We start from the raw sequence: 263,015 nt of genomic DNA, 5'->3' as shown, positions 1-263,015 counted from the left end.
ACATTATTCATTACAATATTTAGTAGAGGTTTAGTTGCTTTTAGTTTTTGAAATGTTTAGGACTAACTTATTCCTTGCCACCCATTCTAAAACTAACTGCAGCTCTTTTTAAGTGTTGCAGCCATTTCAGTCGCTGTAGTAGCTGACGTGTATAGTGTTGAGTCATCAGCTTACATAGACTTTACTGAAAGCCAGTGGCATGTTGTTAGTAAAGATTGAAAAAAGAAGGGGCCTAGACAGCTGCCCTGGAGAATTCCTGATTCTACCTGGATTATGTTGGAGAGGCTTCCATTAAAGAATGTCCTCTGTGTTCTGTTAGACAAGTAACTCTTTCTCCACAATATAGTAGGGGGTGTAAAGCCATAACACATACATTTTTCCAGCAGCAGACTATAATCGATAATGTCTAAAGCTGCACTAAAGTCTAACAAAACAGCCGCCACAGTCTTTTTATCATCAATTTCTCTCAGCTAATCATCAGTCATTTGTGTAGGTGCTGTGCTTGTTGAATGTCCTTCCCTATAAACATGCTGAAAGTCTGTAATTCTGGCTTGTAATTGTTGATAGACAACAATCACTTTTTCACCTTTTCCAAACACTTCCATGCTTGTCTTTCATCATTAGGTCAGATATACTTGGATGTGTTGTGTCAGTGTTTGTTGCTAGCATGTCATGTCTAAATTTGCTAATCTTGCCAATTAAAAAATATTTAAATTAGTTGGCAATATCAATTGGTTTTGTAATGAATGAGCCATCTGATTCAATGAATGATGGAGTGGAGTTTGCCTTTCTGCCCAAAATTTGGTGATCCAAAGCTTTTTAATATCATTCTTTATGTCATTTATCTTTGTTTCATAGTGTAGTTTCTTCTTCTTTTTATTCAGTTTAGTCACATGATTTCTCAATTTGCAGTTGGTGGATTTCAGTCTGAGTAGAGAAATCCTAACTGCAATTTTAGTAATTCCTACAGTCATTTTTAATCCCACTAACATGCTAAAATATTCTAGAACATTTTAGAAAATGTTTACTCCGCCAACATTTTAATTAGCAAGACAGTGGACAGAGGGGTATTTATTGGATTAAATAAATACCCCTCCATCCACATCATTCTAAGCCTGCAGGGACCCTCACCTGTCAAATGGGACAGGATCACACCACATCTGGGCTGTGTTAGCCTCCATTTCCCCCAATGGGTGGCTGGCGTAGAGCCACATCCATCTTCATCCTCTGACATGCTGCATGCTGCCCCAGACAGCACCACATAGTCCCTCAAGACCACACACACTCAACAATGCATCAAATACCATGATACAGGGGACAGGCTGTGTCTGATTAATGGTCAATTTACAGTCAAAGAAAACAGTATTGACATGTTTCAAATCCATATCGGATTTGATATGAAGTTAGAAATCGACAACGGAACAAGATGATTTATCGCCTTTGGGTCCTTGAAGTGGATTTAATCATAGTTTTATTACAAGAAGGCTAAGTTGGCCCGTACACTGCACTCTACTACTGTGTGTGCATATAAAGACACACATTCAAATGAACTTATATTGACAATATGCTTGTCTTACTAGTGTAAAGGCACCCAGTGTGCTTTCACACAGAATGCATCATGCTTTGATGTGTGTAACTGAACATCTGCAGAGTACATGAAGGCCACAGTAAACATGGAGTCACTTGGCCACTTACACAGATTTACAGGTGTTATAGCAGGTGCAGTGAAATGCTTATGTTACTAGCTCCAACAGTGCAGTAAATGTCACAAGTAATCAAAAAACCTAAACAAGACACTATATAAAGAAATGACAAATGGGATCAATTAACAATCCAGAGTAGATATAGAGTGAGCATTTGTCAGAATCGAGAATATAAATATGTGGTGTATGGACCAGAATATAAATACACCCAGAATATAAATATGTGGTGTATGGACCAGAATATAAATACACCCAGAATATAAATATGTGGTGTATGGACCAGAATATAAATACACCCAGAATATAAATATGTGGTGTATGGACCAGAATATAAATACACCCAGAATATAAATATGTGGTGTGTATGGACCAGAATATAAATACACCCAGAATATAAATATGTGGTGTGTATGGGCCAGAATATAAATACACCCAGAATATAAATATGTGGTGTGTATGGGCCAGAATATAAATACACCCAGAATATAAATACATGGTGTATGGACCAGAATATAAATACACCCAGAATATAAATATGTGGTGTGTATGGGCCAGAATATAAATACACCCAGAATATAAATATGTGGTGTATGGACCAGAATATAAATACACCCAGAATATAAATACATGGTGTATGGACCAGAATATAAATACATGGTGTATGGACCAGAATATAAATACACCCAGAATATAAATACATGGTGTATGGACCAGAATATAAATACACCCAGAATATAAATACATGGTGTATGGACCAGAATATAAATACATGGTGTATGGACCAGAATATAAATACACCCAGAATATAAATACATGGTGTATGGACCAGAATATAAATACACCCAGAATATAAATATGTGGTGTGTATGGGCCAGAATATAAATACACCCAGAATATAAATATGTGGTGTATGGACCAGAATATAAATACATGGTGTATGGACCAGAATATAAATACACCCAGAATATAAATATGTGGTGTGTATAGACCAGAATATAAATACACCCAGAATATAAATATGTGGTGTGTATAGACCAGAATATAAATACACCCAGAATATAAATATGTGGTGTGTATAGACCAGAATATAAATACACCCAGAATATAAATATGTGGTGTGTATGGGCCAGAATATAAATACACCCAGAATATAAATATGTGGTGTGTATAGACCAGAATATAAATACACCCAGAATATAAATATGTGGTGTGTATAGACCAGAATATAAATACACCCAGAATATAAATATGTGGTGTGTGGGCCAGAATATAAATACACCCAGAATATAAATATGTGGTGTGTATAGACCAGAATATAAATACACCCAGAATATAAATATGTGGTGTATGGACCAGAATATAAATACATCCAGAATATAAATATGTGGTGTGTATAGAAGGTATATAATTTGGAAAAGAGAATGGTATGTACAGTAGTGCATTATGTATATTAGGATGAGCTATGTTGAGAATACAGTATTTACATACACCGTATGTAAACAAGAGAATATAAACAGAATATGAGTTGACCTGCAATAAATGGCTCTGTACAGTACATGGGGCATTAGTCTCAAGGCACAGGGCAGTGTACCGGGCAGGTAGCCAGCTAGTGATGACTGTTCAACAGTCTGATGGACTGGAGATAGAAGCTGTTTTTTAGTCTCTTGGTCCCAGCTTTGATGCATCTGTGCCGTCTCTGTCTGCTAAGAAGGTAGCAGAGTGAACAGATCGTGGCTCGGGTGGCTGAGGTCCTTGATGATCTTCTTGGCCATTCTTTCACACCGAGTGGCGTAAATTTCCTGGAGGGCAGGCAGCGTGCCCCAAGTGATGCGCAGTGCAGATGCCGTACCAGGCGGTGATGCAGCCCGATGGAATGCTCTCGATGGTGCATCTCTAGAAGTTTGTGAGGGTCTAATGGGCCATGCCGAATTTCTTCAACCGCCTGAGGTTGTAAAGGCGCTGTTGCGCCTTCTCCACCACGGAGTCGGTGTGGTGGGACCATTTCAGGTCCTCAGTGATGTGCAAGTCAAGTAACTTGAAGTTGGAGGAAGGATCAAAAGAGTTCTGTTATCTCTGGTAGAGATTGGTTGTGGCTGTAGTTGATCCTTCATATTAGTGACAGTCTATTTGTCTTAGGATGTTTAGTCTCTATAGGATGTGAGTTAGGGACACAGTTCACAGATCAGTTGGAGGTAATATACAACATGCGCAGTATATGCTGTAGGTAATATATTATCACAATATTAATTATATATACAGTATGCAGTATATATCCACATTATTTGCTTGGTGAACTATGCACATCCTTGGACCTGCTTGGAGTAACCCTGAACTGTAAACTGTCATGGTCAAAACATATTGATACAACAGTAGCTAAGATGGGGAGAAGTCTGTCCATAATAAAGCGCTGCTCTGCCTTAACAACACTATCAGCAAGGCAGGTCCTACAGGCCCTAATTTTGTAGCACCTGGATTACTGTCCAGTCATGCGGTCAGGTGCCACAAAGTGGGACTTGGGAAAATTGCATTTGGCTCAGAACAGGGCAGCACAGCTGGGCCTTGGATGTACACAGAGAGCTAATATTAATCATATGCATGTCAATCTCTCCTGGCTCAAAGTGGAGGAGAGATTGGTTTCATCACTACTTGTATTTATGAGAGGTATTGACATGTTGAATGCACCGAGCTGTCTGTTTGAACTACTAGCACACAGCTCGGACACCCATGCATACTCCACAAGACATGCCACAAGAGGTCTCTTCACAGTTCCCAAGTCCAGAACAGACTATGGGAGGTGCCTTGTACTACAAAGAGCCATGACTACATGGAATTCTATTCCACATCAAGTAAATGATTCAAGCAGTACAATTAGATAAAAAAAAAAAACAGATAAAAAAACACCTTATGGAACAGCGGGGACTGTGAAGCAACACAAATATAGGCACAGACACACACATACACACACACATACACACACATAAACATGGATTTAGTATTGTAGATATGTGGTAGTGCTGGAGTAGGGGCCTGAGGGCACACAGTGTGTAGTGAAATCTGTCTATGTGTTGTAAAAATATATATACATTTTTTTGTATAACTGCCTTAATTTTGCTGGACCGTAGGAAGAGTAGCTGATGCCTTGGATCCACAATAAATACAAATACAAAATAGTTTTCAATGCATTCAAGACTAAATAGCTGGTGTTTCCAGAGTTGCTTCTGCTAGACTTGTATCGCTGCCTCATCCTATCACTACTTAGAGGAAGGCTGTGGTAGTGAATGTTAGTAAACATCACCTCTGATTCCTGTCCTGTAGTGTTATCTTTCCTATGAGAGAGATAACCTTGAAACACATCAACCGAACCAGGGGAAGACTTCAAAAGAAACAATGTCCCAGGCCATGGCGATGCGGGCCCTGAAACTATTTAATCAGGTTATCTCCTCCTTCCCTCTGCAGAGACCTGGAACTATGTCTGTATCCCATATGGTACCCTATTCCCTATATAGTGTCCATAGGGCTCTGGTCCAAAGTAGTGCACTATGTAGAGAATAGGGTGCCGTTTGGGGGAGTTTTACTGAGGAGAAATACATTATGTAGCTCTATTTCTGTTCTGATCTTTGACAAGATGTTGAGTCAAGCTGTTGAATAGGCTCACAATAGTTTAAAAAATATATGTTTGTATCATAGAACTCATAGACCCAAGGTCCTGCAGAATCAGGATCACGTAATCACATTTGAATATCAAACATAGAGATACATTTGCTCTTTTCCAAAGAAAAACATGCTGACATAAATCTCAGTCTCGTTACTCATTTTTATTTGCTTTTTGGTTTCTAGAAGTTTCTCTGAAAGGGTTAGCCACCAATGGACACTTCTGTTTATTTATGGATAAGCTGGTTTGTGATACATTCTCTTTCTCTGTGGAAGCCATCACAGACGAAGAAGAGACTAGCATGATTACAGGCCTCTCCATATTCCAGATTACATCATAGATCATATCATCAAGTGGTTTGGGATTCTCTCTGTATGTGTCCCACTATGCAGTAATGTATATGAAATGCACACTGTATTGTTGAGCTTAGGCTAAGTGGTCAGATTTGTTGCAGGAGGGAAACATCAGGTCAAGAACGACCCCATGTGTACATACATGCATGCACACAAACACAGGCATGCAGGCAGACAGGTACACAAACAGCCACACACACACACACACACACACAGTATACGTGGTACACTTCACACACTTCATGTGGGTCCATATGCTGTTCACTGCAGGTTGTTACGGGTGGTCTTATCACAGTGAATTACACCTTTCAGATAACAACCTATCAAAGCTGGGCTAATGGCTTACTCCTGTAGACTAAAAGCCAGATGCTCTGTTACCTCAGAGGTTGTTTTTGTATTTGACTTGTCGTCATGATGTCATCGTTCCTGGGAGTGCTTATTGTCCATATTTAGTTGTCCAAGTTCCCAAGATAAGTAACTTTCAAAATGCAGAAATCATCCCCGTATGATGCAAAACACAGCACCATATGATGCAAAAATGTATCATACTGGGATGATTTCTGCATTTTGAAAGTTGCGTGCTGACAAGCAAAACATGTTGGGACTATGTCAACAATGGACTAATGATAGAAATACCAACATAGTCTTCCTGTAACTGCTGAAAATGTGCCACTCTGTCTCATTCATCTGCTTTTTCCATCTAGCAGCAGTAGCAGAAATGTACTTCAGGCCTCTAGATTTCCAGTGGTTCTCTCCCAATGTTGTGTCTGGATCTCCAAACTGTATCACACCTGAGGGGATATCTTATCCCAATCAAAGGAATGAGGTTAGATTTCAGATTCTAGTTGTGACAAGCTGCTGACAGCACGGTATGGTGCTGGTACAGAAAAACTCTACTTTGAATTTAAGACCACTGTGCATTCCCCCCCAGTCCCTACATAGAATATCAGTTTTATAAGGACTTAACCCAGTAATCATGGTCAAAGTATTTGTTTTAACATGAGACCCTGACTGTTTTCACTCAGCATAACCCAGCTGATGGCCTCAGCTATTTCTCTTTCCAAACCTAAAGGCTGATCTCAAACGGGAACATCTCAGGGGGCAACTTCACCCCTTCTCCTTTTACTAGAGACAATGAGGATACATAACCACAATGCAGTGCAGTAAAGCCATTAATGGTGGTTGGTCAGGCATCAGCTTGGCTCTCCCCACAGCAGCTGCCTCCACGGCCTCTTTGTCATCTTTAATAATTTCACAGGCTGATAAACATTTGTTATTATTCCAAAAATTCTCACATCTTGCAGGAATATGTTCCTGCATGGGCATGCCTGGCACTTACTTATACCCTGAAAGCTGCTCTCATTTGGAAGCATTTTTGCGCTGCTTGCCTGCTAGCCCTGCGATAACTATACTTAGCCAGCTAACCGCACTACTTTGCCCTGCAGTTAGGGCTGAGAGAGAGCGAGAGAGAGAGAGAGAGGATGCTGGGATCTTCAGTACCTCCCCTCCATAATTAGAAGAGACTCGTTAGTTTAGAGGCAGTTTGCTCGTTTGCTATTCAGCTGTTTTGAGCAAACATGGTTGGCAAGTCTGCTCTACATGACATTATAGATGAAATCTACATAGGCCTACTGTTAAAGCTGAATGAAAACAACATCTTGCAGAGATTGGAAAGACACTAAAGTTTATAGAGACACACTAAAGTTCACTTAGGTGTTACCGCAAGGATATTTCCCTCTGGTTTCACTGTATCCGGTGCAGCCCTTGCCATCGGCACCTCAGGGGGGTGATGATATTGATTTGATGTTTTCTAAAGAGGACTGTGAGAACAGGGGAAGCTGATAGGACACGGCTGCACCTTTCAACAACTGTCTTTTCTCTGCTGGATAAACAGCCAGGGAGCAGCCAGATCTCTTCCTTCATTACAGCAGGCTCCGGTTCCTTGAAAGGGATGAGCTGTCGGGTTCAGCATGATGTGTCATGGCCCCTTTTGTCCTGTGGTGCCTGTGTATGATCCATTATGACAGAAGGGCTCACTAGGTGTATGTGTGTGTGCGCGCGTGTGTGTGATTACTGTCCCTCAGAGTAAGGCCAGCACAGACATTCCATCCAGGTGACTCAATAGGTTTCCAGGTGACTCAATAGGTTTCAAGAGCACCTCTTCAGCAGATAGCCCCATGCATTGTATCTCCTGTAGTCCTGTATTATATAGACACAATACTGTCTTTCTCCTACGGGACAACTGTACCAGCTCACCATCTGTCATCCTCTTCAAAACGTTAAACTTGAGAAGTGTTGCTCATACAGTCTCACCAGAGATAGTGAAGTGCTAAAACCATTGTGTAAAGCTTTAAAGCATTAAACAAAGCTGTCACGTCCTGACCCTAGTTCCTTTTTTATGTCTCTATTTTAGGTTGGTCAGGGCGTCAGTTGGGTTGGGCATGCTATGTTTTGTTCTATGTTTGTATTTCTATGTGTTTGGCCTGGTATAGTTCCCAATCAGAGGCAGCTGTCAATCGTTGTCTCTGATTGAGAACCATACTTAGGTAGCCTGGTTTGAGTTGTGGGTAGTTGTTTTCTGTTTTGTATCTGTGCCAGACAGAACTGTTTCGGTTTCGTCCGTTCATGTTGTTGTTTTTTTGTATTTTTCAGTGTTCTATTAAAATATTATGAACACGTACCACGCTGCACCTTGGTCCTCACCTTCTTCCACCTACGACGATCGTTACAAAAGCTATTATGCTGAAACAGAAAAGTATTTTTCCATCACAAAAAGGAACCTTTTGGTAGTCTGCCACCTCCTTCCCAAGCCCTGATCCATACATTCCAACTCAATGTCACTTTCAGCTTGGATGAAAGAGGATTCTGGCTCCTCACGACACGACAAGCGATAACGTTTATATTTCTGTAAACAATAACACGTCAGTATGATCATAAAACAAGTCTCTAGTTGTGTCTATCCTCTTTAAGCCTGAGGGGATCTGAGCCGAGGAGACGGTTGAAATGGATCCTCTCTTTGAAGAGCCAGGGCAGATCGTCATAGGTACTTACCCAGGACGACAGACCATAATAATCTGCTGCCAAGCAGCCGTTTTCTTTCCCACACCTAGCACCTTACACAGGTCGGTAGGAATTCAACACGGGAGGTATCACTGTGTGCGTGCGTGTGTGTGTGCTTGTGCGTGTGCATGCATGCGTGTTTGCGCGTGTGTGTGCTTGTGCGTGTTTGCGTGTGTGTGTGCAATACAACTGACCATAAAACATATTTTAATTTGAGTATTATTTATCAGTTTGACCAAAGAACAGAGAAGCAAATCTGGCTGTTTTTCAACATTCAAAACAGATCAATATGGAAGAGTACTCAAAGAGTCAGTGAGCTAAATCATTTAGGTAAGAGTAACAGGTCAATCAGGGGAGAATGACTGCCCCCTCGCATTGAGGATTTCCAGTTAAAGACTGACCACGGTACTGCAGGCATTGTTTCCAGAAAAACAGGATCCCCCATTATAGTGAATGGGGAAATCTCGATCTTCATAGTCAATATTCGTGGATATAAAAAAGAAAAAAAACACAATAATGGTACCAATAATTGCTTCTATTTCCCCAGATGTATGTCCTTGAACCGATTCCTTTCAAATCACACACAGACAAAGTTATAAGGATCATTTGTGGCTAATGGCAGTCTGCAGTACCTCAGTCGGCCTTAAACTTCAGCTACTCCATGAGAGGGGGCAGCACTGAGCTAGCCTGCAACGTCACTTCCTAGAGTAGCTCAAACTGCGCATGCAATGTTTCCTTTTGCCCTCAGAACAGCCTCAATTCATCAGGGCGTGGACTCTACAAGGTGTTGAAAGCGTTACACAGGGATGCTGGCCCATGTTGACTCCAATGCTTCCTATAGTTGTACCAAGTTGGCTGGATGTCCTCTGGGTGTGGTAGACCATTCTTGATACACACAGGTATATGTGTGTAGCTTTCCTAATGTTTTGTCCACTCAGTGTAGATGTGCTGTCATGTAGGGACTCATTTGTCTTCCAACCAACAGGTCAAAGTCTTCACTACCTGACATCAGTGAATCCCTGACCCTATCTCCTCTTTTTGAAATCCCAAAAGGATGTTGAACTTTAACATTCTATAACAACACCATTTTTGCATTGGCATGTGCTGCACCTATCAGTTAATACAATAATTCATTTGTGTCATGTCAGACTGTTTCACCAGAGGCTTGTTTTCCACTCTGCTCACATGGTCGACCCAACAACACCACAGTCTGCTGCAGATAACGGATGTGCTGATGATTAGTTCTCACCCATTATGTTAACTGTAATTGTTTTCGGGGGGCAAAATCATAAGTGAAATGTTTCATACAGCTTACTATCGGTCTCCTCTCTGAGATCTCTGCTCTGCTTTTTTACATCAATGAGTTACAAAATACACTAAACATCCCTGTCTCATCTTCCGTCTGAACTGGATGTATGACATTGGTAGCTGATGAAGAGAAAACTGAGTCTGAAAGGAAGCATTCAAATGAAATGGGCTGTCCAGATCAGTCTGAAATGGGCTGTCCAGATCAGTCTGAAATGGGCTGTCCAGATCAGTCTGAAAGTCGGATTATCACTACAGCCTCCAATACAACAAAGTAGAGTTGACTATGGACTGATTGGCTCCAGTCAGACACAAGGAGCACAGATTGAACAAGGACAGGCAAAAAAATATGAATGTTCAAGCATTATTTCTGCCCTTAAATAAATGTGTCATTAATTGCTGTTCCTTTCTTAAACATGTATTAGAGTCCGGCTTCCCCAACCCCCCCCCCCCCCCCCCCCCCACTAACTATCAAGTCTGCATCTTATTAACTGTGTGTGTGTGTGTATGTGTGTGTTCAGTTTCAACCATGCTGATTGGTAATGTCTGTGGTAATATCAACTTTACTGGCCCATCCTCCAGCCTTACTCAGGTAACAGAGGAAACCTTAGCCCTTTGTCTAAACATCTTTATTGTAGTAGAGATCCAGTTTCAGGAGTCCTTTACTCCACTTGTTTTCTTTACTCATTTACTTCCTTGTTGCTTTTATCAGCAGCAGCTGGGCTGGGTTTCGAGTACTTTGATTTCCTCCAATACTTACTGCATTCTACCTGATGAAAGAATATGTAATACCACAGATGAAATTACTGCCGACTACGATCATCAGCATCTTGTAGTCTAGCTACACTGCTCTGGCTGTAGGCTGCTGACGTGAGAAAGTTGACCTGAGAGAAACTGATCTGCATTTTCACCATTGTCTCCTGAAGAGGGAGAAGGTTTGTTTATACAGCATGCTGGTCACACACAGACCTCCAGCTGACCACTGACTGCACCTGTCCAGCCCTGTTATAGCAGGAAGAGGTTCATTTGTGTGTCATGGCTGGGCAGGCTGGCTCCATAGGGTGTGTGGCCAAGGAGGGCTAGCAGACAGACAGGTGGCTCCATAGGGTATAGCCCCTTTTACAGCCCTGGGTGGGGACAGGGGGTAACCCCTACCCCACAGTCCACACAGACACATTGACCACAGTAAGCCCCAAACAGAGGGCTTTAAACAACACTTCACATAGACAAATCTAGAGATTTTTTAATGATCCTTTTTACATTTAAATGGCATAACACCATATTTCTAAACAAATGGTTATTTATTGGAAGATACCTATATATTCTTGAATTAGCCTACATAGTAATTTAAAAAGCTATTAAATCACATTATTATTTGTGATTTATCTCAGTGTGCCAGTTATTCGTGTTATTTTCAGAATCATGACTGAAAATGTAAAGGAGGGAATTTGACCAACAGGGCGTGGATTCACACCCAGAAGGAAAGGGGTGTGTCTGTAGTCTGGTGATGGGGGCCAGAGGGCTTCGCGCGAGCCAAGGGAGAGGAGCAGGGAGCAAGAGGGGACAAACTCCGTTTCTCTGAGCACTGTGCATTTTGGACAAGTTGACATTGACACAGTTAGGCCTACAAATATTTATTTAAACTAGAGTTATGTGTTATGAAGTGGATGATCAAACATATTCATGGAATTTTTTTAAGTGCGTAATGGCACGACTTCATCAAGAACGATGTTTTTATGGGTAACTTTATAAAGAAAGACCAGGCCTAATCTTTATTTTAAAACGCATTGAACTTATCTAATTTAAAAAGGCATGTTTTCTGCGTGTTACCCTCCAGCTCAGTATAGCGACTCATGGGATGTAGCAAATGGAGAGCTGTGTTCAACTTTGGACACCTGAAGGCGCAGTCCAAACTTTCCGTCTTCCTTACCATGATCATCATTTTCACTTACTTATTTTACTGTCTCTCTGGGTACTGCGAATCCTTACCTAGACCTGTATACGACCAACAGACAACTTTTATCAACAAAATCTTAGGCCTAAATGATGAACTGAAGCAACAAAAGCTCGACCCGCACAAGAACAGTTCTCCCGGCTCGGTTGTTCGCGAACTCCCCGGCTTTGACAGTGTTGACTCACTCATGCAGGGCAGTGATAACGAACTGCGACCGGATAACAACATCTCTATAGCCAATAACTTCGGTAGTAAAACTTTTCCTCAGGCAATCATCATCGGAGTAAAGAAAGGAGGCACGCGCGCGCTTCTGGAGTTTCTGCGCATTCACCCGGATGTCAGAGCTGTGGGCGCCGAACCCCACTTCTTCGACAGGTTCTATGATAACGGATTGGAATGGTACAGGTAAGGGAGAGTAAGGGCTGTTTTGAATTTGAATTAAATCTGTTTCTTCTTGTATGCTTTAATTTACAGTAGCAGTGAAAACATATTGAACATGGCCAAAAAATGGAAAGAGATACGATTTTCTATAATAAATAGCCTAATATTTCACTTGAATCAGTCTATGCAGATTACCTGATACCCAGGTAAAATCATGTTATTGCACTGTGACATAGGTGCTTGGTAAATCACAAGTCATAATTTAGTCATAATTCACCCCAAAATATTGTGTGAAACTGCCTGTCATCACAGCCACCAAAAGAGAACAATATTCTGTGGATTTACTGTATATCAGGTGTATATTTTGGTGCCTTATTTTTGCAATTGATCAACTCTCCTGAACAGGCTCCTTCCTATCTTCCCCTGCTTACTTCAGTGTCACTTCATTAATATCCCCTAACGCCAAATAAGGATCCTCTCTCAGAGCCCCTTGGTTCGACGGGGTATTCAGTCCCCTGCCAATAAAATGCTGTTTGTTGACGTGATGTGCTGCATTTCTAAGTGTTTGTCCCTGTGTGTGTCCCTGGGGAGCCCTCACATGTCACCCATATCACCTGGTTAGGAAGAAGGCAGGAGAAGAGGGAAGAAGAGGGAGAAATCAATACAGTCTGTTCATGAATATTGCAGACGTTGGGTACAAATGGAAACAGTATCAATGGAGGGATGAAAGTCTCCAAGCATACACCTATAATTTTTTTTTACTAAGGATTACACAGAAAAATGCCTATAATGATGTACAGTACTCTTCCTAAGCAAGTGTAACATACGTCTAATGCAAGTTACCTGACTGTACTGTTTTTCACTATAATTACTATATATTGAACAAAAATATAAAACACAACATGTAAAATGTTGGTCCCATGTTTCATGTTCCATACGCACAAAAAGCTTATTTCTCTCAAATTATGTGCACAACTTTGTTTACATCCCTGTTAGTGAGCATTTCTCCTTTGCCAAGAGAATCCATCCACCTGACAGGTGTGGCATATCAAGAAGCTGATTAAACAGCATAATCATTACACAGGTGCACCTTGTGCTGGGGACAATAAAAGGCCACTATAAAATGTGCAGTTTTGTCACAACACAATGCCACAGATATTTCAAGTTTTGAGAGATGTCCACCAGAGCTGCTGCCAGAGAATTGAATGTTAAGTTCTCTGCCATAAGCCGCCTCCAACGTTGTTTTAGAGAATTTGGCAGTACCTCACAACCGCAGACCACGTGCAATCCCGCCAGACCAGGACATCCACATCCTACTTCTTCACAAGTGTGATCGTCTAAGACCAGCCACCCAGATAGTTGATGCAACTGTAGGTTTGCACAACCAAAGAGTTTCTGCACAAACTATCAGAAGCCGTCTGAGGGAAGCTAATCTGCGAGCTCTTCGTCCTCACCTGGGTCTTGACCTGGTGAGAAGAAGCCGGAGAAGAAGGCAGACGTTTTACGTTCCCCCAACCGATTGTGTTTTTTTGTTCGTTTATTTGCGTTGTTTGTAACTCATTTTTTTAACTTAATTTGTACATAATGTTGCCGCTACCATCTCTTATGACTGAAAATAACTTCTGGACATCAGGACTGCGATTACTCACCACGGACTGGCAGAATCCTTTTTTTCCTTTAACGAGTCTAATGAGCCTGACGCAATTGATATACTGCTTTCTCGGGAACAGGCCCAGATCCCCATGATTTGCTTGAAGAGGAGGCAGAGAAAAATGGGTCGGCAGGCCTTCTGAGAATTTGTAGGCGATCGAATAAACCCCCACTTCCTTCCATTCTGCTAGCAAACGTGCAATCTTTAGACAATAAAATAGATGACCTACGCGGAAGATTAAACTACAGTACCAACGGGACATTCAAAACTGTAATATCTAATGCTTGACACTATCAACATACAGCTGGCTGGTTATACACTGCACCGGCAGGATAGAACAGTGGCGTCTGGTAAGACAAGGGGCTGCAGACTATGCATTTTTTAAAATAACAGCTGGTGCACGATATCTAAGGAAGACTCAAGCTATTGCTTGACTGATGTAGAGTATCTCATGACAAGCTGTTGACTACACTATCTACCTAGAGAGTTTTCATCTGTATTTTTCGTAGCTGTTTACATACCACCACAGTCAGAGGCTGGCACTAAGACAACATTGAATGAGCTGTATCATTAGCAAACAAGAAAACGTTCACCCAGAGGTGGCACTCCTAGTAGCCGGGGACTTACACTGTCACGGCTGTTGAAAGGAGCGGACCAAGGTGCAGCGTGGTTAGCGTACATGTTCTTTAATTAAGAAAAGACGCCGAACAAAACAATACACACTACAAAACAAAACCGTGAAGCTTAAGGCTAAGTGCCATAAAGAAAGTCAACTTCCCACAAAGACAGGTGGGAAAAAAGGCAGCCTAAGTATGGTTCCCAATCAGAGACAACGATAGACAGCTGTCCCTGATTGAGAACCATACCCGGCAAAACATAGAAATAGAAAATCATAGAAACGCAAAACATAGAATGCCCACCCCAACTTACGCCCTGACCAAAACAAAATAGAGGCATAAAGGGATCTCTAAGGTCAGGGTGTGACAGTACCCCCCCCAAAGGTGCGGACGCAAAACCTAAACCTAAACCCAGTCCGGGGTCTGGGTGGGCATCTATCCGCGGCGGCTGATCAGGTGCGGGACGCAGACCCCGCTCCACCTATGGCTCACCCCACTTTGGAGGCTTCGTGCCATGGATCATCACTGGAGTCTTCTTGCCATGGATCATCACTGGAGGCTTCGTGCCATGGATCATCACTGGAGGGAGGAGACGTATGGGCAGTCTGGTATGTTGAGCTGCCACAGGGCTCACCAGGCTGGGAAGACATACGAGAGGATTAGTTCTGGGCGCAGGCACAGGACTCACCAGGCTGGAGAGACATACAGGAGACCCTGTCCTTGGCAGAGGCACCGGATACACTGGGCCGTACGACTGTATTGGTGTGTTTGAACCAATCTAGTTTGTTGTTGATGTGGACACCAAGGAATTTGTAGCTCTCAACCTGCTCCACTACAGCCCTGTCGATGAGAATGGGGACGTGCTCGGTGCTCCTTTTCCTGTAGTCCACAATCATCTCCTTAGTCTTGGTTACATTGAGGGATAGGTTGTTATTCTGGCACCACCCAGACAGGTCTCTGACCTCCTCCCTATAGGCTGTCTCATCGTTGTCGGTGATGATGGTGTTGGAGTCGTGCCTGGCTATGCAGTCGTGGGTGAATAGTGAGTACAGGAGGGGACTGAGCACGCACCCCTGGGGAGCTCCAGTGTTGAGGATCAGCGTGGCAGATGTGTTGCTACCTACCCTCACCACCTGGGGGCGGCCTGTCAGGCGGCCTGTCAGAAGCGTTTCATATCGTGAGCTTCTGAGTGGCTAGGACAGGCACTCCCCATACTATTGTAGAGTACCTCATTTTTCCTGCTGTCGCGAATATGCCTGGGACAATCCTGGGGGAAAAGGCCCAAAAAACTATACAGACAATGCCTTCATCAAACATCACTGTTTCATGATGCATAAGTGACATGGCAGCAGATGTTTCGAAAGTGAATTATAGCCAGTGAATTATATGCATTACAGCTGGATGAGTCAACAGATTTGGCGGGCCTGGCACAGCTCATGGCATATGTCTGTTAAGTTTATGGGGGGTCAATTAAGGAAGACATCCACTTCTGCAAACCTCTGGAAACAAGGACAACATGAGAGGATATTTGTAAAGTACTGGACATCTTTGTGACATCAAATGGACTTTGGTGGTCAAGATGTGTTGGTATCTGTACTGATGGCGCAAAAGCCATGACAGGGAGACATAGTGGAGTGGTAATACTCTTGCTGCCAAGGGAATGCCTGACAGCTTGAAAGACGTTTTGGACACTACCTTGAAAATGGTTAACTTTGTTAAAGCAAGACCCCTGAACTCTTGGGTATTTTCTGCATTATGCAATGATATGGGCAGCGACCATGTAACGCTTTTACAACATAGAAGTTATCTGGTTATCAAGGGGCAAAGTATTGACACATTTTTTAAAAACTGAGAGACGAGCTTAAAGTTTTCTTAACTGACCATGATTTTCACTTGTCTGACTGCTTACATGATGACGAGTTTCTCACACGACTGGCCTATCTGGGTGATGTTTTTTCTCGCCTGAATGATCTGAATCTAGGATTACAGGGACTCTCAGCAACTAAGAAGTTGGAGCTCTATTCTGTCTGCATTAACAAGGACAACACACAGGTCTTTCCATCATTGTCTGATTTTTTTGTGTGTAAAGGAACAGATAATGTCACATGTGATATAGCGAAGCACCTTAGTGAGCTAGGTGCGCAATTACGCAGGTACTTTCCTGAAATGGCGACACAAAAAACTGGATTCGTTATCCCTTTCCTATCTGAACAAGAGAGCCTCATCGAAATTGCTAGAGGGGGTACACACCCGGAGGTTGATTGTTTGACGGGGTTCTGAACTATGAAAAGTTTGGGAACCACTGCTCTAGATCGACGTGTACGACAGCGTGTTCAAGTTCCCGCCAATATCCAGCAACTTCACACAGCCATTGAAGAGGAGTGGGACAACATTCCACAGGCCACAATCAACAGCCTGATTAACTCTACGCGAAGGAGATGTGTTGCGATGCATTGTTTTTGGATCCACGCCCCTACCTTTTTTAAATTAAGGTGTCTGTGACCAACAGATGCATATCTGTATTCCCAGTCATGTGAAGTCCATAGATTAGGGTTTAATGAATTTATTTCAATTGACTGATTTCCTTATATAAACTGTAACTCAGTAAAATCTTGGAAATTGTTGCATTTTGTGTTTATATTTTTATTCAGTGTAGTTTGTGAGGCCAGGCAGATGATTAGGTAGTAGCCTACATTGTGGCACTACAACAGTTACTGGCTACAGCCTTTGATGGTGTTGAGAGACCAGTGACCTTCTAACACATCTTTTAACACCGTCACAGTCCATGTAATGCTTTGTTGCAGCTGCACAGCAGCTCTCTAGTCTCTCTCATGTCTCACAAGTGTGGTTTTAGTCTTTCCTAATCTGACGACAGGCATTGTCAACACTGTGTGGATTGGCCTGCTGTAATGACAGGTCAGGCATTAGCTCAGTCAGCTCAACAGAGATGACATCACGTTATGGAGTACCAGCTTGTCAGTGTAGGGTGAAGTTGCCCCAAGCCAAGGCTCTGATCTAAAGTCCGTATTGGGTATTTTCCGCTAATGGTAAAGGTTGGGATTTGGGGAGGGAAAGCTGATCCTAGATCTGTGCCTAAGGGTGTGATGGTTTATTGGTTCTTATCTAAGTCGAAGTATGTAGTGCTGTGTTGGAGTAATGAGACTAATGTCAAAGCACCCAGATCAGTCAGTCTAATCCCTTATCATTACCAGCTCCGCCCTCTCACCTCCCTCCACTCTTCTCTCCTTTGTGTGAAAGGCCTTGTATCATAATTGATGGGGTCTTTGATTTTAACCAAGGTATTACACAAGGGATTGTGATGTCTTGTATAATAACTTGTGTAACTACACAGTAACTATACTAGTAACTGATAGGAAACAGAATCGGACCTTTCAAGGCAATTCAATCACTGTTTTATGTGTGCGGCTGACCAATAACATTCTGGTTACCAAATCAGTTACAGAGTAACTCTGTGGCATAAGGGCAATTTTATAAAGTGTTGCTATTCACATTGACATAGAATTAAGTAAAAACCCATTGGATGTACATTCATATCTGGACTGGAACCACTCCAGGCACCATTTAAGACAGCAGCATAAAGCATTTAGACTGGACATTGAAAGTATCACTTAAACATCATGTAATTTGACAGAGCTCTTAATTTCAAAGTGTATTGTTACACTGCTTTGAGTTTGGAAAGGAACACTGTCCTCTGTCTTCAGTTAGTTACCAAATAAAACACATGGACATGTTAAAAAGAAGCATTTGGAAAATTGTTTTAGAAGAAATGCTTATATGTGGAAAAAACTTGGCCTCTCGATGCATTTGGAAATGGTTATGTGGCTTTGTGGGAGAGAACATGTTTAAAGGGTTTAGCTCTTTCTACTCTTTCTCTCTCTGTGTGTGTGTGTGTGTGTGCTTGTGTGTGTGTGTGTGTGTGTGTGTGTGTTTCCATTGCATGTGTGCAAGTAGCCTAAGCGTTTGAGATCCAACCCAGTCAAGTGTCACATCTCCCTCTCCCCATTCTCCTCTGCGATCCACCATTAAACCACACCTTTTCATGACACCATGAATATCCATTAGACATACTGTAGATGTCATTTCCAATATTGATCTGTTAAACTAGAGTTTCCTATTGATTCAGCTGTTGGTACCTTTACCAGGGCACTGCAGGGGAGGTTCCTTAACTGCTGAATATTCAATCTTGTTGACAAGGTGTCCGTTGATCCTTCAACCACCGACATTTATACCCTATACATACTGTGAAGACTTTGAAACGTGTGGGGATTGGGGGGACAAGGTTCTTCAGAAGTATATTTTCTTGCATAATTCAGTGTAGCATTGGTCACAGTATGCAGACAGGAATGTCCAGCTCTTATTTCTTAACTGCCTTTTTTAAAAATCAATCACAAGGGATTCTTCCACTGCCGAATTCCCAGGCACATTTTTAAGGTTTTGAAATAGTGTTAGAGACAGAGAGAGAGAGTTCTTTGGCCCAACGAAAAGATTTTGGGAGGGCCTTTCATGGTCAAAGTGTCTCTGAAATAAATCAAATATATAGAATTGGACTGAACAAAGGAGACTTTGTTTCCCTGACAAGGTCCACTGGTCGGCTAGTCTGTGTCATTATTTCAGGCTATGGCGGTGTACATGCATGGCATGCTTTCAAGGCACCAAAGGAATGTCTTCAAGACTGATGTCAATATGCAAAAAGAAATGGGGGAAATATAACTGAATAATCAAACATGATTTGATAAATTGGGTTGGGATGGGTATGGATTTTCAATCTGGAGAAAAACCTAATCGCCCAACTCCATATTTTGACAGCTCGTCATTGGACGATCTTTCACCTTCCGTATGTTATGCCCTATCCAGTCAGATGATAGTTAATGAAATAAAGGGACATGCATAGGAGATGTGAAAATGATAACAATATGAGTATTTAGTATTGGACGAATGAAAAAAGTTCATTGGACTTCCTTTCCAACCCTCTTAGTGTGATAGAACAAGACTAGCAGACTAGCCTATTCCAAATCAATGTCCTCAATAGCCAGATGCCTAACCTAATTAGGTCTAAATACATGATTAGCTAACTGATCATTTGCTCAGTGAATAGAACTACATGGCAATGTATTAGTTCAAAGGGACTTAGTTAAAACGGTGCTCCCTATACAGTTGACCAATTACGGCAGCATTCACACATACTGTATATTAATATTGTTGTGGAGATTTCTAAGCTCAGTGTGACAAAAAGGTATGTTTCTTTTTTAACTAGCAGATGTAGGCTACTTGGATGCTCATTTACTATAATAATGTAAGACTAACCCAGGGATGTTTTCACTAGCCTACCTTCTTTCCCCTCATTATAAACTAATCCATTTTAACCAGATAGAGCAACAGAACTATGACAGTATTGATCCAGTAGCCTGGGTTCCTGTCAGGTCTCTAACACGACTCCCAGGTTACAGTGACTGATTAGGGTTTATGTTTGGTGGAGTGTAAAAAATGATCCCCCACTCCGTCCCTCCCGACCTCATCCTCCCATGTCCCTGTCACAGCAAGATGGATGTCACAGCTATAACAACCTCACATAGCACTACACCTCTTTGGAATCATAATACACACCCAGTCAGCGCCGAAAACCAGAGGGAAATGTCTTCTGTTTTCTGTAAAGCTGTGATTATAAATTTGTGGACTAATGACATTTTAGTTATCAGAGACTGTAGTAGGCCTAGTCATTGTAGCGACTGTAGGATAGTGATACAAGTGTGACAGTCGAAAAGGGCAGCTTTGTTTTTGCACCTACACCAGAGTTGCTCTGTTTAGTTACACTTCAAACTGTCTAAACTTATCTTAACCAGGGCCCAGTCCCAATCAGAGTCTGCTTATTTGCTCTAGTCTATCAACAAGGGCAGTTATTGGATTATAATTCATCCAGGAGCTGTCTGGCACATCATTTTACCCATGACCCTTTAGGTTGAGCCTCTACCCACATCACCCAGCATACCATCTTCTGTTTTAGCCTGTCTGGAGAGGCTGGTAAATCATTGACAGCTCAGTGTGTATTGTTGTCTCAGCCGTGGCCTCTGCCTTCTGCCCTGCCTGACCATCTCTGTTTAATAACTGACTGACCGACTGACCGTCTGGCTGGGTGGGTGAGAGGGTAAGGAGGGCAGAAGGGTGAGGGTGAAGTGGAGAGAGCGTGAGAGTAGCGAGTAGACTCGCTATAGGAATCATAGGAACCCACCTTTCTTTGTTATGAAAAGCAGATAAGGAAACATTTTATGGGTTGTCTTTAATAATGTAACACAAATTGGTTTCCTGGACAATAGTTATGTTTAATTGTGAGGAAATGTGACTGATTAAAATGAGAACTCTGTCTGAAGGAGAACTCTGTCCTTTTCAAAAAACCAAATAAATGCTTTCTCATATGCCGACTCTCTCTCTCTCTCTCTCTCTCTCTCTCTCTCTCTCTCTCTCTCTCTCTCTCTCTCTGTTGTGCTGTGTGTTTTAGAGACTCTCTTTCTCTCTGTTGTACTGTGTGTTTTAGAGACTCTCTCTCTCTCTCTGTTGTGCTGTGTGTTTTAGAGACTCTCTCTGTTGTGCTGTGTATTTTAGAGACTCTCTCTCTCTCTCTGTTGTGCTGTGTATTTTAGAGACTCTCTCTCTCTCTGTTGTGCTGTGTATTTTAGAGACTATCTTTCTCTTACACACAAAAACACACACACAATTTACTGGGCCAGGATTGGCCCCTTAATGACAAACACTATCTTTCCCAGCAGCTGCAGGCCCTGTGTTCTGCCAACTGTAATCCCATTCCTCAGTTAAAACAAGTCAAGGATGGGCTACAACCACAAGGAGTGGGACATTTAACAATTTAGGAAGTGGCATTCACTGCAGTCCAGTATTGAGTCTTCTCATTGGTCTAGAGTTGAGTAGACACCAGATGGCCAATGGTTGGAGTCCATTAGAGAGTTCTGAGGTGTACTTGTAATTTCAATTAATTTGGAAAAGGTAGGTAATTCATGGAAAAATGTGGGCGTTTTATTTTTCCCTCACCAATAGTTTTACGGTAGCAGACGCTGGGGAAAGAGTAATGCAGCATGATGTATAGCAGTGGAGGCTGCTGAGGGGAGGACGGCTCATTGAAATGGCTGGAACGGATCAAATGGAATGGCATCAAACACATGGAATGTGTTTGATGTATTTGATACCATTCCACCTATTCCGCTCCAGCCATTACCACGAGCCCGTCCTCCCCAATTAAGGTGCCACCAACCTCCTGCTATCCACCTCCATTGCCGACAGAGATGGCCGCCTCGCTTCGCGTTCTTCGGAAACTATGCAGCATTTCGTTTTTTTATGTATTATTTCTAACACTGTTACCCCTGGAAATCTGAAGTCTTATTACATACAGCCGGGAGGAACTATTGGATATAAGAGCAACGGCAACTTACCAACATTATGACCAGGAATACGACTTTCCTGAAGCGGATCCTCTGTTTGGACCACCACCCAGGACAATGGATTGGATCCCAGCAGGCGACCCAAAACAACAACGCCGCAGAAGGGGCAGATGGAGCGGTCTTCTGGTCAGGTTCCGTATACACCGCTCCCGAGTATACTACTTGCCAATGTCCAGTCTCTTGACAACGAAATCCGAGCAAGGGTTGCCTTCCAGAGAGACATCAGAGATTGCAACATTCTCTGCTTCACGGAAACATGGCTCACTCGGGATACGTTATCAGAGTCTGTACAGCCACCTGGTTTCTTCACGCATCGCGCCGACAGAAACAAACATCTCTCTGGTAAGAATTGCGGGGGTGTATGCCTTATGATTAACGAGTCGTGGTGTGATCATAACAACATACAGGAACTCAAGTCCTTTTGTTCACCTGACCTAGAATTCCGTACAATCAAATGCCGACCGCATTATCTACCAAGATAATTCTCTTCAATTATTATCACAGTCGTGTATATCCCCACCAAGCAGACACCTCGACGGCCCTGAAATAACTTCATTGGACTCTGTGTAAACTGGAAACCACATATCCCAAGGCTGCATTTATTGTAGCTGGGGATTTTAACAAGGCTAATCCGAAAACAAGGCTCCCTAATTTTTATCAGCACATCGAATGTGCGACCCGGGCTGGTAAAACCCTGGATCATTGTTACTCTAACTTCATCGACGCATACAAAGCCCTCTCTCGCCCTCCTTTCTGCAAATCTGACCACGACTCCATTTTGTTGCTCCCAGCCTATAGACAGAAACTAAAACAGGAAACGCCCGTGCTCAGGTCTGTTCAACTCTGGTCCGACCAATCTGATTCAACGCGTCAAGAATGCTTCGATCACGTGGACTGGGATATGTTCCGGATAGCATCGGACAATAACATTGATGTATACGCTGATTCGGTGAGCGAGGTTATTAGCAAGTGCATCAGTGATGTTGGACCCACGGCGACTATTAAAACCTTCCCCAACCAGAAACCGTGGGTTGATGGCAGCATTCACACAAAACTGAAAGCGCGAACTACTGCTTTTAATCAGGGCAAGGCGACCGGAAACATGACCGAATACAAACAGTGTAGCTATTCCCTCCGCAAGGCAATCAAACAAGCTAAGCGTCAGTATAGAGACAAAGTAGAGTCGCAATTCGACGTCTCAGACACGAGGGGTATGTGGCAGGGTCTACAGTCAATCACGGACTACAAAAAGAAAACCAGCCCCGTCGCGGTCCCCAATGTCTTGCTCCCAGACAAACTAAACAGCTTCTTTGCTCGCTTTGAGGAATATACAGTGCCACCGACACGGCCCGCTACCAAAACCTGCGGGCTCTCCTTCACCGCAGCCAACGTGAGAAAAACATTTGAACTTGCTAACTCTCGCAGGGCTGCTGGCCCAGACGGCATCCCTAGCCGCATCCTCAGAGCATGCGCAGACCAGCTGGCTGGTGTGTTTATGGACATATTCAATCAGTCCCTATCCCAGTCTGCTGTTCCCACATGCTTCAAGAGGGCCACTATTGTTCCTGTTCCCAAGAAAGCTAAGGTAACTGAGCTAAACTACTATCAATTCCGCCATCATGAAGTGCTTTGAGAGTCAAAGAACATATCACCTCCACCCTACCTGACACCCTAGACCCACTCCAATTTGCTTACCGCCCCAATAGCTGCACAGATGACGCAATCGCAATCACACTGCACATTGCCCTAACCCATCTGGACAAGAGGAATACCTGTGTAAGAACGTTGTTCATCGACTACTGCTCAGCATTTAACACCATAGTACCCTCAAAACTCGTCATTAAGATTGAGACCCTGGTTCTCGACCCTACCCTGTGCAACTGGGTCCTGGACTTTCTGACGGAATGCCCCCAGGTGGTGAGGGTAGGTAACAACCACTCCGCTGATCCTCAACACTGGGGCCCCACAAGGGTGTGTTCTCAGCCCTTTCCTGTACTCCCTGTTCACCCATGACTGCGCGGCCATGCACGCCTCCAACTCAATCATCAAGTTTACAGATGACACCACAGTTGTTGGCTTGCTTACCAACATTGACGAGACGGCCTACAGGGAGGAGGTGAGGGCCCTCGGAGTGTGGTGTCAGGAAAACCTCACACTCAACGTAAACAAAACAAAGGAGATGATCGTGGACTTCAGGAAACAGCAGAGGGAGCACCCCCTATCCACATCGACGGGACAGTAGTGAAGAAGGTGGAAAGTTAAGTTCCTTGGCGTACACATCACTGACAAACTGAATTGGTCCACCCACACAGACAGCGTGGTGAAGAAGGCACAACAGCAACAGTGTCTCTTCAACCTCAGGAGGCTGAAGAAATTTGGCTTGTCACCAAAAACACTCAAACTTTTACAGATGCACAATCGAGAGCATCCTTTCGGGCTGTTTCACCACCTGGTACGGCAACTGCCCCGCCCAGAACCGTAAGGCTCTCCAGAGGGTACTGAGAGACTGAAAAACAGCTTCTATCTCAAGGTCATCAGACTGTTAAACAGCCATCACTAACATTGAGGGGCTGCTGCCAACACACTGACTCAAATCTCTAGCCACTTAATAATTAAAAATTGGATGTAGTAAATATATCACTAGTCACTTTAAACAATGCCACTTTATATAATGTTTACATACCCATTACTCATCTCATATGTATAAACTGTACTTTATACCACCTACTGCATCTTGCCTATGCCGTTCGGCCATCATTCATTCCTTTACACTTGTGTGTATAAGGTAGTTGTTGTGAAATTGTTAGATTACTTGTTAGATATTACTGCATGTTCGGAACTAGAAACACAAGCATTTCGCTACACTCGCATTAACATCTGCTAACCATGTGTATGTGACAAAGAAAATGTGATTTGATTTGATGTATAGTATTAGATGATAATGTTTAACTTTGGTTCAAAAGGGCTTTTCTTTTATGAAGTGCACAGAAAAACACACTTCAACCTGGCTCAGAGAATCATTAGAAGCCCTTGTGAAATATTCATTTAGAACAAGAAGTATAGTACTGTTTTAAAGGTGGAGGTTCTCTTAAAAACGGGGTTTCTGTAGTTCTTTGTAAAGAATGACTACAGTGCAGTGCATGCTTTCACACTGAAACCCTCTAAGTAATTTAACCAATCTAATTATTACAGTAACTACACAACTACACAGGCTGAGGGAGGAAGGAGGAAGGAAGTGACCCTCCAGTTATCTGTCCATCTCTCTCTTCCTCTTCCTCTTGTCTGTTCATCTGTTTATCTCAGGGTGTGGGCCCCTGGCCCATGGTTGCCCACTGATAAAGTTGCACAGCTAACAGCTAACCCACTGTGGGCCAGGCAGGAACACAGGCTGATTTTCCCATTCGATAAGACGGAGGGGTGCAATTACAGCAAGGAACACACTTTTTTTCTGTCTTTCTCTCTCACACATAGTCTCCCGTCTCTTGCTCTCTCACCCTATTATCTCTCCAATTCTCTTTTTAATTCTGGAGTTGGAATGTCAGGCTTTATCCTGCAGTAGACAGTCTGGAGGCTTGAGCTGTTTCCCCCTTTCTCTGTCTCTCTCTGTCTCTCTCTCTCTGTCTGTCTGTCTGTCTGTCTGTCTGTCTGTCTGTCTGTCTGTCTGTCTGTCTCTCTCTCTCTCTGTCTCTCTCTCTCTGTCTCTCTCTCTCTGTCTCTCTCTCTTTCTGTCTCTGTCTCTCTCTCTCTCTGTCTATCTCTCTTTCTGTCTCTCTACACTGTCATCTCCCTCTCTCTTTCTGTCTCTCTCTACACTGTCATTATCTCTCCCGAGGAAACTGTGAGACCGCTTCCCACTGACTCTTCTCAAAGTTGCCTGCTGTAATAATCTCTGTATTAACTGTCATGTTCACTTTTCCCCCTCGTAGACACATTCTTTAGGTCTTTCTTACCGACCTACCTCACTGATGTAGGCCTGAACCTCCTCAACAAATAGAACTCTCACCACTCTCTGGCTGCTGTATGAAACCAGCGTGGGAGTGTAGTCCGACAGCCTTGGTGTGTACGTTACAACATTAGACTTTACTATGCTACTGTACTGCGCTTACACACACACACACACACACACACACACACACACACACACACACACACACACACACACACAGACACACAGACACACAGACACACACAGACACACACAGACACACAGACACACAGACACACACACACACACACACACACATTTTATTGGTCTCTTTGTTGTTTCCTGCTGACTTTGACTTCTAATTACTCTTCACTAACTCCTGAGGCCTCCATTTTCTTCTCCCAGGAATGACAAGCCTCTCTCTCTGCAGAGTAGCAGAGTACTGAGTTTAACGCAGGGGACAAAGAGTCAAAGGCATGTCTCAGCTCTCAGAGGCAACTTTCCCTGTGTTTAAGCCTCCAGATGACATTTAACTTGTAGTGACAGAAATGCAGTCCCCCAGTGATGGGAATTGGTTGACAAAATGTCTTCTCAACCTTCCTGCACTCTGTGTGTACTCATAATGTAACTTGCAATGTCCTATGGAAGTATCCCTGATAAAATAAGTAGAGAGAGGGAGAGAGAGATGCTGAGCTGAAGACATCTTGCGTTATAAGCATCCCCCGTGGGCCCGATGGTCTCACCCACTGAATCATAAGTGTCTGCCTCTGACCTTCAGGGTGGAAAGGACAAAGTCCTCTCCCAGAGGGGTCTGGCGGGGGTCACAGAGTAAAGTTACACAGAGTCAAGATAGATCACAGCATACAGGGTCTGAGTCCTGGGACCAACAGGGAAAACCCTTCCTACCCAACAACAAATCTGTATATCCTCTACTGCATTTCACACACGCGCTCATACTGGTACAAACATTTGCATGCGTGAGCATTCACACAGACACACACAGAGACAGACACAGACACACACACAGAGAACCTCAGCCTGTCCTGCTGGTAACAGTGCAGAGTGTTAGCTGCTCCTGCATAAGGGCATAAGGGTGTATGCGTGCATGCCCATATGTTTGTGTTTGTGTGTGTCCGTTGGGTGGGTGGGTGTGTCTAGGTGTGTTCTTCTGAGAGTGTGGCCAACTTTTAAATCAAAGCTCCTGTCCTATGTTTACAAACATGGGTTTTTACTGTATGACACACAGGGGAGAGCTAACACTGGGAAGGCAAATAAGAGTTAAAAGCCCAGGTTGGAGCACTTTGTGTGTGTGTGTGTGTGTGTGTGTGTGTGTGTGTGTGTGTGTGTGTGTGTGTGTGTGTGTGTGTGTGTGTGCGTGCGTGCAGCCATCCACACATACTTTGTGCTCCCTCAGATGTTGGAGATGCATGACGCCCCTACACACACACGCATGCTAATGCCCAGATGCTGCGTTTTACGAGCGAGCTCACCTACTTAGTACAAAAACGATCAAGTCAATATTTGTCAACATTAAAGTTTCCACAATTAGTGTGTAGCTTGTCTTTTCCCCTTGTTTTTGAGATGAAATTGACACACACTCAGGTTGGTGTACTTAGTTCAGTCTCTACAATACGGTCATAAACAGTAGCCTATCAACCTGAGGTATTTTACAACAGGGCCTAATAGAGCTGAGGGCCACCCAGACGGTGAGTACAGCAGGTCTATAGAGATAAACACACATCTGTGGACCCTCTGACCTGCATTCTTGCTCCAGATGCTAACAGTGCTACCGCTAGGCTAAGGTGTGATTAAAACAAACAGCAGATCACTTAGCTAGTCTCCGCTAACCTGGCTGCCGTTGGAAACCAAACAGAGAGCAACAACATTTGACAAAGAACCACAACAGCAGTTGAATTGATATACACTCTAGTACTGTATATGGGTCTCACTTTAATACTGTGAGATAAGTCTGGCTAGGTTAATGTGTGTCTCTCCCTCCCTCCCACTTGGGTTTGTGTTGTAGCCAGAGAGTTCCGTGATTACAGGACAATGTTTTTGGGATACCGGGTGGCGCGGTGGTCTAAGACACTGCATCTCAGTGCTAGAGGCTTCACTACAGACACTGGTTCGGTTCCAAGCTGTATCACCACCAGCTGTGTTTGGGATTCCCATAGGGCGGCACACAATTGGCCCAGCGTCATCCGGGTTTGGCCCAGGGTAGGCCATCATTGTAAATAAGAATTAGTTCTTAACTGACTTACCTAGTTAAATAAAGGTTAAATAAATAAAACATTTAAATAAATAATTTAAACATGATGGCAATGGAAGCCGGGACAGTCCAGCATGGATGCCATTAGCCTGTTTGGTCAGAATTAAACATTCAGTTGCTGTTGAGTACACACTACACAAACAGACTGTCACCTGCGTATGGCAGGCCAAAATAAGTATTGTAAAACATTACATTTTTTTACAAATAGAGAGAGCAAAAGAAGTATCAAATTAAATAAGTATAATTATTTAGTTGTAATGGGTTGTAGTGGTAGTTGTAAAGAAAAGGGTCTCCTTTATATCTTGAAATGAACAGAGTTATGAAGTGATGGAATTATAGCACAATGCTGTCCTATGTAACTGATCAGCCACCGTGGGGGTTGTTCAGAACAGAGGAAGACAGGAGAGAATGTGTAGAGATATGTCCCTCTAAAGCTGAATCCCAGTGGAGTTGTTGCTCTTGAAAGGAGGTTTTCTGTGTTACTATTTGATCTCTTACATTGTAATATTAATATCAACATGCTATAGGCCTAGTTGGGGTGAGCCAATGAAACGTTATCTACAGGATTTCCTTTTTCTCTTACTTAACCTTTTTTGAACCAGGAGATCCAATTGAGGTAGATCCTCTCTAAAAACCTAACAGATTCCGTTACTGTGGTATGAGTGTTGTCTGTATACCCGATCCTCATATCCACTCATACCCAGGCTGTAGTAAAAAAAAAAGAGGCGGTCTGTTGTAAAAACATAAGCCATGTTTTCAGGATTAGCTTCATGGCACATTCGTGGTGGGGATGTCAGATTTGGATCAGAGAGGAGTATGTTCCCCACACAGCTCAGGCCAGAGCCCTGCATTTAGAGACCAGAGACCAACCACGTTGATGACAGCTTTTGGAATGCGTCTCAAACGGCACCCTATTCCTTATAGAGTTCACAAATTCCGTTCAGAGCCCTGGTGCACCGTACTATAGTGAATAGGGTGCCGTTTGAGACCCAACCTCAGTCTCTACCACATGGCTATGCTACGGGGGGAACCATCCGTGGAAATTAAATGGGGGATTTTCTGAGGAGTTGGAACGTTCCTTCATGCTTGGATTTCTAAAACGTAAACCCGCCGTGAGATTTGAATCCCCTCATTTTAAATTAAATGAAGGTGGTCCTTTTCTGAGGAGAGTTGGAAGGATTCCTGTTTTGTGTCCTTAGGATTCTAAAATGGAACTTCTGGGATTCCACTTTAAATAGTGTTCCAACATTAGGTTCCAGCTGCTAAAGGACACGTTTTTAAAGGTTAAATAATGGTTAAATTAAATGAAAATAAAACAATTTGGAGACTATTAGCTGTCTTTCATCTCTTTAGCTCATCATCAGATTATTTACTGCTAATCTGGGTGCAGGTCTATTTCTCATTTGTTGGCTAAAGTAGAGTCAGACTGGTGCTGGTCTGTTGGGGAGTTTATTGCAGTGTCCGTGGTATACGATAGGCAGTGCATGGTATGATATACAGTGCATTCGGAAAGTATTCAGACCCCTTGACTTTTTCCACATTTTGTTACATTACAGCTTTATTCTTAAATGGATTATATAGTTGTTTCCCCCTCATCAATCTACACACAATACCCCACAACGGCAAAACAAAATCAAGTTTTTATACATTTTTGCAAATGTATTATAAACACAAAATATTCAGACCCTTTACTCAGTACTTTGTTGATTACAGCCTAGAGTCTTCTTGGCTACAAGCTTAACACACTTGTATTTGGTGAGTTTCTCCCATTCTTCTCAAACTCTGTCAGGTTGGATGGGGAGCCTCGCTGCACAGTTATTTTCAAGACTCCCCAGAGATGTTCGATCGGGTTCAAGTCCGGGCTCTGACTGGGCCACTCAAGGACATTCAGAGTCTTGTCCTGAAGCCACTTCTGCATTGTCTTGGCTGTGTGCTTAGGGTCATTGTCATGTTGGAAGGTGAACCTTCGCCCCAGTCTGCTCTAGAGCAGGTTTTCATCAAGGATCTCTCTGTACTTTGCTCCGTTCATCTTTCCCTCAATGATGACTTTCCAAATCATGTCCAATCAATTTAATTTACCACAGGTGGACTCCAGTCAAGTTGTAGACACATCTCAAGGATGATAAATGGAAACAGGATTCACCGGAGCTCAATTTTGAGTCTCATAACAAAGGGTCTGAATACTTATGTAAATCATTCTAAAAACCTGTTTTCGCTTTGTCATTATGGGGTATTGTGTGTAGATTGATGAGATTAAAAAAAAACATAACATAACAAAATGTGGGAAAAGTCAAGGGGTGTGAATACTTTCCGAATGCACCGTTATTTGTCCAGGCAGCCTGGGCTCAGCCCAGCTCTCAGCCTACCTCTCAGCCTAGCTCTCAGCCTAGCTCTCAGCCTACCTCTCAGCCTAGCTCTCAGCCTAGCTCTCAGCCTAGCTCTCAGCCCAGCTCTCAGCCTACCTCTCAGCCTACCTCTCAGCCTAGCTCTCAGCCTAGCTCTCAGCCTAGCTCTCAGCCTACCTCTCAGCCTAGCTCTCAGCCTAGCTCTCAGCCTACCTCTCAGCCTACCTCTCAGCCTAGCTCTCAGAGATGCTCTGACAGGCTTGTGAAGGAGGAGGAAGTCCTGTGGAAATGACTTTTCACTGGTTATTATGGTTTTGTGGTTTCCCTTAAGCACCCACTCATTGACTTCCTCTCCATCTGACATGCATTTCAGCGAGGCCAGCGTCTAATGTAGATGTTTATATTGATGTAATCACAGACCTAACCAACTAATTACAAAGCTAAATCAGAAGCCCTCAAGGCTGGGGAGCATCAAAGGGGACTGTTGGAACACTCCAATGACGCATGGAATATCCATATTCCATAAAATGTTGTAATATTAAACACGTGGAAACAGATCTGGTCGTGTTTATGACACACAAACCAGGTTCCAAAGGTCTTAAAGTTTGTTGCATTCCCAGAAGATGTTAGTATGTTAGTTTACCAAATGTTTGGGAACCACTAATCAAATCTTTCCTCTTCTCTCCTCTCCTCTCAGAAACTTGATGCCCCGGACGTTGGAAAGCCAGATCACCATGGAGAAGACACCAAGCTACTTCGTCACCAAGGAGGCTCCTCGGCGTCTCTTCGCCCTGAGTCGTCATACCAAGCTGATCGTGGTGGTCCGAGACCCCGTGACCCGGGCCGTGTCCGACTACACCCAGACGCTGTCCAAACAACCCGGCCTTCCGTCTTTCCAGAGCCTGACCTTCCGGAACTCCACCACGGGCCTCATCGACACCTCCTGGAGCGCCGTGCGCATCGGGATCTACGCCAAGCACCTGGAGAACTGGCTGCGCTACTTCCCCCTCTCGAAGTTCCTCTTCGTCAGCGGTGAGCGGCTGGTGACGGACCCGGCCGGGGAGATGGGCAGGGTGCAGGACTTCCTGGGGCTGAAGAGGTTGGTCACGGACAAACACTTCTACTTCAACCAGACCAAGGGTTTCCCCTGCCTGAAGAAGCCTGAGGGGAGCAGCAGGCCACGCTGTCTAGGGAAGTCTAAGGGAAGGCCTCATCCACAGATCTCTCCAGAGGTGCTGCTCAGGCTCAGGGAGTTCTATAGGCCATTCAACATGAAGTTTTACCAAATGACAGGCCATGACTTTGGCTGGGACTAATGGAAATGGGATGGGATAGAGCATAGACATGTGTCTCCAGAGGATCTACAGGCCTTGTAATGGCCACTTAACCTGAGGTTTTGCCAAATGACAGGTCCTCGTGACTTCGGCTGGGACTGGTGGAAACAGACAGACTAGTATATTTTGGTTTTTAAAGAGAGGGTTTAAATCTCCTTGTATAAACAGATGTGATTTTCCCAGTATGATTGTTGTGTCGCTGCAATGTAATAAAAAATAAATATTCTGACAAAACTGCTCCACGAGCCTGCCAAATATTCATCCCAAATATGCTAATACTATTTCAATAAACTAGACTACAATAAGCCAAGTGCATTTCTAAAATAATTGTATTAATGATAATTTTTACTGTTATCCCATTCTCATGTTTGAAAATGCAATCGCAAAGATGTTTAGGGGACATTATTTTTAACAATGCAGAAGACTATTGCTGGTATAAATGCTGGACTATGTACTATTTTTTTGTTAACAAAATATATTACTGATTTACTCTGTGTGCTGTAAAATTGCTATTATTTATGTTGCAAGTGTTATACTATTGAGAATTGTGGTATATGCTATATCTGTATCCCTTTCTTCATTGTTTGTTTCATACCAAACTCATAAACTGTACCCCTCCTTGACTGTACATTTCTGGAAGCATAATTTATTAAAATGACAATGTTTGAGATGTTTTATCTACTACTTTTGTATTTGTAGATGCTGATATTACTAAAGCCTTTATTCTGAAATGGACATCCTTCCATCATCATATACATCAACGTTTCAGTATGAAATATCCACACCACATGATACACTGTTCAGTCACACCAGACCACAGAGAGAGAAGGCAGATGGGGTGGTGTGTGTAGGGGGTGGTCATACGACCCTGTAGGTGGTGGTCATACGACCCTGTAGGTGGTGGTCATACGACCCTGTAGGGGGTCATACGACCCTGTAGGTGGTGGTCATACGACCCTGTAGGGGGTCATACGACCCTTTAGGTGGTCATACGACCCTGTAGGTGGTGGTCATACGGCCCTGTAGGGGGTCATACGACCCTGTAGGTGGTGGTCATATGGCCCTGTAGGTGGTGGTCATACGACCCTGTAGGTGGTGGTCATACGACCCTGTAGGTGGTGGTCATACGGCCCTGTAGGTGGTGGTCATACAACCCTGTAGGTGGTGGTCATACGGCCCTGTAGGTGGTGGTCATACGGCCCTGTAGGGGGTGGTCATACGGCCCTGTAGGTGGTGGTCATACGGCCCTGTAGGTGGTGGTCATACGGCCCTGTAGGGGGTGGTCATACGGCCCTGTAGGTGGTGGTCATACGGCCCTGTAGGGGGTGGTCATACGGCCCTGTATGTGGTGGTCATACGACCCTGTATGTGGTGGTCATACAACCCTGTAGGTGGTGGTCATACGACCCTGTAGGTGGTGGTCATACGACCCTGTAGGTGGTGGTCATACGACCCTGTAGGTGGTGGTCATACGACCCTGTAGGTGGTGGTCATACGACCCTGTAGGTGGTGGTCATACGGCCCTGTAGGTGGTGGTCATACGGCCCTGTAGGGGGTGGTCATACGGCCCTGTAGGGGGTGGTTATACGGCCCTGTAGGTGGTGGTCATACGGCCCTGTAGGTGGTGGTCATACGGCCCTGTAGGTGGTGGTCATACGGCCCTGTAGGTGGTGGTCATACGGCCCTGTAGGTGGTGGTCATACGGCCCTGTAGGGGGTGGTCATACGACCCTGTAGGGGGTGGTCATACGGCCCTGTAGGTGGTGGTCATACGGCCCTGTAGCCTCCAGGGCAAAATTTGAAGTTAACACAGCAAGGAAGCTTTCTGATGTGTAAGCAATCAATTGGCTGGGGTCATTGGAGACCTTTGGGATGGCAATCTTTGACCCCTGACACTCTGTTGACCTGTATGCCTCGCCTCCATAAACTGCTGACCACCCCAGTGCTACGGCGTTGGCCAGTGGAGCCGCCCAGGCCCAGCCATACTCCCTGGGTGCTCCCCAATATAGTGCACTATATGGGCTCTGGCCAAAAGTAGTGCACTGTATAGGGGATAGGATGCCATTTGGGATATACTCCTTATTTTAGAGGATCCATTAATATTGCCAGCTCAACCTCCAGGACCCGGGCTGAAGGGAGCTGAATCAATAACTGCCTGTTTAGTTTATGGACTATGGAATATGTGCTTATACGTACCATGTCCCCTTGTCACGGTGATTTAGGCCAGGGTCGGACACAGGACGCCATCACACATTTGTAAAGTATTATTTAACGAGTGATCTATCGCTCATACACATCTAATCGATGTAGGGCCTAAGTAGAAATGTATGGGTATGATTTTGTCCCGTGATTTGGAGCCTTATCTCTACTGGCCTGCATACGAATATACTTACTGACTGTTTGTGGTTTATACTTCATTCATTTGGTGTCTAATTGATGGAGTCATGAAGGACTTCTTTCAATCAGAATCACCTTTATTCAACAAATACATTCGCATGTACAGGAATTTGACTCAGTGAAATAGTGCTACCACAATAAACAGAATATACTGACAAGATATAGACACAGAATTAACACAACCCACCTACTGTACAGCATGTACACCAGTGGAGGCTGCTGAGGGGAGTCCTGCTCATAATAATGGCCGGAATGAAGTGAATGGAAGGGTATCAAACACATGGTTTTTATAAGGGCACAAGGCGAGACCCAGATGCAGACACGGGAGGAAGATGGTTTGAGTCTTTGATATTTATTATATCCAAAAGGGGTAGGCAAGAGAATGGTCGTGGACAGGCATAAAGTCAAATCCAGTTCAGAGTCCAGGAGGTACAGCGTGGCAGGCAGGTTTGAGGTCAGGGCAGGCAGAATGGTCAGGCAGGTGGGTACAGAGTCCAGAAAACAGGCAAGGGTCAAAACCGGGAGGACTAGAAAAAGGAGAATAGAACAGGCAGGCGCACGGGGAAAAACAAGCTGGTTGACTTGGAACATACGAGATGAACTGGCACAGAGAGATAGAAAACACAAGGATAAATACACCAGGGATAACAAGCAACACCTGGAGGGGGTGGAGACAATAACGAGGACAGGTGAAACTGATCAGGGTGTGACAGGTTTTCATGTGTTTGATAACATTCCATTCACTCCATTCCAGCCGTTATTATGAACCTTCCTCCCCTCAGCAGCCTCCACTGATGTACACAATGAACACCAATCTAAAAACGACATACTACACTATGAACACTATGTTAATTCCATTGCCATCAGTCCCTCTATTTCTATAATCTAGTTCTCATCTCATAACACTGTGAATTTACTGGATGTAAGGTATCTGATACATGATAAAATTGCCTTGACCATCACCTTTTCGATCATTGGTTGTACTAATAAAGGAGAGCCTGTTGATTAGAATGGGCAGGCCAAGGTTCAACAATGTAAAAGTGGGGAATGAAGAGGGGGAATGAACAAGAGGTAAAAAACAAATGATAACAATACAACAACAAAAACCAGCAACAATAGTGGCTTGTTGGTCTTTGGGTATAGAATGTTGAAGGTCAGAGGATTCCATTCATGAAAGAGGAGAGAAGAGAAAAAGGGGAATGTATTTGAGAGTTCCCCCAGCTAAAAGCTCCCTGTATGTTTCAGTACTAGAGCCCTGAAAGCAGATAGCCATCCATTCACCAGTTGACTGGATACATTGCATTGAGGCTCGGACATATTAATATGCAAACAGCCAGACAGGCTCAACGCAAGGTACGTAGAGCGCGCTTTTATAGGCAGGTCCTGAGATTTAGCCTCATACACCTCTCCCCATACATCTCACTAGTGTTCCCTGTGAAGGCCTAACTACTGTTCAGACATAGTCGGTGAATAAGGCCCATGTTCCAGGGATTAAGCCAACGCGAATAAGGCTGGAGCCTGGAAGTCACCCCAGCCCTCAGATCACCTCAGATGAAAGTGATTAGTGACCCTTGCAGTGGAGGTCAAGTAGCTGCAGTGGAGGTCAAGTAGCTGCCAATTCAGGCCAGCCTGCCTGTCTGCCTGCCATGGACACTCTGCCTCAACACAAGACATTATGAGGAACAGACAGAAGAATGCTGTCCTCCTCTGTTGAAAATTTGTGTGAATTGTAATAGGTGGCAGACATCACAAAGGGCTGCTAATCCAATCCTCATTCTTCACTTCCGGAGTGCCTGCCTGCCTGTTATGGACACTGTTTAGCTTACATCAGTCTTCTAGAGCAGCTGTTATAGCAGGAAGGGGCGTTTGCCAAGACTATTATTACTGTTAAGAGGCCACTACAATGCCAGCCCAATGGTTCCAAACTGTGACCAACTGGACAAAATTCATGTCACCGTGACCAAGACAGGTACTGGACTAGAGGTTTGTTTAGGGTTTGTTCAGTCATGGAAATTCATGTTAATTAAACTCATCTCAATAACAGTATTCACCATCTATAGCAGCCTTCAATATAGGGGCACATATCATTGTGTCCTCATACTATAGGTCAAATCTATTATTTTCCCTGATTGAGTTGCCATACACAGTCTTTACTCTTCACCCCTCAACTGACTAGAGCATCTGCCCACTCCTCGGTCTCTCCTGGTCCAGGATAGAGCCCTCTCTGTGGGAGTCTGATCTGGTCCTGGTGACCCTGGAGCCTGGAGTTCATGGGGAGAGTGCATTCCACCATCAAGTCACCTCTCTGACCCATATACCCTCTACAGGCCAGGCTATTCTCAGAGAGACAGGGAGGAAGTGACAAATATCTTGAGAATGTTCTGGACTATGCAGTCCGATTAATTGTCTGAAATATTGAGGGTGAGAAATTGGAGGGAGATGAATTATTCTAATATATTATGGCTGAATGTGATATTTTTTGGTAGACTGTTGAACATTACTGTAAAGCATTCTGGTATTCTTTCACCGGTTTCCACATGTGCTACAGGAACATACAGTGGGGCAAAAAACATATTTAGTCAGCCACCAATTGTGCAAGTTCTCCCACTTAAAAAGACGAGAGAGGCCTGTAATTTTCATCATAGGTACACTTCAACTATGACAGACAAAATGAGAAGAAAAACATCCAGAAAATCACATTGTAGGATTTTTAATGAATTGATCTGCAAATGATTTTTTGCCCCACTGTACATGTCGTAGAAATAAATAGAATACAGGACATGAGGTCAACTACATTTCATTTAAAGGATCATGCTAATTAGATGTACAGTGTTTCTGAGTCAACTGTTGCTCTTTAACATCTGTGCAGTGTCATGGGTAGTCCCCGTCAGACAGACATACCTGTACTAGAATGGATATGTTCGACATCCTCTCTATCCTAAACACGTACCACATTATAAACATGTCAGGTATTCTATCTCTTTTGGAGGTGTTTATGGTTAGTTACGGCCAACGTGTGAAGTGTTTTAAGACACAGGTCAAATGTACTATGGACAAGAAGAGCCACATTCAGAGAACCCAGACAAGTAGGCCAGATCGAAACTGGCCTCAAGACGTGTCTCCTTCCAGATGCAAGAACATGGCAGTCTGAGCAGATGTCAAACAAATATGTCTCTCTGATGATGTGTTTAATATGAGGGTTCCTTCTCTCCATTGAAGACTCCAGTCTATAATTACAACATTAAGGCTGGTGGAAACTTAAGATCACATTCCTCCATGCAACAGAAGATTATTTAGCACCCGTGTTTCCTTTATAATTAGCTGATCAAAAGCAGAAAGTCAGTCAAACATCTGCTGTAATTATAAATCCACCAAGAAAGAAACAACTGAATCGTGCACTGCCGTTGCCATTTCCGCTGTTATTGAAGGGGCTCCCTGATGACAGCTTGTCTAATGAAAAGGCCTCTCATTGATTTGTCCATATGTTGAGCAGTGGACATTGGGGTTTCATGACCATGATATCAAGCCTGCCTGGTTACTTCACTGACCGTTAAAAGAGGAATCAAAGACATGAGAAAGAGGAAGCAAGAGCTACGAAGAAATATCAGCACAGGGATCAACAGATCATCAGACAAGAGGAGGATCTGAGTTAATTGATGATAAAAGCTGATTCAACCCTTCATGAGATGAAGCAGGGAGAGAGAGAGTGCAGCAGCCAGCTCGCCCTCAGGGAGAGTCATTAACGGTAAATGAAGCTTACCCCTGAGTGGATATTCATGAGTGACCTCTGACCTCTTCAGTACATTTTAAAGATCTCTGCCCTCTCCATCTGAAACTATAGCAAAACTAATGCCCAGAGACAGATTGCCATGTGTGTGTGTGTGTGTGTGTGTGTGTGTGTGTGTGTGTGTGTGTGTGTGTGTGTGTGTGTGTGTGTGTGTGTGTGTAAGCTAGGAGGACAATGTCTGTTCATTAGAACGGTTGAGTGGCTTCACTTCCCTATAGTACCTATTATTACTATCCTCCGTCTCTGTGTTCAGCCTGTGATTATACGGATGTTTCCGAAGCCTACGCTCACCACCTGTCCTGTACTCTGCCCACTACAAACCCCCTGCACTGCTCAGAGGGAACAAGGGGCTCCCTCACCCCCCTTCCCTCGCCCCTTTCAAAACTGGTCACCCTCCAAAAAGTCAATTAGATCCAATGCCACTTAACAGATGTTCAATGTTCCTTGGAGAGGGAGTCAGATCTCCTCTGGTCTAGTGGATGGAAGGTGATGCCTCAGACTAATGTCAAAGATGATTCATTCAAAATGTCTTCTCCTGTGTATGTTAATTTTATCATGTTTTTTAAAATATACGACATGTTTATCCTCACAGATCACCAGACAAAATGGGCAGGCCCATACAAAATGTCTTCTCCTGTGTATGTTAATTTTATCATGTTTTTTAAATATACGACATGTTTATCCTCACAGATCACCAGACAAAATGGGCAGGCCCATACAAAATGTCTTCTCCTGTGTATGTTAATTTTATCATGTTTTTTAAAATATACGACATATTTATCCTCACAGATCACCAGACAAAATGGGCAGGCCCATACAAAATGCTGACACTCTGCTCACATTGAATAAGTATTTTCTCCAGCGATTAGTGACCAAATCTGAGACAATGTCCACTTCCTGTGGAAATTCCTTGGCTTCGGTTCATTACCACATCTCTAGGTCAAGAAAAAGACAGGCAATATATTGTACCTCTAGCCCCCAGGGCCTGAACTATAGCAGAGAACATCTCCCCAACTCTCATTATTTAATATTAAAGTGCTTGTGTGAGAGGCTGATTGGGGGTCAGAGTTTTATGACGATATTCAATAAGACCCGTGTCACATATGGCCTTGGAGCAGTGGATTTGCTGCCTGCCTGTGTGTGTGTGTGTGTGTGTGTGTGTGTGTGTGTGTGTGTGTGTGTGTGTGTGTGTGTGTGTGTGTGTGTGTGTGTGTGTGTGTGTGTGTGTGTGTGTGTGTGTGTGTGTGGATCATCATCATCTCTGGAGAGGGGGACACTGGATTGAGGAAAGTAGACTTCATAGATTTGTACCACACACTGTCAAATACAGACACACACACACACACACACACATGCACACACACACACACCTAATGATAATGTTCATAGACATCATCAACAACCATCAGGATCAGAAACAATTGGCTTCACCATTAAACAGTTTGTGATGTCAAGAAAATGACAAGAGAACCGAGGGTACAATTAATTATTATTCATGTCTTTCTGTCTACCATTCTATCTGCCATTGTCATACTTTGGAAATAAAGTCAGCCTTAGGCCAACTGTTCCCTAAAGACAATAGATCACTCTGACATTCTGTGATTTGAGGGATGAGAAAAACCAGACATTGACAAAGACAAAAAACGGAATATATGAATACTAATTGCCCAATATTTTAACTGTCACTCCAGATGCCCAAAGACAGACAATTGCAATGACATCCTTTCACCACACAAAATTGTAAACAGACTGTTTAAACTGACATTAAACTCTGGCATTACGCTATGGCCGCATTTGCAATGTGCATATAGGCTAGCTACATAGAACCCTGACTATGGAGTATCTTAAAACTACATCAGTCCACTGTAAAACACTGACTAGTGCCAAGGGATTTTAGAGAACTCCTCCAGAGACAATAGGTAACCATCTACACCATGGAGACGAGACACACTGCAATCAGAGACCTTTCACACTCCCAGCGATCGATCAGCAGCTAGCAGCCTGTGACCATGATGCTGTCCAGTGTCCAGGCCACTATCTGACAGCCAGGTTCAGGTAATAGAGCATGTCCTAATCCACACATGGCCAGGCTCAGGGCCTGCTGGGATCAATACACAACTAAAAGAACAGGTAATGTGATATTGATGGGCTCCCGATGATAAGGGGATATGGAGAAGGGATGGTGTGTGTGTGTGTGTGTGTGTGTGTGTGTGTGTGTGTGTGTGTGTGTGTGTGTGTGTGTGTGTGTGTGTGTGTGTGTGTGTGTGTGTTTAACATCAATGTGTATAAATGTATCTTTACACAGGCTGACATTCCCATGTATTTCTAACCACTGCATACTCTCTTTCATCTTGCCTGAGTTGATCAAGCTGACGTATTGGTGTGTTCAGACTAATGGAAATCAATGAGACAGAGAGTGTGCTGTTAATAAGATCAGTGCATTTGCTCTTACTCAAGACGAACCAGTTGGTAAGACCGAACAGTAGCCACAGCCCCATCTGAGTAATGGGATAGCTCATCAGAAGTGCTAAATGCCGTCATTACAGTGTAATGGCAGACAAGCATCACAGTAAGTAATTCACAGTAGATTCACTATAGTCCTTCACTTCAATAGATTAAACTGTGACTACATGCCTGGTGATACGTTATCTAATAACGTGACAATAAAATGAGCAACATATTTTTGCCTTATTTGGTTAGGAAACTAGAAGTTGTCTAAAGCAATAACATACTGGCATCAAGGATCCATACAGCCAGGGTGGCATGAAGGTCAATTTGGAAACCAACTATGATGTGACACTTAGCAAGACATAAATACTACATTTAGGGACCAAATACAAGATGATGCAGACAGTCTATGAGGGATAGCGGAGCCAGGGCCCCAGCCTACCGTGCTGTACATCTAACCTGTCACCTCACAGAATGGATGCTGATTTAAGGACAGAGGTGTCGCTCCCTCTAGGGGCAGCCGCTTCTCTGCCAACCCACTAGAAACCTCACTTTCACTGGCACAGTGAGTAGGGGTGGTGTGTGTGTAGGGGTTGATTGAAAGACAGAGATGTCACTCGCTCTAGGGACAGGGGTCAGTTCTTAGCGCTGACACTGATATTTCTTAATTGCTTTGTTTTTGTGTGTGGGGGGGGGGGGGGGGGGGGGGGGTCTTTTTGGTTATTGTATTGCTTGATATTACTGCACTGTTGGAGATAGAAATATAAGCATTTCGCTGCACCTGCAATAACATCTGCTTAATCTGTGTATGCAACCAATAGTATACATTTTGATTCGACACTATCTATACATATTCTGAGGAGCCTGTTATATTCTAGGGAGCTGTTATATTCTGAGGAGCCTGTTATATTCTGAGGAGCCTGTTATATTCTGAGGAGCCTGTTATATTCTGAGGGGCCTGTTATATTCTGAGGAACCTGTTATATTCTGAGGGGCTGTTATATTCTGAGGAGCTGTTCTATTCTGAGGGGCTGTTATATTCTGAGGAGCCTGTTATATTCTGAGGAGCTGTTATATTCTGAGAGGCTGTTATATTCTGAGGGAGCTGTTATATTCTGAGGAACCTGTTATATTCTGAGAAGCTGTTATATTCTGAGGGAGCTGTTATATTCTGAGGGGCTGTTATATTCTGAGGGAGCTGTTATATTCTGAGGAGCTGTTATATTCTGAGGGAGCTGTTATATTCTGAGGGGCTGTTATATTCTGAGGAGCCTGTTATATTCTGAGGAGCCTGTTATATTCTGAGAAGTCTGTTATATTCTGAGGAGCCTGTTATATTCTAAGGGGCTGTTATATTCTGAGGGGCTGTTATATTCTGAGGGGCTGTTATATTCTGAGGAGCTGTTATATTCTGAGGAGCCTGTTATATTATGAGGAGCCTGTTATATTCTGAGGAGCCTTTTATATTCTGAGGAGCCTGTTATATTCTGAGAAGTCTGTTATATTCTGAGGGGCTGTCATATTCTGAGGAACCTGTTATATTCTAAGGAGCCTGTTATATTCTGAGGAACCTGTTATATTCTGAGGGGCTGTTATATTCTGAGGAGCTGTTATATTCTGAGGAGCCTGTTATATTCTGAGGAGCCTGTTATATTCTGAGGAGCCTGTTATATTCTGAGGAGCCTGTTATATTCTGAGGAGCCTGTTATATTCTGAGAAGTCTGTTATATTCTGAGGAGCCTGTTCTATTCTGAGGGGCTGTTATATTCTGAGGGGCTGTTATATTCTGAGAAGTCTGTTATATTCTGAGGAGCCTGTTATATTCTGAGGGGCTGTTATATTCTGAGGAGCCTGTTACATTCTGAGGAGCTGTTATATTCTGAGGGGCTGTTATATTCTGAGGAGCTGTTATATTCTGAGGGGCTGTAATATTCTGAGGAGCATGTTATATTCTGAGGAGCCTGTTATATTCTGAGGAGCTGTAATATTCTGAGGAGCATGTTATATTCTGAGGAACCTGTTATATTCTAAGGAGCCTGTTATATTCTGAGGAACCTGTTATATTCTGAGGAGCTGTTATATTCTGAGGAGCCTGTTATATTCTGAGGAACCTGTTATATTCTAAGGAGCCTGTTATATTCTGAGGAGCTGTTATATTCTGAGGAGCCTGTTATATTCTGAGGGGCTGTTATATTCTGAGGGGCTGTTATATTCTGAGGGGCTGTTATATTCTGAGGAACCTGTTATATTCTGAGGGCTGTTATATTCTGAGGAGCTGTTATATTCTGAGGAGCTGTTATATTCTGAGGAGCCTGTTATATTCTGAGGAGCCTGTAATATTCTGAGGAGCCTGTTATATTCTGAGGAGCCTGTTATATTCTGAGGAGCCTGTTATATTCTGAGGAGCCTGTTATATTCTGAGGGGCTGTCATATTCTGAGGAACCTGTTATATTCTAAGGAGCCTGTTATATTCTGAGGAACCTGTTATATTCTGAGGGGCTGTTATATTCTGAGGAGCTGTTATATTCTGAGGAGCCTGTTATATTCTGAGGAGCCTGTTATATTCTGAGGAGCCTGTTATATTCTGAGGAGCCTGTTATATTCTGAGGAGCTGTTATATTCTGAGGGGCTGTTATATTCTGAGGAGCCTGTCTAGGGTCTGTGGTGTCTGTAGACTCGCTGTGTGTTCCGTGTTTCTGACGTCTGTAGATATGCTGTGTGTTGCTGCAGTAGTAGGGGTTGTGACGTCTGTAGACTCGCTGTCAGTTCTGTGTCTGTGATGTCGATAGACTTGCTGTGTGTTCTCCCCCCAACCACTGTACGAATCCCAAGGGCCTGCTCAGTAATTACTGGGAAGCCTTGCTCTTCCACCAGTCAAATTCCTGCACTCTGTCATCTCTCCAATCCCTGGAATGGCTTTTGGCCACACTTGTGCTCTACTTCAATGGGATAAGTCCATAATTCGTTCCACACTTTTTTATTAAAACCCAAGCCACACTGTTATTAATGCTTCATGAAGGGTTGCCTATAACAGAATGTGATTGCTACCATATGTGACATAACGACCAGTACCAGCATACCATCCAGCAGGAGATTAACTGGAAGAGACGGGTGAGACCGACCCTTTCGGTCTAATAGCAGAGTTGGATTTGAAAGAAGCCAATGTGTCATTGAAAAGGGCGAATTAGTGAGACATTTAGTTCTTGGAGGAGGGACTTATCGATGCTACTACAGGATTCCATATTTTACCATCATTTTCACAACCTTACCAGTAACAGATTCACAGATGCTCTCTCAGGATTAATTCCAGTGTACCACAGAATCCAATACCGTCCACCTTCAATAAGCCACTTGAGACCTGGATGGATAACCTGGACTAAAGATGTGATATCCTTGGGAGATTCATGGTGTTTTGGGCTGGTGTGATGCATCAACAGTGAAACTGAATGACTCGCCTAACCAACCCCTGAGGAGCACATCTTCCCCTGAGGTTGACAGGCAGCAGAGATCTATAGTAAATGCAGAGAAAAACCCTCCATAGCGTTGCTCGGGTGATTGACAGATTATGCTAGAAATACTGAATATCAATAGGTTAAGGGACCTTCATATCATTATGTATTTAACCCTTTGTGGGCGTCAACACAATGTCTGGGTGCATCTTGCCTCAGTTTAGAGTGGCTTACACATGATTTTGCTTATGCAACTTAATGCACAATAACACAAATATGATTCACGTAAAAAATCTTATTTTCAAACGTGTTACATACTGAAGCTAGCATATCGAATCAGCTCATAAACAGTGTAATTATTGTAAGAGCCTAACTCACCATGAAACTGAACTCACCGTGAAACTGAACTCACCATGAAACTGAACTCACCATGAAACTGAACTCACCATGTCCCACTTCATACCCCCTTTTTGTGTTCGAGAACTAAATGGACTCATTGTTCAGCGGAGCACATGCAGCAGAGACAAATGAAAGCTTCTGTTTAAAATGTTCTCACAAATATAATTGAACAAATGTGTGTTCCTTCTGATTCGGCACTTCAAAGGCTTGTTTTATTGAGAAAATGAAGAACTCTGGGGTCAAACTCGGAGCGAGATAGTTCTGTCTGTCAAGGCCGATTCTGAGGAGAACAAACCTAAACACGATCTGTTCTGACTCTGAATGCATCTCAGATAGAGACCGGGTGAACCTTTGATGCTGGTGAAATACTGCACTGGGTCTTTCCAGAGTAAAGACGAAAACAGAAGATAAATCTCTCTAGGTAACGTCATACTGAGAGGCAGTCACTGCATTTCAAGCTGGAGTTTTATTTTGAGTGGATAAAAAGTGAGTATTGAGTGAGGTGAAAGCAGTTTAAACTGGTTTAAACTCATGCATAATGCAAAATGCACAAGCACACTCACTAAAAGTAGACCAGCTAAGGTCTCAGCATTGATGTGCTGATTGCTGTCATCATGCAGTGTAATGTCACTGCTCTCTACCTCCGCACTGGTTTTCTTCAGCACCTTATTAAGATGATTAATGAGGCCTCCGCCAAAATAATACCAGGTCTATTGAACCTGATATACAACAGACAGAGAGCACTGTTCTACTAAAGCTCTCAGCTGGATTAGGCCCAAATGGCTACATACTATACTGTAGGCCCAAATGGCTACATACTATACTGTAGGCCCAAATGGCTACATACTATACTGTAGGCCCAAATGGCTACATACTATACTGTAGGCCCAAATGGCTACATACTATACTGTAGGCCCAAATGGCTACATACTATACTGTAGGCCCAAATGGCTACATACTATACTGTAGGCCCAAATGGCTACATACTATACTGTAGGCCCAAATGCCTACTGTAGGCTTAAAGAAAAGCAGTTGCACAGGTGTTAGGAATATTGGAGAGAAGTATACATAGAGTACCTCTATTGTACTTGAGACGTTTTCCACTTTAGAAACACACACCCATTCAACCACCACCATGTTCCTTGGCCAGTGCTTGTAAAATGCTAGATTTTCTGCTTTGATTTGAACTCTACAGCATCGATGTAGTGGTCAGTGTATTACCATTTTGCACCACTGATTTGACTCTTGACAATAGTTCCATTGTTAGTCTGTGGATTCTAACTCTTTGCTCCACCTGTAACCTAACCCCTGGAAATGTTAAGTAGTTAGCTCTCCCTCCAGTTTCCAAATGGCACATGACTGTACCATAGCTTTGTTTCTCTCCCCCTGTTTGGGTATATGGAGTGACAGATAACAGATAACGGCATTACTCATATAACCAAGATAAAAAAGTACATTGGAAAAGTGTTCAAAAGTCATCAGATTATGCCTACTATAAAATGCTTTCACTGGAGGGTTGAGTGAGGACAACTCTGACTCTGCCTTACCATAGAGACTGCTGTAGTCTCAGTGGATAACATGGACCTGGCTCTGGGCTGGTCAGAGTCACAGGTCAGGTGTTACATGGCTGCCCTCTAGGCCACTGAAATAGGTTAACTGGTTTGATTAATAGTTCAGGAGGGTGAACGGTCAATAGTCAGGGGCCAGCAGACCACTCCAGTCCTCCTTGGTGTGGACTCATGGGAACCGAGTCAGACGACCCTCGGACGAGGGGCCAGCCAATCACAGAGCATTCCATCAGTGCCTCTGTTTGAAAGCCTGTGTATTTCCTGCTCGACTCATGAAACATGTAAGCAATGTCACAAGTGGCATTCCAAAGCATCCAATAGTTGATAAATGTGATTTCTAAATTCATACAAATTATGAATGAAAGTGGTAGTAGTAAACGTTGATTCTCCATTATGTTGAATACAAAATAATAGTACGTTAGTATACATGTAGATTTAACATACTTATTTTTTGTGTAATTTAGTATTCGGTGCAGTCAATGGAATCACAAACCCTGTTAGGAAATGCCTAATGACGTTTTCATTTGTAATATGATAATTGAATACCTAAATGACTCTCGGCCTACATACCTTGCATGGAATTATAATGATGATCACTGCCACTATCAACATTACTTCAAAGCTGTCAAATAAACTATATTTGATATATAGTATAGCATATTGTCATATAACAACATACAGGTGTTTTAGCATACATAGTAGCCATTTACATCAAGGATCTCTCTGTACTTTGCTCCATTCATCTTTCCCTCGATCCTGACTAGTATCCCAGTCCCTGCCGCTGAAAAACATCCCCATAGCATGATGCTGCCACCACTATGCTTCACCGTAGGGATTGTGCCAGGTTTCCTCCAGACGTGACGCTTAGCATTCAGCCCAAAGAGTTCAATGTGGGTTTCATCAGACCAGAGAATCTTGTGTCTCATGGTCTGAGCATCCTTTAGGTGCCTATAGCGGGCTGTCATGTGCCTTTTACTGAGGAGTGGCTTCGGTCTGGCCACTCTACCATAAAGGCCTGACTGGTGGAGTGCTGCAGAGATGGTTGTCCTTCTGGAAGTGTTTCCCGTCTCCACAGAGAAAGTCTGGAGCTCTGTCAGAGTGACCATCGGGTTCTTGGTCACCTTCCTGACCAAGGCCCTTCTCCCCCAATTGCTCAGTTTGGCCGGACGGCCAGCCCTAGGAAGAGTCTTGGTGGTTCCAGACTTCTTCCATTTAAGAATGATGGAGGCCACTATGTTCTTGGGGACCTTCAATGCTGCAGACATTGGTACCCTTCCCCAGATCTGTGCCTCGACACAATCCTGTCTCAGAGCTCTGGACAATTCCTTCGACCTCATGGTTTGGTTTTTGCTCTGACATGCACTGTCAACTGTAGGACCTTATATAGACAGGTGTTTGCCTTTCCAAATTATGTCCAATCAATTGAATGTACCACAGGTGTACTCTAATTAAGATGTATAAACATCTCAAGGATGATCGATGGAAACAGGATGCACCTGAGCTCAATTTCGAATCTCATAGCAAAGGGTCCGAATACTTATGTAAATAAGGTATTTCTGTTTGTTTTTTTATACATTTTCAAAAACCTGTTTTGTCTTCGTCATTATGGGGTATTGGGTGTAGATTGATGAGGCATTTTCTTTATTTAATCCATTTAATGATAAGACTGGAACACTACAAAATGTGAAAAAACTTAAGGGGTCTGAATACTTCCCGAATGCACCGTATCTTGCATAACATCCTGATTTCAAATACGACGTGAACTAAAAACAGAAAACATATTTCGGCATATGAAAATCACCACCAGTCAGTATCTGATCCAAAAAACACAACACACAGCGAAAAGGATTACAGTAAGGAACTTGACTGACGACAAACAATGTGGTTTCCAATTACACCTTTTGTTATCCATTCAGCTGTGAAACACACTGTATTGTGTTCCAGCTCCAGCTTAGTGTATCAAAGCAGCTCCCACCATTTGGTGAAGGGAGGAGCTGTCACAGCTGTCTCATCAAATACAGACACCAACGACTGAGAGGCAAGTACGATCATCTTAGGTCTCAAAACAGGGACAATACCGTAGCCTGTGGCACTGCTGTTATCCCCTCTTTGTAATGACAACATCTCAAATGTCAATGCTACGGAACAGAACAGCCAGGCCGTGCCAGACTTTGATATTCTACTTGTAGATCGCACCTGTGCATCATCGCCAGTTTCGTCATTGTTCGTGTAGGTTTTGTGTTTGTACAGCTGCCTGCTCTGCATGGCCGTTCTTTGGAAGGTTTATTAAACATGGTTGCATCTGAAAGTTAAAGCTTAATTCTAGCCAGAATCTTACTGTGGCTAGATCTACAGTATAACATTTAAAATAAAATCTCAAACTGAGTGAGTCAAAGGTGGAGAGGCATAGCCTTCACATATTTGGTTTGCCCATAGTCTATAAGGATTGGGCTGCTTGCAAAACACAGGCCAGTGATTGAGATGTATTTACCTCGTAAAAAAAGATAGAGCCCATCTCGTGGCCTCTTTTAACGCTCTGGCTATAAACTGCTCTCTGGCTATAAACTGCTCTAGGGCCTCCTCTATGATAGTGTAATGTAATGTAATGTCTGGCTATTACAAAGTACACTGTACTTACTACTGAGGTAGCCGAAAGTCTACATGTGGAAACCGGCAGGTTTACATCATGACAGTTCAGTAAGGTCATGTCTCAAAAGGGTCTGGATTGACGTAGCAGCCTACTGCAGTAGACCCTTTCTCCATGTCAAGGACTAGGTCTGTAGCCAAGGGAATGTATTAATCCTCAACCACAAGTCATAAATCCTTTCAATAAGGAGTGACAAGTCCTTGGATGCGGCTGATAAATGTTCATCTATTTTTTTAAATGAATGCCAAGAAAAGTGGGCGGTGGAGAAGAGCATTACAGAGAGGAAGTTGTGTCCAAGGAACAGTTTTATCAAATAAGTCAGGGTTGGGCAAAATGTCAAAACGTGGTTGTCCATCAGTAGTTTTTTATTGCTGTGTCAGTCATTGACAGTCACTCACCCATGTCAGCAAAAACATTTTGATTAGTAAATTATAGCCAGCTATCTAAGATTGTAGTAATCATTGTCGAATTACCGTCTGGGGGGCTCCCATTGATTTTGTTAGTCACTAACACTCAGATATCATATAAAAAAATACTAACATTTCTCCCCACTCTATGCAAAACTGTGTAGAATTGCAGGAAATTAGCTGTAAAACTGCAAGTGTTTCTCTCCATCATATGGCAAAATGAGTAGAATTGCATGAAATGTGTTATAAAATGGCTAAATCCTCTAAAGTGCCCCATGATAAAATGTGTGGAATTGCAGCAAACTTGCTTTACAACTGCAACATTTTCTCTACAACCATGGCAAAATGTGTAGAATTCCAGGGGGAAAAAATATTATAATCTCCGCTGTCAAGAGAGGTGCCGCTAAATTGTTTTGCTCGCATGGTGCGAGGCCCCACTAAACAAAATTGTGTTAGCTCAAAAGACTAGGGCCAGCTCTGACTGCATGTGTGGTTATGGATGTGGGCAGTGGTGGAAAAAGTACCCAATTGTCATACTTGAGTAAAAGTAAAGATACCTTCATGGAAAATGACTCAAGTAAAAGTGAAAGTCGCCCAGTAAAATACTACTTGAGTAAAAGTCTAAAAGTAATTGGCTTTCATTAAACGTTAGTATCAAAAGTAACTGTAATCTCTAAAATGTACTTAAGTATGAAAAGTAAAAAGTAAAAGTATAAATCATTTCAAATTCCTTATATTAAGCAAACCAGACGGCACCATTTTCTTGTTTTAAAAATGTACGGATAGCCAGGGGCACACTCCAACATTTAGACATAATTTACAAACGAAGCATGGGTGTTAAATGAGTCCGCCAGATCAGAGGCAGTAGGGATGACCAGGAATGATCTGTTGATAAGTGTGTGAACTGGACCATTTTCCTATGCTGCCAAACATTCAAAATGTCACTTTTGGGTGTCAGGGAAAATGTATGGAGTAAAGAGTACAATATTTTCTTTAGGAATGTAGTGAAGTAAATGTAAAAGTAGTCAAAAATATAAATAGTAAAGTAAAGAACAGATACCCCAAAAAACGACTTAAGTTGTACTTTAAAGTAAAGTACTTTACACCATTGGATATGGGCACACAGACAAACTAGCCACTGTGGCATGATGAGCTCAGTTTTGTTGTGGGCCCCATTTCCATCAAAGTTTCCCATCGCTGATATAAGCCGTACAATCAAAGAACAAGCACATGATGTAAAGGCCTAAAAGAATATCTTGGTTGAAAGAATCAGAATAAATCCAGTTTCACAACAAAAAAAAGTCAAAGGAAGCGCTCTCTCAATGCAGATGAGACAATAGCATCAGCCATAGAGCACCATGTGTTAGTCTATCATCCATCCACAAGGGTGCAGTGGGTGGGTTAACAACATGGCTCGAGCGGGCGGGCTTTTCTTGCAGCCAAAATTAACTTAACTCCGGAGGCAAACCAGGCAATCTCAATGGCTTTTCTAACAAATACTAAGGGTTCTTGATTTTTTATATTGTAAACTCAGCAACAAAAAGCACCGTCCCTTTTTCAGGATCCTGTCTTTCAAAGGTAATTCGTAAAAATCCAAATAACTTCACAGATCTTCATTGTAAAGGGTTTAAACACTGTTTTCCATGCTTGCTCAATGAACCATAAACAATTAATGAACATGCACCTGTGGAACGGTCGTTAAGACACTAACAGCTTACAGACGGTAGGCAATTAAGGTCACAATTAAGAAAACTTAGGACACTAAAATAAGCCTTTCTACTGACTGAAAAACACAAAAAGAAAGATGCCCAGTGTCCCTGCTCATCTGTGTGAACGCATACTGCAAGGAGGCATGAGGACTGCAGCTGTGGCCAGGGCAATAAATTGCAATGTCCGTACTGTGAGACAGCGCTACAGGGAGACAGGGCGGACAGCTGATCGTCCTCGCAGTGGCAGACCACGTGTAACAACACCTGCACTGGATCGGTACATCCGAACATAACACCTGCAGGACAGGTACAGGATGGCAACAACAACTGCCCGAGTTACACCAGGAAAGCACAATACCTCCATCAGTGCTCAGAGTGTCCGCAATAGGCTGAGAGAGGCTGGACTGAAGGCTTGTAGGCCTGTTGTAAGGCAAGTCCTCACCAGACATCACCGGCAACAACGTCACCTATGGGCACAAACCCACCGTCGCTGGACCAGACAGGACTGGAAAAAAGTGCTCTTCACTGACGAGTCGCGGTTTTGTCTCACCAGGGGTGATGGTCGGATTCGCGTTTATCGTCGAAATAATGAGCATTACACCGAGGCCTGTACTCTGGAGCAGGATCGATTTGGAGGTGGAGGGTCCATCATGGTCTGGGGCGGTGTGTCACAGCATCATCGGACTGAGTTTGTTGTCATTGGAGGCAATCTCAATGCTGTGCGTTACAGGGAAGACATCCTCCTCCCTCATGTGGTACCCTTCCTGCAGGCTCATCCTGACATGACTCTCCAGCATGACAATTCCACAAGCCATACTGCTCATTCTGTGTGTGATTTCCTGCAAGACAGGAATGTCAGTGTTCTGCCATGGCCAGCGAAGAGCCTGGATCTCAATCCCATTGAGCACGTCTGGGACCTGTTAGATCGGAGGGTGAGGGCTAGGGCCATTCCCACCAGAAATGTCTGGGAATTTGCAGGTGCCTTGGTGGAAGAGTGGGGTAACATCACAGCAATAACTGGCAGATCTGGTGCAGTCCATGAGGAGGAGATGCACTGCAGTACTTAATGCAGCTGGTGGCCACACCAGACTGTTACTTTTGATTTTGACCCCCCTTTTGTTCAGGGACACATTATTCCATTTATGTTAGTCACATGTCTGTGGAACTTGTTCAGCTTATGTCTCAGTTGTTGAATCTTGTTACGTTCATACAAATATTTACACATGTTAAGTTTGCTGAAAATAAACGCAGTTGACAGTGAGAGGACATTTCTTTTTTTGCTGAGTTTATTTGACATAGTTTGTTCAATGATCTTCAAGAAAATGTTTGCCTTACCTGGCTTTTAGCCTGCAAAGGTGAGTCGTGGTAGGTAATCTGGCAGGAAGCAGTTGACAGAGCAGTTAGCTAGCTTGGCCAATAATGTCAAATTTTCCAGTAATTATTTACTAACTCACACATGTTGGATATCAGACAGGTGTGTTTTCTATTCATCTTATTTCAGCAGCTTCTCCACTTTAGAACAGGATACACATTTTTTTAAATGGCATACAACAGGATCAGTACTTTGTTGCCATTTCTGACTTACATCAAAACACAAGACATAGTTTCAGGTGGCAGGTCACCTGGTGGTTAGAGCATTGGGCCAGTAACCGAAAGGTTGCTAGATTGAATCCCCAAGCTGAAAAAAATCCCCAAGGTAAAAATCTGTCATTCTGCCTCTGAACAAGGCAGTTAACCCACTGTTCCTAGGCTGTCATGGTAAATAAGAATTTGTTCTTAACTGACTTATGTCAGTTAAAAAAAATAATGTGATATGATACAATTGATACAGTAGCCTAAGTTGTGTGGACTCATTGTCATAAAACAAAACAATACCTTGAAGTGAAATAAACTAATAATTTTGAAACGTGACTGTTGTATTGATTTGGCTAAATATTTTAAAGCCTACAAAATGTTGAAATATCTATTGTGTTTTTCAGAGCATGGCTGGAGTCATCATTGGAAAAACTGATATCAAAAGCCATCCAGACCGGAAAAGTTGAGGATTCAATTTCAATATATTTACTCCATAATTTAATACTGGGGAATACTGGGATCTAATAGTCTATATACATTTTCAAGTATTCATGATTGGTATCAAATACAGTGAGGCCTCTTGACTCTGTCTGTCCTCCCCAAGCATAGACTTTCTCCAAGGCATGCCTGCACTGTAGCCTACTGTGCTCAAGTTTATTACTTGCTCACTGGTATCCTCTTCTGGCAGGTTTCGAAACTGAGCTCTCTCCTTTCTCATCATTTCAGGTTTTGGTTTTGACCAGTGGCGACCCGTCATTCATGGCAGGTGAGGCAAAGCCCAACATTTTTGGTGCTGTCATAGAGTTACATTAGAAGTGCCCATCCAAGAAGGCTCAAGATCATTGGCCACAGATAAAATGACATCAAATCACATTATATCTACAGTAGCTTTGATTGGACTGATCATGTCAACATCATACTTTCAAAATCTTAGCTAGCAGTCATCATCATGAATCAAGTCGACAATCTACTGACAAATCATTTTCAATCCTTGTCATATGAAGAGAAATAATGAAGAGAAATTAAAGATAAAACGTATTGGTACTCATCGGCCATTCAACATAAACATTACACAACAAGTTGGAAATCGCAAATTCAACAGTGAGTGGTTTGGAAGGAATCAGTGACAGTGGCTGTGTGGTCCCAAATCTGAGATTAAGGGGCTCTTTTCCAAGTTTAAAATGATAAACATTCAACGTTGGTCATGCTGTCAATGAAGCATGATTTGTGCCTCGCTCATAACAACTGTAAACTCTAAACTTTACTTCAGTGAATTCAAGACAACTGGGAAGTCGGGAATAAACAAGCTACGACTGGGAAAATAAGCTTTGAACGGTCATCCAACTCAGAATGTAAATCCGGCCTCTTTCTAGAGCTACAACCTGAAGATCAATGACGTCATCATGATTCAACCTTGTTTTCTTTCCGAGTTCCCAGTTGTTTTGAAAGCACCATAAATCCAGAGAATGTCAGACTTTGATGACATAATTTGGCCTGGAAGGACCGCTGCGCCACCTTCCTGTTCAAGTGAGCACAGCACAACAAGGTGAGTCCAAACATGTATTGTATGCTGCTGCATAAATGATGCAATATGCCAGGGAGATATGTATACTATAGCTAAGAAAGTAATACTAAGTGTATGTTGTGTAGTAAGATGTTAGTAGCCCATGTGCCTCACCCTAATAATTTGGTATATTTACCATCTTAATTTTAACTACTGTTCTGACTTGGTGGTGCACAGTAGCCTATGGCCTGTTTTAGTGAAATGTAATCATATAATATTATAAGAGCTTTCATTGTCTGCGTATATGCCCCCTTTATTTATCCTATGGTTTGGACTTAGTGTACAGGGAGAACACTAAGAACGACTCACAGTTCTGAATTCTGTCGCATATAAGGGCACAATGCGAGACCAAGATGCAGATACAGGAGACAGATGGTTTGAGTCTTTGATATTTATTAGGCAAGAGTAGGCAAGAGAATGGTTGTGGACAGGCAAAAGGTCAAAACTGGTTCAGAGTCCAGGAGGTACAGCGTGGCAGGCAGGCTTGAGGTCAGGGCAGGCAGAATGGTCAGGCAGGCGGGTACAGAGTCCAGAAAACATGCAAGGGTCAAAACCGGGATGACTAGCAAAAGAGAATAGAACAAGCGAAAAACACACTGGTTGACTTGGAACATTCAAGACAAACTGGCACAGACAGACACAAAACACAGGTTTAAATACCCAGGGGTTAATGGGGAAGATGGTTGACACCTGGAGGGGGTGGAGACAAGCACAGATGAAACAGATCAGGGTGTTACACGCTATACATTTCAAAAGATCTAAACAAATAGTAATATTGACTATGTCTGTCCTAGCTCTTATCCACGTGTTGTCCCCTTATGCCAGAGTTTGAACATCTCAATTGTCGTTAGAAACCACATTTCTTTAAGCAAGTCAGCCATATCAGCTATGTTTTTTTTAAAGGCAGTAAATGAGGCTGAATGAACTATTTCGCTACCTTACAAGACTCTGCTGATAGCCAGGTGTAGCAGTGGTAAGATGTTGGGACTGCTGTTGGGACAGCTTTATGTAGGCCCTAACATTTTGTGGGCACCGTTTGTCACCGTTCTAGTGCAATTCTGTCCTACCAAACAAAAAGGCAGTAACTGCTCATAGCGTGGAACTGAGAAAAATTGCTTTTATTTACCTTGGTTTCACAGTAGCTTTATGCAGTTACTGCTAACATGACCCCCATTTTCTCCTAAACACAATACAATAGAGGCAGGATACTTGTCCACATGATTAAGCATGTATTTAATGTAGCAAAAAATGCCAAAAATAATTGTTTGACCAAATGAGCAGTTACTGCCTTTTTGCTTGTTAGGGCAGAATGAATGTATTGTTTAGTGTTATGTAGTGGTTTGCTGGCATGCATCGCACTTTCCCCCCAGCAAGACCTACATGCTAAAATCGCCACTGGTTTTGACAGATTCTCTTTTGTCTTCACAATCAAGGACTCGCCAGACTATTTAATGAATGTCTCCTTGTGGGGCAATGATGAATACATCAATGGACTGTCTAACACGTTCAGCGTAGGAGACTGTAGTGAGATTATACATTCAATTCAATTATATCGCTATGAAGATAGATTATAGATCATTCAGCAAGAAAAAGAGAAGTGTTGTAAATATTTTCCAAACCACTATTTCTGCCCTCTAGATTGCAGAGCCAAGGTATTTCACCACAGCCGATGGACACAAAGGGCAGAGGCTGGAAGGGAAGCTTTTTGATGATTCTGTCACATCCTTTCCCTTAGTATGATAGGAACTAAGATGTACCACTGTACCCCTTCTTCAATATCCCCATCCTCTCCCCTGAGTAACCATAACAACCTCTGTATCACACGGCTGGGACAGAGAGGCGATTCAGCTAGTTTAGACTGATACCAAGAGAAACAGGTTGGTATACAGTGGGCACTTATTCTCTGTTACTTGTTCAATGGAAATGTGTGAGTTTTTGTGTTTGTTTAAAAGGTTTTGGACTGAATTAGACTTTTCTCTATACTTCCAAGTGCTCTTTATCTCGGATACCAGGATTGGTTTTGACAGCTTCCGGAACTGCATGACAGCTACAGTCAATTCTAAAGCCATAATCACTGTCAACCCGGGTAAGGATATCACTTCATCTGGACTGATCATATCTGTTTACAACACGTGCCTTTTCTGCATTGAGAAACAGCAGATAATTGTTTTTTTAAGAGCATATTTTAATGTTCACATTATTCATTTAATACAGTACCTAATACTGTATTTAATGTGATTATGTTTGAGATACATAAGATACGAAGGAAGCCAGCCTTCTGTTCAGCTATGCCAACGAGGTCTCTGAATCTTTTGGATGAGGATGACAGGTCTGGAGATGTGCCTGGTATGTAACAACTATGACTGTATTAGTATTATCCTACATTTGAGACTTTGCAATCATGATTTTATGATCACATTTTATTACATGCGCCGAATACAACAGGTATAGAATTCACTGTGAAATGCTTACTTAGGAGTCCTTTCGCAATAATGCAGAGTAAAAAAACAAAGGAAATAAGATCAAAAATGTATCGGAAATAGTAACACATTAAAATAACAATAATGAGGCTATATACAGGAGTCAGTACCAAGTCAATGTTCAGGGGTACAAGGTAGTTGAGGTAATTGAGGTAATATGTACATCTAGCCAGGTTTGGGTAGGTTACTTTCTAAATGTAATCTGTTACAGTTACTCGTTACCTGTTCAAAATTGTAATCAGGATTGCAGGATAAATCAATGTTAAAGTTTATATAGCTGGTCATGTATGGATGTTACATTTTACTTTATGGGTTGGTTATGTAGGCTTCTAACCCATCGCTTTCTTCTACATATAATAATACGATTAAATTATATATTTACCTTGAAAACCAAAGTCTATCAGAATTCCAGAAATTCCAATAAATGTTATAGCCCTTGATTTTCAAGAATAAGACTTATGGAAGTATAGATGAGCCAAATTGTTTTACCTGAGCATAACCCCAAAACTAAGAACTTATTTGCCAGCCCTATTCTGTTGTTTATGGAATGGCATGCTTTGAGCACTACTGCATTTAATATATACTGCATTTAATATATTTAACCTTTTATAAAAAAAAAGTGATATTTACATGTGAAACAATGAATGCCATATGCTGCATTTGCTATAGGCCTATTGTTTAACAGTTTGTCAGTGACACTTTGATATCTTGATAATATTCAGCTGTTTAAAGGGCAAATCCACAGATGAAACAATAACAAAACAGTTGCCCCACCTCTGTTTTGGTCAAAAGCTGGGGGATGGGCCTGAAGAAATGTAACCACTCTCCGATTAATTGACAAGGATGCAAGTACATCCATCATACCAAATTATTGTTTTAACCATGTTATGAGGCTACACAGTGTTTGTTTACATTTCCAGAGAAAAACAAGCTTATATTTTGGGTTCTTATGGAGTGTGATTTTTCAAGAATCAATGTATGTATATACAGTGGGGGGGGGGGGTATTTAGTTAGCCACCAATTGTGCAAGTTCTCCCACTTAAAAAGATGAGAGAGGCCTGTAATTTTCATCATAGGTACACTTCAACTATGACTTTGTCCCTGACCTGTTTGGAGAGCTCCTTGGTTTTCATGGTGCCGTTGGCTTGGTGGTGTTGCGGACTCTTGGGCCTTTCAGAAAAGGTGTGTGTATATATACTGAGATCATGTGACACTGAAGATTGCACACAGGTGGAATTGATTTAACTAATTATGTGATTTCTGAAGGTAATTGGTTGGACCAGATCTTATTTAGGGGCTTCAGAGCAAAGGGGGTGAATACATGGATGGATGCAAGTCTATCACAGTGCCATCCGTTTTGTCACCAAAGCCCCATATACTACCCACCACTGCGACCTGTGTGCTCTCGTTGGCTGGCCCTCACTTCATATTCGCCACCAAACACACTGGCTCCAGGTCATCTATAAGTCTTTGCTAGGTAAAGCCCTGCCTTCTCAGCTCACTGGTCACCATAGCAGCACCCACCTGTAGCACGCGCTCCAGCGGGTAAATTTCACTGGACACCCCCAAAGCCAATTCCTCATTTGGCTGCCTTTCCTTCCAGTTCTCTGCTGCCAATGACTGGAACGAACTGCAAAAATCACTGAAGCTGGAGACTCATTTCTCCCTCACTAACTTTAAGCACCAGCTGTCAGAGCAGCTCACAGATCACTGCACCTGTACACAGCCCATCTGTAAATAGCCCATCCAACTACCTCATCACCATACTGTTATTGATTTATTTTGCTCCTTTGCACCTCAGTATCTCTACTTGCACATTCATTCATCTTCTTGAATACAGCATATTCAATATGGCACCATACTAGAACATAATGGCGTAAACACTATGTTGCATCAAATTAACACTTTCAGTTCAACCCAGACTGTCATTACATTGAGTAGTGCTGTGAATTCAAACCCACACATGAGATGGAGTCTTTTTAAGCAAAGGCTATTCTCCACTCAAGTGATTTACAATGTCCTTGGAGGGTTGTGATGTTGTGTCTAGCTAATGTCTCTCAGGAACTTCTTCTTCCTCCCTTTCACAGAAAAGTATGACTATGTTGGCAAACTTCTGAAACCTGGAGAGGAACCCACCGAGTACACTGATGTGGTCAAGGACAAAAAGGACTAAAACTGTGCACAAGGGAAGGAAATTCAGATATCTTCATTTTTCACATAATGTGACGCATATTGCCTTGTGGCCATTGAGCAAAACGCTTTCTCCTGTATATGTTTTGTATTATCTCGTCATGGACAATTACCTCTTATGCTATGTTTATATACCATAGACCTTTAATTTACCAAAATACAGCAGATTTTAGGTTAAGGCTGTAACGTTTGAATACCGTAGTGTCTTTTTAAAGCACTATACAGGTAGTATACTTCGTTAATTATTTATATTTGTGTTTTTTTGTAAAGCATTCTTGCCTGATTTTGGATGCGTTCGTAAATTCGCTCTAGCCATCTACTCCGATTTCAGAGCCCTTGCCAGCGTGCCGGAGCGCAGAATAACTGATGAATTTATGAATGCTTAACACCAGTTGAATATGGCCTGTGTCGGTAAACGACGGCAAAAAAAACATTTAAATTGTTGCCAGCAGCACAGTTAGTCACCGGCGCTCTGGATGTCATGAAAACAGCATAACCAGCTCTGCTAGGGCGAGTAAAACGGTCAAAGTGAGGTGTTCTCTCATTTGTGTCTGGAAGCAGCTAGCCAACTAGCCACCATCAGCCAGTTAGCTGGGTGCTTGACTGCCGTTGTGAGGTCAGAACGCTCGAATCAACCCTACTCCTCCGTCAGAGCGTCCAATGTGGCTCTGAATTTACAAACGCGGACTCTGGCACTCCAGATTGAATTTACGAACGCACCCTTTGTCTATATTATATTGTTACTTTAAAAAAATAAATAAACAAAGATATCGAGCTACCTAGCTATCAGACACATTTTCGTATATGAAGCCAGTCGGCGGTGGTAATAAGCCAGCAAGGAAGAAGCTAATCGGAAACAATATAATTTGATCCCGGAACCTAGCGTAAAGTACTTATTGTAGTGAGGGAACTATTAGTCAGACGCCCTACAGTATTTCCGGAAAAAAACAACCAAGGCTCTTTACAGCTTTCACATCACTTTTGTCATTAAAATATTACATATCTTGGAGGTAAGATAATATTTTTCATAGCTAGTGCCATTTGCACACGATTTGTTTACATGTCAACCATGTCACCAAATGGTTTAACAAACTAAATAGACAAGGCGACTAGCTAGCATAGCTAGATAACTTTGCTCTAGTCCATCGCGCGATGACAATACGAGTTGCCCTTGCTCTCTGGCACGTTAAATTGATTATTTCATAGAGTTTTGAATATTTTTTAAATTACTGACTTGAATATATTCTAGAAACTCACCAAAGTAAAACGGTTACTACTGTGCTTGAGAAACACTAAATGTAGCTCTGGTTGACACCATATCATGCGCATGGACCAGAGCTACTAAAGGCTAGCTCGGCTTACGTCTGGCAAGTTGTTGATGTGCTGTCAGAAAAACTTGATAGCTAAGTAACAGTGACAAAGTTATTGTTCACTGGCATTATTACTGACTGACATTATTGCTCTTCAATGCCTCTAATATTTTACACTGTTTTACGGCTCGTTTTGCAGTGACAACATACAGCACTCGAACATGAACGTGAACCAGGGTCAGGGGACAGTGGGGAGTGACCCGGTGATTCTAGCCACCGCTGGATATGACCACACAGTGCGGTTCTGGCAGGCCCACAGCGGCATATGCACCAGGACAGTCCAGCACCAGGACTCTGTATCCTTACCTTCGCCTGCTTCACACAAATCTATCAAGAGAGACATTGCTTGCTAGTTTTGCCTTTATTTCGTTTCAAGATCCCATGTCATTGTTGGTTGTAGCAACTTAGAAAGGCTCCAACTCCTTGATTAGATATATTTTCTTAAATAAACAACATCCCCTAGTGAGCACAATATGTTGATAACATATTTTCAAACAAAAATAGTATTTTGATCTTAAGGCTGTTATTGCACAATCATTATAGCTTAGCTGCCTTTAATGCTTTTCTTAACTAATACTTTCAGCAAGTGAACTCCCTCGAAGTTACTCCCGACAGAAGTATGATTGCTGCTGCAGGTTTGTGCAGAAATAAGATATTCACACCCATACTCATCATAATCATTAACATGGTACTTGACTGTGTATCTTTTCTTCTATTCCAAAGGTTATCAACACATTCGTATGTATGATCTAAATTCCAACAACCCAAACCCGGTCATAAACTATGATGGCGTCAGTAAGAACATTACGTCAGTGGGCTTCCATGAGGACGGCCGCTGGATGTACACAGGAGGAGAGGACTGCATGGCTCGCATCTGGGACCTGAGGTACTCTTGATAATATGGCGACTGTCGCTTCCTGCTGTGTTTCTGCCTGCCTGCTATGGAATTCTCACCAAGCTACATATATTGCTCTGGTCCTAGGTCAAGGAACCTGCAATGTCAGAGGATCTTTCAGGTCAATGCTCCCATCAACTGTGTATGCCTTCATCCCAACCAGGTAAGTCAGTGTCTCAAAAGCGATGAATGAAATATGCCACCACTAGAGGGAGCACTGTGACTGATACAGTACTGTCTGAGTTGTACCAAAGACAATACAGTATGAAGGTAGGCTAAAACTGCTTCTCCAAAATAAATCTATGGTCACACGTGTAGGCGATGTCATAGCGACGTTGGTTAGCGAGGCTCATGCGTAGAAACACGTCATTGGGTCTAACTGTCGTCTCGCGCCGAACTGAGCATGTGGAGGCCGTCAAATCAAAGGCACTCCTTCGATATAAAAGTTGTTTTGACAAAAATCAAAATGTCAGTTTGTCACTTTCATGAGGTTGGCGTAGTAACCTGTTCAATTACTTAAGACATTGGCTAAAATCTAGGTTGCCCCATTAGATTTTGAGAAAATGAACAACATTGACTTCTAAAACCCCAGCCTGGTTTGTTTCGCAAGTGTTCCCGGAAGTCTTGCAATGTTGCGCCTCTGAGTTCAGAAACTCTGCGGTTGTACTGTAACTGTTGATAAACGCCTAGGTTAATCCTTGCCTTCTTTAAAGCGGCAATCAGCAGTTTAAACAAAAACAAAGCGTACTCAAATCAAACGTTATTGGTCACATAGTGATATTATTGCGGGTGTAGCGAAATGCTTGTGTTCTTATCTCCAACAGTGCTGTAGTATATAACAATACACACATCTAAAATAATGGAATTAAGAAACATAAATATTAGGCCTCCCGGGTGATGCAGTGGTCTAAGGTACTGCATCGCAGTGCTAGCTGTGCCACCAGAGACTCTGGGTTCGGGCCCAGGCTCTGTCGCAGCTAGCCGCGCCCGGGAGGTCCATGGGGCGACGCATAATTGGCCTAGCGTCGTCCGGGTTAGGGAGGGTTTGGCCGGTAGGGATATCCTTGTCTCATCGCGCACTAGCGACTCCTGTGGCGGGCCGGGCGCAGTACACGCTGACCAGGTCGCTAGGTGCACAGTGTTTCCTCTGACACATTGGTGCAGCTGGCTTCCGGGTTGGATGCGCGCTGTGTTAAGAAGCAGTGCGGCTTGGTTGGGTTGTGTTTCGGAGGACGGATGGCTCTCGTCCTTCGTCTCTCCCGAGCCCATACGGGAGTTGTAGCGATGAGACAAGATAGTAACTACTAACAAATGGATACCACGAAAAAGGGGGTAAAATGTAAAAAAGATACATAAATATTAGGACGAGCAATGACGGAGTGGCATTGACTATAATACAGTAGAATAAAGCAGTATGTAAACATTATTAAAGTGACTAGTGTTCCATTATTAAAGTGGCCAGTGATTCCAAGTCTATGTATATAGGACAGCAGCCTCTAAGGTGCAGGGCTGAGTAACGGGGTGGTAGCTGGCGAGTGATGGCTATTTAACAGTCGCATGGCCTTGAGATAGAAGCTGTTTTTCAGTCTCTCGGTGCCAGCTTTGATGTACCTGCAATGACCTCACCTTCTGGATGATAGCGGGGTGAACAGGCTGTGCCTCGGGTGGTTGATGTACTTGATGTTCTTTTTGGCCTTCCTGTGACATTGGGTGCTGTAGGTGTCCTGGAGGGCAGACAGTGCCCCCGATGTTGCGTTGGGAAGTTTGAGGGTCTTAGGGGCCAATCCGAATTTCTTCAGTCTCCTTAGGTTAAAGAGGCGCTATTACGCCTTGTACCCCACACTGTCTGTGTGGACCATTTCAGTTTGTCAGTCATGTGTACGCTGAGGGACTTGAAGCTTTTCACCTTCTCCTCTGCGGTCCCTTCGATGTAGATGAGTGTGCTCCTTCTGCTGTATCCTGAAGTCCACAATCAGCTCCTTCGTTTTGTTGATGTTGATGTTTTTTTCCTGGCACCACTCCGCCAGGGAACTCACCTCCTCCCTGTAGGCTGTCTTGTCATTGTCTGTAATCAGGTCTACTACTGTTGTGTCTTCTGAACTTGATGTTGGAGTGCGTGGTCACTCGGTCATGGGTGAACAGGGAGTACAGGAGGGGGCTGAGCATGCACCCTTGTGGGGTCCCTGTGTTGAGGATCCGCGAAGTGCAGGTGTTGTTTACTACCTTCACCACCTGGGGGCGGCCCATCAGGAAGTCCAGGATCCAGTTGCACAGTTCAGACTTAGGGCCTCGAGCTTAATGATGAGCTTGGAGGGCACTATGGTGTTGAAGGCTGAGCTGTAGTCAATGAACAGGATTATTATATATGTATTCCTTTTGTCCAGATGGGATAGGGCAGTGTGCAGTGCGATGGCGATTGCATCGTCTGTGGATCTATTGGGGCGGTAGGCAAATTGAAGTGGGTCTAGGATGTAAGGTAGAGGTGATATGATCCTTAACTAGCCTCTCAAAGCACTTCATGATGACAGTAGTGAGTGCTATGAGGCGATAGTCATTTAGTTCAGTTACCTTTGCTTTCCTGGATACAGGAACAATGATGGACGTCTTGAAGCAAATGGGAACAGCAGACTGGGATAGGGAGAGATTGAATATGTCCGTAAATAATCCAGCCAGCTGGTCCCTGCCACTGTTTCGGTAAATAGCTGAGGGATTGGGCTGGAGAAATGTAACCACTCTCAAATTCATGGACAGAGCTATGAATGCAAGGACTGACTATCCATGATAACACAATTATAGTTTTAGCCATGTTCTGATGGTCTACAGTGTTTGTTTACATTTACTTTGTTTACAGACATAGTAAAACGAGCTTATTTGGGGTTTTGATGGGGTATGGAAGTTGAACTTAGCTCATGGGTACATATAATTCATTTATAAGTCCAAAAATGTATGTAGCAACTGCATATTGACCCTTTTTTTAAAATTCTGCTTATTGTATCTAATTGATTCTCAATCAGGCTTGTGTATTTTCCAGGCTGAATTGATCGTGGGGGACCAGAGCGGTGTGATCCATATCTGGGATCTGAAGACCGATCACAACGAGCAGCTTATTCCTGAACCAGAAGTGTCCATCAACTCAGTCCACATTGACCCAGACGCCAGCTACATGGCAGCAGTCAATAGCTCGGTCAGTATGCTTAAAAATATAATTTTGTTATACTGGACACTCTAGTACAGGGATGGGCAACTTTGATGGGGTTGGGGACAGAAAACATCTGAACTCGTCATGAGGTGCCACAGTTTCTCACGGGTCTGTGCAACTATAGTGCCAGTCAAAAGTTTGGACACACCTACTCATTCAAGGGTTTTTCTTTATCTTGACTATTTTCTACATTGTAGAATAATAGTGAAGACATCAGAACTATGAAATAACACATGGAATCATGTAGTAACCATTTTTTTTTAAACAAATCAAAGTATATTATATCTGAGTGAGACTCCATAACCAAATCAACGGGGGGCCCCCAGCCGGTAATTCGACATTGATAACAAGTTTAGATTGCCAAGCTAGCTGGGCGCTAAGCTATCTAAAAAAGTTACCTGACTGACATAACAAGAGGCACATTTTTGAAATGTCACTTTCTGTAGTCTCTATTCTAACTCGAAACAGTAAGTTGAAACCCCTACTGAGGGCCTTCAAGAATGGCCGGTTGCCCATCCCTGTTTTAGAGTTAATTTAGTCTAATACGACACATTTTTCCATGGGGTGTAGAGCAAATGTTTTAAAGCACGTTTGCTGCAATTCTACACATTTTGCCATGGGGCTGAGAAGATTTAGCCATTTTCTAACTCATTTCATTCAATTCTACACATTTTGCCATGGGGCTGAGAGAAGATTTAGCCATTTTCTAACTAATTTCATTCAATTCTACACATTTTGCCATGGGGCTGAGAGAAGATTTAGCCATTTTCTAACTAATTTCATTCAATTCTACACATTTTGCCATGGGGCTGAGAGAAGATTTAGCCATTTTCTAACTCATTTCATTCAATTCTACTAATTTTGCCATGGGGCTGAGAGAAGATTTAGCCATTTTCTAACTCATTTCATTCAATTCTACTAATTTTGCAATTGGTCAGAGAGGAAATGAGCTGTTTTAGAGCTAATTTTGTACAATTCTAAACATTTCGACCATGATAAGTTTAGATAGCTGGCTGCTAAACTATACTGAACAAAAATATAAATGCAACAATTTCAAAGATTTTACTGAGTTACAGTTCATAGAAGGAAATCAGTTAATTGAAATAAATAAATTAGGCCCTAATCTATGGATTTCACTTGACTGGGTAGGGGCACAGACATGAATGGGCCTGGGAAGGCATAGGCCCACCCACTGGGGAGCCAGGCCCAGCCAATCGGAATACATTTTTCCTCACATGGGCTTTATTACAGACCAAAATACTCCTCAGTTTCATCAGCTGTCTGGGTGGCTGGTCTCAGACAATCCTGCAGGTGGTTACACGTGGTCTGCGGTTGTGAGGCCATTCGGACATACTGCCACATTTTCTAAAATTACTTTGGACTTTGGCGGCTTATGGTAGAGAAATTAATATAAAATTCTCTGGCAACGGCTCCGGTGGACATTCCTGCAGTCAGCATGCCAATTTGTGGCGTTGTGTGACATAACTGCACATTTTAGAGTGGCCTTTTATTGTCCTCAGCACAATGTGCATCTGTGTAATGATCATGCTGTTTAATAAGGATCGGACCCAAATCTAACTGCCTGTAGCTCAGGACCTAAGTCAAGGATATGCATATTTTTGATACCATGTGAAAGGAAACACTTTGAAGTTTGTAGAAATGTGAAATTAATGTAGGAGAATATAACACATTAAATCTGTTAGCTCGTATTTTTCTTCCATCTTTGAAATGCAAGAGAGAGGCCAATATATGACTTAGTAATCTAGGTGCAATTTAGATTTAGGCTACTAGATGGCAGCGGTGTATGTGCAAAGTTGTATTGACTGATCCAATAAACAATTGCATTTCCGTTCAAAATGTTGTATCAAGACTGCCCAAATGTGCCTAATTGGTTTATTAATGCATTTTAAAGTTCATAACTATGCACACTCAAACAATAGCATGGTATTATTTCACTGTAACAGCTACTGTAAATTGGACAGTGCAGTTAGATTAACACAAATTTTAGCTTTCTGCCCATATCAGATATGTCTATGTTCTTGTTACTTACAACCTCATGCTAAACACATTAGCGCACGTTAGCTCAACCATCCCGCAGGGGGGACACAGATGCTGTAGAGTTTTTAATCAGCTTCTTGATATGCCACACCTGTCAGGTGGATGGATTATCTTGGCAAACGAGAAATGCTCACTAACAGGGATGTAAACAAATTTGTGCACAACATTTGAGAGAAATAAGCTTTTTGTGCGTATGGAACATTTCTGGAATCTTTTTTTATTTCAGCGCATGAAACATGGGACCAACACTTTACATGTTACGTTTATATTTTTGTTCAGAATAATTTACCAATAAAAAAAGTGCTAATTTGAGTTTAAATTGTGATCACTGTCCATCTCTCACAGGGAAACTGTTACGTGTGGAACCTAGCAGGAGGGATGGGTGACGAGGTGACACAGCTCATCCCCAAAACCAAGATCCCCGCTCATAAGCGCTACTCCCTCCGCTGCAAATTTAGTCCTGATTCCACGTGAGTACACCACACACTTTTTTAAGGAATGTGTGCATAATCCAGCATGAACTATTTAGAAGTAGGAGGCTTTGATTGCATGTCTTGTATAGTTACTGTATATGTGACTTAACTGTGTCTTTTCTCCACAGTCTGCTGGCGACCTGCTCGGCGGACCAGACGTGTAAGATCTGGAGAACATCTAACTTCTCTCTGATGACGGAGCTGAGCATCAAGAGTAATAACCCTGGAGAGACGTCCCGAGGTTGGATGTGGGACTGTGCCTTCTCTGGAGACTCACAGTACATTGTCACAGGTCAGTGTTATATTTCTTCCCAGTGTGTTTTATTATGCACGATAACAACTAAATGATTCATGTGTATTTACACTTTATCTAGCTCTGTTCCTGTAGGTTTTCACTCCAACCCTAATCTAGCGCACCCGATTCTAACAATTAGCTGGTTGATAAGCTGATCAGTTTAGTTACAACTGGGGTTTGAGCATCAACTTACAGGAGGGTAGCTCTCCAGGAACAGGGTTGGAGAGCCCTGATCTAGGGTAAGGGATAGTTTTTGCTGTTGGAAAGTGACTGACTTCCGTCCTTTCTAGTGTGGCTAGATTGTGATGATTAATCCTGAGCCGCGACGGCATGGAGCCTCAAACTCATTAGTTAACTCACTTTTGGGCAGTTCTGACTTGTGCTCCAACGGATCAATCAGTAAATGTGATGAATTTCCTTCCAGCCTCCTCTGACAACCTGGCACGGCTGTGGTGTGTGGAGACTGGTGAGATCAAGAGGGAGTACAGCGGCCATCAGAAAGCTGTGGTGTGTCTGGCCTTTAACGACAGCGTGCTGGGCTGAGGAGACCAGTGGATGAGAAGGAGCTACACTACAGCGAAGCTCTGTGACTGTATATATATCTATATCCACACACCCGTCTGTCTGCTTCCACAAAAGCTTTTGATTTATCAGGATAAGAGAGTTTGTTTTTATATTTCTCATAAGGACCACATTTTGACAGATTGGGGATACAAGGAGGTCTATGGGCTTGTTTGTGTCTTATAGCTTGGGCGAGGAGTTCACTTACCATGAAAAACTCTGGGCCATAGCTAGATTCATGTATTTGGGTTCAATAGCTTAATCAAAGGTGAAAAGTCTCAAATGTGAGGTCTTTGAAAAACTGATGGATATCTGTAATGTGGACTGAGTCCCAATGTGTGACTGTACAGGATATGATGAATTCCAGTAAAGACTAACTGGTGTGTAACATTTACTCTGTGGTGCTTTTGTCTTGATTCTCTGTTTAATACATCATAACAGGAACTACCACAAAGGCTTTGTTTTTTAGTCTGAAGTGTTGGAAAGATTCTATTTCCCTTCTCTATAGTAAAAGAGACAATCTGTATTTTACACAACTGTTCTTTATTGAAGGGATCAAGTAATTTTAACACAATCCAATAAACAGGAATTGTTACACACACAATTACTCATCTGCTGTGGGTTGCAGTACAGGAAATAACAAGCACAAAAAAAACGGACTCTTATACTCTCCAAAACTGCCACAAGGGAAGGTATTAAACATGAAGGGAGGGTGACGAGGGGAGTCTGCAGATAAACTTGACAGCTTGTTTCCTTCCCTCGGAATGGAAAGGACTGGGGCGAAAGCTTAGAAGGGACTAAGGTATCTGCAGTATTGAGTCAAAGCTGGCTGCTGTTCCCCGGTTGTATTCAAATAGGTTTTTTTTTTGTTGCAGCCGGCGACTTAGCAGGGATGAGAAGGATCACTTTGTTTCCCTGATCAGCGTTGGTATGTGCTGCCTGACAGTGGATGATGGCAGGTCACTCCGGCAGGTAGTAGAAGCAGACAGACACACAGATGTTACTAGGGAAGCAGATGTCAATACAGAAGTAGACCAGACGCTGTTTACCTGGACCTTCAGAGAGAGAGAGAGGGTTTGTTACTAAACAGGCAGTTTGGTAGCGAAGACCAACAAAACCCAAGTGGTGTAAAGTAAAAATAGCAGTGAGTTCAGCCTAAAGGTTGTGCTTCTTATTTACTTCTGGCACACTGCAAAGGTCACACAGCACTTCAGTTTAGCATTATGCTAACTAACTGTAGCAGGAAGATCACTAGTGCAATATCTAACCCTTACTATAGCAGAGAGCACTGATGGCTACTCTGAATCCCCAAGTGAGTAAAACTGGAAATAATGTATAATTAACAGATGGTAGTTGGCTTGCATACTTTGGGGTTTTGCAGTGATGAAAAAAGTACTCAATTGTCATACTTGAGTAAAAGTAAAGATGACTTACTAGAAAATGTCAAGTAAAAGTCACCCAGTAAAATACTACTTGAGTAACAGTCTAAGTTTACTGCTGCGACGCTGCAAAGGTCACACAGCACAGTAGTTTAGGATTATGTTTCTCACTCTGCCCTATTCTGGAAAGAGCTGCCAACACAAAGACACAGGGAGCAAGCCCCCCCTCAGTCTGAGGAACTTGTTTTACATAAGAGCCCCTGGTCTTTCCTTTGTATGAAATATGACGATTTATCCCAGAATTGAATATAAAATTGGACCCACTTTAAAATAAAACAGTCCACAGTTGCATACATGTACATCATTGTGTGAATGTGTATTTAGCATGTAGCTATAAATGTGAAGAAGGGTACTCACCGTCTTGTCTCCTGGTCCAGTGGATGGAGCTGTGTCGACACAGGGCCTGTAGAGGCTCCTCCAGGGTGGACACATCAACCTGACTGCCCCCCATAACCCCCAGGAACTCTGTCTGTCTCTGGGTCTCATTCCCCAACAACACCTCCTGGCAGAAGAGGAACACATTTTTCTCTGGATTATGAATGATGAGAGCAAGCTAAAGGGACAGCAAAAGAGGAATTATGATTGCACTGCTTGTGAGGTCACCTCAGTGTTTTTACTAACAACAAATACAAGTTGTGTCAATTAAGATTATATATAAGGATAGAACAGTGTGCTTTGGCAGACCTGAAACTCAAGCTGCCATTATAGAGCAGTGTCTCTATTAGATCACTTCAGTGGTCTATGCCAGGTTATACACTCAACCCTGCATCATTTGCAGCTGAACTCTGGTCTCTCTCATTTGGCACAATGGCCATTTAGTAATTGCACCATTTACACTGGTGATGAGTCCGATAGGGACCACTTAAAGTACCGTTATGCCTGAGCGAGCCTTCTAACAGTCCGATTCCCTCCACTCTAAAGAGCATTATGCTGCAGAACAGATATTTTGCTCTCAGAAAGGCCCAGCCTTTTCTATGTGGATGAAGTCTATCCATTAAATCAGACACTTAATGACCACAATCAGTGGGTGGTTCTCGTGCTGAAGTATAGTTCTACGAGATACTTAATACCGTGAGAGTCAGAACTCAAATACAAACACAAACGACTATGTTTCTATCAGATAGCATGAGAAAAGGATAAAACACTTGGGATTTTGGCATACGTGGCATATTTCTCTTTTGAGTTTATATGCAACTTAAGTCTGTACAACCACTTAATGATTGAATGAGTCCAGCTGCACAATGGCCCATAACTGTGGGGTAATGAACCGGTAATTAACTAATGACATGAGTAATCATACACCAGCTCTTGTGAATAAATGAATTATCCTAGGCCCTGATAACCATGATTCAATCTGATATGAGCAAGTAATCGACTCATAAAGTAAAACGCTAATGGGCCACAAAATAAAATAACTAACAAATACCCAGCAAGGACACTGGTAGATATCGACATCGCCCTGTAGATACACAGTACCACAGCAGAAAAGCAACCCATCCATTCTGCAATGACCATTGACATTGACCAAACATAGCAAAAAAATCACACCTTATTAAAGATGTCCACTGTAGGACTGGCCCTTCCCTCACTAACCAACCATTGTCTCGCCACTTTCTCCAGCCCAGTGAAGCCTTAACAAACCCAGTAGTCCCCAGACAGAGTGGCCATTGTGCAGATCTGAGCCTCACTGCTGTCCCAACCTGTAAGGGGATCCAGGGAAGAGAGAGTTCTAGGAGGATCAGATGCCCTGAGGAATTCAGTCCTGGAGAGACACTACACTATAAACATTTAAGGCCTTGTTCGGCCTATTACCTCCCACTCGTTCTCTGGACAGGGAGAGGAGAGGGATGCTAAAATCAACACTCCTAAGTCCAATAGGGTCTGGCTGGCCATGGAGTGAGACAGAGATGGCACTAAGCTATGAGTCACTTACAATTATCCACCCCCACTGCCAACTCACACATTAGCAACAGTGTAAGGTAACAGGGCACCCTGAACTGAGAGCCGGCTGACACAGTAGGGTGTTTCTGCGTACTCTTTAGTTGTTGCCATGCCAATAAGTCCCTATGTGACATATTTCCTTCGCATGGTAACAGGCTCATATAAAGTGAAATCCAAAATAGTATATTTCATACACTGTTATATGTTGGAAGGGTGAAACATCTTTACCGTTTGCATTGACTGCTGGAGAAGGGACTGCATGTTTTCATAGTCAGATTTCTCCATCTTACTCAGGTAGCAATTCTCCTGGTTCATAGGTTTGTAACATATCAAACCCTGCACAAACAAACATAACACAATGTCAGTTCAGCACCCATTGAAGCTCAGTTCTAGCATGGGAATCTGTTTCTAGACAACCAGCCTTTTACAATGCAACAATGTGGAATAAGGAAACAGAAAGGTGCACTGCAGCTTGCCTCAGTTCAATACACTTTGAACAGGTCTGCTTCTTACATGTTTGACGTCAAAGAGCACGGTGTATGTGTGGTTGGCCGGTGAGGTCACAGAATAGGTCACCAGGTCGTTGTGCTTGTCCACCAATGCTGATTGTTTGATCAGGGTTCCAGTCAGATCCGGAACTGTGATTCTGACAACCTGTGAGGACCACAGTAGAGGGATAGGTTTACTCAGTGTAAACTCATCATCAACATTGTGATTGTACAAGTGTGAGCGAATATTTTGTACATCAACCACAGTCATGTGTGCATCTACGTTAGATTGGGCTACAACACCTCGCAGTTTTAATGCCAAATACAAAGCAACATGTTCCGACAGGTGAATCAGGTGAGAGTTGTGTCTCCCACCTGTGCGTCGGGCTGTCTGACCCATAGATGCCCCCTGACGCCGAGGGCGATGATGACCAGGAGGAGAGTGGCACTGAGGGTCACCCAGAATGCCTTGTGTGGGAACTGGCAGGACACTGTTGGACCCTCGTCCTGAGGAGACATACACAACAACAGCTTATCACAATCTACATAGCCACTTGTCTGGGTGAGTGTCTGACTGTTTCTGGATTCAACAACATTGTTGACTTCAACAAGTTTGTTAAAACTGAAATAGAATGGAACACTATACCCTATGACAGTGATCACCAACTGGATTCAGCCGGGGGATGATTTTTTTCTTGAGCAAATAGTCAGAGGAGCGGAACATAATGACAAATAATTTGTAGACTTCAAATTGACCGCAAGCCCAAACAGATATATTTAACTAAAACAATCATTTCAAACCTTGCTTACATTTGTATACAATCATGTCTCTCTCTATATAATGCTTGGGAATACTAGGGAAAAGATTTCCAAAATTTCAATCACTTGTAGCTGATTTCCTGGTATTTTTTGCTCAGAAAACTTGGGGTGCCAAATAAAGCCGCCAGTTGGGGACCCTGCTCTGTGAGTGTTGCACAAATAACATTACCACAACTTAGTCTTTCTATCTGTATGAAAATAACTTTTCCAAGAGCAACAAAACCATTGAGGCTAATAAAAAAAAATCTGACTTTTGCCACAGATCATTTAAGCCACCACTGAGCAAGGTACAGATGAGTCCCACTCCTACCATGCGTTGTGAATCCTCCAACCCGGTGGTTTCTAAACGTTTCCAACACCTCACCATCCTGTGTCCGGTGACTTCTCTTCTCTCACTCCGACTTCACCCTTCTTCTCTCACCTATCTGCATCGAGCTGCGGTCATGACCAGCACCGAGTGAGACGCTCTGCGATACACCTGGCCAACTTCTCTCTCTCGCTCTCTGTAGACCTCTCTCCCCTTCTCCTCGCCTACCTCCCCCTCACACAGACACACACGTGACAGTCCAAACCCTTTGGCCGGCTACCCTCACCTTAGACAATGGACAAAGGGGTGAGACAAACTCACCTCTGTGGACAGGCTCGGTCATCGGCCATGGCAGGGTGATATGAGGAATGGACTGAAGGACCGTCCAGTCGATGAAAGGCCAAGGTGACTTTAAGAGCTTCTGTGTTAATAACACCAGGGTCCAGCACAGCCCGCTGTGTTGAAGTTGACACAATCCACAGGGAAGCCTTTAATTTTGGAAAAGGTATGTTTATTTTTTATCAGTGTTTGATTGACTTGAGTCAAGGTGAATACTGTTGTCAAGGACAGAGGATGATACAGTAGTTTGATTATTGTATTGGCAGTACAGACAATCTAACGTATTATAGACCCTTAGTTACTAAGAAGACTGACATTATGTTACATTAAAACACACTTAACAAGATCATTGATTATTGTGCAAACCCCTAACCTTCTAATTGAATGGGAACAAAAGGTAGTTCTATTTTTACATTTACAATACATCAGGATACAATAAGAGTATAACCCAGTTTATGTATACTTCCTCATGTGAATGGGTAATGTAAATGGCAATAAACACAGCATTGGTACAGTGAATGAGAGTGGACAACATAAGATATATAATTCCTGATGAATTGTCAGTGCACTCCAGTTTACTGTATTTCCGCATAGCTCTCTGCTTTAGATAAATATTGAGTGACGTGATTTTAAATGTATGCACACAGATGAGGGAAATACCCAAAAGGAGTGTGTACACATTTCCTCCGACTGTGTTTGAGATCATTGCTACAGAGGGATATTGAGCAAAGAACACAGGCCTTGCATAGCCCTTCTTTTTCACCCAAACACACAGCACATACTTAACTACCATTTCCTGAACAACTCTTTTGAAAAAAAATATTGAAATCCATTTATCAACACTGGAAATCAGGAGTGGCTTACCCTCGTCCTGGAGAGCTACTGGGTGTGCTGGGCAGGCTTTTGTTCCAGCCCTACTATTCGTTTCCTTTTTTTGCTGCTGAATCTATGTGGTGCATTACAGCAGGGCTGGAACAAAGGCTTGCACACCCAGTAGCTCTCCATGAGGAGTCGGCTACACCGGCTGTATATCTTGAATATACATATTCAGCCATAGCATACTGTAGTTAAAATAACTTTAATATAGGTTTGTTTTGTTGCAGTCTTAGTATAATCGAAGCAGTTGATTAACTCTCTGTACCTTCCTGAATTTTCACATCCGTAATCCGGAAACAAGCCTGGGTTTTCAGACGCACACAGTCCTTAACGGTCCTTTATAATTAGTCAATATTAATCTAATTATCATCTATCAAGGCTAAAGTCTCATTGAGATAAAAACCTATTTTTCTTTTTACTGGTTATCCTTGTAGAGCAGGCAGGAGTTCTGCAATACTCTCTACGTAGTAGTCAGGCACCATGCCAAGGCGTTTTGGACAGCCACTCTCCTGATGGGCCTCAGCGTCGGCCACAGTGGACACCCCGGTCAGGGTCAGCAGGGTCTTCAGGCCACAGTTGGACCCCAGCAGGATGTCCGTGTCCAACCGGTCCCCCACCATGAGGCAGCGGGTGCGGTCCAGGCCGAACTGGCTGGCCACACAGTCGTACATGAAGTGGTTGGGCTTTCCCACCGTCTGGGCCTGGCGCTGGGCTGCGGTCTCCACAGCCTTCAGGATGCAGCCAGTCCCTGGTGGAGACAGAGAGGGGAAGACATTTAGTGTTGTTGACACATGCTTAAACATACAGTAAGAGATGAAAGATCTGACTTGGGGCAGTGGAAAACCCCTCATGTTATCGCATCACACTGGCTCGCTGTAAGCTACTAAAGATCATTAACACACCACATGTAGCCTCCCTGTATGTAAGCACTACGGACTATGCCACAGAGGTCTGGCCCGTTATGGCACAGATGGTGTGCACTCCATGTGTACGGTAACCACAGTCTTGTTGGTTAATACTCCAGCTGTTGTCTCTGCACAGCCAACATCCTACTTACCTGGGACAGCTTTGCCTCCTTCCAGGGGCAGTCTGGTGTCAGTGTTGGTTCCCACCAGTAGACAGTCAGGGTTGTTGAGGTACTGTAGGGCTCTGTTCAGTTTCATGTAACTGAAGTGCTCATCAAACCCAACAACCACAGCCTTCACCTCAGGGTCCAGGGGCACATTTGCCCAATCGATCTGGACACCTGATATCGGATCAGGCCCCACACCTGTCTGCTGGATCCCAACCTTTTCTAGTTCCTTCCTCATTGCATTGCTTCCTATGAGATACACTTTGCCCTGTAGTCTGGAGACATGTTTTAGGTACATTGCAGAGCAGTACGCCGTTCCAAACACTTCATCTTCAGTTGCGTTGAATCCCATCAATGCCATTTTGTCTGCATACATCTTTCTAGTTTTAGTGCTGTTGTTGGTGACGAAAAACACTTTCTTTCCATTCTTCTTGAGCAGGTTGATAACGTCAGGGGCGCCAGGGATTGCCTGATCCCCTCGCCAGATGACACCATCACAGTCGAAGAGGACACTGTCCACAGAATCTAACATTTGCTTTATTAAGGGACCGTTCAGCCGGGTGCATTTTGACACAGCCATTGGGAAAACGTGTGCGTTTTGTTCCTCGATCAGTCAGTGTCCAAAAATAACTGGCTAGCTACTGTATGCTACCACTTTCTTGCAGACTAGCCACGACGTTTAGCGAAAAATGTACGAGAACAATCTCCCCGAAGAAATATGACATTAAAATTAAGCACGAGTACTATTTCGTTTGATCTTGCAGTTGAATCATTTGGTGTCTTCAATAACGATTTATTGCGAAGTTTCCTGACCTTATATCATTGCATCAAAACCGTACTGTAACACACTTCCGCACCGGTTTAAAGTGACAGGAGCATCCATGTGCCCTCTTCCGGGTTCCTTGCTAGGCTCAATATATACAGGTTAAGGGTGCGTTCGTAAATTAACTTTGGCTATGTACGATTTCAGAGCACTCTCGTCTGTGTGCAAGAGTGCTGAATAACGGATGCATTTACAAACGTGCAACACGTTGAATATGACCATTGTCAGTAAACGTCGGGAAAAAAACGTAATTAAATTGTTACCAGCAGCACAGTTACAGTCAACGATATGGATAACATGAAAACAGCCTAACCAGCTCTGCTAGGGCGAGTAAAACGGTCAAAGTGAGGTGTTCTCTCATTTGTGTCTGGAAGCAGCTAGCCAACTAGCCACCGTCAGCCAGTTAGCTGGGTGCTTGACTGCCGTTGTGAGGTCAGAACGCTCGGATCAACACTACTCCTCCGTCAGAGCGTCCAATGTGGCTCTGAACGCTCCGAGAGATCAACGCTCTGAATTTACAAACACCAACAGGGCAATTTACGAACACACCACCTAGGTTCCTTGCGGATCAACTTCATACTCCCCCATCAGCTCTGGGACGCAAAATAGTGTTATGTCTTGAGACATTTTATTTTGGAATGTTGAACATTTCAAATTCGCAGATCATTCTTCAGTCAACTGACAGATGATGCAAGACTCACAAACGACCTGGAGGATTTACAAACTTTTACAAAAGTATTTTAATATGTAATGTATGTTTAGCCCAAACAATATTTAGTCCATATGAAGAAATATGTTAATGACATATTGTTTTATATTATGCAGACTCTGGTTAGCTATCTAGTAGCTAACAACTGTCATTAGCTAGCATAACGGACCCTGTAGCACACGCTGTAGCACACGCTCCAGCAGGTATATCTCTCTAGTCACCCCCAAAACCAATTATTTCTTTGGCCGCCTCTCCTTCCAGTTCTCTGCTGCCAATGACTGGAACGAACTACAAAAATCTCTGAAACTGGAAACACTTATCTCCCTCACTAGCTTTAAGCACCAATTGTCAGAGCAGCTCACAGATTACTGCACCTGTACATAGCCCACCTATAATTTAGCCCAAACAACTACCTCTTTCCCTACTGTATTTTATTTATTTATTTATTTTGCTCCTTTGCACCCCATTATTTTAATTTCTACTTTGCACATTCTCCCATTGCAAATCTACCATTCCAGTGTTTTACTTGCTATATTGTATTTACTTTGCCACCATGGCCTTTTTGCCTTTACCTCCCTTATCTCACCTCATTTGCTCACATCGTATATAGACTTGTTTATACTGTATTATTGACTGTATGTTTGTTTTACTCCATGTGTAACTCTGTGTCGTTGTATGTGTCGAACTGCTTTGCTTTATCTTGGCCAGGTCGCAATTGTAAATGAGAACTTGTTCTCAACTTGCCTACCTGGTTAAATAAAGGTGAAATAAATAAATAACAATTATAGTAAAAAAATGATGTAGCTAGCTAGTTATATCTCTGAAAGGCATGTTGTTACTTTTTTTTTCAGTTGCCCATTAAGTCCATGCGGGATCAGAAAAAGGAGAAGGGATCATGTCAAATGTCTCAACCTCGGTGATAGCTCAGCCATCACCATCTGATTATATACAGATGTTTCAAGACATGTTGAGTCAAAGCTGATCTACTCCAACAGCTGACTGCAGTTGTCTTTTCTGTGCAGTTTTATTTAATAGAGAATACATCTAAATGTTACATGAAAAAATGCCCAAATAGCTGGTGGATTAGATTTTTTTTGTTTTGTTGATCAACCTCACATGCTGCAGAGTAGACTGGATTTATCTGAGTGCTAACCTCTATTCATGGGTATGCTGATGAGGTAAATTATGAATGGATGCTTGTATCTGCTTTTTGCTTTTACATGTGCTTTAATAGTTATGGTGTAATGAACATGGCCTATTTCTCTTTTGTCAGGATATAAGGATGGAATACATGTCAACAACTCCGACTCAATCAAGGGAAGCGGTCACCCAGCAAATACAAGTGAGAGCAGTGCATCCAAAAATGAACAAGACACGTTATGTTAATTTCTTTCCATGAGAACAGTGCTTAACTGACTCATTCTATTTTCAGACTGGACATAGAATACAACTTCCTATCTGGTGTCAAACATTAAGCCCTCGTGGATGGTAGGGCTTTCTGCTTCAGGTGAGCTATTCAGAATTAAGTTACAAGAAAATAGCAGGGTAGAGGCAGTATTGTTATTGATGTTGCTGTATTTATGATACATAACTACATACTTTCCAGCAGATTAAGCAATAGAAGCTCTGAGATCCCCAAACAAGAGATGACAATCTGGCTGTAAAGACTTGAAGATAGTTTGGAGCCCTATAACACATTTACCAAGTTATTTTGTTGCTTCTGCCTCTGTTATTTGTCAATAAATCTAGATTACTTTGATTTGGTGTGCAGGTCAATTTGTGCTATGGATGTGCATGAGTTCTGGAGTGAGTGATTAGGATTTAGAACTAATAAAACGTCTCAAGACATATTTCCAAGACGTGTCTAAAGACAGTCTTAGATGTCTTCATTTTAGTCTTAAAACATCTCCAGATGTCACAAGACATGGTTGGTGATGGCTGGGTATGTTGTGCAAGCAGCGAGCAAAGCTCCAAATGCATGTGTGTATACACAGCAAGCATTGAATGAAAATGAATTACCTGAAGGCATGATATGCATCCTTGCTTCCTCTAATACACAATTAAACTTGATAGGCATAGACCATCTGCAAATTCATCTCAAGGAACAGACAACAGGGAAAAGGTGTATACAGAAGCTTTATTGCCAGTTAGAAAAATATTTAAGATCCCCCAAAATTCACATACCAACAACCATATCTTTAAAAAATAAATACAAATGACAAACATTCAGTACTGTAGCTAGTGGGCCTATAAACTGCCTCTGTTGAACTCAATTATCTTTTTTCTGCACGGGACGGAGGGGGAAAAATATCTCCCCCAGGTTTCTAAGCACCCCTCTACTATAGAACCACCTTTTGGACTGGTCAGAGGCTGGCAGACCACAGAAGTGGTCAGGTGAGGGGTGGCAGTGCTGGCAGACATTCCCTCGTCCCTTGTACCACTCGTTGGAGGTCTGGTTGACCAGAGCTAGGTAGGAGTGGAACATGGTGTAGCCTGCCAGGAGCAGGAAGACGAAGACCAGGAAGCCCAGCATAAACACGATCCTGGGGAAGGTCAGGAACAGGTGCTGGGGAGAGGCAGAGGAAATATACACTGAGTGTACAAAACATTAACACCTGCTCTTTCCATGAGACTGACCAGGTGAATCCAGGTAAAAGCTATGATCCACTTCAAATCAGTGTAGATGAAGGGGAGGAGACAGCATAAAGAAGGATGTTTAAGCCTTGAGACATGGATTGTGTATGTGTGCAATTCAGAGGGTGAATCAGCTAAACAAAATATTTAAGTGCCTTTGAATGGGGTATGTAAGTAGGTGCCAGGCGCACCGACTTGTGTCATGAACAGCAATGCTGCTGGGTTTTTCCACACTCAACAGTTTCCCATGTGTATCAAGAATGGTCCACCACCCAAAGGACATCCAGACAAACTGTGGGAAGCATTGGAGTCAACATGGGCCAGCATCCCTGTGGAACGCTTACTACAAGGTGTCGAATAGTCCAAGCCCTGACAAATTGAGGTTATTCTGAGGGGAAAATGGGCTTGAGGGAAGAGTTCTTAATGTTTTGTAGACTCAGTCTATATGTGGGAAGTGAATTTAAATTAAAATATAAAAAAAGAAATAGTACATCTGTAAACTGAGACAAAGTGTGTAGTGATTTCTGTGGCACATTAATGGAACTAGATAGGATTTAATTCATGACATTCATATTTAAATTAATTAAATCAGACTTGCTGGGTTTAAACAGGCAGAAGGAAATACTAACTCCATGTAAACATCAGGCACCGATATCATTGTGTGTGTGTCTGTATGTCCAGTCTTTCACCTGTATGACAAAGAGCATCCCTGCCTGCTGTTGCTGCCCATCATCATCTATGTAACGGGCTTGTAGGATGCCTGACCGCACCACAGCGTGCAGTAACATGTCCACCGTCAGTAGTGCCATGTCTGCTGCCATGGCACACACACTCAGCAGGTAGAGAAGGAAGTACCGGGTGTTCTGAGCGCCGATGCAGTTGTTGACCCAGACACAGTGGTGGTCGAAGCGCTGCACACACCTATTGCAGACTCCTGGACAAAACAAGGGGAACACATTGGCTATTCAATACAGTTTAGAGACAATAATAGTAGCAGTTATACATTATTAATGTAACAATGCATCTTAGGATGTTATACGCTGTTCTGAGAAGTAAAGTTTATAGACTGTACTATGCCTATATAGTAGACATTCAGAGGTACAGTATTAGAACTAATGCCTGCGACTAAAAGCCAAAGGCCAATCTGTACTACTTACTACAGTGTTTTGAGCGAGCAGGTTTGACCAGCTGACACGTTGGACAGCAGACTCCTGGGTGGAACATCCTCTTGTCATATGGGTATACCTGGAGCTGACCAGCATGTCGCTTCTTTGTAACTGTACCTACAGAGAAAGAGCGTACTTAATTATATTCATGGTGGGATTGTATTGCACAATACAATGTGCATCCATAAGAGTTTATAAAAGTACTAGCAGGAGCCTGCTCAGGTGTCATGATATTCCTCAGGAGGAAACTTTACAGAACATTCACTTCAGATAATGTATTATGTTGTGATTTTCTGTCTACCAAATGGGCCCTACTCATGTGTTATAGTTGACTTACCAGGTTCCCTTCTAATGCAGAGGTAGAAGAAGCAGGATTTGACCACCAGTAGAACATAAGGGACTGATAGGCTGGAGAGAGTGGTGTCCATGTCCCTGCAGTATCCAAACACCTCATAGGTGAACTCTGTGTACACGGCCCCCTCCAGTAAGATATGGAGATAGATAAACATTCTGTTCCTATGAGGAGACAATGGCAAACAGTTAATCAGAGGGACTGTGTTTAAAAAATATATATAATTTTCAAAATACATTTTCAAAACTAGAGTGACCCCATTTAGTCAACAGGCTGTTGTTCAACTGATCATTTTTTAGTCGGGAAGTTGCAAAGAAAACAACTAAATTCTGCCATGTCTTGATTGACACCTGTGGACTAAACCATTGCGGGGATGGCACACCAGTAGTACATTTCCCTTTAATTCCCATAATTTCTAATCTACAAATGTTTGTTCAGTTACTGTAATTCTGTTAATGTCATATTATTTTACAATTCTTATTGTCAAATGACAACTTTGTTTGCAGAGCACACAACCTAGGCTACACTTGTGAGAAACAAGTTTAGGTTTGTTTCATTCCATTTACGAGTTATCAAATATAGGCTTATAAAATGTGCCCATTTGGGGATCTGATAGTATTTCTGATTGTCTTAACTCACCACCACTAATGAGCTGTAGAGCTTCTAAAAATATATATTTTCAACTCAAAACAGCAAGTTATTTTTATTTTTTTTACATCCATTGAGGATGACAATAGTTCCTCAATCTTTCCAGCTCTCTCCCTTGCGATAACCACTCGGTCGGTGTAAAAGAGAAAGAACATGTAATTCTCTTATCAGGTGGAAAAGTCATAATAGACCTACCTGAAATTATTATCCCTTGTACAAATAGCCTACAACTGTGTGTGTCCAGAGCTCACTGGTGTGGGAAACTGAGGGTCCAACATATTTTATACAATGTTGCAAGTTTGTTAGCAGGGCTGAATGGACCAAGTTGATACAATGTTTTAAAGTTCCTTGCAGAAAGGCCATGCATAACCAATGTTTATTTTATTTCACCTTTATTTAACCAGGTAGGCAAGTTGAGAACAAGTTCTCATTTACAATTGCGACCTGGCCAAGATAAAGCAAAGCAGTTCGACACATACAGAGTTACACATGGAGTAAAACAAACATACAGTCATAAATACAGTAGAAAAATAAGTATATCTACAATGTGAGCAAGTGAGGTGAGATAAGGGAGGTAAAGGCCATGGTGGCGAAGTAAATACAATATAGCAAGTAAAACACTGGAATGGTAGATTTGCAGTGGAAGAATGTGCAAAGTAGAGATAGAAATAATGGGGTGCAAAAGAGTTAAATAAATCAATACAGTAGGGAAAGAGGTAGTTGTTTGGGCTAAATTATAGATGGGCTATGTACAGGTGCAGTAATCTGTGAGCTGCTCTGACAGCTGGTGCTTAAAACTAGTGAGGGAGATAGGTGTTTCCAGTTTCAGAGATTTTTGTAGTTCGTTCCAGTCATTGGCAGCAGAGAACTGGAAGGAGAGGCGGCCAAAGGAAGAATTGGTTTTGGGCGTGACCAGAGAGATACCTGCTGGAGCGCGTGCTACAGGTGGGTGCTGCTATGGTGACCAGTGAGCTGAGATAAGGGGGGACTTTACCTAGCAGGGTCTTGTAGAGGACCTGGAGCCAGTGGGTTTGGCGACGAGTATGAAGCGAGGGCCAGCCAACGAGAGCATACAGGTAGCAGTGGTGGGTAGTATATGGGGCTTTGGTGACAAAACAGATGGCACTGTGATAGACTGCATCCAATTTATTGAGTAGGGTATTGGGAGGCTATTTTGTAAATGGCATCGCCGAAGTCGAGGATTGGTAGGATGGTCAGTTTTACAAGGGTATGTTTGGCAGCATGACTGAAGGATGCTTTGTTGTGAAATAGGAAGCCAATTCTTGATTTAACTTTGGATTGGAGATGTTTGATGCGAGTCTGGAAGGAGAGTTTACAGTCTAACCAGACACCTAGGTATTTGTAGTTGTCCACATATTCTAAGTCCGAGCCGTCCAGAGTAGTGATGTTGGACAGGCGGGCAGGTGCAGGCAGCGATCGGTTGAAGAGCATGCATTTAGTTTTACTTGTATTTAAGAGCAATTGGAGGCCACGGAAGGAGAGTTGTATGGCATTGAAGCTCGCCTGGAGGGTTGTTAACAGTGTCCAAAGAAGGGCCAGAAGTATACAGAATGGTGTCGTCTGCGTAGAGGTGGATCAGAGACTCACCAGCAGCAAGAGCGACATCATTGATGTATACAGAGAAGAGAGTCAGTCCAAGAATTGAACCCTGTGGCACCCCCATAGAGACTGCCAGAGGCCCGGACAACAGACCCTCCGATTTGACACACTGAACTATCAGAGAAGTAGTTGGTCAACAAGGCGAGGCAATCATTTGAGAAACCAAGGCTGTCGAGTCTGCAGATGAGGATGTGGTGATTGACAGAGTCGAAAGCCTTGGCCAGGTCAATGAATATGGCTGCACAGTATTGTTTCTTATCGATGGCGGTTAAGATATCGTTTAGGACCTTGAGCGTGGCTGAGGTGCACCCATGACCAGCACTGAAACCAGATTACAGAGAAGGTAAGGTGGGATTCGAAATGGTCGGTAATCTGTTTGTTGACTTGGCTTACAAAGACCTTAGAAAAGGCAGGGTAGGATAGATATAAGTCTGTAGCAGTTTGGGTCCAGAGTGTCCCCCCCCTTTGAAGAGGGAGATGACCGCAGCTGCTTTCCAATCTTTGGGAATCTCAGATGACACGAATGAGAGGTTGAACAGGCTAGTAATAGCGCTGGCAACAATTTCGGCAGATAATTTTAGAAAGGGTCCAGATTGTCTAGCCCGGCTGATTTGTAGGGGTCCAGATTTTGAAGCTCTTTCAGAACATCAGCTGACTGGATTTGGGAGAAGGAGAAATGGGGAAGGCTTGGGCGAGTTGCTGTGGGGGGTGCAGTGCTGTTGACCGGGGTAGGGGTAGCCAGGTGGAAAGCATGGCCAGCTGTAGAAAAATGCTTATTGAAATTCTCAATTATAGTGGATTTATCGGTGGTGAGTGTTTCCTAACTTCAGTGCAGTGGGCCGCTGGGAGGTGCTCTTATTCTCCATGGACTTTACAGTGTCCCAGAACTTTTTGGAGTTTTTGTTGCAGGAAGAAAATTTCTGCTTGAAAAAGCTAGCCTTGGCTTTTCTAACTGCCTGTGTATATTGGTTTCTAGCTTCCCTGAAAAGTTGCATGTCACGGGGGCTGTTCGATGCTAATGCAGAACACCATAGGATGTTTTTGTGTTGGTTAAGGGCAGTCAGGTCTGGAGAGAACCAAGGGCTATATCTGTTCCTGGTTCTACATTTCTTGAATGGGGCATGCTTATTTAAGATTGTGAGGAAGGCATTTAAAAAAAATAACCAGGCATCCTCTACTGACAGGATGAGATCAATATCCTTTCAGGATACCTCAGCCAGGTCTGTGATTTATAAAAAAGATCAGTGGCACCCCCATAGTTCTACCTGCAAGCTGCAATGTTTTAATTTGTTGGCTTTTTTATGTAGGCTATTTTTTACATAGTTGGCAATGTCAATAGAAGTTACTTCTAGATTTGTATAGCCTCATTTTCATTATTAATCACACATGACAATGATTTTGCGATACGAATACTTTATTAAAAAACAAATGAAACAGTTCCACAAAAATGTGAAAATCATAACTGGCACGCAGATCAGTAGAAATTGTCAAATAAATTGGCACTCCAAATGTAGAAGGTTGCTGACCCCTGGTGTAGCCCATTTCCGACGATTTTGGGAGGGTAATGGCAGAATCTGCCAAGTCCAGCAGTAGTGGGAGGTGGTAGTTCGGGAACATGTTTTTTTCTTGAGGTTAGGCTCTCTCTGGCTCCCTCGAGTCATTTGTGTGTCTTAATTATTTAATCACAGTCTGCTTAAAGCGTCAGACAAGCTCAGTAGACTTCATATAGCCTTGTTGATTTTATTAAAACACATAGGGTGCGTCTATCTATATATGGGAAACTACACGTTTTAAACCAGTCGATTGGTTGAAATAACAGAATACTGTTTTTATTCGGGACAGCCCTAAAAAATACAAATAAAAATAAAAACATTTAAAAAGTTGTGAATTCCAGGTTGTTCACTTACCGTTGATGAAATAGCATGTGCAAGGTCCTCTGTGTAAAGCTTTGAAGCCATAGTGGTGTCCAAGGTGCTATTACCTGTCAAACAAAATAAGAGCATACTTTCATAAATGAACATCTCTATGGTTATGGCTATAACTACAATGGCGCTATAGCACCACTTTGTGTACGTTTCGAGAAGTGCCGTACTCTGATACAGTCTCTTACCTTTGTCACCGAGTCGAAAAGTAAACCAAAAGGACTTTGTTGCTGACCAGAATATTTACAAACCAAGGCAATGCAGGTCAGCACAACCCCCACATAGATAGCAAATAGTGTGAGGAAATCCATTTGTTATTAACCTGTCAGAGTAGGAAACATGTCAGGAACATTGTAGGAAACAGCCTACTGTTAGATAACTGGCTGTCAAGCACTGACTGACTAGAAATAACTAACGTTAGCTAGCTAACTTATCATCATAGTGTAAGTAGATGTAATTATTGGTGTTATTCGATGATCACGAATAACACTAAACCTTTGCTAATGTTAAAAGACGCAGGTGCTCAGGTTGGTTAGCTAGCTTAGCAGCTAGCTTGCTTCCTTCCTTCGACATTTCACTGCCATAGCTAGCCTAGTTGAACAGTAGCTGAGAGTTAGCTACTTATCTAATCATGACTTAATCGAGTCACCTTGTTACTTACCCTCTTTGTGGGATGTACAATTCATCATTGAAATGTGTGCCTTAACTAGCGTTGCAGTAGACTTCATTAACTTCCTTGGACCATTCTCTTGCACGGTGTGGGTGTCTTCACTTCCGTAGCATTCTTCTTCTTCATCGGTCAGATCGGTGGAGTTTAACAGCGGTTGGCATCCAATATGTCGCATTACCGCTCCCAACTGGACTACAAATCCATTATACTTTGCGATACAAAATGGAAAACTTCCGTAGCATGTGGCTAACGTTTCTAACATTTTTTTTTATAGCGCAGCTGTTCTTCTACTACTTTAAATTTGAATTGGCAGATCGCAACCGAGAGTTACATATACCGCCACCTATTGTACTGTAGTGTTAGGCCGGTGAAAAGGGAAGAATAATTGCCCTGTCAACTAAGCCTACACCTATTAAAACCTCACCACTATTCCACTACTTGGCCCTATCTGATCCTACACCAGCCCGGCTGCCTGGGAGGACACCAACCTTAATAAACCAACCTTTCTGAAGCACATGTTATTCCTCTCACTCTCTATTAGCCTCTGCCTACTCACAAGGGAGCCTCTTAGGATCCCTCGCCTTGGACCCATCTTCCTCTACTACTCTCTTTACTGCCTCAGCATATGACACTGAGCTGATCCTGGCAACCTCAACCTGTCTTTCTCTCACCAGACACTTCTAATCTCCAACACTATGGGTCCCCTACAGTTAACACACACACATTTTCCCACCGATACTACACATTCTTTTGTCTCAGGCCCTCCTGCACACTTCTCACATCTAGGAATCTCCCTCCTACACACTGCTGCAACATGACCATAAGCTTGGCACTTAAAACACCATATTGGGTTCAGGACAAATGCTCTCATGGGATAACTGACACATCCTAACTGGACTTTGTCGGGTAAAGACTCAGCATCAAAACTTAACAGGATAGACAGTGTCTTCTCTGTTTCACCACGCACTCCACCGGGTCTGCGTCACACCAAACTGCGGGAAGTCACAGACACCGGGAGTCTTCCATTTTAGTTGATCCTCCTCAATCCTTAACACCACCCCAGTTATCACTCCTTTCACAGTTCTTGTCCCTAGGCGTGTGGTGCAGAGCGCCTGCTCCTTCTGGACGGAAGAAACCGAAAAAATCATCACGAGTCCACTTCAATTTACTTTCACTGACTCAACAGTCCCCAAACTCTTCTTCACCCAACCTGACACCAGATATGGATCAGTCAGAAGGCAAGGATCCATTCTCTACAAAAAATCTCACTCCTACTGGGAAAGAAACATCTCTGTCATCCTTTCCTTTCTTCCCACTCTTCACAGGCATATCAAACTCAGCAGCTCCGAATCCGCTCCTCCTTCAAACTCTATGTCACTCTCATCAGTCTCAAGTTCTGAGCTACTAAATTAAGTTTTTCCATTTTTGTACTTCTCTCTCAACATCCTCTCTTGTCCCAGGTTTGTCCCCTTTTGTTTCTTGAACTTCTCCACTTTCTTCAAAGCTACTGAAATACTGTTTTCCATTTTTGTACTTGACACCTATCCACCTCCCGTTCTCGACCTCCATATTCACAACCCACAGGACTCAAACTACCAAAAAGTCCCTTGTTTCTCAGAACATCTACCATTGCTCTGTAACCTCCGGGACGATTAGCACAGCTGTTGCTGGTGTGACGTCAAAAAACCTTAGTGTTGCTTCTCGGCTTATGATGGATTGTTACTCGACACATTGTAAACAAATGGATACATTATAAGTCATTCATGATGGATATTTTATGTTATGCATGGCAAGGTTTGTTGTTAGTCATTTACAGTCAAGTTCCTAAATTCAATTCAGTTAGACTAAAATGCTTTAGACTTTTTTGACTTTACATTAACTCAAGCTTTTTTGCAAATTGACTACACATTGAAAATTCATGAATAAGTAGAAATGGTCACCATTTTACCCCATTTCAATATTGTGCACCTGCTCCTCAGTTTCACACAAAACAAAATACATCATGATGACACAAGCTGTTGGATCTGGTTGCTGGGCTTTGCCTGCCTTTTCAAACAGGCCCTGCTCTCATGTTACACATTACTGTTAGTGAGAGGAGTGTTACTTAGAGGCACTTGCTCTGTAGTGTATTCCTTCATCTTCTCAGGGACTTGAAAGGTAAGACTGCATCTTATTCTACTCTTTCTGAAATAATAATGTTGGTTGTAGACTCCACAGTTTGTTTAGTGTTGGGAATCTCCACATGTTCTTCACTTCCACACTGAGTCACCAGCTGCTTCAATTTAGGCTGTTGTTACATGATGATGGTTTCCGCAGCTATCAACTCTCGCAGTTGTATTCATTTGTTTCAGTATCTAAATGACTTGGTTGAATATTGCTGTCGTTTTGGTCTCGTCGGTCTCTGCTTTAAACAACGTAATGTTTTGCCAATGTTGCTGAATGAACAAATAGCCCGGTACCTACCGACCAGGGTGGGTCATCTTACCTCAGGCTCAGTGACCTGTATAATGTCACTTGCTCTCACTTGCTCTTCCTTATTACTCTATACATGTGAAGTGACCATCTTGAGCGAGGTGTAAGATGAGAGTTTGGAGATACAAGTATGGCTGGAGAATAATTCACCTGGCCCTGTATGTATAACCAGGGCTGTGCTGTTTCTTTAACTTAAATATGACATGGGTACTTCTGCACTTCTGCTGTTTTCTGTTGGAAAATAAATCATTTATGTAGATGTCTTAGTATACACACTAGTGTACAGTATTTAGGCCAATTATAGGCCATGTCTTATTACTGTTACTACATTCATTTGTTATTACTATGCTATTACAATGTTATTACTGATTTCATTTAGAAGAAAAACGGAAAACTACTCTCACAGTAGCCCTGTCGCTGTGCTCCATAAAGTCCCTCATCTCCAATAAAAGTCTCTCTCTACAATGAACCCCTCTCATTAACCCCCTGCTATTTTGTGTAGGTTTATTGTTACACCCTCCTCTGATCAGTAATTCAATTATCCGGATTGTATGTGTGATGAACCTTTTTCGTTTTGAATTCATGTACTGCACATGCACTGACATACTGTATATACCACAACTCACTGGCAGTGCTCAATTACTATTGACTGAGGGCCATGTGACTAACTAACTAGCCTGCTGATTGCCCCTATGTTTCCCAATACTCTATTTCACTGTAAATTACACCAGGGACAGGTTGCTGCAGCAATGTTTTAAAGTAACCCAGATCAGAGGCATACATAGGCACCACTGAGTCCGTGTGGATATCTCCACAACCCTAACCCTAGTGAAGGGGGGCATGTGTCCCTGTCCTGATGGGGGGTGGAGGGGGAGTTTAAGATTCAGCCTGTAATCCCACTAATCCAGAGCAAAGTCTTAAATTGCCCCTGCTCCTTCTCAATGGGACTGAGCATTGTGGCACACACTTATACACCAGCACACATACACTACAATACACACCACACATATTAACGCGCCCAGGCAGACGCTCCAATTAGTGTGCTCATCGACCCCTCGCCGATCGACACACACACAGTGATTCTGGGCCAGTCTCCGTCCCTTGGAGAGGTACCTAGCCGTGAGAGAGAGCAGGAAAAGAGACAGAGGAGTATTTATAGAAGAAAATGGGGCCTCACAATACCCTTTTTGGAGAGAGGTTTTATTAAGGAGCGGAGTGGAGCGAGGGTGTCCCAGTTTTATGATTAACACTGTACAAACGGGCTGGAGGACTGCAAGGGCACATTCTGAGAGGAGATGCTGGAGCAACTCTGTGTCAAGTCTCCACTGGTGTTTCATGCACTGTCACCCTTTTCTCGTGTTGAGGTGGCAATGTGGAAGACTCTGAATATAAGTTATTTTTAATTGGCAACCCCTCTTGTTTAAATGGGGGTTGTTGTTGTGGTCCGAGTTTTTTTTTAAACTCTTGTGACACAGTTAGGGAGCCAGGTTGGATACTAGCTCACATGCAGGCCACCTGCAGTTTGATCAAGTCTGATACAAGATGAAGAAATTTCTGCAGAACAAGAAAGGCAGATACTCTTTCAGGAACCAGAACAAGCCTGCCGTTCCTCGCTATCCATCTAAGGATGACTGTAAGTCTGTCTGTATGACTTTTATCGACTTGTTGAAACACATGCCTGTACTGTTTCAAGGCTTTTGAGGTTGCAAGCAGAAACTGTCTCTGTTGTAGGGTAAATGTTAGATTATCTGTTGCACATGATCAAACAGAATAGATATTTGTATAATTCTACATTTGGTATGTTTGACCAGGGACATTTTTGGAAGCAAACTCATGTAGTCATTCTGATCCTGTTTTAATGCTGTATACCTGTTATTGTTTATATAATGTTGTAAATCTGATTGGAATGTATTACCCCAAAAAGCACAATAATCTGCACTCCTAGATTTAAATGTGTTTTCTGTGTTTGGTTATGGCAGATATTTTTGCATAGAAAACATTGCTTCTTGTACACACATGAGTCATTCTCATGCAAGTAATGGAGTGGTATTATTTCCTAGCCTTCCGTCAGATAGAGATTCCGTGAACTTGGATTCACTTTGGAAGAGAGTGCTTCCCGCTCCTCAAGGTCAAGTACTCTGAGATGCCTTTGGAGTTTTGTTCGAGGTCGGCGACCCCAAGGGTTTGACAGGGGCTGAGAGCACCGCACTGCTTCTCTTATTCTCGTCTCAATCCGCAGGCGACAGAACATCTTTCAGTTGATCCTCATCATACTCCATGTGTTTCTTCATGCTCCTCTCCTCTTTGTCATTCTTATTTTATCTTGTGTAGTCATTGCGATGCCGACGTCCAATCAGTGCTGGCCAGAGGAGTTTGGCTTCCAGCTGGGAGGAAGTGGTCCTAGCTACATCCTGTCTGTGGAGGAGGGGAGCAGTGCCTACCTGGCGGGGCTGCAGCCAGGTGACCAGGTCAGAGAGATTCTAGATTCTAAGCTAAACCGAAAGGCCTAATCAGTAATTATTTCAATCCTTTATTTAACCATTATTTAACAAGGCAAGACAATTGTCAAACATGCATTTAATAGTACTACAGGTATGTTATACTACGATGTTATGATAATAGTGTAATAGTATGAACAGGGATTTATACTGGAAAAGCTGTTTCTCGGTCTCATCCTTATACTGTGATCAGGTGCTGGAGATCGAGGGCCAGAATGTGTCCACTTTGGGATTCCAGGCTGTCATCGCCATCGCTCAGACCCAGAGGAACATCCCTCCCAGCATCGGAGTTGTGTCTCGCATCCAGCAGGTCTGAACTCGCTCTGACTGGGACTCACCTGGCACCATTATGTTGTAGCACAATGTTTGATACTTCTGATTGATTTTAAGTTCCTTTTTCTGTATTTCTGTTTGTGCCTACACAACTCACTGTATTTCTTATTTTTTTCGTTGTTGTATTTTACCCCCTTTTTCTCCCCAATTCTTTCGATCTTGGCTCATCGCTGCAACTCCCCAACGGGCTCGGGAGAGGCGAAGGTGGAGTCATGCGTCCTCCAAAACATGACCCACCTAACCCCACTCCTTAACACCTGCCAGCTTAACCCGGAAGCCAGCCGCACCAATGTGTCAGAGGAAACACCGTTCAACTGGCACCCGTTGTCAGCCTGCAGGCACCCGGCCCATCACAAGGAGTCGCTAGAGCACGATGAGCCAAGTAAAGGCTCTCCGGCCAAACCCTCCCCTAACCCAGACGACGCTGAGCCAATTGTGCTTTGTCCTATGGGACTTCCGACCACTGCCGGTTGTGGCACAGCCCGGGATATGAACCCGGGACCGTAGTAACACGTCTAGCACTACAGCATATAATGCAGTGCCTTAGACTGCTGCGCCACTCAGGAGCCCCCGACTCACTGTATTTCTGATACCTCATGTAACCTCAGAAACTGTATGGGCAATCCTGGATTTGCCATGCTAATTTCATCAGCAAAGCCATACTTTTCAATTCATTAGTGAAAATAAATTCTCTCTATCTTAATATAATACAGTGAAAGTTAAATAAGAATTACATCTCTGCTTCTCAGATGGACATCACCCCGGGTCCTGACGGTCGTTTTGGCTTCACCATTGTGGGAGACTGCCCCCTCCTGGTGGAGGATTGTTCCCCCTGCTCTCCGGCAGGACGAGGTGGCCTGCGGGCCGGCGACTACGTCATGGAGGTCAACAGGATCCCGGTGAGGCACCACGAGATGGCGGCGGCGCTGATCAAGGCGTCCCAGGGGCGTACGCTGAGGCTAGGGGTGCTGTGTCTGGGGCCCAGACGGAAAATACGCAGCAGTGAGAGTATGGATGAGATACAGCTTGAGGGAGACGGGATGAGGACGGACCGCAAACACAAGGCCCTGGAGTTCAACAGGAAGGTGAGGCTTTCTATTAAACTAACTGCTGAATGAGTTGGAGCTATTCAGGGGAGTATTGATGTCCAGAGAAAACAACATTTTGAGAGAGAATACTTTACTGTTAAAAAATAATTACGCAAGCCTACTGAGCTTACTTCCTTAGTTAGCTAGTTGGATACTTTTTTGTGAAGGTATACCATCTTTCTTTAGGGAGTCTGTGTAATACATAGGCCCTTCAACAACAGTTATTGATATATTTCAGATTGACCAGATTTTGGGGGAGGAGCCTGAGGTGAAGGAGAAGCTGTTTGCGGTGCTGAAGCAGTATGCTGCGGAGAAGAAGGTTGATTGGCTGGCCTCTGTCCTCCCAGACATCCTCACCACTGACGAGCAGCAGACGCTCATCGGCCACATCAGGTACCTACCCTTGATTCTCGGCTCCCAATGGTATCATCCATAGAATGTAAATAAAGATACATACTGTAGACTTAATCTGTAGTTGTGTTCAGTATAGGCACTTGAGAAAGAGGAAGTAGCCTACCACCTGTACTCCCTGCTGAACTTGACTCAGATTATGCCCACAGAGATACATTCAAACCTTCCCATTTTGATATATAGACATCCTAGTACAACCCAGGTGGGATCCAGCCTCCTAAAATCCCAATTTCGGAGTCCCAATGAAAAGTAATGGTAATCTATGGGGATTATTTTGCGATGGGTGTGTAAACAGGCTTTTCCAATTGCTAATTTTGCTGGTAGAGGGATTACGGGGAGCTTGCTTAGTGTCAAGCATTGTGAACGTTATCACAAGACCCCATCTGCTGCAGACAGGGCTCCAAGACCAGACGGAGAGCACACAACACCGGTACCTTGGTCTTGTCTTGAATCGAAATTAAGTTCAGAATCTAAAATGACACCTAGTGTTTTATCTTTATTGCCTGTGAATTAAAATGTGAATTAAAATGTGCTTTGACACCAACAAGAAGTACCTTGGTCTTGTCTTGATTTAGCTGGAGGAAGTTGTGAGCCATCCAAGTATTTAAATCACAAATACAGTCTAATAATCCGTGGAGCTAAAATCAGACCCCTTGACATTTTCCAACTTTTGTTACGTTACAGCCTTATTCTAAAATCGATTGAATAGTTTTTTTCCCCTCATCAATCTACACACAATATCCCATAATGACAAAGCAAAACCAAGTTTATAGAAATTTTTGCAAATTTATAAAAAATGGAAAACTGATATCACATTTACATAAGTATTCATACCCTTAACTCAGTACTTTGTTGAAGCACCTTTGGTAGAAATTATAGCCTCAAGTCTTATTGGGTATAACGCTACAAACTTGGCACACCTGTATTTGGGGAGTTTCTCCCATTCTTCTCTGCAGATCCTCTCAAGCTCTGTCAGGTTGGATGGGGAGCGTCGCTGCACTGCTATTTTCCGGTCTTTCCAGAGATGTTCGATCGAGTTCAAGCCTGACCTCTGGCTGGGCCACTCAAGTACATTCAGAGACTTGTCCAGAAGCCACTCCTGCGCTGTCTTGGCTGTGTGCATAGGGTCGTTGTCCTGTTGGAAGGTGAACCTTCACCCCAGTCTGAGGTCCTGAGCGCTCTAAAGCAGGTTTTCATCAAGGACCTCTCTGTACTTTTCTCCGTTCATTTTTCCCTCAATCTTAGTCTCCCAGTCCCTGCTGCTGAAAAACACCCCCATAGCATGATGCAGTCACCCCCATGCTTCACCGTTGTGATGCTACCAGGTTTCCTCCTGACGTTACGCTTAACATTCAGGCAAAAAAGTTCAATCTTGGTTTCATCAGACCAGAGAATCTGGTTTATCATGGTCTGAGAGTCCTTTAGGTGCCTTTTAGCAGCTCCAAGTGGGCTGTAATGTGCCTTCCGTCTGGCCACTCTACCATAAAGGCCTGATTGGTGGAGTGCTGCAGAGATGGTTGTCCTTCTGGAAGGTTCTCGCATCTCCATCAGGTTCTTGGTCACCTCCCTGACCAAGAACCCTTCTCCCCCAATTGCTCAGTTTGGACGAGCGGCCAGCTTTAGGAAGAGTCTTGGTGGTTCCAAACTTCTTCCATTTAAGAATGATGGAGGCCACTATGTTCTTGGGGACCTTCAAGGCTGCAGAAATGTTTTTGTACCCTTCCTCAGATCTGTGCCTCGACACAATCCTGTCTCGGAGCTCTTTGGACAATTCCTTCGGCCTCTTGGCTTGGTTTTGCTCTGACATGTACTGTCAACTGTGGGACCTTATATAGACAGGTATGTGGCTTTCCAAATCATGTCCAGTCAATTGAATGTACCACAAGTGGACTCCAATCAAGTTATATAAACATCCCAAGGATGATTCATGGAAACAGGATGCACCTGATCTCAATTCCGGGTCCCATAGCAAAGTTTCTAAATACTTAAGTAAATAAGGTATTTCTGTTTTTTTTTATAAATTAGCAAACACTTCTAAAAACTTGTTTTCGCTTTGTCATTGTGGGGTATTGTGTAGATTGATGAGGAAAACAAATAATTGAATCAATTTTAGAATAAGACTGTAACATAACACAATTTTTAACTGGAACGGAGAGGCCAACCAACCTTTCCAGTCTGTCCAGAAGGACATCATGGTCAACAGTGATGAATGCAGCACTTAAATCCAAGAGTACAAGGACAGAGAGCTGTTTGGCATCTGTGTTAGCTCTAAGGTAATTTATCACTTTAACTAAGGCGATCTCTGTGCTGTGGTGGGCACAACAACCAGATTGGATTTCTTCAAAAATATAGTTGGCACTTAAAAACTTATTTTGCTGTTTGAAAACCAATTTCTCCAGAAATGGAAGGTTGGAGATTGGTCGAAACGTGCTAAGAGCTGAAGAATCTAGATTAACAATAGCTTGCACTTCTTCAGATATGCAACTAAAAACTGGTTTGAAGAAGGTGGTGGGGATAGGATCCAGAAGGCAGGTAGAAGGCTTAAGTTGTGATATCACTTTCCTGAGCATGTCTGTGTCCACCAGGGAAAATAAATCCATATTAACTTTGGGTGGTAGGCTAGGACACATATCAACAAACTTCTCATCAGGTCTTGCTTGACTGATACCCAACCTAATGTTGGTTATCTTATCTCTGAAATATGCCGCAAACTCATCACATTTAGATGTAGAGAAAAGTTCACATAGGTTTGCGGGGGTAGGATTTATCAGGCCATCAATGGTCAAGAAGAGCACTCTCTCATTATTCTGATTATTAGTGATCCAGTTAGAAAAATTTGCCCTTCTGGCATTTCTAATTGACTTGTTATATATGCCATTTAAGACTGAGATTCGCTTTTCCTGGGTTACAGTAAGGTCAGTGTACTTAGAAAGTAGGTTTTCCTTTTCTCGCAGCCAAGCTAACAGCCAAGCTAACAGCCAGAGGATCTCTTCCCTAAGATGCATGATGGTGGTGCATTTTCCAGTTCCACCTTGTCTTCATCTTGTGATTGTGTGGAAATCATCTCACACCTGACACATTTGTGCCCAGCCATTTGTGCCCAGTTCACGATAATCACTGGTTGAGTTGAGTGCCATTGATGAATAGAAGTTAAGCTCAACGATGGCAAAGCCAGTTTTAGTGTGGTCATTTGAAATTCTACCCGATGTCGACAAATCTTGCCAGCCTTGTTCCTGCCTGAGATCAGCTCAAGGATCTGCCAATTGTATTCATCACTGTCTCTGCCTTTTTGAATTAAATTTGTTTGTTTGTGACCTCAACTGAACTCAGAGAATACTGGCTGCTATGGCTAAAGACTCATGTTGTCAGACATTTTAATGAAGATATATTTGCATAACCGTTTGTCTCGTGTTTTTTCTTGTGTGAAAACGACCAACAAGACTCTCACTAAACCCTTAATCCAAGTACACTTTTTCCTTTAGAGTTGTCGAGATTACTGTTACTTCTATTCTCTATGAAGGGAATAAATTAGAGAGAGGGATGGGCATATTTAATGTGAGATGACACTTCCCGTCGGTTTCTAAGACGTTAATCTGATTGGTTGGTATGAGGAATCCATCTGAGGGAATGTGGACCATGGGGTCTTACCAGACCATATCTTTGATTATCTGACCTTAACTTGAATTTACTAGAGGGAGGCAACGACACAGAGGTAAACAATGTGGATGTGGTGGATTGTGGGTATTGTATCGCAATGTCACTTACTGGTACAGTCTTTACCGTGAAATACTTGTTTACGAGCCCTTCCCAACAATGCAGAGTTTAAAAATAATCATAAAAATAAAAATAAAATAGTAACACAAGAAGAATAAATTAAAATACACAAGAATGGAGCCAGTACCAGATCACTGTGCAGAGGTATGAGGTATTTGAGGTAGATACACTACCCTTCAAAAGTTTGGGGTCACTTTTTTCCATGAACTCATACATGAAATGAGTTGCAAAATGAATAGGAAATATAGTCAAGATAGTTTTTATATAAATAATAATTGTGTCATTCAAACTTTGCTTTCGTCAAAGAATCCTCCATTTGCAGCAATTACAGCCTTGCAGATCTTTGGCATTCTAGTTGTCCATTTGTTGAGGTAATCTGAAGAGATTTCACCCCATGCTTCCTGAAGCACCACCCACAAGTTGGATTGGTTTGATGGGCACTTCTGACCAAGAACCATACGGTCAAGCTGCTCCCACGGCAGCTTAATAGGGTTGAGATCCGGTGACTGTGCTGGCCATTCCATTATAGACAGAATACCATCTGACTGCTTCTTCCCTAAATAGTTCTTACATAGTTTGGAGCTGTGCTTTGGGTCATTGTCCTGTTATAGGAGGAACTTGGCTCCAATTAAGCGCCGTCCACAGGGTTTGGCATGGCGTTGCAAAATGGAGTGATAGCCTCCCTTCTTCAAGATCCCTTTTACCCTGTACAAATCTCCCACTTTTTCCCATCTTAATCTTTTATTTTTATTGGCCAGTCTGAGATATGGCTTTTTCTTTGCATCTCTGCCTAGAAGGCCAGCATCCCGGAGTTGCCTCTTCACTGTTGACGTTGAGACGGGTGTTTTGTGGGTACTGTTTAATGAAGCTGCCAGTTGAGAACTTGTGAGGCATCTGTTTCTCAAACTAGACACTTTAATGTACTTGTCCTCTTGCTCAGTTGTGCACCGGGGCCTCCCACTCCTCTTTCTATTCTGGTTAGAGCCAGTTTGCGCTGTTCTGTGAAGGGAGTAGTACACAGCGTTGTACGAGATCTTCAGTTTCTCGCATGGAATAGCCTTAATTTCTCAGAACAAGAATAGACTGACGAGTTTCAGAAGAAAGTTCTTTCTGGCCATTTTGAGCCTGTAATCGAACCCATAAATGCTGATGGTCCAGATACTCAACAAGTCTAAAGAAGGCCAGTTTTATTGCTTCTTTAATCAGAACAATAGTTTTCAGCTGTGCTAACATAATTGTAAAAGGGTTTTCTAATGATCAATTAGCCATTTATAATGATAAACTTGGATTAGCTAACACAACGTCCCATTGGAACACAGGAGTGATGGTTGCTGATAATGGGCCTCTGTACGCCTATGTAGATATTCCATGAAATATCTGCCGATTCCAGTTACAATAGTCATTTACAACATTAACAATGTCTACACTGTATTTCTGATCAATTTGATGTCATTTTATTGGACCAAAAACGTGCTTTTCTTTCAAAAACAAGGACATTTCTAAGTGATCTGAACTTTTGAACGTATGTACATGAAGGCAGAGTAAAGTGACTAGGCATCAGGATTGATAATAATAGAAGTAAAATAAAGTTTGCCTATTGTGAATGTATGTGTGTTTGTGTTGTGTCGTAATGCGTGTGTGTGTTATGTCGGTATGCATGTGTGTGTTGTGTTTGTGTATGCATAGGTAGTGTATGTGAATGTGTGTGGGTTTTGTGTGGGAGTGTCAATGCAGTGTGCGAGAGTGAGTATGTATATGGTGTGTATATATAGTCTGGTGAGTGTGCGTAGGGTCAGTGCAATATCAAGTCAGATCCTTTGGATACCATTAATATGGTATATCAGGTAGGTAGTGATGCCTAACAATTTGGGTCCTGAGTTTTTCCTGAACACATGACCAGACCAGAGAAAAGTCTTAGAAATTGTTATACTGTAAGATCCTGTACTATCTAAGGTTATACGGTTGTGTATGAATAATTTAATATTCAAATGCACAGCGATTTTGTTCAATAAGACAGTGATTCCTGATCCCCAGAGGACAGCGACACATCTTTCCTTCTTTATTCTCTAAATATAGACTGAGTGGCATTTAACAGGCCAGGAAAATGTGTTTGTTTTATTCCACTGAATTGGACTCTCTCCCTCCTCTCCTCCTCTTTCTTTCTTTCTCTCTCTCTCTTGCGCTTGCTCTCTTTTTTTTTCGCTAACCCCCCCCTACCCCCCCCCCCCCCCCCCCCCCCCTCTGTGTGGATTTTCTGTGACGGATTTTTATCTTAATTATTGTGCTTTAAGCTCTTGCTCGTCTGTGGTTGGTGACCGTTCTCCCTTGACAGTTCACTGCTGGCGATGGTTCTTGGCTGTACCATGCTGATTTTGTCCCATACCGTTATACTGCATTAAGACTTCAACATACCATTTGTGAACCTATGCACTTACTCACATTTACTATTGTATCATAACGTTCCTTCTGATTCTGAAATATGACAGGCTACTGACAGTAATGAGCTGTTTGGGGTGAGTACTGGTTTTATTGTTGGGTGTTTTGGGCTGTGGTACTAGCATTTGTCTTGCAGTGGTGTACTGCTGAATGCACACATCTGTTTCAGTACAGGTAGAGACACCGCAGTATAGTGTGTCCGACTTGCCGTAGGTGGGCAGATAATTATCCTGGTACAGTACTTTACCTGTGTACTTTTACTCTGAGGGGTAGTGTGTGTTGGCTGGCAGCCCATGCTCTTTTTCAGAGACTTGTTTGAGTGTTTTCTACTGTTTATTGTTGTGCAATGATTTAATGCAGTGGTCTGAATTACTTTTTTGCAGAATTGAATTCAGTGTTAACCATATACTTTCTTGCTTGCGTATTGGCTCTCGTCACTTGAGTGAGACAACATGAAACATTCCAGGATTTTCTACTAGATTATATGAATCATACTTTTTGTCTCTAGCGATTCCTAGAATAAGCGATAACCTAGAACTCATCATGATAAGTGATGGGGCTTTTTTTGTATCTAATCTCTTGTGTTGTTTTTTTCTATAGCTAAAACTGGATTATGGAAGCTCCAGATTATTATGTAATTGTAGTCTGTGAAAAAGTTACCTTAAAAATGACTGAACTTAAGGTGCTATTGATCATTTGATTTATTGATCCTGCCATGTTTGATGTATTGGTATATGAGTTATTGCTGCCATATTGATTGTGTTTAAGGAGGCTAAACTAATGTCAACAAAAAGAGTCTTCTTTAATGTGGTGGTGCATACCATAGAAGTGTAATGTACTGTAACTACAAAAGCCTCCTCACACATTTACAGTAAATTACAGCATCACTCCATCTAGCAAATCACTTTACAATTTACATCCACTCTCAACCATAGATCTTCCCTCATAGGTCATCATCACATTGCTCTCCCACTGCAACACTCCATTTCCAGACAGGTTGGAGTGTATTTGATAGGTGTATTAGAGAAATAGAGGAGGTTTCAGCTGCGTAACCCCCACCATTACTGGACAATGCTTTATTGGCCTTAAAAAGCTTCCTAATGCTGGAAGACATCTGGGTCTGATGGCCACTGACCAACGACATAGTGACCCTAATCACTGGTTTTCAAACCAGATAATCATCTCCTAAATCCCTCCCCTCAATCTTTAATGTCCACCGGTCATTTAGTGCCTGGCAAGGGACAGTGTGGCAAGGCAAAGTAATAAATAGCGACAGTACAGTCTCTCACATCTGGAATGGAAATGAAATGAGGTCTCCCAGTTAGATTTCTATTTGTCATTTCTCCCTTTGGAGACATCCATCCTCCCTCCACCGTCTTAGATAATTATAGAGCACCACTCAACTCTGCTGCAAATGAGGTCACATTGGTTGAAAACTCAATTAGTTCCAAAGATAAGACAGTTTAGACAACTTTTATGATGAGGCGGCTGTTTGAAAAAAATACAATCTTGTATTGAGCAGTGAAGGCTCAATTGTAATTGTGATGGCAGATAAGGTTTTCTTAGAAATACCTCTGAAGGACACAAGGATGACAGATAATAATGTGGCTAGAGATGTAGAAAAGCTAGTAGAGAGAAAGTGACTCTGTGGGTTGGTGAGAGACCAAGCTATACGATGCTGCATCACAACAGTAATGAGTGTCCACAAATCGCTTTCCGTGGAACAGCAGGTTCTACACGAGTTCCAGATAGGTCTCCATGTGTCTGGATAACTCAGGAGCACTGTGGAAGAATCCTAGCTAATTAGCAGAACATTCCCCAATGGTGGCTAGAATCCTTATTGTCTCTGTGTCCGATTTGCTTGATTTAGCTGTCCAACTTGTTTGAATTTGCATAATTTGCTAGTTCATTTTTACACGTTTCTGCACGTTGCTTCTCTTTCTCTCTCTCTCTCTCTCTCTCTCTCTCTCTCTCTCTCTCTCTCTCTCTCTCTCTCTCTCTCTTTCTCTCTGTTCTGTTTGTGTCATATTATTTGTGTTTGTGGCCAGTTAGTCTGTTTCCAGGAAATTCTCCACTTCATTATAATTGATGTCTCACCACTCATCCTCACCTGCACCTCATGACACTCACCTGGACTCCCATCACCTCCTTGATTCTCTTCTCTACATCTGTCACTCTCCTTTGGTTCTTCCCTCGGGTGTTATTGACTCTGTTTCATGTCGGTGTGTTTCGTGTTTATTGTTTTGTTCATTCATGAAAACACTCACTCCCTGAACTTGCTTCCCGACACTCAGCACACTCGTTACATTTATACTGTATGTACTCACATGATCTGTATTGGATGATGTGTTCATTGGGAGCATGTGTTTTAATTCCCATAAACAATTCCATCTGTATTAATGCAATGTTGTTCATCAGTTCTAATTTGCTAATGCGTACACACCGTTCCTGTTTAAACCAGCTGTCCGCTGCCCTCTGTGTGTGTGCGCGTGTGGTATGTGTGTGTGTGTTGTTTTCATCATCAGCTGTTGCTTTTACATCTGTGTCACAATTGCTGTAATGAACCGTATGTTTTATATCTTCAATTAGCAAAGAATTAGTTCTCTGATTAAATAACACCATACCGCTGTTCTCTTGGTTACGTTATTAAAGACAGACAAGACGATGGCTTTGATCAGTGTGATTGATGATCTACATGATGAGAAGATGATAATCCTTCACCTCAAATCATTCTCCCTCTGAGAATCCCACAGTTCCTAGAGATGCTCAGAAAAGCTATTGTTCTGCTCCTCAGATAGATAGGCAGGCAGGTAGATAGATAGAGAGATGACAGCAAAAGAGAGAACAAGAGAGGGAGAAAGGGAGAGAAAAGTGATAGAGTAATATATTGCTGACTCCCACACCTTTGCTGTCGCTGTGTTGGTATCTCAAGCTGCAGCAGAGTGAATCCACACTGTAGCAAATGACGCCACTGCACAGAGGGCTGCCTCACTGACTGGCTCTCTCTCCCTCTTTCTCGCTATCCAACCTTCACTTCTCTTCTTTATCCATGGACTACAGCGACTAAATGGAAACGTAGCGACTTTTTAGAAGAAGTGCGTTTGTTTTGTTTCTCGTCAATCTATGGATTTCTAAGTATGTTTTATGATGATTCTCTTTCACCAAGTCAACAGTGATATGTATTCAGCTGCGTGAATTTTCTTGTCCAACCTGGATGCTTCTTTCTCAGTTCTAGCTCTGACTTTTTCCTCTGCATCTCAGATCAGGGCTTTGGTATGAGTGGTGTGGTTTTGGGCACCAGAGTTGATACAGACTACTGAGGTATCTAGTAATACCTTCTGATTCCCGGAGATCTCCAGAGATCTACATAATCTCTCTCTTCATCATCTCTGATTCCTCTGGGCAGAGGTGACAGACTGTTGAAGGGTGACTGCTGAGGTCTACCTGGTGGTAGCCCCTTGGATCCAGGGGGAACTCCACCCATCCACCTCTCCACCCTCCCCCTACTTTCTCTTCCTCTTTACATGCTGGTCCCTCTCTCACCATGTTCACCAGGATCTTCATCCCCAAGAAGCACCGGCAGCGGTTTGACGAGGCCGTTTCCCAGAGCCTGATCCAGAGGATCTGTCGCAGTAAGAGCATCAGCGAGCCGGGCCCACAGGGCCGTCTGAGACGTAGCCGCAGCGAGGACCACCCCGACCGCCACTACGGCTCCAAACGGGCCAGCTCAGTACCCCGGGACCCCGGGGAGGACAGAGGGGGAAAGGAGAGAGGAGAGAGGGGGTACAGGAAGTCTATGTCGGGCATACCTGTGCATCAATCAGGAGCCAATCAGAGGTTAGTATACAGTATGGTGTATTTAGCTGTGACTCCCACTCACCTGAGAGAGAGAAGATTTAGAATATGCTGTTTGTGTGGTTGGAGTTGGAAATAATGGACATTAATTGGACTTAAAATTACTACTGAAGTACATTTAAAAAATAAGTGTTCCAACCCTCTGGGTAATATCTGGGTAATTCTCTAAATGTTTAAATGTGATGTTTGTTGATAGATGATTTGGAAGCACCTGTTGATTAGGGAACCGTCTCTGTTAACCATTGAGTCTGTTTACTCACCTGATATTATAACGCCACACAACGATTATATCTTTCAGGGTCCAACCGATAATAACATGGAGGAATTAAGATTATGACTCAGAAAGTCAGTACCATACAGCAGGCTCAGCTCAAGCCATACAGTAGCTCACTCCATTCCAGTTTTACAGATATACTTTGCAGTAGACTCAAGTCCGTGTTTTACCAACAGCCCCTCCCCTCCCCAAGGCCTATATCCTAATGAGCAGCATGTGGGAATATGTCCTGTGTAATCATCTATCATTATTTATGGTAAACTTCCTTTTGAGGGGTAGGTTTCAAGTCAATATGGAATAGTGAATAGAGCAATATTGAAATCTCCAGTGATGATAGGTTACTTGATTGATTGTTAATTGAATCATCAACATCATGTTTTTAGCTCCTCTTCTGTGCTGCTTCTTGGGTTATGGAATGGTACTGATGTAGTATATAAAGTACAAATGGTAGATGTGGGGAGAGATGAGATCTGTTTTCTTCACGTTTTCTAACCCACCAGTTTATTATCCCCAGTGCTTTGCAGTGCTGAGCCTACCCTCTGTGTCTCTGTACGTATAGCACAGTACAGTACTCTAAAAACCCATTTGAATAGTTTTCATCTGTCCCGTCTTACATAACAAGCATAAAGACAATCAAAGAATGGATTTTACCCGTTTCCTCTCCTCTCCTTCTTCTGCTTTATGGAACTCCTGTTTATATCATATGATGTTGCCTTGAGTAGTTTCCATGGCAACCGTGATATCTCCATCCCAGTCTTTGATGGTAATGCTTCTTTCTGGGAGCCAGGGAACAGAGGCATCACTGTCTGAGCTGGAAATTATACCTGTTATGTGGTATTCCTACTGGACACACTAGCTGCTGTTTATTTTTTACTCATTCACATTCCTTTATTGTTCAAGTTACATAACAGACAGCGTGATGTGGGCATGATAATATGAAATCCCTGTAGAATTGTTATTTACTGTTGAGAATGCTCGGCTATTCTAAACACCCAGTAGTACTTGATAAATACAGTTGAAAGCTGTTGAAAGCCCATTGATAAAACATCAGTACACAACAAAGGTAGTAATGTAGTTCCTGAAATATTACAACTATAATGTTACAACCATATCTTTTACTACTTCTACTGTAAAAATGTACACAAATGTATGTTCTGACAGAAGATAATACACACTTTGTAATGTTCCCTCAGCCTCCATGCTCCCCCTAGGACAGTAAGGGTTTACAGAGGGAAGAAGAGTTTTGGGTTCACCCTGAGGGGGCATGCCCCTGTCTGTATCGACTCTGTCATCCCAGGTAAGTTATGATGCACTGCTGATTACACTTCTCTATGTGGTGCGTTGGGTGGATGAGGTTCTATGTTTTGTGTTGGGTAACACTGTATTGTACTGGGCTGGTATCAGGTGGGTGGTGTTGGCTGTTGGGGATGCTGTAGTCAGTAGTGGGTGTTATGTGTTTGGGATGCTGTGATCATTATTTTATGTATTTATTTATTTATTTAACCTTTATTTAACTAGGCAAGTCATTGGGATGCTGGGAAAGTGGGGTGCTGTGATCAGTAGTGGAGGTTGTTAGGTGTTGGGGATGCTGTGGTCAGTAGTGGAGGTTGTTAGGTGTTTGGGATGCTGTGGTCAGTAGTGGAGGTTGTTAGGTGTTTGGGATGCTGTGGTCAGTAGTGGAGGTTGTTAGGTGTTTGGGATGCTGTGGTCAGTAGTGGAGGTTGTTAGGTGTTTGGGATGCTGTGGTCAGTAGTGGAGGTTGTTAGGTGTTTGGGATGCTGTGGTCAGTAGTGGAGGTTGTTAGGTGTTTGGGATGCTGTGGTCAGTAGTGGAGGTTGTTAGGTGTTTGGGATGCTGTGGTCAGTAGTGGAGGTTGTTAGGTGTTGGGGATGCTGTGGTCAGTAGTGGAGGTTGTTAGGTGTTGGGGATGCTGTGGTCAGTAGTGGGGGTTGTTGTTGGGGTGATCTGGTCTAGAGGGGTGTTACCTGAATACACAGTATGTTTCAGGAGGTGGAGGCGTGTCTCTGAGTCAATAACTAATCAAATCAAATGTTATTTGTTACGTACACATTGTCCAACATCCACCCACTGTACAATAAGACAGACAGGACAGTCATGCTGGGCCATGCTTTTATTGTTGTATTAGTTTGATTAAGGGCCCTTTAAGGGGATGAGAGGAGGGTGAATACATGGATGGATGTGGATGTTGCTGTGTGCAGTGATGAAGATGTTCTGCTGTAGTTCTAAATGAAGAGGTTGGGGCAGCAGGTAGCCTAGTGGTTAAGAGTGTTGGGCCAGAAACCGAAAGGTAGCTGGTTCAAATCTCCAAGCCAACTAGTTGAGAAATCTGTTGATATGCCCTTGAGCAAGTTACTTAACTCCAATTGCTCTGGATAAGAGTGTCTGCTAAATTACTAAAATGTCAAATGTTGTACCAGAGTATAATAATATGGGGTTTACCGGATGCTCATCTTTGTCAGGACTGAGGCGGGGGAGGAGTGTGTGTGTGTGTGTGTGTATGATGCCGACCACCCACTACAGATCTGAGCAGAGGCCAGCAGTAAGTTACTCACTGACTCAGGACAGCTGTATATGGAGATGCTGTGGGTGGATGAGATAAGATCGTGATGTACAGGCATCCATAAGAACACACTGTCTCGTGTCAGAGAGCCTGCATGGCCATGTGGTACTGTACACCTACTTAAGAATGATAAATAATAATATTATGCTAAATTGGTTCCTACCGGCATAAACCAATACATCAGGCAACACATGGTGCATAAAAACAACAACAGTCAAATACCACGTACTGATTTGGTTAATGAGGCTTTTATAAATGTTATGTTTTTGCGTATCATCTTGGATTGTTATGTGTCTTCCCTCCTTTTCTCTCTGACTCTCAACCCCTTGTCTCTCTTCAGACAGCCCTGCTGAAGACTGTGGTCTCAAACCAGGCGACCGCATCCTTTTCCTCAATGGGCTGGACATGAGGTACACAAACCTGTTATGTCTTTACTTTACCTTATGATGCACACAAGAGAGTGAGTCAAGCTGGGCTGGTGTGTTTCCTTGTGCACGCACATGCGTGGATGTGTGTGTGGAATGGCATTTGAGAAAATTCTTGTGGGAAGTCCTTTGACGCCGTTTAAACGGACTTATTTTCCCTTTTTATTCTGAACTTGAAGAAGTGTAGGAGTGCCCATTAGAACACAGCCTGGCTGGAATCACATTTGTTCAGGAGGGCTCTGTCAATATTTCACCGCCCATAGCACAATATCACCCACAGTATCACCCACAAATACCTCATTATACCACCATGTAAACTATGGGTCACATGGGTGAGTAGTCGAACACACTACTGAATACTGTAGATAGTAACTCTCTGTACCTTTCAGTGTCTGTAGGAGCTAGTCCAATGACAGCATCCTTGCACATTGATCTTATTACTGACAGTGACTGTGTGTGTGTGTGTGAGTCTTCAGGAACTGTTCCCATGAGAAGGTGGTGTCCATGCTGCAGGGCAGTGGTGCCATGCCAACCCTGGTGGTGGAAAGCGGCCCCTCTGGTTACTCCCTCCCTGACCAGGGGGACCAGGAGGACACTTCCCCAAGCGTGGCCCCTTCAGTGGCCCCAAGGTCCCGCTCCCCGGTCCCCCTCAGCTCTCTACAGTGGGTGGCTGAGATCCTCCCCCCCAGCATCAGGGTCCATGGACGCACCTTTAGCCAGCAGCTGGATCACCTGCTCACCGTGCAGGAGAGATACACCATCTGCAAGGCCCTGGAGACCTTCTTCCAACACAGGTGGGGGGGTGGGGTATTAGAGGATGGAGAGGAAGTAGGAGAGAGAGAGAAGGAAGTAGGAGAGAGAGAGAGAGAGAGAGAGAGAGAGAGAGAGAGAGAGAGAGGGAGAGAGAGAGAGAGAGAGAGGTATTTTATCTCCTTTCAAATGTCAGGAATGATGTTTTATTCATTTGAAATGGCTCACACATTAATAGTAAATATTACATACATTTTATGTTTACCTACCCTAAAGGAGAGTTACAGAAAGTTCCCTACCAAATAACATCCTACCCCTCAATAATCTGTTTGAATCCTAATATGGTTCATTACATCTTATTACATGCACTAAATGTAAATTATATAATATATACATTATATAATGGTAAACTTGTCTAATCTAAAGCAATACATGTTATTTTACAGAGTACAGAATCAAAGAGTCACCAAGACAAATTCCCTATCAACGTTACTGAATAGCAATAAACCTTTTCGAAAGTAGGATTTTCTTTTGATACTTTTATTTTGGCATGTTTGAGAAAGTGAACTTGCACACGTTAACAAGCTACCAGGTGCATGGGAAAAAGTATTCTTAATGATAAAAAGAAGAAAAACTCCAGCACACTGGTAGGAGTTGAGTTGTACCTCCCTGATGAAACATTGGTTAAAATATCTATTCAATTCATGGAAGAATGAATATTACCAGTGTGCCTGAGATTTTTATTTATTTTTATTTTAGCATGTTTTAAAATACTTTTTGTAGCAACAAAAAGGTCAGATTTCGATTTTTTTTTTGTCTGTGCTGTTCAGAAGTATCTAAAATAATGACTTTTTCATTGTATATGTTCAGGAACGTGGACACCCTGATTGTTGATGTGTTCCCGGTGTTGGACACTCCAGCCAAGCAGGTGATCTGGCAGTTCATCTACCAGCTGCTGACCTACGAGGAGCAGGAACACTGTCAGAGCAAGATCTCACGCTTCCTGGGCTTCAAGACCGCAGGTGGGTTAGCCATTAGCAACATCTCTCTGCCTGCTTGGTTGGGTCTGTTGTGTGTGAGTGATTTGAGTTAGATGTGGGGTCTCTGTCTGGTTATGCTCTCACCAGGTTAGATTTGATATAATGTTTTGTCTTTCATAGTGGAAGATTGCTTTGCATCTTTACAGGCAAAGGCCTTGCAGAGGCAAAAACGTAGACAACTAGAAGTTACAATGAAAATAGCTGACAACTAGAGAATATATTTATTGTTCAGTGGGAGTTGGGTGGGATGTTCTTAGATATTTCCTCCTGTCATTCTAATTCATTTGAATTCGTCTCTCTCTTTCTCTGTGTGTGTGTGTGTGTGTGTGTGTGTGTGTGTGTGTGTGTGTGTGTGTGTGTGTGTGTGTGTGTGTGTGCGTGTGTGTGTGTGTGTGTGTGTGTGTGTGTGTGTGTGTGTGTGTGTGTGTGTGTGTGTGTGTGTGTGTGTGTGTGTGTGTGTGTGCGCGTGTGTGTGTGTGTGTGTGTGTGTGTGTGTGTGTGTATGCAGCAGCAGCAGAGCCTGAGCCAGAGCCAGGTGCAGGACATGAGCACCACAGGAGGAGCAGCTCAGTGCGTGTGTCAGGTACCTCCTACAGAGGCACCGTACGGGAGAGGAGCTCTGACGACTGCATCATCGGAACACACCTGGGGATGGGTACGAATGTGATCAGCTCAACAACTATTTGTCCTTATCCTTGATTGGAAGGCTTTCCTCTCAACTAGCCACTCCAGGGCTGAGGGTTGACTTGCTGCTTCTAACAGAGAACATCTATCCAAGCCAAGTATTGCATTAAGCCCATCTTAACTCTCATAGGGCCAAATCCTAACTTGAGAAATGCCTACAGTAACTTGGAATTTAGCATAAACCTCACATTGACGCCAATGGGAGATTTGTGCAGAAATTCAAGTTACAGGTGTACTGTGTAGTGTACAGTAAATCTCAAGTTAGGATCCAGCCCATAGCTCAAAATGCACTAGGCCTCTGTCGCTTCTCCATGCTGTTAAGGACATTATGACGCTTCCTGCTGTCTCCTGCTGTCTCCCCTCCTCTCTGGGCTTGAGAGGAGGTGGATCCTCATGACTGTTTGTCCCTTCATGTGGACGCAGGGATTCATGTGGATGCACCAGGGAGTGGGACACCTGGAGAGAGACAGTGTGGAGACGGCACCTCCTTCCCAGAGTCCCCTGACCTGAATCACGTGGGTATAAAACTACAACACAATGGTCAGCCATGCAGAGCAAGCGGTGCTAATGATGAGCCGTCTGTTTATAAAGAGAAATACTTACAGGGCTCCGCTGTACTGCAATGCTTTTACCAGTGCTTTGGGAAACACTTTATCTGGACGTCTGCTCACGAACTGTCTGTAAATAGTATTACATAGTTACAGTATGTTCACATTTTTTTTTAAAAGACAAATATGACGCATGTTGTTTAGGATTTTTACTCAAGGTTAATAATGGTTAACAAACAATCTAGTAATGATTCATAAAGAGTTTATAAGCAGACCTTGTGATAAAGAGTTCCTAGTGCTTTGTGCTAACGGCCTGCTCACACCCCCTACGACCCCTAGATGTCAGGAGTGTACACAGAGCTGGAAAGTGTGTACACAGGGAAGAATGCCATGCAACAGAGTCACAGTCGTTGCTCTCCACTGACCCTACCAGACTTTGAGGAGCTGGGACAGACTGACGCCAATGGCCAGTCTCCTGCTCGCTCCTCCCTCAGTCAAGGTAGCACAGGTAACACAGACACACACACACACCCACACACATTGTTGACATGGCAACCACTTGAAGCCAATGGTCAGTATATCATAAAGGTTACAACAACATCACCATTAACGTTGTCACTCATGCTCGCTTTAAGGATGACAAATGAGATCATTTAAGATGGAACCCATCTGGTTTAAGAGACTTCTTTAGAGTAAATTGAACAAACAGTTGCCACGTGGGTCAAGTTTTATTTAAACCAAATAAAACGCAGAGTCACAAAGTCCTTTGTTAGATATCTTTGAAATAATGCAGCGTTTCTTCTCCCCCCCACAGGGAACCGTAAATCAGGATTGTCTCTGACATGGAAGGAGCCTCTGCCCGACCCTCTGTATGAGTTCTATCATGAGGGAACCACCCCGTCTCCCGGCAGCGTTGACTCCAACCCTTACGTGAGCCTGGAGAGCCCCCCTCCGTCTCCCCAGCACTCTGATGACCCCACCAGCCCCCTGTCCAGACGCAGGAAGCTCTTCACCTTCTCCAGACCCCCCCGGAGCAGGGACACGGACAAGTTCCTGGACGCTCTGAGCGAACAGCTGGGACACCGAGTCACTCTGGTGGATAACTTCCTCCCTGGAGAGAACGATTATGAGGAGGTGAGAGACAGAGACAGTAGATGAAGAGATAGTCACTGTGAGGAGGTGAGAGACAGAGACAGTAGATGAAGAGATAGTCACTGTGAGGAGGTGAGAGACAGAGACAGTAGATGAAGAGATAGTCACTGTGAGGAGGTGAGAGACAGAGACAGTATATGAAGAGATAGTCACTGTGAGGAGGTGAGAGAGCCAGAGAGTCACAATTAGACGATATGAGCTCTAAGAGAATTGGTTTGAAATGTTAATGATACCAGATCAAATTCGCCAACAGGCCGTCTGTGCCCACAGTAGTGTCATTGAGTTATTTAAGTATCTACAGTGTAGTAAATCCAATGATTATGAATAAGATACAGACGGTACAGTATGTGAAGTTGTTTTTGTGTCGACAGATACTGTATTTATGGAGTTGGTTTCCATTGTTTCTGAAGAAAAGCGGTGCATATGAATAGGAAATGATTAGATACATTATTAGTCGTACAATAAAGGTTGTTTATAAGGTGTGTGCAGACTATTCAGGATGTATACAGTGATAAAATGACCATCAGATTATACAGTATGTGTGCATCTGATTGTAAGGTTTCTGAAAACTGTATACGGTTATAATATGTAAATCAGATGACATGGGTGTGTCTAATTATAAAGAATGAGAATGATCATTATCTGCTGTGTCCAGATGAGTTTCCAGGATGAGCAGGAAGTGAGCTACCTCCCCCGCCAGCTGAGCAGTGCCAGCAGTGAGGACATCAGCAGCAACGATGACGCCACCTCCCTCACCTACTCCTCCGGGTCAGAACACATCCCCATTCCCCCGCCCCCCCAGAGCGCCCCGCCGCCCCCACCCTTCCCCACCCCCCTACCCCCACCACCATTCGGCTTCTCCGACCCCCTCCCCATTACCTCGGTCCTCTCTCGCTTTTCCCCCGAACACATCCCCCGGGCGCGCATGTCCTTCCAGCCGCAGCACCCCATCATCCCCCCTCCCCCGCCCCCTCCACGGACCTTCACGTACAACAGGCCGACCCTACACAAGTTGCTGCCGACCAGGGATGAACTACAGGGCCGTTTCCACCACCAAGCACCCCAGATGACTCTCCCCCTGGCCCCTTGCTACTCTCCCCAGCCCTCTCGCCCCAGGAACCTGCCCCGCCAGGCCAGCCAGCCTCAGCCCCTGACCCAACCCATCCTGTGTCCCCAGCCCTCCCCTCAGCCCAACAGGCAAAGCCAGCTCGCCCTCCAGAGACACCACCAGCTTCACCACCAGCCCTACCAGCCCAGGCTGAGCCACCAGCCCTACCAGCCCCAGCTGAGCCACAGCCTGCCCCCCCAGACCCCACACCTGTCTCAGCCCCAGAGTCACCCTCTCCAGCCCCCTCACCTGTCCCAGTCCCAGAGTCACCCCCCCCAGCCCCCTCACCTGTCCCAGCCCCAGAGTCACCCCCCCCAGGCCCCTCACCTGTCCCAGCCCCAGAGTCACCTTCCCCAGCCCCTTCTCTCAAAGACCTACGAGACCCCTGTCTCAGTGTCAGAGCTCCAGAAACACAAGGTGCCCCCACCGCCCCCTCCACCACTTCCGCCCCCGTGCGACCCGCCTCCACTGCCCAATTCCAGTCCCTGTGCTGGGGACACCAACCACATGAGTGTCAAGAGGCTACGCTGGGAGCAGGTAGAGAACTCTGAGGGGACCATCTGGGGACAGGTACGTGTGGAGTATATTATATTAACCCTGAACCTGGAATAATACTGTTTGTTGTTGTTTTGTTCAGACATGTATTGACAGATACTTTGTCTGCTTTAGCTTGGAGAGGACCCTGACTATGACAAACTGAGTGACATGGTGAAGTACCTCGATCTAGAGCTGCACTTTGGTACCCAACAGAGTTCCAGTAAGTTCTTTATTATGACCTCTTCTCCTCAAACATCTCATCTCGGGGGTGTCATATCATATCATGTATTCATATCACTGTATTACCAGTTAAACCACCTCTATGATGCAACTTTTTAATATTGTCCTTCTACCGTCATTGTCTCTGATTTGATATGTATTTATTTTAACATGGAGTCCCACTGAAGGTCTCTTTTGCAAGGGAGCCATGCATATATAATGCAATATAATGATTTTATATCATCGCTGTGTACATCACATTCATTAATTCAACATGGCTTTTTTTTTGTGTTTCATTGTGTAAGTGTATTCCTGATATTCCATGTTGTTGCCTTCACAGTTCACCAAGTTGTCCCATGGTCTACTAAGCTCCTCCATTCACCTGCTCATCAAATCCATTATCCATATGGCACCACCTCCCATCCCATCTCTCCTCTCTTCTCTCATTACCCATCCATTTTTAATGCCTGTTAGCGTTTCCACCTCTGGTGCCTGGAGAGCAGCATCCTTACACTGTGATTAAATGTGTCAGTCTCTCTTCCAGAGCCAGCCTTCCTGCCCGAGAGCTTCAAAAAGAAAGATGTGGTGGAGATTCTGTCTTATAAGAAGGCCTACAACGCCTGTGAGTATGACCATGCCGTAGCCCCCAGGGATCTGAACCTTTCTCTCAATGATCTGAACATACCCTCTATGGCCACGTGGCTCAAACACAGGTTCTCTGATTTCTACAGAAGCAGTTGAATGGTATTGTTATTGTTGTTGTTTTTCATCAATGAAGGACTGTGACTGTCAATGACTGTTTTGTAGTGTGTTTTCTGTGAACCCCAGGATGAGTATCAGTTGCTTTTGTAACAGATCCAAATAAAATACAAATAAATCTAGTCTCCTCCATCCCTCCATTCCATTCCTCCTCTCCTCAGCCATCCTGATCGCCCACCTGAAGCTGTCTCCTGGTGAGCTGCGTAAGGTGCTGATGACAATGACCACAGACAGGCTAGAGCCGGCCCACATCAAGCAGCTGCTGCTCTATGCCCCCGATGACCAGGAGGTCAAACAGTATCAACGCTTCGACCAGGACTCCGCCAAACTCAGCGACCCTGACCAGTTTGTCCTGCAGGTAACAGAGACACTGTTGTGTCAATGTTTCCCAAATGGTGGATCGGGACGTTGTTTATATTGGTCCAGTCAAATCAAATGAAATGATATTTGTCACATACACGTGTTTAGCAGATGTTATTGCGGGTGTAGTGAAAATCTGTCTAGGCTGCGGCTAGAATGTTTAAAAATATCTATTTCAGTATTTTACTGTATAATATAGTAGTAGTTTACCACAGTATTATGCTACTATACTAGCAATAGTAACAATATTTTTCAAGTTCATAATCTGTGTGCCCAGATGCTGATGGTCCCTGAGTATAAGACTCGTCTGCGGAGCCTCCATTTTAAGACGACCCTGCAGGAGAAGACAGAGGAGATGAAGGCTGGATACGAATGTATCTACAAGGCCTCAGTGGAACTCAGGAGCAGCAAGAAACTGGCCAAGATCCTCGAGGTAATACAACCACTGTAACTCGCTCCGTGGGAGATGAATACAGGAGCTTAATGGTTGAGAAATGGCAAACGACTGTTGATTTCATATTCTTTATGGTACCCTGCTGTCAAAATCTAAGGTTATTAAAGAACCAGGAGGATTTAAGACCAAAGACCCAAGATGATTCCGTTAAGAATTGCAATTTTGAAGATTTGTCTGTCTATAAAATCATATAGGATAAGGTAATAAGAAACAGACTCGGAGGTATGCATAATGTTTTTATCGTGTTGTGTTACCTGTAAACTGTTTCTAAACCTCTGTTTCTGTTGACAGTTTGTGCTGGCAATGGGGAATTACCTGAATAATGGTCAACCCAAGACGAACAAAACCACTGGCTTTAAGATCAACTTTCTCACTGAGGTATGGATGTATGTTCATGCTCTTGCTGACTGTGCTTTAGCCTCATTTGCCTCTATAGCAGTGGTTCTCAAACTAATTCTCAGGGATCCCCAAATGTTTCACAATTTTGTTGTAGCCCTGAACTAAGTCACCTGATTCACCTAGTCAAGGGCTTGATGATTAGTTGACCATTTGAATCAGGTGTGCTAGCTGTGTAATAGTTTGAATACGTGGAATGACAAGAGGTCCCCGAGGAGAGGTTTGAGAAGCCTTGCGCTATAGTATTTGTGTTGTCTTTGCTTTCTTATGCCAAATCCTATCTCACCTTAATTCTTACAGCTCAGCACCACTAAAACAGTGGATGGTAAATCCACCTTCCTCCACATTCTTGCCAAATCGCTATGCCAACACTTCCCAGAACTGCTGAACTTTGCCAGGGACCTCACAACCGTACCACTCGCAGCCAAAGGTACAGTAAGACGACACCACACAATGTTATTTTCCTGGCTCCAACCTTCAGCTGGACTCTGAGGTTCACTAGCAGAATGAACACGTTCTATTTAGTACATTTACACAGTCCACAATATGTACTAAAAGTCATGTTCTTATCTTTTTCCTGATAATCCCCGGTCGTTTCCTGATAATCCCTGGTCGTTTCCTGATAACCTCCGGTCGTTTCCTGATAGTTCCTTTTCAACATTCCGATATGCCTTACAGCAGTCATCGCATAAGACTGAAACACTACAGAAATGACTTTATAATGAATGGCACTTGACACTTGAATTTGCAATGGATTTGTCTCATATGAGTCATACTGTATGGTTCTGTATTGAACTTCCTCTGCAGTGAATCAGCGAATCCTGACAGCTGAGCTGGGTGACCTCCACTCCACCATCCAGGACATCAGGACAGCGTGTCAGATGATCCCTGCCACGGCTGAGGACCACTTCGCTGCTGTCATGAGTGTATCCTTTTATCAACAACAACAATTCCCTTCACAACAGAACATTTCCCACACACACATAATCATGGTAGACAGTATAGTTAGTGTGTGCCACACAGTAACACACCATAGTGATTAGTAGTAAGTAATTACACTGTAATTGTATATAATTACACCATACATAACAGTCATCAGGATGTTACTAGTCAGAATGTTTCACTGTGCTTCAAATGGTCTGACAGTTTGACAGTTTTATCCTTGACCCTGGAGATAAAGGGCTTCCTGGAGAACAGTCACCCAGCGGTTCAGTCTCTGGACTCTCTGCAGCTGAGAGCCATGGATGAGTTCACTAAGGTGGCTTCTTACTTCGGAGAGGACAGCAAAGCCACCTCCACTGAGGCCTTCTTCGCCATTTTCGCTGAGTTTACTTCCAAGTTTGAGGTGAGCCGGTAGCCATAGTGATGCCCTTGATAGGTCTCTGACCGTACAATTTGACAGCATTCAAGTGTGTCTGTGACTCATGCATGATTTTGATTGGTTCATGTTTTCCAGAAAGCACTGAATGAGACCCAGGCTACAGAGAACCCCTGTATCCCCAGAGTGGCCTCTCCCCTGGCCTGGTAGAGATGAGAGACTGGATAACCCCTCTGCTCTCCTCAACCAAAGTGCCAAGACAACACAAAGAAACAGTCACAGCTACTGGGACACAAACAACATGATCTTCAACACTGCGGAATGACCTATGGCCAGGAGTTCTTCCTGAACATGTCATCTGACCAGAAAGAACTCTGAGCCCTAGGGCCCACAGTTGTCCCTGGTAAGGTCAAGTGGTACAAGAAATTAGTAATGAAGATTAATATGTTTAGATAAGAGTATATATTTGATATTGGATTATATGAAATTGAAATTATATTGAAATTGTAAAGCATAGATGTATATGGAAATTACATTTTAGATGGCTGATAGTCAAAAGTATATGAATGTTATCTAGAGCTGAGCACTATTTTCACAGATGGACTTGATCTGAAAAGTGCACAACACCAGAAACTCAAATTCCATTCACACACACTCACTGCCTCTTAGATTATGTGATGATAGAACGCAGTATTAACCTACCAAGAATCATTACATTGGCATGACAATAGTACTGTGAATTATTATTTAAAAAATTAGAAGCTTTCTGGTGTCAACGTACCTGCAGTCATCCTGACGTACCTGCAGTCATCCTAACGTACCTGCAGTCATCCTAACGTACCTGCAGTCATCCTGACGTTTGGCATTTCCCCCTCGGCAGGGGAAACAAAAAATACTGCCAGACTCCTGCGGGTTTTAAGTGTTTTATAGTATGATGAACCACATGAAATAAGAGGGTTAACCCACCGGGGCTAGTATATGGATAGCTGATAACAGAAAGACATCCATTCATTTTAGCATTGAGTGGTCTTGGCAGCTCTTACTGTCACTATGGTTGTTATTGATGAACCGTCCATCTCTGCCATAAATTCACCTGAATTTGTATCTTGTTTTAGAACAAATGTTCACTTTTTTTTCTGATGTTAATTTAAAGCTGTTTTGATGGTATTACTTTAATACTGTACGTGTTTCTACTTTCCCTCCATAATTCCCTTTTACATTGGAATTTCAGTCAGAGCTGCCATCATGAAAATACAGATGTATTTATTTACAGACCTGTCGTACCAGGCAATTTGTCATCATGTTCAAAAAGACACTGTAACAAATTTAAATATTGCCCCTAGTGCAGTACAGTGTTGACAACTGTCCGAAGCATTTGCATGTTTGTATAGGTGTTGTTTTGTGTTATATCTGGATTTGTTTACTTTTATTATATTCTGACAAATTGGGTCTGAAATGTAGGCCTATTATAACATTTGGTCGATTGAAGTTTATTGTTAATTTATTGAAATGTTCATTTTGTAAACGTGTGTTTTATATGTTTTCATTGATATTATTGGAGTACTTTGTATAGTTAAAAAAATATTTACTTTTTATGTTGGCCATGTGGTTGCTTCTGGATCAGTTGTATTTGGATCTGTAAAAAAAAAAACATGAATGCTTGACAAATAAATCTGCCTGATACCCTCGAGCTTCTTTGGCACTAATGACAATCATGGACCAAATAAAGTGGAAATTGTTTTGTGGTGATGCTGTTGCCATAGTAACAGGAAAATGGCAGTAAATCCTTTGCCATCATCAAATCAAATCAAATTGTATTAGTCACATGCGCTGAATACAACAGGTCACCTTAAGGTGAAATGCTTACTTACGAGCCCCTAACCAACAATGCAGTTTCAAAAAAGATGGACAAGCATAAGAGATAAAAGTAACAAGTAATTAAAGAGCAGCAGTAAAACAACAATAGCGAGACTATATACAGGGGGGTACCTGTATATGCAGGGGCACCGGTTAGTTGAGGTAGTATGTACATGTAGGTAGAGTTATTGAAGTGACTATGCATAGAGAACAACAACAGAGTAGCAGCGGTGTAAATATGCAAATAGTCTGGGTAGCCATTTGATTACAAGTTCAGGACTCTTATGACTTGGGGGTAGAAGCTGTTTAGAAGCCTCTTGGATCTAGACTTGCCGTGCGGTAGCAGACAAAACAGTCTATGACTAGGGTGGCTGGAGTCTTTGACAATTCTTAGGGCCTTCCTCCAACACCGCCTGGTAAAGAGGTTCTGGATGGCAGGAAGCTTGGCCCCAGTGATGTACTGGGCCGCTCGCACTACCCTCCGTAGTGCCTTGCGGTCGGAGGCCGAGGAGTTGCCATACCAGGAAGTGATGCAACCAGGATGCTCTCGATGGTGCAGCTGTAGAACATTTTGAGGATCTGAGGACACATGCCAAATCTTTTCAGTCTCACGAGGGGGAATAGGTTTCGTTGTGCCATCTTCACGACTGTCTTGGTGTGCTTGGACTATGTTAGTTTGTTGGTGATGTGGACACCAAGGAACTTGAAGCTCTCAACCTGCTCCACTGCAGCCCCGTCGATGAGAATGGGGGCATGCTCTGTCCTCCTTTTCCTGTAGTCCACAATCATCTCCTTTGTCATGATCACGTTGAGGGACAGGTTGTTGTCCTGGCACCACAAGGCCAGGTCTCCGACCTCCTCTCTATAAGCTGTCTTGTCGTTGTCAGTGATCAGGCCTACCTGTGCTGTGTCATTGGCAAATTTAATGATGGTATTGGAGTCGTGCCTGGCCGTGCAGTCATGAGTGAACAGGGAGTACAGGAGGGGACTGAGCCTTCACCCCTGAGGGGCCCTTGTGTTGGGGATAAGCATGGCGAATGTGTTGTTACCTAGCCTTACCACCTGAGGGCGGCCCGTCTGGAAGTCCAGGATCCAGTTGCAGAGGGAGGTGTTCAGTCCCAGGGTCTTGAGCTTATTTACGAGCTTTAAGGGCACTATGGTGTTGAACACTGAGCTGTAGTCAATGAATATCATTCTCACATAGGTGTTCCTTTTGTCCAGGTGAGAAAGGGCAGTGTGGAGTGCAATAGAGATTGCATCATCTGTGGATCTGTTGGTGCGGTATACAAATTGGAGTGGGTCTAAGGTTTCTGGGATAATGGTGTTGATGTGAGCCATGAGCAGCCTTTGAAAGCACTTCATAGCTACAGATGTGAGTGCTACGGTTCTGTAGTCATTTAGGCAGGTTACCTTAGTGTTCTTGGGAACAGGCACTATGGTGGTCTGCTTAAAACATGTTGGTATTACAGACTCGGACAGGGGGAGGTTGAAAATGTCAATGAAGACACTTGCCAGTTGGTCAGCGCATGCTCTCAGTACACGTCCTGGTGATCCGTCTGGCCCTGCGGCCTTGTGAATGTTGACCTATTTAAAGATCTTACATCGGCTGCGGAGAGCGTGATCACACAGTCTTCCGGAACAGCTGGTGCTCTCATGCATGTTTCAGTGTTATTTGCCTCAAAGCGAGCATAGAAGTAGTTTAGATTGTCTGATAGGCTTGTGTCACTGGGCAGCTCTCGGCTGTGCTTCCCTTTGTAGTCTGTAATGGTTTGCAAGCCCTGCCACATCCGATGAGTGTCGGAGCCGGTGTAGTACGATTCAATCTTAGTCCTCTATTAACGCTTTGCCTGTTTAATGGTTCGACGGAGGGCATAGCGGGATTTCTCATAAGCTTCCGGGTTAGAGTCCCACTCCTTGAAAGCGGCAGCTCTAGCCTTTAGCTCTGTGCAAATGTTGCTTGTAATCCATGTCTTCTGGTTGGGGTATGTATGTACGGTTACTGTGGGGACGATGTCATCGATACACTTATTGATGAAGCTAATGACTGATGTGGTGCACTCCTTTTATAATTTAACCTTTATTTAACCACGCAAGTCAGTGAAGAACAAATTCTTATTTACAATGATGACCTAGGAACAGCGGGTTAACTGCCTTGTTCAGGGGCAGAATTACATGTTTTACCTTGTCAGCTCAGTGATTCGATCTAGCAACCTTTCTGGTTACTGGCCCAATGCTCGCACCACTAGGATATCTACCACCCCAATGCCATCGGAGGAATCCCGGAACATATTCCAGTCTGTGCTAGCAAAACCGTCCTGTAGTTTAGCATCTACTTCATCTGACCACTTTTTTATTGATCTCGTCACTGGTGCTTCCTGCTTCTATTTTTGCTTGTAAGCAGTATTCAGAAGGATAGAATTATGGTCAGATTTGCCAAATGGAGGGCGAGGGAGAGCTTTGTATGCGTCTCTGTGTGTGGAGTATAGGTGATCCAGAGTTTTTTCCCTCTGGTTGCACATTTAACATGCTGATAGAAACTTGGTAAAACTGATTTAAGTTTCACTGCATTAAAGTCCCCGGCTACTAGGAGCGCCGCCTCTGGGCGAGCGTTTTCTTGCTTGCTTATGTGTCACGAGAATTTTCAATCCTAATGATAATAACTGACAATCAATAGTTCTGACCAATCCCCGAGATCTGTAAGACCATGGGTTTAATAATAATTAGTCAAAGACTCAGCTTATGCAAAAATATAGTAGTTTATTCAGAGAACGTTCTAAATTCCATTATACAAAGACATCCATTTTATAGCTGCGCACATACTTCCACACAAACAGTAGGTATCCTACTCACATACTTCCACACAAACAGTAGGTATCCTACGCACATACTTCCACACAAACAGTAGGTATCCTACGCACATACTTCCACACAAACAGTAGGTATCCTACGCACATACTTCCACACAAACAGTAGGTATCCTACGCACATACTTCCACACAAACAGTAGGTATCCTACGCACATACTTCCACACAAACAGTACGTATCCTACGCACATACTTCCACACAAACAGTAGGTATCCTACGCACATACTTCCACACAAACAGTAGGTATCCTACGCACATACTTCCACACAAACAGTAGGTATCCTACGCACATACTTCCACACAAACAGTAGGTATCCTACGCACATACTTCCACACAAACAGTAGGTATCCTACGCACATACTTCCACACAAACAGTAGGTATCCTACGCACATACATCCACACAAACAGTAGGTATCCTACGCACATACTTCCACACAAACTGTAGGTATCCTACGCACATACATCCACACAAACAATAGGTATCCTACGCACATACTTCCACACAAACAGTAGGTATCCTACGCACATACTTCCACACAAACAGTAGGTATCCTACGCACATACTTCCACACAAACAGTAGGTATCCTACACACATACATCCACACAAACTGTAGGTATCCTACGCACATACTTCCACACAAACAGTAGGTATCCTACACACATACATCCACACAAACAGTAAGTATCCTACGCACATACTTCCACACAAACAGTAGGTATCCTACACACATACTTCCACACAAACAGTAGGTATCCTACGCACATACTTCCACACAAACAGTAGGTATCCTAGCACATACTTCCACACAAACAGTAGGTATCCTACGCACATACTTCCACAAAAACAGTAGGTATCCTACGCACATACTTCCACAGAAACAGTAGGTATCTTACGCACATACTTCCACACAAACAGTAGATATCCTACGCACATACTTCCACACAAACAGTAGGTATCCTACGCACATACTTCCACACAAACAGTAGGTATCCTACGCACATACTGTACTTCCACACAAACAGTAGGTATCCTACGCACACACTTCCACACAAACAGTAGGTATCCTACGCACATACAGTGCCTTGCGAAAGTATTCGGCCCCCTTGAACTTTGCGAGCTTTTGACAAATTTCATGGTTCAAACATAAATATATAAAACTGTATGTTTTTGTGAAGAATCAACAACAAGTGGGACACAATCATGAAGTGGAACGACATTTATTGGATATTTCAAACTTTTTTAACAAATCAAAAACTGAAAAATTGGGCGTGCAAAATTATTCAGCCCCTTTACTTTCAGTGCAGCAAACTCTCTCCAGAAGTTCAGTGAGGATCTCTGAATGATCCAATGTTGACCTAAATGACTAATGATGATAAATACAATCCACCTGTGTGTAATCAAGTCTCCGTATAAATGCACCTGCACTGTGATAGTCTCAGAGGTCCGTTAAAAGCGCAGAGAGCATCATGAAGAACAAGGAACACACCAGGCAGGTCCGAGATACTGTTGTGAAGAAGTTTAAAGCCGGATTTGGATACAAAAAGATTTCCCAAGCTTTAAACATCCCAAGGAGCACTGTGCATGCGATAATATTGAAATGGAAGGAGTATCAGACCACTGCAAATCTACCAAGACCTGGCCGTCCCTCTAAACTTTCAGCTCATACAAGGAGAAGACTGATCAGAGATGCAGCCAAGAGGCCCATGATCACTCTGGATGAACTGCAGAGATCTACAGCTGAGGTGGGAGACTCTGTCCATAGGACAACAATCAGTCGTATATTGCACAAATCTGGCCTTTATGGAAGAGTGGCAAGAAGAAAGCCATTTCTTAAAGATATCCATAAAAGTGTTGTTTAAAGTTTGCCACAAGCCACCTGGGAGACACACCAAACATGTGGAAGAAGGTGCTCTGGTCAGATGAAACTTTTTGGCAACAATGAAAGACGTTATGTTTGGCGTAAAAGCAACACAGCTGAACACACCATCCCCACTGTCAAACATGGTGGTGGCAGCATCATGGTTTGGGCCTGCTTTTCTTCAGCAGGGACAGGGAAGATGGTTAAAATTGATGGGAAGATGGATGGAGTCAAATACAGGACCATTCTGGAAGAAAACCTGATGGAGTCTGCAAAAGACCTGAGTCTGGGACGGAGATTTGTCTTCCAACAAGACAATGATCCAAAACATAAAGCAAAATCTACAATGGAATGGTTCAAAAATAAACATATCCAGGTGTTAGAATGGCCAAATCAAAGTCCAGACCTGAATCCAATCGAGAATCTGTGGAAAGAACTGAAAACTGCTGTTCACAAATGCTCTCCATCCAACCTCACTGAGCTCGAGCTGTTTTGCAAGGAGGAATGGGAAAAAATGTCAGTCTCTCAATGTGCAAAACTGATAGAGACATACCCCAAGCGACTTACAGCTGTAATCGCAGCAAAAGGTGGCGCAACAAAGTATTAACTTAAGGGGGCTGAATAATTTTGCACGCCCAATTTTTCAGTTTTTGATTTGTTAAAAAAGTTTGAAATATCCAATAAATGTCGTTCCACTTCATGATTGTGTCCCACTTGTTGTTGATTCTTCACAAAAAAATACAGTTTTATATCTTTATGTTTGAAGCCTGAAATGTGGCAAAAGGTCGCAAAGTTCAAGGGGGCCGAATACTTTCGCAAGGCACTGTACTTCCACACAAACAGTAGGTATCCTACGCACATACTTCCACACAAACAGTAGGTATCCTACGCACACACTGTACTTCCACACAAACAGTAGGTATCCTACGCACATACTTCCACACAAACAGTAGGTATCCTACGCACATACTGTACTTCCACACAAACAGTAGGTATCCTACACACATACTTCCACACAAACAGTAGGTATCCTACGCACATACTTCCACACAAACAGTAGGTAGAAGGGCACTATGGTGTTGAACACTGAGCTGTAGTCAATGAATATCATTCTCACATAGGTGTTCCTTTTGTCCAGGTGAGAAAGGGCAGTGTGGAGTGCAATAGAGATTGCATCATCTGTGGATCTGTTGGTGCGGTATACAAATTGGAGTGGGTCTAAGGTTTCTGGGATAATGGTGTTGATGTGAGCCATGAGCAGCCTTTGAAAGCACTTCATAGCTACAGATGTGAGTGCTACGGTTCTGTAGTCATTTAGGCAGGTTACCTTAGTGTTCTTGGGAACAGGCACTATGGTGGTCTGCTTAAAACATGTTGGTATTACAGACTCGGACAGGGGGAGGTTGAAAATGTCAATGAAGACACTTGCCAGTTGGTCAGCGCATGCTCTCAGTACACGTCCTGGTGATCCGTCTGGCCCTGCGGCCTTGTGAATGTTGACCTATTTAAAGATCTTACATCGGCTGCGGAGAGCGTGATCACACAGTCTTCCGGAACAGCTGGTGCTCTCATGCATGTTTCAGTGTTATTTGCCTCAAAGCGAGCATAGAAGTAGTTTAGATTGTCTGATAGGCTTGTGTCACTGGGCAGCTCTCGGCTGTGCTTCCCTTTGTAGTCTGTAATGGTTTGCAAGCCCTGCCACATCCGATGAGTGTCGGAGCCGGTGTAGTACGATTCAATCTTAGTCCTCTATTAACGCTTTGCCTGTTTAATGGTTCGACGGAGGGCATAGCGGGATTTCTCATAAGCTTCCGGGTTAGAGTCCCACTCCTTGAAAGCGGCAGCTCTAGCCTTTAGCTCTGTGCAAATGTTGCTTGTAATCCATGTCTTCTGGTTGGGGTATGTATGTACGGTTACTGTGGGGACGATGTCATCGATACACTTATTGATGAAGCTAATGACTGATGTGGTGCACTCCTTTTATAATTTAACCTTTATTTAACCACGCAAGTCAGTGAAGAACAAATTCTTATTTACAATGATGACCTAGGAACAGCGGGTTAACTGCCTTGTTCAGGGGCAGAATTACATGTTTTACCTTGTCAGCTCAGTGATTCGATCTAGCAACCTTTCTGGTTACTGGCCCAATGCTCGCACCACTAGGATATCTACCACCCCAATGCCATCGGAGGAATCCCGGAACATATTCCAGTCTGTGCTAGCAAAACCGTCCTGTAGTTTAGCATCTACTTCATCTGACCACTTTTTTATTGATCTCGTCACTGGTGCTTCCTGCTTCTATTTTTAGAGTAGGTATCCTACGCACATACTTCCACACAAACAGTAGGTATCCTACGCACATACTTCCACACAAACAGTAGGTATCCTACGCACATACTTCCACACAAACAGTAGGTATCCTACGCACATACATCCACACAAACAGTAGGTATCCTACGCACATACTTCCACACAAACTGTAGGTATCCTACGCACATACATCCACACAAACAATAGGTATCCTACGCACATACTTCCACACAAACAGTAGGTATCCTACGCACATACTTCCACACAAACAGTAGGTATCCTACGCACATACTTCCACACAAACAGTAGGTATCCTACACACATACATCCACACAAACTGTAGGTATCCTACGCACATACTTCCACACAAACAGTAGGTATCCTACACACATACATCCACACAAACAGTAAGTATCCTACGCACATACTTCCACACAAACAGTAGGTATCCTACACACATACTTCCACACAAACAGTAGGTATCCTACGCACATACTTCCACACAAACAGTAGGTATCCTAGCACATACTTCCACACAAACAGTAGGTATCCTACGCACATACTTCCACAAAAACAGTAGGTATCCTACGCACATACTTCCACAGAAACAGTAGGTATCTTACGCACATACTTCCACACAAACAGTAGATATCCTACGCACATACTTCCACACAAACAGTAGGTATCCTACGCACATACTTCCACACAAACAGTAGGTATCCTACGCACATACTGTACTTCCACACAAACAGTAGGTATCCTACGCACACACTTCCACACAAACAGTAGGTATCCTACGCACATACAGTGCCTTGCGAAAGTATTCGGCCCCCTTGAACTTTGCGAGCTTTTGACAAATTTCATGGTTCAAACATAAATATATAAAACTGTATGTTTTTGTGAAGAATCAACAACAAGTGGGACACAATCATGAAGTGGAACGACATTTATTGGATATTTCAAACTTTTTTAACAAATCAAAAACTGAAAAATTGGGCGTGCAAAATTATTCAGCCCCTTTACTTTCAGTGCAGCAAACTCTCTCCAGAAGTTCAGTGAGGATCTCTGAATGATCCAATGTTGACCTAAATGACTAATGATGATAAATACAATCCACCTGTGTGTAATCAAGTCTCCGTATAAATGCACCTGCACTGTGATAGTCTCAGAGGTCCGTTAAAAGCGCAGAGAGCATCATGAAGAACAAGGAACACACCAGGCAGGTCCGAGATACTGTTGTGAAGAAGTTTAAAGCCGGATTTGGATACAAAAAGATTTCCCAAGCTTTAAACATCCCAAGGAGCACTGTGCATGCGATAATATTGAAATGGAAGGAGTATCAGACCACTGCAAATCTACCAAGACCTGGCCGTCCCTCTAAACTTTCAGCTCATACAAGGAGAAGACTGATCAGAGATGCAGCCAAGAGGCCCATGATCACTCTGGATGAACTGCAGAGATCTACAGCTGAGGTGGGAGACTCTGTCCATAGGACAACAATCAGTCGTATATTGCACAAATCTGGCCTTTATGGAAGAGTGGCAAGAAGAAAGCCATTTCTTAAAGATATCCATAAAAGTGTTGTTTAAAGTTTGCCACAAGCCACCTGGGAGACACACCAAACATGTGGAAGAAGGTGCTCTGGTCAGATGAAACTTTTTGGCAACAATGAAAGACGTTATGTTTGGCGTAAAAGCAACACAGCTGAACACACCATCCCCACTGTCAAACATGGTGGTGGCAGCATCATGGTTTGGGCCTGCTTTTCTTCAGCAGGGACAGGGAAGATGGTTAAAATTGATGGGAAGATGGATGGAGTCAAATACAGGACCATTCTGGAAGAAAACCTGATGGAGTCTGCAAAAGACCTGAGTCTGGGACGGAGATTTGTCTTCCAACAAGACAATGATCCAAAACATAAAGCAAAATCTACAATGGAATGGTTCAAAAATAAACATATCCAGGTGTTAGAATGGCCAAATCAAAGTCCAGACCTGAATCCAATCGAGAATCTGTGGAAAGAACTGAAAACTGCTGTTCACAAATGCTCTCCATCCAACCTCACTGAGCTCGAGCTGTTTTGCAAGGAGGAATGGGAAAAAATGTCAGTCTCTCAATGTGCAAAACTGATAGAGACATACCCCAAGCGACTTACAGCTGTAATCGCAGCAAAAGGTGGCGCAACAAAGTATTAACTTAAGGGGGCTGAATAATTTTGCACGCCCAATTTTTCAGTTTTTGATTTGTTAAAAAAGTTTGAAATATCCAATAAATGTCGTTCCACTTCATGATTGTGTCCCACTTGTTGTTGATTCTTCACAAAAAAATACAGTTTTATATCTTTATGTTTGAAGCCTGAAATGTGGCAAAAGGTCGCAAAGTTCAAGGGGGCCGAATACTTTCGCAAGGCACTGTACTTCCACACAAACAGTAGGTATCCTACGCACATACTTCCACACAAACAGTAGGTATCCTACGCACACACTGTACTTCCACACAAACAGTAGGTATCCTACGCACATACTTCCACACAAACAGTAGGTATCCTACGCACATACTGTACTTCCACACAAACAGTAGGTATCCTACACACATACTTCCACACAAACAGTAGGTATCCTACGCACATACTTCCACACAAACAGTAGGTATCCTACGCACATACTGTACTTCCACACAAATAGTAGGTATCCTACGCACATACTTCCACACAAACAGTAGGTATCCTACGCACATACTTCCACACAAACAGTAGGTATCCTACGCACAAACTTCCACACAAACAGTAGGTATCCTACGCACATACTTCCACACAAACAGTAGGTATCCTACGCACATACTTCCACACAAACAGTAGGTATCCTACGCACATACTGTACTTCCACACAAACAGTAGGTATCCTACGCACACACTTCCACACAAACAGTAGGTATCCTACGCACATACTTCCACACAAACAGTAGGTATCCTACGCACATACTTCCACACAAACAGTAGGTATCCTACGCACATACTGTACTTCCACACAAACAGTAGGTATCCTACGCACATACTTCCACACAAACAGTAGGTATCCTACGCACATACTGTACTTCCACACAAACAGTAGGTATCATAATCACATACTTCCACACAAACAGTAGGTATCCTACGCACATACTGTACTTCCACACAAACAGTAGGTATCCTACGCACATACTTCCACACAAACAGTAGGTATCCTAGCACATACTTCCACACAAACAGTAGGTATCCTACGCACATACTGTACTTCCACACAAACAGTAGGTATCCTACGCACATACTTCCACACAAACAGTAGGTATCCTACGCACATACTGTACTTCCACACAAACAGTAGGTATCATAATCACATACTTCCACACAAACAGTAGGTATCCTACGCACATACTTCCACACAAACAGTAGGCAAGTTTTATCCTTCTCTATAGTTCTCACCGCTGTGTATCACTGCCCAGCCGACAGTTCCATTAGGGACACCTTAGAGAAGGTGATTAGGGACACCTTGAGAAGTACTCCCTATGCTATCATAGGCTCCTCAGAGACCTAGCCAGGTCGGTCCTAACACAGTTTAACTGTTCTCGTTTTTTTTCTTCGGCACACACATACAAGTTCAAATCCTGAGCTACGCCTTGCTCAGACAGTCTGTGTTTTCCCACTATACAGATACATTGTTTAACCTAATTCTGACTAAAACTACACACATAATCAGATTATAATTGTATGATTCTAATCAATTTCATACAGTTATAAGGTTTCAGAGTGGAATTATTTTATCATTATCTTTCAACATGCACATTATTTTATCATTATGGCGGAATACAGCTCATTCAATGCTGTCTTAGTGCCACCCTCTGACTGTGGTGGTATGTAAACAACTACACAAAATACAGCTGAAAATTCTCTAGGTATATAGTGTGGTCTACAGCTTATCATGAGATACTCTACCTCAGGCGAGCAATATCTCAAGACTTCCTTAGATATCGTGCACCAGCTGTTATTTACAAAAATACACAGTCCGCCGCCCATTGTCTTACCAGACACAGCTGTTCTGTCCTGCCGGTGCAGTGTGTATGCAGCCAGCTGTAGTGTCGTCGTTCAGCCACGACTCCAAGAGCATAAGATGTTACAGTTTTTAATGTCCCGTTGGTAGTTTAATCTTCCACGTAGCTCGTCTATTTTATTCTCCAAACATTGCACGTTTGCTAGCAGAATGGAGGGAAGTGGGGGTTTATTCGATTGCCTACGAATTTTCATAAGGCAGTCTGCCCTTTGGCCCCTTTTTCTCCACCTCCTCTTCACACAGATCACGGGGATCGGGACCTGTTCCTGAGAAAGCAGTATATCCTTCGCATCTTGCTCGTCAGAGTCGTAAAAGGAAAAAAAAGGATTCTGCTAGTCCGTGGTGACTAATCGCAGTCCTGATGTATAGAAGTTATTTTCGGTCATAAGAGACAATAGCGGCAACATAATGTACAAAATAAGTTTAAAAAATTGTTACAAACAACGCAAATAAACTACCAAAAGAAACACAATGGGTTAGGGGACACGTAAAACCTCTGCCTTCCTCTCCGGTGCCGTCAATCCATGTTTCAAAGCCTTTGAGTTGCTCGCCGTTTGCTCGTCGTCATTCCAGAATACTATGAGCAATTTTTGTCAAAATTCCTGAAAAACACACTGAAAAAGTTGCTGGCATATCTCAAAGGTATGTATCATTTATTTGATGAAGGTATGTTGAGAATTAACAATTTTACTTTGCTTACAGATGTAGGAGGATCTATATTAGCCTATTAATATTCATATTATAAGTGACATTTGTTTGGTTTTAGTCCTCATCAGAAGTTCTCCACATGATTCTGGAAGATCTGAATGACATTGAGAAACGCCCAAAGTAAGTTTTCCTCTGACTCCTCATTGAGGCATGGCCCTTGCTTTGCTCGGTTATCTGACTGTGGTTGTTTTTGGCCCATCTGCCCACTGAAGGAGGTTTGTATCCTGGTGGTGTCTCATTGTGTGCTGAGCCGTATGTTCCCGTCGTGGGGATACCACTTCGTGATGCAGCCCCTCAGCCTCCAGGACCCCACCCCACAGATCCAGCCGTAGAGACCCTGGTTCCAGACAGCCTGTCCATGATCTGCGCGTGCCTACTCAAACACAGGGTAAAGCAGATGCTGAACACTGTTGGTGGCAAATTTCAACATCATTGTTGCATGTCAATTTGTCCATATCACAGACATACCAGTTGTAAGACAAATTCATTGTTTCCTTTGTAAGGTATTTTGATATGATGTAAGCCCTCCATGTTTTTGTGATCTTTGAGGGGTTGTGTCACAGGCCTGTCGGTGTGTGTGTTATATAACAGGGGTATTCAACTCTTACCCTACGAGATCCACAGGCTGCTAGTTTTCTGTTTTACCTGATCATTTAACACACCTGGTGTCCCAGGTCTTATTCAGTCCCTGATTAGAGGGGAGCAATAACAAAAATGCAGCGGAACTGGCTTCGAGGTCTAGATTTGAGGGTTCTATAGGTAAGCTGTTCAGTGTGTGTTGTTCTACAGGTAAGCTGTTCAGTGTGTGTTGTGTTGTGCTATAGGTTAGCTGTTCAGTGTGTGTTGTGTTGTGCTATAGGTTAGCTGTTCAGTGTGTGTTGTGTTGTGCTATAGGTTAGCTGTTCAGTGTGTGTTGTGTTGTGCTATAGGTTAGCTGTTCAGTGTGTGTTGTGTTGTGCTATAGGTTAGCTGTTCAGTGTGTGTGTGTTGTGCTATAGGTTAGCTGTTCAGTGTGTGTTGTTCTACAGGTAAGCTGTTCAGTGTGTGTGTGTTGTGCTATAGGTTAGCTGTTCAGTGCGTGTTGTTCTACAGGTAAGCTGTTCAGTGTGTGTGTGTTGTGCTATAGGTAAGCTGTTCAGTGTGTGTTGTTCTACAGGTAAGCTGTTCAGTGTGTGTGTGTTGTGCTATAGGTAAGCTGTTCAGTGCGTGTTGTGCTATAGGTAAGCTGTTCAGTGTATGTTGTTCTACAGGTAAGCTGTTCAGTGTGTGTTGTGCTATAGGAAAGCTGTTCAGTGTGTGTGTGTTGTGCTATAGGAAAGCTGTTCAGTGCGTGTTGTGCTATAGGTAAGCTGTTCAGTGCGTGTTGTGCTATAGGTAAGCTGTTCAGTGCGTGTTGTGCTATAGGAAAGCTGTTCAGTGTGTGTTGTTCTACAGGTAAGCTGTTCAGTGTGTGTTGTGCTATAGGAAAGCTGTTCAGTGTGTGTGTGTTGTGCTATAGGAAAGCTGTTCAGTGCGTGTTGTGCTATAGGTAAGCTGTTCAGTGTATGTTGTTCTACAGGTAAGCTGTTCAGTGTGTGTGTGTTGTGCTACAGGAAAGCTGTTCAGTGCGTGTTGTGCTATAGGTAAGCTGTTCAGTGTGTGTGTGTTGTGCTATAGGAAAGCTGTTCAGTGTGTGTGTGTTGTGCTATAGGAAAGCTGTTCAGTGCGTGTTGTGCTATAGGTAAGCTGTTCAGTGCGTGTTGTGCTATAGGTAAGCTGTTCAGTGCGTGTTGTGCTATAGGTAAACTGTTCAGTGCATGTTGTGCTATAGGTAAGCTGTTCAGTGCGTGTTGTGCTATAGGTAAGCTGTTCAGTGTGTGTTGTGCTATAGGTTAGCTGTTCAGTGCGTGTTGTGCTATAGGTAAGCTGTTCAGTGTGTGTTGTGCTATAGGTTAGCTGTTCAGTGTGTGTTGTGCTATAGGTAAGCTGTTCAGTGTGTGTTGTGCTATAGGTAAGCTGTTCAGTGTGTGTTGTGCTATAGGTAAGCTGTTCAGTGTGTGTTGTGCTATAGGTAAGCTGTTCAGTGTGTGTTGTGCTATAGGTAAGCTGTTCTGTGTGTTGTGCTATAGGTAAGCTGTTCAGTGTGTGTTGTGCTATAGGTTAGCTGTTCAGTGCGTGTTGTGCTATAGGTAAGCTGTTCAGTGTGTGTTGTGCTATAGGTAAGCTGTTCAGTGTGTGTTGTGCTATAGGTAAGCTGTTCAGTGTGTGTTGTGCTATAGGTAAGCTGTTCAGTGTGTGTTGTGCTATAGGTAAGCTGTTCAGTGTGTGTTGTGCTATAGGTAAGCTGTTCAGTGTATGCGTGTCTTACAGGGTAGAAGTTCAGGCCAGGATGCTCAGGAGCCAGCTTTACTGTTAGCGGATACAGTAATCTACACCTTAGTCTTGAAATCAGAATCAGGAGTGTTTTAAACAATTATTCGGTTTTTATTTTAGAAATTGCGTGTCCAACACACCAGACTTTACTGGTAGGCGGAGATTGAAGAAATGATTACTAGACAATCGTCCTCCCATCCATAAGACCAAATTAATCATTTTCTTACTCATGTTGTGTGAGTGATAAAGCCATGACTCACAACCTTTTCACATTTTTCTTCATATACTTTATTCAGAAAGGGAGTATAACCAAGCAGTCATTTTACATTTGATTTATTTCTTGTTTCAGCTCAGTCTGCATACAAAACTAGCTGAGCTCAAAACGCAGCTTTAACATTTGTAGTTTAATGGCATTTGTTCATCTTTCAGAGCCTCGAAACAAGGTACTCTTTCTGCAGAAGGATAAGGCAGCAAGTTAAAGGAAAAGATGAGATAGAGGGGAATCTCAGCAAGACTACATGGATGATGATGGTCTCTGAAAAGCAGTACAAATACTGAACATGTTTTCAGTGCAACTAAAGCATCCAGAAATGTGCCCTTTAGTTGATACCATTCAGGGTCTCTTCTCTAGGAGCACAACCCTGCATTATACTCAAGGAAAAAGCAACGTGTATAAAAATAAAAGAGAATTAAGCTTTTCTGGTCTAGTGTATCCAACACCACCTCACTACTAGGTTGTTACATTGGTTTGTGTGTAAAACCCAGCTCAGTGGGAAAGGTAGAGCAGAATGATCTTCCATATAGAAACCTGTTCCCTGGAAAGCAAGCGCTTGTGGGGTTTAGACTTGGTTCAATATCAGCTGTTGAAGTGATTCACTAGTCAGATGACAAGGTAGCTTACAGTATAAGCGCTTAAAACAGTCCTTTCCTATATTCACTTATACAGGAACTGTCACTTTAATGCCCCAGCAACATTGACGTAAACACAGAAGATTAGGAAGGCACCTACAAGCCAAGAGGATAAGCATGTACACTGAAAGTATATAGACCTATCCCTGCTACGAGTTATGGAACCAGTAAGGCATGCTTCAGAAAACTGCATGATTATTAACTCAAGCTACAGGGAATGTGTTTTAGGAAATAAATACAGAGAGCAAAGGATGGGTTTCATACAAAAACAGGGATAAAAAAAAAGGTATAATTGTGAGATAGACTGGAAACCTGCTACACTTCAGCAACAGTTATTATTTTGGCGGGATTCTACTTTTACCCACGTTTACTGTGCTTCACATTTACAAATAGTATTTTTCATTTCTTGAACTAAGGCCATCATCAAGAACAACACACCAATATCAAAGAAGTCTGTCGGTCCACTGTTAACAACCCACTCTACTAGCAGTTCCTTAACCATCATAAAACAATTCCGTATGTTAGCTTAGAAACCCAGCCCCGGGCCCTTAAAACTCATTAAGGTGCAACATCCCATGCAAATGCATACCGTTTTCAATCCAAACCTCATCATCCCCCCAAAATCTACAAAGCTTTATCGAGGCTTCATCAGTGCTACAGTTACGATTTCCTGGTGGGGAGGGGCCAGGGGGAGGCCTGTTCTGTAGTTCCACTGGGGTGGTTGAGTTGACTGTATGGAGTTGTAGCTGTAACAGGCCTGCAGTAGAGCGAACCAAGTGGGTGGTGAAGGGAAAGTTAGTGTGTGGAGGACACCGGGAGTTGGAGTTGAGAGAGAGCAGCAGATGTGTGGTGATCTGAGGGGAGCTTGAGGTAGAAGTTGACACTAACCACAAGTCTAGGACCAGATCACCCTACCCCTAGACCTAAAGTTAACCATTAGGGGATGACACTAATATCTGACCCTGGACCTGTGGTTAGGGTCAACTTCTAACCACACCTGGAGAGGAGATGGAGAGGGGACAGAGAGACAAGGCCAGTCCTCTTCCTTATAGAACGGTACTCTCTGTGTCCAGGTCTGAGTCTTTGGGCTGGGGCACGGACGTCATGGAGGGGGCGGTCACTGGCTGCTGGTCCACAGCAAACTCAGGGATGAAGGCTCGAGTCAACCCTTTGAGAGACAGGGCTGGGTCTGGACAGGACAGAGACAGTGAAATGTTAGTGCTGCAGCTGACTGAGTAGTTCATGTTAAAAGTCTGCTAAGCTGTAGTTGTTTGTTGAGAGACTGTATAAAACCACTCACTTATTCTTTAGCTAAATATTGTGGATTAACTAAGTAAAAAATACTAAGAATTCAATTAATAGAAATGCCTAAAGGAGAAAACAAAAGTGGATTTTAAAACCAAATGGTGACTTGTGTTCAGTGTTAGTTTGTTTTGGCAAGGATGGTTGACATTCTTAAGACAGGCATAATGCAAATTGAACCTGCGGTACAGACAATCACCCCCCCATGCTACTACCTTCAGTACCATCATCTGAAGGATCTGACATCCAAACAGTGGTTTCAACCGATGCAATCTATGACCATTTTCCATTGGCTTAAATAGGAAAATAGCAGTGCACCATCAAGTAGCGTTAAGTGCCAGCCACACTATGTAGCATATCAGAGATGATGCTGAGACAGATTTATTCTTCAACAGAGTCATGCTAATGCTATCCACATTCCATCATAAAGGCAAATAATGCAGCCCTCTTTATTGAAAACCACATCACAGCCATCATCAGCACAGAGTTAAAGAGAGCTTCATGCATCCAAGGCTTGCACCTTAAGTACAATCCTGTTCCACGCATACCAGAACACTAAAACCTGATGCGGTTGGGTTGCCAAACTAAAACACACCTAAGTCAAGTTAGGCATTAGGCATGCAGTGTGTTTAGCCTAAAGTGAATATGTATGAAAGGCTATGATCATGCTTAATATTCGGATGTACAATAGTATAGGCCAAGACAAGGAGCAGGCCATTATGGGGACAAGTCTTCCAATCAAGATGACAACAATGTCTTAACAAAAAAACAAAAAAAAACATTTCCAGAGGGCGAACAAATGCAATTTAAGGCTTTGCAAAAGACATCCTGACACAATCTATCAAATTCAAAAAGTTTATATTCTGCCAATTCCATGAATCAAATTGTTTTTTTGTTTGTTTCCGGTATGCTTTCATCATTTACAGACCAACCATTAGAGATGTCCTTTGCAAATTCCACATTAAAATGTTACTGATATTTAAATGATTTAATAATGAAGGTTGAAAGTCATGATGATTCACGACCAATGGGAACAATTGTAAAAGCAGGCACAAGTGGCATGTTTCTAAAAGTATGATGTGGTAATGGAGTAATGCCAAAACGGATGGAGTGCAGGAGCTGCAAAATGCAAGTATCACCTGACAAACCTTTCATAAATGCTCCTGAACCTGTGGACACAGGACTTTTAGATAAAACATTGTCAATATACTGTCAACACCAGAGGAAAAGGAGGTACTGAATACTGAACCTATACTATAAACTGAAAGAAGGGATTGTTGTGATATGTCTGTTCTGTCTGTTTATAGACTGTTGTGAATATATTTATGTGGCGTGTTGCCAAATGAATCTCCCTTCATGGGACAATAACACGTCACTTGACTGGACTCACCCATGATTTTGTAGGCTGTGCTGCAGATCCCGTTGGTATCGTTTCCCTGTGTGGGGGGCTGAGGGGGCGGAGGGATGTTGGGCCTGTTTCTGGGTTTGGGGACGGGGCGCGGCCGGGGGAGGGAGCCTGACTGGAAGGGAGAGGGGGAGCCAGGATGGGCACCGGGTATGTCCAGGAGGGTGGTGGAGGGTGGAGGGGTGTCAGGCGGGGTGGGGGTGTCTGGAGGAGACTGGTCCGCCCCCGGGTAGTCTCCTGCGGGCTGGCTGAGGGCCCTAGGGTGGGGCGGGGGACTGACCTGTGAGGGTGTGGGGGGCTGTGGGGGCGGGTGGTTGGGGGCCTGGATGGGGGGCTGGTTGCTGGATTGGCGGCGGGGGGTGGTAGAGGGCTGGGAGACGGGGGAGGTAGGGGAGTGGCTTGAGGAGGAGAGGGGTCTGGGAGAGGGGCTGAGGGACTGGCCCTGGCCTGAGAAGGGGTGGTGGTTGGTAGGGTTACTGGACTGGCCTGAAGGGGGATTGAGCGGCTTGGGAGGGGCAGGGGCCGGCTTCTTTGTACCTGGATAGTGGAGAGGGGTGGACTTCAGAAAGGATCTTATGTCTACATATACTTTATTTTAGGCTACTTGAAATTGTAGGTCTACGTCTAACAGGGGAGCTACACTGGGGAGTCACAAAAACAGTGGGTTTTCAGCTGCTACACTGGACTGGTTAACTATAGCCAGGCTGAGCAGAGCCCAAGCCACTTTCTGTAGTGTTCTCTGGCATGAGGCGCGCGTTCAATTCCTAAAAATAGAACCAGAGCGCCATTTTACACTAAGCAGCACAGGCTCTTAAAGATCTGCGTTGCTTACACAGGTTTCATTCAAATGAATAGGAGTGTCTTACACTTTGCAACAGTTACACATCCAGTGTAGCATGCTTGTAAATCTATGTCAAATGTAACAATATAACTGCTAGTGGAAATTACCTTGTAATAAGAGGCTTACTAATGAAAAAGAAAATAATAGGTTCTTGATAAAAATGTCCTCATGATACCATTATGCATATAGCTCCAAATAAATGTCAAACAACCTAATAAAGCTAAGCTGAATTGCTTTAAGGAGTGTCTCACCTCTGCGCATCATGTGTGGACTGGGCCCCATGGATCCAGCCCCAGGGCCTCCCACTCCCAGCTGTCCCCCAGCTCCCCCTCCTCCGGCTGAGCTGGCCGTGCCCGGGTGGCCCCCACCTGAACCGTTCCTCTGGTGGAGGGTCGGGGTGGAACTGGGTTCACGCTTTGGGTTGCTTAACAGAGACAGACAGACAGAGGTCCTAATTTTACGTACAAGACTCAGAATTTAGCGTAGTGCTATGAAAATGTCCATCAAATTGAAGGCCTGTTCAGTGAGCTTTTTGTCCGTAACTGCACTGGGCGGTGTCTTCGGTTTACCTTCTATATTCTGTCCAATGGATCAATAGAACAGTCAAAATGAGATTGAATGGAAACCTTTCATGAACGGATTCAAACTCATCCTTCAAAAACTACATAAGCTCAATGAGAAACTAATCTGTTGATTCATGTGTGGTAGCCTGAGAGCAGAGGCGTGGGGAGGGCCCTCTGAGGACGGCTGGCTCACACCAACCATTGTTGTAGAGCCAGTGGTCTGAACTGAGATGTACCCACAGTGTTATTATAATGATTACTTGTTAATTGTTTGAGGAAAATGCAGTTAGACAGCGAGAGGAAAAACTCTAGGAAAATAACACGTGAGAAACCCATGCGGTCACTTCAACATTTTCTATGCTCTGTAGTCATTTTCCATTCAAAAATGATTCAAATTACCATAAAACGTTTATATTTGTAGAAGAGCAGTGACATCACCATAAACAGTGCACACACACTTATCAGCAAATTATCATCAAAAGGTTGCAGGCAAAAAGGTATTTCCTTCCCATGCAGTGGAGTGGCATGCGTGTCTGTGCTCCCCAGTGCACCACACACCCTTACCTGAGTTCCTCAGCGGTAGTAGCGAGAAGCTGCTGCGCTGCCACCAGGGCAGCCATACTCAGTGCCAGGCTAGGCTGGCAGCCCTCCAACGCCATGCCCCCCGGTGGGGCCTGGAGCTCAGCCACGCACCCTGTGAACTGCCCAGGCCCTGGGGCCTCTACCGGGGGTAAGGGGGGCTGGAAGGCGGGTGAAGCATGCTGCTTTCTACCTAAGGTGTGGCTGCCTCTACGGGGGACGGTGTTATGGTCCGACAGTTTGTTAGCAAAACTACAGAGAGGAGAGAGGACAGACAGACGGCAGAGCCACGTTGAGAAAGAAACCCGGGCGACAGGACAGAATCACCAAGTCCCAGAGTAGAGCGAGAGCGTGAGAGAGTGGAGAGAAAGAGAGCGAGAGAGATACTCCACACCAAATAGTCAAAAGGGATGTTATGTAGATTTGTAGTCTAAAGTCACAAAGATAAACTAGAAGCAACTAGAAGCCTATAGCACTTAAGACATCCAAAAATACACTTCAAAAATATCCCCAAGTAAGTATGATAATCATTAGAGCTACCAATCAAACCAAACATTCAAAGTGTAAATTAATATATTATTGGTTGAGTTATCCAAGTGAAAATCCTTTAGATTTAAATAGCATATCCTCAGCTCAGAGCACTGGCAGGTATAGGATCCGTCTTTGACCTTTCACCCCATGGCAGTTCAAAGTAGAGGGATGGAGCTAGTTAATTGACCATTAATTAACACATTTAGCATCTCCTGGCTTCCACACACAGCCTACAAGCCACTGATGCAGACCTGTGGAACATCTACATTTTAAAAAGTCTAATAAATCCATGTAATATAGTCTAAACTTCACAATAAATCCATGATTTATTTTAGACCGGTCTAAAGAAACATGATATGAAGAAAATCACGTAATCGGCTCTTTCTCACAGGCTACAAGTGAAGACGGACATCGGGGACGCAACTGCGGGCGTTCTTATCAAATTCTGAGGCGCATATTGAAGATATTGGAAGAGGAAGAACTGTCCACATTTACTTTTTCAGCCAACAAGATGAGTAGGCCTAACGAACAGAAAAAGCACTAACCTACATCAATCTACTATCCACCATAGTACAAAAGTTGACCTATTCTGTGAGAGAAATAAATATTCCAAACAGTCTGGGACAGTTGTGGGATGCGATAGATCCCTAATTAATACAACCACTAGCAATAAAAAAAAACATAACCAATGAGGCTGATGCAACAGATCAGAACATTTAGCTTAAAATATTGATAGATAAGGCTATTTCATCACATAAGCGCAGCAATGCTCACACGGCAGGAGGTTATAAGTGTGAATGTTCCATTAGCAGGAAAACACCATTATCAAAAGTGACCAGAAATGGGATTATGCATGTAATGCTTTTATTATAATAGAAAAAAGGTGCATTTATGGTGAAAATTAACTTACCCAACTTGAAACTCACGTGCTGCATATGTATGCCAGTTAGGCTCTACATGTCATTAAAATACATGTCATCTATGCACTTAAAAAGCAAATGGAGGATGCTTTTCCTGTGGTAAATTTTCGTGCCAGCCATGTTGTAAAGAGAAACAATGTGTTTAACATTAGGAAAGTTGAGAAATAAATATAGAGGAGAAAGCTGATGGGTTCCTCCTCTTTTAAGAGGCCATCACTCTGTTTTCTCAAGCAATTGTATGGCCTATTGAAATGTTGCGCAACATGAGCTCTCATGAAGTGTTTGATTAGATTTTCAAAGACATTTGTATTGATGTCAGAGTGATTAGAGAGACAATAGAGTGCTGAGTACCAGGCAGTTAGCCAGTTTGGTAGACTACTAATGACCAATTTTTATTTTTACCTTTATTTAACCAGGCAAGTCAGTTAAGAACAAATTCTTATTTTCAATGACGGCCTAGGAACAGCCTGTTCAGGGGCAGAACAACAGATTTGTACCTTGTCAGCTCGGGATTTGAACTTGCAACCTTCCGGTTACTAGTCCAACGCTCTAACCACTAAACTACCCTGCCGCACCATCAGCATCATCAGAGCTCGGAGAAGCCTAACTACCGTGACTAAACGGTCACGTTGAATTTGACTGCCTTCATGACTCGTGACAGCCGGTGTGGCGGTAATACAGTCACCGTAACAGCCCTAGCTACTGTTGGTGGTTACCTGTCCTTGCGAGGGTTATCGTTCTCTGGCCCCACCATGCTACCAGGCCTCTTCTTCTCGATGGTGGAACAGTCGTACTCCATCGAGTGGTTGGAAGGAGGGGTGGGCATGGCGAACATCCCCGATACATTAAACTCCACATCTATGCAAAGGCGGAGAACAGGCAAGTAGAATTCCTTTAGGCGCCATTTAAAAACAAACAGATCTATCTTTTTGAGTAGCCTGGGAATCAGATTTATACCACTGAAAGAGTAATCTGATGACATTCCCGTTTCCATTGTTCATGATCCTGTACACAGGAGACTAAGTACCTCCCTCCTGAGGACCCGGTCAAAGGTCACATATACATACCCTCAGGGAAGAACCAGTCAGCGTGCTGTATGATAGGTTCTATGATGGTCACCACGTGAACAGAGGTAGCAGCAGCCATCTCAGCTAGAGTCCTGCAGGCATACAGAGGATAGCAGACATGTTATAAACAAACACTAACAAACATTTGTTTTTTCCGTTTGAAAAGTAAGTAACTCCCCCCTTTCTCACCCCTCTGTTTTGGCCCACAGCATGTTTGGTCCGAGTACAATGGCGATGTTGCTAGGGGTCATCTTGTTGACCTCACTGTCCTGAGCCAGCTTGGACAGGAACTTCACCAGATACCTACGACACAGAGACGGGCACAGGTAAGGCACATCATTAGATGTTAAGAAACAGGGTAATATATCTTCATAATAAACACATCTTTGTTGTGAAGCAAAGTTGTGGGAACCAGTCCATCTGTTACCCACCTTAGGTTGGCTTTGTTGTTCTTCGGTAGTTGATCACACACAACCCATAGGGCCTGCAGACGCTTGTCTGGCTCTGAAACGCTGGGCAGAGACAGAGGGACAGAGACACAGAGAGACAGGGACACAGAGACAGAGACAGAGGGACAGAGACAGAGGGACAGAGACAGAGGGACAATCACGGACCCGTTTTATGGTTGCTATAATTTCACTCCTTTTTCCATTTTATTTCTCATACTTTTATTCCTGCTCTACTTGGTTACACTTCCTTTAACAGCGACACAAGACGGTGTGTGGTGGCTTACTTAGACGCCTGAATCCACTCGTCGTAAAGCTGGAAGCTCATCAGAGGTTCCGGCAGTTCTCTCAGGTAAGACTTCAGGGCTCCTGGAATGAAAGGACAGTGATGTGAGGAATGGTCTGACAGTCATATTACTTGAAAACTCTTGCCGAAACATGTATAAAACGTGAGTAGGGCTTAGCACCGTACCAGCGACAGCGTGGGGGTCTGAGTAGAACTCCTCCAGCTGTGAGGTGGAACAGTCCAGAGCAGCCTTGAGCTTCTTTAGTTTAGAGGCCCCTGCTGCGATCCTAAACAGGCCCTGATACAACAACACAGACACGATTGATGCGACACAGACACACAATCCGCAAACAATGCTTAAATGATAAATTTCCTTTTGTCATAGAAGGGTCCAGACACTTTTTTGGTAATTTCACTTGATTAAAATAAATAAATAAATCAAACAATCATCCTCGTTGTGCTGTACGGGGGCTCGGAAAGAACATTAACAAAAACACTCAAATACGTCCTTTTAGAAACAGAAACACTTTCAGAATAGTGATGCAGGTCTTTAGATGTTGTACACGTGAAATTGTGTCATTTCGAATTTTATCCGCAACGTTACATTCCATTTTGTACGACTCGGGCAGTTTACCCTATACAGCTGTTCCATTGTGTAGCCTGCTGCTAGAATGGACAGAGAGGTATTGTTCAAGTCACCAAAACATAATGTAATGTAACGTTGGGGATACATTTCAGAATCACACAATTTCACGTGTACAACTAAACACTATACCCTATTGTTGATGTATTTTTCCCGAGCCCCCATACTGACAAAGAAGATGAGGAAGTGAAATCGCTGGTTGGGTAAATAAAATAAAAACGAGTGAAATCGCAAAAACATAACATTAACTCCAAAATAGAGATTTGGTTGTAAAATAGCTAAATTCTCCTTAAATCACTACACAGACACCCAACCCTGTATTCATTCATTCACACACACCTCCACTCTCTCTCTCCCAAACAAACAGTCCCTCTCTTCTCACCACACTGACTGTGTTGTGTTTACCCATAGAATGAACGGGAAGACAAACAATGTGTTGAGAACTAAAGACTGGGAGGAGTAAACACACAGCTGATTTATTATGACCAACCAGATACTTTGTTGTATTCTAAAACCGTGCAAACACAAACATAGCGTCCTAATAAATCGCAATTACAGAATAATTGCTGACATTTCTAATAAGTGAAAAGAACTTCGAACATTGCAACAGATTTCAATGTTTTTGTCCCGTCTCTCCTCACGTTCATTTTTGTAAACATTTCAAATTGATGGGTTCAATTATGTTTAGGACCAGTTTAAGTGCATTTTGTGTTTCGTATTTGGGTCCACTTGAGACAAAAATGTTCAATCCATTTCCTCCATCCTATTATTCCACCCATCCATAATTACATTTCAGTCCTCAACTTACTATGATCCCCTCATTTCTCCCCCCCCCCCTCCAGCCAATGCTTCCCTCCATCTCCCTACCTCCTCCTTCATGCCAGTCTCCAGCAGCATCATGATGCAGGCCTCTAAGGGCAGAGCGATCTCTCTGCTACTCCTCTTCAGATGCTCCTCCAGCCCCGTCCCAAACGCTGGCTTCTCCGTCCACGAGTCTGAAGGGACAGCGAGAGCGTGGTAGAGAGAGAATGGTAGCACTAAGCATGGTGGTAGCAACACTACAGTTGTTACGGGTCTGCAGCGAGAGAGGGCGGTAGGTAGTCACCCCAGGAAGACCAGTGTGTGGATGAGAGGTTAGGAGGCCTGGGAATGGTAGCACTAAGCATGGTGGTAACAACACTACAGTTGTTACGGATCTGCAGCGAGAGAGGGCGGTAGGTAGTCACCCCAGGAAGAGCAGTGTGTGGATGAGAGGTTAGGAGGCCTGGGAATGGTAGATTTCTAGGTCAACAATGTCCCCTCTGGTCAACCATCAGTCACTCCCTCCTCTAATAAAGCCAGCTGTAACGAATAACCACATGGTCTCCATCCATGGTATATGTTCCCACTCTGTGGAAAGGAAAGCCCAGGTAGGTCTGACGTGAGCTGTAAATAGTGTTGGACTTTGAGTCATCATAACCTACATGCTGAGAGCAAGGCTGTCTGATTTAGACCAAATGTGTTGGGTTTACTAGATAAAAACAAGCTAACAGGACACAGCTTCACAACCACAGAGAGGGAGAAGAGGGAGGGAGGATGCCCATACTAAAAAGAGAGTGGCGGCACCAACATAAAATGTCTTTCCTGTAATCCTTTTCAGTCCTACAGAAACAATAAGCAATTCTCTATATTTGACAGAGCCTGCCAGTTTCATTCAGCCATCATTGAGAATAACAAGCCATTACTTTGACTGAGAGATGGTTGATGTGGCATTTTAATATACGTATAAGTGATTGAAATGGTCTAACAAATAACCAAGAACGCTAACAGCTGTAGACAACCGGCAGGGGGAAATAAAGGAGACAGTAAAGGAACGTTATATCGTTTTTGGGCATCTCTAAACAATGTTCTATCGATTCTGGGGGTCATTCCGTTTTCATGTGTATCTGAGCTCTTGCCGTTCACGCAGGCAGAAATATAGCCGGTATGGCGTAGCATTTGTTGTATTTTTTATGAACTTTTATTTAAATCAGGGAAGACCAATTGAGTCCAGGACCTCATTTTCAATGGTGTCCTGAGACCATAAAGTAAAATGCAAAAAAAAAAATATAACAAGACACCATAAAAAAGTACATTAGAACATCAGCCATCATAAACAAGTTATTCAAACCAATCAAAACAATTGCACACCTCGTTGAACTCATTTATCGTCAAGGTTATAAACTGCCTTAGTGGAACCAGGGAATCCAAATGTCATTCTTTTTGTAACTGATTCCAAACGTTTGGAGCGTGAAAACGAAAAGCGGATTTACCTAATTCCGTGGAGACCCGAGGAATCTGAAGAGTTAACCAACCCTTTGAATGGCTTTGGCATGTCATTCTTTAACACGTTCGATTCGTTTTAGATCGCGAAAATGTATATCACACATGTCAAATTTCAATACTGGCCAATGTCAAAACCCGGGATGTTGTTCTCTCTTGAATGAGCCATTGATCATATTTTTGGCGATATTCCTACCTGGAGAAATGTATAATTTAACAGAGGGTCCACCACATTTCTCCTATTAGTCTGCTTCTTCAGTCCAGGGTGCACGGCATGCTGCTGTTGCGAACCACTCCGCACGGCGAGGCACACGATCTGTGGTTGAACATGGTGAGATTGTAGACCGCCTAAATTGATAGTGCAGTTTGTTTAAGCGATTTTACAGACAACTAGCTACTTCATATGCTGATATTGACTTGAATATTATTGTGTGTAGCTACATTTGCTAGCTAGCCAGCCAGCCCAGAGAGAGAGCATTGTACTGTGGGTTTTGTAGTCGACTTGAGCTGCAAAAGACTTCTGCGTTTCACGTTGCTACCAACCTTATTATAACAAAATGTTCTCGCGTAGAGTTATTTTTAACACTGCAAATTATAAAGAATTGGTGCTTTTGGGTGGATGTTTCCTTTAAGACTTCAGCCTAACTTAACAACACCATAATATACTGGAGTTCCTGTATCACGCTCAGTTAAACCTTTATGAGCCTGAAGTAGAAAAAAAAGAGCCTGTGGCTAGAGGGGGGTGGGTTGGAGAGAGAAAGTTTTTTTTTGGAAGGACGTGAGGATTGGTTTGCACAGTGCATTCGGAAAGTATTCTGACCCCTTTACTTTTTCCACATTTTGTTACATTACAGCCTTATTCTAAAAAATATTAGTTTTTTCCCTCATCAATCTACACACAATACCCCATAATGACAAAGCGAAAACAGGTTAAGAAATATCTGCAAATGTATTACAAATAAAAAACTGAAATATATTTTTTGTGTAAGCATTCAGACCCTTTGCTATGAGACTCAAAATTGAGCTCAGGTGCGTCCCATTTCCATTGATTATCCTTGAGATGTTTCTACAACTTGGAGTCCACCTGTGGTAAATTCAATGATTGGACATGATTTAGAAAAGGCACACCTGTCTATATAAGGTCCCACAGTTGACAGTGCACGGCAGAGCATATCAGAGCAAAAACCAAGCCATGAGGTCGAAGGAATTGACCGTAGAGTGCCAATACAGGATTGTGTCGATCTGGAGAAGGGTACCAAAACATTTCTGTAACATTGAAGGTCCCCAAGAACACAGTGGCCTCCTTCATTCTTACATGGAGGAAGTTTGGAACCACCCAAACTCTTCCTAGAAATGGCCGCTTGGCCAAACTGAGCAATCGGGGGAGAAGGGCCTTCGTCAGGGACATGACCAAGAACCCGATGGTCACTGACAGAGCTCCAGAGTTCCTCTGTGGAGATGGGAGAACCTTCCAGAAGGACAATCATCTTTGCAGCACTCCACCAATCAGGCCTTCATGGTAGAGTCGCCAGACGGAAGCCACTCCTCAGTAAAAGGCACATGACAGGATTCTCAGACCATGAGAAACAATATTTTCTGGTCTGATGAAACCAAGATTAAACTCTTTGGCCTGAATGCCAAGCGTCACATCTGGTGGAAACTTGGCACCATCCCTACAGTGAAGCATGGTGGTAGCAGCATCATGCTGTGGGGATGTTTTTCAGCAGCAGGGACTGGGAGACTAGTCATGATTGAGGGAAAGATGAATGGAGCAAAGTACAGAGAGATCCTTGATGAAAACCTGCTCAGGACCTCCGAGTGGGGTGAAGGTTCCCCTTCCAACAGGACAACGACCCTAAGCACACAGCCAAGACAACACAGGAATGGCTTCAGGAGAAGTCTCCGAAAGTCATTGAGTGGACCAGCCAGAGCCCGGACTTGAACCCGATCGAACATCTCTGAAGAGACCTGAAAATATCTGTGCAGCAATGCTCCCCATCCAACCTGAAAGAGCTTGAGAGGATCTGCAGAGAGGAATGGGAGAAACTTCCCAAATACAGGTGTGCCAAGCTTATAGCATCCTACCCAAGAAGACTCGAGGCTGTAATAGCTGCCAAAGGTGAGTAAAAGGTGTGAATACTTGTGTAAATGTGATATTTCAGTTTTACATTTTTAATACAGCTGCAAAAAATAAAACCTTTTTTTTTTGCTTTGCCATTATGGGTTATTGTCTGTAGATTGATGAGGGGAAAAAAACAATGTAATCCATTTTAGAATAAGTCTAACGTAACAAAATGTGGAAAAAGTCAAGGGGTCTGAATACTTCCCAAATGCACTGTACAGACCAATCCTCACATCCTTCCAAAAAAAATCTATACTCTCCACTCCACCCCCCTCTAGCCACAGGTCTGAATACTTTCCCGAATGGACTGTATCTTGCTGCGAGAGGTTTTAGCGGGGAGTACAATGAAGTTGTCTCTAGACAAATGACGTAGTACTGCATTTCCTTCCATCATGGTTAAGGCTAGGATTGGAGGAGGATAACTTCTGGGCATGTTCAGCCAGCACGGGGAGAGGAAGACTGTGTTGTACTGCACCTGGCTGTCGGAGGGTTTTGGGGGGTCAGGAGTGTAGTGTACCTTGCTGTGCTTGGATGGTTGGCAGGACACTCTCCAGCACAGTCAGAGATTTTCTATGATAATCAGCTTGGGCCTCTAAGAGCTGGGAAAACAACAGAACATTGGGGTGGGGGGTGGGGGCAAGAGAGATGGTAGAGGGGGAGTGTCAATCATCAACAATGAAGACTTAAAAATGAACTGCTCACCCAGTCAATCTACAGCTGTGAACATTCCCACACATGCACACACACACACACACCCACCATTACATAGTAGCGGGCATAGTCCCCTTCCTTAGAGAAGAAACTGTACATGTCTGCAGCCAGTTGGTCCTGAGAGAGAGGAGCAGACAAGAGATCATTACAACCAGATGACAGAGGAACCAGCTCTCAGAACTTACATTTCAAACTAAAACACATCCATTTAATGATTAAACATCACATCAACAGTAATGTCCCTATGCCCGTTTTATTATTGACCTAGGTGGTGAGTGGCGAAGGGGTCTAAGGCTCTGCATCTCAATGCAAGAGGCGTCACTACAGTCCCTGGTTCCAATCCAGGCTGCATCACATCCGGCCGTGATTGTGAGTCCCATCGGGCGGGCGCACAATTGGCCCAGCGTCGTCCGGGTTTGGCCATCATTGTATATAAGAATTTATTCTACACTGACTTGCCTATATATAAATATATATTTTTTTTTATCAACATCCAATCCATGCATTTCAGGTGGCAGCTCTGTTAGTGTTAGCGGTGGGTATGGCCATTGGGCCTTCCATCGTCAATCAAATCTGTCTGCTGTTAACAGGGCCTGGGTAGAGCTGTAGGGTTCGTAGGGCTAAACAGGCTTGGAGAGTAGAGGAAGGAAAACACACAGATGACCTGACACACACCACTCCATACAAACGCAATACACTGAGTCAGCAACATACACAGAGGGGCCACATGTGCACACAAACAGCTGACTGGGCATTCTTCCTAAAGCAAGCAGCCACGACGTCACTGAGGTTGGAATGTCCACTTCTGCTCTCATGTACAGTACCAGTCAAAAGTTTGGACACATCTACTCATTCCAGGGTTTTTCTTTATTTTTACTATTTTCTACATTGTAGAATAATAGTGAAGACATCAAAACTATGAAAAAACACATTTGGAATCATATGGTAACCAAAAAAGTGTTAAACAAAATAAAATAAAATGTATTTTTGAGATTCTTCAAAGTAGCCACCCTTTGAGTGTACAAAGCTGTCATCAATATGAAATATATTCTGATACTTTTTTTGGTTACCAGATGATTCCATAGGTGTTATTTCATAGATTTGATGTCTTCACTATTATTCTACAATGTAGAACATTGTCAAATAAAAACCCTTGAATGAGTAGCTGTGCCCAAACTATTGATTTGACAGAAAAACTGTACCAATCATTCCATATTCCAACTTCCTCTTCTGCAAGCAGTTAACATTCGGGACTGAGGTCTGTGATTTATCCTAATTCATACAGCGGACTGGACGTCGGACACACTTACCTTGCAGAGTTCCATTTTGTTCATAGCTTCATCCACCTCTTCTTTCAGCAGGTCTGCCTTGGCCGTCAGTGCCTGCGTGTTTGTTCCTGAGATTATTGACTTGGTTGCCTGCAACCACCTGGAAGGGGTAGACCACACACACACACACCAGGTTAGAAACTTGTTACAAACTTCAGAAAACATGTCATAAGCACAATATGACATGAATAAAGGTCATACATGTAAATAAAGGTCATACAGGTGATACAGTTGAGGTCGGAAGTTTACATACACTTAGGTTGGAGTCCTTAACTGGGGAATTTTTACTAGGATTAAATGTCGGGAATTGTGAAAAACTGAGTTTAAATGTATTTGGCTAAGGTGTATCTAAACTTCCGACTTCAACTGTACATAGGCTCACCTCGCTCTGGCAGAATCGTAGTCCAGCACTAGCCTGGCTAGCTGCTTCCTCTGTTTCAGGATGTTGGGAATGTCCACCTGAGAATATGGACAGATCACATTCATATTAAGAATGTATGGTACTTTTCCAAGTACATATTGACTCAATGATTCTTTGATGCTGTGTTGGAGTAAGAATGTACTTATATATATTGGATACTCTTGAGACTGGTTTGGATGAAATAAGGCACTAGCTAGATATCTCCTTCTCACCTCTGCTAGCTGGTTGAGTGGGTCTAGGACATCTTTCTCTATCTGGACCTCATGCTGCAGCAGCTCTGACGCCAGCCTGTTCTCTGCCTCCCCACACACCTCCATCATCTTCCTGTCAGGAGGAGACCCATACACACAGGTCATTCAGACGCCACAGGAAGAGCCACCGGATCAGCAGTTAATTACTTTCCTTCAAATAATATAAATAAGGACTGATAACAGCAGAGAGGGCCATCTACATGTCGCATTCGTCACTAGTCTTCGTTGGCACCACCTTTCAAATTCATCATCCACACATACATCATGCACAAATGAGAGATTGACCTCCACCTAAAAGCAGACAGAAGATCGGTTTCCATCCAATTGGTGACAGCGTTTCATTCTAAAATCTACATAAAAACAATATAGGCAATTTCCCACCATCGCATTTAACTCTACCGATGGTTCTCTCACCAAAATAAAATGGGTGTTATATAGCGAGTGTGCCCACTCTGGTATTGGCACGTGTGCTCTAGCCAACAGCTCACAGATACAACACGGGTATAGCCTACTAGATGATGAGATTATTAGGGACATAAAAGCAAAATCATTTTTATTTGTCAAATGACAGCCAAGCATCGATGATCATGTAACCAGAATAAGACACTCAATATTTATTGGAAAGGCGAATCAAGCTCATCACCTTACACTTTCACCACCCTGTGAAGTACATCGTCATTTATTTAATCTGTAGCCTAACAAACTGCACGCTTTCCCAAGTCGTAGTGGGAGGACTAGAGGTCAACCGATTAATCGACATGGCCGATTAATTAGGCCCGATTTCAAGTTATAACAATCGGTAATCTGCATTTTTGCACGGCAATTACATTGCGATCCATGTGGAGACTGAGTGGCAGGCTGACCACCTGTTACGCAAGTGAGGCAAGGTAAGTTGCTTGCTAGCATTAAACTTATAAAAAACAATCCATCTTAACATAATCACTAGTTAAACTAGTAATATCGTCAACCATGTGTAGTTATCTAGCTTGTCCTGTGTTGCATATAATCAATGCGGTGCCTGTTAATTTATCATCGAATCACAGCCTACTTCGCCAAACGGGTGATGATTTAACAAAAGCGCATTTGCGAAAAAAGCACAAGCCTTGCACCAATGTACCTAACCATAAACATCAATGCCTTTCTTAAAATCAATACACAAGTATATTTTTTTTACCTGCATATTTAGTTAAGATAAATTCATGTTATCAGGCAATATTAACAAGGGAAATTGTGTCACTTCTCTTACGTTCTGTGCAAGCAGAGTCAGGGTATATGCAGCAGTTTGGGCCGCCTGCGAACTGTGTGAAGACCATTTCTTCCTAACAAAGACTAATTAATTTGCCAGAATTTTACATAATTATGACATAACATTGAAGGTTGTGCAATGTAACAGCAATATTTAGACTTAGGGGTGCCACCCGTTAGATAAAATATATAAAATAAAATACGGAACGGTAGGCAGCAGCAGGCTCGTAAGCTTTCATTCAAACTTCACTGTGTTTGCCAGCTGCTCTTAGCAATGCTTGAGGCACAGCGCTGTTTATGACTTCAAGCCTCTCAACTCACGAGATTAGGCTGGCAATACTATAGTGCCTATAAGAACATCCAATTGTCAAAGGTATATGAAAAAAAAAAATGGTAGAGAGAAATAGTCCTATAATTACAACCTAAAACTTCTTAACTGGGAATATTGAAGACTTATGTTAAAAGGAACCACCAGCTTTCATATGTTCTCATGTTCTGAGCAAGGAACTGAAACGTTAGCTTTTTTACATGGCACATATTGCACTTTTACTTTCTTCTCCAACATTGTGTTTTTGCATTATTTAAACCAAATTGAACATGTTTCATTATTTATTTGAGACTAAATAGATTTTATGTATTATATTAAGTTAAAAATGTAAAAAAGGTGTTCATTGTTCATTCTGTATTGTTGTACTTGTCATTATTACAAATATATTTATATATAAAAAAAAAACTAAAAAATATATTTTTTTAAAACGGCAGATTAATCGGTATCGGCTTTTTTGGTCCTCCAATAATCAGTATCGGCGTTGAAAAATCATAATTGGTCGACCTCTAGGGAGGACCACACAACTCAAAGTTTACTTCGATATGATAGTTCTTATAGAAATATTTATGCATAAAAGCATTTCAACTGACATTTCTCACATAATGAATTTTACCTACACAAAAAGATCCCACCTTGTCTAGGGTATTTTGTTTTGATGACATTTGGAAAGTTAACGACAAATGTTCAGTTTCAATCAGACCTGTCAAGACATTTTTTATCCAACATGAACTTTACTCTCATAACAAGGTCAGATGGACACCTTCGTAGTAACAGTAAAATCGATGGGTAGCTTCCAGTCACAGTTTCTAGATCCTCTTGTTCGAGTGCCTGTCCATTTTTGTCACTGTCTTACCATGCGAACAAGGCAAGCTAGTGTTGTTACATGGAGGAACTGTCTGGCACACATCCTCATTATGTGGATACACACAACCACACTAAGCACTTTCTGATCCTCCACGAAAACAAAACATTACAAAATACAGACGATAATAACAAATTAGGCCAGTTTGTTAGCTCTGAAAACATAGTCCCACATTCTCCATCCCCCTGAGCAAGGCAGTTAACCCACTGTTCCCCGAGTGCCAAAGACGTGGATGCCGATTTCAGGCAGCCCCCCACCTCTCTGATTAAGAGGGGTTGGGTTAAATGCAGAAGACACATTTCAGTTGAAGGCATTCAGTTGTACAACTGACTAGGTATCCCCATTTCCCCCTCTCTAAGGTTCATCTGTTCCAGATAACCAGTGTCAGACAAATGGTTGGTTGTCTAACCCGTCACCCTCACTCACCCAATCAGAGACTCCTCTCCCAGCTGACTGCCGCCGTCCACCATGGCTTGAGACAGCGCCGTCAGAGGAAGCTTTTTCTGTGAGGTGTGTGTGTGTGTGTGTGTGTAGAGAAAGAGAGGGAAGAGAGAGATGTATATATTTATTAGATACCATCTGAGGCACCAACAATTTACTCATTCTAATAATGTCAACAAAATGTTTATGCTTAGTTTTTTTTAGGGTTTATCAGTGGAAAGTCATTTTCCAATGTCATGAAGTTGGACAATAAAGAATAGTAGAAATAATGAGGATGTTACTGTTATTGCTGTGTTAATAGCTACAGTACTTTGACATACTGTAAAAACTAGATACAGTATGATGCCTTTTCATTCCTTTCTATTCTCAAAGCTGGAATGAAAAGCATGGGAGGAGGGATGAGCAGAGCTGGAAATGTAGCTATGAAAAAAGTAAAATGTGTGTTTTTACCTGACCATTTCCTGTGTAAAGGCGTGGTACGGACTGGCATTGACACAATTGTACATGTTGGAGCATGAGAAGTAAACAAAAACAAACAAATTGCTGATATAGAACATTATTCAAGGGGATGGGATAATCTAGTGTTAAATCGGGATAAGTGAAGACTCAGTGGTATATACAGTACCAGTCAAAAGTTTGGACACACCTACTCATTCAAGGGTTTTTCTGTATTTGTACATTGTAGAATAATAGTGAAGACATCGAAAATATGAAATAACACATGGAATCATGTAGTAACCCCCAAAAAAGTTAAACAAAAACAAAACAGATTTTATTTTCTTCAAAGTAGCCACCCTTTGCCTTGATGACATCTTTGCACACTCTTTGCATTCTCTCAACCAGCCTCATGAGATAGTCACCTGGAATGCAGTTCAATTAACAGGTGTGCCTTGTTAATAGTTAATTTGTGGAATTTCTTTCCTTCTTAATGTGTTTGAGCCAATCAGTTGTGTTGTGAGAAGGTAGGGGTGGTATACAGAAGACAGACATATAAACAGGTAAAAGTCCATATTATGGAAAGAACAACTCAAATAAGCAAATAGAAACAACAGTCCATCGTTACTTAAAGACATGAAGGTCAGTCAATCCAGAAAGTTTCTTCAAGTGCCGTCACAATAACCAATAAGCACTATGATGAAACTGGCTCTCATGAGGACCTCCACAGCAAAGACAGACCCAGTCACCTCTGCTGCAGGGGATAAGTTCAGCCTCAGAAATTGCAGCCCAAATAAATGCTTCACAGAGTTCAAGTAACAGACACCTCAACACAAGTATTCAGAGGAGACTGTGTGAATCAGGCCTTCATGGTTGAATTGCTGCTAAGAAACCACTACTAAATGACACCAATAACAAGAACAGACTTGCTTTGGCCAAGAAACACGAGCAATGGATATTAGACCAGTGGAAATCTTGAGATATTGGTTCCAACTGCTGTGTCTTTGTGAGACGGAGAGTAGGTGAACGGATGATCTCTGCATGTGTGGTTCCCATCGTGAAGCATGGAGGTGGTGTGATGGTGCTTTACCGGTGACACTGTGGGTGATTTATTTAGAAATCAAGGCACACTTAACCAGCATGGCTACCACAGCATTCTGTAGCGATACGCCTTCCCATCTGGTTTGCGCATAGTGGGACTATCATTTGTTTTTCAACAGGACAATGACCCAACACACCTCCAGGCTGTGTAAGGACTATTTGACCAAGAAGGAGAGTGATGGAGTGCTGCATCAGATGACCTGGCCTCCAAAATCACCCGACCTCAACCCAATTGAGATGGTTTGGGATGTGTTGAACCGCGGAGTGAAGGAAAAGCAGCCAACAGGTGCTCAGCATATGTGGGAACTTCTTCAAGAATGTTGGAAAAGCATTCCAGGTGAAGCTGGTTGAGAGAATGCCAAGAGTGTGCAAAGCTGCCATCAAGGAAAAGGGTGGCTACTTTGAAGAATATAAAATATATTTAGATTTTTAACATTTATTTGGGTTACTATATGATTCATTGTGTATTTCATAGTTTTGATGTCTTCACTATTTAAAAAAAGAAAAGCCCTTGAATGAGTAGGTGTGTCAACTTTTGACTGGTACTGTAAATCATAAATATGTTCATATTTGATCTAGTAATTCAGACAATTTGGCCAGGAATAATGTTAATAATGTGTACTTACATGTCTCTTCTCTGCGTCGGTGCCAATGTGGCCCTGCAGACACGTGACCATCCTCTTGTGTGTATTGTGGGACACCACGCGCACCATCTCCATGCGCCGCTCAATCTGTGCACGAGAAGAGAGAAACACACATGACCACTTACATACAGACAGACCTTTACTGTGAAGTAGCATGCAACTACAGCCTATAGACATGGGGAACTAGTTTCATAGAGGCAGTGTGTTGAATAAGTAAACCACTGTAAATGCATTGTTTTGTTGTTTTAAAAAAATAATGTTGGTGGAGGAACTTTGTAATGCAGACAAAAGTTCCCGGGGTTAGGGACAATGAGTTGAAAGGTTATGCCTGTAGTTTATAACTACACTGAGCCATCTTTCCCAGCCCTTTTGGTCCTCTGATAACTGTCTGTAGAATGAATGGTGTTGACGTCTTTCCACAGGTCACTATATTCCTCTAATCGCCCTCATTCCTGCCTGTTGACTGCTGTCTCATGGAAGTCCATTCAGATACATGGCCTGTTTTGATTAGTGGCCGGGGCTGGATGTCAAAGGTCAGGCATGATTGATACCGTCCGCTCCCAGCGGGGCGACACAGGAATGTTTTCTATGAAACGGATGACTCATCCGAAGCGTCTCCATGGAGACCATAGCTGGGCTGTGACTGCTGTTTGGAGAGTGAAAGGGCAGATTAATGCTCTCCCCTTGGAAGTTGTGATTTCAAGGCACTCTGAAGACAGGCCATAAAAGACAGCCAGCCTTGTCGATCTCCCAAATGAAGAGCTGATATACAGTGCATTCGGAAAGTATTCAGACCCCATGACTTTTTCCACATTTTGTTACATTACTGCCTTGCTCTAAAATTTATAAAAACGAAATGTAAAAAATGTTTGTCAATCAACCCACAATACCCCATAATGACAAAGCAAACAGGTTAAGAAATATGTGCAAATGGATAAAAGTAAAAAAACAGAAATACCTTATTTACATAAGTATTCAGACCATTTGCTATGAGACTCGAAATTGAGCTACGGTGCATCCTGTTTCCATTGATCATCCTTGAGATGTTTCTATAACTTGATTGGAGTCCACCTGTGGTAAATTCAATTGATTGGACATGATTTGGAAAGGCATACACCAGTCTATATAAAAGGGTTCCACAGTTGAAAGTGCATGTCAGAGCAAAAACCAAGCCATGAAGTCGAAGGAATTGTCCGTAGAGCTCCGAGACAGATCTGCATCAAAAAATGTTCTGCAGCATTGGAAGTCCAAGAACACAGTGGCCTCCATCAGTCTTCAATGGAAGAGGTTTGGAACCAACAAGACTCTTCCTAGAGCTGGCCGCCAGCCAAACTGCACAATCAAGGGGAGGGGCCTTGGTCAGGGAAGTGACCAAGAACCCAATGGTCATTCTGACAGCGCTCCTCTGTGGAGATGGGAGAACCTTCCAGAAGGACAAGCATTTTCTGCAGCATTCCACCAATTGGGCCTTTATGGTAGAGTGGCCAGCTGGAAGCCACTCCTCAGTAAAAGGCTCATGACAGCCCGCTTGGAGTTTGCCAAAAGGCACCTAAGGGATGCTCAGACCACTTATATTATTTTTAAAAAATATATACACACATACACACACATATATATTTAACCAGGTAGGCTAGTTGAGAACAAGTTCTCATTTGCAACTGCGACCTGGCCAAGATAAAGCATAGCAATTCAACACATAGAGTTACACATGGAATAAACAAATGTCAATAATACAGTAGAACAAAAGAAAACAAAAAGTATATATACAGTGAGTGCAAATGAGGCAAGATGAGGGAGTCAAGGCAATAAATAGGCCATGGTGGCGAAGTAATTACAATATAGCAATTAAACACTGGAATGGTAGATGTGCAGAAGATGAATGTACAAGTAGAGATACTGGGGTGCAAAGGAGCAAGATAAATAAATAAGTACTGTATGGGGATGAGGTAGGTAGATAGCCCATCTGTAAACAGCCCATCTATGTACAGGTGCAGTGATCTGTGAGCTGCTCTGACAGCTGGTGCTTAAAGCTTGTGAGTGAGATATGAGTCTCCAGCTTCAGGGATTTTTGCAGTTCGTTCCAGTCATTGGCAGCAGAGAACTGGAAGGAAAGACGACCAAAGGAGGAATTGGTTTTGGGGGTGACCAGTGAGATATACCTGCTGGAGCGCGTGCTACGAGTGGGTGCTGCTATGCTGACCGTTGAGCTGAGATAAGGCGAGGCTTTACCTAGAAGAGACTTGTAGATAACCTGTATCCAGTGGGTTTGGCGACGAGTATGAAGCGAGGGCCAACCAACGAGAGCGTACAGGTCGCAATGGTGGGTAGTGTGTGGGGCTTTGGTGACAAAACAGATGGCACTGTGATAGACTGCATCCAGTTTGTTGAGTAGAGTGTTGGAGGGTTTTTTAAAGAGAAACAGAATCTTCTGGTCTGATGAAACCAAGATTAAAACTATTTGTTCTGAATGCCAAGCGTCACGTCTGGAGGAAACCTGGCACCATCCCTACGGTGAAGCATGGTGGTGGCAGCATCATAATGTGGAGATGTTTTTCAGTGGCAGGGACTGGGAGACTAGTCAGGATCAAAGGAAATATGAATGGAGCAAAGTACAGAGATCCTTGATGAAAACCTGATCCAGAGCACTCAGGACCTCAGACTGGGGCAGAGGTTCACCTTCCAACAGGACAACCCCAAGCACACAGCCAAGAAAACGCAGGAGTGGCATCGGGACAAGTCTCTGAATGTCCCAGCCAGAACCCGGACTTGAACCCGATCAAACATCCCTGGAAATATCTGAAAATAGTTGTGCAGAGACGTGCCTCATCCAACCTGACAGAACTTGAAAGGATCTGCAGAGAAGGGAGAAACTCACCAAATACAGGTGTGCCAAGCTTGTAGCGTCATACCCAAGAAGACTCTAGGATGTAATCACTGCCAAAGGTGCTTCACAAAATACTGAGTAAAGGGTCTGAATACTTTTTTAAAAAAAAATGTATACATTTGCAAACATTTCTAAAAAGCTGTTTTTGCTTTGTCATGTGGTATTGGATGTAGATTGTGGAGAGAAAAACTGATTTAATTAATTTTAGAATAAGGCTGTAACGTAACAAAATGTGGAAAATTCAAGGGGTCTGAATACGTTCCGACTGCAGAGTAAATGGTGAAACGATGTTATTTCCAACGCTTCTTAACAGCATTGTTATGCCATTTATTGTCAGTTCAAAACTAGTGTCGGTTGTACCAACTTAGGTACAGAACATGCACAGTATGGAACATGGGGTGTGTCGGTTTTTAAAAAGGTGGGGGGGGGGGGAAACAGAACAATGCGCTGGGAACAGGGCAGAGACGGAGCAGCCAGGGGACAGACCGACAGTGTCAGAACAGATAAACAGAAACCATGGCAATTGTGTTCTAAAAACAGAACTCTGGAATTCCACTGGCTGGAAGAGGACAGAGAAGATAGAGGTGGAAAGAGTCTCTGCACACCTCTCTCACACGTCTTTCCCGACTCAAGGAGGCCCCCTAGCATTCCCAAAACAGCTGTTATGACAGAAACTGTGTGGAGGGCGTCTCCTGCCTCTTCCACAAGCCCATGGCTTAAGGGGGAAAGTCATGTGTTCAAACTGGGCCCTGCTAGTACCTGGCACAGGAAAGGGAGATTCCTCTTACTGGAGTGGGAGATCCTGGGAATGTGTGTGTGTTTTGATTACATGGAGCTAGGGGTGCCACTATGTTTCCCTTTTCCACCATATTCTTACACGCAGAGAGACAACCCCCCCCCCCCCCCCCCCCCTCCTAAATTAGACACAGAGACAAAGACTTCCCACACACAGCAAATGTTCCAGTGTTGAATCAACACTGAGGGTTCAAATTAAAACTGTTCCTGTGTCTATAGCGACCCACACGTTTGTGTTAATTTAACACTGCTTTGTGCTGACAATTTCTTACACTGAGAAAGTGCGACAGCAACACCTGTAGTGTTAGTGTTTTAACACCGCATGATGTAAAGCCTAATTTGCATATTTATGTGGGATCCTGCCTTGCATTATCGAGTGAATTGTGGAGTTACCAACCATGACTATTTGTTAGTGACAGACCTAGCTGTTGAATTCATTCCTTTTAAGTCCTGTGGACTTCATCAAGTGAGTTCCTAGGCAAATGTTAAAGATTTTACTCTGACAATAAAATTACACACACTGAGTGTACAAAACAATTGGAACACCTTAATATTGAGCTGCACCCAGGGTTTCCGTTAGGAAAATGTGGCGCTGGACATTTGACAGCCAACATTTGAATTTTACAGACGTTTTAGAAATGTACCGGACCCATATGCATTGGGTGAGTAACCTGATTAGGGCGTCCACCCACGGTGCTCATTGGGTGAGTAACCTGATTAGGGTGTCCACCCACGGTGCTCATTGGGTGAGTGACCTGATTAGGGAGTCCACCCATGGTGCTCATTGGGTGAGTAACCTGATTAGGGTGTCCACCCACGGTGCTCATTGGGTGAGTAACCTGATTAGGGTGTCAACCCACGGTGCTCATTGGGTGAGTAACCTGATTAGGGCGTCCACCCACGGTGCTCATTGGGTGAGTAACCTGATTAGGGTGTCAACCCACGGTGCTCATGACAGAAATAATAGTTCAAATATGGCAATTCATATTAAAAGAACATGGAAGTCGATGAATTCTGATGTGCACTTTGAACATGTTAGAATAACTGTCCAAATCTACTTTTCCTCAGTCAGCCAACAAGATGAGTAACGAACAGCACAATCACAAGCCTATGTCAATCTACTATAGTAGAAAAGTTTAGGCTATTCTATAGATCTGCTTGTCAAGAAAGAAATAGCCTATTCCAAACAGACTCTGGGACAGTTGGGGGACGATAGATCCCAAATTCATACAACCAGAAGGCCTAGGCTACATAAAAAAAAAAGTTTACAAGCAATGAGTCTGATGCAACAGATCAGAACGTTTAGCTTAAAATGTTGATAACCTATTATTTCTTCACATTGTAAGCGCAGTAATACACACAAGGCAATAAGCCATGCGTGAATGTTTGTTCCATAAAGCAATTTGCGGGAAAACAGAGTTGTTAAAAAGGGCACTGCACATGCAAGTGGTTTCATGTGACAGAGACGAAAATATCCATTAGAAATGTATGAAGAGAGATCTAATACGCTACTTTGAAGCAAGGTAAGACATGCCTCATAGTATCTATTAAAACGTTCAGGTTTCAAAAAATTAAGTACACAGTAACAGTCAAAACTGACACCTTCATTCAAGGGTTTTTAGTTTTTACTATTTTCAACATTGTAGAACACAAATATGGTTCCGTATTTCACTGGAAGAATAATGATAGTTTCCGGATTTGACCATATTAATGACCAAAGGCTCATATTTCTGTGATTATTATATTATAATTAAGTCAATGATTTGATATTTGATAGAGCAGTTTGACTGAGCGGTGGTAGGCAGCAGCAGGCTCGTAAGCATTCATTCAAACTTTACTGTGTTTGCCAGCAGCTCTTAGCAATGCTTGAGGCACAGTGCTGTTTATGACTTCAAGCCTCTCAACTCCCGAGATTAGGCTGGCAATACTAAAGTGCCTATTAGAACATCCAATTGTCAAAGGTATATGAAATACAAGTGGTATAGAGAGTAGAGGTCGACCGATTAATCTGAATGGCCGATTTCAAGTTTTCATTACAATCGGAAATCGGTATTTTTGGGCGCTGATTGACAATTGAAAAAAAATACAACTTTATTTAACTAGGCAAGTCAGTTAAGAACACATTCTTATTTTCAATGACGGCCTAGGAACGGTGGGTTAACTGCCTTGTTCAGGGGCAAAACGACAGATTTTCACCTTGTCAGCTCGGGGGATTCAAACAATCATACTCACTAGTGGTTGATGATATTACTAGTTTATCTAGCGTTGCATAGAATCGATGCAACGCTGGGGGATGATTTAACAAAAGCTAATTTGCGAAAAAAGCACAATCGTTGGACGACTGTACCTAACCATAAACACCAATGCCTTTCTTAAAATCAATACACAGAAGTATATATTTTTAAACCTGCATATTTAGCTAAAAGAAATCCAGGTTAGCAGGCAATATTAACCAGGTGAAATTGTGTCATTTCTCTTGCGTTCATTGCACGCCGAGTCAGGGTATATGCAACAGTTTGGGCAGCCTGGCTCATTGCGAACTAATTTGCCAGAATTTTACATAATTATGACATAACATTGAAGGTTGTACAATGTAACAAGAATATTTAGACTTAGGGATGCCATCCATTAGATAAAATACCGAACAGTTCCGTATTTTACTGAAATAATAAACGTTTTGTTTTCGAAATTTTAGTTTCTGGATTCGACCATATTAATGACCCGTAGGCTCGTATTTCTGTGTGTTATTATGTTATAATTAAGCCTATGATTTGATAGAGCAGTCTGAGCGATGGTAGGCAGCAGCAGGCTCGTAAGCATTCATTCAAACAGCACTTTCATGCGTTTTGCCAGCAGCTCTTTGCAAGCACAGCGCTGTTTATGACTTCAAGCCTATCAGCCTAATGGCTGGTGTAACCGATGTGAAATGGCTAGCTAGTTAGCTGGGTGTGCGCTAATAGCGTTTCAAACGTCACTCGCTCTGAGACTTGGGAGTAGTTATTCCCCTTGCTCTGCAAGGGCCGCGGCTTTTGTGGAGCGATGGGTAACGCTGCTTCGAGTGTGGCTGTTGTCGATGTGTTCCTGGTTCGAGCCCAGGTAGGGGCGAGGAGAGGGACGGAACCTATACTGTTACACTGGCAATACTATAGTGCCTATAAGAACATCCAATCGTCAAAGGTATATGAAATACAAATGGTATAGAGAGAAATAGTCCTATAAATATTAAATTAACTACAACCTAAAACCTCTTACCTTGGAATATTGAAGTCTCATGTTAAAAGGAACCACCAACTTTCATATGTTCTCATGTTCTGAGCAAGAACTCAAACGTTAGCTTTTTTTACATGGCACATATTGCACTTTTACAACACTATTTTTGCATTATTTAAACCAAATTGAGCATGTTTCATTATTTATTTGAGACCAACTATATTTTTCTGTATTATATTAAGTTAAAATTAGTGTTTATTCAGTATTGTTGTAATTGTCATTATATATATATATATATATATATATATATATATATATACACACACACACACACACACACACAGTGCCTTGCGAAAGTATTCGGCCCCCTTGAACTTTGTGACCTTTTGCCACATTTCAGGCTTCAAACATAAAGATATAAAACTGTATTTTTTTGTGAAGAATCAACAACAAGTGGGACACAATCATGAAGTGGAACGACATTTATTGGATATTTCAAACTTTTTTAACAAATCAAAAACTGAAAAATTGGGCGGGCAAAATTATTCAGCCCCCTTAAGTTAATACTTTGTAGCGCCACCTTTTGCTGCGATTACAGCTGTAAGTCGCATGGGGTATGTCTCTATCAGTTTTGCACATCGAGAGACTGAAATTTTTTCCCATTCCTCCTTGCAAAACAGCTCGAGCTCAGTGAGGTTGGATGGAGAGCATTTGTGAACAGCAGTTTTCAGTTCTTTCCACAGATTCTCGATTAGATTCAGGTCTGGACTTTGACTTGGCCATTCTAACACCTGGATATGTTTATTTTTGAACCATTCCATTGTAGATTTTGCTTTATGTTTTGGATCATTGTCTTGTTGGAAGACAAATCTCCGTCCCAGTCTCAGGTCTTTTGCAGACTCCATCAGGTTTTCTTCCAGAATGGTCCTGTATTTGGCTCCATCCATCTTCCCATCAATTTTAACCATCTTCCCTGTCCCTGCTGAAGAAAAGCAGGCCCAAACCATGATGCTGCCACCACCATGTTTGACAGTGGGGATGGTGTGTTCAGCTGTGTTGCTTTTACGCCAAACATAACGTTTTGCATTGTTGCCAAAAAGTTCAATTTTGGTTTCATCTGACCAGAGCACCTTCTTCCACATGTTTGGTGTGTCTCCCAGGTGGCTTGTGGCAAACGTTAAACGACACTTTTTATGGATATCTTTAAGAAATGGCTTTCTTCTTGCCACTCTTCCATAAAGGCCAGATTTGTGCAATATACGACTGATTGTTGTCCTATGGACAGAGTCTCCCACCTCAGCTGTAGATCTCTGCAGTTCATCCAGAGTGATCATGGGCCTCTTGGCTGCATCTCTGATCAGTCTTCTCCTTGTATGAGCTGAAAGTTTAGAGGGACGGCCAGGTCTTGGTAGATTTGCAGTGGTCTGATACTCCTTCCATTTCAATATTATCGCTTGCACAGTGCTCCTTGGGATGTTTAAAGCTTGGGAAATCTTTTTGTATCCAAATCCGGCTTTAAACTTCTTCACAACAGTATCTCGGACCTGCCTGGTGTGTTCCTTGTTCTTCATGATGCTCTCTGCGCTTTTAACGGACCTCTGAGACTATCACAGTGCAGGTGCATTTATACGGAGACTTGATTACACACAGGTGGATTGTATTTATCATCATTAGTCATTTAGGTCAACATTGGATCATTCAGAGATCCTCACTGAACTTCTGGAGAGAGTTTGCTGCACTGAAAGTAAAGGGGCTGAATAATTTTGCACGCCCAATTTTTCAGTTTTTGATTTGTTAAAAAAATTTGAAATATCCAATAAATGTCGTTCCACTTCATGATTGTGTCCCACTTGTTGTTGATTCTTCACAAAAAAATACAGTTTTATATCTTTATGTTTGAAGCCTGAAATGTGGCAAAAGGTCGCAAAGTTCAAGGGGGCCGAATACTTTCGCAAGGCACTGTATATATATATACACACACAAATAGAAATTTGACCAATTGATCGGTATCTGCTCTTTTTGGTCCTCTAATAATCGGTATTGGCGTTGAAAAATCATTATCGGTCGACCTCTAGTCTGCAGTAACGCCTCTAGCACTGAGATGCAGTGGCTTAGACCGCTGCGCCACTTTGGAGCCCCGAGATTAAGCATGTGGCATAGGAGTGGGATTCTGTGTTTTCACATGCAAAAGTGATTGCTTTTGATGCTTTATCTGCCTTCCAAATGAAAACTAGTTAGACAATTATATACACGAAAGTATGTGGAGACCTCTTCCAATTAGTGGATTCGGCTAGGTCTGCTGACAGGTATATAAAATCGAGCACACTGCCATGCAATTTCCCTAGACAAACATTGGCAGTAGAATGACCTTGCTGAAGAGCTCAGTGACTTTCAACGTGGCACCGTCATAGGATGCCACCTTTCCAACAAGTCAGTTGGTCAAATTTCTGCCCTGCTAGAGCTGCCCCAGTCAACTGTAAATGCTGTTATTGTGAAGTGGAAACGTCTAGGAGCAACAACGGCTCCGCCGCAAAGTGTTAGGTCACACAAGCTCACAGAGCGGGACCGCCAAGTTCTGAAGCGCGTAGTGTGTAAAAATCGTCTGATCTGTTGCAACACTCACTATCGAGGTCCAAACTGCTTCTGGAAGCAACGTCAGCACATGAACTGTTTGTCGTGGCGCAGAACAAGCCTAAGATCACCATGCGCAATGCCAAGCGTCAGTTGGAGTGGTGTAAAGCTCACCACCATTGGATTCTGGAGCAGTGGAAATGCGTTCTCAGGAGTGATGACTCATGCTTCACCATCTGGCAGTCCGACGGATGAATGTGTGTTTGGCGGATGCCACGAGAATGCTACCTGTCTCAATGTATAGTGCCATCTGTAAAGTTTGGTGGAGGAGGAATAATGGTCTGGGGCTGTTTTCATGGTTTAGGCTCCTTAGTTCCAGTGAAGGGAAATCTTAACGCTACATTATACAATGACATTCTAGACAATTCTGTGCTTCCAACTTTGTGGCAACAGTTTGGGGAAGGCCCTTTCCTGTTTCAGCATGACAATACCCCCGTGCACAAAGCGAGAACTTGACTGGCCTCACAGAACCCTGACCTCAACCCCATCGAACACTTTGTGATGAATTGAAACGCTGACTGCGAGCCAGGCCTAATTGCCCAACATCAGTGACCGACCTCACTAATGCTCTTGTGGCTGAATGAAAGCAAGTCCCAACATCTAGTGGAAAGCCTTCCCAGGAGAGTAGACTCTGTTATAGCAGCAAGGGGGGAACTAACTCCAAATTAATGCCACAGTTTGGAATGAGATGTTCGAAGAGCAGGTGTCCACATACCTTTGGTCATCAAGTGTATGTTTTATGGAAAATAGATGTTTTATGTTTCTGGATAATGCACAATGCTGCCTTGTTGACAACATGACTGAGCAGTGCAGATTACTGTTCTGTTTTAAGAAGGGCACTCCTCCCTCACCGCGTTTGCCCGTTCATGTCACGGGCCATAGACCGGTACACCACGGCTCAGGTTAATAGAACTCCCTCAGTGACTCGGATAATCCTACAGTAGTATCAGTGTTGTCCATGGCAACTGTAACAGGCAGCTGACCTTCTGTGTGCTGTGCTTAAGCGCCATGCTGAGGGTATTGATCAACTATTTAAGCTCAGCCAGTGTTTTCTCCTCTCCCTTTAAATTAATCTAATCTGTCTGACCCTCACTATGGTGACTATTAATAGCCCTGGGCTCGTGGGTAAAGGAAGGCAGACAGGCTAAGGCCTGGTCTGGCCCTGGGAAAGTGGACCAGAAGAACCCCTTACCCATGTCTCTTAACAAAAAAAAAAAATAATGTTATGTGTCACATGCTTCATGAACAGGTGTACACTAACAGTGAAATGTTTTCTTGCGGGTCTGTTTCCAACAACGCAGAATTAAAGATTAATAAATATAAAGTGACAATAAATACACAGTGAATAACAAAACCTAGTAAAAAAAACATGGCTATATACCGGTGAGTACGAAGTAATTGAGGTAGCTGTTAGAGGTTGGCCGATTTCAAGTTTTTCATAACAATCGGGTAATCAGCCTTTTTGGACGCCGATTATATTGCAATCCACGAGGAAACAGCATGGCAGGCTGTGACCACCTGTTACGTGAGTGAGCCTGCCACGTGAGTGCAGGGTCAAAAGGACCTTGTGGATGCAAGGAGCCAAGGTGGGTTGCTACCTAGCATTAAACTTATAAAAATAAAAATTCTTCACATAATCACTAGTTAACCTAGTAATATCATCAACCATGTGTAGTTATCTAGCTTGTCCTGCGTTGCATATAATCAATGCGGTGCCTGTTAATTTATTATCAAATCACAGCCTACTTCAACTTAGCCAAACGGGTGATGATTTAACAAAAGCGCATTGCCGAAAAAAGCACAATCTTTGCACAAATGTACCTAGGTCAGGGTATATATGTACAGTGCCTTGCAAAAGTATTCGGCCCCCTTGAACTTTGCAACCTTTTGCCACATTTCAGGCTTCAAACATAAAGATATACAACTGTATTGTTTTGTGAAGAATCAACAAGTGGGACACAATCATGAAGTGGAACGACATTTATTGGATATTTTAAACTTTTTTAATAAATCAAAAACTGAAAAATTGGGCATGCAAAATTATTCAGCCCCTTTACTTTCAGTGCAGCAAACTCTCCAGAAGTTCAGTGAGGATCTCTGAATGATCCAATGTTGACCTAAATGACTAATGATGATAAATACAATCCACCTGTGTGTAATCAAGTCTCCGTATAAATGCACCTGCACTGTGATAGTCTCAGAGGTCCGTTAAAAGCGCAGAGAGCATCATGAAGAACAAGAAACACACCAGGCAGGTCCGAGATACTGTTGTGAAGAAGTTTAAAGCCGGATTTGGATACAAAAAGATTTCCCAAGCTTTAAACATCCCAAGGAGCACTGTGCAAGCGATAATATTGAAATGGAAGGAGTATCAGACCACTGCAAATCTACCAAGACCTGGCCGTCCCTCTAAACTTTCAGCTCATACAAGGAGAAGACTGATCAGAGATGCAGCCAAGAGGCCCATGATCACTCTGGATGAACTGCAGAGATCTACAGCTGAGGTGGGAGACTCTGTCCATAGGACAACAATCAGTCGTATATTGCACAAATCTGGCCTTTATGGAAGAGTGGCAAGAAGAAAGCCATTTCTTAAAGATATCCATAAAAAGTGTCGTTTAACGTTTGCCACAAGCCACCTGGGAGACACACCAAACATGTGGAAGAAGGTGCTCTGGTCAGATGAAACCAAAATTGAACTTTTTGGCAACAATGCAAAACGCTATGTTTGGCGTAAAAGCAACACAACTGAACACACCATCCCCACTGTCAAACATGGTGGTGGCAGCATCATGGTTTGGGCCTGCTTTTCTTCAGCAGGGACAGGGAAGATGGTTAAAATTGATGGGAAGATGGATGGAGCCAAATACAGGACCATTCTGGAAGAAAACCTGATGGAGTCTGCAGAAGACCTGAGACTGGGACGGAGATTTGTCTTCCAACAAGACAATGATCCAAAACATAATGCAAAATCTACAATGGAATGGTTTAAAAATAAACATATCCAGGTGTTAGAATGGCCAAGTCAAAGTCCAGACCTGAATCCAATCGAGAATCTGTGGAAAGAACTGAAAACTGCTGTTCACAAATGCTCTCCATCCAACCTCACTGAACTCGAGCTGTTTTGCAAGGAGGAATGGGAAAAAATGTCAGTCTCTCGATGTGCAAAACTGATAGAGACATACCCCAAGCGACTTACAGCTGTAATCGCAGCAAAAGGTGGCGCTACAAAGTATTAAATTAAGGGGGCTGAATAATTTTGCACGTCCAATTTTTCAGTTTTTGATTTGTTAAAGTTTGAAATATCCAATAAATGTCGTTCCACTTCATGATTGTGTCCCACTTGTTGTTGATTCTTCACAAAAAAATACAGTTTTATATCTTTATGTTTGAAGCCTGAAATGTGGCAAAAGGTTGCAAAGTTCAAGGGGGCCGAATACTTTCGCAAGGCACTAACAGTTTGGGCCGCCTGGCTCGTGGCAAACTGTCAACTAATTTGCCAGAATTGTACATAATTATGACATAACATTGCAAAACCTTCAATGTAACAGCAATATTTTGAATTAGAGTTGCCACCCGTTAGATAAAATGCAGAATGGTTCCATATTTCACTGAAAGAATAAACGTTTTGTTTTCAAAATGATAGTTCCGGATTTGACAATATTAATGGCCAAAGGCTTGTATGTGTGTTTATTATATAATTAAGTCTATGATTAGATATTTGATAGAGCAGTCTGTCTGAGCGGTGGTAGGCAGCAGCAGGCTCGTAAGCATTCATTCAAACTTTACTGTGTTTGCCAGCAGCTCTTTGCAATGCTTGAGGCACAGTGCTGTTTATGACTTCAAGCCTCTCAACTCCTGAGATTAGGCTGGCAATACTAAAGTACCTATTAGAACATCCAATAGTCAAAGGTATATGAAATACAAGTGGTATAGAGAGAAATAGTCGCTGCGTCATAATTCCTATAATAACTACAACCTAAAACTTCTTAACTTGGAATATTGAAGAACTGGGAATATTGAACCACCAGCTTTCATATGTTCTGAGCAAGGAACTTAAACATCAGCTTTTTTACATGGCACATATTGCACTTTTACTTTCTTCTCCAACACCGTTTTTGCATTATTAAAACCAAATTGAACATGTTTCATTATTCATTTGAGACTAAATTGATTTTATTTATGTATTATATTAAGTTAAAATAAGTGTTCATTGTTCATTCTGTATTGTTGTAATTGTCATTATTACAAACTAATATATAAAAAAAAATATATTTGAAAATAAATAAAACCCGGCCATTTAATCGGTATCGTCTTTTTTTGGGACATCCAATAATAGGCATCAGCATTGAAAAATCATAATCGGTCGACCTCTAGTATGTACCTTATTTCAGTCCACTTATCAGTCTACTCTGGCCTACTTGGAGTAGGCTAGGGGAAAGGGGGATACCTAGTCAGTTGTACAACTGAATGGATTCAACTAAAATGTTTCTTCTGCATTTAACCCAACCCCTAGGAGAGGTATGGGGGGCTGTCATAATTGACATCCACATCTTCGGCGCCTGGGGAACAGTGGGTTAACGGTCTTACTCAGGGGCAGAACGACAGATTTTTACCTTGTCAGCTCAGGATTCGATCCAGCAATCTTTCGGTTACTGCCCCAACAACACAAGTGAGAGCGTGCGTAATTATACATGCTGAAAGGCTTTCAATATCTGGGAAAAAAAATCCGGCAGCAGGTGAGCTAGTGTCGGACAATGTGGTGATGCGGCTTGTAGAACCTTGTGTTGGCAAGGGGAGACATTTCTTCACTTCACTGTCATCGGCAAACAAGTTTCTTGCAAAGAAAACATGTCTGGATGGCACCATGAACAAAATGAGACTGGTGCTCCCTCCCTCTGTGCAAACAAGGCACCTGCACAGCCGTTGTATGCCTTCTAAACATTCCATCTCTGAGATCTACAGACAGTTCCTTGGACTTCATGCTATAGTTTCTGCTCTGACATGCACTGTCAACTGTGGGACCTTATATAGACAGGTGTGCTTCCTTCTAAATCATGTCCAAACAATTGAATTGGCCACAAGTGGACTCCAATCAAGTTGTACTGACGTCTCAAGGATGATTAAAGGAAATTGGATGCACCTGAGCTCAATTTGGAGTGTCATAGCAAAGAGGTGTGAATACTTCTGTAAATTAGATTTCTGCATGTCATTTTCAATACACTTGCAAAAATATATATGTTTTCACTGTCATTACTGTGTGTAAATGGGTGACAAAATAAACATCTATTGAATCCATTTTGAATTCAGGCTGTAACAAAATGTGTAATAAGTCAAGGGGTGTGAATACTTTCTGAAGGCACAACAACAAGCAGACTAGGTAAATAGATCAACTTTTCTACTATGGGTTGTCTGACTTTTATATTCATTACTCATTTAGTTTGCAGAGGAAAGGTAAATGTGGACTGTCCTAGCATCATTAAAGTGCACCTATTTTTACATGTTCCATATTTTTATGCCGTGGCGTAGCGCCACAGCTCAACGACTGCAGCGGAAACACTGACTAAACAAACAAACAAACCAGAAGGATGTGAAAGAGCCAGACAGAAGTTGTTGTACTAACTGTGATCAGCTCAGAGCCTAGTTAGGTCTATGACGCATCCACTGAGCTGGGAATCGCCACTGTAATGTGACTGAGGAGTGTGTGTGCCAGGACTGATGAGAACACGTCCAGACAAGCACACAGCGCACAACACACTTAGCCAAAGAAGGGTGTGAGAGCTTGTCTGTGTCCAAACAAAAACAGCAGTAGCCTAAACCAGGGGTTCCCAAACTTTATCAAGTCGGCTCCACTCCCGGCATTGGGGAACACCTCTCCCCCAGCATTGGGGAACATCCCTCCCCCCAGTCTATTTCTATGGGCACAAGCACGGTTCATGACCAACTGTTCACACCCCTCATTTGCAGAGAGAACATTTTGAAGGTTTAAAGCTTTTTCCTGCAGTTCTATACATTATACATGTTGTCATGGGATGCAGAGCAAAGTTTACAGTTTTAAAGTGCATATCCTGCAATTCTACACATCCAGCTCTACTAGATGTCTCATCTGTTTGTACTGTTGACCACTCTTTAGCCTACTCATGTCATCTCATGCATGCCATACATTTACAGCAGGCAAAACCAGAGCCAGCATGGATGCCAAACCCACTAACCCAGAGCATGCACGTATGGAATGACAAACACTGCAGTGTTGGCTGAAGCAGAAAACCGATCAGTGGTGATCAAGCACCAGACACTCCAGTGCTTCTAGGGACACGAGAAAGATCCAACTGTGCGTTCTCAGACTAACATGGTAGCGTGAGAGACGTGACATGTGGAATACAGAGGAGTCTGAGTCACAGTGGGCCATGGAAGGTTGTTAGAGGAAGGTCGCACACAAAACGCCTTGGAGGGAAAACAAGAGTCAACTGTCAGATGCGATAAAGTGTCCCCACCTCAGTAGCAGCTATTCATAACTGCTGTTGGGACAGACTCTTACTCCTTCCATGACAATGCCTCATACTGCTTCTAAATAGGACACTGTCATGCTAGTTGTCACTCAAATGCTGTGTGTTTGGGTCCCATGACGTTTTCATTCCAGTATACTTCTCTCCAGTCAAACGCATGCTATTTATCTAACGTGACTGAAAGAGAACATGGCTTGAAGCAACAGCAGGAGCCTGTATTTTCAACAGCGTTGTTTCTGTACACGCCCTCTCTGACTTTAAATGGGGTGGAGAAAACCAAAAGAACAATAACATTCCGGAACGACAGAAATAAAGTGTTGAGTGTATGGAATGTCTTCACTGAGCAACAGGAATTCTGAGGGACTCCACCTGCTGTCTCTAGACTCGATGGGAATTTCCATGGGAACCAGACTACACACAGCACCGGAGGAGACCCAGAGCATCAAACTAAATTGAACTTAAATTAATAGAATATACACACACAGTCTTTACTTTGCACTACTAGTACCAAAGATTGTCAAATTTCCTGGCAGAGTGTTACATTTTGTTACCAACATGAGGAAGAATGACATCTGTAACTCAGCTAAGAGCCTCTTGTATTCACATATGCTGAGTCCGATTTACTTACCTGTAGAAGGTCATCGCTGAGGACTTCTGTTTTCTCTGCTCTGTGGATGAGAAAACACAACAGGAGATAGATTAGGTTTGACAGCTACTGATTAGAGACACTTTGTATATGCAAACACTGTCAATACAATGAGGCCTTTCCAGACAGACTAGATTCCACACAGTGCAGAAGAACAGGGTCAGGTATTATGGGCAGTGATCATGTGAACCACTGCACTAGCCTGGGTACCAACCACACTGTTTGAAATGTATTATACAAAACAACTATGGTACATTGTTGCCTCGGTAAGACAACAGGAAGTTGGTTGAAGCACACTGGCACCCAGTATAGAAAACCACATGAAAGCCTGAGCACTATCGGTTCACATGGTGGGGTTTAGAGCCCGACCGATAAACAGGTTGACCAATATTGTCGGCTGATATTAGCCTTTCACAGAAATATTTGTATCGGTCTTGACTTCACATACAGTGCCTTGCGAAAGTATTCGGCCCCCTTGAACTTTGCGACCTTTTGCCACATTTCAGGCTTCAAACATAAAGATATAAAACTGTATTTTTTTGTGAGTTAATACTTTGTAGCGCCACCTTTTGCTGCGATTACAGCTGTAAGTCGCTTGGGGTATGTCTCTATCAGTTTTGCACATCGAGAGACTGACATTTTTTCCCATTCCTCCTTGCAAAACAGCTCGAGCTCAGTGAGGTTGGATGGAGAGCATTTGTGAACAGCAGTTTTCAGTTCTTTCCACAGATTCTCGATTGGATTCAGGTCTGGACTTTGACTTGGCCATTCTAACACCTAGATATGTTTATTTTTGAACCATTCCATTGTAGATTTTGCTTTATGTTTTGGATCATTGTCTTGTTGGAAGACAAATCTCCGTCCCAGTCTCAGGTCTTTTGCAGACTCCATCAGGTTTTCTTCCAGAATGGTCCTGTATTTCGCTACATCCATCTTCCCATCAATTTTAACCATCTTCCCTGTCCCTGCTGAAGAAAAGCAGGCCCAAACCATGATGCTGCCACCACCATGTTTGACAGTGGGGATGGTGTGTTCAGCTGTGTTGCTTTTACGCCAAACATAACGTTTTGCATTGTTGCCAAAAAGTTCAATTTTGGTTTCATCTGACCAGAGCACCTTCTTCCACATGTTTGGTGTGTCTCCCAGGTGGCTTGTGGCAAACTTTAACCAACACTTTTTATGGATATCTTTAAGAAATGGCTTTCTTGCCACTCTTCCATAAAGGCCAGATTTGTGCAATATACGACTGATTGTTGTCCTATGGACAGAGTCTCCCACCTCAGCTGTAGATCTCTGCAGTTCATCCAGAGTGATCATGGGCCTCTTGGCTGCATCTCTGATCAGTCTTCTCCTTGTATGAGCTGAAAGTTTAGAGGGACAGCCAGGTCTTGGTAGATTTGCAGTGGTCTGATACTCCTTCCATTTCAATATTATCGCTTGCACAGTGCTCCTTGGGATGTTTAAAGCTTGGGAAATCTTTTTGTATCCAAATCCGGCTTTAAACTTCTTCACAACAGTATCTCGGACCTGCCTGGTGTGTTCCTTGTTCTTCATGATGCTCTCTGCGCTTTTAACGGACCTCTGAGACTATCACAGTGCAGGTGCATTTATACAGAGACTTGATTACACACAGGTGGATTGTATTTATCATCATTAGTCATTTAGGTCAACATTGGATCATTCAGAGATCCTCACTGAACTTCTGGAGAGAGTTTGCTGCATTGAAAGTAAAGGGGCTGAATAATTTTGCACGCCCAATTTTTCAGTTCTTGATTTGTTAAAAAAGTTTGAAATATCCAATAAATGTCGTTCCGTTTTCATAATCATCGGAAATCGGTATTTTTGGGCGCTGATTTGCTGATTTTTTTAAAATACCTTTATTTAACTAGGCAAGTCAGTTAAGAACACATTCTTATTTTCAATGACGGCCTAGGAATGGTGGGTTAACTGCCTTGTTCAGGGGCAGAACGACAGATTTTCACATCGTCAGCTCGGGGGATCCAATCTTGCAACCTTACAGTTAACTAGTCCAACGCAATAACGACCTGCCTGTCTCTCGTTGCACTCCACAAGGAGTTACGCGAATGCAGTAAGCCAAGGTAAGTTGCTAGCTAGCATTAAACATACCTTATAAAAAACAATCAATCATAATCCCTAGTTAACTACACATGGTTGATATTACTAGATATTATCTAGCGTGTCCTGCATTACATATAATCTGACTGAGCATACAAGCATACAAGTATCTAAGTATCTGATTGAGTGGTGGTAGGCAGAAGCAGGCGCGTAAACATTCATTCAAACAGCCCTTTTGTGCATTTTGCCAGCAGCTCTTCGTTGTGCGTCAAGCATTGCGCTGTTTATGACTTCAAGCCTATCAACTCCCGAGATGAGGCTGGTGTAACCGAAGTGAAATGGTTAGCAAGTTAGCGCACGCTAACTAGAGGGACGGAAGCTATACTGTTACACTGGCAATACTAAAGTGCCTATAAGAACATCCAATAGTCAACGGTTAATGAAATACAAATGGAATAGAGGGAAATAGTCCTATAATTCCTATAATAACTATAACCTAAAACGTCTTACCTGGGAATATTGAAGACCCATGTTAAAAGGAACCACCAGCTTTCATATGTTCTCATGTTCTGAGCAAGGAACTTAAACGTTAGCTTTTTTACATGGCACATATTGCACTTTTACTTTCTTCTCCAACACTTTGTTTTTGCATCATTTAAACCAAATTGAATATGTTTCAGTATTTACTTGAGGCTAAATTGATTTTATTGATGTATTATATCATTCAGTATTGTTGTAATTGTCATTATTACAAATAAATAAATAAAAATCAGCCGATTAATCGGTATCGGCTTTTTTGGTCCTCCAATAATTGGTATCAGCGTTGAAAAATCATAATCAGTCAACCTCTACTCCATACCATTTGTATTTCATATACCTTTGACAATTGGATGTTCTAATAGGCACTTTAGTATTGCCAGCCTAATCTCGGTAGTTGAGAGGCTTGAAGTCATAAACAGCACTGTGCCTCAAGCATTGCAAAGAGCTGCTGGCAAACACAGTAAAGTTTGAATGAATGCTTACGAGCCTGCTGCTGCCTACCACCGCTCAGTCAGACTGCTCTATCAAATAGACTTAATTATACTATAATAACACACAGAAATATGAGCCTTTGGTCATTAATATGGTCAAATCCGGAAACTATCATTTCGAAAACAGAACGTTTATTCTTTCAGTGAAATACGGAACCGTTCCCTATTTTATCTAACGGGTGTCAACCCTAAGTCTAAATATTGCTGTTACATTGCACAACCTTCAATGATATGTCATAATTATGTAAAATTCTGAAAAATTAGTTCGCAGCAAGCCAGGCGGCCCAAACCGCATATACCCCGACTATGCGTGCAATGAACGCAAGAGAAGTGACACAATTTCCCTAGTTAATATTGCCTGCTACCATTAATTTATTTAAACTAAATAGGCAGGTTTTAAAAATCTACTTCTGTGTGTTAATTTTAAGAAATGCATTAATGTTTATGGTTAGGTACATCCGTGCAACAATTGTGCTTTTGTTAAATCATCACCAGTTTGGCGAAGTAGGCTGTGATTCGATGATAAATTAACAGGCACCGCATTGATTATATGCAACGCAGGACAAGCTAGTTAACCTAGTAATATCATCAACCATGTGTAGTTAACTAGTGATTGTTAAGATTGATTGTTTTTTATAAGATAAGTTTAATATTAGCTAGCAACTTACCATGGCTCCTTTCTGTACTCCCGTAACAGGTGGTCAGCCTGCCACGCAGTTCCTCGTGAAGTGCAATGTAATCGGCATCCAAAAATGCTGATTCCCCACTGTTGTGAAAATTTGAAATCGGCCCTTATTAATTCAGCCATGGCGATTAATCGGTCGACCTCTACTACAGACCTTGGTTCGATTCCAGGCTGCATTCATTTAGGAACCGGGCTGCTTCCCGGGCGTGAGCCAGGTGCCCCGTTCAAAGCCAATGGTGAAGTGAAATTGTCTCAAAACAAAATTGACATAACCTAGCTAGATTAAGCACATGGAATAATGAGTAGGATTCTGTCATTTCATACCTCAGCAAAGAGACGGTGTAATATTGCATGTGACCAACATGTTGAAAATGGTGCTTTCACATAAGACTCCATAGTCCATTCCCTCTCTCCCCCTCCCCCATGCCTTTCTATTCCTCCTACAAGTCAAGTAACCCGTTTTGTAGCTTGTAACGTTTCCCCTTGCCAACTGGTCCTAGTATAGTTTCCCTGTTAAGGTCCCACTGCTTAGGTTTAGGCTGATGTACAGCGAAAAGTTCTCAGGTCAGATGTTAAACAGCAGACAGTCAGTAACTGGAGCCCTAAACTCAGTCCCTCCTCTCCTCCAAAAACTGGGCTCTGTGCACTATAGTAACCTTGTGACAGTGGTGGACAGCTGCTTCCAATTACAACCCAGAGAGAGGCATGGTAATTGAGCGAGAGAGAGAGAAAAAAAAGAGAAAGAGATGGAGGCTAAGAGAGAAAGATGGAGGCAGAAAGAGAAGGAGAACGAGAGAAAGGGGCTGCGAGCCAAGCCCCAAAACCAAATCCAGCGAGGATTCAAGTCAAAGTTTTCTGGAGAAGTGCCTGAAGCCAAGCAGCTTGGTGAGGTCACATGGTGTGTGGACATTCAACCTCAGAAACCAGAAGACATGGGTCTGCGTTCCAAATGGCAAAAGTAGTGCACTAATAGGGGGCCATTTGGGACAAACATGGTTCGAGCAGCAGCAGGCAGCCAGGGCCAGAGGGGACATATGAGACTCACATCACTCACCACATCTACAGCACTCCAGAGAGAAACACACTTTAAAACATATTACTAAACCACAGGTCAGAATCCCTCTAGCTGTCTCCCATTTATTGCCTCTGTGTTATATAACAGTTCAGAGCACATGGAATGAGTCTGCATGGAATTATTGACTCGCAGCACCAATCAATTATATTTGCATGGCTATTTGGTGTATAAACAAATATGAGTAGCAGTAGCCTCTAACAACATAAAAGCCACACTCGCTCATCCAGACAAACTAAACTGCGTCACTAAAAACAAAAATAGACCTAGTATAATGTCCCAGCCCAGGAGCAACAAAACAATTGTTTAGCCCAGGTCAGCTGAGAGATTCTATCAAAGTGAATGGAGCTGAGTGACTACACCAGGCTCTGTAGAACTGTTACACTCACCACGAGGTATCTTTGTGACCTAGCTAGCTATAGCAACAACAGTCACTTGGATCACTGAACAACATAACAGTTAGGCTGCACCCCGCCACCAGCCTAAGAATTATCCCCATGGCAACGTGCTGGAGATGGTAAATGAATACTCTATCCGGTTTCTACAATAGAGGGGCTGTTGCTGGCCTTTTCACCACTCATTCAGTTTGGAGAAGAGGTTGAGTTTGTCATATTAGCAACAGTTGGCAGCTCAGGGCTCACAACATAATGGATATTGGACAGATGAAATGATAGGACTTGTGCACAACTGAATACTTACAGGTGTGAAGTAGCATACTGTTGCTGTCTGGTTTCATAGCCACGGGAAAGTGTGGGGTGGTGCGCTAATACAGGACTAGAACAGGCCCAGAGCACTACTCTGGTGAAAATTTTATTTGTAAAGGTTTTATTATTATTTATATTATTCTGATTTTGCAGGGGGTGCTGCAGTATCTTCAGCACCCTTACTGTGTCCAGTTTTACAAGGAGATGTTGTGCCACTGAGCACACTTCTGACCAGTCAATTTCAGTGTTGCATGGACCTACCACATAGACACCCAACCCTTTGAGAACTAGGGAACTGAAGAATGTCTTGTGGTTTTAAACAACTTACTGTGCTGAGATGTGCAACCTGTCTGCCTGTGACAAACTGTGGCTAGATTTTTTCCTTAATCCTTCTACCACTCTGCTGGAACAGGCTCGGTCTTATCACCAGATCTAATCACACTAGATTCAGCAGAGTTACCTCACCAGGTTCTGTCTGAGGTCCATCAGAACTTGGGAGTTAAAAATCAAGAAACAAGAGTAGGCAAGGATTCACATCCTCTTCTACACAGGTACTTCTGTAGCGTTCGTCACACCAGTGTTTTTCACCCATTTTCTCTTCTTAGAAACAGCACTTCTCTAGCAGGCCATTTCCTGTTTGGAGAATAATAAGGAGAGATTTCCTCTGAGTGGCTGACTGCTGAACGCAGTGTTCTGCTCCGGCACAATCACAGGAACCCAGGGACAGGCTAAAGGCCCTTCTCTATCACACACAACAAGCACACACACATTCATGCTCACATGCACGCTCGTAGCTCGCACATGTGCTCACATGTATACTTGTACTCACACACTCCCACAGGTCTGCTTTCCGGATCACACACACTCCTGATTTAATGTTAGTTAAATACAGTGAGGAAATGATTAGTATTCCAGCAGTCCTGTCTGTTCACCCTGAGCCAGTGGCACAGCGCTGAAGGTACATTAAGGGGATACTCTGAGCACTCAGGATACGGTTACACTAAAACACGCCAGGATTATCTGGGTATGGCAACTTGGATGTCTCTCTATGCTAACTACACTGTCATTCAAAAGATGCCAAGATGTACAGAGTAGCTTAGCCTTGCAGATATTTTCTAGAATTAGAGCTAGGCCCTATGAACATTGTTTCTCCCCATAGAATTAGAGTTTGTAGAACGGATGGACATTCCAATTCAACGCTATGTTCCATTCCACAATCCACATGTGGCATTCTAGGTGACTTTTGATCCTTAGACCAGAGCAAAGCAAGATTCCCCAGTCTGAGATATTATCTTGGCTGTGTCTCAAAACTCTGCAATTGCTTCCTTTCCAAGTCACCTTTTCTCCATCAGCACTGAAAGGACTGGATAGGTTTCCAACTTGTTCTTTCACCTATCATTATGTTCTGCCAGATCAGAGATCATGGCAGTAGGAACATGAAGCTAGTTAAAACCATTAGAGCCACAACCGTTGCGTGTTGTGCAATGTGTATCATCTCTGGTCATGTGTTCACTCAGAGAAGCCAAGGAGACCTTCCGTACCATCCCGTGCTGGGCTCTCCCCAAGCCCATAGCTAAAAGTTATATTCATACTCCCACGCAGTACCCCTCACACTTCAGCCCCACGTAATGATAACAGGCCAGGGCCCGGTTTCCCAATAGAGATGGAATTTAGGTGTTTTAAGGATGCAACTTTCCTACAACGGCCGAACATGCGTTTCCCAAAACACCATGCAGAGAGAAAGGTAGCCAAGTGCGTTGTTAGAGAATATGTCGGTACTGATAGGATCGAAAGAAAGGGAGTGCTGCTCTCGGATCAGCTTTCGCGATTCAAATTTTTACTTAACATTAGAATTATATTACCACCTATAGCTGCAAATATTGAGGCGGCTTATTCTAATAAAAATTCACTAAATCACAGATTTGGCACATCATTGTGCACATGAAAGGCTACACATGAAATACCGAGACAAATTAGATAGTGGTCTACAAGTAGCTAAATAAAACACAATTGAACATGAAAATGTATTTCAATATGATTAATATAGGCCTATAGCCTACTGTTTTAATTTCATGCATATTTTTTAAACAATGCTTGTTTATACCATTGCAAAGACATTGGCAACATTGTATTTGTGGTCAACTTTGTTCTGAAGTTATCAGCGGTCAGAGAGAGACAAATAACTCATGTGATTCTACGTTTAGTGGAGATCTTGTGTATAAAGTGATGCGGGAGAGCAAACAAAGCATCTTACGACACACTTTGCTGTTCTACAAGTGGTCTGAGGCAGGCATTAGATTACGAGCCGTTTTCAAGTGCAACATTAATAATGATGGTTTTGGGAAACCACTCAGATATTAAACGATGCTCCTACGAAGGTTCTAACGATGAACTTAGCCTCAATATTATTTTGGTAAACCTGGACCTGGCCAGACAACAACACTGGCTGTGTATTCTACTAGCTACTGTCTGCAAGGCAGGGCAGTCCTCCTTTTCAAGGATACTGTTACAGGGAGGTTCTATATCTCTCTCCATGGATAAAAGCCTACGGAATTAGTGATCCGTTGCCAAGATATTCCCAAAGATTACACTTATTCAAAAGGTCTGCTCTCTCAAGGGTAGATCCATTACTGGTGATTAGGCCAGTGGCCCTAGACTATGGTTGAGAGTGAGAAGAGACTGAGGCACTATCGTGCCATACTTATCTCAGGCATTAGACACTAGCTTGTTTAATGCATTAAATCTTGCTGACTGTGTGTAGTTTTGCATGCCAAATGCAACTCGACTGTTTGAATCGTCAGTTTCAGTTTTAGTCTGAGTGAAAGTGGAATGGAAGAGAGCATGGCGTGGCTCCATTATTTGATCGTTTAGTGCCCCCCCCCCCCCTCCCCATAAGTACTAGCGGTGAAACTGTTCCGGGGGCCTTCTACCGCAAGCACACCTGTGCTCTTTTGAGCCACACAAGGGTAAACAAGGATGTTATCTCTTGGTTAGCATCAGTTAATATGAACTTGATCACTCATCCTGGCTACCTCAGCAGATTAGGCTGACATGGCATTGAAGTGACATGGCCAGCCAACAGAGCTGGAGGACTGGTGACTCACTGATGGACTGGCATCCCAAAACATTGCTTGAATATCTTCACTAGGTAGGAATCCATCCAATTTCAGACAGATTTTCATGTGAATATTCTAAAATCTTCATAAAACAATGAGCATTTTCCCACCAGAGATGTTTCCATCGAACTACATTTTTGTGGATAAACGCCTGTGCGTTAAATTGGTTTCCATCGCATTTTCAACTCTGCTGACGTTTGACACAAAAACTTGCGTTATATCCAGTAGCAAATGTGCCCACTCTGGTCTTGGTACATGAGCTCTAGGCAACAGCTAGCAGATACAGTACGGGTAGACTACCAACCTACAGTATGAGATTATTATGGATAACAGCGATATTACTTGTATTTACCAAACGGAGGCCAAGCATTGATCATCATGTCACCAGAATAAGACCCTCGATATTTATTGGAAAGGAGCATCAAGCTCATCACCTTGCACATTCACCACCCTGTGAAGTTCACCATTTACTTCATCTGTAGCCTAATAAACTGCATGCTTTCCCGAGTCATAGTGGGAGGACCACACAACATATCATAGCGTGACTCCCAAGTCTACTTCGATATGATGGTTATTATATCAATATTTGGCATGAAGGCGTTTCCACTGCCATTTCTCGCATGATACATTTTACCGACACAAAAATATCCCACCATGTCGAACGAACAAATTGCATTAATACAATTGTTCCGGCACTTCACCTTTCCATCAGCCCGGACGTGATTGTTTTCATGCGTCAGGTAACGTTAATGTATTCGCATGAAATTGTTGCATGAATAACCAGCCAGGTTAATGTCAGTTAAATTGGGGACAAAAACTGTTGCAGGGCATGCACTTTTTGTACCATTTCCAGCGTAAGCCATTTGTGGCTCGGCCACGTGAAGTAGGTCGTCGTCACAGTCCTTGGATAACAGCTGTCAAATGTCTTTAAGCTCAGCAGTAGACGATGTGCAAATCTGGCCGTTTACCGATGTAAATGTGCGATATGCATGCTGGCGAAGAGATGTTTCACGGTGAATTTAGCATCACGTTTAGACTTCCAGCCATGGCATAAACCGTTCATAAGCAAGCAACAGATGTGAAATGTTTAGGAAACCTCACCACTTTTCCCTCGATGAACAAAGCTCCAAATTAAATGGGACAACATTCACGTTAGCTCTAGCCTTGACATGACCCGTTATTGATATTAAACATTTATTTTCTAGCCAACTGAACTGACAATACGGCATACGAACGCCATAGAAAATCAGGGCAACATCCCTACCCCCAACGCCGCAATAAAGACAAAACTAGCTAACGTTAGCTAGCTAAATTTAACAACAGCCAACATTACTTGCCTGCCAACTGTTTGGTTGGCGAGTTGTTTCATCCGATTGAACTGTTTCTTCATTTTGCGTCCTTCTCCAGTGGAGTCTTGCGACGTTTTAGAGCTGGAAAAGTAACTCCTGCGATGTGCTTCATCAGACGAGGTTGGTCATGAAGTTCACAATACCCAGCTAGCTTTTTGTCGAAGATTAGCTTGCAGCTAGCTAAGCTATGAACCAATTAAAATAGCTAACTTACTGTGGCTAGTCACTTTTTAGCAAGTTTAGTCTAGCCTTCAAGTACTTGTTTCAGAAAAAAGCTATTCCCTCGCAAGCTGACGACATGGTTAAAGCTGATATGATCAAAAAGCTATCCAGAGTTCCACTGACTGGTTGCAGCCTTTACATTGCTGAATATCTGGCTGGCTACTCAACGTCGACCGCTTTTCCCAACCAGCTTGCAGCACACCTCTCCCCTCTTTGCCAGCACAAGCTGAGGGCGTTGAATGGGTGGCAGGAAGTATACGTAGCAAAAGCATCCATCCGTCTAACACCATCCCCAGCACTGCTAAATGTGCAGACTGTGTAATTTGGGCTAGTTTACGAAAGTAATCTTGCTCGCTCCCGTGATACAATACAGTACTGCAATAATTTGCACTGACCTCACAACCTCACTAGAATTGTGATCATGAAGACATTGAACATGCCTACAGAAGTATACAGTAACATTTACCCATACCTATTAAAACAGTCAGTTGAGTTGAAATATCAAACTGTTATTCAATGACATACAGTACCAGTCAAAAGTTTGGACACACCTACTCATTCAAGGGTTTTTCTTTATTGTTTTACTATTTTCTACATTGTAGAATAATATTGAAGACATCAAAACTATGAAATAACACACATGGAATCATGTAGTAACCAAAAAAAAGAGTTAAACAAATCAAAATATATTTTGTAAGAAGCCACCCTTTGCCTTGATGACAGCTTTGCACACGCTTGGCATTCTCTCAACCAGCTTCATGAGGTAGTCACCTGGAATGCATTTCAATTAACAGGTGTGCCTTGTTAATAGTTCATTTGTGGAATTTATTTCCTTCTTAATGTGTTTGAGCCAAACGTTGTGTTGTGACAAGGAGAAGACACAGATACAGAAGACAGACCAAGTCCATATTATGGCAAGAATAACTCAAATAAGCAAAAAAAAATGACAGTCCATAATGACTTTAAGACATGAAGTTCAGTCAATGCGGAAAATGTCAAGAATTGTAAAAGTTGTTTCAAGTGCAGTCGCAAAAACTATCAAGCGCTATGATGAACTGGCTTTCATGAGGACCGTCACAGGAAAGAAAGTTAATTAGAGTTACCAGCCTCAGAAATTGCAGCCCAAATAAATGCTTCACAGAGTTCAAGTAACAGACACATCTCAACATCAACTGTTCAGAGGAGACTGCGTGAATCAGGCCTTCATGGTCGAATTGCTGCGAAGAAATCACGACTAAAGGACACCAATAAGAAGAAGAGACTTGCTTGGGCCAAGAAACACAAGCAATTGACATTAGACCGGTGGAAATCTGTACTTTGGTTTGATGAGTCCACATTTTACATGTTTGGTTCCACCGGGTGTCTTTGTAAATACAGCAGCCAATGGAACTCTCCGGTAGTTTGAAGGAAGAGTGAACGCGAGATGGGGGATAGGTTATAGCAGTTATTTATTCCGACCCATAACCATTCAATCAATCTTTGTGAAGAGAAGTCAAAGCATTCTGCATCTAATTCTAGTCCTGTATTATTCAAGGGTGTCATTAGAATGATGAAGATACGGACAAGGGAACGTATGTAATGTAACTGTTTAAAGCGGGGAAGGGCTGAAGCAACAATAGAGAGAGAAAGAAGAGGTAGGCTAATAACATTAGGGGAAATATATATGCATCAGCCTACTAATTATACAAAAATGAAATAAAATTCGCTAGCCTATACTTGTAACTTTGTAGGTTCTCTTTTGCTTTATCATGGTTTGAACTATGTGCGTAATTCCAGTCCATACATTACTGTATAATACAGTACAGTAACACAGTTCACACTCAAAAAGATTAGCCTACTGATTCATTTATTTACCCAAGAGAGCATATAGCTAGTTACATCTATGGGCTTTCATGTTTTTCTGTCGTGCGTAATGCGCAGTAGCCTATATCATATAGGCTATGTATTGGATAACAGCACAATCATTTGGCCTTTTTTGGGCTTGGGCTCATTAACATTAAATGTTGTTCATGTAGGGCTAGTAAAATGTATTTAATATATGGCTCATCAGGCTCAGGTAGTATCAGGTTTGAATTTTCATGCTGATCAAAGCTTTAATCAAATCCAGACATATTTAAATACTTTATAATGCTTTTGAATGGCACTTCCTGTTTTGGCGGGAAATAGTGGGTTACCCGGGAGAAAAGTTCAGCCCTATTTATTCTCGGGATGAAACATTTCGAAAATATCCCGGGAAAATATTCAGCCCTAATGAACATGTGGTGTCATCTGATTCATCAGGAAAAATGTAAAACAATTCCATTCATTAAAATAATCTTGAAGGAGAGAAAAGAAGATAAGAAAAACAGAGGAGAGAGACAGGTTTTACTGATAAAGTTGCCATGGCCACGGGGAGTATGGATCATTTATTAGTATGGCTGCCATTCTTTATTGATCCAATTCCATTTGGATTGGCACCACTTGCATAGCCTGGCTGACGCAAATCATGAGTTAGGTGTCAACCAGATTTACACTTGCCCTCGAGGCCGAGCTCACCAAGCTTGGCATTACACTAAATGTCATTATTACATGCACAAAACTAGATGTCTTTAATTGAAGTCAACATGATCAAAACCCCTGTCAAATGTTATTTCTATAACTGACCCATACTTAATACCATAGAGATAAAATATACGTGTAACATCATAACAATCCCAATGAAATTTGATGCATCTAAAATGACAATCCCAGATCTGTTGAGAGGTTATCTGATGTCATTATAATGCATTTCATTTATTGGTTGTGGCGGCTAGAGAGTAGGACAATGAAAACGTTAGAAAATGAATACAGCGTTGCATTGTGGGACACATACACCGGAGCCCAAGTTCCGATGAAGCAAGACCGTGGATGGTGGTTGGAAGAGCGCGCTTGTTTGAAATGGGAAATGCTTTGCGGTAGCTTTTGATAGAGAAGAACATCAAGACGAGGCGGCTGCTTTACAAGTGGGATGTACTGTTGAGCGCTACATCCCGAGGGGTTTGTGCTGATTGTACGGAGATTGTGACAACTGGTTAAATGGCGTCCCTTCAGAAGGCAAAAACAAGATGCATGTCAGGAGAAGTACAGTATTATCATAAGGAGATGTTTACTTGGAATACGGAGAAGGAATGGAGGGAAAAGGAGAGGCAGAGGAGGTCTGAGAGGGAGGGAGGAAGAGGGTGAGCTTGAGTTGGTTAAAAATGTCTGGAAAAAGGGAGATGGTTTGTTAAAGAAGAATGGTAGAAAGTGTAAGCAGAGTGAGCTGAAGACAGGATGAGAAATGGAAGTGAATGAGGTTGAAATGTGAATTGTTTTGCTCTCAAGAAAAGGGCGCCATTGAAAGGAGTGAATACTGGGGTAGCAGTAAATGTCAAAGTTGACCAACTGAAGGGGAAGATGCTCGCCGTTTGGTGCGACGCAGACATGGTGGCGTGAGTGGTGAAACAGAAGTGTCATTGTCTGTTCTTTTGGGTTTTGATGTTAAGTCTTTGCCCAACAAAGTGATGATAGGATATATGTTATCCTGTACGAGCTTTTGTGCCGAATAAATTACGTTGTTAGCGGTGCCAAGCTTATGGGCATGTGGCAGCAGTGTGTAGGAGGGAGGTCCCTAGGTGTGAGAAGTGTACAGAAGTGCATGAGACAAAGGAATGTGTAGCATTGGGGAAAGTATTGGTATGTGTTAATTGTAGGGGTGCCCATGGGGCTGGAGATCAGAAATGTCCCATGTGAAAGAGGCAGGTTAAGGTTTCCAGGGTTAGAGGAGTGAAGAAGTTGTCATATACTGAGGCAGTGAAGAAAGTAGAGGAAGATGGGTCAAGGGGGAGGGATCCTGAGAGGAGTGTTGTGAGTAGTAGATCTGTGCCAGTACAGAGAGATAGGCCAACAAGTGATATATGTTTCAGTAAGATTGGATTTTTAGCATTGATAGCAATGGTTATCAACTGTACTGCAGGGATGGAACGTAAGTCTCAGAAAATTGAGGTTGTGGTGGCAGCTGCAGGGAGGTATTTGGGTGTGTGAGACTTGACATCAGAAGAGTTAAATTAAATCAAATCAAATACATTTGTATTTGTCACATGCGCCTAATACAAAAGGTAGACCTTACAGTGAAATGCTTACTTACAAGCCCTTAACCAACAATGCAGTTTTAAGAAAATACCCTGCAAAAATAATAAGTAACAAATACTTAAAGAGAAGCAGTAAATAACAATAGTAGGGCTATATACTGGGGGTACCAGTACAGAGTCAATGTGCAGGGACACCGGTGTCGAGGTAATTGAGGTAGTGTGTACATGTAGGTAGAGTTATTAAAGTGACTATGCATAGATAATAACCGAGAGCAGCATCAGCATAGAAAGGGGGGGTACAAACAGTCTGGGTAGCCATTTGATTAGATGTTCAGGAGTCTTATGGCTTGGGGGTAGAAGCTGTTTAGAAGCCTCTTGAACCTTGACTTGGTGCTCCAATACCACTTGCCGTGCGGTACCAAGGGAACAGTCTATGACTAGGGTGGCTGGAGTCTTTGACAAGTTTTAGGGCCTTCTTCTGACACTGCCTGGTATAGAGGTCCTGGGTGGCAAGAAGCTTGGCCCCAGTGATGTACTGGGCCGTACGCACTACCCTCTGTGGTGCCTTGCGGTCGGAGGCCGAGCAGTTGCCATACCAGTCAGTGATGCAACCCGTCAGGATGCTCTCGATGGTGCAGCTGTAAAACCTTTTGAGGATCTGAGGACCCATGCCAAATCTTTTCAGTCTCCTGAGGGGAATAGGTTTTGTCATGCCCTCTTCACCACTGTCTTGGTGTGCTTGGACCATGTTAGTTTGTTGTCGAAGGAACTTGAAGCTCTCAACCTGCTCCACTACAGCCCCGTCGATGAGAATGGGGGTGTGCTCGGTCCTCCTTTTCCTGTAGTCCACAATCATCTCCTCTGTCTTGATCACGTTGAGGGAGAGGTTGTTGTCCTTGCACCACACAGTCAGGTCTCTGACAACCTCCCTATAGGCTGTCTCATTGTTGTCGGTGACCAGGCCTAGCACTGTTGTGTCATCGGCAAACTTAGTGATGGTGTTGGAGTTTATGCCTAGCCGTGCAGTCATGAGTGAACAGGGAGTACAGGAGGGGACTGAGCACGCACCCCTGAGGATCAGGATCCTGTGTTGAGGATCAGCGTGGCGGATGTGTTGCTACCTGCCCTTACCACCTGGGGGCGGCCCGTTAGGAAGTCCAGGATCCAGTTGCAGAGGAAGGTGTTTAGTCCCAGGGTCCTTAGCTTAGCGCTGAGATTGGTGTTGAACTCTGAGCTGTAGTCAATGAATAGCATTCTAACATGGGTGTTCCTTTTATCTTGGTGTGAAAGGGCAGTGTGGAGTGCAATAGAAATTGCATCATCTGTTGGGGTGGTATGCAATTTTGGCGTGGGTGTAGGGTTTCTGGGATAATGGAGTTGGTGTGAGTCATGACCAGCCTTTCAAAACATTTCATGGCTGCAGACGTGAGTGCTATGGGTTGTAGTCGTTTAGGCAGGTTACCTTAGTGTTCTTGGGCACAAGTGAGCATAAAGTTATTTGGCTCATCTGGTAGGCTCGTGTCACTGGGCAGCTCTTGGCTGTGCTTCTCTTTGTAGTCTAATAGGAGCCGGTGTAGTACAATTCGATCTTAGTCCTGTATTGACGCTTTGCCTGTTTGATAGTTCGTCGGAGGGCATAGCGGGATTTCTTATAAACTTCCGGGTAAGAGTCCCGCTCCTTGAAAGCGGCAGCTCTACCCTTTAGCTCAGTGCGAGTGCTTAATGTAATCCATGGCTTCTGGTTAGGGTATGTACGTACAGTCATTGTGGGGACGACGTCATCGATGCACTTATTGATGAAGCCAGTTACTGATGTGGTGTAGTCCTCAGTGCCATCGGAGAAGTCCAGGAACCTATTCATGTCTGTGCTAGCCAAACAGTCCTGTAGCTTAGCATCTGCTTCATCTGACCACTTTTTTTGTAGACCAAGTCACTTGTGCTTCCTGCTTTCATTTTTAGCTTGAATCAGGAATCAGGACTATAGTATTATGGTCAGATTTGGAGGGCCCTCCAAATGGAGGGCAAGGGAAAGCTTTGGGGGGTGTTAAGTGGTGGTGTCTCATTTCAGGTTGTTGGCCTGAAGTAGGACTAAATATATTTAAATAGTGGATTAGGGTGGTGTTATTTTTTATTATTTGTGTGTGTGTAGTGTTAGATGGTAGGGTATTTGTTTATTTATTTATTTTCAAGCAAGGTATAAGGGAGTTGTACTCCAGTCTAGTAGGTGGCGGTAATGCAACATTTATAGGATGCCAACCGCTCTTAAACCTCATCGAAGAAGAACACATACATTGTAGGTACCGGATGTTGAAGCCTGGCAAGCTCCTTCAGCTGAGCAGTGGTATCTAAATAATGCCAATTTAACAGAATTTCTTGCATATGTTATGTGACGGTAGTTAAATTATTTAACTGCTTCTTATATCAATTCGTCCATCTACTATAGAGTTTCACCAACCGGCTGGTCAAGTTGTTTTGCCTGGCTTCAAAGCTACGGTCAAAGTTATACAGTGTTAGCAACTAGCTAACGTTAGCCACATTGGAACAGCTGATGCATTTGGTGTTGCAGAGAATACCGTTTTCTTTTTAAATATCAACAACAGGGACTTTTGTATGAGGTGTGAAACTGTTAGATGGCTGCCCGACAACCCTTCACAGATTTAGACACTGCCGACGAAGCAGTGAGGTCGACTTGTGACGATGCAACGACATGCAAAAGGTAGCTAGCTAGCTAGATTCATAACATGTACAAGCTGCTGCTTAGCTAGGTGATCAGAATTGCAACATGGTTGCTGTGCGTTTGCAACACGTCAATTGCCTCCCCCAGTTGTAGCCACCTGCTTACCAGCAACATGAAAAGTGTATCTATTGAACCACATAGTGGTGGCATAAATAATCAGCTTGCCATTAGTATTTATTCAGATTTTACCCAGTAAATGACACAACCATATTCAATAAGACTTATTTCATAAATGGGAGTGTAGTATTTTTTTATACTGCGTTTGAACATGCAATACTTACCATTTGTTTGATTTTCAGATATGCAACCAGTAAAGGCTACTGGACGGACCCCTATGTCCAGTATTTTGTGAGGTCGGTAGGGGAACGAAAAGCTCCAGAAATTAACCGAGGCAAGTGAATGTTGGCCAGAGACAAAAACACATTCATAAAAAAATTTGGCGTGAAGAAGGCTTGCTTAATACTGTATTACTAAATCTTTGTTGTCCTCTGTTAGGTTACTATGCCCGCGTGCAGGGAATGAACCACCTCCTGGATGCCTTCCTCAGGAAAACAAAGTGTGACTGTCAGATAGTGAACCTGGGGGCAGGGCTGGACACCACTTTCTGGAGGCTAAAGGTACAGTCTAATAATCCCATTAAAGAAATGCATTCATCTTAGAGTACAATTCATGCTTGGTCTTGGTTTTTACTTGCATTGTCTTTCATTTGTCATTTGTATGTTTTTAGGATGAAAACCTCATGCCTAGAAAATACTTTGAAGTTGACTTTCCAATGATTGCTGCCAGGAAAATACACAACATAAAGTAAGACGTTCTACTTTTTCTCTTTAGAATAATTCATATAAATCAGTTTTGGGTTTAATTTGTTTTGATGGTCTCAGTAATGTCAGAAATTGACCTGTAGAGGGAAGCAGAGCCTGTCTATAAACACTTTTGGAAATAGTCTGTCCAGCTACACTTGTATTGTGCTAATCTGTTAAAAATAAACACAATTTAGTGTGTAGTTATAATGTTGTGAACCTTCTCTTCAGGACAAAACCACCACTGTCAAAACCTCTCATTGAGACCCACTCCACAGACTCACTATTACTAGGTAATGAAGTAAAAGACATTGGCTGATACAAATCAACATAATACTTGTATGTAGTTGTCTCTTATGGTAACATTTCACCTAGTCATTTGTATTGTCTGTGTCTGTTTCAGATGGCCACAGCCTAGACTCAGACAGGTACTGCATCATCGGTGCTGACCTCAGGGACATCCCAGGCCTAGATGACAAACTGAAGAAGTTCCACCTCAACCCAGAGTCAGTGAAAATAACATTATATTGAATATGTTTGGCCTAGAATTCACTGTTGCACTATTTTTATTTAATTTTGTTGGACAGCTTTGCAAGAGTCTAGACATTTTTGAGGTAGCAGTATCCAACCGTATCAGTGGATCACCAGTTTTGCTGTAGCGCTGCAGTAGGATGTTTGGCAGTCTATTGATGTCTTGGGCTGACAGTGTTCTTTCCCTGTACCTAACTCGTATTTATGGTCTTGGCCAGACGTGGCTGAGTGTTTGGCAGTCAGTTCCTGATGACAACGATCATACACTTGGGTGCTCTTTGATTTTCCATCCTTCCCACCTGCGCTTTCAAAGAGACCCATCTCCTTTGATCTCAGCCTATGAGACTTGGAAAAGCCGCCATAGCCACTGGCCCAGTGTCAACCAAGGGTTCTGCTTTTCTGAGAGCTTATTGTTTTAGTGCATATATTAACTTCTTCCTGTGAGGTCTGGTCTACCAGCCAAGCCTCAATGACGTTAGAAAACGTTTTGTCTGCCACTTGTGCCAAAGGCTCTGTGGATGTGGTGTTTTATGTCACAGATTCAGAACTGATTAGGAATCCTCTGGCTTTTTCTAACTTGGGGATGTTTTGTTCTCCTAGGTTGCCTACGTTGTTCCTGTCAGAGTGTGTGCTGGTCTACATGACTCCAGATCAGTCATCCAAGCTGGTGAACTGGGCCTCAGTCACCTTCCACACAGCCATGTTTGTCAACTATGAGCAGGTAAAGGATGAACAAGATCAGACTCTGAACTATGGCGAGATAGAATGCCTCTGCTGATTCCATCTATATTGCTGAGAGTCTCTGCTAATTATTTCTCTCTCTTTCTAGGTGAACATGCTGGATCGTTTTGGCCAGGTGATGATTGAGAATCTTCAGCGTCGTCAGTGTAATCTGGCTGGAGTGGAGGTGTGTCAGTCACTGGAAACGCAGGTACAGCACCCTCAACCGTACAGCAACTTTACAACAACACTTTAAAACACCTTTGTATTAGATCAGAAGTGACGTTACAGAATTAGCTAAATAAATCTGAAGGCAGCAGTGACTATGGAGCACAGTTAGATAAGGTTCACTTTGTGACGCAAACACGGTGTATACACGCTGAGTGGGTGTGATTAGAAGACTACAATTCTGTATTTACAGCAGCTGTGTCAGTCTCCAGATCTCTGTCTGTGGAACCAAACTTAAGGTCTCAGGGCCGAAGACTTATGAGGTCACTTGGTCAAGAGTTTCGCTTCCTTTTGATAGTTTCACAGTCATAATGACTTAAATCCTTTGCTTGTAAATATTCTGTATTGAAACTTGATCAAATGTCACCCCAAACATATATATATACTCAATCATAACAATTAAACAACAAATCCCAAGTGTTGATTTTGTGCAAGACATGTCCTGAAGTGAAACATGCTTGCATTTGTAGAAGGAGCGCTTCCTAAAGACGGGCTGGGAGAATGCAGATGCTCTGGACATGATGACTGTGTACAGTGTTATACCTCAGGACGACGTGGCAAGGTAAGACACTTAAGTGTTAATGCTAGAGAAGCCAGTGTTTTGGAGGATATATTGGCACGGGTGTTGACAGTCGACGGCCTGCAAACCGTGCCGGTATATCCTCCAAACACTGGCTTCAAGGGCATTATTCCTTTTATACAACATATTCAAATAATGATATTTTCAATCAAAATGTTATTTTGATAAATTGATTCATACAATTTCATCCTTCCACAAGAATCACTTTTATAATGTTTACATATTTTGCATTACTCATCTCGTGTGTATATACTGTATTCTATTCTACTGTATTTTAGTCTGCCGCTCCCACATTACTCATCCAAATATTTATATATTCTTAATTCCATTCCTTTAGATTTGTGTGTATTGTGAAATTGTTAGATATTACTGCAGTGTTGGAGCTAGAAACAAGCATTTTGCTACAACCGCAATAACATCTGCTAAACATGTGTATGTGACCAATAAAATTGTATTTTATTTATATAGTCCCGAAACAAATATAGGGTTGCAACCCAATCTGACTGGTCGTTCGTTCTATTGGTTCGGTTGCCAGAGACGCGGCCCAGTCGTTCAGTCTTTTCGTTCTGTATCTACAGACACGACCCAGTCGTTCGTTCTAAATGTTCCATTGCTATACCTGCTGGCAACTTTCTTATCCCTTGCTGGTTAACTTAGTCACGTCCAACAGTGCAGACAGAATAACAACAGTAGCTGCATTTGTTAAAGCTGTTTTCTAGTGACATTTATTTGGATACATCCATAACAATGAGCTAATGAGGCACGATTTTACCTGGCATAGAAAATGTGCTCTCTTGTCAGGACACTGTTCAGAGGACACAGCTGACACAACTTCAAACTGAAGCAGGAAAGACTACAAACTAGCTGCACTTCGTTTCATTTGACCTTTTTTCGATTGTATATTCTTTGTATATATATCCATAAAATGATGCCAGCTGATTGCTTTAGACTGGCTGAGAAACACTGCCTGCCTCTCTCGTCCCGACCCCTACACATTCATTACTATGGGACAGTGGGGAATCTAAATTAGAACATTTCGGAGAGACCGACAGCAAGGTTTATACAAATCTCCGCTGTTGAAAACTAAATGTTAGTCTGAAAGAAATGTGAGATAATGTGTACGTTTTTATAGTGGAGTTTAAGTTTCTAACTTCCCTGGCTGGGCTGATGAGACAGTCGATTGTGCAGTCAGATGGAACAGAGTAGATAGGCATTTTAACGTCAAAGATTTAGCCGGTGGTAACTTGTGGAATAGACACTGGCTGGAATGCGCTTTTAACCAATCAGCATTCAGGATTAGACCCACCTGTTGAATGAAGTCTTTTCAATACATTAGGCATCATGTTATTTCTCCGTTGTCAGTTTCACATTGTTTTTAATAAAACGTTTTTAATAAAAAAAAATGTCAACTCTTTATTTAGTTTCTCCATCTTTTTTTAATACAGAATAGAGCGTCTGGAATTTCTGGATGAGAAGGAACTTCTGCAGCAGCTCCTCCAACATTACAGTATCTGCTGGGCCACCAAGGACAAGCTCAAGCTAGGTACATATGGGTTAGAGTACTGCCACAAAGTTTATTTTTAAGTCTTTACATTTGGACACAGAACATTGTTTTTAATTTATATCACTGTTCTTTATAAGATCACCAATGACACTATCGTCTGCTTGTTCCAGGACTCTCACAAGTTGCTTTCTGAACCTGGACTGTGGACTGACTGTCTTAAGCCTGTTTCTCTGTGATCAACACCACCATGTAAGGAAGAAGGAACCCGTTAACATCAGACTCCAGTCCTGTCTGTCTTTGCTTCAAATAAAGTCTGGGAAACTTCTGGCATCAGCAGAATTCTACTTAATGTGTTTCCTTTGCATCCCATAAGTGCACCCACTGCCTCCCAGCATGTTTTTGGGAAAGAAAAGAGAAGTTTGTGCTGGAAGTGTGATATGAATGACAAGACTTTGGAAAGGACAGTATCCCTAGACTTCATTTCATTGTTTCTAATGTACCTTCAGACAACATTGATAAGGTTTGCTGGATGTTGGAGAAAGTACAAGCCAGGTACCGGTCAAGTTTTTAATGTGCCATTGTGTATGTATTATTAAAACTCTAAAAATGTATTGCCAAGACCGATAGTGTCTTACGAATAGAAATGTAAAGTTAATACATTGAATGCACTTAAAGATTTCTTTGATTCAATTAGGAAATTGCTGGATTTAAGGTAGCAATAGATACATTTGCATGTAACAAGGATTCTAGTCAAAGAAATAGGAGTGGCATTTTCAATCAGAGCAAACTCATTTCAAGTTCTTGCAGGTGATACAACAGTACCAATGACACGACAATGCAGGTCTAGAGGTTGAATAAAGCTGTTAATGTTTGTGTTTGAAAACCTGACCTCCATTTCATTACCTATGGTCAACAGACTGCATTAGATGCCATGAAAGTCGATGTCATTTCCACATTGAATAGTTTGTCACCCTCTGAGACCCTTATGTCCTTCTGGTCAGATCCTGTGTTTTACAGAGAAACATTAACCCAATATGACCTTGTGTACAGTGTGGTATGGATACAGATAGCAGCACTAGAGCACTGAAGACAGTGATAGAAGAGAGATGTTTATAACACATATACAGTGTCTAGTTAGTCTACACACCCCTTGCACAGTCTTCACATTTTGCTGCCTTAAAACTTAACCCAAAAATGGATTAAATTACTTTTTTCCCTACCAATGTACTCAACCCTACAAATTATAGAACATTTTCCAAATGACTTGTAAATAAATAAAAAGTAGTGTGACATACAGTGGGGTTTGAACATTTGTACACCCTTCATAGAGATGAGCAATAATCACTGCATCAAATATTTCAAATATTGAGCTTTATTGAATGCTCATAATATTGGGGAATTGTTTTATACTAATATAATTGCTCAGAGAAAGAGATTTTGTTTAACAAGTTATATCTTTTTTTCCTCAGGTAGGGGGGTCAAAATGATTGACACCCCTAAAGAGTCTTATAAAGTAGTTATAGTTCAGTATTTGGTCCCATATTCCTATCACACAACGACTACAAGTTTGTGACTCTATAAACTTGGATGCATTTGCAGTTAGTTATGGTTTTTCATCTTTCAACATTTATTAAAAAAATATATTACTTGAGCAATTGTATTAATATTACATCATATAATTTCACAAATTTGTTATCATACAATATCTCAGTATTTGAATTATTTATTTTATTGAGTGATTATTGCTCATCTTTATCAAGGGTGTTAATAATTTCGAACCCCACTATATTCATTGTTTTTGTCAAAATTGCTCAAGCTCAGCAAATTTTGTTGGTCATTGAAGGACAGCAATATTAAAATCTTGTCTTTGATTCGCACACCGATTTATGTCAGGACAGAGACTGGAACATTCAGGAACACCACCTATTGGAAAGCCATCTGGTGTGTCTTTGGCATTCAACTTTGTGTAATTGTCCTGCAAAAATAAATTCAGGAGGCATGGTTTCTTTAAACATTTTATCTGGGCTTTGCTACTTTCATATTTATTTTGATCTTGACAAACTCCACAGTCCCTGCCAATGGCAAACATACCCATAACATGATGCTGCCATCACAATACAGGAATATGGTTGTACATGGTTGTTGTACATGGTCCCTGACAACAACAAAAAAATGTCCCTCTGGTGCCAGAGTCATGAATTAGCCACAACTGTCATTGGCAGGATACTGCCTGCGGCTGACGTTGGTGACTCACCACTCAGGCAATCAAAGTATTTTAAATTGTAAGGCAAAGGCTACCACGGTGGAGCAGGAGCGGAGCCCATTAAGGATCCGTAGGCAGGGGCAGGCTGGGCCCAGAGAGGAGGTCAGGAAGTTTCCCAGGTGCAAGGGACAGAGGGTATTTTAGTGCAGGAGGAGGGCAGCCACCCAGAGGAAACAGCAGGCCCCCTGGGTCAGGAAACAACTAAACCAACTAAAGGCAGAGAGTGCAGACCTAGTGGGGCAGAGAACCTAAAGCCTGGCGGAGCAGCGGACTAGGGGCTGAGTAAAGCTGGAGACAGCGAAACTAGAATGGCTGAAGGGTGGGAGCCTACTGTCGTGCTGAAAACTTTTGTCCTAACAGGAAAACTGTCTGGGCTAGGAGAGTGGGAAAACTCTGGGCCTACTTGGAGAAAGTGGAAGCTCAAACACTAGGGTGACAGCTGTGATTAGGATCCCGATTACTGAATTTTTTTATTCTGTTAAGTGAGTGTGGAAGAGGTGAAAAAAATATTGACAAGCCACCTGGGTCAATGACAATGACAAGCCACCTGGGTCTGACAACTTGGACAGAAAATTACTGAGGATAATAGCGGACGATATTACCATCCTATTTGCCATATCTTCAATTTAAGCTTACTAGAAACTGTGTGCCCTTGGGGCTGGAGGGAAGAAAAAGTAATTCCGCTTCCTAAGAATAGTAAAGCCCACTTTACTGGTTCAAATAGCCGACAATAAGCCTGTTACCAACCCTTAGTAAACAAACAAATTGACAACAGACTTTTAGCACGCTTATAGGGAAGGACATTCAACATGCACAGCACTTACACAAATGACTGATGATTGGCTGAGAGAAATTGATGGGGGGCTGTTTTGTTAGACTTCAGTGCAGCTTTTGACATTATCGGTCATGATCTGTTGTTGGGAAAATGTATGTGTTTTGGCTTTACATCTCCTGCTATATTGTGGATGAAGAGCTACGTGTCTATCAGAACAGAGGGTGTTATTTAATGGAAGCCTCTCCAACATAATCCAGGTAGAATCAGGAATTCCCCAGGGCAGTTTTTTTCAATCTTTACTAACGACATGCCACTGTCTTTGAGTAAAGCCAGTGTCTATGTAAGCCGATGACCCAACACTATACACGTCAGCTATTACCAGGGTTGGGTAGGTTACTTTCTAAATGTAATCCGTTACAGTTACTAGTTACCTGTCCAGAATTGTAATCAGTAACATAACTTTTGGATTACACAAACTCGGTAACGTAATCTGAGTACATTCAGCTACTTTTAAATTACTTTCCCCTTAAGAGGCATTAGAAGAAGACAAAAATGTATGTTACCAATTGAATGACATCTGTTGCAGGATAAATCAATGTTAAAGTTCACATAACTGGCCATATATGGATGTAAAATGTTAATTTATGGATTGGTTATGTAGGCTTCTTCTAACCTATCGCTTTCTACTCCATATAATATGACTAAATTATATCTTTACATTAAAAACCAAAGTCTATCAGAATTCCAGTCATTCCAATAAAATGTTATACACCTTGATCTTCAAGACCAGGACTTGGAAATATGGAAGTATAGATTAGCCAAATTGTTTTACCTGAGCATAACCCCAAAACTATGGACTTATTAGCCAGTCCTACTCTGTTGTTTATGATTTTGTTGTCATAGAGGATTTATAAACGTATGGAATCACGTGGTAACCAAAAATATATTTTATATTTGAGATTCTTCAAAGCCACCTGCTGCAATGATGACAGCTTTGCACACTTTTGGCATTCTCTCAAACAGCTTCACGAGGTAGACACCTGGAATGCATTTCAATTAACAGGTGTGCCTTGTAAAAGTTAATTTTTAATTTGTGGAATTTCTTATCTTCTTAATACGTTTGAGCCAGTCAGTTGTGTTGTGACAAGGTAGGGGTGGTAAAAGACCAAGTCCATATTTGTATTTATTTAACTAGGCAAGTCAGTTAAGAACAAATTCTTATTTACAATGACAGCCTACCAAAAGGCCTTTTGGTAGGGGGCTGGGATTAAATATAAAATATAAATATAGGACAAAACATACATCACGACAAGAGAGACAACACAACACTACATAAAGAGAGACCTAAAGACAACAACATATCAAGCCAGCAACACATGACAACACAGTATAGTAGCAACACAACATGACAACAACATGGTAGCAACACAACATGGTAGCAGCACAAAACATGGTACAAACATTATTAGGCACAGACAACAGCACAAAGGGCAAGAAGTTAGGGACAACAATACATCACGCAAAGCAGCCACAACTGTCAGTAAGAGTGTCCATGATCGAGTCTTTGAATGAAGAGATTGAGATAAAACTGTCCAGTTTATGTGTTTGTTGCAGCTCATTCCAGTCGTTAGCTGTAGTGAACTGAAAAGCCAAGCGACTCAGGAATGTGTGTGCTTTGGGGACCTTTAACAGGATGTGACTGGCAGAACGGGTGTTGTATGTGGAGGATGAGGGCTACTGTCATGTACTGTCATGTTGTCTTGTCTCTGTCCTTTCCCTTCACCCTGTCTCCCTCTGCTGGTCGTGTTAGGTTACCTTTTCTCCCCCGCTTTCCCCCAGCTGTCCCTTGTCTCCTCTAACTACCCATTCACCCCGTTCCCCACCTGTTCCCTTTTTTCCCTCTGATTAGGTCCCAATATCTCTCTCTGTTTCTGCTCCTGTCCTTGTCGGATTCTTGTTTGTTTGTTTGTGTCATTCATGCCTGAACCAGACTGTCGTCATGTTTGCTGTAACCTTGTCCTGTCCTGTCGGAATCTGCCGGTCCATCTGAGCCTACCTATGTTTGGTAATTAAAGAAGCTCTGTTTAAGTTGATTCGCTTTTGGGTCCTCATTCACGCACCGTAACAGAAGAATCCGACCAAGAATGGACCCAGCGACTTCGGATCCTCTCCACTCAGCCGTCGAGATCCAGGGAGCGATGCTAGGCAGACACAAGCAGGAATTGTCTGCTGCTCGACATGCCGTTGAGACCCTGGCCACCCAAGTCTCCAACCTCACAGAACAGGTTCACCATCTCCGCCTCGATCCACCGGCCACTTCCAGGGCTTTCGAATCTCCGGAGCCCAGAATCAATAACCCGCCGTGTTACTCTGGGGAGCCCACTGAATGCCGCTCGTTCCTCACCCAGTGTGATATTGTGTTTTCTCTCCAGCCCAACACTTACTCCAGGAGCACTGCTCGTGTCGCCTACGTCATATCTCTCCTTATTGGACGGGCTCGTGAGTGGGGCACGGCAATCTGGGAGGCAAGGGCTGAGTGTACTAACCAGTATCAAGACTTTAAGGAGGAGATGATACGGGTTTTTGATCGATCTGTTTTTGGGGAGGAGGCTTCCAGGGCCCTGTCTTCCCTATGTCAAGGCAATCGATCCATAACAGACTACTCTATTGAGTTTCGCACTCTTGCTGTCTCCAGTGGCTGGAACGAGCCGGCCTTGCTCGCTCGTCTTCTGGAGGGTTTCCGCGCAGAGGTAAAGGATGAGATTCTCTCCCGGGAGGTTCCTTCCAGCGTGGATTCCTTGATTGAACTCGCTATTCGCATTGAGCGACGGGTTGATCTTCGTCACCGAGCTCGTGGAAAGGAGCTCGCGCTCTCCGTCGCCTCCCTCTCCGCATCACTACCATCTTCCTCTGCCGGCTCGGGTGCTGAGCCCATGCAGCTGGGAGGTATCCGCATCTCGACTGAGGAGAGGGAACGGAGAATCACCAACCGCCTCTGTCTCTATTGCGGTTCCGCTGGTCATTTTGTCACTTCATGTCCAGTAAAAGGCCAGAGCTCGTCAGTAAGCGGAGGGCTACTGGTGAGCGCTACTGCTCCTCTTATGTCTTCAGCCTTCGAGATCCTGCAGGGAGCCAGGTTTTTCACTAAGTTGGACCTTCGTAACGCTTACCATCTCGTGCGCATCAGGGAGGGGGACGAGTGGAAGACGGCGTTTAACACTCCGTTAGGGCACTTTGAATACCGGGTTCTTCCTTTCGGCCTCGCTAACGCTCCAGCTGTCTTTCAGGCATTAGTCAATGATGTCCTGAGAGACATGCTGAACATCTTTGTTTTCGTTTACCTTGACGATATCCTGATTTTTTCACCGTCACTCCAGATTCATGTTCAGCACGTTCGACGTGTCCTCCAGCGCCTTTTAGAGAATTGTCTTTTTGTGAAGGCTGAGAAGTGCACTTTTCATGCCTCCTCCGTCACATTTCTCGGTTCTGTTATTTCCGCTGAAGGCATTAAGATGGATCCCGCTAAGGTCCAAGCTGTCATTGATTGGCCCGTCCCTAAGTCACGCGTCGAGCTGCAGCGCTTTCTCGGCTTCGCGAACTTCTATCGTCGTTTCATCCGTAATTTCGGTCAGGTGGCAGCTCCTCTCACAGCCCTTACTTCTGTCAAGACGTGCTTTAAGTGGTCCGTTTCCGCCCAGGGAGCTTTTGATCTCCTCAAGAATCGTTTTACATCCGCTCCTATCCTTGTTACACCTGACGTCTCTAGACAGTTCGTTGTCGAGGTTGACGCGTCAGAGGTGGGAGTGGGAGCCATCCTTTCTCAGCGCTCCCTCTCTGACGACAAGGTCCACCCATGCGCGTATTTTTCTCATCGCCTGTCGCCGTCGGAACGTAACTATGATGTGGGTAACCGCGAACTGCTCGCCATCCGGTTAGCCCTAGGCGAATGGCGACAGTGGTTGGAGGGGGCGACCGTTCCTTTTGTCGTTTGGACTGACCATAGGAACCTTGAGTACATCCGTTCTGCCAAACGACTTAATGCGCGTCAGGCGCGTTGGGCGCTGTTTTTCGCTCGTTTCGAGTTCGTGATTTCTTATCGTCCGGGCTCTAAGAACACCAAGCCTGATGCTTTGTCTCGTCTCTTCAGTTATTCAGTAGCCTCCACTGACCCCGAGGGGATTCTCCCTGAGGGGCGTGTTGTCGGGTTGACTGTCTGGGGAATTGAGAGGCAGGTAAAGCAAGCACTCACTCAAACTCCGTCGCCGCGCGCTTGTCCTAGGAACCTTCTTTTCGTTCCCGTTCCTACTCGTCTGGCCGTTCTTCAGTGGGCTCACTCTGCCAAGTTAGCCGGCCACCCTGGCGTTCGGGGTACGCTTGCTTCCATTCGCCAGCGTTTCTGGTGGCCCACCCGGGAGCATGACACGCGTCGTTTCGTGGCTGCTTGTTCGGTCTGCGCGCAGACTAAGTCCGGTAACTCTCCTCCTGCCGGCCGTCTCAGGCCGCTTCCTATTCCCTCTCGACCGTGGTCTCACATCGCCTTAGATTTTGTCACCGGACTGCCTTCGTCAGCGGGGAAGACTGTTATTCTTACGGTTGTCGATAGGTTCTCTAAGGCGGCTCATTTCATTCCCCTTGCTAAGCTTCCTTCTGCTAAAGAGACGGCACAAATCATCATCGAGAATGTTTTCAGAATTCATGGCCTTCCGTCAGACGTCGTTTCGGACAGAGGTCCGCAATTCACGTCTCAATTTTGGAGGGAGTTTTGCCGTTTGATTGGGGCTTCCGTCAGTCTCTCTTCCGGCTTTCACCCCCAGTCTAACGGTCAAGCAGAACGGGCCAATCAGACTATTGGTCGCATCTTACGCAGTCTTTCTTTTCGCAACCCTGCGTCTTGGTCAGAACAGCTCCCCTGGGCAGAATACGCCCACAACTCGCTTCCTTCGTCTGCGACCGGGCTATCTCCTTTTCAGAGTAGCCTCGGGTACCAGCCTCCGTTGTTCTCATCTCAGTTCGCCGAGTCCAGCGTCCCCTCCGCTCAGGCTTTTGTCCAACGTTGCGAGCGCACCTGGAAGAGGGTCAGGTCTGCACTTTGCCGTTATAGGGCGCAGACTGTGAGAGCTGCTAATAAGCGTAGAACTAAGAGCCCTAGATATTGTCGCGGTCAGAGAGTTTGGCTCTCCACTCAGAACCTTCCCCTTAAGACGGCTTCTCGCAAGTTGACCCCGCGGTTCATTGGTCCATTCCGTATCTCTCAGGTCATTAATCCTGTCGCAGTGAGACTTCTTCTTCCGCGATATCTTCGTCGCGTCCACCCGGTCTTCCATGTCTCCTGTGTTAAGCCCGTTCTTCGCGCCCCCGCTCGTCTTCCCCCCCCCCCCCATCCTTGTCGAGGGCGCACCTATCTACAGGGTCCGTAAAATCTTGGACATGCGTCCTCGGGGCCGTGGTCATCAGTACCTAGTTGACTGGGAGGGGTACGGTCCTGAGGAGAGGAGTTGGGTTCCCTCTCGGGACGTGCTGGACCGTGCGCTGATTGATGATTTCCTCCGTTGCCGCCAGGTTTCCTCCTCGAGTGCGCCAGGAGGCGCTCGGTGAGTGGGGGGGTACTGTCATGTACTGTCATGTTGTCTTGTCTCTGTCCTTTCCCTTCACCCTGTCTCCCTCTGCTGGTCGTGTTAGGTTACCTTTTCTCCCCCGCTTTCCCCCAGCTGTCCCTTGTCTCCTCTAACTACCCATTCACCCCGTTCCCCACCTGTTCCCTTTTTTCCCTCTGATTAGGTCCCAATATCTCTCTCTGTTTCTGCTCCTGTCCTTGTCGGATTCTTGTTTGTTTGTTTGTGTCATTCATGCCTGAACCAGACTGTCGTCATGTTTGCTGTAACCTTGTCCTGTCCTGTCGGAATCTGCCGGTCCATCTGAGCCTACCTATGTTTGGTAATTAAAGAAGCTCTGTTTAAGTTGATTCGCTTTTGGGTCCTCATTCACGCACCGTAACAGCTACAGTAGATATCTCAGATAGGGGGGAGTGAGGCCTAAGAGGGTTTTATAAATTAGCATCAACCAGTGGGTCTTGCGACAGTATACAGAGATGACCAGTTTACAGAGGAGTATACTGTAGAGTGCAGTGAGGAGTCCTATAAGGAGCATTAGTTGCAAATCTAATGGCTAAATGGTAAGGAATATCTAGCCGCTCGAGCACACCCTTACCTGCTAAACTATAAATGATGTCTCCGTAATTTAGTATGGGTAGGATGGTCATCTGAATCAGGGTTAGTTTGGTAGCTGGGGTGAAAGAGGAGTGATTACGATAGAGGAAACCAAGTCTAGATTTAACTTTAGCCTGCAGCTTTGATATGTGCTAAGAGAAGGACAGTGTACTGTCTGGCCATACTCCCAAGTACTTGTATGAGGTGACTACCTCAAGCTCTAAACACTCAGAGGTAGTAATCACACCTGTGGGGAGAGAGGCATTCTTTTTACCAAACCACATGTCCTTTGTTTTGGAGGTGTTCAGAACAAGGTTAAGGGTAGAGAAAGCTTGTTGCAGAGCATTTAACACAAAATCCGGGGAGGCCAGCTGAGTATAAGGCTGTATCATCTGCATATAAATGGATGAGAGAGCTTCCTACTGCCTGAGCTGTGTTGTTGATGTAAATCGAGAAGAGCGTGAGGCCTAGGATTGAGTCTTGGGATACTCCCTTGGTGACAGGCAGTGGCCTGTCAGAGACACCCCTCAGAGACACCAATACTCCTTAGCCGGCCCACAAGAATGGAACGGTCTTCCATATCAAAAGCTTTGGCCAAGTCAATAAAAGTAGCAGCACAACATTGCTTAGAGTAAAGGGCAATGGTGACATCATTGTGGACCTTTAAGGTTGCATTAACACATCCATAACCTGAGCGGAAACCAGATTGCATACCAGAGAGAATACTAATCGACATTAAGAAAGCCAGTCAGTTGATTTTTTTTTTCTCCAACACTTTTGATAATCAGGGCAAAATAGAAATAGGCCTATAATAATTAGTATCAGCTTTATCCCCCCCTTTAAATAAAGGACGAATCGTGCCTGCCTTCTATGCAATGGGAACCTCCCCAGAAATGAGAGAGGTTAAAAAAGGTTGGAGATAGGCTTGCCGATTATAGGGGCAGTAACCTTAAAGAAGAAAGGGTCTAAACCATCTGACCCAGATGTTTTTTGGGGGTCAAGTTTCAGGAGCTCCTTTAGCACCTCGGACTCAGCGACCGCCTGCAGGGAGAAATTTTGTAGCGGGGCAGGGGAAAAAAGAGGGAGGAGCATTGGAGCTAGTTGCATTAGAAGGGGTGGGAGATGAGGAAATGTTGGACTGGTAAGGAGGCATGGCGGAGTGAAATAGGAATCCTGACTTAATGAAGTGGTGATTAAAGAGCTCAGCCATCTGCTTCTTGTCAGTAACAACCAAACCATCAACTTTAAGGGACATGGGCAGCTGTGAAGAGGAGGGTTTATTCTCAAGGTCTTCAACCACTTTCCAGAACTTCTTGGGGTTAGACCCACAGAGAGAGAACTGCTCCTTAAAGTAACTAACTTTGTCCTTTCGGATAGCCTGAGTGCACTTATTTTTCCTTTGCCTGAACGAGAGCCAGTCAGCCTGAGTATGTGTGTGCCGAGCCTTTCGCCAAATGGAATTCTTGAGGTGGAGTAACTTGGCAAGATCACGGTTGAACCAGGGGCTGAACCTGTCTTTAATTCTCATTTTCTTTATGAGGGCGTGTTTGTTAACAATACCACTGAAAATATCAAAAAAGAAGGTCCACGAGTCTTCGACAGAGGGGATCAAGCTGATTCTATACCATTTTACAGAGGCCAGTTCATGAAGGAAGGCTTGCTCATTCAAGTTTTTTAGCAAGCGCCTATGACAAATCAGTAGTCGTTTCACTGAGCAGCCATTACGAAAACAGGCTGTAAAACAGTGATCACTAAGGTCATTACAGAAAACCCCAGACTGATACCTATCAAGATTATTTGTGAGGATAACATCAAGAAGAGTAGCCTTTTCTGAGTGTTAGGGAGTCCCATTGCTTTAGGACTTGGTCAGGTGGTTTAAGCATGTCCCAGTTTAGGTCACCTAGCAGGACAAATTCAGACTTAGTGTAAAGGGGCCAGGAGAAAGCTTAGGGCAGGTTGAGTAGAGGCTGGTGGTGATGGAGGACGATAGCACCCAGCAACAGTCAACAAAGAGCTATTTGAAAGTTTAATACTTAAAACCAGCCAATCAAATTGTTTGAGGACAGACTTGGTGGAGACAACCGAGCACTGAAGGTGATCCTTGGTAAAGATTGCCACTCCCCCAAGATCTGTCTTGCTGAAAAAGGTTATAACCAGAAAGGTTAACATCAGTATTCAAAACACTCTTCCTTAATCATGTCTCAGTAATGACCAACACATCTGAATTTGAGCTGTGAACCCACACTTTCAATTTATCAATTTTAGGAAATAAGCTTCTAGTGTTAATGTGCAGAAAACCAAGCATTTTACGAGAGCAGAAATCAGTGAAGCAGATATCAGAGCACAAGTCAGAATTGTGGCTAACAACAGTAGATGGGCCAGGGTGCACATGCACATTTCCAGATATCATCAACAGTAATACAATGAAGGCACGGCATAGGACAGTGAGTGCTCTGCAGTGCTGATTTATGACATCTGAATGTGCATCAGATGGCAACAAGATCATATTGTACAGCAATTTCATCAGGTAACATGAATACAAAGCCGGCGAGAGGTGGTTAGAATGGGATGGGAGGCCAAAAGACTGTGCAACGAATAGAGTCCCAAGTGTGGGAACAAGCATAGTCTGTCCCACGTTTGGGAAAAGAAAGTTTGTAGTCAACAAAGCATGCAGGAGTCATGAGGCAAATATCGAAATAGCAAAAATGCAGACCGGTGGAAATCTGCCCTTTGATCTGATGAGTCCAAATGTGCGATTTTTGCTTCCTGGTCTTTGTGAGACGCAGAGTAGGTGAAGGGATGATCTCTGCATGAGTGGTTCCCACCATGAAGCACCGAGGAGGAGGTGTAATGGTGTGGGGTTGGTTTGCTGGTGACACTGTCTGTGATTTATTTAGAATTCAAGGCACACATAACCAGCATGGCTACCGAAGCATTCTGCGACATGCCATCCCATCTGGTTTGTGCTTAGTGGGACAACCATTTTTTTTCCAACAGGACAATGACCCAACACACCTCCAGGCTGTGTAAGGGCTATTTGACAAAGGAGAGTGATGGAGTGCTGCATCAGATGACCTGGCCCCCACAATCACCCGACCTCAACCCAATTGAGATGGTTTAGGATGAGTTGGACCGCAGAGTGAAGGAAAAGCAGCCTGCTACATTCAGATATTATAAATGTTTAATTTTGTCAGAAAGTCATTTTTAGTTAAAGCGTACTGTTAGCTACTGTAGCTAGCTAATCTCAGCTGGCTGACTTGCTAGCTAACGTTGTGTATGATCTGTGTAGTAATATTATTTGTATCTCAGAGCCATTTGTACACAAGTTATAGCCTAATGTTAGCTAGCTAGCTAAAAAATTGAACCTGGTTGCAGGACAGTAACGTTATGAGTTGGGATTATGGCTCATTGTTTAGCTAGTTATCCAGCTAGCTACATGTCTAAACAAACTATGCAAGTAACCATTGCCCTGTAACATTTACACTTTCTGTAGCACTCACACCTTCTGTATCACTCACAACCATAAGCTTATTTCAGTTTGGAGAAGAGGTTGAGTTTGTCATATTAGTAACAGTTGGCAGCTCAGGGCTCACAACATAACGGATTTTGGACACAGATGAAATGATAGGACTTGTGCACAACTGAATACTTATAGTAGCATACTGTGACATGGTTTCATAGCCATGGGAAAATGTTGTGGGGGTTGTGATTTCTTTCATTGACGAGGGTCTGCTAATACAGGACTAGAACAGGCCCAGTGCACTACTTTTGTATACTTGTACTCACACACTCCCACAGGTCTGCTTTCCACATCACACACACTCCTGATTCAATGTTAGTTAAATACAGTGAGGAAATGATTCGTATTCCAGCAGTCCTGTCTGTTCACCCTGAGCCAGTGGCACAGCGCTGAAGGTACATTAAGGGGATACTCTGAGCACTCAGGATACGGTTACACTAAAACACACCAGGATTATCTGGGTATGACAACTTGGATGTCTCTCTATACTAACTTCACTGTCATTCAAAAGATGCCAATTGGAAAGAAGTACAGAGTAGCTTAGCCTTGCAGATCTTTTCTAGAATTAGAGCTAGGCCCTATGAACATTGTTTCTCCCCATAGAATTAGAGTTTGTAGAACGGATGGACATTCCAATTCAACGCTATGTTCCATTCCACAATCCACATGTGGCATTCTAGGTGACTTTTGATCCTTAGACCAGAGCAGAGCAAGATTCCCCAGTCTGAGGTATTATCTTTGCTGTGTCTCAAAACTCTGCAATTGCTTCCTTTCCAAGTCACCTTTTCTCCATCAGCACTGAAAGGACTGGATAGGTTTCCAACTTGTTCTTTCACCTATCATTATGTTCTGCCAGATCAGAGATCATGGCAGTAGGAACATGAAGCTAGTTAAAACCATTAGAGCCACAACCGTTGCGTGTTGTGCAATGTGTATCATCTCTGGTCATGTGTTCACTCAGAGAAGCCAAGGAGACCTTCCGTACCATCCTGTGCTGGGCTCTCCCCTAGCCCATAGCTAAAAGTTATATTCATACTCCCACGCAGTACCCCTCACACTTCAGCCCCACGTAATGATAACAGGCCAGGGCCCGGTTTCCCAATAGAGATGGAATTTAGGTGTTTTAAGGATGCATCTTTCCTACAATGGCCGAAGATGTAACATGCGTTTCCCAAAACACCATGCAGAGAGAAAGGTAGCTACAGTGCCTTGTGAAAGTATTCGGCCCCCTTGAACTTTGCGACCTTTTGCCACATTTCAGGCTTCAAACATAAAGATATAAAACTGTATTTTTTTGTGAAGAATCAACAACAAGTGGGACACAATCATGAAGTGGAACGACATTTATTGGATATTTCAAACTTTTTTAACAAATCAAAAACTGAAAAATTGGGCGTGCAAAATTATTCAGCCCCTTTACTTTCAGTGCAGCAAACTCTCTCCAGAAGTTCAGTGAGGATCTCTGAATGATCCTAAATGACTAATGATGATAAATACAATCCACCTGTGTGTAATCAAGTCTCCGTATAAATGCACCTGCACTATGATAGTCTCAGAGGTCCGTCAAAAGCGCAGAGAGCATCATGAAGAACAAGGAGCACACCAGGCAGGTCCGAGATACTGTTGTGAAGAAGTTTAAAGCCGGATTTGGATACAAAAATATTTCCCAAGCTTTAAACATCCCAAGGAGCACTGTGCAAGCGATAATATTGAAATGGAAGGAGTATCAGACCACTGCAAATCTACCAAGACCTGGCCGTCCCTCTAAACTTTCAGCTCATACAAGGAGAAGACTGATCAGAGATGCAGCCAAGAGGCCCATGATCACTCTGGATGAACTGCAGAGATCTACAGCTGAGGTGGGAGACTCTGTCCATAGGACAACAATCAGTCGTATATTGCACAAATCTGGCCTTTATGGAAGAGTGGCAAGAAGAAAGCCATTTCTTAAAGATATCCATAAAAAGTGTTGTTTAAAGTTTGCCACAAGCCACCTGGGAGACACACCAAACATGTGGGAGAAGGTGCTCTGGTCAGATGAAACCAAAATTGAACTTTTTGGCAGCAATGCAAAACGTTATGTTTGGCGTAAAAGCAACACAGCTCATCACCCTGAACACACCATCCCCACTGTCAAACATGGTGGTGGCAGCATCATGGTTTGGGCCTGCTTTTCTTCAGCAGGGACAGGGAAGATGGTTAAAATTGATGGGAAGATGGATGGAGCCAAATACAGGACCATTCTGGAAGAAAACCTGATGGAGTCTGCAAAAGACCTGAGACTGGGACGGAGATTTGTCTTCCAACAAGACAATGATCCAAAACATAATGCAAAATCTACAATGGAATGGTTCAAAAATAAACATATCCAGGTGTTAGAATGGCCAAGTCAAAGTCCAGACCTGAATCCAATCGAGAATCTGTGGAAAGAACTGAAAACTGCTGTTCACAAATGCTCTCCATCCAACCTCACTGAGCTCGAGCTGTTTTGCAAGGAGGAATGGGAAAAAATTTCAGTCTCTTGATGTGCAAAACTGATAGAGACATACCCAAAGCGACTTACAGCTGTAATCGCAGCAAAAGGTGGCGCTACAAAGTATTAACTTAAGGGGGCTGAATAATTTTGCACGCCCAATTTTTCAGTTTTTGATTTGTTAAAAAAGTTTGAAATATCCAATAAATGTCGTTCCACTTCATAATTGTGTCCCACTTGTTGTTGATTCTTCACAAAAAAATACAGTTTTATATCTTTATGTTTGAAGCCTGAAATGTGGTAAAAGGTCGCAAAGTTCAAGGGGGCCGAATACTTTCGCAAGGCACTGTAAGTGCGTCATTAGAGAATATGTCGGTACTGATAGGATCGAAAGAAAGGGAGCGCTGCTCTCGGATCAGCTTTCTCAATTCAGATCTTTCCTTAACATTATAATTATTTCAAAACGCTGATCAGCTCCTGGAGAGATAATATCACCTGGCTGCAAATATTGAGGGGGCTTATTCTAATGATTACTCAATAAAAATTCACTGAATCACAGATTTGGCACATCATTGCGCACATGTAAGGCTACACATCATGAAAGATATTGAGACAAATTAGACAGTGGCCTACAAGTAGCAAAATAAAACTCAATTGATTGAACATTAAATGTATTTCAATATGATTAAAATAGGTGTCACGCCCTGGCCATAGAGAGGCTTTTTATTCTCTATTTTGGCTAGGCCAGGGTGTGACTAGGGTGGGCATTCTATGTTCTTTTTTCTATGTTTGTATTTCTTTGTTTTTGGCCAGGTATGGTTCTCAATCAGGGACAGCAGATATCTTGTGTATAAAGTGATGCGGGAGAGAAAACAAAGCATCTTACGACACACTTTGCTGTTCTACAAGTGGTCTGAGGCAGGCCAGTGTTTTCAAGTGCAACATTAATAATGATGGTTTTGGGAAACCACTCAGATATTAAACGATGCTCCTACGAAGGTGCAAATGATGAACCTAGCCTTAAGATGCTTTTGGTAAACCTGGACCTGGCCAGACAACAACACTGGCTGTGTATTCTACTAGCTACAAGGCAGGGCAGTCCTCCTTTTCAAGGATACTGTTACAGGGAGGTTCTATATCTCTCTCCATGGATAAAAGCCTATGGAATTAGTGATTCGTTGACAAGATATTGCACTTATTCAATGGGCTGCTCTCAAGGGTAGTTCCATTACTGGTGATTAGGCAAGGGGCCCTAGACTATGTTTGAAAGTGAGAAGAGACATTGAAGCACTATCGTGTCACACTTAGCTCAAGTATTAGACACTATCTTGTTTAATGCATTAAATATTGTTGACTGTGTGTAATTTTGTATGCCAAATGCAACTCTAGACAGTTTGAATTGGCAGTTTCAGTTTTAGTCTGAGGGAAAGTGGAATGGAAGCGTGACTCCATTATTTTATTGTGTGAAGTGTCCCCTCCATAAGTACTAGAGGTGAATCAATCTGGATCAATCTGGTGTTGGAAACTTCTGGCATCAGCAGAATTCTACTTAATGTGTTTCCTTTGCATCCCATAAGTGCACCCACTGCCTCCCAGCATGTTTTTGGGAAAGAAAAGAGAAGTTTGTGCTGGAAGTGTGATATGAATGACAAGAAAGGATAGTATCCCTAGCCTTCATTTCGTTGAATCCATTTGTCTGAGATTTCACGGCCTGTTTCTGGGGCGGCAGGGTAGCCTAATGGTTAGAGCATTGGACTAGCAACCGGAAAGTTGCAAGTTCAAATCCCCGAGCAATCTGTCGTTCTGCCCCTGAACAGGCAGTTTACCCACTGTTCCTAGGCTGTCATTAAATTTAATAAGAATTTGTTCTTAACTGACTTGCCTAGTTGCCTAATAAAGATAAAATAATGTACCTTCAGACAACATTGTTTTTCAAATTCTTCAAGCTCTGCCAAATTGGTTGTTCATCATTGATTGTTAGAAAAGGATTTTCAGGTCCTGCCATAGATAGCTTTGATTGGACTGATCAAGCTAGCAGTCATCATCATGAATCAAGTCGACAATCTCCCGGCAAATCCTTTCAATCCTTGTCATATGAAGAGAAATAATCAAGATAAATTATATATAAAATGTATCGGTGCTCGTCAGATATTGGACATAAACATTACACAACAAGTTGGAAATTGCAAATTGAACAATGAGTGGTTTGGAAGTAATCAGTGGCTAACTGCAAGCATTGTAAAGCAATCACTAGCCTGCTATTCAGTTGAGTGGGTGTTTGGTCCAAGTCTGGGTTTAAGGGTCTCTTTTCCAAGCTTAAAAGGGATAAACATTCAACATTGGCCTTGCTGTAAATCCAGCATGACTTCTGCCGCGCTCAAAACAACTGGAAACTCTGAACTGGGAAAGCTCAGACTTCAATGGGTTCAAGACAACTGGGAACTCGGGAAAAAACCAGCTCCGACTGGGAAAATACGTTTTGAACGGTCATCCAACTCAGAATTGCAAGTCGACAATTCATGCCGCTTTCTATAGCTCAGACTTGAAGATTCCTGACGTCTTTATGATTTGACCTGTTTTTTTTCTTCAGAATTCCCAGTTGTCTTGAAAGCATCATAAATCCAGATAATGCCAGAATGCCAGCCAAGTGGCGCAGTGGTCTAAGGCACTGCATCTCAGTGCACAAGGCATCACTACTGTCCCTGGTTTGAATCCAGGCTGTAACACATTTGGCTGTGATTGAGAGTCCCATAGGGCGGTGCACAATTGGCCCAGCGTCGTCTGGGGTAGGCCATCATTGTAAAGAATTTGTTCTTAACTTACTTGCCTAGTTAAATAAAGGTTAAATAAATAAAGGACTGCCCTGCCACCTTCCTGTTCAAGTGAGCACAGCACAACAAGGTGAGTCCAAAATGCATTTTATGCTGCTGCATAAATTATGTAATATGCTAGGGAGATATGTATACTGTAGCTAAGAAAGTAATACTACGTGTATGTTGTGTAGTAAGCTGTTAGTAGCCCATGTGCCTCACCCTAATAATTTGGTCTCTTTTCCCTCATCATTTAGCCTACGCTTCTGACTTGGTGATACACATGTAGCCTATAGCCTGTTTTAGAGAAATGCTATCATCGAATATTGTACTAGTTTCATTGTCTGCTTATTTGCCCCCTTTATGTATCCTATGGTTCTGACTTGGTGTACAGGGTGAATACTGTAAGAATGGCCATGTTCTGAATTCTGTCGCTGTACATTTCAAAAGTGCTGAACAAATAGTTATATTGACAATGTCCATCCTAGCTCGCTCATTAATGTCTTAATCAAAATTGCAGATTTCCTCTTATCTACTCGTCATCCACTTATGCCATAGTTTGTACATCTCAATTGTCAGTAGAAACCACATTCGTTTAAGCAAGTCAGCCAAATCAGCTATCTTTTTTTAAAGGCAGTAAATGAGGCTGAATGAACTGTTTTGCTGCCAGACAAGGCTCCGCTTATAGTCAGGTGTAGTAGTGGTAAGGTGTTGGGACTGCTGTTGGGGACAGCTTTATGTAGGCCCTAACAGTTTGTGGGCACCGTGTGTCACTATTATAGTGCAATTCTTGTCTTGTTTAGTGTTGTGTTGTGTAGTGGCTTTGGGGAGTTTGCCCCACCAAGATTTAGAAATGCTAAAATCGCCACTGAACCCATAACATGATGCAGACACTATTATGCTTGAAAAAATGTAGAGTGGCACTAAGTAAAGTGTTCTATTGGATTTGCCCCAAACATAACACTTTGTATCAGGACAAACACTGAATTGCTTTGTGAAAATGTTTTTGCAGTATTATCTTAGTGCCTTGTTGCAAAAAGGATGCATGTTTTGAAATATTTTTATTCTGTACAGCTGTCCTTCTTTTCACTCTGTCAATTAAGTTAGTAATGTGGAGTAACTACAATGTTGTTGATCCTTCCTCACAGCCATTAAACTCTGTAACTGTCTTAAAGTCACCATTGGACTCATGGTGAAATCCCTGAGCGGTTTCCTTCCTCTACGGCAACTGAGTTAGTAAGGACGCCTGTATCTTTGTAGTGACTGGGTGTATTGATACGCCATCCAAAGTGTAATTAATAATATTCAATGTCTGCTTTTTTTACACATCACAAGGGGTTGAATACCTTTTGACTCAAGACCTTTCAACTGTTAATATTAAATTAATTTTGTTAACATGTTAAAAAACAAATTCCACTTTGACATTATGGGGTATTGTGTGTAGGCCAGTGACCAAAAAAATCTTAATTGAATGCATTTTAAATTCCGGCTGTAACACAACAAGATATGGATAAAGTCAAGGGGTGTGAATACTTTCTGAAGGCACTGTAGATAGTGCTGCTGAGAACATGTTAAATGGCCTTGAATACTTACAACATAACCTCTGCTTATTAACCTCTATTAGGCCTAATTAAAGTTATTAAAGCTAGAGTCCTTAATTGAAAGAATGACAAAGAATATTCCCTGCCTCTGCTTTTGTAAAAAGCTAAGGGATTGGCCTGAAGAACCACTCATAGACAGAGCTATGGATGCAAGGACTGACCATCCACCATATCAACATTTTAGTTTTAACCTTGTTTTGAGGCTATATAGTGTTTGTTAAGATTTACTTTGTTTACAAACTTTGGAGTAAAACAGGCTTGTATGTTGGGTTCTTAAGGGGGACTTCAGTTGAACTAAGCTCATGAGGCATTTGTAAGTTATATTCTTCAAAAATCGATGGGTACATATTTGTAACGGTCGTCGTCGTCTGATGAGGAAGAATCGGACCAAAGTGCAGCGTAGTAAGTGTTCATGACTTTTATTAAACTGAACACTGAAACAAAATAACAAAGTGCAAAACGAAACCGAAACAGTCCTGTCAGGTGCAGAACACTAAACAGAAAACAACTACCCACAAAACATAGGTGGGAAAAAGCTACCTAAGTATGGTTCCCAATCAGAGACAACGATAGTCAGCGGTCCCTGATTGAGAACCATACCCGGCCAAAACAAAGAAATACAAAACATAGAAAAAAGAACATAGAATGCCCACCCCAAATCACACCCTGACCAAACCAAAATAGAGACATAAAAAGCTCTCTAAGGTCAGGGCGTGACAATATCATTAATTTATACGTCCAAAATAGATGTAGCAACAACAGATTGCCCCTTTAAGTAGGCAAGTAGGACAATTCAACGCACTTGATATTGTTCTTTAGCAGCTATGCCTACTTACTAGGCTAATTATGAACATGATTTATTACTGCTGTGTTACCCTGATAAGCTAATCCTCGTCTTTCCATCATCAATGCTTCATCCACTACAATAACCACTAACACTACGGCTATTACTATACTCAGAAATGGGGATGTGTGCCAAAACATGTCACCATATTAAGGGGTGTTGGCGATATGAATACTCCCACACATATCCTGAGACCACCCCAATATGACGGTCCTGCCTCTCCTGTCTGCACTTTTATCACGGCATGTATCATGCTCTGGCTGACCACTTAACAGAGCAGGTGTATGTGACACACAGAGAGCAGCAGGAGTCAGCTGAGCAACATGTCCGTGAAAGAGTCAAAGACAGAGCTCTTCATCGTGGCTGGGACTGACACTGTGGAGTCAGGGCCAGGTTCAGAGGTTTTCAACTCCAGAAAGCTAGTTACCACCTTTGAGAGATATATCCAACCGTGCTTGGCTGAGGTGGTGGGATGCGCCCTTTTCATCTTCGTGGGATGCGGGTCTGTTATTGAGAATGCCGGCGTTCCGGGGAGCCTCCAGCCTGCTCTGGCTCATGGGCTGGCGCTGATGATTGTTATCGCTGTGCTGGGAGAGATCAGGTGAGGACATGCTGACACCTGTTAACATCTCCCTCCTCTAAGGTCAGAAAGTATTAGGATGTTTTTATGAATGATTTCAACTTTGGGCTAAAATAGAATTTTGTTCACATGAATTGAGATTTATAGCTGTAATACGTGTATGAATCTCTTTTGTCAATGTTTTACATTTTTTCAATGTGATTGTACACCTCCTAATTCTTTCGGAATCCAGCGGTGGCCACTTCAACCCAGCTGTGTCTGTGAGTGTGTGCATCAGTGGAGGACTGGACGTCATCCTACTGGGGCCATATATACTCTCCCAGATGGTGGGGGGAATGATTGGGGCTGGCTTGGCAAAGGTAAGGGGGCTTTCACACCAAGTTTTTTTTTCGAACTCTGGAGCGATTAACCCCTAAATTTGGTTAGATTGGACAGGTGGGAACACTAACCGTACTGGGGTGTAAACCAAATAACCCACCGGGCACAAACTGGTTGAATCAATGTTGTTTCAACGTAATTTGTCAGTGTATTGTGACACGTGGAAAATACATTGGTTTTGAAAAAAGTCATCATGATAAACTGTTGTTTTCAGGATTCACGTCTCCATCAAAACCAAAAATCTAAATTAAAGAATAGGAATAAATCAAACTTTAAAGTGCAATGAAATTTTGATTTGATTTTGTTCTGTTCTCTGGATTTTTGGTTGCGATGGAGACATGAATCCGTCATATCAGTTATTAATTTGTAGACAAACTGGAATTAAAGCCAGACTGAGTCAGTGGCACAGAAGGAACTATCCAAGCAGAAGATACATCTCCTTTAAAATGTCAATACTTGGTTGTGTTGACAACCAAGCATAATTCAATATCACTTTTGAAATACAATAAATAGCCAAATAACTTGTAAGCAAGTTAACAAATTATATGTTGTATTCTCCAACTCAACCAAAAATAAAAGGTAAAGAATGGGATTAAGCCCGTGGCTCAGATGGAACTATCCATGCAGTAGATACATCTCCTTATAATGTTGATGTTTGGTTGTGTTGTCAACCAAACACAATTCAATATTACTTTTGTAATACAGTACAGTGCCTTCAGAAAGTATTCACACTTTTTGACTTTTTTTTAATGACTACCTCGTCTCTGTACCCCACACATATCTGTAGTGTCCCTCAGCCGAGCAGTGAATTTCAAATACAGACTCAAAGAAGGGCACCTATTGGTAGATGGGTAAAATGACAAAATAAATGACATTGAACGCACTTTTGAGCATGATGAAGTTATTCATTACACTTTAGATGGTGTATCAATACACCCAGTCACTACAAAATGCAGGCGTCCTTCCTAACTCAGTTGCCGGAGAGGAAAGAAACCGCTCAGGGATTTCACCATGAGACCAATGGCGATTTTAAACAGTTACATAGTTTAATAATGGCTGTTATAGGAGAAAACGAAAATTACTCCACAATACTAACCTAAATGACAGAGTGAAAATAAGAAAGGCTCTACAGAATAAAAAATACTCCAAAACATGCATCATTTTTGCAATAAGGCGCAAAAATAATTTGTCAAAATGTGTCAAAGAAATATGTCCTGAATACAAAGCGTTATATTTGGGGCAAATTCAACACAACACATCACTGAGTCCAACTCATCACTGAGTCCAAATCATATTTTCAAGCATGGTGTTGGCTGCATCATGTTATGGGTGTGCTTGTCATTGGCAAGGACTAGGGTGATTTTTTTTAGGATAAAACGGAATAGAGCTAAGCACAGGGAGGAAAATCTGGTTCAGTCTGCTTTCCAAGAGATACTGGGAGACAAATTCCCCTTTCAGCCGGGCATTAACCTAAAACACAAGGCCAAATCTACACTGGAGTTGCTTACCAAGAAGACATTGAATGTTCCTGAGACATTTCTGTATTTAATTTTCAATACATTTAAAAAAATCTATTTAATCCATTTTTAATTCAGGTTGTAAAACAGCTTTTAGATGGTTGAAAGCATAGTGACAACTAACTTGTGTGCTGTCTTTTTGAGTGGGTGAATATAGGTTGGAATCTCATTGATCAACGACTCAACCAAATATTACCCAATTATCCACGTTAAAATGATGTGTGCCTTGTTGAAACGCACTGTGGTTCGCATAAAAGTATAGTCTCGGTCCCGATTCCATTGGTACCTTGGTGCAGTTTGCTGCAAATGAGAATGCAGTCCGGACCAAACACAGGAAAAGAACCAGAGGCGTGCAGTAAGCTATTGGTTGTTTGACTGTAACAGGCTGACTACACCACTCACGTTGCAAAATACATTTTGAAATCTAAATTATTCAATTATTGCACCCACACTGCTCGCGCGCGCCAATGAGCATCTGCGTTGCCAAGGGCTAAAATAGAAGTCAGTTCTATTAGTGACGCAGATTGCGCTGCAAGTCCTGCCTCTCCCATCTCCTCATTGGTTTATAGAAGAAGGTACCCACGTGCCATCTCCTCATTGGTTATACCCACGTGGGTGATTGAAAGACGAACGAGGTCAGTGGCGGTACTTAATTTATGAAAGTTGCCAACCGCAATATAAAGTCAAGAGAAGAAAAAGCCTAGAAGGAGGAGAGATGACTAGAAACGATTCGGTTGACCATTTTATGTGTGGATTCATTGTCGGAGTAGAGGACTTTGCGTATTTCAGGTAATATAACAAATCAATGTTTATATCCCAGGACAAATTAGCTAGAAACAGAAAGCTAGCTAAATAGGACAAATTTGCTAGCAAGTGCAAGTGTTTAAATGTTTAATGTTTTTCGACCTGTCCCCAAATGAATGTAATTGGTTCAGAGTTTGATATTTTAACCTGCGTGTCGTGATTGCGTTTGGTGTGGGGGGACAAAATACATTTAAGCATGATGGTGGACGCGTGCAGCCGGTTTGGGTTTCTTGTAAGCATGCATGCAATATCTTAACTTCCCACTGGGCACACACTGGTTGACTCAAAGTTGTTTCCACATCATTTGGCTGAAATTACTTTGCAATGTTCTAACATCTAGTAGAAAGCCTTCCCAGAAGACAGAAGGCTGTTATAGCAGCAAAGTGGGGACCAACTCCATATTAATGCCCATGATTTTGGAATGAGATGTTCGGTGAGCAGGTGTCCACAGATGTTCGGTGAGCAGGTGTCCACATACTTTTGAAGTGTACCCCCCCCCCCCAGCCAGCAAAATAAATTCAGCGCCCCCACCCCAAAACATCTTCCTCTGGTATGGCCTATGATGCTAATTTCCACATGGCTTACCCTGGCAACAATTTAGAAATCAGTTTGAAATAGTCTATCTATGGCTCTTCCTTTCATCTTTTCAACAATATAAATGAATTGTTCAAGGATAGCCTACTCCTATAATTCAAACAATTAAAACATCAAGACATGTATGTTTTACTTTCAGCTCATGTAAAAACACAGAATCCCTGCTCCTCAATATTTAGATATGCTAATATGAATTGACCAGATGACCTCTTGCAAATAAGTCGCACACATTCATTCTAAAATGACTAGGTTACAGAGCACCCTCTCGATTGGAGTAATAGGCTACGTTAGTACCAACCAATGATAAGAGAACCAGCCCCAGTCTCCCCTATTCACTGTACTTGGCAGGTATTATAGAGCAGCTATCGCTCATGTTACAAAGCGAATGCAATATGAAGATTGGGACACAAACGTGTTGCTCCATATGATCATAGATGGATTTAACGTGAGCATTTCTGTCCAATAAACAAATGACTTGCATCACACATAGTTTTGTATAGCCTACATATTTTAGTTTGTTCGACATTTGGCAATGTGAAACCAACTGGACCAAATGACCAAAACACAATGTAGCAAATAATCAAACTCTGATTCGAACGATAGCAAACAAACATGTTTTGAGAAATAAAACACGTGAATGATGTACATCTTTGTTCAGCTTGGATATTAAAATAGGCCTAATCATTTTTTTAAAAGCATTCGGATCTATGAAGAAACAAAACACCTTCTGATTGTGTTTAATAAAAGGAAATATAACCCAATGTAATCCCAATCTAATCGTACAGATGTTGTGATGTTCCTCAGGCAGCATCCTCCACCATCAGCTATGCCAGTGCAGCAGGGGGAGTGTTCAACGTGGTTAAAACCAGCGGAGTGATCGGCAGTGCCACCGTAGCAGAGATAGTCATGACCCTCTTCCTGTCCCTAGTGGTCTGTATGGGGGCTGTGAACGGCAGGACCCGTACACCACTGGCCCCACTCTGCATCGGGCTCACTGTGACTGCTAACATACTGGCTGGGTAAGGGCTGAGGAAAATCTATGGAGACCCATGAATGTCAATAGATACAGATTGTTTGGAAACACCTGAGGCCTACAGTATGTAATGCATTGTCATGATAGATGGTTTAGATTTAGATTTAATAGGATCACTGTTAGCTGACGCCAATGGTGACAGCTAGTCTTAATGGGATCTGACACATAACGAAAAATACATTACAGACAAAAGGCTTTACAATTTGCATACATTTAAAGCATTAACATGTAGCGTGTGTGTGCATCTATCAGTTCTACATACACATCAGTACATACACACAGCAAGTAGGTCACATGGAGGAGAGGTGTTGCTTTATTTGTTTTTGAAACCAGGTTTGCTGTCCACTTGCGCTATATATGATGGAAGGGAGTTTCATGCAATCATGGCTCTGTATAATACTGTAAGTTTCCTTGAAAAAAATTGCTGGACCTGGGGACTGTGAAAAGACCCCGGTTGGCATGTCTGGTGGGGTACGTGTTTGTGTCAGTGCTGTGTGTAAGTGGACTATGCAAACAATTTGGAATTTCCAATACATTAATGTTTCTTATAAAATCAAGAATTGACGCAGTCAGTCTTTCCTCAACTCTTTGCCAAGAGAGACTGACATACATAGTATTAATATTAGCCCTCTGAATACAATGAAGAGCAAGACGTGCCGCACGGTTCTGGGCCAGCTGCAGCTTAACTAGGTCTTTCTTTGCAGCACTTAAAAGAAATGACTGGACAATAATCAAGAAAATATAAAACTAGAGCCTATTACGGACAGACCTCTCCCCATCTTTACAACCATTGAATCTACAGTATATGTTTTGACAATGACAGTTTACAATCTAAGGTAACAGCAAGTAATTTAGTCTCCTAAACTTTTTCAACAGCCACACCATTCATTACCAGATTCAGCTAAGGTGAAGAACTTAGGGAATGATTTGTAACAAATACAATGCTCTTAGAGATTTTAGAGATGTCGAGGACCAGTTTATTACTGGCCACGCATTCCAAAACAGACTGCAACTCTTTGTTAAGGGTTTCAGTGACTTCATTAGCTTTGGTTGCTGATGCATATATGGTTGAATCATCAGCATACATGGACACACATGCTTTATTCAATGTCAGTGGCAAGTCATTGGTAAAAATAGAAAAGAGTAGAGGGCCTAGAGCACTGCCCAGTAGTACACCACACTTTACATGTTTGACATTAGAGAAGCTTCCATTAAAGAAAACCCTTTGAGTTCTATTAGATAGATAGCTCTGAATCCGCGATATGGCAGATTTGAAAAAGCCATAGCACACAAGTTTTCTCAACAACAGGTTATGATCAATAATATCAAATGCTGTACAGGAATCTAACAGTACAGCTTCCACAATCTTCTTATTATCAATTTCTTTCAACCAATCATTAGTCATTTGTGTCAGTGCAGTACATGCTGAGTGCTTTTCTCTATAAGCATGCTGAAAGTCTGTTGTTAATTTGTTTACAAAGAAGTAGTATTGTATTTGGTCAAACACCTTTTTTTCCAACAGTTTGCTAAGAGCTGACAGCAAGCGGATAGGTATGCTGTTAGAACCAGTAAAGGCCGGTTTACCACTATTGGGTAGCTGAATGACTTTGGCTTCACTCCAGACCTGAGGACAAAGACTTTCCTCTAGGTTCAGATTAAAGATATGACAGATGGGAGAGGCTCTCGAGTCAGCTACCATCCTCAGTAGCTTTCCATCTGTTGGCAATGCCAGGAGGTTTGTCATTATTTATCGACAACAATCATTTTTCCTCCTTTCCCACACTAAATTTACAACATCAAATGGTTTGGTGATGAATGGTGTTTTGAAATGACAAGTGTTCGCAGCAGAACAGTTTCGATACTATTTCTGCTGTGCTATTTGTTGTTATCGACAACAACAAGAAATGTCACAGCAGAAACAAAGAGGGCATTGCCATTGACATCACTGCCTGCCTGATAATGATTAATTATATGAATACATGAATTGATCTAATGTAATGCATAGTTCTATCAATATAGTAACCAGATGTGTTTGTCCCATTGGTCTTCAGAGGGTCAGTATCTGGAGGGTGTATGAACCCAGCGCGGGCGTTTGGCCCTGCAGTGGTAGCTAACTACTGGGAGTACCACTGGATCTACTGGGTGGGACCGATGGCAGGGGCCCTTATCACTGGCAGCTTGGTCAGGTAGGATACAGCACGCCCAGCTTTCATTACCCATTTATAGATTGTATTACCCTTAGGCCATAGATTATTGCCTAAAATAGGCACTAAAATGGCACTGCATTTCCATACGGTTTCAGCATGTTATAGTCATACTGAATACAGTCACTAGGAGAATATTTCTTCATCGCATTGTAATTAATGCATTGTTTACTATTATTTAGTTCAGATTTTTGTACACAGGTTGTTGTTGGGAGACCAGAAAACTCGTCTTGTTCTGAAGTGAATGTACCGCCTCGGAGCAACGGGAGCCTTTTTGACAATGTGTTTGCCATGCTTTTTTTTTTTAAACAATGTCATTGTCTTCCCAAGTATTGTATTGCCCTCTATAGCTTGCAGAACCTTTGCAGTTCCCATCTTGTCGTACACATCATATTGTATTGAACTGTAGTGAACTATAAAACAAAAACTGTTTGCATAAATACATTACATTCAAACCTATGATCACTTCTGGCCATTCAGTCCATCAATCATTGTTGATATGTTTGGTTCAAAGTTCTTAAATGGAAAACATTAATAGTTTATGACTATTTTATTACATGATAGGTGGTGTAATAACTTCCAGAACTCAACAGAGGCATTGAACTCACTGACCAAATTTGGTCAAATCACACTTCAGCTTGCATGCATATATATATATAATTTATTGACAATAAATGCATCCCTGTCTATGACAGTGTCTCAAATGTAAAATATGTCGATATAGAAAGCGTTGTGAGTAGGTGACCTTGTCAATGTCCTCACATTTAACTTTCAGATTGTGACATAGTGACCTTTATCAAGACACTTCTAACCTCTGGTAGCCGTAGCCAACTGAAGTTTACCCTTATCGATTTGCAAGGCATGAACATGACGTTGCCTCCCTCTCATGCTGTCTTGTAAAGCTGTTGGGCACACTTCAGGCTAAGAAGTCCTTTGTTGAACTGGTATGAACTGCCTCTATCAGAATGAGGTCAAGGAGCAGAATAAAATATGTCTAGAAATTGCCCTGCTAAGGTTTATGGTCAGTGGGTCAAACAATGAGGCAATATCAATATAGACCGCCAGTGATTATAAATTGTCAAGACACTATCATAAGTCGCTCACTTGTATCTCAGACACTTCAACTAGACAGTCAGACGGACAGTCAGATTTACTCTTGAGGTCCGGACAGACACAATGGGAGTTGAGAAAATGGAGCTGGATGAGGGACACTCGACTCTGATGAGTGGCACCAAGAAGCCTCCCCCGGTTCGGCCTCCCAACACGTTTGAGCGCATCATCCAACCCTGCCTGGCAGAGGTGGTGGGAACCATGTTCTTTGTCTTCATCGGGTGTGTGTCGGTCATTGAGAACGTTGAGTCTGCAGGCAGGGTACAGCCGGCGCTGGTCCATGGCCTGGCTGTGGCTGTCATGGTGGCATGCATGGATCAGATCAGGTAGGACTCACCTGTACTGCTCTGGTTGATCTTAACTGTGTGATCTTACCTCACCTGGCTTTTTCATGCAACTTAAAGCTTTGCTTGCAACAAGCTAATGGTCTACTGTGCAGATAACTATTTCTTATTTTCTCAAGATATAAATTGGAATGAAATGTATTTTGGATAAAAAATTATCTGAAAAAATATATGTATGAAAAATAGTTTGTTATAGAAGCAAATCATTTTATACAATTGAATTTGAATAATTATATCAGTGTGTAGGCTTTTTTAATGCAGCTTACTAGATCCTTCTCTTCATGCAGTGGATCCCATTTCAACCCTCCCTTCACCATTGCTATCTACCTGTGTGGCGGCATGAAACTGTTCATGGTTGTCCCATACCTTATCAGCCAGTTATTAGGAGGGGTGCTGGGAGCTGCCATGTCAAAGGTCAGTTGAGTTATTAATGTTCACCTGCGGTAACCTCTAATGAACAGGTTCAGTGGTACAAATGGGGAACAGCTTCTAATTCTATAGTGGAAAGGTTCATCTCTTCCACCAGCCGGCTCTCATTGAGCCTGGGGACAAAATCAGGGAAAGGCATTCTTATAAAGTTAAGAAAATCAATCAATCAATTATTTGTATAGGCCTAGAGCTTTTATGAATACATTTGTCACTAATGTGAAGTGGTGTACTGCTGTGCTTACCTCCTGCAATATGCAAGTCAGCAGTTGACTGATGTATACTGTCCCTCAGATGATGACATCAAAGGAGAACTATGCCAATGCCACCGGAGCGGCGTTTACTATCCTCCATACAGAGGACCAGCTGGCAGGAGCCATATTTGGAGAGATCGCCATGACGTGCCTGGTTACCATGGTAGTATTGCTAGGGGCGGTCAATGCAAAGAGCAAAAGCCCAATGGTGCCTTTCCTGGTAGGCTGTACTGTCATCATCAACATTCTGGCAGGGTGAGTTGAGAGAAGATATTTATTGAATTGTACAATATTTAAGAATCCAATATTACCTTTTTAAGCCTGCCCTAAGAATTCTAGACTATTGCAATACCCACATGCTCAGAATTCACCAATAGTCAGTTTCAGACATATTGCCAAGTTTGTATCATGTGCCAGATAATATCCCCTTTACCAAACAGCATCTCTGATTTCTCTAAAGTTGGCGTTGACTGTTATCCTAGATATTAGTACTTAAGCACTTAACCTGTCTGTGTGCTGGTGCAGGGGGGATGTGTCTGGGACCTGTCTGAACCCAGCCAGGGCTCTGGGGCCAGCGGTAATGGCCAACTACTGGACCTACCATTGGGTTTACTGGGCTGGTCCTATCACAGGAGGTCTACTGGCAGCAGGACTAGTGAGGTGAGAGACACAGTAGATAGGCCATCACATAAAATATGTTCAAACCTGTAATGTGTTTTTTTTTCTTTTTTCAAATTCCATACATTTACATTTACGAAAATATATACATCCTTCTACAATGTACTTGATATCCTGCATACTATAGATCAAATTTTGCAGTAGCAAGTTGACTTTGTAAAGGTAAAAAGTTTAATACAGAGCTTTCTGGATACAGGTGGTTATGTAAAACTGCAAAGGCTACTAGTACCAGGGGCTAAAAGACCAAGGCCAATAGCATGGTGGCTAAAGAGCATGGCTAAAACACAAATGGTCAAAACGCAAAATATGCTTCTGAGTCTCAAGACTATATAATCATTCTGAATTAATAAAAAATCGGTGCCTTCCGAAAGTATTCACACCACTTGAGTTCCACATTTTATTATGAAACACCCTGAATTTAAAATGGATTAACTTGAGATTTTATACTACTGGCCTACACACAATACCCCATAATGTCAAAGTGGAATTATGTTTTTACACATTTTTCCAAATGAATTAAACATGAAAAGCTGAAACGTCTCGTGCCAAACCTTTTTTATGGCAAGCCTAAATAAGTTTAGGAGTTCACGTTTGCTTTACAAGTCACATAATAAGTTGCATGGACTCACTCTTTGTGCAATAATAGTGTTTAACACAATGTTTTTATGACTACCTCATCTCTGTACCCCCCACATACAGTACAATTACCTGTAAGGTCCCTCAATCGAGCAGTGAATTTCAAACACAGATTCAACCACAAACACCAGGGATGTTTTCTAATGCCTGCAAAGGGCATCTGTTAGTACATGAGTAACAAAGATACATGCGTCCTTTCTAACTAATTTGCTGGAGAGGAAGGAAACCACTCAGGGATTTCACCATGAGACCAATGGTGACTTTAAAACAGTTTCAGAATTGAATGGCTGTGATAGGAGAAAACTGAGGATAGTTCAACAACATTGTAGTTACTCCACAATACAAACCAAAATGACAGAGTGAAAAGAAGGAAGCCTGTACAGAATTTAAAACATCCGAAATGTGTGCCCTGTTTGCAATCAGACATGATTGTAAAACTGCCAATAATTTGCCAAATAAATTAACTTTATGTCCTGAATACAAAGTGTTATGTTTGGTGCAAATTCAACACAACACATCACTGAGTACCACTCTTCAGATTTTCAAGCATGGTGGTGGCTGCATCACGTTATGGGTATGCTTGTCATTGGCAAGGACTAGGGAGGTTTTAAATAAAAAGAAGCGGGATAGAGCTAAGCACAGGCAAAATCCTAGAGGAAAACCTGGTTAAGTCTGCTGTCTAGCAATGATCAACAACCAACTTGACAGAGATTGAAGAATTGTAACACAAGGCCAAACATACACTGGAGTTTCTTATCAAGATGACATTGGATGTTCTTGAGTGGCCTGGTTACAGTTTTTACTTAAATTGGCTTGAAAATCTGTGGCAAGACTTGAAAATGGCTGTCTAGCAATGATCAACAACCAACTTGACAGAGCTTGAAGAATTTTAAAAATAACTATGTGCAAGTATTGTACAATCCTGGTGTGCAAACTTCTTATAGACTTACAAAGAAAGACTCACAGCTGAAATCACTGCCAAAGGTGCTTCTACAAAGTATTGACTCATGGGTGTGAATACTTATGTAAATTAGTTATTTCTGCATTTAGATTTCAATAAATTTGCAAAAATTTCTAAAAACATGTTTTCACTATGCCATTGTGGGGTATTGTGTGTAGATGGGTGAGAGAAACAATATAAATGTCATCCATTTTAAAGTCAGGCAGGATGTAACATAACAAAATGTGGACTAAGTCAAGGGGTATGAATACTTTCTGAAGACATTGTAGATATGACACTGATACAACTGTAAGTTGAACTGTCCAACAACAGTTAGACTTCTGCTACTTGGTCATGTTGTCCGGAACAGAGAGTGGTGTTCAGCATTTTAGCAAGTTCAAGGTTGGATTGTCAGTTCCTGAGGCCCAGAATTCTGTCCTGACATCTGTGTCAACGGGATTTATGGATTAAACACTTTTGTACATTAGATGGTTTTAAGTTATGTGTAAGCAATTAGGCAAGCTATTCATATTAGGCAGACCAATCATATTAAGCAAAACTATGTGCGTATGTGGTGGTCGTCGATCTTGGTCGTTGTCTTGGTCGTTGTCTTGGCATCCTGGCCGCCCCCCAAAATACCTTATGTTGCTAGTGTGATATCTTTATCCGTGTCTAGTTTCTGTTGTGATTTTGAGTAAAATATCCACTTTTCTTTTCCAGACTTGTGCTTGGAGATGAGAAGACACGAGTCATCATGAAGTGACATCCTACTCTACATGTCCTGTGCAAGTCACTTACCTTTTTGTCATATTATAAAGCTTTTTTTTCCTAAGAAACGTGAATTTAGACTGGAATTTCTGTTTAATTTGAAAGACTATGAATCTGGTTTGTAAATGTCAGCAGATAGGAGATGTCATATTGTACTAATATAACTCTTATTGTACTCTCTGATTCCAGTTTGCTTTCGTGCTTTTCCTTTAAATTAAAAGATAAAGATGTGGATGCCCTCTAAAGATGATTGTAACTGCAAGCTGACTTGCCGTGCTGCAAAAGCACCCCCCCCCCCCCCCCCCTGTTGGGCATGACCCAACTGGTCCATTTGTTGTTTCATTTTGCATTTCTGGATGTATTGGTCTCTGGCAACAATACAAAACCAGCGCTAATAGCATTGTGCAGATCGGACCATATGGCGCTGCCCGCTGTGTTGGTGATTTAATAGCAAGACCGCACGTCAAACTTCACCTGGGCGGCGCTGTTTCAGCTGCTGAAATTGACCTCTCTTTTAATGACGCATTATAGGCCTACTACAGTATTGGGCTTACTTAGCATTCATCACCACCAATGTACACCCAAATAAAGCATATAAATATGCTTACTTACATGTTTGATTGCGTATATGATTTGCTTAATGAAAAATATTGCGATATTTTCGTTATTTCTCTATTTTTGTTTGCTTCGAAGTAGGTCTACCAAGAGGCACACTTTTGAATAGAGTTCAATATCATATAGTTTAATTTACTGGTAGACCTAAAGCTATTCATCATAAAACAATTTCGGTATATTCTCACTTCGACTTTTCTTAGCTCATCAAGCCTTCTCATCAAACAACATTAACAAAGTCAAAAGAAACCAACAAAACGTGTTGTTTTTTATGCTGTTGCGACTGGACAGAGACATCTCTCCAGCCAATCCTAGTCGAGAGAATGGAGGGAAGGGGCTTGTAGTGGTGCCACTTGCCCAGAGCGGACACGACCAAGGACAATAACTTCTGGAAAGATGCTCTGGGAGGATGGGAAGTTGTTGCACATCCTCCCAGCGACTACCACGGTCAGAACATCAGCCAGCAGCTAGAGTACAAGAACGTTGCCAGCCAGTATGGCAATAGAATATTTAGAACGAACGACTGGGTCGCCTCCATAGATACAGAACAAAAAGACTGAATGACTGTGTCACGTTTCTGGCAACCGAACCGATAGAAGGAACAACCAGAAGTCTTGGGTAGCAGTATATGATTATAAATAATCATATATAATAATACAAAATACATATTTAAATACATATAGTAAATTGTTTAATACAATATAGCAACCCCTTGTGTTTAGTTCAAAACGGCTATATGGTTGATGTTCTGGCTCAGTATGACCTATACAGTAGCCTAAGTACAGTAAGTAGGCTACAGTGAATACAGTAAGTACAGTAAGTACAGTAAACGTACAGTTACCCATCAAAATGTTAAGAATAGCCTACATCAAAAACAGACAGGCTTTTATTTCATTCTACTATTGTAAGGCAACCAATGTGATAAATCTAAAAAATGACATAAAAAAATTAAATGTTTGTTATCTATTATTTTTATCTAAATACTTTTTTTGTTATTTGAATCATTATTAATAAAAAAAATATATATATATATATATATATATATATATATATATGTTAATCTGAAGGTTTCCACTCATGAAATACAGAAGTCTATGCTAAATCTATTTTAATAATTCAGAAATACTCTTTATTGTGGTAATTTTCATTACATTTAATTCATTTATCTCAGTGTATTTGTTAGTTTCTTAAATTGTTGAAGTGACTCCATTACAATTTCACATGAGCTTTAATTCGTGTTGTTTGCTTGGAATTCCACACTTCTTTCGCAGATATATGTAGAATAGTTTTACAAGTCACGTTGATCTACTACAGTCCTAGTGAATGAGGTATAAATTCCCCCTCTAAATTATTATGTAAAAGCGCTTTGAGCATTCGAAAAGCACCCAGCATGCACTACCAATCGAATTTTTGTTATTAGTATAGCATAGCTATTAATATTGATTATAAGTCATTTTGCGATCATTTCAATTTATTGGGATAAGTAGTATTGTAATTTAATAGTGTCATTCATAACATTTGCTATTTTTTTAAATGAAATTAGTAGAAAGTCTTTGCTTTATAGTTTGTGACTCCAATTTTTTTAATATCTTATTGTCGACTATGACATCCTCTTTTTATAGCTAGCTAACTCACAAACATCCTTTTTTTTTCATATTTTTTTTTTACAAAAGTACGAAGAAAGACCATCGAAACTTTCGATTTCATTGATTGCACTTTTTATTTCTCAGTAAAGAAGACCTTTTATTTCCACACTGAGGACCACATCGGGTGTGAGTGCTGATTGGTCTTTTAGCGGTACTTCTCGGACAGAGCCAGGGCCACCAGGGCGAGGAACTTGTCCACCGCAACATGGATCTGAGGGGTGAACTCCTCGGCGAACAGCATGGACAAGACCACCATGATGCAGTGGGACAGAATCTGACGAGGGACAAACAGAGCAAAGAGTCCGTTTGATTATGCTGAGAAAAGTGCAATGACACCTTCTGCAAACGTTATAGGTAGGCTAATACATGGCCCATACGCCTATAGAGCATATGGTTACATTGGCTATAGTTTGTGAAAATTACCTTGAAGTTGACGGGGTCAACTCTAAGAACGAAGGCGTGCAGCTCGCTCAGGTTCAGAAGACCACCGGCCAGGTCATCGATCTTGCTCACCGCCTCGTACACGCCACCCATGACCGTGATGCCGTGCTTCCTAACCGGAGCGCCGTTGGGGCTCAGGTCCTTCCAGTGGGCGAAGTAAGACTTGGTCTGGGGGTACACCACGATCAACCTGCATGGAGGAAGGATAGAAATGATTGCTTAGGGTAAGTGGTAATTGTTCTGTCGAGCATATCAATACTCAGTACCAATAACACTCTGTATCTGACAAGTATCAGCCATGCAGTCAATTTCAGGAACTGGTTTGTATTTTTTTAAATTCATATAGGCCTGTTAGATCCTATTATATTATAATTGTTTAATACAATAATGTCTAATACAATTTCTATAAATCGAACGAGTTTAGATAGACTCCACCCCGTTGTAGCCTAACTGATGATAAAGTATCTCCATCTTTACCTGGCGAGAGCCTCGGCGCCGATCTCGTCGGACCGGCTGGAGACTTTCGCAAAGAAGTCCTTGACGATTACTTTTTCCTTCGCTGACAGGCTCATTTTGGCAAGAGGTTCTGCTGTACCACACAAGATATTCAGAGGATGAATGAAGCTTTAGAAGGGTCTGGAGTTAGACGGATCCCGACACCTATTTTATGGCCCAAGACACACATGTCACCAAACCACACCTCTACTCGTTTTCTATTGGCTATGATGAGATAATTGAGTAAAATTATGGAGTGAGATGGAGCATCAGTTCTGTGAATTTAGGGTGTTGTCTTGCCTTATCGCTTTAGGCTATGTATGGAAACACAACACATCCTTACGCGTTTTACATATACATATAGGAGTAACCAAGTTCATTGCTATGCGTTGCCGCTCTATCTATTAGAGCTAAATATAGCCTAGAAACACTTCTCTAAAAATGTATTCTACTTTTTTAGAAAATAGGGACTTTGATATCTTACGACGAAACAGATATGATCTGTTATAATGCAATAATATATCTTACACAATATAACGATGGCGAATACTTACTGCTGCTTGCTATTTGACAATAACCCAAGTATGACAATTGATCTGTTCTTATGAAAATAGATGATACTTTGCACCAATTTCTACTTTCTTAAAATGGTGCACAATTAAGAAGATAGAAAAGTGACCGTTTTATAATTGATTGAGTTGCTAACAGAGGAGTGGTGACTTGATATTAACAGATGGGGGAAAAAACAGAATGAAGACCAACATTCGCTAGGTTCTCAACGAATATAATGATTTCTAGAATGAAAGTGGCTGGTATCGTGATACTGAGGAAAGGAAATGTTATGTAACTGTCTTTATGAATGTGTTATGTATGTGGCAGCTGCCATCTCCTACACTTGCCTGCCTATGTGATGATGAGGAATACTCTGCTTGGGAACAGTATAGCCACAGTGGAGAGACATATGGTTATACATTTTATTGGGATGCTTTCATGAAATAAATGTAAAACGCATATATTCGCCTTTCACTCATAGACCTTCTGAGATCGTGTGTGGGCCTACTGTATGTGCTTAAAGATAACACTACAGATGTAGGATCTTTATTAGATCACCCTGTTGCCGGATAATTTTGCCAAACTTGTAGTGCATTTGAGGTTTAAAAAAGCTTCTGAATTTTAGAATTTCAGACTTGATTTTCCTTTACGAAAAATGTATCAACCTCTAAAAAAAATTCCATGAATTATAATCCACATAATAATTCATATTTCCTGTTTGATGCGGGATAATGTTTCCTGCTGTAGCAAACTGGTTCAAAATAAGATCCTACATCTGTACGTGTTGCCATTCTTATCTTCTAAAACCCCACGTATGTCACAGCTGGAGAGGCCAGGGCCAGCTGCTGCAGGGGCCTGCATGGAACAGGTTGCTGTGGATCACGTCATGTAGGCTACCGTAATCATATAACTCATGTATGGATCTGGTATAAGAAACTTGAATATTTCCCCTTATGGACAATTAAAAATTGTGGCAAATATGTCAAACGTATTTAAAAAATGAATATGGGGCAGTTTCCTTCACCAAACCGAATAGCTTTTGCTATATGTAGCCTACGCGTAAGTGGATGTCAATTGTATCAAACAAAACGAAAAACAATTTTAGCAGGGGATTAAACATTTCTGGAATTATGGGTGTTTTGCATGACGGATATCAATATGACAAAAACTACAGTGAAATAATGCCAATTTAAAGTAAAACTTTGACAAATGCATATTAACTGTTAATGGCTCAAAAGACAATAATGCATTTATTTTGACAGTACATTTTTTTTTTTGGCGCATTCCATCCATGGTGCATTGATATGCGTTTTATAGCCCACTGTTTCTTCTCAGTAAAGAAATACATATAGGTGCATCACTTCGTAGTTTTGTTTTTGTATGTTTTATGTATTAATAATCAAATTAATGTTTGTCACGTGTTTTATGGCCAGCAACAGCCTGCACAACTCTGTAGAATGTTGACATCCATTCGCTAATTTGTTCATGATGTCAAATGTATTATGCAATCACGGTTGGGGAGTAATCCGTTACATGTAAGGGAATATAAACAATTTGTAAATGTAATCCGTAACGTTACCAGAATGGAAGACCCAGAGTCACCTCTGCTGCAGAGGATAAATTCATCAGAGTTAACAGCCTCCGAAATTACAGCCCAAATAAATGCGTCACAGAGTTCAAGTAGCAGACACATCTCAACATCAACTGTTCAGAGGAGACGGACTGAATAAGGCCTTCGTGGTCAAATTGCTGCAAAGAAACCACTACTAAAGGACACCAATAATAAGAAGAGACTTGCTTAGGCCAAGAAACATGAGCAATGGACATTAGACCGGTGGAAATTTGTCCTTTGGTCTGATGAGTCCAAATTTGAGATTTTTGGTTCCAACCGCCACACGTGTGGGTGAACGGGTGATCTCTGCATGTGTATTTCCCACCTTAAAGCATGGAGGAGGAGGTGTTATGGTGTGGGTGTGATTTGCTGGTGTGCTTTGCTGGTGACGCTGTCTGTGATTTATTTAGAATTCAAGGCACACATAACCAGCATGGCTACCAAGCATTCTGCAGTGAAACGCCATCCCAACTGGTTTGGGCTTAGTGGGACTATCATTTGTTTTTCAACAGGACAATGACCCAACACACCTCCAGGCTGTGTAAGGGCTATTTGACCAAGACGGAGAATGATGAGAGTGCTGCATCAGATGACCTGGCCTCCGCAATCACCTGACCTCAGCCCAATTGAGATGGTTTGGGATGAGTTGGACCGCAGAGTGAAGGAAAAGTAGCCAACAAGTCAAGACTGTTGGAAAAGCATTCCAGGTTAAGCTGGTTGAGAGAATGCCAAGAGTGTGCAAAGCTGTCATCAAGGCAAGGGGTGGCTATTTGAAGAATTTCAAATGTAAAATATATTTTAGTTTGTTTAACACTTTTTTGGTTACTACTGTCACGTTCTGACCTTAGTTCCTTTGTTTTGTCTTTGTTTTAGTATGGTCAGGGCTTGAGTTGGGTGGGTTGTCTATGTTAGTTTTTCTATGATTTTCTATTTCTGTTTTTGGCCTGGTATGGTTCTCAATCAGAGGCAGCTGTCAATCGTTGTCCCTGATTGAGAACCATATTTAGGTAGCCTGTTTTCAATTGTGTTTTGTGGGTGGTTATTTTCAGTCTTTGTGTGTCTGCACCAGACAGAACTGTTTCGGATGTTTGTTTGTTATTCAGTGTTCAATTTTTTTCATTAAATAAGATGAACACTTACCACGCTGCGCTTTGGTCCTCTCCTTCTTCCACCGACGACGGCCGTTACAGAACCACCCACCACAAAAGGACCAAGCAGCGTGTTAACGGGCAGCAGCAGCAGCGATCGCAGGACTCCTGGACATGGGAGCGAGATCTGGACTATATCACAACTTGGGACGAGATAGACAGGTGGTCGGTCGACCCATGGAGAGTGCCGGAGCCCGCCTGGGATTCTCTGGAGCAGTGTGAGGAGGGAGACCGGCGAATGGAGTTGGCACGACGATGTAGGAAGCCCGAGAGGCAGCCCCAAAAATGTATTGGGCGGGGGCACACGGGGAGTGTGGCGAAGTCAGGTAGGAGACCTACGCCAACTCCCCGTGCTTACCGGAGAGAGAGAGGAACCGGGCAGGCACCGTGTTATGCGGTGGAGCACACGGTGTCCCCAGTGCATGTGCATAGCCCGGTGCGGTACATTGCAGCGCCTCGTATCGGCCGGGCTAGAGTGGGCATCGAGCCAGATGCCATGAAGCCGGCTCAGCGCATCTGGTCTCCAGTGCGTCTCCTTGGGCCGGTGTACATGGCACCAGCCTTACGCATGGATCAGCCTGTAGTGTGGTTTTCCACTTTAATTTTGAGTGTGACTCCAAATCCAGACCTCCATAGGTTGATAAATTTGATTTCCATTGATACATTTTGTGTGATTTTGTTGTCAGCACATTCAACTATGTAAAGAAAAAAGTATTTAATAAGAATATTTCATTCATTCAGATCTAGGATGTGTTATTTTAGTGTTCCCTTTATTTTTTTGAGCAGTGTATGTTTAATTGTTACCCGATTAAATTAATAATGTAACGACAGTGGTTCGATAAAGAGTTACCATCTCCAGAGTTAAACTCTAAAGTCTTTACCTATCACATCTATAAACAGTCAACTTATTAATCATAACCTCGTATCATCATTCTGAACATTTGTAACCTTGCATCTGCAAAAACTAGAGCTTTACTTGTGATTCAGTACTACACACATTGGTTTAATTTTAACAACCTGGATGCTTTTTAAAGAAGAGATGGAGAGGGATAGAGACACTTAACATTGTCACATTCAGAAACTACTCTCACCTACAATAACCATACAGGGGCAAGAAAAAGTATGTGAACCCTTTGGAATTACCTGGGTTTCTGCATAAATAGCTCATCAAATTTGTCCTGATCTTCATCTAAGTCACAACAATAGACAAACATAGTGTGCTTAAACTAATAACACAAAAAGTATTGTATTTTCTTGTCTATATTGAGTACATCATTTAAACATTCACAGTGTAGCTTACAAAAAGTATGTGAACCCCTAGCCAATGACTTCTCCAAAAGCAATTTGGAGTCAGGAGTCAGCTAACCTGGAGTCCAATCAATGAGACGAGATTGGAGATGTTGGTAAGAGCTGCCTTGCCCTGTAAAAAACACTCACAAAATTTGAGTTTTCTGTTCACAAGATGCATTGCCTGATGTAAACCAAGCCTCGAACAAAAGGCATATCAGAAGACTGAAGATTAAGAATTGTTGACTTGCATAAAGCGGGAAAGTGTTACAAAATGATGTCTTAAAGCCTTGATGTTCATCAGTCCACGGTAAAACAAATTGTCTATAAAGTTCAGCACTGTTGCTACTCTCCCAAGGAGTGGCCGTCCTGCAAAGATGACTGCAAGAGCACAGCGCAGAATGCTCAATGAGGTTAAGAAGAATCCGAGTGTCAGCTAAGGACTTACAGAAATCTCTGGAACATGCTAACATCTCTGTTGACGAGTCTACGATACGTAAACACTAAACAAGAATGGTGTTCATCGGAGGACACCATGGAGGAATCCACTACTCTCCAAAAAAACATTGCTGCAGGTCTGAAGTTTGCAAAAGTGCTCCTGAGTGTTCCACATCTCTACTGGCAAAATATTCTTTGGACAGATGAAACTACAGTTGAGTTGTTTGGAAGGAACATACATGTGTGGAGGAAAAAAAGGCACAGCACAGCAACATACCAACTGTAAAGTATGGTGGAGGGAGCATCATGGTTTGGGGCTGCTTTGCTAACTCAGGGCCTGGACAGCTTGCTATCATCGACAGAAAAATGTATTCCCAAGTTCATCAAGACATTTTGCAGGAGAATGTTAGGCTATTTGTCCGCCAATTGAAGCTCAACAGAAGTTGGGTGATGCAACAGGACAACGACCCAAAACACAGAAGTAAATCAACAACTGAATGGCTTCAACAGAAGAAAATAGACCTTCTGGAGTTTCCCGGTCCTGACCTCAACCCGATTGAGATGCTGTGGCATGAACTCGAGAGCAGTTCACACCAGACATCCCAAGAATATTGCTGAACTGAAACAGTTTTGTAAAGAGGAATGGTCCAAAATTCCTCCTGGCACTTTTGCAAGTCTGATCCGCAACTACAGAAAACGTTTCGATGTGGTTATTGCTACCAAAGGAGGGTCAGCCAGTTATTAAATCCAAGGGTTCACATACTTTTCCCACCCTGCACTGTGAATGTTTACACGGTGTGTTCAATAAAGACATGAAAACGTATAATTGTTTGTGTGTTATTAGTTTAAGCAGACTGTGTTTGTCTATTATTGTGACTAAGATGAAGATCAGATCAAATTTTATGACCAATTTATGCAGAAATCCAGGTATTTCCAAAGGGTACACATACTTTTTCTTGCACTGTATATTTTGCACACAAACCCGCTTTGAGCCAGAAATCGTTTATGTTTTTACGTGAAATGCCTGGGTTCACCTGGGATCACTCGATGAACGGGCCAGCCTTGGAAATTGGGTTGGGCCTTTTCGCGGCATGCTTGTAAGGCTCTGAATGTCCGAAAAGGTTTCAACAACATTTCTACTGTTGTGCGTCGTAGTTGTCTGGTATCCGGTGACTTGTCTTGTAGTCCTGAACAGAACTACAGAGTTGATTTTCCTTCCATTCACTCTTGAAGATGCTTCTTTGAAGATGGTCTAGCCAGCCGTATCGATGTTTTCCCAGTGGGGTGATGAGGGTAGCATAATACGCTAGTTTGAACAGAGCAACAGGATGGTCTTACTTAAATTCGCTTTCAAAGATAACTTAATTAAGACAGCTAATCAGCTGTACCAGTGATTGTCCAGGAGGTGATTTTATCGTCTCCACCTTGGGTTGACATTCAAAGTTTAAACCATTTTAAACATGTAGCTGCCGCATCACGTTTTTTCTGGTTCAATGTGTTAATGTCTTATCCCATAATGTATACCTTTTGCTCGAAATTGGCGGTTCCACCCGGAAGACACGCTCTCTAACCTCACGTGGGGGGTGTGTGGGGGTAATTACTCACTGTGCAAAGTTATGGAAAACAATTGTCTGTTATAGCTTCTCAAGTCACATCCCTCTCTTAACAAAAACACTTTAATAATTTTTCATATTACAGTACATGCACAAGCCTTTGTATGGAAACTTCAGCTATGTAGTGTGTGTACTTTACAGTTTCCTTTATAACGTTTTTAATGACATCACAAAATAACAAACAAAATGACATTAGTGTTATATAGACCGCCTCTGACCATTCCCCACATTTTACTTTAGAAATATTGTTCCAGTATTCGCTTTTGAACGTGTTAGAGTTTCAGCGGGGAAAAGTCTGTTGAGACAAAGCACATTCCTTTGGTGAATTTGGAGAGCACAGGCCTGGATCTTCTCTCTTGATTTACATCAGGATGTGAGTTGTTAATCCCCATTAGTTATTTCCTTCACCCTCTATGGGTGAGAGGGGGTCTGATTGAAGTTATTCATTGCAAACCTGATCTGACATATTTGGATTCACATGGACAGTCATGGATCTAGGCAGTAACTTAGGCAGACGTTAATTAATAATGCACAACACTCATGCAATACATCAGTACATTTCTTTCCCAAATGAGCGGCTTTGTGGCACTAATTGGTGGTTGTATTGGGAACTTGTTTGTGGCAGAATAAAAATACAAAACAAAAAGATCTACAAAACATAGTTACCACACCTTAATCATCTAATTGGACTCTATTCTATATACGTCCATGGTCTTGGCTAAATGACTGTTTTGTCTGTGATATCTAAGGTGATCCTACTTAGTGGTGTGTTGCTTAGGGCACTATCCTAAGTTGATAACTACATGATAAGGCTACAGCTGTAAGGCACTAGCTTCGGACAGTCTACAGGGATGATATATGGACCTCTGGGAAAAAGCTGGGGATTAATGTAGCTGTAGAGTCAAAGTAGCTTCAGGGTCGATTTACAACTTTACCAAGACTGGTATTTTGCTCAGACCCTTAAGTGGTTTTAGTATAAATCCTCATTAAATGTTATGTTGTGCATGTGCGTTTATGCTTGCAGAAACGCACATGCCAAGGGCAAGAAAACCAATTATCCTGGTAGGCTGCAAAATGGGCAGAGTGAGTCTGACGTCATAAGATAATTTCCATGTCAATGACTGTGTGTCAGTAAAAATCAGTGCCCACCTCAAGCCATATGCCAAGGGGACTTGTAGTGGTTTTACTACAAATCAATGTGTCTTTCACCATTGTAGTTCAGTCCCCCTCAAAGCGGAAAATGTATCATTGGAAGCAGAGTCCACTCTGAACGTTGATGCTTTTTTTCCTGAGATGGCCACAGTGCTTGTGGAAGTGTCTGAAGGACAAGAGAATTTAATCTTAGCTACAGTACCACATGACCCCAAGGAGGAGGGAAGTTGCTCACTCACAGAGAGTGCTTGCTGGAAATCATGAAAATAATAGTCTATCAGGTGTGCTGATTGTATGTGCTGAGATATCGTAATATCTGCTTGAGTCAGATTCTGCACCAAGAGTTATCAAAACGTCTTTTCCCCAAGGGGTCCTGTTGACAGATAATCCTTGTGGATGACTGTGTTGCAGCCAGCGTTAGGAGAAGACAGTGTGGTCAGTGGAGATGACATGGTTACATGTGACCACAATTGGCTGTTTTTCAAATCCATCAGTGGGACCAAACGATCCATCAAGTCTGCTCCGAGTAGCAGTGGTTCAGTGTTGAGGCTGGTAACCATACACAGGGTGAACAAGCGATACATCTTGGAAGTGTAGTTTCAGCATGAGTCGCATTGTGAGAGGCGAGGTAGTCTGAGTGAAACCTCTGAGTCTAGTGTCGCATAGCTCAATTTTTAACCAACAGCCATTTTGAGATCATTGAACAATGTTTGAGGGATGAGCGATATTGTCGAGCATGAATCAAATAGCGCATCACGGGTTAAGCAGTCCTCCAGGACTGTTTCCAGGTAGCGACTTTCAGAGTTTCGTTTTGGTGGTCATATTCCCCACAAAGTGGTGTGATTGTTCGTAACTGCGTGACATTTGTGTTCATTGTGAAAACAGATCGACTTATTGGCGGTTGAGTGGAATTGGCTATTGCGATGTTGTTTACCTCATGGGTTATGACATTTTTTATCTGTGCTAATCACCAAAGTTGGTTTGTTCATTATTTGATCGGATGGGCACCCGCTAGGGTTTTGAGTGAAAGTGGGGGTTATTTGGCTGTTTATGTCATCACTAAAGGTGTTAATTTTGGCGGATCTGTTCTCTGCCAATTCCACGCCTAGTCATGGCGACTTATCTTTTTCCTCTTACTCTATTTTTAACGCTTCTGTACTTACCTTAGAAGATCTTCTAGAGAGTATCGGTTTATGTTTTAAGCGTCATTGAACGATTTGTTACCCTTGTGCCCTGGCACTTTGTGTGGGTTGAGTTCAGGAACGCAGCGATCAGGTTGATTGTACCAGTAGTCGTTTTGCTAGCGACGTTTTTGATAGTTACTTTGACCGCGGGGGTTGTTGGTGTCGTGGTTTCGTGGTAGATACCGTTTTTGTGTGTCATCTCTCACCGCTCCTATTCCTGATGACGCACCATCTAACTGGAGTGAGTGATCCTGTTCAATATTGAAAACCAAGATGTTAGGGCTCTTAGCGCTGCTCGTTTTTGATGCCTCAAAAGCTGTGCTCGCAAGCTTTCTGAGTTCTGAGATTGGCAAACCAACGTGGGCTGTAGGAGCCAAAGTAGTTAATGAAGTTGGAATACATGTTCGACAGAAACATTTGTTTGAATGGTAATAGCTCTTCCATTCCTGTTTCAGTGAGTAGGCCAAAGGAAGCTAAAAGAAAGCCTATGAGAGTGTGCTTGAGGGTGTTCATTCCGTGCTTGTTTGACGGTGTTAGCCAGCGAGCTGTTGTGTTTGCGAATCGCAGAACCACTGAATTCTATTTTCAAAGCCTTGGCAAGTTTCGCATAGTCGTTTTGCACGTTTTGCTGTTGTAGACGGATTAACCTTGTCATGTGTCTATTCCACGTTCGCTTCAACAGATAAAGCCTGTCAGTACCTGTAGTGTTCGGGTAGCCATCCAAGGCGTCCTCTATGTCTGCTAAGAACATCACAGTGTTGTTTGGCTGTCGCAATTTCTGCAGTTTTTTTCGCTTATGGCTTTGTGATCTAACGTTCTCAGCCCTTCGGCATAGTTTGGGTTTTCATCGCTACTGAGGTCAGCGATCAATCTTTCCATGGGTGAGGGTTCACTTATTAACGGGGGAATGGGGGGCACACCATCATTATTATTATTATGTAAAGTTTGGGATTCTTCACCACAAGGGGTCACTGACCCTGAAAATGGAAATTCCAGCCAAGGCGGGACTTCGGTCGCCCCAAATCGTGGGATTTACGCTGTAAACAAATAAAATGGCTTCTCTCTGTTTGTTAGCTTACCTTCTAATACAAGCTAGCCGTCCTTGTGCAAGAATGTTCAGTTCAAGCACAAAAAGGTCCCCTTCAATTCGGGAATGGGGGTTTACTAATGATGTCTCACGTTCAACCCAATCGGTGTTTCTTGCTAGCAATGTTACCGGAACACATAAAGAAATACTTGTCGTGTCTACTCATGCTCCTTACGCACGAGAGACAGCGAGATAATACTTTCTTGGGACAATCTAATATATGCTTTCAAATTTCCTTAATCGGCCGGCCTTTTGTCCTAGCTCTGAAAATGAATAATTCACCCTACACACTCTGACCCCTGTCAGGTATACAACACTGGAGACAATCTCTCCCTTGGGCGCCATTATGTTGTGACTTGACTTGAACACTAATCTGAAGACTGTTATAGTTCCTAATGATTTAATTGTTACATGATTAATTTAATTGGGTAACAATTAAACATAGTTAGTTTATCAGATGCATAAAAGTCTTCAGATTAATGTTAAAGTCAAGTCATGACATTCAAATGTCTCACTGGTGTTATCACTGGTGCTATCACTGGTGCTATCACTGGTGCTATCACTGGTGCTATCACTGGTGCTATCACTGGTGCTATCACCGGTGCTATCACTGGTGCTATCACTGGTGCTACTGCTCCTCACTTTTGTTACTGCTGCTGCTGATAAAAACCAGTGATTGTCACTAACACCATTGCACTTTTTGTCTACGTAAGTTATTATCACAGTTCCTACAGATATGCTAGAAAAAAGCATTGAGTTTTATTACAGTATCATAACCAAATGCTACGGTGTTCATTTTGTCAGGTATGGCCCACTTAAGTTCAGCAGAGAAGCAGAAGCTATACAATGCAGGGAAACTTCAAAAATACCCCTTTTGTATTTCAATTGAGTGTCAATAGGGGAATTGTAACATATTCCATGACATTTTCTGTTTTAAGATGTAATAAATGGTTGAAGGTGCTTTGAATAATCATGTGACAAGTCATTGGTTACATTATGTGCAGTGGATATATATACAGTGCCTTGCGAAAGTATTCGGCCCCCTTGAACTTTGCGACCTTTTGCCACATTTCAGGCTTCAAACATAAAGATATAAAACTGTATTTTTTTGTGAAGAATCAACAACAAGTGGGACACAATCATAAAGTGGAACGACATTTATTGGATATTTCAAACTTTTTTAACAAATCAAAAACTGAAAAATTGGGCGTGCAAAATTATTCAGCCCCTTTACTTTCAGTGCAGCAAACTCTCTCCAGAAGTTCAGTGAGGATCTCTGAATGATCCAATGTTGACCTAAATGACTAATGATGATAAATACAATCCACCTGTGTGTAATCAAGTCTCCGTATAAATGCACCTGCACTGTGATAGTCTCAGAGGTCCGTTAAAAGCGCAGAGAGCATCATGAAGAACAAGGAACACACCAGGCAGGTCCAAGATACTGTTGTGAAGAAGTTTAAAGCCGGATTTGGATACAAAAATATTTCCCAAGCTTTAAACATCCCAAGGAGCACTGTGCAAGCGATAATATTGAAATGGAAGGAGTATCAGACCACTGCAAATCTACCAAGACCTGGCCGTCCCTCTAAACTTTCAGCTCATACAAGGAGAAGACTGATCAGAGATGCAGCCAAGAGGCCCATGATCACTCTGGATGAACTGCAGAGATCTACAGCTGAGGTGGGAGACTCTGTCCATAGGACAACAATCGTATATTGCACAAATCTGGCCTTTATGGAAGAGTGGCAAGAAGAAAGCCATTTCTTAAAGATATCCATAAAAAGTGTTGTTTAAAGTTTGCCACAAGCCACCTGGGAGACACACCAAACATGTGGAAGAAGGTGCTCTGGTCAGATGAAACCAAAATTGAACTTTTTGGCAACAATGCAAAACGTTATGTTTGGCGTAAAAGCAACACAGCTCATCACCCTGAACACGCCATCCCCACTGTCAAACAAGGTGGTGGCAGCATCATGGTTTGGGCCTGCTTTTCTTCAGCAGGGACAGGGAAGATGGTTCAAATTGATGGGAAGATGGATGGAGCCAAATACAGGACCATTCTGGAAGAAAACCTGATGGAGTCTGCAAAAGACCTGAGACTGGGACGGAGATTTGTCTTCCAACAAGACAATGATCCAAAGCATAAAGCAAAATCTACAATGGAATGGTTCAAAAATAAACATATCCAGGTGTTAGAATGGCCAAGTCAAAGTCCAGACCTGAATCCAATCGAGAATCTGTGGAAAGAACTGAAAACTGCTGTTCACAAATGCTCTCCATCCAACCTCACTGAGCTCGAGCTGTTTGCAAGGAGGAATGGGAAAAAATGTCAGTCTCTCGATGTGCAAAACTGATAGAGGCATACCCCAAGCGACTTACAGCTGTAATCAGAGCAAAAGGTGGCGCTACAAAGTATTAACTTAAGGGGGCTGAATAATTTTGCATGCCCAATTTTTCAGTTTTTGATTTGTTAAAAAAGTTTGAAATATCCAATAAATGTCGTTCCACTTCATGATTGTGTCCCACTTGTTGTTGATTCCTCACAAAAAAAATACAGTTTTATATCTTTATGTTTGAAATGTGTCAAAAGGTCGCAAAGTTCAAGGGGGCCGAATACTTTCGCAAGGCACTGTATATGGTATTTTTACCAACCTAATTATAAGATTATTCAAAAGTAAACATAATAAGGACTAGAATTACTACATTTCGATGTAACTTTTTATTTCTCAAAGAAGAAGAATATTATTTCCACACTGAGGACCACAGCAGGTGTGAGTGCTGGCGTGTTGGTGCTGATTGGTCCTTTAGCGGTACTTCTCGGCCAGAGCCAGGGCCACCAGGGCGAGGAACTTGTCCACAGCAACATGGATCTGAGGGGTGAACTCCTCGGGGAACAGCATGGACAAGACCACCATAATGCAGTGGGACAGAATCTGACGAGGGACAAACAGAGCAAAGAGTCAGTTTGATTTTACTTAGAAAAGTGCAATGACACCTTCTGCAAACGTAGTAGGTAGGTTAATACATGGCCCATACGCCTATAGAGCATATGGTATATATTGGCTATAGTTAGTGAAAATTACCTTGAAGTTGACGGGGTCAACTCTAAGAACGAAGGCGTGCAGCTCGCTCAGGTTCAGAAGACCACCGGCCAGGTCATCGATCTTGCTCACCGCCTCGTACAAGCCACCCATGATGGTACTGCCTTGCTTCCTAGCCGGAGCGCCGTTGGGGCTCAGGTCCTTCCAGTGGGCGAAGTAAGACTTGGTCTGGGGGTACACCACGATCAACCTGCATGGAGGGAGGAGAGAAAGAATTGGTTAGGGTAAGTGGTAATTGCTCTGTCGAACATATCAATACCATTTTGTTTCTGATAAAGGATGCATTGAATTATCAATTATGCATTCAGTTTCAGGAACTTGTTTGTATTATAAAAAATTCATATAGGCCTGTTAGATCATATTCTATTAGAGTTGTTTAATACAATAATGTCTAATAGAATTTCCATAAATCGAAAGAGTTTAGATAGGCTACAACGGGGAGGAGTCTAACTGATGATGAAGTATCCCCATCTTTACCTGGCGAGAGCCTCGGCGCCGATCTCGTCCGACCTGCTGGAGACTTTCGCAAAGAACAGAATGAAGACCAACATTCGCTAGGTTCTCAACGAATATAACGATTTCTGGAATTAACTGCTTGATATCGTGATACTGAGGGGATGGTATGTGGTATGTATGTATGTGTCAGCTGCCTTCTACACCTGCCTATGTGATGATGAGGAATACTCTACTTGGGAACAGTATAGCCACAGTGGAGAGACACATGTTTATACATTTTATTGGGATGCTTTCATGAAATAAATGTAAAACGCATATATTCGCCTTTCACTCATAGACTTTCTCAGATCATCTCCGGGCCTACTGTATGTGTTTATAGATAACACTAGGTGTTGCCATTCTTATCTTCTAAAACCTCACATAGGTCACAGCTGGACAGGCCCGACCAGCTGCTGCAGGGGTATGCATAGAACAGGTCGCTGTGGGCAGTGGTGGAAAAAGTACTCATTTGTCATACGTGAGTAAAAGTAAAGATACCTTAATAGAAAATGACTTAAGTAAAAGTGGAAGTCACCCAGTAAAATACTACTTGAGTAAAAGTCTAAAATTATTTGGTTTTAGATATACTTAAATATCAAAATTAAATAGAATTGCTGAAATGTACTTAAGTATCAAAAGTAAAAGTATAAACCATATATTAGGCTTATATTAGGCAAACCAGGCCGCATGATCATGTATGGATCTGGTGTAGGAATCTTGAAACTCATCCCCGTATATACAGTAGTGTATAAAAAACGTTTGCCAATATGCAAAACTTTAAGAAAAAAATGTATATGGGGTCGTTTCCTGCACCAAACAAACTAGATTTTCCTAAATGTAGCCTACAAGTGGAGGTCAATATCAAACAAAACGAAAAACAACCTGAACAAGGGATTAAAAGTTTCTGGAATTATACTGTTTTTCATGACGGATAACAATATGACAACAGCTACAGTAAAGTAAATTGAAAGTAAATACTTTTGACAAATTAATATTAACTGTTAAAACTTAAACGACAATAATTTATTTGTTTTGACAGTAAACATGAAGCAGTGATGTGCGTTTATAGCCTTCTTTTACTTCTCAGTCAAGACATAGAGGTGTATCCCTTCGCAGTTTTGTTTTTGTATGTTTTATGCATAAAATAGTCATGTTAATGTTTGCCACGTGTTTTACAGCCAGCAACAATACAATTCAGCATGGCCAACTCTGTAGGCTTGTAGGCGATATGCATCCATTCACCAACTTGTTCGTGTTGTCTAATGTATTATTGAATTCACATTTTTATAATGTGTAGATCTAACATCTATATATGAAATAACCATTGAAACCTTTAAATGTGTTATTATATTAGCTATCCTTAAAGTGCAATTTGTCTAGGTTTGTATGGATATAATTACGCACGCGTAAAATAAACACACACGATCAACAAACAGATGCTTATATGCTTATTTTATTTATTCATTGAAGAGTGAAACACATGAGCACACAGGCTGTCTCCTCGGCCAGCTATATGGAGACTGACTCTAGTGGTACTGCCTGCCCAGAGCAGACACCACCACTGACAAGAACTTCTGGAAGGATGCCTGATATTCGGGGGTGAATGCGTTGCCCATCTTCCCAGCGATGACGATGGTCAGACAGTCAGACAACAGCTGTGAAAGAGAACAAACCACAGCAGAAGTGATATGTTTAGAATGTATTTTTGGGTAGCTTGATCGAGTGGACTTCAATGTTATTTTGTCGCCTATCTTACCTTAAAGTTGTCGGGATCCACGTGCAGTTTCTCGGAGTGCAGAACGCTCAGCTCGGCGTATGTGTTCTTGATGTCGTCCATGTTCTTCAGAGCTCTGTCCAGACCGTGCAGCACCGTGGTGCCGTGCTTAGCAATCATAGGGTTGTTCATGATGGCCTCTGCGTTGTACAGGTTGCCGAAGCCCCCGAAATACCTCTGGGTCCAGGGGTACACGATCAGACACCTGAGGGGAGCGGAGAGAACAGTGTGAGGCTGAACAACAACAGAAAATGACGAAGAAGATGAAAATTAGGGGGACTAACAATCAAAGTTAAAGTAAACCAAAGTTTCTTGTCTTACCTTGACAGGGACTTTTGGCCAATTTCGTCATAGTCTAGTTTGGAGAAGATGTTGGAGATGGCCGCGCGCTCTTCATCTGTCCACTCAACCATGTTGCTCGTGATGATTTAGCTTAGGTTCTAGTGAGAATAGGGAATAGGAATCATGAAAAAAAATCGGAAATATCTTTAGTTTTATGGTATTTGTGCACTCCGCCCCCAAAACGAAAAATGTAATATGATTGGTTGGAGATAACCCATCTTGCTTTAGATAATACATAGTTGAACATTGTCGAATAGGTCCTCCTTAAGGTGGATTTCCGTGAAACAGCAAAAAACATTTCAGGAAACCAAATATAGATTCTGAGGGTAACTCTCAGGTTATAGCCGATACATACAGTGCCTTCAGAAATTATGCACACCCTTTTGCTTTAATTTGTTTTTTTGTTGTTGCGTTACAGCCTGAATTAAAATGGATTACATTGAGATGTTGTGTCACTGATCTCCACACTACCGCATAAAGTCAAAGTGGAATCTTGTTTGTAGAACTTTAAAAATAAAAAAAAATAAAAAAAATAAAGGCTAAAATGTATTGAGTCAATAAGTATTCAACCCCTTTGTTACTGCAACAATAAATAAGTTCAGGATTAAAAATGTGCTTAAGAAGTGACATAATAAGTTGCTCGGACTCATTCCGTGTTTAATAATAGTGGTTAACATGATTTTTAAATGACTACCCCATATCTGTACCCCACACATACAATTATCTGTAGGGTCACTCAATTGAGTAGTGATTTTTCACATATTCAATCACATTTTTCCAGGTTTTTTCAGGTTTTCCAATGTCTCCCAACGAAGGGCAACTACTGTATATGGGTACAAATTAAAAAAGCAGATCCTGAATATGCTTTGGAGCATGGTGAAGTTATTAATTACACTTTGAATGGTGTATCAATACACCCAGTCACTACAAAGATACAGGTGTCCTTCCTAACCCAGTTGCCAGAGAGGAAGGAAACTGCTCAGGGATTTCACCTTGAGGTCAATGGTGATTTTGAGACAGTTACATAGTTTAATGGCTGTGGATAGGAAAAAACTGAGGATGGATCAACAACATTGTATTGACTCCAATATTAACCTAAATGACAGAGTGAAAAGAAGGAAGCTGGTACAGAATAAAAATAGTCAAAAACATGCATCTTGTCTGCAACAAGACATTTCAGTAAAACTGCAAACTTGAAATTAAATTGTTGTCCTGCATACAAAGCATTATGTTTGGGGCAAATCCAACACGCATCACTCAGTAACTCTCTTCACATTTTCAGGGATGGTGGTGGCTGCATTACCTTATGGATATGCTTGTCTAGGGAGTTTTCTCGGATACAAATAAACTGAATACAGAGATTAATTCAACTTTCAACAGGACAATAACCTAAAACACAATACCAAATCTAGACTGGAATTGCTTACCAAGACGACGTTGAATGTTCCTGAGTGGCCGACGTACAGTTTTGACTTAAATCGGCTTGAAAATCTATGTCAAGAATTTGAAATGGCTGTCTAGTAATGATCAACAATCAACTTGAAAGATTTTGAATAATTTAAAAAATAATAATGTGCAGTTATTGTACAATCCAGGTATGCAAAGCTCTTAGAGACTTACCCCAAAAGACTCACAGCTGTAATCTTCGCCAAATGCGCTTCTACAAAGTATTGACTCGGGTGTGAATGCTTATGTAAATTGAATATATTTCTGTTTTTCATTTTTATAAATGAGCTAAAAATTCTAAAAACAGGTTTTCACTTTGTCATTATGGGGTATTTTGTGTAATAAATTAGATTATTTTTTTTTATAGATTTTGAATTTAGGCTGTAACACAACAAAATGTGGAATAAGTCAAGGGGTATGAATACTTTCTGAAGGTACAGTATGCAACACAATCGAAAGTATCCATATGGCTGACCTATTTAATAATATAGGCCTCTGTTACTTTCGCCATCATTTTGTGGTTGTGAATCATTTTGATTGCATTTGAATGAGTTCGCACTGATAATCATTAATAAGTCAAGATCTCCCTTAGTTATGATTGCACAATAAGTATGTAGGCTATGGCATTGGCATGGCATTGTTTTCATTGTAACCCACCCTCCTGATAGTGTACTTCCATAGTTTAAATAACAAGGGCAACGTGATGCCATCGTTTGAGATTTCATTAGGCCTAATTAAAAGTTACAAATAAACGTTTAGTTACAATCCTCACATTGGGACCAAGTTTCCCCATCATCTGACTTGTTATTTACAGCAAACATCTGTGTTATCTCCCACAGCAGGACACTCCCATTTTTGACTCCAAATGAAGCTCAAAAAGGAAAAACCTCGAACGTCATTCGTGCCATGATTGACATTCGTGCGTGTAATTATAATTACATTTATTAAATGTGGCAATAGTCACAATTTTAACCAGTGATGAATACAACATTTGCCAAACGGAGACACAAATGATAGCAAGGCTATTTATTATTTAGATGTACATACGTCATAGGCCTCACATAAGCCCTATGCGCCTCATTTGCGCTGTAATATATTGGCATCCTTGCACGATTCACCGTTTCTTCTACAATAAGATGACATTGAAAAAAACTTAACTTTTAACATTTTTAACTTTAAGTAAATAAAATGGCCTGTACTAAATTATTCGGAATTCAAATGAATTTGGTTGGAGTCAGGTGATTCTCGTTTGATGTGCACTGTAATTTATCTCAACTGTAGTAAGTTGCAGCTGCCTACAAAAAAAGCCATTCCACCAGAACGTTCTGTTCCATTGCAGTCCGTTGTAAAGTGCAAGGGTGCCAATATATTAAGCGAAACTGTATAGCTACAAGAACATCAAAATATTACTTTACGCAATTATAGTCCACGTGGAAATATCTCCTTTAATTTAGCACAATGCAATTTGCCTTTCTGCCAAGGACATTGAGTGTCCATGTGCCACAATCATGTCAATAATGATCATAATCATCATGTCAATAATAAAATGTATTTTTAACACACTTTATGCTTGTGATTTCAACAAATTATATACACTTGGGATCAGTACCGATTTTAGCATGTAAAAAAAAATTGGGACGCATTCCAGCAAAGCCACGACACAACACAACACTAAACAATACACTAATTGCACTATACCACTGCTACACCTGGCTAGCGGAGCCTTGTCTGGCAGCGAAACAGTTAATTCAGCCTCATTTACTGACTTGCTTAAACAAATGTGGTTTCTACTGACAATTGAGATGCACAAACTATTGCATAAGGTGACGACAAGCAGATAAGAGGCAGTCCTTAATTTCGATTTAGACATTAATGAGTGAGCTAGGACGGAAGTAGTCAATATAACTACTTGTTCAGCACTTTTGAAATGTACAATGACAGAATTCAGAACATAGGCCGTTCTTACAGTGTTCTTCTCCCTGTACACCAAGTCAGAACCATAGGATAAATAAAGGGGGCATATAAGCAGACAATGAAAGCTCTTACAATATTCAATGATTACATTTCTCAAAATCAGGTTATAGGCTACAGTACATGTGCACCACCAAGTCAGAACACTAGGCAAAATTAAGAGGTGAAAATATACCAAATTATTAGGGTGAGGCAAATGGGCTACCAACAGTTTACTGCAATATACAATTTGTATTACTTTCTTAGCTACAGTATACAGTACCAGGCAAAAGTTTGGACACACCTACCTACTCATTCAAGGGTTTTTCTTTATTTTTACTATTTTCTACATTGTAGAATAATAATGAAGACGTCAAAACTATGAAATAACACATATGGAATCATGTAGTAACCAAAAATGTTTTAAACAAATCAAACTATATTTTATATTTGAGATTCTTCAAAGTAGCCACCCTTTGTCTAGATGACAGCTTTGCACACTCTTGGCATTCTCTCAACCAGCTTCACTTGGAAGGCTTTTCCAACAGTCTTGAAGGAGTTCCCACATATGCTGAGCACTTGTTTGCTGCTTTTCCTTCACTCTGCGGTCCAACTTGTCCCAAACCATCTCAATTGGGTTGAAGTCAGGTGATTGTGGAGGCAAGGTCATCAAATTTTGTCATCAAACTTTGTCATCAAAGTCTGACATTCTCTGGATTTATGGTGCTTTCAAGACAACTGGGGGAAAAAAAGAAGATTCAATCACGATGACGTCAGTGATCTTCAGGTCATAGCTCTAGAAAGAGGCCCGAGTTCCCGATTTACAATTCCGAGTTGGATGAAAGTTCAAACGTATTTTCCCAGTCATACCTCGTTTTCCCCAAGTACCCAGTTATTTTGAATTTACTAAAGTCAGATTTTGTAGTTCTAAGATAACAGTTGTTTTGAGTGCAGCACAAATCATGCTTCATTGACAGCATGGCCAATGTTGAATGTTTATAATTTTAAACTAGGAAAAGAGACCCTTAATCTTAGACTTGGGACCACACAGCCACTGAATATCAGGCTAATGATTGCTTTGCAATGCTTGCAGTTAGCCACTGATTCCTTCCAAATCTCTCATTGGTGAACTTGCAATTTCCAACTTGTTGTGTAATGTTTATGTTGAATGGCCGATGAGTACCGCTACGTTTTATCTTTAATTTCTCTTCATTATTTCTCTTAATATGACAAGGATTAAAAATGAATTGTCAGTAGATTGTCGACTTGATTCATGATGATGACTGCTAGCTAAGATTTTGAAAGTATGATGTTGACATGATCAGTCCAATCAAAGCTACTGTAGATATAAGGTGATTTCACGTCATTTTATCTGTGACCAATGACCTTGAGCCTTCTTGGATGTGCACTTCTAATGTAACTCTATGGCAGCACCCGAGGGGCTTGAATTGTCGAGCTCTACCCTCAGACTTGGTGGTGATGTAGTGTCCCCATGAGTGACAGAAAGCTGAGCCAATCACAGCGCAACGCTCCGTATTTTCTGCTGGTTTGCCCCACCTGTCACATCTGCTCCTGCAACGCCCTATACTGCTCATCCTGTGTCTCCTTAACCTGCCACCACTCCCCCAGTACTCTCTCCCTCTCTCTCAGTGTGTGTGTGATTGTGTGGGCGGAGACAGGTGTGCTGGAGTCAGAGCAGATCCCCAACAGCTGCAACCTGTTCCATAATCAAGACCTCTACAAATACTGAGCCCTGCCACTTCTACGCTGCCAGATCATAATCTCTGCTCAGTCAGTCTATGTTGCTAGCCATTTGTTACTATTCAGATCCTGTTATCCTGTTGTGCCTTGCCTGACGCTGTTTTCCTCTCCACTACAGTTCTGCCCACTCTGACTCCGGTCCCTGGAGGTGAGAGTGGTTACTTCATCCCAGTCTCCTCGTCTCAGTCTGCTCTTGGGTTCCCCTGTTCCACTCCGCGTAACAGTACGATCTGGCCAAAGAGATGAACCCAGCAGACTCTGCTACTCTCCACCAAACACTCGTCGGGCTAAAGGCACCCTACTCGAGCAACATGACCAAGCCTTGAAGACCCTTCTGGAGTACATCAAGGAGTTTTAACAGAGCCTGTCTGACCTACAGGGCTGACCCATCGCCCAGAGCTCCAACCAGGTCTCCTACACTCGGGACCGTTTGTTCTGACTCCCGAGCGTTACGATGGCAAACTCGGAGCTTGCAGAGCCTTTTTGGTTTAATGTTCACTAGTATTTCAGCAACAGCCCTACTCTTATGCTAGCGAATGGGCCAAGTTTTCCTTTCTGATTGGCTGCCTCCATGGAGCAGCGCTTTCCTGGGCCACGGTGGTGTGGGAGAGACAGTCCCCCATCTGCTTCTCCTACTCCAGATTCACGGAGGAGATTAAGAAAGTCTTTGACCACCCGGTCTGTGGTAAGGATGCCGCTAAACGACTCCTGTCCCTCCGTCAAGGCCCCCATAGTGTTGCTGAGATGGCATGTGAGTTCCGCACCCTCGCCTCTGAGAGCGGCTGGAACGAGGAGGCCCTTCAGGGAGTGTTCCGGAACACGCTTACTGAGTCCCTCAAGGACGAGTTAGTGTCCAGGGATGAGCCTGATGGACTTGATGAACTCATCTCTCTCACTATCCACATCGACAACCATCTCCGTGAGCGTTGGAGGGAGAGGGTAGGTAGGGTTGCATGTCCCATAACATCTGCTTCAGTGCCTTGTCCTCCTTCTCCGACTGCATCCCATTCCCAGGCTCGTCCAGATCCTGAACCCATGCTGCTCGTCCGGGCCTGTCTCTCTCCAGAGGAGAGGCAATGACGAATCGCCGCTAGGAGCTGCCTATACTGTGGCCAGGTTGGTCACTTTGTCTCCACTTGTTCCCTGCGTCCAGCAAAAGAGGGGGCTCGGCAGTAGTGGGGGATATGCTGTTGAACCAAATCGCCTGCCCATCTTCCCCAAGTTCCCTGCTTGAAGGCAAACTTGTGTGGCAGAGCCAGGCTTTTCCTCTGTCTGCTCTCATCGATTCGGGCGCCGACGAGAGATTCCTGGACCGAGGTGTCATTACCCAGTTGATTCTGGACACTGTCCCACTCGATTCACCCCTCGATGCCAACGCTCTCAATGGACAGCTCCTCGCCCGTGTCTGTGAGAGGACCGTCCCTGTGTCTCTCTGGAAATTACCAGGAAAAGATTGATTTCCACATAATCGACTGTTTTACTCTCCCCTGGTTCTTGGCCATCCATGGTTAAAGCTACACAACCCACAGATTGACTGGACTGCCGGAAAGGTAACCACTTGGAGTTCATTTTGTCACTCTAATTGTTTACATTCTACCCTGCCTTGTCTGTGCCCCAGTTCATTCCAGAACCTCCGGAACTGTCATCAGTTCCTCTCGAGGATCACGATCTAGCTCCTGTGTTCAGAAAGCACAACGCCCTGTTGCTGCTTTCTCATCGGCCGTACGACTGCGCCATTGACCTCCAACCTGGAGCTCCTCTCCCCAGTAGCCGGTTGTTTAACCTCTCTCGTCCTGAGCAAGAGGCTATGGAGATGTACATCCAGGATTCTCTGGCTGCAGGTCTACTGCACCCTCCAACTTGAAGCAGCTACAGTATTTTCTGGGGTTTGCACATTTTTACAGACGTTTCATCCGCAACTACAGCCATCTGGCAGCACCTCTCACCACTCACCTCCACCTCCACTCTGTTCCACTGGACTCCTGAGGCAGAGGCAGCATTCCTGGAACTCAAGCATCTCTTTACCTCTGCTTCGGTCCTTACTCAGCCCGACCCAGAACTCCAGTTCATCATAGAGGTGGACGCCTCTGACACCGGGGTAGGTGCTGTTCTGTCTCAAAGTTCCCCCTCTGATCAGCAGGTCCACCCATGTGCATTATTTTCCTGTAAGCTCTCACCTGCAGAGAGGAATTTTGACATCGGAAACCGGGAACTCCTGGCAGTTACCCTGGCTCTGGAGGAATTGCGTCACTGGCTGTAGGGCTCTGTACTCCCCTTCATCGTGTGGACTGACCATAAAAACCTGTCCTACATCCAGACCGCCAAACATCTGAACTCCCGGCAATCCAGGTGGGCCTTGTTCTTTGGTAGATTCATGTCAAGTTCTTTCAAAATCAAACCCAGAAGCAGACCAGGACAAGGAGAGTAGGAAGAAGGTGAGTATTTATTTACAAGTGAATGTGAATGGGTAGATATATCCAGGTGGCGTAGCGGGCAGCGGTGGTGAGTTGATGGGAGTAAATAGGTGGATCCAATGGGGTAGCGGAATCCTCCGACGACCAGGCGGGAATGGGGTAAATGATCCGGGTGAGTAACTGAAGACAGAACAAACGGAGGTAAGTTTAAGGCAAGCAATACGTAAAAAACAACAAAACAAATTCTATCCAACTTGAGGCTGATACTATGGCACAACATACTGTTCATGGCTAACGATCCGGCAGGGAATGGATGTCAGGTCAGAGCTTTTGAAGGGGAGAGGTGATGATCAGGACAGGTGTGCAGATTACTGATGGGATACAGGTGCGGGTGAACATCGATCTCCCAACAAGCTAATTCGCCCGGCAACCAGACAGGGTGCGTTCCAGGACACCGGAGACACACTCCAGGACAGAAACACAGGCAAACACAGACTCAGGAAGCGGGATTCGTGACAATTCAATTTCACTCACTTATCACCCCGGTTCGAAGAATACCAAGCCTGATGCCCTCTCTTGCCAGTTCACCACCGACAACACGGGTACCGAGCCAGAAGCCATTGTGCCATCCACCTGCATCGTTGCCACCGTCACCTGGGAGATCGAGTCCCGTATCTGCCAGGCTCAGCAGAACCAGCCTGACCTCGGGTAATGGTCCTAGTAATGCTCTGTATGTTCCAGATTGTGTTCACTCTGATGTTCTTCAGTGGGGCCATTCTACCCACCTCACGTGTCACCCTGGTATGAACCGGACCCTTGGCTTCCTGCGTCAGCGCTTTTGGTGGCCCACCATGGAGAGAGATGCCTGGGAGTTTGTCTCAGCCTGTTCGATTTGTGCCCAGAACAAAACCTCCACTAAACCCACTGTCTCAACCCCTCTCGCTCCAGCCTCAGCCTCCGCACCTAGTTTCCAGCAACCCACCCGAGCTTCCCCTGACCTGCACTTCATCTTCCCCGTGTTTCAATAAATACCTTGGTTACTTCATCCCAGTCTCCTCGTCTGAGTCTGCTCTTGGGTTCCCCTGTTCCACTCCTCGTAACACCATCACAGAAAGCACTGAGTTAGGCTGAAACACCTGCATTTTGGAGCTGCCTTACTCAAGACCATGTTTGTATGCGGCTTTATTAAATATTGTTTGCTAACTGATATGTGACACGTATTAATGCCAAAATAACATGCAAAACAGACAAGCCCCCCCCCCCCCCCCCCCCCCCAAAAGATATGACGGGTCGCCACTGCTTGGGATGTATGGTCCTCAGCAGATGGTTTAGTTTACACATTTCTATACCCAAAGGGAACTCTGTCACAACTAACTGACAGAACTTAATACAGCTGAACAAGTAACGATTTCCTCCTTATTACATAGAGTTAACGACACAAGCACTCAGGTGTTTCTGTCATGTTTTATTACAAAAGAAAAACACACAAATAAAATACTCTAAGTTAATGGAACAGCAACATTTGGTTTATATGATGGGGCTATGATGCTCCTTATCTGTATTTCTCTGCAAGGACGGCTGCGAAGGCCGAGAGGTACTTGTCCATGGCTGCGTGCGCGACAGGATCGAACTCATCACCCATGTGAGCGGCCAAAGTCACGAGGATACAGTGACAAAGAAGCTGTGAGGGAAATAAACAAAACACAAAGGGAAAAAAATCATAAAGTAAACCACAAGTGCACTTGTTAAATTTCCTTCATAGATTTGAAATGAAATTATTGGTATAAGAAATATGGTGGAAACTCCCAGTCTATGCCAACACCAATTTGTGGGGAGTAGTGAATGAGTGCACAATTCAAGGAGTAAAGATTATTAGGACACAATGAGTGTGTTCCAGTAGATGATAAGTAGGGATAGGGATGTTCTAGGGCTAATATCTGATGGAAAAGTTAATCAAGAGAAATAGGGAAGGCACCTTGAAGTTGCAGGGGTCTATTCTCAGTTTGTAGGCATGCAGTGTTTGGAGCGGTGCCAGGGTGACCATCATCGAGCTGATGTCTTTGGAACACTCAGCTATCGCGAGAACTATCTTCTTCCCGTGGGAACGCAGGTGTGGGGACCGGGGTCTGATGTCCAGGTGGGCGAAGTATGTTTTCGTTCCGGGAAAAGTCGTCATCATCCTGTGATACAGTGATAAAGTATAGGTCTGCAAGTGGGCATTATATTTGTGACTGACAACAGGTCTGTTGTTGCCTCCATTCCCACCAACTTTGGGTAAATAGACCATGAACCCAATTTAATTGCAAAATTATTGTAACAGGCTAACCATATAATAAACAAAAATGTAACAAAAAAACATACGTTTTGTTGTCATTCAAATACATGACACGTTTCACAAATACATTTTCCAATAGCAGAAGCAAAGACAGTTTTTGCCAACGAAATGTCTTCGTTTTAACACCGTTTAGCCTACCATATCGAAAGTGCCATCTTATCAGAAAGGAAGTTAAGTTCAGATTTGTGTGTTGCTTGTATGTTATTTACAATTAACTTAGGCCTACCTTAGAAGACATTCAGCTCCGATGTCGGAAGCCACGGGAATCATTTTGTCCCAAATTTTAGCGATCAGCTCTTTTTCGTGGTCTGTGAGCATATTGTAACCCGTTGCGCTGGTGCTATGCGTAGAAGTTGAATGTCTGGACGGGCGCACGGCACAGGTCTGCGTAAAGGTGTTAGTCAACCATTTTTTTGCACCAGTATAACCCGTCAACGTGATTTGCTTGCATTTTTTCTGGCAGTATTTACAACAATTGTCTAAATTTGGTAAAATAAATGGTCATTTGCAGCGGTCGTTTGCGGTAGGCCTACTCCTGTCTTCGGGTTGTTTTCCTTCTGAATGCTGAGGAGAGATAACCACTTAAGGGTGGGCAAGTTGCGCAGAAGACCCAACATCTTCTGATATGCGTCATGTGGTCTACTGGGGGCCTCTTTTGACACACAGTTAACTTGACCGTAAAAAAACATAAGAAAATGATAATGTATTGAAGTAAAATGTAAGTCTACTTAAGCCTAATGCATTGTAATAAAATGGACTTAAAATGCACCGAATACAGTGGTTTGGGTGAATGTGTGATGTTGCAGTTTGTGTGTCACAAAGTTACCCTACCCTTTAGAAATTCCTTGCTGTGGTTACTGATTTTGACCTAATCTCTGGTCCCTTTATCGTAATCTATACATACCAGCCAGGGCCAGGCAACTGACTTGGCCGTGACACATATTGTAAATATATTCATGTATATGGGTGATTCTACAGAAGTGGTGTAATTGCTGTCCCACTTCCCCCCAAAAAAACATTTAAAAAAAGTGTCCAAATGTAGATTGTTATTGCCTTGGAATTAATTAGAACATATCATGATGAAAACAAACATTGTTAAATGAATATAGTACAAAGCCATTGTTTATACACCTATTTCTATTCCGAAGTGGCTGGCCCACAGCGACTCTTAAAATAAATACAAATCTGAAACCATGACTTGTTTTAACACTATTATTTCAATAGAACACATTGAGGCGTTCTATTACCACATTGAAAGATACAAATCTTATTAGTGTTTTGTTTATTTTTGAACATCTTTCTCTGAAAAATGCTGTCCCAACTTTTGATGACACTACCGAAACAGACTTTAGCTGACTGTAGAATCAATGTGCCTTAAGCCACACCCCTACAAATATCACCAGGTGATGGGATTGCACCCTTCTCCAGCATGGCAAGTAGTCTTTCTGCAATCATTTTGGAGAAAATAAGTGAGCAAGTTGGTAAAGCTTCATGTATTTTTCAGAAGTGTCACTACCGAACATTAATATTTCATGAAATACGTAAAGTATGGTTTTGGGACTAAAATATATATGTTTGCTGTGATGTACATCTGTCCAAATGAAAACTATCCAGCCATATGCTAGCTATTATCCAACCCGAAATGGTCACAACCTAAACAATTGACACCATATACATTTACAGAGGACTCACCTTTGTATCTATGCCATTATGGTGTCTGTGACAGCCTCGATGGCGCTGCCTGTGCTATTTTAAAGTTGCAAGTGCCATGAACTACCAACTGATCTACAAGAGTACTACCATGTCAACTCAAATCCAATTTTATTGGTCACATACACGTGATTAGAAGATGTTATTGTGGGTGTAGCGAAATGCTTGTGCGTCTAGCTCCAACAGTGTAGTAATATCTAACAAGTTAAACATATACCCAATACACACAAATCTAAGTATGAATGAATTAAGACTATATACACGGCGACAAGCGATGTCAGAGCAGAATGGACTAAGATACAGTAGAATAGTATACAGTATATACCGTTGAAGTCTGAAGTTTACATAGTTTATTTGTCTGAGTTTAAATGTTTCACAATTCCTGACATTCAATCCTAGTAAAAATTCCACTTTACCACCACAAATCACCACTTTATTTTAAGAATGTGAAATGTCAGAATAATAGTATAGAGTGATTTATTTCAGCTTTTATTTTTTTCATCACATTCCCAGTGGGTCAGAAGTTTACATGCACTCAATCAGTATTTGGCAGTATTGCCTTTAAATTGCTTAACTTGGGTCAAACGTTTTGGGTAGCCTTCCACAAGCTTCCCACAAAAAGTTGGGTGAATTTTGGCCCACTCCTCCTGACAGAGCTGGTGTAGTCAGGTTTGTAGGCCTCCTTGCTCGCACACGCCTTTTCAGTTCTGCCCACACATTTTCTATAGGATTGAGGTCAGGGCTTTGTGATGGCCACTCCAATACCTAGACTTTGTTGTCATTAAGCCATTTTGCCACAACTTTGGAAGTATGCTTGGTGTCATTGTCCATTTGGAAGACCCATTTGCGACCAAGCTTTAACTTCCTGACTGATGTCTTGAGATGTTGCTTCAATATATCCACATAATTTTCCTGCCTCATCACGCCATCTATTTTGTGAAGCGCACCCGTCCCTCCTGCAGCAAAGCACCCCAACAACGTGATGCTGCCACCCCCATGCTTCACGGTGTTCTTCGGCTTGCAAGACTCCCCTTTTTCCTCCAAACATAATGGTCATTATGGCCAAACAGTTATATTTTTGTTTCATCAGACCAGAGGACATTTCTCCAAAAAAGTACGATCTTTGTCCCCATGTGCAGTTTCAAACCGTAGTCTGGCTTTTTTGTGGCGGGTTTTGGAGCAGTGGCTTCTTCTTTGCTGAGCAGCCTTTCAGGTTATGTCGATATAGCACTCGTTTTACTGTGGATATAGATACTTTTGTACCTGTTTCCTCCAGCATCTTCACAAAGTTTTTCTGAGGTCTTGGCTGATTTCTTTTGATTTCCCCATGATGTCAAGCAAAGAGACACTGTTTGAAGGTAGGCCTTGAAATACATCCACAGGTACACCTCCAATTGACCCAAAATTATGTCAATTAGCCTATCAGAAGCTTCTAAAGCCATGACATCATTTTCTGGAATTTTCCAAGCTGTTTAAAAGCACAGTCAATTTAGTGTATGTAAACTTCTGACCCACTGGAATTGTGATATAGTGAATCACAAGTTAAATCATCTGTCTGTAAACAATTGTTGGAAAATGACTTGTGTCATGCACAAAGTAGATGTCCTAACTGACTTGCCAAAACTATAGTTTGTTAACAAGAAATTTGTGGGGTGGTTGAAAAACGAGTTAAGGACTCCAAGCTAAGTGTATGTAAACTTCCGACTTCAACTGTACATATGAGATGAGTAATGCAAGACATGTAAACATTATTAAGTGACTAAAATACTGTAGAAGTATAGAAAACAGTATATACATATGAGAGGAGTAACACCAGATATGTAAACATTATTAAGTGACTAAGATACCATAGAATAGTATAGAGTACAGTATATACTGTACATATGAGATGAGTAATGCCAGACATTATTAAATTGACTCGCGTTCCATACCTTTAAGTGGCCAGTGATTTCTACTCTATGCCTATAGGCAGCCATCTCTAATGTGCTGGTGATGGCTGTTTAACAGTCTGATGGCCTTGAGATAGAAGCTGTTTTTCAGTCTCTCGGTCCCAGCTTTGATGCACCTGTACTGACCTCGCCTTCTGGATGATAGCGGGGTGAACAGGCAGTGGCTTGGGTGGTTGATGTCCTTGATGATCTTTTTGTTCCTTCCTGTGACATCGGATGCTGTAGATGTCCTGGAGGTCGGGTAGTTTTCCCCCTGTAATGTGTTGGGCAGACCTCACCACCCTCTGGAGAGCCTTGCAGTTGCAGGCAGTGCACGATCGTTGTAATATGAATCGGACCAAAATGAGGCGTGGTATATTTCCATCCTCTTTATTTGGAAGTGAAACACACAGAAAACAATAAAGCACGAACCGTGCCGCTAATGTAGTGATTGCAGGCCACTATACATAGACAAGATCCCACAACAAACAGGTGGGAAAAGGCTGCCTAAATATGATCCCCAATCAGAGACAACGATAGACTGGGGTGGGCCTCTGATTGGGAACCATACCAAGCCAACCTAGAAATAAAGAAACTAGAATGCCCACCCTAGTCACACCCTGACCTAACCAAAATAGAGAATAAAGGATTTCTAAGGTCAGGGCGTGACACTGAGAATCCTGCTGGCTTTACCAAAAGAGTATCCCGAGAGAGCCATGTTTCTGTGAAACAAAGTGTGTTACAGGCCCCGATGTCTCTCTGGAAAGAAATCCTTACGCCAAGCTCATCAACTTTGTTATCCAAAGACTGAACATTAGCAAGTAATATACTCAGAAGCGGTGGGTGGTGTGCGCTCCTTCTAAATCGAGCCAGCAGGCTGCCTCGAGTGCCTCTCCTCAGCCGGCGATGTTTTGGGTCGGCCTCTGGAATAAGTTAAATTGCTCTGGGGAGAGTGAACAAAGGATCTGCTGCAGGGAAGTCATATTCCTGGTCGTAATGCTGGAATTTCTGGTGACTTCCCGCCACTCTAATATCCAATAGTTCCCCCCGGCTGTATGTAATGACACAAAACATTTCCTGAGCTAATTATGTAAGCGCGCACCACCGCTAACTAGCTAGCCATTTCACATCGGTTACACAAACATAGACATATATAATGTACTGTACTGTGCTCTACAGTACTGTGCTCTACTGTACTGTCCTCTACTGTATTGTACTTACTGAACTATACTCAACTTGACTGTACTGTACTGTACTAAACTATAATCATTAACCCAGGAATCCCCAACCAGATGAATCCTTTAAAATGGTGGAAGGCCTCAATTGCAATGTCTATACTAAAAGGGGTTATATCCATTAAGAGTCCTCTATCTATCTCTATGATTGACACTTGACTGTTAGTCCCCTGTATTTTTTTACATTTATTGAAAAAAAAACATCTGAAAGGTACATCTACATTAAACACTTAGATCATTATTTGTATTTTGGATTATTTGTAGAGTTGTTGAAGGAAAGGGACATCCATAAGGTGCCAACATGCTGAAAAGTACATCAGATAGTCAGAGAAAAATACAATAAAATGTACATTTTGGGAGTAAAACTGGGCACACATTTGTTTTCAGAGATAGCCCAGAATTGGTTTCATTATCCACAACTCACCATCCAGAACCAGGTTTCCATGACAACATCATACCAGTGAAAAGGCAGAAAGACACAGACAGAAAGAATTGTGTATTTTATTGATCGTCATGAATATGTCAATCACATGCCTCCTTCGATATGGTGTTAATTAAGTAAGCAATTAAGTTCAGAATGTATACGTCAGGTCACAACCAAAACAATGTCACTACTAAAACACCTGATATTTTACTACAATGAAGATAGGAAAAGTGGCAATTGAACATCTAACAACATAATTAATTAGATGCATAAGTAATTAAATCAATCAATATGTTTCAGACTAATAAAATCAACACATAAATGTTGCATGCTAATACAATGTCTAAGACGAATCTGTAATAGAAGGTTAATGAAAATGATTCCTACTGTGCATGGTTCTCCCTTTACTGCTACTTTTACACTATGTTTCAGTAGTGACACATTTATTGGGGTGGTAAGGAATCAGGACAAAATGTCATATATGCAATACAAACAAACTGTGTGAGTAGTAAATATGTCTATCTGATTTGGGAGAATTAGGATACAAATTAGCATTTTTTTTCCAACCCTGTATTGTTACCCCTTCTGTAGAATAACCTATATATGAGCCTTACTACATGTCTCTATATCGGTCTTCAACTCGAGCCAGGTTGTGGTAAAGGTTTGCTTGTCTTCTGGATCAACAATGCGCCATCTAGTGGTTAAGATATTTGCCCTGCCCATGTTTCAAGGTTCCACAGCATGTTTAACATCTGCATAAGTCCAATTCAAGGGTACCAACAAAACATATTACAATAAAACCAACATCCAAGAGAGCTTGCAACATCTTGTAGGATCAAAGTCTTTATTCTACAGTAGTGTGCAGTAGGCTATACATAGGCTTTACATACTGTACTCATACGATGGGTACAACAGCAACCCAGGGTTAGATCTTATACTGACATAAATGGAGAAAACAACAAATAAGCTGCTCTTAGATACATTTATGTGTGTATTTATTGCTTTATTTACTATGGAACCACACACTTGTTGTTAAAACCAGATGTACCTATTTTGCATTTGTCTGTATATCTATGGTTGGAACTCCAGTGGGCATGGCCCAGGTATGGGAGAAGTCAGCCCAGGTTTCTCAGAAAGGGAGGGAGGGGGCTGATAAAGGCCTACAGCTGCCCCTATCAGCAGCACCAGACTGGGGCTCTGTTCAGGGCGGGGCAGGGGGCCAGGGAGCTGTGACGCACTGTGTAGAAGTAGGTTGAAGTCCCAAAACACAGATCTAGGATCAGATTACCCCTACCTACAATTCTAACCCTAACCCCTAGGGAGTTTAAACATTATCTAATCCTAGATCAGTGGTTAGGGCAACTTCTACATATGTTTACAGGCATAAGCATGAGTTAGCAGAAAGAGGGATCTCTCTGCTACCCTAACTACAGAGCACGGGATGAGCCAGATGAAACAATAACATACTGTTATGTTTCTATTTACTCAATATTGACTTCTAAATTAAATTAAAGGTTGTTACAAAATAATGACATAATCCTGACTAAATAGCAACTTAAAAACAACAAAATAATGACTAAATATCCAATGCTGTCAGACAGAATATGTAGATGTTTCTGGTTTGTCATCTGTTTAAATGTTTCCTCAGTCTGAAAGCACAGTATCCATATCCATGAGAATAGAGACCAAATCGCTTGACAAAAATCCATATTCTTCCTGTAACATTGAGTTAAGAAATCCCTTACAAGTTGGATGAGCTGCTGTTCCTGGTCAAGATGAGAATTCCATTATAAGCTAGTTTTGCCTTTAGCATTGTATCTAGCCCCTCCACATTGGCTGTCTGTCATCATTTCATGCCAACCAATGCCCAGCTGAGCCTGGCCCTGTCTGCGTTTAATCAGACCCCACCCACCAACACTCTCCAGAGTACTTTCCATGCACTGAAAGCCAACCCCAGACTTCATGTCAAACCTACATTCACGGTGTGTTTTGTGTTTCATAGGTAGTGGACAGATCCCTGGTGAAATAAATAAATGAAATACAGAGATGAGTTATACAGATGGTACAGATGTCCTTCACGCAGACTCTCACTTCACTGTTTTCTCATCACATCTCAAGCTACTGAACAGAGACGGTCAAAATTAACTCACGGAAACACATAAAGACAGATGCATACAGGAGCTTCTAGATGTTTTAAAATGCATGCTTCAATTGTTGTAATTCAACCATGGTTTTAGGCCTCATAATAGTTAGCTAGTAATACCTAGTGATCTAACTCACATCCGGCTGATGTTTGCCGGTGTTCTGAATTGTTTGGCACCCAAGCTTTTAGTTTGATTTTAGCTCAATATTATTTTAGCCCAATCTACAACCTTTTTTATTTCATTGTATAATTGTATTACCTAATCCTAATGTTTAATACTATGTTTCATCTAACACTCTGTCGTAGCATTTTTATCCACACTGTTTTAGTTGCAGTGTTAGCCATCACCTGCAGCGGAGTCTGCCTGCTCCTGCCTGTAGCTCGTAAACCTGCCTAGATGGATACAGTCATGAGCCCACTTGACCCATCAACCTGCATGGAGAAAGAGGACAGCCATGAGATGAGTCCTGCAACATGATATTGTTGTTAAAAAAAACTGCACTTTCATGAGAAAAAAAGTCTCACAATATTTCTCTGCTGAGGGAGGTTTCTGTTGTACCTTTCAGGTCAAGGTCTAGCTTTGCTGCCTTTATTAAAGGCATGAAAATTAGCACACTTTTTAGTGAATAGGGTGCGATTTGGGATGCAAGGACAAAGTGCAGTTACAATGAGTGTCCAACAGGTGACACCATTGTGTTAGACTTCCAAGTCCTTGACAGACCTCTGCTCGGCATATCGCTGGTGTATGAGAATAGTCCTCTCTCCTCCGTCTACATAATTCTATCTGTCTAATTTAAGTATACGAGTTGCAGGTAAATAAGACTTATTACAGGAATGGAGATGGCTATCTGTCGTAAACACAAACTAACTCTCCCAAGGGGCTGTAAGCAAACACAAAACAGCAAGTGGAATATCAGAGAAAAGAAAGAGGGAGTGATGGGACATCTGTGAAGATTTTCAGAATGAGAAGCAGACAGGAAGGATGTTGGTGACTGATCCATAGGAGGTTAACCCTGACCTCTGTCATGCAGCCGGACACAGAATAATCAGTGTGCACAGCATTTCTAACATTTCTAGTGTTGATTCAGGAGTGAAAATCACTCTGTAAGAGTGAAATTAACACTCTGTGATGTAAAATAACCATCCGAGTTGGTGTTAGCAACCAGAGTTATTGTTTAACACTGTGGAGAGTAAAACAGTTCCATCAAAACCACACCCATCATTATCATATTTCCCAGCATGCTCTACTGCAAGTTGAATCGTCTTTGTTTTTAATATATGTGTACATTGATTGATTGATTGATTCATCTTATGCTACACAAAGATAAATAACATTCTTAACTAATCCAATCAGTTAGTTAGACTTGTTGCACCCGTTACTGAAATGGTTGTTCCGGTTTAAATGTTTTTTTAAATCAAGTTTCCTAACCCTAACAGTCATTCTGAATGCAGGTTGCAGTTTAATACAAAGACTGTTGGATATCCTAACTTTGGCTGGATTCCAATAGGAATTACACATCATTTTGCCAGCCAGTATAATGTGACTTGCAAACTAGGAGTTTCCTAACAAAGCTGTGTTAGGGTAAAACCAATCCATCAGTTAGGCCAATATGTCAGGCCTTATGATATATGTAATGTATAACGTATTGATAACATTTGCCTAGGAACTCACTTGATGAAAGCCACAGGTATTTAAAAGGAAAGAATTCAACAACAATGTCTCTGTCACTAACAGTCATGGGTGTTAACTCTACAATTTACTCAAAAATAAAATAAATTATGCTTTACACCATACAGTGTTAAAACAACACTCAACAATTATTTCCTGTAACATTACAGGTGTTCCTTTACAACACTGAGAAAGTGTAACAGCTTCAGCACTAAGAAAAGTGAGTCCAGTTGAATTTAAATTGAGTGTTATGTTTTACACTGTAGGTGTTGCGTAATACTCCACAGTAGAGCTATGCAAATACCACTATCAAGTTCCTTTGAACACTTTAAGAGGAAAATGGGGAACCCTGCAACAGAGTTATATATTTAACACTTTCAAATGTGTTGTTTTAACACCAGTACAGTGGGACTCAAAAGTTAATTGAAAATAATGTACACACACACACACACACACACACACACACACACACACAATCAGTGGTGAGAGCGTGCTATGCATTCTCTTAGCTCTTCCTGCATCATAGAGGGAGTGTGAAGGAGGAGGAGAAGGAGGAGGACTGAACAACATCCAGCTTTTCCCCTAATCAAGATGACTATCTCACTATTGTGTTGCTGTTGGATGGGTTGGGTCTGTTCATACTGTAGCCAGGGCCTAGAGCCGTGTGTTGACATGAAAGAAACAGGTGGAATGCATTCTCTCTCTCTCTCCTCACTCTCTCTCCCTCTCTCTCTCTCTCTCCTCGCTCTCTCTCCCTCTCCTTCTCTCTCTCTCCTCACTCTCTCTCTCTCCTTCTCTCTCTCTCTCTCTCTCTCTCTCTCTCTCTCCTTCTCTCTCCTTCTTTCTCTCTTTATCTTGTTTTCTCTCCTCTCTCCCACTCTCTAATTATCTCTCTCTGTAACTGCGTTCCCTGCCTGGTCTCTCCTTTAGTGAGAGGTGAGGGGATACCTAGTTTTCTGTGTCACCTGGCGACCTCAGTATCTGCCAGGTGATGACTCATCCCCTGGTCCACCCATGAGTGACTAAATGTGCTAGTTATGCATCGAAAACACAAACCCACGCAACCCACTTTGAAAGCTAAAAATAGACTTTAAACGTTAAGATAGGTGGGACCTAGCCCATTCATAGACGCTAAGTACCTTCAGCGTCTATTCATGAAGGTATTGTATGGCCGTGGGAGTTTTGTTAAGTTTTTGGAAACGCATCTTTCATATCAATGAAAAATACCCCCAAATTAACTCAAGGTTAAATTACAGGGCTAGGGTTACTGTTCCCACATTGCCAAATCTCCATGTTACAGCACTTCTTTACAAAAGACAGACGGAAGACAGAGATGACCACCTGTGCTAATTAACTATCTATTAACTACTAACACCTGTGTGTAAGCGTAACTGGGGAGGAAGTGTAGCGTAAGTGTAGTTCATTGGCTGGAGGCACACAGCCGCATGGATCTGACCTGCTACAGTAAGTGCATGTTTTTATTTGAAAGATTATTTGTCACTGATATGAAACATAGTTCCATATGATTTGAAAAGTGTATCACAAGCGATGATTATTAAAGTTTCTAAACGTTAAAACAGAGCGTCGTGATTGTGAGTTCACATCGTCCCACTGGTAAGCTGTGCTTATAGCTGAGAACC

The 263,015-nt window shown here is 42.6% G+C and overlaps 14 protein-coding genes and 1 long non-coding RNA gene across 35 annotated transcripts; 7 read left to right on the top strand and 8 right to left on the bottom strand.

The window, feature by feature from the left end:
- Window positions 1-11,581: 11,581 nt before the first annotated feature.
- On the top strand, window positions 11,582-32,685 carry LOC110499179 (heparan sulfate glucosamine 3-O-sulfotransferase 6). The gene is made up of 2 exons (XM_021576138.3): window positions 11,582-12,432; window positions 31,379-32,685. The coding sequence occupies exons 1-2, from the start codon at window positions 11,927-11,929 to the stop codon at window positions 31,995-31,997; spliced, it is 1,125 nt and encodes a 374-aa protein (XP_021431813.3). The 5' UTR covers window positions 11,582-11,926; the 3' UTR covers window positions 31,998-32,685.
- Window positions 32,686-59,277: 26,592 nt separating this feature from the next.
- On the top strand, window positions 59,278-67,880 carry LOC110499175 (MTOR associated protein, LST8 homolog (S. cerevisiae)). Its single transcript, XM_021576134.3, has 9 exons — window positions 59,278-59,645; window positions 60,145-60,301; window positions 60,589-60,640; window positions 60,729-60,891; window positions 60,988-61,063; window positions 63,932-64,084; window positions 66,503-66,627; window positions 66,759-66,922; window positions 67,350-67,880. Exons 2-9 carry the CDS (start codon window positions 60,167-60,169, stop codon window positions 67,466-67,468), a joined length of 987 nt encoding a protein of 328 aa, XP_021431809.1. The 5' UTR covers window positions 59,278-59,645; window positions 60,145-60,166; the 3' UTR covers window positions 67,469-67,880.
- Window positions 67,881-68,012: 132 nt separating this feature from the next.
- LOC149974515 (BRICHOS domain-containing protein 5-like) lies at window positions 68,013-72,694 on the bottom strand. The gene is made up of 6 exons (XM_090212767.1): window positions 72,484-72,694; window positions 71,730-71,861; window positions 71,380-71,520; window positions 71,095-71,202; window positions 69,283-69,427; window positions 68,013-68,541 (listed from the first exon to the last, which is right to left on the bottom strand). The coding sequence occupies exons 1-6, from the start codon at window positions 72,538-72,540 to the stop codon at window positions 68,447-68,449; spliced, it is 678 nt and encodes a 225-aa protein (XP_090068893.1). The 5' UTR covers window positions 72,541-72,694; the 3' UTR covers window positions 68,013-68,446.
- Window positions 72,695-72,974: 280 nt separating this feature from the next.
- pgp (phosphoglycolate phosphatase) lies at window positions 72,975-76,011 on the bottom strand. The gene is made up of 2 exons (XM_021576135.3): window positions 74,753-76,011; window positions 72,975-74,443 (listed from the first exon to the last, which is right to left on the bottom strand). The coding sequence occupies exons 1-2, from the start codon at window positions 75,345-75,347 to the stop codon at window positions 74,118-74,120; spliced, it is 921 nt and encodes a 306-aa protein (XP_021431810.1). The 5' UTR covers window positions 75,348-76,011; the 3' UTR covers window positions 72,975-74,117.
- LOC149974514 (uncharacterized) lies at window positions 75,751-78,058 on the top strand. The gene is made up of 3 exons (XR_016489451.1): window positions 75,751-77,641; window positions 77,732-77,806; window positions 77,909-78,058. It is a non-coding gene; the product is annotated as an uncharacterized LOC149974514 (long non-coding RNA).
- Window positions 78,059-78,417: 359 nt separating this feature from the next.
- LOC110499173 (zinc finger DHHC-type palmitoyltransferase 4) lies at window positions 78,418-86,028 on the bottom strand. Its single transcript, XM_021576133.3, has 7 exons — window positions 85,303-86,028; window positions 84,830-84,963; window positions 84,627-84,700; window positions 80,437-80,615; window positions 80,091-80,216; window positions 79,623-79,867; window positions 78,418-78,865 (listed from the first exon to the last, which is right to left on the bottom strand). Exons 2-7 carry the CDS (start codon window positions 84,950-84,952, stop codon window positions 78,569-78,571), a joined length of 1,044 nt encoding a protein of 347 aa, XP_021431808.2. The 5' UTR covers window positions 84,953-84,963; window positions 85,303-86,028; the 3' UTR covers window positions 78,418-78,568.
- Window positions 86,029-88,852: 2,824 nt separating this feature from the next.
- Window positions 88,853-116,466, top strand: LOC149974513 (delphilin-like). The gene is made up of 24 exons (XM_090212766.1): window positions 88,853-89,416; window positions 90,115-90,251; window positions 90,475-90,591; window positions 91,364-91,699; window positions 91,941-92,095; window positions 101,879-102,160; window positions 103,646-103,749; window positions 105,374-105,443; window positions 105,935-106,252; window positions 107,079-107,230; window positions 107,757-107,903; window positions 108,356-108,447; window positions 108,820-108,988; window positions 109,295-109,614; window positions 110,288-111,310; window positions 111,410-111,497; window positions 112,029-112,118; window positions 112,417-112,613; window positions 112,893-113,048; window positions 113,361-113,447; window positions 113,766-113,895; window positions 114,273-114,391; window positions 114,646-114,810; window positions 114,922-116,466. The coding sequence occupies exons 1-24, from the start codon at window positions 89,326-89,328 to the stop codon at window positions 114,991-114,993; spliced, it is 4,617 nt and encodes a 1,538-aa protein (XP_090068892.1). The 5' UTR covers window positions 88,853-89,325; the 3' UTR covers window positions 114,994-116,466.
- Window positions 116,467-131,087: 14,621 nt separating this feature from the next.
- On the bottom strand, window positions 131,088-179,830 carry LOC149974512 (rho GTPase-activating protein 17-like). Of its 17 annotated transcripts, none has more exons than XM_090212756.1 (22): window positions 179,199-179,830; window positions 169,160-169,199; window positions 152,488-152,592; window positions 150,776-150,808; window positions 150,311-150,387; window positions 147,411-147,522; window positions 147,160-147,236; window positions 146,760-146,877; window positions 145,498-145,566; window positions 145,256-145,337; window positions 141,183-141,310; window positions 139,859-139,970; window positions 139,674-139,755; window positions 139,372-139,452; window positions 139,130-139,243; window positions 138,941-139,032; window positions 138,590-138,731; window positions 136,408-136,674; window positions 135,532-135,704; window positions 134,425-134,976; window positions 134,174-134,217; window positions 131,088-132,921 (listed from the first exon to the last, which is right to left on the bottom strand). In XM_090212756.1, exons 1-21 carry the CDS (start codon window positions 179,249-179,251, stop codon window positions 134,186-134,188), a joined length of 2,541 nt encoding a protein of 846 aa, XP_090068882.1. In that variant the 5' UTR covers window positions 179,252-179,830; the 3' UTR covers window positions 131,088-132,921; window positions 134,174-134,185. The 17 variants fall into 17 exon arrangements, with proteins under 17 accessions (XP_090068882.1, XP_090068881.1, XP_090068875.1 ...); XM_090212755.1 differs by having other exon boundaries at window positions 134,183-134,217; XM_090212749.1 differs by having other exon boundaries at window positions 134,174-134,203.
- A 2,435-nt stretch (window positions 179,831-182,265) lies between these two features.
- On the top strand, window positions 182,266-191,914 carry LOC149974511 (leucine carboxyl methyltransferase 1-like). 5 transcript variants are annotated; one of them, XM_090212747.1, is made up of 11 exons: window positions 182,266-182,460; window positions 186,557-186,648; window positions 186,753-186,874; window positions 186,985-187,061; window positions 187,289-187,350; window positions 187,461-187,563; window positions 188,189-188,309; window positions 188,418-188,519; window positions 189,007-189,098; window positions 190,562-190,659; window positions 190,791-191,914. In XM_090212747.1, exons 3-11 carry the CDS (start codon window positions 186,776-186,778, stop codon window positions 190,811-190,813), a joined length of 777 nt encoding a protein of 258 aa, XP_090068873.1. In that variant the 5' UTR covers window positions 182,266-182,460; window positions 186,557-186,648; window positions 186,753-186,775; the 3' UTR covers window positions 190,814-191,914. The 5 variants fall into 5 exon arrangements, with proteins under 5 accessions (XP_090068873.1, XP_090068870.1, XP_090068874.1 ...); XM_090212744.1 differs by having other exon boundaries at window positions 182,271-182,629; XM_090212748.1 differs by having other exon boundaries at window positions 182,272-182,447.
- A 19,521-nt stretch (window positions 191,915-211,435) lies between these two features.
- On the top strand, window positions 211,436-218,208 carry LOC149974510 (aquaporin-8-like). Its single transcript, XM_090211978.1, has 4 exons — window positions 211,436-211,713; window positions 211,925-212,051; window positions 215,790-216,004; window positions 218,070-218,208. The coding sequence occupies exons 1-4, from the start codon at window positions 211,436-211,438 to the stop codon at window positions 218,206-218,208; spliced, it is 759 nt and encodes a 252-aa protein (XP_090068104.1).
- Window positions 218,209-219,289: 1,081 nt separating this feature from the next.
- Window positions 219,290-223,623, top strand: LOC149974509 (aquaporin-8-like). The gene is made up of 5 exons (XM_090212742.1): window positions 219,290-219,658; window positions 219,964-220,090; window positions 220,397-220,611; window positions 220,882-221,016; window positions 223,331-223,623. Exons 1-5 carry the CDS (start codon window positions 219,399-219,401, stop codon window positions 223,371-223,373), a joined length of 780 nt encoding a protein of 259 aa, XP_090068868.1. The 5' UTR covers window positions 219,290-219,398; the 3' UTR covers window positions 223,374-223,623.
- Window positions 223,624-225,691: 2,068 nt separating this feature from the next.
- On the bottom strand, window positions 225,692-226,909 carry LOC110499168 (hemoglobin subunit alpha-2-like). The gene is made up of 3 exons (XM_021576120.3): window positions 226,555-226,909; window positions 226,060-226,267; window positions 225,692-225,910 (listed from the first exon to the last, which is right to left on the bottom strand). The coding sequence occupies exons 1-3, from the start codon at window positions 226,647-226,649 to the stop codon at window positions 225,782-225,784; spliced, it is 432 nt and encodes a 143-aa protein (XP_021431795.1). The 5' UTR covers window positions 226,650-226,909; the 3' UTR covers window positions 225,692-225,781.
- Window positions 226,910-239,452: 12,543 nt separating this feature from the next.
- On the bottom strand, window positions 239,453-240,280 carry LOC149974508 (hemoglobin subunit alpha-2-like). The gene is made up of 3 exons (XM_090212741.1): window positions 240,227-240,280; window positions 239,732-239,939; window positions 239,453-239,581 (listed from the first exon to the last, which is right to left on the bottom strand). The coding sequence occupies exons 2-3, from the start codon at window positions 239,840-239,842 to the stop codon at window positions 239,453-239,455; spliced, it is 240 nt and encodes a 79-aa protein (XP_090068867.1). The 5' UTR covers window positions 239,843-239,939; window positions 240,227-240,280.
- Window positions 240,281-241,681: 1,401 nt separating this feature from the next.
- LOC149974507 (hemoglobin subunit beta-2-like) lies at window positions 241,682-244,033 on the bottom strand. The gene is made up of 3 exons (XM_090212740.1): window positions 242,340-244,033; window positions 242,001-242,223; window positions 241,682-241,899 (listed from the first exon to the last, which is right to left on the bottom strand). Exons 1-3 carry the CDS (start codon window positions 242,429-242,431, stop codon window positions 241,771-241,773), a joined length of 444 nt encoding a protein of 147 aa, XP_090068866.1. The 5' UTR covers window positions 242,432-244,033; the 3' UTR covers window positions 241,682-241,770.
- A 7,350-nt stretch (window positions 244,034-251,383) lies between these two features.
- Window positions 251,384-252,804, bottom strand: LOC149974506 (hemoglobin subunit alpha-D-like). Its single transcript, XM_090212739.1, has 3 exons — window positions 252,493-252,804; window positions 251,907-252,111; window positions 251,384-251,612 (listed from the first exon to the last, which is right to left on the bottom strand). The coding sequence occupies exons 1-3, from the start codon at window positions 252,582-252,584 to the stop codon at window positions 251,484-251,486; spliced, it is 426 nt and encodes a 141-aa protein (XP_090068865.1). The 5' UTR covers window positions 252,585-252,804; the 3' UTR covers window positions 251,384-251,483.
- Between the last annotated feature and the right edge of the window lie 10,211 nt (window positions 252,805-263,015).

The sequence above is a fragment of the Oncorhynchus mykiss genome, chromosome 20 (assembly GCF_057628025.1).
Source record: "Oncorhynchus mykiss isolate SJ-2025 chromosome 20, ASM5762802v1, whole genome shotgun sequence".
NCBI lineage: Eukaryota > Metazoa > Chordata > Actinopteri > Salmoniformes > Salmonidae > Oncorhynchus > Oncorhynchus mykiss.
This window is presented reverse-complemented; position numbering and strand designations above follow the sequence as displayed.

Bases quoted from the DNA above. Each gene is read 5' to 3' on its own strand.
- LOC110499179 (XM_021576138.3), top strand. From the start codon at position 11,927: ATGGGATGTAGCAAATGGAGAGCTGTGTTCAACTTTGGACACCTGAAG. The intron at 12,433-31,378 runs GTAAGGGAGAGT...CTCTCCTCTCAG, and splicing joins AACGGATTGGAATGGTACAG to AAACTTGATGCCCCGGACGT.
- LOC110499175 (XM_021576134.3), top strand. From the start codon at position 60,167: ATGAACGTGAACCAGGGTCAGGGGACAGTGGGGAGTGACCCGGTGATT. The intron at 60,302-60,588 runs GTATCCTTACCT...TAATACTTTCAG, and splicing joins CAGTCCAGCACCAGGACTCT to CAAGTGAACTCCCTCGAAGT. The intron at 60,641-60,728 runs GTTTGTGCAGAA...TCTATTCCAAAG, and splicing joins AAGTATGATTGCTGCTGCAG to GTTATCAACACATTCGTATG.
- LOC149974515 (XM_090212767.1), bottom strand. From the start codon at position 72,540: ATGGTGAGGTGTTGGAAACGTTTAGAAACCACCGGGTTGGAGGATTCA. The intron at 71,862-72,483 runs GTAGGAGTGGGA...ATGTCTCCTCAG, and splicing joins TGGAGGATTCACAACGCATG to GACGAGGGTCCAACAGTGTC. The intron at 68,542-69,282 runs GTGAGTACCCTT...CTCTCTCTGAAG, and splicing joins CTGGACCAGGAGACAAGACG to GTCCAGGTAAACAGCGTCTG.
- pgp (XM_021576135.3), bottom strand. From the start codon at position 75,347: ATGGCTGTGTCAAAATGCACCCGGCTGAACGGTCCCTTAATAAAGCAA. The intron at 74,444-74,752 runs GTAAGTAGGATG...TGTCTCCACCAG, and splicing joins AGGAGGCAAAGCTGTCCCAG to GGACTGGCTGCATCCTGAAG.
- LOC110499173 (XM_021576133.3), bottom strand. From the start codon at position 84,952: ATGGATTTCCTCACACTATTTGCTATCTATGTGGGGGTTGTGCTGACC. The intron at 79,868-80,090 runs GTAAGTAGTACA...TGTTTTGTCCAG, and splicing joins TGCTCGCTCAAAACACTGTA to GAGTCTGCAATAGGTGTGTG. The intron at 78,866-79,622 runs GTGAAAGACTGG...GCCTCTCCCCAG, and splicing joins GGATGCTCTTTGTCATACAG to CACCTGTTCCTGACCTTCCC.
- LOC149974513 (XM_090212766.1), top strand. From the start codon at position 89,326: ATGAAGAAATTTCTGCAGAACAAGAAAGGCAGATACTCTTTCAGGAAC. The intron at 102,161-103,645 runs GTTAGTATACAG...ATGTTCCCTCAG, and splicing joins CAATCAGGAGCCAATCAGAG to CCTCCATGCTCCCCCTAGGA. The intron at 108,448-108,819 runs GTGGGTATAAAA...TACGACCCCTAG, and splicing joins AGTCCCCTGACCTGAATCAC to ATGTCAGGAGTGTACACAGA.
- LOC149974512 (XM_090212749.1), bottom strand. From the start codon at position 179,251: ATGAAGAAACAGTTCAATCGGATGAAACAACTCGCCAACCAAACAGTT. The intron at 145,567-146,759 runs GTAAGTGTGTCC...CCTCTCTCTCAG, and splicing joins ACAAAATGGAACTCTGCAAG to GACCAACTGGCTGCAGACAT. The intron at 139,033-139,129 runs GTGAGAAAGGGG...GTATGCCTGCAG, and splicing joins CTGTGGGCCAAAACAGAGGG to GACTCTAGCTGAGATGGCTG.
- LOC149974511 (XM_090212744.1), top strand. From the start codon at position 182,487: ATGGCGTCCCTTCAGAAGGCAAAAACAAGATGCATGTCAGGAGAAGTA. The intron at 186,875-186,984 runs GTACAGTCTAAT...GTATGTTTTTAG, and splicing joins CCACTTTCTGGAGGCTAAAG to GATGAAAACCTCATGCCTAG. The intron at 188,520-189,006 runs GTACAGCACCCT...TTGCATTTGTAG, and splicing joins GTCAGTCACTGGAAACGCAG to AAGGAGCGCTTCCTAAAGAC.
- LOC149974510 (XM_090211978.1), top strand. From the start codon at position 211,436: ATGTCCGTGAAAGAGTCAAAGACAGAGCTCTTCATCGTGGCTGGGACT. The intron at 211,714-211,924 runs GTGAGGACATGC...TTCGGAATCCAG, and splicing joins GCTGTGCTGGGAGAGATCAG to CGGTGGCCACTTCAACCCAG. The intron at 216,005-218,069 runs GTAAGGGCTGAG...ATTGGTCTTCAG, and splicing joins ACTGCTAACATACTGGCTGG to AGGGTCAGTATCTGGAGGGT.
- LOC149974509 (XM_090212742.1), top strand. From the start codon at position 219,399: ATGGGAGTTGAGAAAATGGAGCTGGATGAGGGACACTCGACTCTGATG. The intron at 219,659-219,963 runs GTAGGACTCACC...CTCTTCATGCAG, and splicing joins GCATGCATGGATCAGATCAG to TGGATCCCATTTCAACCCTC. The intron at 220,091-220,396 runs GTCAGTTGAGTT...ACTGTCCCTCAG, and splicing joins TGGGAGCTGCCATGTCAAAG to ATGATGACATCAAAGGAGAA.
- LOC110499168 (XM_021576120.3), bottom strand. From the start codon at position 226,649: ATGAGCCTGTCAGCGAAGGAAAAAGTAATCGTCAAGGACTTCTTTGCG. The intron at 226,268-226,554 runs GTAAAGATGGAG...TCCTCCATGCAG, and splicing joins GGCGCCGAGGCTCTCGCCAG to GTTGATCGTGGTGTACCCCC. The intron at 225,911-226,059 runs GTAATTTTCACA...GTCCCTCGTCAG, and splicing joins TTGACCCCGTCAACTTCAAG to ATTCTGTCCCACTGCATCAT.
- LOC149974508 (XM_090212741.1), bottom strand. From the start codon at position 239,842: ATGGGTGGCTTGTACGAGGCGGTGAGCAAGATCGATGACCTGGCCGGT. The intron at 239,582-239,731 runs GTAATTTTCACT...GTCCCTCGTCAG, and splicing joins TTGACCCCGTCAACTTCAAG to ATTCTGTCCCACTGCATTAT.
- LOC149974507 (XM_090212740.1), bottom strand. From the start codon at position 242,431: ATGGTTGAGTGGACAGATGAAGAGCGCGCGGCCATCTCCAACATCTTC. The intron at 242,224-242,339 runs GTAAGACAAGAA...CGCTCCCCTCAG, and splicing joins GGCCAAAAGTCCCTGTCAAG to GTGTCTGATCGTGTACCCCT. The intron at 241,900-242,000 runs GTAAGATAGGCG...TCTCTTTCACAG, and splicing joins TGGATCCCGACAACTTTAAG to CTGTTGTCTGACTGTCTGAC.
- LOC149974506 (XM_090212739.1), bottom strand. From the start codon at position 252,584: ATGCTCACAGACCACGAAAAAGAGCTGATCGCTAAAATTTGGGACAAA. The intron at 252,112-252,492 runs GTAGGCCTAAGT...ACTGTATCACAG, and splicing joins GGAGCTGAATGTCTTCTAAG to GATGATGACGACTTTTCCCG. The intron at 251,613-251,906 runs GTGCCTTCCCTA...TTTCCCTCACAG, and splicing joins TAGACCCCTGCAACTTCAAG to CTTCTTTGTCACTGTATCCT.